The following is a 219455-nucleotide window of genomic DNA, read 5'->3' on the forward strand; positions in this document are numbered from 1 at the left end:
AAATAAGAGTCTGGTGATAAACTGTACCTGCACTCTGGCCTCTGTTAATTCCGTCCTCATGGCCAGCTGTTCCCTCACATAAACATCTGGATAGTGAGTTTTCTGAAAGACTTTCTCCAGCTCCTCCAGCTGCGCGCTGGTAAAAGTCGTCCGGTGTCTCCTCTTCTTGCTGCTGGACACGTTACTGTCGCACTTGTCTCCCATGTCGTCCAAATCCGTTTTCTCCTGTCCGGTTGTCACCGGAGAAGCCCGCAGAGTGCAACAACTGTCCATCGACCTCCCGAGCTCCGAGTGCAAAGTGTCGTCGTCGGTTTTTGGCACACCGTAATTGGCTGTTGATGAAATAAATGACAATAACTCTTTATAGTAGGCCTATACGTGCCATGACATTACCTTGTGACTGCAAAATTAATATGGACAATTCATATGGTTAATAATAGAATTATAGGTCAACTTTGATCCTTTAAGTGTTGCCTACTAAAACAATCTACGTGGGAGAAAATGTCAAAAGATTTTCAAAATTTTAAAATGACTCAAGCCTACAAAAGAAACGCCGTACCTCAGAAAGGTTTAGGACAAAAACAGATACATTTGATGTTAAATTTCCCTAGAGGTTATTATTTTTTTTTTTCTTCTTCTCTTCAACTCGCACACAGATGCACATAAACTCCTGTAAAACGGCAGTGGGGATGCACACAAAAAAAAGTCAAAGTTATAAACCAAGTTTTTACGCACCGTTTTGTTCTCCGCAGGGAGAGGAGCGGTGTTCGCCGCTCTGAAGCCCGAAGGCCTGCACACATTTCGGGGAAGACTTAGTAAAGTACTGCGCGCTGTCCAGGCTCTCCATGACTTGGTCCATGTAGTAATCGCTGGCCTTAATCGTTTGGCTTTTCAACGCAAACTTATCCTCCATATACTCCATCATCTTAACCGAAATCCGCTCGCTTTAATCAAATGTCACCATTAAAAAAAAAAAAAAAAAAAACGAAAGAAGAAAAAAACTAATCGCCGTCGCGCACCGTTGAGCGGAGCGATTCCTTGTAATGCAATAATTCGCCAATGGAGTTAATTTGCTCTGTCTTGAAGGCACTACGTCTTTATAGCCCCAAAGCGAATGGGATCCTTAAAGAGCTCCCCTCCTCTCTGAATATGAAACAGCATCCCAACTCCTCCCACGCCCTGAATCCAAACCAAACAGCAGTCAGAAGGGATTCTAACGGCTCTGAGAGGAAACTATCAAAACTGACTTTCACTTACAACATGTTTAGACATCCACAATGAGGCAATCATTTATCTGCAGCTACAGATTGTGACTGCAAATGGGATTTAATCTGATTCTTTGGAAAACTCAAGGTCGCGCTGATCTCTGCTGTTCATTTTTATTTGCTACCGGAATAGTGAACCGCAAAATGCTCTGAAAATGACTCTAAAGATGCATGGGGTGGGGGGTGGCAAAATCACTTTATTTTATTATTATTCTATGATTTTTGTGTGAGGCAAACGGATTGGTAGCCTTATATTTGTAATAATAGGGCCCTGCCATATTTGTTCAACCTTTAATTTCAAGTCTAGAAAGGTGTCACTAATTAACGAATCTGAATAAAAATTATTAAAAAAAAAAAAAAGCAAATACAATTTCACGTTTAATTTGTTTTTTTCTTCTTCTTTTTTTCGTTAGTTCAATAAAAGCAAGTGCAGCTTACAGAAAATGTGCGTTTGGCGCAAAAGAAAACAAGGCTCCAAATCCATTTTTTAAGAATACATTGCGCAATGTAGCCTATAAGTTATTAACACGTGCAGCATGCTTCCCATTTCGCAGTCTCAATTAAATTGGATATTTATTAAGGTTTCCTGACATTTTGACAAACGAGAACGAGAATATAATTGTCATACGCTCAGGCTTAAACTGAGGTCTGTAGTTCTTGTTCACGTCCAGAACGTCTTAAACTATTATTTACATTCCGAGTTGCACCGAAGAACTTGTTAAAAAATGGTCAGCTCTTTATTTTGACTCCGTTAGTGTGAATCTGTTGACAACAATGTTCCATAGTTCGGCGCATGCATGTCCAAGAATTGCACTAAGTAAGTATTCTCTAAATTCGTGTTTTGGGTCATATGTTTGCAAAATTATTTATAAGGTAACGTAAGATTACTTTTTTATTTTTTCGACAAAAGCATACACTTTAACCATGCTGTTAAATGTAAATAAGACGACAGCCTTTTTCTCAGTGAACAGTAACTACTGCGGGACAGTGGAAATATCTGAACTTAGGCGATTTATTCTCTGTGAAAATATAGTAAGAATTACATAAAATGAGAAATTAAATTTGACATTCACATATCTTGTAAATGAGGTATTGACTTTTTTTTCTTAAAGCCCAAACATCATCCTCGTGCAGAAAAGTTCCAGAGAGTTCCATTGAAGGCAGCAGGCCTCATGGAGCAGACACACAGCTGCTCAACAGGGAGTTTTTTTTTTTTTTTTTTACAAAGAGGACACGAAGAGCGGCTCTTCTATTTCTTCTTATTGGAGGAATTAGGTTACCACTAACCAAAGTCCATCTCCAAACCTCCACATCTCCAGCCGGAGCCACACCACCTGTGATGCACACCATGCATAGCTTTGGTTCGCTCTGGGGTCAGTGGCAGTTACCTGCAGCTTCACGGTGCCACAGGAGAAAAAATAAAAATAAATAGAGGTGCTCTTAAGTAGCAGCGGGGGGGGGGTGCCTTATTGGGCTTCTAAGATGGCCTCGCACACTGGATCATGCTGAGGAGAAAATGTGAAAAGTTCATTGTGGTTTGGTAGGTCTTCGGCTGGAAATTCCTCTGACAATAGATGCTGCGCCGGCTTGTAAAGTTGGAGAGTTTGGTCACCTTTAGGCCGACTATAGTAAAGTGCTGCAGCCAATATGTCATGTGAGCCACCTGGAAGCATCTTCGCCTTCACTTTTAATCAAACCATGCACTGCCAGTTAGAGCTGGGCAATATATCGATATTATATCGATATGAGACTAGATATCGTCTTAGATTTTGGATATCGTAATATGGCATAAGTGTTGTCTTTTCCTGGTTTTAAAGGCTGCATTACAGTAAAGTGATGTCATTTTCTGATCTTACCAGACTGTTGTAACTGTTCTATTATTTGCCTTTACCCACTTAGTCATTATATCCACATTACTGGTGATTATTTATCAAAAATCTCATCGTGTGTATGTTTTGTGAAAGCACCAATAGTCAACACTACAATATCGTTGCGGTATCGATATCGAGGTATTTGGTCAAAAATATCGGGATATTTGATTTTCTCCATATCGCCCAGCCCTACTGCCAGTTTGTCATAACATTACATTCATGCATTCACTATGGTCAAAATATGATTGAACTGAACTAATTATCATTCACTTCAGTCTTAATGTGACTGATGACAGTCCAACACCACAGAAACCAGGGCCTCAGAGGCCAAAATGTGCCACTTCAGAAAGCAGAAACATGACATCACGATGCCCAAAGCCACCCTTGGGTCTAAATTCAATCTATTGAAATGTCTTCAAATTTTGGCAAGCCACGAAACACACACACAAAAAAAACGGCCAGAGTTTATTTTCCCCCCCAAAAGCCCAAATTTTGTGGAGCTTTTGAATGTCATTTGAGTCTGCAGAACATTTGGCTCATGGGGCTGAATATCCAAAAAGGGAAAGCAGCTCATTGGTGCTTTAAAAGTTTGGTTCCATTTTGTTTGTTTGTCTTTTGTTTTTCCAGGAGTCAGGCATTCCTGAGCGCTGACAAAGATCCCAGTCACTTGACTGTCCTCTGGGTTCATGTCCACATCTTATACAAGTCACCTATGACTGAAAGCAGAAGTAACGCGGCAGCAAGGTCGGTCGGACTAAATCCAGATACTGTGATACAAGACTTCAGCTAATTTGAATAAAAATACAATAATCATAGGAGGAGTTTTTTCATATAACCTCTTTAACAGTTCAACAGCTTTGCAGAATTAATATCAACCGAGCACACAGCAGCAATCAAGAAAGGCCAGGCAAGCACACACATCACATTTTAAATGACCACTAATATTAAAATATTTTCTTAATGTTTTGCATTTTAAAATAAAGAAACAGATTTAGGCCGAAACAAAACATAGATAGAAAATAGCTAGAAGCGTCCATTTTAATATTAATTTTATTTAAAAGACAAAATAAGATTGATCAAGAGATGCACATAACAACACAAAGTACCTAGAACAGTAAAGGGTTAACAAAGAGTTAAAGTATCAACAATTGGTGGTTTTTATTTTTATTTTTTTAAATCCAGTAGCAATAAGAAAATGCTATTTATCATTTAAACACAAAACTGGAAGAACTTCAGATACAATAGGCCCATAATCTCAACTCTCACTGCATTACATACACATAATGCAATTATAACATTGACGGACTATATAATCAAAACAAAATTGAAAGCATGGATTATCATTAAAAAAGATATACATATCCCGACGTGTGTGTATATAAACATACGTGTGTGTGTGTGTGTGTGTGTGTGTGTGTGTGTGTGTGTATATATATACATATATTTCATGATACATTTCATTATGTTAATTCAAATTCGGTACATTTTATAACATGTATAAATGATGTATGTATATGTCTGGAGATACATACTGTAAACACACGCATGCACATGTACACATGCATGCAATTATTAATATAAATACCCTCTATGTATCTTTGTCAAAAATATCTTGACATCTTCTAAATGTAAGAGATTTTGTTGAACAAAAATATGAATTCTTTACAAACCTCTGTGAGAGTGACTGCCCTGCACCATCTACGTGGTGTTATAAGCCAGCGGTTGCTGTTCAGGGAATAAATTAGCTTTGACTTTTACCAGGGCCCAGCTCAGAATAGTTTCTGCTTGTGTGAGTTTATTCCCAATTTCTTTATAAGTTGGTTTCACGTTTCCAGGAGAGCTTGCACATTCCTCAGAGTTAATATCCATTTGCTATGCCTTTACTTTGGCTAAAGAACTGGCTAATTGTGTCATGAGGCAGAAACAAATAAGGAAAGACTATCTCTTATGTCATTTTTTCTTTATCGGTAAGTGTTCCTGGGATTTGGAGTTAAGTATTTTACAGTGCTCAGACTTAGTAAAGCTATCAATCACTGAAAAAATGATATAACTATAATGTTCTGTTAAAAGGGATTTCCCTCCAATACAAAGCACTGCATTGGTCTTTTTATGATTTACTATTCACTTTAATAATACATATAACTACACTTTAGTTGACCTTTTAATCAGACACATGTCTATTGTATGTCCTGCGCTGTTTTAGTCCTCATCACAATATGCCTCAGTCCTTTTTTTATATTTTACATTACAGCTAATCCCTTTGCAAGCCACACTGTTGTATTTAAGTTATCTTTCCAGGCAGCAACTAGTTTCTAATTTATATATATACAAAAAAAAAAAATCACTCTTGAAATTTTCTTGAGCTGCGTTAATTTTGAGCTGTGTTCATTTTGTCAAAGTTACATCCTTTTTGTTCTACGTAAAGTGCATTACCATGCAGTGATGATATACTGGAACATTGACAACAAAAAATTAACGGGAATGAATGTAAATTAATGGCTGCCTAGAATTGTTTACAAATTGTTTTCCAAAAATCTAAAACCGTACAGCATAAAATGGTCAGCAAAGATTTCCAAAATACAAAAATTGTAGCAAAAACCTGCAAGCACACAGTTACGGTCCTTTAATGCATTTGAAGAAAGTACTTTGACCAGACTCCCATCTGACAACATTTGCTGACTTGAGGTCAGGCTGGCAGAGCAGTCTGGGCTGACAGGGACATTCTTCGGCGTATCTAAATGTGCGGTGGAGCACTCATTTCACCAGGCAATGGATTTGGGATGTCTAAGGTTACATATAATTTACCCATAACCCCAAAGTAAACACATCTAATGAAGACTGGTGGATGATAGTTTAACAATCTCATTTCAGAAGCAATAGTTGTAGAGAAGAACTCTGAAAGTACTTTTATGTCACCTGTCTTTTCATGTTGATTGTGCAATAAAAATCTGAATTCTCCAGTATCGCAGTTGTGTAATGACAGTTTGTTGACAGAAACAGCCCCTTGATGTCCCACAGAGAGCCTGATGAAGAATCAGTATCGCCCTGGAAGAAGACAGGGCTCTTGGGTTTCACAACAATCCCCAAGTGGGCAGGACCGCCACATTTCTGGCATACGCCACTCTCCAAGACAAAAAAAATCCCCCATCAGCTCACGTACAGTCAAAACACACCTTCCAGACATGTGCAAGTGAAAGACAGGAGAAAAATAAATAGACAGACATGCATTTCCTGCCAGGGAGCCACTCTGCAGCTAAGGCTATTTGTTTTGACATTCATTAAGTTATCATTTCCAGGCGGCGGACCAGGGAGGAGGAACCTCCAAGCCTGAGGTTCGCCGCCTCCGGTAGGGCAGTGTTTGTGGACGGACGCCTTAGCTCTCCAAATTCAAATACACAGACACGGCTATTATAATCCACAACTGGAAATAAAGAAAACATCGTTCTAATTCTAACACCAATGTTTGTGCTCGGCTGATAAAAGCAGCAATTTCAAGGCCACTGTTGGCGAGCAGGAGCTAAATATAGCCACAGAATGGGGAAATTGCACTGAAATCTCTGGGCTTTATCAAACTTTACTCTTAAGAGAGCGCAGGAGAAGTGGAAAAAGCCAGTCTCTTCCCATGGCTACAAACTGTAATTACTATATTTTCTGTCAAGGGAGTAAATCAGCAGAGAAACAACAGTTCAGCATCCAAAGACACATGAATCCACAGGTATTAAAAAGATCCTGGTTCTTATTTTCTGCTATGATTTGCATACGAAGCGTGGCATTTTGTTCCATGTGTTTTGTTGCTGGTTGGCTGCGATCACATTCAGGCAGTGATACTTGAGCTGAATCAACATAATGGAACTGCCTGAAGATATTTGGGCTGGTCCAGGTCCTATTGGGTTTAATTAATTTTCAGGACAGGGAGCTCGAGTTTTCAGCTGAGTTGAAAAAGAACAGCTGCAGGGGTATTCAGCACAGGCGATTAAATGGCATTATAAATAAAAAATAAAGAAAGTCTTCTTCGTGGAAGGAAAAAATTGCCTTGTGGGACTGAAATTATTGGTTTAAATCTAGTCATTCCATTTGTGTTTTTAGCACAAATACCTGTTCATACCACAACATAGGTTGTTGTTAGCATTACGTTGCATCCATAGGATGCATAAACATGCTTTCCTGAACTAAATACACATATACGTACAGTACAGGCCAAAAGTTTGGACACACCTTCTCATTCAATGTGTTTCCTTTATTTTCATGACTATTTACATTGTAGATTCTCACTGAAGGCATAAAAAATATGAATGAACACATATGGAATTATGTACTTAACAAAAAAGTGTGAAATAACTGAAAACATGTCTTATATTTTAGATTCCTCAAAGTAGCCACCCTTTGCTTTTTTTGATAACTCTGCAAACCCTTGGTGTTCTCTCAATGAACTTCATGAGGTAGTCACCTGAAATGGTTTTCACTTCACAGGTGTGCTTTGTCAGGGTTAATTAGTGGAATTTTTTCCCTTATTAATAAAAAAAGCAAAGGGTGGCTACTTTGAAGAATCTAAAATATAAGACATGTTTTCAGTTATTTCACACTTTTTTGTTAAGTACATAATTCCATATGTGTTCATTCATAGTTTTGATGCCTTCAGTGAGAATCTAAAATGTAAATAGTCATAAAAAAATAAAAGGAAACACATTGAATGAGAAAGTGTGTCCAAACTTTTGGCCTGTACTGTAGTTTGAAAATGCTGCATTTTTTTTTTACAGATACGTATTAGAAGAGGGACAAATACCAACTGTATCTGTCTGTAAGTTGCTCTGGGTGTTGGATGAGGCCAGCAAAAGAAGGTGACGTGGTAGTAGAAGAGTCAGTGGTTTACTTGTACACTTTGTCCCTCTTCTTGCCCCCTCCCCAGCCGCCGCTCAACTGGACAGGGTTGTCTCGGTAGGAGATGCGCTCCTTTTTTGACGGAGCTGAGGTGACTCGCTGAGGAGATGGAACCTCTTTTCCTGGAGACATAGAAGGAAAATGCGTCACTATCTCATATGTAAATCGAGCAGTGTGAAATCAGTCCATCATAGTACAATCCGGCTAATAAATGATATATTTGATGTTAAGCCCTCATTTTGTACTCTGCGTCAATCATGAGATTACTGTATTTTTGCTGACCAGGTCTGAGCTTTTTATCCTGTTGGAGCCATTATACAACTTTGTTTTGTTTTGTTTTGTTTATATACCACGTTGGTGATGCTAATTAATCTGCAGGTTTGGGTGGACCATTGCCTTTGGGAAGGCATATAGCTAATTAACAGCCAGGGACACACAGGTGTGTGGCTAGGGGGAAAAGCATACAGCTTTTCACAGTGTCAGGTTCGCGTGTCATTGTTTGATTTGTGTGCAAAAGAAAATGAATGGAACTAAACCAGAAATAATATACCTGCTGTCACTTTGCCTCTGCCCAGGTACTACAGATGAAAATTAGCTTGTAGCTATCTCTGGTCTGTGCAACACATTTGTTGTGCAATGTCCCTGTCAAATAAATAAATAAATAAAATAATAAATAAAATAAAATAAAATGGACTGTACAGCTTGTGCTACGGTGAGCAGGCCGTCACAGCACCGAAAAGCAGACAGATTGTGGACATTGATCATTGAACACGCGTCCAAGCAAGTTCTTCCCTGGTCCCTAGTCATTGGCCTAATGTGGGAGTTGGTAAAAGACTCCACACATCCGCTGAGCCATTTTTATGTTCCTTGATAACATGGGTTACCAATAATCATCATAAAAAGGTTTCTAGAGGAAGGACTACCTATGCCTTCCAAAACAAACTGTTGCAACAGCTCTTGTACAGTAAAAGTAATGTATCAATTCTTGTACACCTGCAGTCGAAACGTAGTCTTGTGTTGTCTTTCATGGAATTGCAACTTTCTACCATGAACACGGAGGACAGGGCAGTATCTGTACGATGTAGGTTTGATTTTGTGCAATATATGCAATTCACCACAACACCTTTGCAGGATTGTAATCGCTTAAAAAATTACGATTCCAGTGGAATCGTTTCTTTATTGGAATCGTTTGGAGGATTTAGTTTCAAATCTGTCCATGGGTTCCAAATTTAACATGCGTAAGTTTTGGTTTCCACAGCGGCCAGGCGCTTGTTGTGTTACAGCCTTGGAGCACAGTAAGCGGCGCTCCAGCGTGGCTTTATTTTACGTTGGAAAAGCCCTGTAAAACTGCAACCCAGCATTGAATCAAAATAAAACTTTCCTATTTGTGAAATGAGCATGTGACCTGTTTCAACTCCACCCCTCAAAGAATCGGAATCGAGAAAATTGATGAGAACCGGAATCGAAAGGAAGAATCGCAATTGGAATCAGAATTGGTAAAATCCAAACAATGCCCAACCCTACACCTTTGTGGTAAGTGAAACAAATTGAAAATGTGCCCTTACAGTTTTTCTCATTACCTGCTAATGAGCTAATCAATTTAGCCATTTATCAAAGCATTAGGTGTTGTATAAAGAACATTATTTCATGTTGGGTAACTAAATCTGAAAGCTTTTCAAGCAGCTAACACAGAGACTGTTGCTTAAACCTAACAACAAGGAATTTGCAACTTCTGCCCTTGAATGAATAAACTTTTGACTGGAGTTTGGTCTCTGTCTCAGGAGACTCAAGACAACACAATATTCAATCTCGCATTAAAGACTTAAGTCCGAGCAGGTGAGTTTGTTGTTTGTGTGCTCCGACTGCCAGGAGCGCTGTGCGCTGTATCAGAGGCCCTTCCATTTCACCTGGGGATCAGTACAAAGCCTTTCAAACACACAGTACAAAGGCAGCGCTTCTACCAGGCATTATGCATTCCACGTGTAGGACCCAGGACCGCGGTCTCCACGGCCGCCCCACACAGGGAGCCTAACAGCGGGGAGGGCTCTGGAGGGGGTGGGGGGCGCACTGCGTGTACTGACCTGGCTTCAAATATCTGCACAGCTGGCACACTGTATAGAATATCTATCCGCTCACAAGTCATACCTAATCGCCCCTCTCTAGTTTTTGATTTTACTCGTGTCCGTAGTGTAACGCTGTGCTTTTCCTCTCCTCTTGGTTTGTATAATGTAGTCTTTTGTGTTTATTTTCAAAAAAATTAGGCCAGCCTTGGTGGCTTAATTTAGTTTAATAAAGACTTTTGTCCAATTATCTGTTCTAAATCAAAAACGGAACGCAAAACCTGACACACATGTTGCTAATTTCAACAAAAGTTGTGCAGTCATGCTATTAAATGTACGGAGATAACACATTTGACCCAACCGCTGTGACCAAATAAATTGTTTTCGATCATTTTACTCCTATTAGAGTTGAACGGCGGACAAAATTGAGGTCGCAGATATGCAACTTAAGTGGTTTCCTCTGCACACGTAATGAAAATATTTTGTGGGCCTGGAAACGCATTTTATGGCACCGTCCCAGCAAGTGGTGAGTATCGCATTGCAATAGGTTATAGAGTTGGTTATAGAGTATTTATGTCGTCTTTACTGCTATGGCAAACTAAGTGAACCTTCTCGCTTTAAACCTTCACTTTGATGTATGCATGCCACTTCAGAAGCAAAGGATATACAACATTTTGATAAATTATTTTTTAGTCTCTTTTCCTGGCTCATGTGAGCGGACTTTAAAAAGATTTTTGTCAAAGAAGTTGCATTCCTATTTCCCTGATTCCCTGATTCTAACCAAGTAACCCATGTCCTCTGATATGATGGTTTTTTGATGATGTAGCCCAGAGACCATTAGATGCCCTTTCCAAGTTTATAAAATACCTAATTGGCTTTTTGAGAAATGCTATTGCCTTACACATACATTCATATTTCAATTTGCCCTACACAATTTTGATAAGTGGTGTGCAGACAAAGAGGCTTTCTTTCTTTTGGCCTTACTCCTGAGGAGAACAACAGTCTGCCTGCTTAGCACGACGACACTCGCTCCGGCTCCTGCTGCACCTCGTGAAAATCATTTTGAAATCATCACCGGAATCCAATTTGGCTTCATTAACGGGGACAGGGCTCTCCTTCACTTGGATTCCTGGACTTGTTTAAAGTGGTCATCTGCCGTCAGACTGTCAGTAGCATCTTTGTCACTCAAACTCCTGAGCTCCACTTCTCCTGACAGAAGAGCCAGTCATTCTTCACTGAAAGGACTTTTTTTTTTTCTGCCCGTTTCCTGTCAGAGGAGAAATTCACGGCACTCTGTCCCCGGCCCGACCTTATGGCTCCCCTCCCCTCCCGAAACAGCCGACCGGTAGACTCAGTCTAGGCTGAATAAGCAGCAGCCTTTATCCCTGGCTCGGCGCACTCAGGTCTGTGAGACCCAAGACCCATGGGTGCAAGAGTGTAAACATAGAAACATCTGTACACACATGTGCTTAATGTACAGGTATATACACACACACGTGCACACAAAGAGATATAGGTATACAATTACAATCTATGATTTCTTAGGTTTGAGCATGGAACTGCTAAGTTTGACTTTGTCCCAAATGGCAGCTCACCTTAAAAATAAGTGCCATAAATAATACATTTGCACAATATGCACTGGATATATTATATAATCATACGTCGTATGTGTGTATGGATGCATGTTTGTATGTAAAAAATTATATAACACTTCCAATGTTCTGAGTGAACACTGATCAGTAATGCCTGACTAGTAAAGTTACTTAAATAACCTTTAAATTAAGCGTAGGCAATACATTTCTTTATTACCACTTATCTGGATTACCAGTTATTGTGAGAGAGGGTTATTAACAGAGTCACTGACAGAAATAATAAGAGTCTTGTGTTTCAGGACATTTTATGATTTTTTTTTTTTTTCAGATTCTGATTAAGTTCAGTTAAAAATGATTTTGGGTAGAAAAACAGCTGTGAAGTTAACAGGACTCACTTGCACGACCCAAAGAGTTTCTGCGAGGATAATTGTTCTCTTTGCAAGGCTGGGCAGCTAAACTGCTGTTGGCCCACAATCCACTGGCCTGATGTAGACGTTCTGTATATCCTGGGTCAGCCTGCACGCACCACAGAAACACACAGACACACAAGCATAAATGAGGCCCAACATGACACGTCTCACGCAAGCAGTCCAGCATTTAGAGAAAAACATTAAACAAGCAGCGGCTCTACAGTCTGAACATATCTAAGAAACAGGAGGAAGGGGGCGGCTCCTCTTGCCAGTGATCATAATTTAAACTGCTCCATAGCGGCGCAGGGAGACCTGCAGTTTCCAACTTCAAAGAGCGTACGAGCATCAGTATCGTTCACGGGTCCAGGAAAACTTCTCCAAAGTGACACTGGGATTTCTGCAAGTAAAACGAAGAAACTGCAGCCAGTTGATCCAATTGAAAGTGTCACTGTGGAGCTAAACCTCAGACTAACCTCCCCCTGCCTCCTTCAAATCGAAGCTGATGAGACAGGCTCCAGGAGCGGGAACCTACGGCACAGGACATGACTCTGACTGACGAATGTAAATACTGCATACCTTCACATACATGTACATGCAACTGCCCCCTAGAAAAGATTCAAATCAAGATGCGCTGTCATTCCACAAAGTGAATGAACTGCAGGGGGAGAACAGGAGCGGAGTGTACTCACCACAAGCTGCACTCTGCCACCGTTGAGAATGTCTGAGCTGATCTCCGGTAAGAAATGCTCGCTGAGGGTTAAATAACAACAACAACAACAAAAAGGCTTTGCATATTTTGAATGAATTCAGCAGTTTTCCCTCTTTAGTTCTATGAAATTACCTTTGACATATCTTAAAATAAACACAGATGCCATGTATGATAATCCTAATGTCTCTTTGTTAGGTAAGGCGTCGCACAGGCCTACATGCTCACTGCCTCTGTTACAGACACTGCTTTTAATATACAGAAGTTATACTGAAGTGTCAGCTCTCTATCTCTTTTGGCATTTTGGTGATACTTTGGCCCTCTGCATTAAAAAAAACAAACAGTACTGCACAAATTTGATTTTACCAAATTTCAAATTACCAGCTAATTAAGGTGAGAGAAATAGGCATGGGCCATTTTAATAAATGAATAAATAAATAACACCCACCACTGTTAGAAATCAAAAATCAAAGTCCCCCTTGACATACAAATGTATTTTACCTATTGTTACTTCACTTTGATGTCTGACCTTCATGGTTCAGAATATAGCATGCTGCAGAGTTTGACATTAGACAGCCTTTTCAAATTCATATGCTGAGAGAGAACGTTTCTCTGCACTCACCTTAAATTAGACTTTAACACGTAAGCAGAATTTTGTGACGTCACAACTAGTTTTAAAGCCAATCGTGGCCCAGCATGCAACCTACAGTAAGATGTGGAAACTCAATACCTATTCACACATCTGGATAGACCCTCGATTTGGAAATAGACCTTGTAATGAAGTAGGAGATACTTTGTGTCAGCGGTTAACCTTTCAAAATGAAAAACATATGCATATTTATAGATTTTGTATCATTCAATGAAGTAGAAGGAGAAGGTGTATTTTTTATCATTTTAGAAGAGGAAATTTAACTTTCTTGTGGAAAAGAACGTATCAGACACTTTATTATTCCAAGCAGAACAAGCAAAACATATGTGGAGGGGGTCTTTAAGAAATTATTCCAATAATGATAGCAGTCCATTAAAGAATTAGTTTACCCAAATACAAAAAAAATAAAAAATAAAAAACATATTAACCCTAGTAGAATCTAGCCATGACAATAGTTTGGCCTTTATTTATCCAGGTTTTGAGATATCTTTGTGGTGCTCATAGCATTAAAAAGTTTAATTTTGATAAAAGTTCAACAGCAAAATGTCTTTCCAGAAACAATGTCCCAGCTGTGCTGCATAATCCACATACAGTACCTCGCTGTGAAATCACAGAGACAGATATTTCAAAACATGAACAGATAAAAGAAACACTATGTGCATGGCTAAATATTACCAGGGGTAAATTAGAAATAACATTTTTCTGTAATTTGGTGAGGCAACTCTGTTAAGCAATTTTAGCTACAAGTCACACCGCCTACACCCTCTTATGACCCACGTGAAGTGCCTCACCTCTCTGAGTCCCTGTCAGAGTGAGCAGCCTGGGTGCGCAGCCACTGCTCAGCCCGCTCCTGCGTCACTCGCTCCACCATCTCTGCCTGCTGAAGGCCCAGCTCAGCCACACCAACTGCACTCGACAGAAAACATCAAATAAACGTCAAAGGCAATTTCTTTTTTTCCTCCAACTCCTCTTGTCAGTTAACATTCTTGATGACAATGAAAGCTCAAAGAATGAGTGCACTGCCTAATCAGCGAAGGTTGCGGTGAAGGTGGCATGTTTCTAAATGACAAGAGGCGTAATCAATACTGCAGTGAAGGAGCTGTGTTAACAGATGCTCTCCAAAGTACGAGTTTAACAAATAAACAGCTCATGGGCCTGGGCCGTAGCGATGTTTGACATGTTTCACTGTAATTACAGGCGGCCAGGGTTCCCAGCACTGGGAGAGATCAGTGGTCAAAGCTCCCAGCGTTTATGTTTGGGCTTAAAGTGGTCTATTTGTTCGGAGGACTCAGGGGCATTACTATAATACATTTAAATTTGCTGAAAGATGCAACAGGAGAGGATCTGCTTTTTTCAACAATTGTTGGAACTTGTGGTTCTTTCTAAAAAATTTAATCCAAGCAATGTTCCAACAGTTTGTTAAAGAAAGAAATCTGAAAGGCTGCTGATTTACAAGTTATGCTGAAATCCCGTAATAAGGTCGTAATACATAAGTAAACATTTATGTTGCGCTGACAGTAATGCTAGCTTAGATGGGTGTAAACTGATAATGAATTTTGACAGCCCAATGCTGGAACTAATGATGCATTTATTTAAGCCATTTACTTGCTTTTGCTGAGCTATTAAAAAGGAGAGAAACTCTTTACAGTTTTCATGGGTTAATTGAGAAGCCCCACTAAAAATGTCAAGTGATAGATGCTTCCCCCCGGGGCAACAAAGGCCAGGAAATGGCTACTCGCAATCTTGCACTTCCCAATGCTAAAAATACACAGAGAGACGGGGAACAGGCAGTCCAAAACACAGCGAAATATGTTTTTTTTTAACAGAAACTTGCTCATATATGTACTGTATATATGTACTTATTATAGCACTCCAAACAAAGGTTCTGTACTGCCTGTTCATGTCATTATCATAGGATCCTATGTGGTTAGATCCAAATGGAAGACAGACGATACATTTGAAATCCCCAAAAGGTAAATGCATGAATTGTGGAATGAAGCAGTCAGTGTGTACATGGTGATACAAGGTGAGCACCATGAAAAAAGTTAAAAGTACGTTTCTGTAGCACTCCAGTAGCACAGAGAAACTCTCCTCTCCCTTTTCCCCTCTGAACCCTCCACTAAAGCCCCCTCCTGACCCCTTCCAACCTCCTGGATCCCCCTCCAGTACTCCTCCAGGACATCAGGAGGGGCCCTGTAGGAGTCACGCCTGTTAAGAGGGGCTCTTAAGCACATTAAGCGATTTCGTCTCTACTGAGGAGGGGAGAGCTCTGACTTAATATCAGAGGGTTGGGGAGGAGGGTGGAGGCTTTGGCCCCCACAGCAAACCAGAGCTGAAGCAGACACAATGCTGGCACTTCGGAGCCTCCTCCCCTCCAACTTCACTGCAGAAAATAAGCACAGGGTCAGGCAGTAGATCAGGAGACCCTAATAAGAAAAGAAAAAAAATGGTGCCATGAATGAGTTGATGACCTGAGCATTCTGAACAGTTCTAGTCAACGTGAGCTGAGAGGTGGGAACAAGAGGCCAGAAAGTCAAACGGTCAGACAGTCAGACTGTAAGACACTCAGGAACTTTTCCTTTTATATTGCACACTCTCAATAACTTTAGTTTTCTATACTGTTTGGTTTTGCCTTAAATTTGCACTATTTATAATGTATTACTGTATTGTACATATTATTTGTCTTATTTAATTGTATATATAACTTATTTTTTTTTTATCTTTATTTGTATTTATTTCTTATCTTTTATATTATACTTGTTGTACGTGTCCTTATTGCACCATGGGTCGGAGAGAAACGAATTTTCAATTGCTCTGTATGTCTGGCACAGATTACAGAACTGACAATAAAGTTGACTTGACTTGAATCAGGTTATAAACAAGCCAAAGGTTTAGCCAGATTATCCAAACCTCCTTGTTTATGAGCAAAGTGAGAGTGCCCAAGCCTGTAATGTTGGTAATATTTCTGCATTGCACAGTAAGACTGTGTACATACACATCTCCAGGCAGTATGGTAAATCAGCAAGTAAGTTGAACCTCAAAGTCAGTCTGTACAGTAGGAGATGCTGTCTTAGTATTCTTAAAATAAACCAGTGTGACGTGTGCTCTAACTACGTCTAAAGAGCAAAAGGGTTTGCCAAATGTTGCCGTCATAGAAAGAGGGGAGACGCAAGAAATCCTGAAAATGGGGATAACATTATTGGAATGGTCAATGTCCCCATTTTTACCTGGTCTTAACGTAACAGGGCCAATGTCTCCTTAAAAAGCATACATAGTGTTGCAGTCTACAAACAAAAAAATGACGGAAGTAGTTGTGTGAAGAGGGAAAAAAGGGAGCTTGAGAGAGAAATTCAAACCCTGCCTACTGTCTCACCTCTATGCACCTGGCCAGCTAATCATCTCAAATGAGGTGCGATTGTTGGATTGTCTATTTTGGAAAGTAAAAAAAAAAACAATTGGACACCCTACAATTTTGCTGTCTCAAAAGAGGGTTTAATACCCTGTTAGATTACTATTCTATAAACTGTTAAGTATTCTACAAGCACTCCCATAGGATCTTATTTTGATCTTTGATTTGATATTTTGCCTTTAAAGGGGTAAAGAACATTTGCTTTATCTTCTAAATACGTTTTGCTAAGCTGTTTAAACAACAAGCATAAAACCCAAAATATAACAAAGTTTTAATACACTGAAATTATCCTTTTATAATTAGACCTAGGCATTATAATGACATTTGTCAACTATGTAAAAGCTACTACTAAATACCAGCACAGCTCTGAAAAGCAAATGTTCAAATGCTGTCTCATGTTAATGGTCAGCATTTAGAGACTTGACAGACTTGCACCTTGGCCAGCTATTTGTTTATAAAGTCTTGTAATAAACCTGCCCTAAAAGAGCGTACAACTTGACTTTAGACTTACTTTGACAGACTTGAAACTTGCCCCGTAAGACTTTAAAACAGCTAAGCTACGGCTAACCCTTACCTTGTTTTGTATTGCATCATGAAAACCGTTTCGAGAGCCCCGTTTTCATGACATTTGTGGAATCGAAGAAGAATCAGAGCGTGTCTGAAATTTAAGATGCCTAACTGTCTGTTTCTGTGACTGACTCTGACTGTGGCCCAAATGTCCCTTAGCTCTGCATGTTTCTTCCTTAATTGTGCCAGTGCTTCTCAAACATATACTATGAGGCGAGCGCTCCGCTGCCTGAGATAAATAGAAGCACTGAGATTACGGGGGCGAAATTGAATGCATATGAATGGTGGTAAATAGTCTGACATTAACATATTTTGGATGATGGATGATAAACAAGATGCTTGTGTTTCAGTTGGACTTTGTAGATGACTTGAAGTGTGAAATCGAGTTAAGTGCTCAGGAGGTAGTGGTTCCAGGCTCAAATAAAACTTGTGTCCCTCTGACATGAGGACGGATGTTTGGTGGGGTTGGATCGCAGTTTGGATGAAGGAAGGAGGCTTGGAAGGGGCTGTGTGTGCCTGGGGGGGTTGAGTGGAAGGCGTTGGTGAAAAGTAAGAAGAGAAACAAGAGAGAAACGCTTGGAGGCATACAACATCTTCAACATCTGCAGCACCCAGACACTTGATGATACAAACCATCTACAAAAAAAAAAAAAAGGAAAGTGTATTTCTATATTTTTTGCCTCTAAATGAAAATGTTTTGTGGCTCTGCTCCATTCTCTCCCTCTCTATCTCCCTCTCTGGGTATGTAAGCTGATACCCATTTCAAGTGGGTTACTCATGTCCAGCACATCCACACAAAGAGCCCGGATAAAATAAACACGCCGCGCCGGATATCTTGGAAAGAATCTGTCATGGGTTTGGGGCTAATCACCTCCAGAAGGGGCTTGACTCAAAGCCTGAAACGTTAGCCCCTGTCGGGGAGCGCTGGCTGGGCCGGGCTGGGCTGGCTAGTCCCCGGGCACTGGGGATGGATCCGGAGGAGGGGGCGCCTCCCACAGGTCAGGACCAGGGGAGCAAGAGGGGAGGCCGGCTTGGGCCCGTTTACAGAGACCCGCAACACACCACCTCTGCCGCCATTTGTCGCCGCTGCCTCACGGTCAGCCTGTAAAAAGGCAGCAGGAGTCGTCTCCTCCAGAACCGAGCTGATTAGAGTTACGCATTTTACAGGATCCCTCTCAGCTGAATAAGAAAATCAAACTGAAGACACGGGGGTATTAAGCAGAGAATGAAGGGTGATGTTCTAACCAGTGACCCCCGTTACTTTATCAGATGATGTAGCGGCTTCATGTTATTGCTCGAGAAGAACACCAGTCCTGTTTGATGAATTATTAAGACAAGGGTGGAGAGGAGAGATAAGGACATTGGAAAGAAACCGAACTGGAAATATTGTTGTTACGTAATAGGTCATTTGGATGGAACCAGTTCTTGACTGCCAGTTGGCTGAGAGCTTATCCACAGCTACGCTGTGCTCGGACACAATTTCAGTGTCAGTAATCACAATGTTGGAAACTTGAAGTAATACACCTGCAGTTAAAAAAAAAAAAAATGTGATAATGATTGGACAAAACGTTATTAGTGTTAAAAAAAACATCAACACTTTATCACTGCCAAATACTAAAGATAAGTTTATCCATCATTGTCTGAAGAAAATGCCTTGTAAGTTTAGCAATTTGCTGGCTGCTGGCAATTTTTTTTAAGATATTAATGAATCTTTGAAAACATTGAAATAAGTTGTTGCTTGGTCTTTGGCTGCACCGCAATGGATTAGTTTCAAGGGAAAGAAGGCGACTCCTTCACAACTATTCTACAAACAAATTACTAAAGCGATCCACCCAACAGCGATAAAGTGGAACGAAAAACATCCCAAGTTTGTTCCCTCTTTTTTTTTTTTAAGTGTAACATGAAATGACAAGCAAACATACTGTATTTCTCCACAGCTAATTAAGGGGTATTTCATGCTTATGGCAGCACTGGACTTGGGCCAGTCACTTCACTGCCTGTTGGCAAACGCTGTTGTTGCAGCGTCCCTCTGACTGCTGGATGACCGCGAGCATCGTGCTCTCTGGATGTGAGGCCTTGGCCCTGGTGGGGTTGGGGTGCAGAGGAAAGATGGAGACAGGCATGCTAAAAGCCAACTTCCCCCCCACCCCCTCGCCCCCTGTCCTCCCTCCTGCCCTTCCTCCAGCTCTTCCCTCCCTTTTAAGTCTGGCTGTGGACGTCACGATGCCAAATCATCTCTCCACCTCAGGGCAGGGCAAGAGGCCACAGCAGGAAAGATGGAAGGAGACGTTTGCCTCTTCTCTGAATAGCAAACTTCTTTACACCACAGTCAACCTGTAAGCTCTTTTCAAGATTGTTTTTTACTATCCATAACGATAGGAATTAAGTCTAAAGAAAAAAAGAATGCATTTTGTGTTCAAGTTCGGCTATGCAAAACCACTTACAGTATGCAGACCACTCCAGAAACACACAGGCACACGGTTGAGTTAAAAAAAACAACAACAGTGAAGCAGTACCTGTGGCCTCACCTACACTTAAAGAGAAATTCCAGTTTCATCCAACCTGGGTCTCATTTTCCTACAGTATGTGCTGTTTTTGGCAATAATTTGTCTTGATAATAAAGACAAATCTGTGGTCACTCATTGCTAATGCTGCTTGTTCAGAAACATGACAGACTTTCAGACTTCATCTCAGTGAGTTGCCAGATCTCAACAACTTTAGTAATTCCATGTCATTCTAACTGATAGAAACTATTGCCAAAACTATGAAAATAATAATGATAAAGTTGTAATTAATCTGTATTTTCCTTAGTCTGAATCAAGTCTCCAGTGTCAAGTCTAAAGCTCAGGTCTGTATTAATGTTAATGTAGGACTAAGTACAGGGTTCATACGCATTTTAACCAATACTTTTCCATGACTTTTTAGCATATTTCCATGACTGTGTTCCTGAAAATGTCAGTCGACATTATACAAAACGAATACAAATCTGTGTTAAAGTTTACCCTCAGAGGTTTAACTATAAAATTAATGACAATGTATGTGGTTCATAGTGGGATTCATGACAATGCTCCCCAAATAGAATGTTGAGGTTAAGACGACGTGAAAATACATTTATTAATGACATATTATTATGCTGAAAAAATTCCATGACTTTTCCAAAACTTTCTGGGTCTTTTTATGTTTCCAAAACCTTTCCAGGCCTGGAATTTGCATTTTTCAAATTCCATAACTTTCCAGTTTTTTTCAAAACGTATGAACCCTGTAAGTAAGACTCTTCAGGGGGGAAACAAGCTGTATTTTACTGCAGGCTTCCAAAATGTGTAGCAGGTCTCAATTCCTACCTCTTAAATAATTCCTGTTGTGTTGTGCTGGCATGTTTCGTGCCTCCACTGGACCAAGCTGGGGACTGCAGTTTCTGAACAAGGCAAGACGGACAGATGGATCTAGGATAGTGAGAGAGAGAGAGAGAGAGAGAGAGAGAGAGAGAGAGAGAGAGAGAGAGAGAGAGAGAGAGAGAGAGAGAGGGTCAAAGAAGGACAAGGCAGGCCTAAAACCAGAAGCAGAAAGCCAGTACCTAACATTCGGAAAATTTTAGAACAGTGCTCTGGTTCCACTGAGGCAGATGCCATTAGGAGTTAGTGCAGACATAGACCTGTGTGTCAGTGGAGCAAGATGACAAGAGCCCTGCTATTGGAATCGTGCAATTGCAATTCTGATCAAAGAGCAGCCTCCCTCTACATGACTGTGGTATGATAATCGCGGCAGGACTACTGTTTCTTGGTGCAGAGCGGAGGTGAGGTCACCTTTTACTGCAGCCGCGCTCAACCACTACAATGAATCGGAAAGAAAGTCATCACGGGATGACTCGTCAAGAGGTTTCTTGGCAATCATTTCCTTTGCAGGCTCTCAAAAAAAGGTCCAATAAGAGGCGACAGGTTCTGGCTTCTGCTGTCTGTTATGGCTCGTTAACATACACGGGATGGAAAGGTTTGCTGCTGAAGCACGTTAGAAGGAACAAAGACAAGAATGAAAAGAGGCAAAAATGGAATTTTATAAAATGGATTCATGTCCGAACAGCAGTTCCTTCCACATTGTGAGTAGAGCTGCAAAGATTAATCGATTAGTTGTCAACTATTAAATTAAACACCAACTATTTTGATAATCGATTAATCGGTTTGAGTAATTTTTTATGAAAAAAAAAGAAGGAAAACTTCTTTGATTCCAGCTTTTTAAATGTGAATATTTTCTGGTTTCTTTTCTCCTCTGTGACAGTAAACTGAATATCTTCGAGTTGTGCACAAAAAATGACATTTGAGGACGTCATCTTGGGCTTTGGGAAACACAGATCGACATTTTTCACCGTTTTCTGACATTTTATATTAATTCAGCTCAGTTAATAACAAGAAAATAATCAACGTATTCATCAACAGTGAAACAAATCGTTAGTTGCAGCCCTAGTCTCGCTTTGCCAGACCTTTCTCCACAGCGGGAGAAAAAACGTGCTCTGGTTTATTGCCATTTCTTTAAACCAATCACAATCATCTTGGGCGGCGATAAGCACCAGACAGAGCCACGGTGCCGCTGCAAAATAGCCTCGGGAAGGAACTTGTTTTGGTGGAACATGTGTACCTTCAAAAGTTGCTTTAGTTGTGCAACAGAAAACTCACATTGGATCAGTGGCGATTTTAGACCCTTTTTAGGGGGGGCTCATGCCCCCTTAAATTTCATCTCAGCCCCCCTAAAAATTATAATAATAAAAATCTAATTCATTTTTTTTATTTATTTTTTAAATCAATTTTAGTGCTTCAAGTTAGAGTTTGCAAACGTGTCTGTTTGTGACAGAGGGCAAACAATTACAGGTGCAAAGAAACAGGTTTAATATCCTGTGTCGCTGTCGCCAATGCTATGCACCTGTTCAGTCAAGGAAAGTTTATTTATTGTTTACACCTCAATATCATTTCATTTGATTCTGGTCCATAAGGGGGCTTCCATAGTTTATTCATATGTTCAATATTTTTGCATTTATCCTCTGTTATAATAATAAATACATATATTCATTGTTATCCAGTGAAATTACTGATTTAGCAAGGGGGGGTTAACACTTTTGCAAGGCATATATATCCCTGTCGCATTCTCATTAGGGTCTGAGCCCCTCTAAAGGTCTGATCCTAGAATTGCCCCTGGATTGGACAGATAGTCTAGCTAGCTGTCTGGATTTACCCTGCAGAGATCTGAGGAGAAGTTAACCATAGTCCTCATTAATCCAGTTTAAAATTCCAACACAAAGAAAGGGAAACGTAACGGACATCCGGCTCAAAAGAATGACATTCAACGGAATTTCTGACGGCACTCTAGCAATCCCAGAAGTGGAACGTCGTGGATATAGACTAATGCAGCCCTAATTGTAAGGTATATTTGGTGTTAAAATATTAGGAATGAGGAGACAAGAAGACACACTGGCTCAGGTGTAAGGATTACTGAACAAAGGACACGTATTTGAATCAATTTAAGAACAAAAACATGACAGCTTCTGATCTGCCTAATAATCTTCATATTTCATATAGTATTTTGCTAATAATACATGAAAATAATTCTGTTCAACTTGAAATATTACACACAAGCACACACACCAGATAAGGCACATACACTTAATACAAAGGTGTTTGTTATTAAGCCTACCCTTATTGATATAAATGGGATGGACAAAATAATAGAAGCCTGTGAGTATAACACAATGACCACACAGTTGTATCAACACCTCTCTAAAACACTGTCAGCAAAAACTTAGTCTCTATCGACGACGTTCCACTTCCGGGATTGTTCAGGTGCCACTGGCAACTGAGTGTATATTTACACCATTCTATTCTACACACACACACCCACCCCTACGTTTCTTCTGCTGTTGCTTCGTTGACTTCATCTTCTGGGCTCTCTTGAGCATCAGAAGGGCTGTGTGTCTGTCGGTGAAGCCCCTAGAGACAACAAGGACAGACGTGTCACACACAAAATCCCATGCAATGAAATAACAAAAAGACACACTGACATTGACAGAATGTATGATAAGTCAATGATTTACCATTCTTCCAGAATCTTTTCTGATCTTTCAGAGAGACCGCTGAGCGTTGAGGTTGAAGCAGGAGATTTGCCTCTGAAATCATAAAAACGATTGTCCTTAAAAATAAAACCTGACATGCAGAAATCTACAAATTCATATTTTATTATATGACCACACATATTTAAACATATTAAAACTGCAGGAATAGTATTAGCATGTTATCGACAATGTCCGCTTATACGCACAACCGGCACATACGGGTACTTCGCTAAAACTCAAGGCCGCGCCCCCTTTTGGGGGATAGAAAACAGACGGTCCCATAGAAGTCAATGCAATTTGTGTTTGGATCATAATTTTGACAAATGTGTGTGGATTTATTTCTTGTTAAACAGATGGTTTGTTTTATACACATGTCTAATGTTTATATTGTGACCTTGCCTGAACCTGAGCATTCATGATACCTTAATAAACTAAGTTTGATCGGCGCTGGTCTGGTCTATAGCCTGGAGCCAAAGCCCATCTATCAGGATCTATTTTAAGACATGGCAAGAGGACAAATCGAAGAGCGGGGTTTTTGGATGTATTGTTGGTGCAACAAACTACTCAGCAACCTTTTGGCATAGTTATTAATTCCAAACAGTTTGTTTAAAGTAAAAGTTTGGAGCGATTTACATTCCTCTGTCGTTACACTGTTGTCGTCTATGGGGAACGTGGGATTGTTTTCCCCTAAAAGTGGGCGTGAATCTGTTCAGAGACATTCTATGACGTTGCGCCGGTTGTGCGTATGATCAAAAGAGATCACCACAGCAAAAAAACAGTTAGCTATTGAAGCCACTTGGCTGAGGTCCAGTGGTACAGTAAAGCTTGAGTGTTTTGCCTAAAGGTTACATTACTTAAATTTGAAATGTAGACGATGTTGATCTAACCATGACACACTAGTATGTTGAATATGGACATAATTTAGACAAGAGTCGTCATGATTTTCATTGTAAGAAAAAGATGGTTGATTTTGTCTATTGCTTATTCAATATTGTCTGTGTTATTCCTGTTATTTAACTGTTTTTTATTGCACTTTAATACATACTTTTAGGTCCTCTAAACTTTGGTACCGGATCAAATATTTCGTATAAGTGTACTGAGGAAGGACAATAAACAATCTTGAATCTAATGCCGTTCTTAGTAACTTGCTTTGGGTTGAATACATATATGAATGTTACATTGTCAGTGTCGTATGAATGTTAGAGTAATCCAGGTACAGTTTATTGAAAGTGAAAATATGACGAGCCAGTTAGGATGCCTGGCTAACACCTACAGCTTAATGTGACTTTTTTTGTTTCTACTGTGTACAGACTCCTACAGCATTATTGTGATGATGTCAACAAAACACTCTGTATAACTAATTGGATTTGTTTTTCTTTCTCTGTATTAAATGCAGTCAAATGACAGCTATGGGTTGTTCTACCTGATGGGGCTCTCTGGGGAAAGCCTCTGTCCAGCAGAGTCCACCTGTTCTCCGGGCACCCAGGCCTGCTTTGGCCTCAATACAAGCGGTGGTGGGAGTATGTACTGGGAAGGTTCAGGAAAGTGCCCAGGAGGCTGAAATACACACATCAATCATTGTCAGCCATAATGTACAGCTCCTATGACTTTACTTGAGTAGATTTTAGTATACACAGCAGCAAATCTTTATATTATCTTCAAGGAGTTTTCATACACTGGAGCGGTTCTTTACATTTAATTCAACTGAGGAAACTTCTGCCAGGGAAAAAACTGAATCCTCATTTCAGGTGTGTTCAGAAGGTTGTGAAGCTGGAACTCTAAATGGAAAAATAGAGTTTGAGCTCGGTCTAGAAAACATACAGTCCTCAGTATATGTTGAATATACTGTATTAGAAAATGAAATGTACATATAAGACTGTCCACTAACATGAAACTCAAGTGAATGTTTTCTTTTGAGGTATTTCGCTGACAGTTTTCACACTCAAGGAATGCTCATATGTAAGTCAAACTAACAGCTTAATTACTCTCCAGATCCCATTTTCTCTTTGTGGAAGCACTAAATTGTTCATCCCTGCCTTTGATGCGTACCTCAGTGTCAACACATTGAGGCCGGCCATGACGGCAGCTGCAGCGCATCAGCTGGCCTAAAGCGGCCACCATGATGTATAGCGCTGAGCATGCTCCAAAGAAAAGATCCAACGAGAGGTAAATGAAGGGGGAAAAAACTGGACGACAGTCCGCCAGCGTGAAAAATGACATCTGCTGGTGCAGAGCAACCTACAGCCCTCCAGGAAATAATCTTGTTTTTTCAAGAGAGTAAATTTAAAGATCAATCAGGAAGAGGGAGACAAATCCTAGAGGGGGCGATAACCAAGATGAGAAAGGGACAGGTCAAGAAAATAACTCTTCCATTGACATCACACAGGGGCTGGTTTCCAAAATTCACTGGCCACTTTCACTAGAATACCAGCCCACCAGGTATTAAAAATATTACAGAATGTCCCAGGACAGTTGCTTTACCTTCAGAAACAGTGGCTGCTCAGACACAGGGTAACGTCTAGGAGGTGGGTCCTCAGTAAGCGACAATGTCCAGTCAATCTCCAGCGCTGCCTTTTTGAAAATAAAAAATATATAAAATATAGAAACTACGCACTATAGCTTTAAATTGATAGCTAATAAATGTGTAGTATGTTTAAACCCTTGTGTTGTCTTCCTGTCAACCTTGAAAAAAATCACTTTTTTTTCGATGTTTAAGACTCCTTTTTTTCACAGTTTGTTTTGGCTTTTGCCAACGTTTTAAATTGTTAAATTTTTCGTCTACACATTTTCAGCGCTTATTTCTACGTCCCATATTTTCTGATATAAAACAAAAATTGAAAACGGGTCAATTTGACCCGAAGGCGTGTCTAAATTTACATGTCTGTGGGTGTACCTGTATGTTTTTGTGTCTTTTTTAACAGGGTTTTGTGCATGTGTGTGCATGTTTCTGTGTCTTTGTATGTATTTTTGCAGATCTGCATGTGTGCAGGATTGTTTGTTTGTGTGTGTGTGTGTGTGTGTGTGTGTGTGTGTGTGTGTGTGTGTGTGTGTGTGTGTGTGTGTGTGTGTGTGTGTGTGTGTGTGTGTGTGTGTGTGTGTATAGAGAGTTGTGTTGGGTAAGTAAGTATATGCATTTGTGCATTTTGTATTGTCCATTGTGCAGGTTTGTGTAGCGATAGGGTGTGGGGTAAAGAATTACTGAACCATGAACGTGAGGAACACACAAACTTTTTCGCTTACCTCATCAAAAACACATTCATCCATGTCCACCTCCTCAAAGGTGTCGTCCTCTCCGGTGTCGGGGCATGTGACAGCAGCCAGAGCAGATGCGAGCCTCCTCCTCAGAGTGAAGCCCCTCCAAAACGCCTGGAGGTACCCAGGAACAAAATGGTAGAAAACCCTCCATGAATCACGAGGCAAACGTAAATATTGTGTGTTATCCCATTAGGGAGATAAAACATGTTAACCTTGTTTTAATTGCTGAGTGTTCTGCTGTCTGAACTCTGCGTGACTCCGGGCTGTTCCGAGACAAATGGAGCTCCAGTGTGCCTCTAAATCCTCCAATTCCCAATGGGCTGCGGGGGGCACACTTCACTTCAAGTTGAGCCGAGCAGGAATTCTAGAACTCTTACTACCGCACTTCTTTGGAATCTGATTAATTACTCATGTACCCCCAACCACCCACCGCAACAGACACACACTATTTCCACCACCCCCACCTTCTCCCTTAGAGAGCCCTAAAGGACTCATCAAACACTTTTTGTGTTGAAAAGGGATTTGGGAGAAGTGTTGAATAGCATGTTTTTTACAACAGCCACTTACTGTAGACCCATATACAGAATAGCCGAATATGCCTCCATAGCACGTATGAGGCCTGAAGATGGATGTTCAAGGGTGGAAAAGGACATTTTGAGATAATAATTGTGTGAAATTTACTTCAGCCACAATATTAAAAAGTCTAGTTGTAGCAGTAAGGTCCTTAATTACACACTGACAGGTTAATATGTGTGCATTCTTGTCCCAGTAATGTTTGTTAATAACCAGGTCCCGAGTTTTCTTTTTATTCATGGATCACGCAGTTTTGGAAGCTTGCCGTGCTGACACGTGGATCCGCTACACCCTGCACTAGTATTAATATTAGTTCTAGTCATAGTTCTATTAACTTTATTGGTACTATAATTGCTACTGTTCATCATACCAACTGCTATGATTATTATGAATCATATTTCTCCATATCTGTATATCTGTATCCGTGACTCTGTGTCCCAACCAGCAGCGGCAGATGGCCGCCCACCAAGAGCCAGGGTCTGTCCGAGGTTTCTGCCAGTAAAAAGGAAGTTTTTCCTCGCCACCGTCTCACCAAATGCTTGTTCGTGGGAAATTGTTGGTTCTTTGTAAATTATAGAGTGTGGTCTAGACCTACTCTACATGTAAAGTGTCCTGAGATAACTCTTGTTGTGAATTGACACTATGAATAAAATTGAATTGAAATTAAGTAGAAGTCTCTTGTCTATGCTAAATTAGGCTGCTAAATATTGAAGGTTTGTTTCAACAAAATGCCAAACACATTCGCCCATTCCATCTTCTTAAATGTAGTCTGTGCTGCTTTTCTCAGTTTAACATGATTGTAAATGGAATATATTTGTGTTTTTGACTGTTGGGCAGACAAAACAAGCAATCAGAAAACATCACCTTAAACTATGGGAAACTGTGATGGGTATTTGTTCTTATTTCTGACATTTTATAGCTTCAATGATTAATCAATAAACCAAAAACAGAATTGACCAATTATTCCAGTATGACCGCATTTTTACGTTTTTTGATCATTTCTGCTCTTTTATATCTCTAAATCGTTAGTTGTTCTAATGTAGATTTCCTTACATTTGCAATGCATCAATTGACATAGTGTTCTGGATGTGTGTACGGATGGGTGGACTGAACTAACTAACTAAGACTAGATTAAATTTTTTCTGTATCACTAAACTTGCACTTCCCCATAGCTGAAGAATAAAATCAGTTTTATGTCTGTGGTACAATCTGAAAGAGACTCGTGCCAATAATACGAAAAGCTGATTGGCTGCAATGTAAGTTACACGTCGGTCTTATTTATAGTAGTCTCGCTTTGCCAGACCCTCCTCCACAACACTGCAATGATGCGGAGGAGGGTCTGGCTAGTCCACATAGCATTCCGGGATGGGAGAAAAACGTGCTCTGGTTTTTTGGCATTTCTTTAAACCAATCAAAAGGAAGGAAGGAGGAAGGGGCACAACAGGTGCAGGTGGTGCGTTTGGAGGCCCACGCTGCATGGCTGCAGCAATCCTCTCCAGACTTGAGGAGATGCGCCCGAGAGGCCACAGCAACATCGCCACCCGGACAAGACGGGCATTTATTACTTTGCCGCATCTCGGACAGCTCCCGCTAGCGTACGCCAGGCAAATCCTCCGTCATAATAGCAATCCGCCATGGAACAAGCACGCCTGCTCTTAAAGGGAATGTGAGATGACGCTCTGATTGGTTATTTTCACGTTACGCCCAAACCACACCTAGCTACTTCAGACCAACCCATTTAAGATTTGCGTCGGGCGCAAGACTCATTTATCCCGCCGCTATAATAGCAACAGCGGCCCAGATCCGCCCACAAAGCTACTTGGCTTTTGCGTTTCATACTTGCGTTTCAGATCGTTAAAATAGGGCCCATAGACTACATTTGTAGTAATACAGCAAAATTATATTTGGACTAGCGAAAGAAAGAACTACAACACCATGGAATTTAAAAAAACTGAGCATTAGAGGTAGCATTGCATGGACATAGGAAAATTAACACCTGTTTAAAATTGTGTAAGACCTAGAACACAATACTTCAGCCAATTTAAGACTTTTATTTTGAAATTTTAGACTTTTTAAGACTTTTAAAGACCCTGCGAAAACCCTGAATAAATAACTATTAGAAAAAAATCAAATAGGTTGATTGATTAATTTGAGATATTCAAGTTATGCAGTCACACTTAGCTAGACCACTGTCTCCAGCACTGTACAAGCTCGGGACAAAGGTCCTGTTACTGCAGTGTTGGGGGAAAGAAAATGCTCTGAATTGTATCACTGAAACCAATCTGGGCTGGCAGTCTCATACTCTGTGGGTATCTTGCGTTGAGCACATAAAACATATTCTACTCCGACTGGATAATCATATTCTGACATAGACGCCATACTACACATAAATAAGTTGTTCATTTCCTGTGCGTAACTTTCAAAATAGCATCAGAGGGAAACTGGTTTGGTGGAGGATGTTGCAAAAATGGGCAAAAGACAAAACTGTAAAGCCACGTGGGTATGTTTTCTATGTAACAAAAGCAACAAAGACATTTAATAGTTGCCCCTTATTTATAGCCTGACTCCACTTGTTGTAGTAAGTCAAACAAAAAGTTCAGAATGTCTGACAAAATTCCAGAAGTTTTACCTGGATGACAGTTGCTGCGTAATCTTGGCCAACAATGCTCCCGTTAATATAGGAAGGTCCTGACTCTGGCTTTCCTCCATCTCTACCACTTCCACCTCCTTTCTCAGCTGTGGAAAGGCTGCTGATGTTCTCACATTTCAGTCTATATTTCCTCCACAGCTGCTGAATCACGACTGCTGCTGTGCTGCTCCGAAAAGGACACACACAGACAAACACACACACACACACACACACACACACACACACACACACACACAAAGTGAGGGATTTATATGATGTCATAGCACCTCTGTCTTTCAAAACATGAATTTATTTCTGAGCAGACATCTGAAAAAGAGGACTGTCCAGAGCCACCCTTCATATCAAAGATCTATCGTCCTCCCAAAGATAGTGCGGTGTTAATGATGAAGCTGCGTGTTAAAATGAATAAGATGTTCAACATCTGCTGTAAATCACTTAGAGGAGGCTCCAATAATGACAAATGCTCTGCAGCAGAAACTAATAAAATGCTGAGCTGCTATAAAAAGAATTATATAAAAAAGAGAGTGTTTGCTTTAAGTCAGCAGTGTCCACTTGTGAAAGAATTTGGAGGCTTTCTGTTGTTGACAACGTCGTGTTGGATGGAATGGACACTACAGAAGTGGACACTACTGACTCAGAACATTTGGCGAATTACTTTTGGAGATCCAGGTCTTGATGGTTGGACACAGGTGCCATTTCGTTATTGGAAGAAGTTGGTTTTCCGTTTGTTGCAGAGGAGTGAACACTGCCAGAGTTAGCTCTGCAAATTGTTGGCTCTGTCTTTGGACCTCTTGCAACAGTGTCGAATGAGTAATGCAGACTCTCTGCAGCTAACTTCTCCTCAAAAGTCCAGTATTTGTATCTGATATTGTCCCTGTTTGGAAGAACTGGTTGGACTTTTCCAGTGGATTCCATTTCTGGGCACTCAGTACACTTCTCAGCATTGGTGCTGTCCATGTGTCCAAGTCTTTCCTCAGGTTTTGTTTGGCTTGCAGCCCTGTGTTTGGCAGCCACAGTTGTGTTACCATATTCATGGGCAAATCTCTGGTCCTTAGCCAGCTGCAGAGCCTCAGCGAAGTGTCGGCAGGAGGTCTTTACAGCATCAAGGGAAGATGAGGCATTACTGTGAACAAATGCACACAAAAACACACTGTTTTAGGTCTGGATGCTTGCTCTTTTCAGAATGTCTTTACAATGGTAGCACTGATTAAACCTTAGTGTAATAAACGTGATGATCTTACCAATACTGCATAAACATAACAGTAGGAGCAGCAGTTTTAAAGCTAAGGATGTGCATGTTGGTTTTACTTAGATTTTGACTTGATTTCTGTCGTGATGTGATTAGTTTAACACTGGCAAATTCATCAGGAAGAGCAATACTATTAGTAAATCATCTAAGATCTGTGGACCATTTGTTCTGGGAGACAGCCTAGTCACAACCTGTGTGAGGTGGATTCTGTACAGTTCAGATGTAATCACCCTACCTACAGTACTAAGAAAAATGTTGGGTTTTCTAAAACATACACTGTATTTCCACATTTTAAAGAAAGTCACAGCTATGATCAAGAAACCACACTGGCAGTATATTTGTTTATGAACATAAACATTCAAAAAACACTGCTGCTGATGCTCAGAGTAATTTAGTTTGGAGCATACTGTTATGACATAGTATTAGTATATAGTATTAAATGTGTGGGTGTCTGAGTGAAGAGAGAGAGAGAAAAGAGAGAGAGAGAGAGAGAGAGAGAGAGAGAGAGAGAGAGAGAGAGAGAGAGAGAGAGAAAGAGAGGTGCCTGTCTGCTCTGTGTGTGCCCTAATACCATATAATGTCTCTTTCATTGAGGGGATAAACTGACTACAAAGCCACCTCAATGGAAACTTAATTAATCTATTAGCAGTGCTTGGCTCTGCTCCCCTCCCTGTCTTCCACCCTGAGGGGGCAGAGGCGCTTCAGTGCCCAGCCAGTCTGGAGAGCCAGTAGCCTTAGGTAGTAGAGCTTCTTCGCCACAAAGACCTAGCTCTTCGTTCTCAGTGGGACAAGTGAGAGGGCAGTCGGGAGGTCCAAAAGGATTGTGACCCCGCTGACCCCGTCACCCCCTTACCTGCTGGTTCACTCCAGGGTCACCATCAACATGTATACCACTGATATAAGAGCACAGTAATGATCAAAAACACGTTTTGTAATGCAAAAGCTGCGATATAAAATGTTTTTGACAGGGAGGTAATTACTACAAGACACAAAGACAACACTAAAATCCCCATTGTTCAATTATATTTCAGGACATTTGGAGACATTTGCTGTGGCTGTGTCATATGGATGCTCCCAGCAGAAGTCATAGCTGCAATAACTGCTGCAAGAAACTGAAGAGCGGCAAAAGTCGAGACAAAGCCTGTGCCAAAGTATTATGTATTTAGTGTGTCATTTATTGCAGATTGGATCTGCTTCTACAGCAGTAGCTATACAGATGCAGTTTATATCAACCTCAGGATAGACGAAAAATGCAAAAATATGCAAGATCGTAGCTTACTCACTGACTCGATATTTTTGACTTAGACTGCTGAGTCACATATTAGTTTCAGCTGAACTTTGAAATGCATCGTTACACAGCACAGGGCCTTTGAATTTTGATCCCCATCTCTTATGTGAGCATGTGAGAACTGTTTTAAGATAGACTTGAAAAGAATTAAAACTACCCTTAAAGCAGCCCAGTTTTCCTAAGAAGTACATTCATATTGAATTGATTTGCAGCACACAAATTACATGCAGTGTCAATGTTCAGTGGGCGCCCTATAGCAAGGTGGAAAGTAAGGGCGGGGAGGTTGGGGTGGGTGTGTACCGCATCTGACATATCCAACATTTATGAAAAACATCCAGCTTAAATTTAATTATTCTTGTGTCTCTAAATCATGGCCATATGCATTGTCTCTGTGATACTGAAGAGAACATAACAAATGAATTCTATTCTACTGCATTAACCCTTCAGCTTGTCTCTGAGAGACATTTTAGGTGTTTGGTAACAAGGGAAAAATGCAATGAGAACACAGAACATAGCCAGGGGAAGAAGTAGTAAGAAGCAGCAAGACTTCTTTTCCACAAAAAAAATTTTCATTGATATTTTTAAGGGATTTGTATTTGTTTTTCTTAAACTTCGGTTTGTATTAAGAGAAAGATTTAAGTTGCTCAGCAAAATCCATAAGAAGTACATTGTAGGTATGAAAGAGAGGCATTTTGTAAGGAACAGATGATTTAGCCTCCACTCTACACCCTGTAGAGAAGAGTTGTGAAACCATACCCCTGATAAACCCCATGGTTCCCCACCTTACGTCGTCAGTGGACCGACGTGTGGCACTCTTCTCACCTCTTCTAAACCTGTGTCAGACACAAGGTCAGGCCAGAGGTTAAATGGCTGTGTTGGTCCTTGCAAAGCCCGCAGAATGGCTCATTGTCCAGAGGCCAGGGGGGTAAGAGGGCAAACAGTGAGGGGTGAAGCAAAGAGAGCACCACGCTACCCCCCCAAGCCATAGGAGTCCTCGGTGTGACCCGTATGGGTAGCCGCAGCCACGTTTCATCTTTTGTGCTGTGTAATTTGGAAGGGTCATGAAGATAAGCAGAAAGTTGACCACTGTTTTAAGTGTTGGTGGTCCGTCTCGCAGAGGAGCGTCAATGTGTGCAGAGGCCAGTGACATCGAAGGACTTGTGAAAATAGATAGACGTTGTCTTTAGGCTCACTACGCCCTATGTATCAGACATAACAAGAGGATAGCTAACATTCCTGACTGCTTCATGTCTGTCTGTCTGACAGGCTGATCAGCACAAGATGAAATTCATTTGTTTTACTCTGGTTTGCCATTTGATTCTATTTTTCTTTCTTTTCAAGTGTGCTATAATCCCTTTAGGGTTTCACCTTTTAGTTCTTTTTTCTCTCTTTTCCTTAAAAGTAATATATATACTGTATATAATAATGATGTGATGTTGGGTGCCTGGGCAGCTCACCTGGTAGAGCGTGCGCCCATGTATAGAGGTGTACTCCTCGACGCAGCGGCCGCAGGTCAGAGTCAAACCTGCGCCCGCTGCGCCTTTGCTGCATGTCATTCCCCCTCTCTCTTCCCCTTTATGTCTTCAGCTGTCCTCTATAAATAAACTCCTAAAAATGCCCATAAAAATAATCAAAATAAAAAAAGATTAATGTGATGTGGAATTATTAAATTCTTGACACAGAGTTTAGTGAGAAGTTAGATAAAAGTGGGAAAGAGCATGCTATCTGTGACACTGGAACAACAGTACAGTACATTGCATTCATTACCCTTTTTTTTTTTTTTATTTGGACACCTCAAAGCCAAATTTGAATGAACAAATCTGAGCTGAGCAATTCCCTCCTCCCTTCCCATTAGCTGCTTCCAAGCAGAAATCAGTCCTCTAGACATTTCAATTTACCAACACAGATGATGTAAGACTGTTATATTTATCAATTTTAATTCTTTTAGACCTAAGTGCAGCCTTCGACACAGTAGACCATACTATTTTAATTGACTGCCTTAAATCCTGGGTTGGCATCAAGGATACTGCACTAAGGTGGTTTTATTCGTACCTTTTAGAAAGAACCTACTCGGTCTCCATAGGTGATTACTCATCATCTACAGCAAACATTACCTGCAGTGTAGCGCAGGGTTCGATTTTAGGCCCAATATTATTTTCAATCTACACGCTTCCGCTAGGCCATATCCTCACAACGTCTCTTTTCACTGTTACGCGGATGACACACAGATATACCTTCCTTTGAGACCGGACGACCCAGAAAGCCTAGCTGCTGTTTAAAACTGTCTTAATGATGTTAACTGCTGGATGTCACAAAACTTTCTTCAACTCAATAACTCAAAATCAGAAATCATACTGTTCAATCCCCCAAATCCTGCAAGTCTCAATGAGAGTAACCTTGGTCCCCTGTCTGCCAATATGAAGCCAACCGCCAGAAATTTGGGAGTTGTATTTGACTCAGATTTAACATTCTATCCCCACATCAAGAAGGTCGTCCAGTTCTTTTTCCTTCAATTACGAACCATCTCCAGAATAAAATCCATGCTCTCCAACTCTGACCTGGAAAAAGTAATTCATGTATTTATCATCTCCAGACTCGACTATTGTAACTCCCTCCTCTCCAGCATCAGCCAAAGGTCACTCTCTCGCCTCCAATTGGTTCAAAACGCAGCAGCTAGGCTTCTCATTGGTTTTAACAGACAACACTCATATTACCCCAATCCTGGCGTCTCTCCATTCGCTCCCTGTTTGTTTTAGAATTGATTTTAAGATTTTCCTAATCACTTTTAAAGCCTGTATGAGTCTGGCTCCTAGCTACAGTACATAGCAGAGATGTTGTCCCCATATGAGCCAGTTTGTAGCCTTAGATCCTCGGGCAGGGCCCTTTCAGCTGTTCCAGAGTCCAGGCTGAAAACTAAGGGTGACCGTGCTTTTGCCATCAGGGCCCCATGACTTTTGAACGATCTGGACATAAGGACATAAGGCTCGCAGGATCAGTTTGTGACGTCGGCCCTACTGTTTGGCTGCCTGTTATTTTTACTGACCTCATCTGCCTTGCTTGTCTGTCAAAGCACTTTGTAAACTTTGTTTTTAAAAGGTGCTATATGAACAAAGTTATTATTATTATTATTATTATTATTATTATTATTATTATTATTATTATATAACTAAGCGGAAACTGTCTGAACATCCCTGGTGCCAGTATTAGAGAAAATTATCATGCTAAAATGTGGTTATCGATAAGCACCTCCGATTACAGATTTTCTTTGTACTTGATGGCAGGGTTCAAAATTAGCACCATTTACCAGCAAAATGCTGGTCAAATATGCAAGTGGCTGGTAGATTGCTTCACTCACCAGCTAAAAAAAACAATGATAATATTTTGAGTGGCTGCTAAAATTTGAAAATTCACTAGCCATTTGGCTGGTGGATGAAAAAGTTAATTTTGAACCCTGCTTGATGGGTTAGTGACAGCTCTAGAAAGGATTAACCTGTGCTCCTCCACACTAGACACAGCGCACTGACAGTCCACCCACACAAGCAGTCAGTTTCTTACCTGAGCTCCCTGCTGTGCTGCTGCTGTAAATCACCAGTCTGCTGAAGCTGAGCCTGGCAGAACGCTAGGAAGCTGCCCGGAGCCAAGCTGACCTGTTGAACAGCACGGGGCGGTAGAAAAGAGTCTGTCTCCTGGTCATCGATGGCCCTCAGCCCAGGCACTGCTTTCTGCAGAGTGGATCTGAAAAGGAGAGCAAGCTGGATAAAATATCAAGGGTCATTAAGGCCGCCTTTTAATGGCCTTCATTTTTTAGTTACTGTTATTTTTTTGGTTAGTTATTTTTTAGTTCCTGTAATATCAATAAAACGTCTAATAGTATAAGCAGCGTATTTAAATGGAAAACAGTTTTTGGGATATTTCTTTAAGGAGTATTGTATTTAAACAACAAACAACCAATGTGGTTTACAAATAGAATACATATAATACAAAATAAAACCATGATATCAGCTATAATATTGGCAGCAGCACTGAACAACAACACTGCATTTATTTGAAAATTTAGATGACAAAAGTATAGTAACAAAGTATTATATTTCTATCTTTTATCTACTAAGACCTTCTTAGCAGACACATTCACATCACATTTCTGTCTTTTTAAATAACTATACTATTGCTGCTATTGTTCTACATTAAAGTACAGCATTTTGAAAGCCCTCTTCGACCACTGCAGTGAATACAAACACTTTGGTGAGTCCTACAGTTGGTATAAAAAACAAAGTAATCAAAGACGATGGTGGCTTTTGATTGCGGCATGAATAGAACTAAAAAAAAAAATGGCTGAGATTTCCGCTGAGGATTTTCAAAATGATGCTCAAGTTAGAGCGAGAGCTTCTGTCGACGACAAAGACAAAGAGCTTTTACCAAGGGGTATACTTGTAAACCATATTTCTATCTGTATATCTCAATTGGTTAAAAAGCTATCTGTAATACTGAAGGGTTAAAGCAGCCATTCTCTGTTTAGTTTGACAACTAAGAGTTTGAGAAGACTGTTTCAGGTCCCACTGAGGCCACTCATAGTACATGCTGTTCTCTATGCTGAGTTCACTGTACATTTTGTGTTCTGGACTAATCTATTTACAGTGATTACATTTTAAGACAGGTAATGTAATTGTCAACTTAACTATATTGTTTTCTCACAGTGTAGTTACGCAGGCACTTTAGATAAGAACTCTAACCATGCCATATGTTAGGTAGTATCAGCCTACAAACTTGGGGGGGAGCCCTGAGTGGCTGTGAGTCTGGGGGAGCGGTAACTGCTGCCTGAGGCTAAGGATGTACAAGCAGAGGAATCCCAACTATCTGCCAGAGAAACAGACTCAGAGCATCTACTAGTGGAGGCCAAATGTGGTCTGTGTTCAGTGGGAAAATGTGGAGCTAGAAACTCTACAGGACACTTGGGAACAGCAACAATAAAACCCGTAAAAAATGCAAGCCTTCAGGCTACAAAGTCTATTTTTTTTAAACATTTTGAAGAACTGGGTTTTTCAAAATTGATTCCAAGAGCACCATATGCTCTTAAATCGTGTCTACTATGTCACCAAAGGAGGATAAAACATGTGCTGAAGGTAAACCTTTCATTTCACCTGCTCAAAATGTGTGTTTTTGTGAAAATGTGAGCATTTCTTATTCCATGCTATATCTCTTTACATGGATATTTCAAGATGTTTTAAAAAAATCCATGGCTATAGATTTTTTAAATAGTAGATCCTGCTGGATTCTTTAAAACACAGCTCCACTTTACTGTTATAATCCAGTTGATGTACCTACTGACCTCACAACTAATAAAGACGAAGCACAGAGCAAAGTATTACAGTCAGAAAAAAAGCTAATGATGGTGCCTCAGGTGGTTTATTCTGATTCAGGTATGGATCTTGAACCCTTTTCTTGCAAACAATTTGAACCCGTATAAAGGGTTCATACTGTATTCTGATCGGAGGCATAGTTTTCCCATCCCTACTGCCACCCGGAGACAAAGACGTGACCACAAAGCACGGGATCTGTGTACTGTCAGAGGGATATGGTTTTGATGTGGCCCACTTGGTCTCTCCGAAACAGATCCGGATTAGATTTCAACCCTTCGGGCATGTTATCTGGCTGGCTGTCTTCAAATGAAGCTCCAAACCCAAATAGGACATTTTGACGGTTACATGAGCTCATTGAGGTGGGCAATGTAATGTAATTCAATTAAGGAATGGACGCCATTTGGACACACTTGGGAGAATGCAAAGTAGACCTATGTACAAATAATTGGATGCCATCAGTTATGGATGTTTACAATGGCTGATTCTCATTAACTGGGGAGATTTGCTGGTTTCAGAAAGACACCTCTCTCTGTACTGTGATAACCTCTGTACTACATGCAGTCTCATTGTCTTTTTGAAGCATAACACATTTTTCTGTTGGAGCAATGTGTGTATTTGTAAAGACTGAAATAATAAATTTAAATTATATTTCATTTGAAAGAAAGTAGGAGCTTCACAACTTAGATGAATCTCTTTCTCTCCTTACAGCTATATCTACATTGACTATACTTGGACTTCAACCTGAACGTTCCCTAAATTAATATAAATTTCCTCCTCCTTTCTGAGGGAAACGCTGTTCTTGGCTCACATTCCTTTATCCTCCTACTCCAGCCCGTACGGGCACAAGTCCGTATTTCATTTAGTGAAGACTTCCTCCAAACCACATGCTCTTAAAGTGGCCCTGATTAATCAGGTCCAATATTTTCTTCTTCCAGGTCTCCTGGATCAGGGGCTGCCTACAGGGAGTGTAATTCTTAGCGCTTGCCTTTTGCTGCTTTAATTTAGCCGGTGTTATCACTGGCTCTGGATGAAAGGGCCAGGGCATGAGTGTGGAAATACAGAGGGTTAATTCCACTGTTGGCACTGGAGGTTAGGTAAAGTTCAAGGAAATATTAAGGTAATGTTTCAGTTAAGGCTTGCGACGGGAAAAACGTCCACAAGTAACTCATGTTTTTAGGATGTCTTTTGGACAGTGAATAACCCACTAAGCAAGAAACACTACAAATTAAAAAACAGAAATGTTATATTCAAACTGTCCACATTATTAAACCAACTGGCCAGTGGTACAAAAGGAGGAATGTTTTACATGTGCAACTGACATTCAACTCTTCACAGTTAAGACGTCATAAAATAATTTCTCTGAAAAGATAAATAAATAGATAACTTTTCTGAAACATTCAGGGCTATTTGAAAGGGGCAAGAGAAGTATAGGTTTTCATATTTTGGTGTTACTAAATGGGTGTGAGTAGCTTTGAGGAGCCAAACAACTTTGCGAACCTGTAACAGCTGACATCATTGCTCATGACAGGCCAATAGAAGCATTAAGATGAGCGGTCTTGCATATTTTTTATATAAACTCACTGCAACTGTCTTAACTCGGGAAAAATATTTAGGCATGATAAGTGAATGAGCAAATTGACACTGAAATGAGAATTGATTTTTCTGTTGTACCAATATTTTGGGAATTACGAGCACTTAGTGTGGCGTACGTAAGCACAGATGTCGGTGGCACGTCGCAGTAATCTAATAGCGGACGCGGATCACAGTGCTAATCCTGGGAAGTGGACAGGAAGGCCTGTGTTCTGCTGGAATGTTTAGACTACCTGAGCCAGTAGACCGAAATTTCTGATAAAGAAATAAGCTGTGTTCGAAACCGTCCCGTCACAGAAATAGTGCACTATATAGTGTGTTTGCCTTTTTGTAGTGGTGTTCGAATTCTCTGCGGTTAATTTCAATCACTATATAGTCCACTGTAAAATACCCACAATGCACAGCTGATTTGATTGTACATACGATGTATCCTACATTTTACTCCCGTATACCACAATGCAATGTGGCCGTGTTTTCCCGGAGGAGAAGAAGAAGCAGAAATCAAACTGAAAAGGAAAAATGGAGCGGACTTTCGTGTCTAAACAGCGGAAATGTAACACGCAACATATAAACAACCTTTTACTCTCCTCCTGTGTGCTCGCTTTGTTTCAGGGACGTATTAGAAGTATTTTAGTTTCGGTTTGTTTACATGATGCTGGGCGCGCCCGCCTCCGTCACACAAACAACGGGCGCATCTCACAAGTCACGCAACAATGTGTTTTCAGTGAGTGTCCGAAATCTTGTATGGTTGTTCCATATATAGTTCACTATTTAATAAACACTGTAAAGGGAATAGTGAGTGAGTGAATAAGGGAGCGGTTTCAAACCCATTTTCACTGGTATGTTCCTTTGAACGTTCATCCCGGCGAGTGATATTTCAGAGCAAAGGAAATTGTAACTCAACCTTTTGTCCAAAGAATTTCCGGAAAGAACGGCGGAAATTTCTAATTACACTATGTTGTCTGTGTGGCAGGTACTGCAGAGGAGAAGGCGCGAAAGTTAGAGGTGAACAGAACAAGCATCCAGAAGATTAGAGAGTACAGGGCACATTCAAATCATCTTAATACAGTAGCACTGCCTGATGCGTCTTACAAGCAGATGCATCCACATTAGAAAACAATGACCTTAGATCAGGGGTCTTCAACGTCTTTTATGCCAGGGACCCCTTAGCTGAAAGAGAGACTGAGTAGGGACCACCTACCGCATATATTGTATGCAATTGAGTTGCACATTAAACTGGGCAGAATGGATGAAAAGAAATGGATATTATTTATGCATCATGTTTTCATGTTAAACATACATCCGGAAGGCACAGTGACTACTTAAGCTTAACTGTTGCTATACCTTACCTATAGTAAGCTTATCTTCAATGTGCAAATATATATACAGTCCTTGCAAGTATTCCCTTGAACGTTTCGACCTTTTGCCACATTTCAGGCCTCAAACATAAAGATATAAAACTGTAATTTTTGTGAAGAATCAACAACAAGTGGGTCCCAATTATGAAGCAAATCATTGGCTATTTCAAACTTTTTCAAATAAAAACTGAAAAAGTGAGTGCAAAATTATTCAGCCCCTTTACTTTCAGTGCAGCAAACTCTCTCCAGAAGTTCAGTGAGGATCTCTGAATGATCCAATGTTGACCTAAATGACTAATGATGATAAATAGAATCCAGCTGTGTGTAATCAAGTCTTCCGTATAAATGCACCTGCTTGTGATAGTCTCAGAGGTCCGTGTAAAGTGCAGAGAGCATCATGAAGAACAAGGAACACACCAGGCAGGTCCGAGATACTGTTGTGGAGAAGTTTAAAGCCGGATTGGATACAAAAGATTTCCCAAGCTTTAAACATCCCAAGGAGCACTGTGCAAGCGATAATATTGAAATGAAGGAGTATCAGACCACTACAAATCTAAGACCCGGCCGTCCCTCTAAACTTTCAGCTCATACAATGAGAAACTGATCAGAGATGCAGCCAAGAGGCCCATGATCACTCTGGATGAACTGCAGAGATCTACAGCTGAGGTGGGAGACTCTGTCCATAGGGACAACAATCAGTCGTATACTGCACAAATTTGGCCTTCATGGAAGAGTGGCAAGAAGAAAGCCATTTCTTAAAGATATCCATAAAAGTGTTGTTTAAAGTTTGCCAAAAGCCACCTGGGAGACACACCAAACATGTGGAAGAAGGTGCTGTGGTCAGATGAAACCAAATCAAACTTTTGGCAACAATGCAAAACGTTATGTTTGCGTAAAAGCCACACAGCTCATCACCCTGACACACCATCCCCACTGTCAAACATGGTGGTGGCAGCATCATGGTTTGGGCCTGCTTTTCTTCAGCAGGGACAGGGAAGATGGTTAAAATTGATGGGAAGATGGATGGAGCCAAATACAGGACCATTCTGGAAGAAAACCTGATGGAGTCTGCAAAAGACCTGAGACTGGGACGGAGATTTGTCTTCCAACAAGACAATGATCCAAAACATAAAGCAAAATCTACAATGGAATGGTTCACAAATAAACATATCCAGGTGTAAGAATGGCCAAGTCAAAGTCCAGACCTGAATCCGATCGAGAATCTGTGGAAAGAACTGAAAACTGCTGTTCACAAACGCTCTCCATCCAACCTCACTGAGCTCGAGCTGTTTTGCAAGGAGGAATGGGCAAAAATGTCAGTCTCTCGATGTGCAAAACTGATAGAGACATACCCCAAGCGACTTACAGCTGTAATCGCAGCAAGAGGTGCGCTACAAAGTATTAACTAAGGGGGCTGAATATTTTGCACGCCCAATATTTCAGTTTTTATTTGTTTAAAAGGTTTGAAATATCCATAAATTTCGTTCCACTTCATGATTGTGTCCCACTTGTTGTTGATTCTTCACAAAAATTACAGTTTTATATCTTTATGTTTGAGGCCTGAAATGTGGCAAAAGGTCGAAAAGTTCAAGGGGGGCGAATACTTTGCAAGCACTGTATATTTTTTTACAAATAGGCAAATTTATCTTTGCTATTAAAATGGTGGATTCATATTAATGTATATTTTCAGACTTATTTTAATTTTTGAAACAAGAAAATTATTTCCCCTGCACTAACTCTGAGGACCCCCTAGGATTCCCGGACCCCCTTGTTGAAGATCTCTGCTTTAGATCATAAAAAAACAGTAGCCTAACTCCTCCATCCAGCCCTCGTCTTACCTCCAGCCACTCTCCTGCTGAAGAGGATTCCCTGTGAGGTGGACCTCTCGCAGGGATGGACATCCCTCCAGACTTTCACACACGTTCTGGAGCTCTGAGAGAGAGGTGGAAAAACATCTTTGCCTTGTCAGTGTCTAATTTTCCGTCTATTGTTCCCTCTCACCAGTGTCTCATCTAGTTATGCAGCGCTCTACATCGACTGAACGAAATAAACAGAGATGTGTTTCAGAACTTATGCGTCTTTTTTTCCATGGAGTCATATACTTTACTTGGACAGCAGAGCATAGAGCCAATATTAACGCAGCATTGTCATGCAAAGTGTTTATGCCCAAAGGTTTGTCAATTTATAGCTATTGTAAATTCTTTTGTTAAGTAAAATCAATCTGTGGCTGAGTGGGAGTAAGGGATTGGGAAAGATAAAGTAAAGCTTTTATGATGAGAAAATGGGATTTATATAGTCTGATTAATCAAGACAGCCTGTTACCTGACATGCAGTTAAATCGAAGATCCAGATTCGCAAGGGACACAGAATCAGACATGGAGGGCAGCTGGGTAATTCTAGGACACACAGAGACAAATTATAACCCCTTTTGAAAGCGGCAATACACTATAAATTAACATTATACCGCTGTTAAACATAGTTTAACAGCTTTCATTTTTGATATCAAATTATAAAAACAAAATTGAAAAATGTGCTACTATCACATACAGGCATAATTCAAAGACAGATATCAAGTAGGACTGGAGGAATATACCGGTTTTGGGCCACAGAGAGATGTTGCATGAGAGGGAGCCAGCAAGCAGTGAGGCCCTGCAGGGAAGAAATGCTGTTGTCGTCTAGATGCAGCTCTCTGAGGAGGACCTGGTTGTTCAGACTGGGGGGCTGATGGGGGAAAAAACTGGGTGAAGTTGTCAGTTACCACTGGTCACACTTTGGGGTTAGACTAACTTTCTGTTGTTGCTGCTGCTGCTGCTGCTGCTGCTGGTCCAGCGACGCCTAAATGACCCCGTCCATCAACGTCAGTTGTTTTAGTCCTGCTGTGTTTACAGTCATCAGTGTCGGCCGCAAGTTAAGCTCAGCTGCAATCTAAGGGGTGTTTTAGAAAATACTAAAGGTGATGTAATCACCATAGAGCTTTCAGTGGCTAGAATGCATGGCGCGAGTGAGAGAACTATTCACAGTGGGCTGGTGCTTATAATGACATAAAGGAGCTAGTGAAATGAGGATGTTGTTTGTTTTCTGTCTATGCTTGATGCAAGTAATGTATGACGCTATATTGCTATGTTGGTTTAACTTATCCTGAGGTCTGGGGGGGGGGGTCGCCACAGGGGAGGGTTTGTGTGGAGAGTGAAGCAAAAATACTGAAGGTATATAAATGATCATGCTTATAACTATTGTTTGTATGTACCTTTATTTTGCATGCTTTTCTTTTTCTCGACTTATGCCTGATCAAGCAATTACCAGTGAAGGTAGGTGATTGGACATTCTCTCTCCAATTGTTGCTTATGGAGCATTCTCACGGAAGATATCTGAACTAATGGTAACTGTAATGTAACTTATAACATCAATCAGTACCTTTCATTAAGGTAAGCCAGTGGCAGGGCCCTGGTATTGTGCATTCTGACTCTCTTGCATCTCTCTTTTAGTTCAAATAAAGCCTATGCGACTGATGAATTCAAGAATGCGCTTCATGCTTTACTTCGATGTTTTGGAGACTTTCAGGTCGAAGTTCATCTTTGCTGTCTGCAAATAGAAGTGTTCTGTTAGTGTATCGTACGTGGGAAAATGGAGTGTGCCATCGCCCCGTTTTTCGTGAAACATTACACTGAGCACCATCACTTTCAGATCACTTACATTGAGCTTGTTACATCGCATCCTTTTTTAGTTCAATGGGCAATTTTGTTGGACTGAAGGAAAATATGATGTTCCTTTCGCTGATCCATCCATTTAAACCCTTAATCCTGTTCAGGGTTACAGACAGACATGTGACAGATTTTCAATATCTTTTTTAATTTTTTGGTTTTTGTTTTGTTTAGTTAGTTTTTTTCACAGATGGGGTAAACTTTGAAAATATTCCATATGAGGCCATGGCATTAAGTTGTAGTCAAAGGGAAATTTTGGTTTCCCCAGCCTGTGGTTTTGTCAAGATAATCTGTTCAACCATGATCTGTTTAAGGTGATAATGTGAGCCCCCAAATTTGCTTCCTCTCAGGAGTTGTTGATTTAAATCAGCACATACTGTATGTATTTGTAACACTTTCAAGCTTTTATTTTGAAGATTTGACACACACAAATGACTAGCACTACACAACGATCCCTGTCAGAATTCTAATGTGGGGTCTGTGATTTTAAAACCAATACAGGAAATAGTGTTATATTTTTCTCTCTGCATCTTGATATGAAAATAAAAAAGAAGTCTAGTTATATGCAGAAAGCAAAGGTTTTTCATCTTTGTTTTCTGCATATTCATAATTTTTTTTATTGGCTTTTTTTGCTAATTTTCCATGGAAATAAACAAATTATTTACATCACTACCAGATCAAAAACAGAATGATGTTAGCCTAATTCAATACAACCTGTTGAGTTAAAGCTCCTCATCACCCTCAAACATCCAAATCAGTTTCTATACAGATCTCACACAAAACTGCAACCGTGAACAGTGACACCCAAGAACAATACTTTCAGTTTTTCTTCTTACCTCAGTGAGGCTGTTGGCTCTCAGGTCCAGTGTGTTGAGCAGAGCGCTGTTCTCCAGACCCTCCACACTTGCCAGGTGGTTGTGTGAGCAGTTCAGGTGCAGGAGAGTGAACACATCCCTCAGTCCTTTGGTGCTGATCAGCTGGTTGTGATCCAATGACAACCTCTGCAGTCTCCTCATAGACTCCAGACCAGCTAGGAATGAGAGGGACAATGAGAAGACACTTATTTAGATTGCTAAAAAGCACAGGGTGAGTCTGCATATAAGCAGTAAACAAAGCGTAAGCATGTCTAAAAAAACTTAATTTGAATAGCCCTCTCCTATAAAAATTCAGTTTTAAAGGTCAGTCACGATGTTACAGTAGCTGAATATACAATTCAATGTGTTTAACCTTTTGCCTGGCCAATATCTATTTATGACTTTAGCCTCAGGGCTCCAGTTCACTTCAGTAAATAAATCACTTTTCAATGCATATTGTAGTTGAAGTGAATGAAGCCCAGGGCTGAAAAGAAGAGAGATGCTGCCCTCTGGTGGAGCATTGCAGACTTGGGCTACAAAACTAAAACTAAAGACCTTCATTGTAATGTGTGACACAATCACAAATTACAATGACAACAATCTGTTGTATGTTATTTGTTTCTTTACAACAAATAAACATCCAAGTTAATGTTCCATTAGGTATATAATGATTTTTCTCACCAATGCGGGTGATGGAGTTGTGTGAGAGGTCTAGAACGTCCAAATTTTCAGCACCACTTAAACCATGGATGGACGTCAGCTTGTTGTGGCCGAGTTGAAGAACTCGTAAACTAGTCATATTTTCACAGTTGACAAATGAGATGTCGTTTTCCTGTAACAAAACAAATAAAGATCTTAGGACTTAAAACATAATTTTTTTTTACTTTCAGAATACAAAAATAATGATATCTAATAATAACCAAGAACTGCACTGTCCAAAAGCCCAAAATAGAGGTAAGTAAAGATCTTGGATTACTTAATGTCCCTTGAAAAAGTGGCATTTAAGACAGTGAACTCATTATCTATTGACTGAATACCCACCTGTACATCGACGTAGCAGAGCTGTGGTATCTGGTTGATGCCTTCCAGGGATTTGAGGCCACAGCGTCTGAGGGTGAGGGACTGAAGTTGAGTACACTGAGCGAGAGTGGTTAAGCTACAGCCAGGCAAGTCCTCCAGGGTCACTGTAGTCATCTGAAAGACAGGCGACGATTCGAACGGTTAAGTACATAGTGTATCTGTCTTCGCTGCTTAATTTTACTAACGCAACATATCAGACACGCTCACAGACACACATTAGACTTATCACACCACGCATCAATTTTAAATTACGAAAGAGTGCTTTAAACGTTCCCGCTTCTGACAGATGGGACTGGCTTCAGGATTCTCTCAAATTAGAACAACTGGTTTCCATCGGGACGTTCAAGATGATGCTTGAAAATGTGTTACATAGGGACTCTCCTTGTTTTTAAGAGCCCTCTTATTCGCCTACATCAGTGATTCACATCTGATTTTATTGTTTATATGTACTGTCATTTTGTAATTGCTCCTTCATTCAGTTTTTTACACATTGTTATTTGGGTATTGTTTTATGATCTGATTATTTTTATGATCATATTATTTGTAAGTCATTTTTGAGATCGTTTTTATTTCTTTTTATTTGAGCTGTAATCAGGGCGTCATTGGAAAAGAGAGCTTGCTCTCAATGGCCCTCCCTGAATAAATAAAGGCTCTTCTAAAGTTGACATGTGTGACATGGCACAAGGATACGTCATATATTATATCAAATATGCATTAGTCAGAAAAGGGTCACTGAGGTGGTCGGGTTATCTCAGTTGGTAGAGCTGGCGCATATATGTAGAGGTTTACTCCTCGACGCAGCAGCCGCGGGTTTGACTCCAACCTGCGGCCTTTTGCTGCATGTCTCCCCTTTCATGTCTTCATCTGTCCTGTGGAATTAAAGGCCTAAAATGCCCCAAAAAATAACCTTTAAAAAGAAAAGGGTCACTGCTAATACAGAGTAGGGCTGGGCGATATGGAGAAAATCTGATATTTCTGATTAATAACACGATATTCTGATTTTTTTTTAAGATTATTTTTTGGGGTTTTTCCCTTTATTTTTGAAAGTGGATAGCTATGAAAGGGGGAGAGAGATGGGGGATGACACGCAGCAAAGGGCAGCAGGTCAGATGCGAACCCTGCGCCGCTGCAGGACTCGGCCAACATGGGGCGAACGTTCTTACTGGGTGAGCTAGAGGCCGCCCCATATCACGATATTCTTGACCTAATACCTCAACAATTAGCCTAGATTTTTAAATAATCATCAATAATATGGATATAATGATTAATTGGTTAAAAGCAAATAATATAACAGCTATAACAGTCTGGTGAGTTCAGAAAATGACATCACTTTGCTGTCATGCAGCCTTTAAAACCAGGAAAAGACTAAACTTAAGCCATATTACGATATTACAATATCCAAAAGCCAAGACAATATCTAGTCTCATATCACGAGATCAATATATTGCCCAGCCCTAATACGGAGCATCCTTTAACATAGCTAGGCGAAATCAGTAGTAGGCCCTACATATTTCCTTGCAAATACAGTATTTAATACATTTGGTTTATTCAACATTGTCTTTTTACTGCAAAGCCATTACAGGTCTCATTTGCATGCTACTAGATAGCTCTGGTGGGTGAACGTCTACTAACGCACAAGGATGAGTTTCAAAGGGGAGTTTAGAGTTCCATGTGTCAGTACCGTTTACTGTGACCAAAAATATAGTTCTGAGAAAACTACAACATTTTTCAGCATGACTAGGAGTATAAGCACTTCAGGCCAAATCCCACAGACGTGCATATCAGTGTTTAAACATCTTCATCTTTCACAAACGGTATTGTCAAGGTGTCTGTATCATGGCTGAGCATTTGAACACATCTTACCTCTCGCAGGGATTTCCTGCCTGTGAACTGAAGCAAAGTGTCTGGGCAGAGAGGTGGCAGACTGCCGGCCTCGGCAGCGCCTCTCAGCCCTCTCCGACTCCGAACGGATCCTTTCTGCTTCCTCTTGTTCTGGAGGGAGAGTTTGGACCAGGGGATGCAGTCTTTCATCCATGACAGCCTCTTGTTCTCTGTGTGCACTGGGAGGCACACGGGCAAAAACACAGGGGAAGGCCTTGCTGCTTGATTTTCCCAGTCCACAGTTTTATCTATGGAGGTCTGACTGATGTTCTCTTCTGGGTCATGTTGTTGTGGTACGGTTTCAGTACTGGTGGGCCTGACTGTAGACTCACTGTGTGAAGGACCAGGGCTTGAGGAAGTCCAGGTGGTGCTGTCTTGTAGTTGTGAGACCAGGGAGTTTTCTGTTTCATCTTTATTCGTGCTGTTATTTTCTCTTTTCTCTTGCAGCTCATTTGCTCTTTCGTCCTTTTCCCTGTCGTGCACCACTCTCTTTTGGCTCCCCTCCTTTACTTTGAGTCTAATTTCTTCTTCTGTTTGTTCGGGCACCTCTTTCTTAGTTTCTCCCATACATTCTCCCTTCACCTGCTTCTCTCCCTCCACATTTTTTATCTCCTCCTCCCTTTTGCTCGTCTCCTCCTGTTTCTTTTCTTTTGCTTTGCTCTCGTGTTCCAACTTTCTGTTGTACACATCAGAGCCTTTACACCCCTCCTGATCCTCTTTAAGCCTTATTCTGGAACACACTTCGTCCCTCTGCTTCCTCTTCCGTTCTTCCTCTTTTGTTTTCTTTTCATAGTACGTTTTCCTCTCCTCATCCTCTTCGATGGGTCCAAGTTCTTCTTTAAGTTTTCTGTTTTCCCCTTCCTTTTCTCTTACCTTTTCCTTCACCTCCCTCTTCTCCTCCGTCTTTTCCCCGTCCTTTTCTTCCTTCTTTTGCCTCTCCACAAATTGTATTTCTTCATCTTCATTTTCATGTTTACTTTTACCCCTCCTCCTCATCTCTTCATTAAGCTTTTCCTGAGCCATCTTTTTTCTATCATCAGCCTCCTGCTCTTCTTTATTTGTCCTCCTCTCATCCTGCTTCTTTCTCTCCTCAATCTCCTTAGTTCTTCTCACCTCCTCCTGTATTCTCATGTTTTCTTTATTGCTCTTTTTGCTCTCCTCCTCCTCTTCCTTCAGGCTCATTTCTTCCTCAAGTTTTCTCTTCTCTTTCTCCATCTTTTTCCTTGCCTCTTCTGTCTCTTTTCTTTCCTTCTCCTTTTTCCTCTTCTCCTCCTCCCTTTTCCTCTCTTCTTTCTCCTTTGTCATTCTCAGCCCATCCTCTAGCTTCTTCTTTTCCAAATCGATCTCGATTCTTTCCTCTCTCTTCCTCTTTTCCTCCCTCTCCATTCTCCTCTTTTCCTCTTCCTTACGTTTCCTCTCCTCTTCTCTTTTAAGTGTTATTTCTTCTATTTTTCTCTCTTCCTCTTTCTTCCTCCTTGTCTCTTCCTCCATTCTTTTCCTCTCTGCCTCTATCTTGATTTTCTCCTCTTCCCTTTTCCTCTTGTCCTCCTCATCCTTTATCCTCTTCTGCTCCTCTTCCCTCATCTTCCTCTCTTCCTCCACTCGTCTCTGTAAGTTGCTGATCACTTCCTAATTAGTCAAGAGAAACACTACAGTCACAACAAAGACAGTTGTCCCATTTCATTGAAACTACATAAAACAGTCCACATATAAATTGCTAACAGACCTCTAAGTGTAGATTTTAGTGTAGAAGTGATGTCCCCCCCCCCCAGACCACGATTTTCCACATAATCTCACAGTTGTTGAAATAAAGATGAAGTAAGAGTGTTAACCCTTTTGTTGTCCTCGGGTCAAATTTGACCCGTTTTCAAAGTTTCTTTATATCAGAAATATGAGTTTCTTACAACCAAATTGCCCAAAAATAACATGGATGCATGGGTTCCATACAATGTTCTTCGCAGGTAAAAAAATGATGATTACTTCCATTGAATTTTGTGAGTTTTATTCGATATCATAGCATTTGAAAAAAATTGTAAATGGTTTTAAAACAGCATCCTGACTAAACTTTGACAAATACCAGTCTGTATTCACTCACCATCCTCCGATCTTAACTACAGAGTTCATACGCATTTTAACCAATACTTTTCGATGACTTTTCCATGACTTTTCCGGCAAATTTCCATGACTATGTGTTCCTGAAAATGTCAGTCGACATTATACAATAAGAATACAAATCTGTGTTAAAGTTTACCCTCAGAGGTTTAACTATAAAATGAATGAAAATGTATGTGGTTCATAGTGGGATTCATGATATCACTCCCCGAATAGAATGTTGAGGTTAAGACGACGTGAGAATACATTTATTAATGACATATTCTTATGCTGTGTTAAAAAAAATTCCATGACTTTTCCAAAACTGTCTGGGTCTTTTCATGTTTCCAAAACCTTTCCAGGCCTGGAATTTGCATTTTTCAAATTCCATAAATTCCATTTTTCAAAACGTATGAACCCTGTAACTATTAGTCAAAATAATTTATAATTTCTGCTTTTCTTTAACTCAAAAATAAGCTACAATGTCATTTAAATTAGGTTTATTGACCATGAATTTAAAAAAGTGACAAAAACGTTTTAAAAAAGCATTTAAAAAAAAGGGACAAAGCACGGTAAAAAGGCCAAAAAAATTCATTTTCAATTTTGACCCGGAAGGACAACGAGGTCATGGTCGACGGGAAGACAACAGAAGGGTTAACCAAGTCAATGTACGTATTTAACGAATTAACCCGGGAGAGTGCCTACACCCAGTGGTGTCTCTGCAGGTTGGATATCTGCTGAAAACTGCAACAAGAAGATTCACTGTACCTGTTGCAGCAGCAACTCCTGTTCAAGTTTTTGCTGAGCTCTTTTCCCCATCAACTCAAATTCCTTCTGATGCAGCTGGATACAGAGAGTAATAATAAACAATAATAATAATTATATAAATATAAATTAAATAATAAACATGACAATGGTATACATTATGACATTTAACACTTTTTAAATTCTGGATTTTCTCTTTGATATCTTTCTTCGCAAAGCACATGTGTCTTTCTCTCTGACAACTTGTTACCTATCTATCAATCTATCTTGTTATCTTTACTTAAATTCCAGAGGATAATGTGCTCCTTTGGATGCCTTCTACCACTACAGCACAACATTTCTTGAAAAGGCAAGGAGGCAGTATTTTTCTCAAGGGCACTTGAGCAAGGCAACAGTTTCCTCAGGTTGTCGGTTTCCCTAATTATTACATATATTATTAGACATATATGAAGTACCAGGTTCCTTTTCCCCTTTTCAGTAAGACGTATATAACCTGAAATACTTACCAAATCCTACATCTGCTATATTAAGAATTATTATGGGTAATGGTGTTGAGTAGAGGAAGTCCAGAGTGACTCACCTTCTCTGCCTCCATTATCTTCTTCAGCTCCTTCTGGAAGTCTCTTTCTATTTGTCTCCTTTCCTCCTCCTTCTTCTCACAGTGTCGTTTTTCTTGCTCTGCCTCGTATTCAAATGCAAAATGCTTCTCACTCTCCATGTATTCATCTGTTCCATCTGCAACTGGGACAAGTACAGAAATGTAAGGCTTAATTACTAGTTAGCAAGGATGAAAACCATGTGCTATGCAGTGAAAACAAACTGCCTCAAAAATAATGCATAAAAAAAGTATATACCTCATCTCACATGAATGATTCGGGCAGCGCTTGGGCAAGTCAGTAGCAATATACTGTATGTCACTCTTCCAGATTTTGTCAAAATTAGACTGGTGGTGTAGCAGTGTTATGGTTTTTCAAAATGTTGAATTGCAAAAAAAAGCCCAAACAATAATCTTAAAAAGAAAAAGCTTCGTCACCATCAGAATTTTAACCACTGACAAGATCTAAGGAAATTATAAACTCGTAAAATGTAACTCTCTACTCTATTCTTTGTTCAAAATGTGGTATTATGTACATCTTCATCATACACTCTAGATTCTTACTCCAGTCATTAATGAGAACAAAAAAAGCACAACAGTGCCCACTTGTGGGCAAAAGTTCTCTCACAACAGAAGTTACATTATCAGACGTTCAGCAAGGCCTCAACAGTGTGATGAAAAAGGAACAGAGAGGAAAAATATGTAATTTAGCATTAACATCTATCACACATGTGCAGATAACTCCAGTCATGCAGATGTGTTTACTTTAAATTTACATAATGCTGTCACTCAGACATAAGCACTTAAGTACCAAATCAATAATGTTTTTCAAACATTGTCCTTTTTATTCTTAAGTATTCGCAAGCATTATTCACGAGTGATGCCCAGAATTTGATGCTTTTACCTGGGAAATATGCAAATGAAAAGAATAATTTAAAGGTGACTTTATAACCCTCTAGTGTGGCTTGGACTGTACAATCTTTCGGTTTACAAAATGTCAGTACTTTCAGTAGTTTGAGACTTGTGTCACGCAGTGGGGTTTACACGGCATTGTGTCAAGCATTTTCACTTAATTTTTCTAAACATGTACTGTACCTTCATCGTTGGGACACACTGACACATTGTGAGTGAAAAGTGGTTCTGTGGGTGCAGGAAGGAGGCAGGCGTCAGTGGAAGTGTTGTTCTCTTCATTTTCTGTGTCACAAGTGACCTGTATCAGGCAAAACATAACTTAAGAGTAGTTTGCCACAATTTGTACTGTATTTTGGATGCTTCATACAGTAAGAGATTGAGACTAAAATAGTAAAGAGAGACATTTACCTGCTCATTTGGTTTCCTCATGTCCTTATCGAGTTGAAATGGCAAGTTCATCGTGCCATCAGTGTGATGTGATGCAGTGAAGTCTGAGATGCAATTCAAAGAAAACGCATCCATCATCATGGGAAACATGCTCACCTATGGTATTTGGAGGTAATGATAACTGGATGTCTCTATCTAGAAATGCTATAGATGCATAGAATAATAAAAGTGCCAGGATAAATTAGTATTTTAGCAGCCATTTACAAAACACAAGAGCGAATGTATTGCCCTACCGAAAAGTAATGCTTCTAGAAGCATAATGTTGCATGATGTGCAAGTTGTCATACCTTCAATTTCCTCAAGGATGAGCTTCTCACAAACTGCTGCTCTGCTCTTTGAAGTTTCAAAGTAGCTAAGCAGAGATGGAGGAATATCATCCGAGTCCTGTTGTGAGAAAGATTTAACTGATCACTTTTAAGACTTGTCTGCGTCTGGCTCCAAACTACATGGCAGAGATGTTGAGTGCATGAGTCAGTTTTCAGCCTTAGATCCTATGGTGGGGCCCTTCTGGTCCACTTAAATCTAAAGGAGACCGTGCTCTTGCCATCAGGGCCCCTCCACTTTGGGACGACCTGCCTGGGGAGATACTGTAAGGCTCACAGAATCAGTGAACTCTTTCAAATCACTTCTTAAAACCCATTTTTATCGACTTGCTTTCATTTTACTTATTTATTTTATTGCTTTACCCTTTTTATTTGCATTTTTTTTATTATTTGTCATGGTTTTGTTTTATCTTGTCTTCTCTCTACTAATTTTTTGCCTCTTTTGTCTTCTCTTTTTATTTACCCAAATTTTGTCTTGCTTTTGTTTGGCCTCATTGTTAAGCTCTGTTGTCATATTGACTTCTTAATTTCCTGATTTTGCTATAGCTTTCAAAGTCTGTTAAACTCTGTTTTTAAAGTTGCTCTACCAGTTATTATTATGATTATTAAATACATACAAACTTTGTTAAGTAGGCATGGTAGGTGCCAGCCCTGATCAATAGCTGCTGCGTCAAGAAAGTTCCACCTTTCACCTTTGACTTTATTGTTGTCCCCCAAATACTTGAGCATAAAACACATAAAATAGAAATATGTTAAACATATCATAACGTTATGCTAAAACCTACCACTCAAGCTAAAATATATAAGTTGATAGCAAGTAAAGAGCTAGCTGCTACTAGCTAGCTACATTTAGCTTGTTTTCACCTGTCCAATTAACAAGTGTTAATCATCTTATTTCAGTGTTCTGGCCTCAGCAGGAGATTACTTACCTTCTCGGGAACCAAAAAACTCTCCTGCTCTTCTTTAGTTTCATCAGTATCAAATATGACTTCATTATTTAGCTCAAGCATAATTGTATCATAATTAGCATCCATTTTAAAACGACAGCGACTCGCTGGCATTTAACTTTTACATGTAGCTATATACCACATCTGTTGTCAGAAAGTTATCTTAAGTTGCTATTATTATATCGACAATACACATACTTGCTGTTTGTCTCTATAAATTGCTGTTAAGCACTAGCTAATTCAACATCTGCTATCAGGCAGAATAAGCCATAGTTAATACATCCATGAGAAAAAGATCCATTCGCGTCTAGGAGATACTTTAGTCTCCATGGAAACAACGTTGTGAACTAGCTATAGAGCCTCGCTAGGGACAAACCGTGCAAAACGCAAAGGGACAAATCAACGATTCTTCACAAAACACGTCCTTGCAACTCGCTAAACGTTATTATTTCTTTCAATTACATATTTACGTAAATTTAAATGTATTTGTATTATACTATGTATACTTTTATTTTTTAATCAATTGAAATAAAGCTCTGCTTTATTGATATTTTACATGATATTCTATCTACAGTAAGTATTGTTGTATTGTTTTCTGTATTGTTGTTTGTTCAATGTTATTTTTTTCATACAAAAAATATACTAAAACTGTGTTAACTTTAAACCTCTCAAGTTTTTTATTTTTATTTTTTTATTTAACCTTTATTCAACCATGTAGGCCGTTGAGAACAGGTTCTCTTTTGCAACGGCGACCTGGCCAAGAAAAGCATAAGCATGCAAGACAACATACAGTTTCACATTCAATACAATACAGGAATATAGAATACAATAGGCTACATAAAGTGCAGTTTAAGTAAGCATTACAAAGCCTGTGCAAAGTGAGGTGTAAGTAAGACGATGGATATGCGAAAGTGATATAGTAATAACACTGTAAACTGGAATAGACAGTCTATATAAATATTTAATGTAGTGAAGAGTCAATATACAGTTAGTTCAAATAGTGGTCTAGGTAGTGATGTGGATCAGATATAACACGATATGCATGAATAGACAGTCTATATAAATGCTGAGATGTAGTAAAGAGTCAATGTACAGTAGGTGCAAAGTGTGGTCTAGATGATGATGTAGATCAGTAATAACACAGTATACATGAGTAGACAGACTATATACTGTAAATGCTCTAATGTAGTAAAGAGTCAATATACAGTTAGTGCAGATTGTGGTGTACAAAAATAATGTGACAACAAAGGTGGGGGGAATGACAGTTGAGCATACCAGGGCGGATGAATAGTGCAAAAGCACGTAAACAGAATGTGATAGCAATGCAGGTGAAGATGTGCATCTGTGCAAATATGCAATGGGGCGTGACAGAGGTAATGGATTGCAGTAATGCAATAGAGGGGTGCGAAAACAGAGCATAATGATGGAGAACAGTTAGCACGTACAGTGATTGGACAGGAGCTCAGACAGACGTACTTTGAAGGCAGTTAGTGAGATAGTTGTACTGTATTTTAGTGTATTATAAGTTATATTCAACATCTGCTAAAATATAATGAAATTGTACTAATGATGTGCTCATTCAGTGTTTGTTGTTGTTGTTGTTGTTGTTCACTGTTAATTTGACCAAAATTAAAAGGATTGAGTGCCAATACTCTCCGACAAACATTTTTAAGCTTTCCACACTTGCCAACTGTTACACTTTGGCACAATGAGAAATTTGTAAGCAGTAAGCTGATTCGTTGTAAATTAAATGTAGTGTCATGGACTTGTGTGGGCATTATGGGCAGCCAGCTAGAAGGGGTCAGGGAACCTAAGACCTTGTAGGTGAGTCACAGGACCAGAAGAACAAAAAATGTGTTAGGCCCGTGAACAATGCACACTTTTTCCACGGCATTTCTGATCACAAAGACTAGTTCCTCTCTCCCGTGGTGAAGTCTCTGCACTGGTGCTGTACTCCTTCTCTTTGAGGAGATTCCAGTGGCCCACACAGGTTTTCCTATACACATTCCCCAGGGCTTTCTAAAAGGAACCCAGTCTCCTTCCTCAAAGTTTCAAAGAAGAACAGCATGTCCTCCATCCCAAACTGTTTGCTCCGGAGACACACTATGGTCTGTTCTCCTTTCTCGTGACGTCCCGGGACGAAAACAAAACAACAGAATGGCGCCAGATCAGACTGATTTTTCCATCAAAGGCCGAAACTGAATTCCACGACGACAATGAATGGCACCACATCAACAACACGTTATGTGGCCTACAGGTTCAACACCATCAGAATCTTCTCAGCTCAGACATGCTTTCATTAAAGGCATTATGGGTCAAAGCACAACTTCAGTTCCGAGGCTGACGGGCAGAAACAGGACACTTTGGTGCTTCCCCCGTTGTCGGAGTCAAACGGCCTGTCCCTTATGTTTCATTAGGTCCTCTAAGATTCATTGACCAAGTTCAATTGCTCAAAAAGGCTCCATCAGCAAGCCTTGTCCACTTCGATTAGGGCCAGGCCCTTTGTCAGTGGGCAAGGTGTCCGTCGCTTTTGTCCAAGTGCACAGAACCCAGACAGCAGCCAGACAGGGCCAAGCTGCAGATTTATATAGCAGATTATGCCAGTCAATGGCTCCTCCGGCCTAAACGCAGCAGCGGTTTGGATAGCAGCCGTGTGTTTACACTGTCAAGGGTTTTCTGTTACTCGTCTGTAGCCATTATCTTGGCAGCTATTGGGCCTATCAAGCCTATCATTTCCATCTGGGGGCTTTGATGAAAGAAGAGATTGGAGGGAAAAATGACCACCACCCAAAACTACTACTTTAGCTTTCTTTTGCTGCCCCATTTTGAATGCACAGGTTACAAGTCACAGATTGTGAGATACTAACCATGCATGATATGAATTACTAAAAGGTGTTAAATGTTATTTTAATCATTCACCACATTTAGTCATCATGGACTCAATTAATCACAGGAACCTAAAATGAAAATGCCACTAAAATATTTTCCATTTTCCATGCGCAAACTCAAGTTTACATTTCATTCTCAATGCACTGAGCCAGATTATAGGCTTCTGAGATTAAGGTGATTTGTATGTAGACCTGATGGTAGTTGAAACATATTAGGTGCACGACACGTGAGAGGGGAAATATTTAAACAAGCTAATCCTGCCCGAATGCCATTGTAAGCCTAATCACTTATGCTGCATTCTTGTAGTTATCTGCTGTCAAATCCAATTCTTGCTTGTACAAACAAATATCTGATGTTGATTCTTTACAAATGTAAAGCTATACCTGCACAACATTGTCCTAAATCAGTGAAGTTCAACCAGTTCATCCCCTTCACCCTCCTAACCGAAATTATCTCTCCTTAACTCAGGTGACAGCAGCACATCAGTTGGATTTCGACAGAGATTTGGACTGCCTTTCAAAGTTATCATTACGCTGCCAGTGTGACTTTAGTACATCTAAATCTGCTTCAAATGACTGTGGGATTACTATAATCAGAATTCCCCCCTAACAAGCAGGGGAGGAGGGGCGGGGGTGTTCTTCAGGTTCAATGACTTAAAGTAGCACTTCTACTAGTTTGTATTCATAATTTATTTAGACACTTCTTCCCAGTTTTCCCCTTTATTTGTTTTGTAAACTATGTATGTGGTATTACTAGGTTTACACAATGTTTTTTAGTCTGCACATTTTCATCTTTGCATATATTTAACATTCACATGCTAAGCATTTGACAGCATTTCCATACAGTGGTAACATTGACAACCCGGGGCAGAATTAAATGTAAGCTCTTTTGTTTACTTCACTAAGGGACAGAAGACTATACATGTAAATAGAATATCTTAAGCCAGACCTTTGTGCTGAGCCACAGTCTGTGTAAATACATCCACTGTGTGGAGGCAGAATGGCTCTCTGTGATCAGAGACAAACTGCAGAGGACGCTCAGAATTTTAATGCAGCATTTACTTTTTAACAAAACATGCAGAGTAGAGGAAAATTACATTAGGGGGAGAGACAACATTTGCAACCAAGATTACAAGTTTCCCTGATGTTACATGTAACTACATGTAGCTGTGTATTTAAACACTGCAGTAGCGTGCCTGGAGCAGATGACCATAAATAGTAAACCGACCTGGTATGACGTCATACCGAGCTGAGAGTAGAAAAAAAAACTGTCTGATTTCATTTAAATACATTTACCCCATTATTTGAAGCTTTTGTCACATTTAATATGAACATCCGACAGGCAATACGGGCTACAACATGACATCACTGACATCTAATAGTTCATTGTGATTTTCTGATTTTCATTGTACTGGCATGCATGGAAAAACCCACCCACATGGTGCCCTAGAGGGATAAAACTAACCATAATAACTGCACTTGGCCGAGGTCTGGTGTTAGTGCTCTGACGTACAGTCGGGACCCATGACTTGTTATTGGCCTTGTGTCACAGGACAGTGTCTATTGAGGGAAGTGAGGAAGCTTTACTTCAGTTAATCCTCTTTGCAAAAACCATCTCCACCTCCATCCAACGAGCGTAAGAGGTGAGCCTGAGCCACATTACTGCCATTATGTTGTTGAAAATGAGCCCTGTGCATGTGTGGTGAATGTGTACTTGGATGTCACTACCTGTCATATTGTGAGCGAGCAAGGCTGGGCAACAACTGAATCATTGTTTATTGTTCCTTATTATAGTCATGCCGTTACAAAACTTTCATAATTCTTGCATTAATATATTGTGGCTCACGCTTCCTATGTCTATCACTGTCACGCACACCAGGAAATGGACCCACAAATGCTCGACTCAGTAGAAGTTCAATGGTTTTATTAGAGCACTAATAAAACTTACAGGCAACAGTGTCCAAGAAATGACAGGCAAAGGGAAATCTGAAAAACAAGCAGTAGTCAAAAATCCAAGGGAATCAGGAGCTCAGGAAACAGGGAAAAACGCTTGAAGGCTGCACACAAGGAAAATCACATTTTATCCAGAGTGGGAACTGAAATCGCTCCGAAATTTTGAAGATTCCATTGTTCTGTCCTGAAAAACGACGTCCATTTGATTTTTAATCATTTAGTACATACAGTATCATACCATTATCTTTACCTGTTTATCCATTGCAGGGTTATAGGGGCCTGGAGCCCGCACTGGGGATGAGGCAGGGTATGGACAGGTCACCAGTCTACAGTAGCACAGGACTAACACACACACGCACACACACACACACACACACACACACACACACACACACACACACACACACACACACAAAGCCAGACAACTATTCACACTCACATTACAGTCCCCAATTAACTTTACTTGCATGCTTTTGGCCCAGGGGAGAAAACTCCACACAGAAAGTCCCCAGGCAGCCAGTTCTGTATTTAAACCACTAATCACTGCAACACTGTGCTGCCTCTTGTTAACACACTGGTATCAAAACTATACAATGAAATATCTTGATATCAATTTTGCCCGTATCGCACACCTCTAAGTTCTTAAGTGTGTAGGTACCATGGTATTGTGCAATCATGGTAGTGACCAAACTACGATGCAATTGTACTTTCTGTTCTGCTAACAGGATAGGATTTAGGTCATTTCATACTGGAATCAGTATGTGATAGTATTAGTAGTAATTTTTTCTGATTTCACTAGAATAATTGCTGTGATCAAATGTTTATGTCAGAGTGCCCAGTATCATTATAGCAAATACATGTTTTATTATATCTAGGGCCGATTGGTATAATGAAATATTGTGATTCAACCTATGTCAAGAAAAACCTACATTTGCTATATAGCTAACTGAAGTTATGTGTTTTAGTTGTCCATTTTGTTTGGAACTATCCACGACCTTCCACTCCCGGGATTGCTCCATTGCCACCGGACACTCCGCCGTATGTCCTTTTCGGCCGGATGTCCATTGCCTTACGCTTTCATTGTGTTAGAATTTTAAACTCCGGTGGATTTCTGAGGACTATGGTTAACTGCTCCTCAGACCTCTGCAGGGTAAATCCAGACAGCTATCCAGACTATCTGTCCAATCTGAGTTTTCTGTTGCTTGACTAAAAAAACTTACAAAAAGTTCCTTTCCGAGGCTATTTTGCAGCGGCACCAGGGCTCCCTGCAGCGCTTAGCGCCGCCCATGACGATTGTGATTGGTTTAAAGACATGCCAATAAACGAGAGCACTTTTCTCTCCCATCCCGGAATGCTGTGCCGACTAGCCAGACCCTCCTCCACAGCGCTGTGGAGAAAGGTCTGGCAATGCAAGACTTGTTTGGAATTTAATGGACAAGAGCAGCAGCAACCACTAAAGATATGTGACATGCAGAAAGTCAAACTTCATCAACAAAAACTTAATAATAATAAAACACCATCACAATACTGGCCTCAGTGTTTCAATGATTGGCAGTTCCTTTGACTTATAACTTATAAAACGACTGATAAAAAGATAATGACAGCTCACAGAATGATATGAGAGCACAGGGACGAGCAAGGGCCACACCAGTCTTAGCAGCGGTAGAGCTGTAACAAAAGATGAGAGCACCAGAATATGACCCATGTGCCAGGGCTAGTACCAACAGCTGCGCCTCCTGTTTTGGTACACAAAGGGCAGGGAGTCACCCACGGCTCTGTGGTCAATTGTCCTACAAACGAAAAGGGAAACAAAGCCCACGAGAACTCCCTTGGGTGAGAGAAAACCTATCCGTGAGGAACCCGCAGTGAGAAACGAGAACACTTTGACTCAGACAAGACACAACATGGTGGGAGCAGATAGCATTTATCGCCATCTCGTGATTCCATTCTTATTTCGCCCATCCAAACTCCAGCCATCAGCACTTCTCATGGCCTCGCGGCCTCATTTTGACTCCTGTTTTTGCCAGGGTGGACGTCACTGCTGCCTTTCCGCTGACTGTTTTCTTTGGTTTTATCAGAGCAGGTTTGAGCTGTACATTGCGTATCATATCACACAGGCTTTTCTGTTTTTCAAAGCAGCTCCCAGACAGCACATGAAATGCATATTGTTTTCCCCTGGGTGAAAACGGAGCATTTCAAGACAATAGCACACATTCATGTTCTGTAAGTTTATGATGTCATAAATAGTTATTCTAAAAATACTTACATCATAGGATTTGATAACAGTTGCAGGATGTTACCTCTTAATGTGAGAGTAAATACTACGTGATGCACAAAATCAAAAGGCTTTTGGATGCCATGTCCTGAAAGTTCAAAGTTTCTCTTCCACTTTTTTTCTGCCTTGATTTTACTTCCACAAATGTCACTCTTCGCTTAATACTGGTATTAAACATCATAAAATACCCCTCTATTACTTGTCATTTATGATATTTGGATAGTTTGTTGGTAACCTTTGACAATATATAGGTACAATTCTAGAGTATGTGGTGTTGTTGAACTGTATTGCATTATACAGAAAAGTGTTTCTGCTATTTTTCCTACCTTCATGGGGTGAACAAAATAATAGAAACACCTGTAAGTTCAACACGATAATTCATCAGAACCACAAACTGCACAATTTGAATCAATACCTCTCTAAAACAGTTTCAACAAAAATTAAGTATTACAACCTTAATGAAATTAGGAGTTATTGCAGGACTGTTGTATTAGACTGCATTCGTTTTAGATGGGTGGACCAAATGAACTGGCAACTGAGTGTATGACTTTCATAATAGCCATCTTAAAACAATAACCATTTATCATATAAGGACAATATTTGGATGACATGAGAGTATTCTCACTGTTTGCAAGATTTTTTTCTGAGGGAGGGAGTGTGAAAAATCAGCAGCAGCATCAAATCCTTGATTCGCCCATTCATGCCAGCTCTGGATGATTCCCATTGGCTGACAACTTGCGTCTCTGTGACGCAGTGAAAACCAATATGGCTTAACTTTCCATCAGAGATCTGGCAGGACGGGGTAAACTTGTGACATCCAGATGGCATCATGTTACCAAAGTCAGCGTCAGGTAATAAAGAATTCAACAGGTTAGGGTTAAGGTAAGCCGCCATCTGTGAACGGCTCTGTGTTTACCATCGCAAAATCAAAACAGCAGCACAGAGCGGAGAACTCCAGGTACCTTACAGTCCATATGCATGAATCACCTGTTTTATTCCTCTTTCAAAACAAGACACATCGGTGTGTAGAATGAATTCAAACCTGAGTTTATTTTCCACAATCGACAAAAAATAAAATGTCTACTTTTTCTACTCTGGAAGGAAAGGAGGATCAGGTAAAGGAGAGATCAATAAATACTTGTGATGTACAGATCTTTAAAGGTCCCATGACATGGTGCTCTTTGGATGCTTTTATATAGACATTAATGGTCCCCTAGTACTGTATCTGAAGTCTCTTTTATATAGACCTTAGTGGTCCCCTAATACTGTATCTGAAGTCTCTTTTATATAGACCTTAGTGGTCCCCTAATACTGTATCTGAAGTCTCTTTTATATAGGCCTCAGTGGTCCCCTAATACTGTATCTGAAGTCTCTTTCCCGAAATTCAGCCTTGGTGCAGAATTACAGCCACTAGAGCCAGTCCTACAATGATCTTTCCTTAGGATGTGCCATTTCTGTGTCTGTAGCTATTGAGGAGGAGAGAGTTCAAGCGACTTTGAGTCTGTGAAAAGCACTATATAAATTAAATTTATTATATTATTATTATTAGAGGGGGGGCAAGGTGGAGGGTGGGGGTGTGGTCTTGACCAACTGCCACTTTTCTCGTTTGAAAGCCATGATGTCTCTCTCTCTTTCTCATTGGTGGGCCAAATTCTCTGGGCGGGCAAAGCAGAGAAAGGGGAGGTAACCTTGCTCCTTATGACCTCATAAGGAGAAGATTCCAGATCGGTCCATCTGAGCTTTCATTTTCTCAAAGGCAGAGCAGGATACCCAGGGCTCGGTTTACACCTATCGCCATTTCTAGCCACTGGGGGACCATAGGCAGGCTGGGGGAATGCATATTAATGTTAAAAAAACCTCATAAATTGAAATGTTCATGCCATGGGACCTTTAAGTATTAAAGTGTTCTTGTGCTGTCATCTTTTTGAATGGTTCAACTTAGTGTAGATGTTCGGATAGCACACCACATTTTGTAGTAGTGAAAATAAACTTCTCGAGTACTTTAGTACTGCATACTGTAAAGTGAAATAAGCAGTGGAACTCTGGTGAGAGAACTACTGCTTGAACATTGTTACTCCTTTATGTGTTTTAAAACCATAAAATGTAACATCGAATCAGGCTCTAAATCCTCAAAATGGCTCAACAACAAGTGTCAGAACCATCCCTCTATATTGGCAGCTTTCACTGATCAGCAATCAGAGCACTACACTATTATCACCTTTCTTATCAGTGACGGTACAGTATGTCGGTCTGTAAGGAGAAAAACGTATTTTTTTCAATGTGCTGTTTGACTGATAAAGAAAATTAATTTCACTTTTTTTTCTATTTCCCTTCTTGTATCAAATTTTTAGGTTATATTTATAACCTATTTAGTCCAAATCTTCATCCAACGCCTGAGGCTTTTTCATGAATGCTCAAGTCTGATTTTATATATTCTTGAGTCCGAGTCCAAGTACATCAGTTGGCGAGTCCAAGTCGATACCAGAGAATAGAGTCTCGAGTCGGACTCGAGTCCAGAGAATAGAGACTATAGTCGGACTTGAGTCCAGAGGATATGGACTATAGTCGGACTCTAGTCCAGAGAATAGAGACTATAGTCGGACTCGAGTCCGAGTCCAGGACTTGAGTACTCCATCACTGCTGGAAAACTGTGCAATACTTTTAGTAAGATAAAAACAGATATTGATTTTGTAAGTATGGATGATGCACACACATTGAATTGGCTGTTAACGAATGAAACATGGATTTGCTCGTTAAGTCGATGAGGAAAAAAAGCTCTTTATTGTGATATACTGTAAGTTTGTGGCAGTTCATTTCAACCATGTTATTTTTAAAGAAAATAGTTGCTCTTTTGTGTGTGTATATATAAATCACCAAAAGATATATGTTTTGTAAAATGTTGGTGTCTTATATCCCATGTGAGATGAGCCAGGTGTTTGGCATGACACAGAAATAAAAAAAAACAACTAGCTAACTACTTTGTCTTCAGTACTAAGCACCAGCTGATACTGTTCACTGCTTGCAGATTAAAGTTAGAGAGTTTAGTTACAGTTTATAGTAAAATGCAAAATGGTTCTTCCTTTGCTCCACCGATTGAGCTGTAAAACTCTGAAGTCACCCTGCCATCGAGAAATGTTTCTAATCACCTTGAGCTACTGCTGTCCTATTAGCCAAAGCCGCTGGCTGCCCTTCTCAGCTGCTGCTTTATGACTTCACAAAATCCCTGACCACAAAAACCCTGAGTCACTCGCAATCACCATAATACATAATTATGTAACCGACCCAGGCTTGTCAGCTTTGTTGTTCAGCCATGACTGCTAGTTCTGTGTGTTCTGTTTGACTTGTCCACTGCATCTTCAGTAAATATACTGTACCGAGAGGACAGCAGAGGTACCAGTAAGGCTTTGGGCTGGTGCTGATAGTCTCTTCTGTGGTGCTGAGCTCCATCATTCTCTTTCACTTCCCATTTCCTCACCTCATGAAACCATAATGTCTTGTTTTCACAGAAATGTGGAGCGTAAAATTGCCATTCATTTACAGAAACCATACCAATACAAAGAAGACACATGGAAGATAGCATAAGTTGTGTATGGGTGTGTGGAAATGTCTGTAACAAGCAAAACCCAAAAGACAGCTGCAGGGAGGTAAGAGAGAACTCGCCGGGCCCAGTGTGGCCCATGAAGACAATAAAGACCCCTGACACACCTGTGGGGAGATTGCTATAAATGGCGTCTTTGAAGAGCAAATATTGGCAACATTTTAATGTCCATGTTGGTGTTCCTCTGGTTTATACAGACCATAACCCAATAACTTGTTTTGAACTCTGCATGGCCCAAACCAACAGGTTGATGCAATGCATTGTTTTTTTTCCCCATCTGGGCAGATACTCAAGAGCACTTGGCTCTTAAATATTGGCTGTACCACTGTGTAATCGCTCTATATTTTTCTAATTTTCTTGTTGACATGTTCAAAACGTGGGAACTGACCACAGGGGGTGATCAAACACACTTTAAAAGGGGGGCAAAGAAGGCGAAGGAGAAGAAAACAACCACATTTTTACAGCTGTTCTAGTGTTAAACAATAATCCACAGCGCTGGTCTACTCTCTGAACAGATGGTGATTATGCAATAATAATACGTCTCTGGGTTTTTGAATAGGAGGGGGCACATACCTAAATAATGTATAAATGAACTGCAGTGTCAGCAGTCAAGCAAAACATGCGTGCACTGATAGAATTAACATGAGCATTGGTTTTCTTTCACTGCTCTCAGGGTTTATGCGCTGCCTTGCTGATGAGATGGAGGCTATTAGCAGCAATCAATACGTCTGTTACTCAGGCTGCTCTCGCTGAGCTCCTGCACCGAGGGCAAGGTGCAGTGAGCAGGCAATATCCTGGACATTTTGTTCAATGAGGATGACGGCCTCTGTTCACGTCAGGAGCGCAGAGATATACGACACAATGTCTGAGATGTTCTTCATCCTTCAGGAGAGTTGTAAAGAGCAGTGATAAGGGCTATGAACTGGAAGTAATAGGATTTGTGTGAGCTCCAGATACACAGTCTCACACGCACATTTTTTTGGCCTGGCAAAGACCTCCTGACAACTGAGATTTCTGTGATGATGTCCTTGATGCACCTGGAACGCGATTGGGTGGATATCAGACTCCGGGACAACTCAGGACAAAGACATGGGTGGTTCTATTTCTCCTTTTGAAATTGCACTTGCATGAATTCTATCTCAATGGTTTAGCCAGAAAAAAAAAAATACAGCTTTCCAGAGAGAGAGAAAAAAAGCAGGACAGTTAGTCCCCTCTTGTTGTTAAAGATTGATTTTGCAAAAGAAAATGAAAAAAAAAAAAATCCAAAAGCATGGGAAAGAAGTCTGTCTATAAATCCATAAATCTTGTCCTTAGATTTAGAGCATGAGGAGAGAGTCCTCATTGTTTGTAATAATAATAATAATAATAATAATAACTTTTATTTATATAGCGCCTTTCAAGAAACCCAAGGACACTTTACAGAATTAGAGGTTGCAGGCTGTGGTAAACATTTTCTGTGAAAGGTCTCCCCCTTATTCCTTTGGGAAAACATTGATTTTTCCATCACAAATGTATCCCTTATGAAGGATACATTGTTGAAGTCTGGGAGGTTTGGTTTTTATACCAGTTTTTAGTTATTGCCTTTTTACATGGCAACCAATACAATTTTACAGGGTTATAGGTTGCTTCTTGTTATCACTTCTTCTGTTATAAAAGCAAGATGCAATATGTTGCTGATCTGATTTCAAAACCAAGTAAGACCAAAAAAAAAAAAAAAATGCCAGAAAGGAACTATGATGCTGATCAGCAGGACATTTCTCCTTAAATGTCCTTAAATGAATGACAGCACAAGCACTACAGTATAGGCACAAAACAGTCAAATAAAGAAGGATTACGTGAAGCTGGGACAAATACAAGTGTGACCCTGAAACTGTGATGTGACTGGGGAGGTGGATGAGTGCACTTACATGTTTCCCTCCCACGACCCAGTTTCAGTATCGAGTCATACCATTACATAAAAATTGTGCCTTGGCCACACTTTTAACTGCCTATTCTATCTCATATTTATTAGGTAGCTTCATCTGTGACTTCTTCATTAAAGAATCATTTGTTTTGTATGTAAAATTGTATATATTTTTGTATAGTTCTTTGCCGCCAAAGGAAACTTTAAAAAGTACAATATTCCCCTCAGAAAAGTAGTAAAGTATAAGTACAAAGGAGCAGAAGTACACAAGTAAAGTACAAGTAAGCCTACCTCAACATTTAAAAGTTGTTGTAGATACTTTTAGAGTTACTTTTGGCTTTGTAAAAGGCTATTTCATTTTTTTATGTTTTCACAGAAGGATGCTTAACTCTCTTTAATATTTCATCAAAGAAAATGTGCTCTTGTCTCTATTACAGCCTGGTCATGTAGGAATTTTATTTTATTCTATGGGGCACGTTGCTAGTGCTCTTTGTTTTTATCTATTCCTGTTAGGCCTGTTAGTTATTTTAATTGGGCATCCACAGTGTTTTTTTTTAGTATTGTAGGCTACATTGTTTTATGTATGTTAGTTAGTTAGTCAAATGTGTATGCTTGTCCAGAGAGCACAAGGTTGTCATTGTATGAAAACTTCCCTAGTGGTATTTTATCGCACAATAAATCTTTTAAATAAAATACAGGCTAATATTTATCAAATAAATTTTAAAAATCCTCACTGACATAATGTTGCATTATTTAAATGTGTGTATAAACTGTACTTTATGGTCCACGCATAAAGGAATATCTCATTTAGATGCGTGATGATTTAGAAAAACAGATTTCTGTCTCGTCTGAGCTATATGGTAATTTTTTTTCTCGCATTAGCCTTGAAGGGTGCGCGCGTGGATGACGCGGAACACGCCGACCTTGACCAAAAGCTCGCTTTTTATGTGTTAAAATCCTAAACACAATCTATATTCAGATATATAAAAAAGGACATCATGGAAATGAATAGCTATAAAGTGTATAAATATCCAGTGAGGGAAATGAGCGTTTATAAACAGAGACACATTGCTTTCATCCATGAGCCAGCCCCTTTCCGTAGTAGTGGAGCGTACCAAGTAGAACAACATGGGGGTTATAAGAAACAAACACGTTCATTTCACCTTAAATTTTAATAATGCTGTCACCTATAATATCCAGTGTCATATAGTTGGGATTTATAATCTGTATGCGGTGAGCTACATTATGGATAAAGAGTGGGAAAGTGATCCGTGATAGGTGCGGATGAGGATGAGACCCCCCTCCTCTAAAAGTGTGCCATGTTTCTGGCTGAGAGCAAGAGAAGTCAAGGCACCGGAGTCTGTGGCAGCACACCGGCCGGACTGGTTCACGTAGAAGCAAGTGATAATGTCTCCCCCGTGCATGTGCTCTCATAATTTCATTCCTTGAGACGCATCATTTCAGCAAAAGGACGATTTATATTCCACACTGGTGAGTAGGCTACATCAAAGAACCCTCAATGGATGTCTATTAGGCTAATGATAAAAGCATGGCATGATGTGTGTGTGTGTGTGTGTGTGTGTGTGTGTGTGTGTGTGTGTGTGTGTGTGTGTGTGTGTGTGTGTGTGTGTGTGTGTGTGTGTGTGTGTGTGTGTGTGGGAGAGAGAGAGAGTCAGAAAGAGGCTGAATGAGAGACCAGTGCGCAGGATGTGGCTGTGTGAATGATGAAACACTTCGAATAGATGTCAGGAAGACTGGGCGGGATGCAGCACATTAATTTATGCGCGAAAAAAAAAAAACTGGGTAGAACAACGAGCCACATGGCACCGGTGTGTTGTTGGGTTTATTTTATTTATTTATTTTGTATCCCTTTATCCATCTGCATCTGCCCGTTGTATACCTCGACCCGTGTATTGACTCGTCGTTCCTGAGTCATGTGCAGACAGAGAAAAAGAAAATATCTTTGTGCGTGCGTTCATCCTCTGCAGCCTAAACACAATCACACTCGTTTTCATGCTATGGGCCTGATTGCTTTATCCCTTTTCCTGTTAACAGCCTCCCGTAATATTGCAGTGAAGGTTAGGCTACTCAGCATCAGCGGTCGTTTTTGGCTGCTTATGTTGCCTTCGCTGGATTATGAAAGGACGGCCTATTGCCTCACACAAACCAGGTTAATCTGGAAGCGGTAAAGGGAACTCTATTAATCAGTTAATCCTCTTCCTGGTGAAACGTCGGGGGGGGGAGGCATGTTGTATTTCTGCAACATGGATGGATGCATATCTGAATATTTCCGCGATAGTTCGCGCCGGTGATGCGTTTTTATGAAAATATTGAAGTGCATAAATTATATGTAAAACTGACCAAGACGCCCTAGGAGGCTGACATTTATAGAAACAGGGATGTTGTGCACCTTAACCCTCCGTTGGGTGGATAGCGTCCACACCCTTGCATCCATTCTAACGCTGTTTATATCGGCTATAGTGATAATCATAGCGGTGATACAAGTAAATACATGATGATTGCGACTATTACAGGACAAAAAGAGATCTAAGTAACCCTTTTGTTTCCTCCAGCCTTTTGGTCAGGGGACCGGCGCATGTCTGCTCGCATTCCTATTTGTATTTTGGAAGCTGATATCCTTTCATAGAGGCTATTTGAGTTTTTTTTTTTTCCGTATCCCGGATAGCTGCGGAGAAAAGGAGTGTTTGGGTTCGTATGCAAATGGCCTCCTATCTTTAATTATTCAGGAGGCTGGAAACGTGATCGTCTCCATACCTCGACCTGTCACTGTCCCAGTCACCGTCCACAAACCAGCCTAGTCTTCCCTGGCATTTGGTTTTTGGGAGAACAATGACTTGTAATAAAACTATCCTCATTCATTGATTTTGCTGCCCCAGCCAGCCATGTGATTTCCATGTGAGAAATAACTCTGAATCCTCACTAATTTCTGGTATGAGCTGTTTCCTACTCATATAAGATGTTATGGGATAGGCCTAAGCACAGTGTGTAACAGCATGAATTATTTTCTATAAAACAAAATTATGATTAAAATCCGACTGAAACACTTGTTTGGGTTGTTGAGTTAAATTACTGTTTGTGTAGACTATATGATTAGAGTTTGGGTTTTAATTAGACATTTTAGATCTTTAAAACAAGGTTTACAGAAAGTCTATTCTAGTATTCATTTGTCAAAGTCAGCAGGTTTTTGTTATATACAGTTCATTTTGGGTAAAAACTATTTATTTATTTTTTAATTCATGAAGGAAAAATGAAAAGCTGAAAGAAAAGTCCCAAAACTGAAACCGATGACCAGACTCTGATGACTGACAACCTCTTCCAGGATTTTCACTTTTATTGGCTGTTTACCAACTGCAACATTTCCTCTTGTGCCCCGCAGACATTTGGTGATAATGAGGAAATAAACCACTTCCTGATCACTCAACCTCTACAAACTGTCTCAAACCCCACGGGCCCTTGAACCCAAACATCTTCAAACTCGCAGCTTTGCACAGTCAAAGTTCCAGAAAGTGACTTTTCCCAGACGCCGGCCCTGCCCTTCCAGCCCGCCAACTAAAAAGACGTTCCACCCCTCGCCCTTGTTTGCTTTATCAAATGCCCAAAAACAGCAAGGCCGTCAAGAGAGAGCTTGACGACGATGTCACGGAGTCTGTCAAAGACCTGCTTTCCAACGAGGACGCCTGTGACGATTCCTTCAAGAAGAGCTCGTTGATCGTCAACAATCATGAAGGGGAAAGGAAAGAGTGCGATGTGGAGGAAGGGGGCTCGGATGGAGAAGAGGAGGAACGGCCGGCCTGGAACAGCAAGCTCCAGTACATCCTGGCCCAGGTTGGCTTCTCTGTAGGCCTGGGAAACGTCTGGAGGTTCCCCTACCTGTGTCAGAAGAACGGAGGGGGTGAGTTACATTTTAGCTGACCACCACATATACAGTAGGAGTGGGCAATATGGAAAAAAATCACCATTATAGTCATAAGAAATATTGATGGTAAAATGATTTACTAACTATAAAAACATATTTTAAAAAACCCAAATTGTTTTATATTTAGTTGAACTGAATGAAAATATGAAATTCATGAATGAATCAAACAAATCGTCTATTTAGTATTTCCTTCACAATTGAACACAACTATGATTTAACTGTGTATGACTTAAAGGGCAATTTTGGTTATTACAACGGGGGTCTTATTTTCATAGTTTTGACTTATCATTTCCATAATTCGGCTTGACAAAAAGTTGCTGAAATCTTGAAATGCTAAAGGCATTGCTACATCAAAATCCAAGAAACGCAAGCATTAAGATGATAAGACAGGTTGGATATAAGTAGAGCTGGGCGATATGGAGAAAATCAAATATACCAATATTTTTGACCAAATACCTCGATATCGAGGTGATATTGTAGGGTGACAGTTAGTGGTTTCACAAAATATGCACACAATGAGATTTTTGATAAATAATCATCAGTTATTTTGATATAATAACTATGTGGGGAAAGGCAAATAATAGAACAGCTAGAACAGTATGCTGTGTTCGGAAGATGACATCACTCTACTGTAACGCAGCCTTTAAAACCAGGAAAAGTCAACACTTATCATATATCAGGATATTACAATGTCCAAAATTTAAGACGATATCTAGTCTCATGTATCAATATCGATATAGTATCGATATATTGCCCAGCCCTAGATATAAGTCAAGCGACGACAGAAAGTGAGCACATCCAAAATGTCAATAATGAGTGGCAAAAACTGTGAAACTAAGATTCAAGTTGTAATGAACTGGAAGTATCCTTTTGAAGAGTTACTAAATCATCAACATTAAAATGAACCTGCAGAGCATTTCACATACGCTGATGTGCAGACAGACAGCAGTCAAACTAAGCACAATGCCATTATATGACACTAGGGCCAGATGCAAATTTAGATTAAAACATAAAAAAGGCCAACTACAAAGAGTGCGTCATGGATGGGAGCAGGGATGCAACACTTAAAACAAATGTACAGAAGAAGACTATACCATTCTAGTTTCTGAGAGTACAAAGATCCAAGAATGGACACGTCTGTGTCTTGTATATGTTATTACAGAGGACAAATGAGGACAACATTAACAATGGATTTGACTCACTTCTATGGCCTTGTGAAGGAATAGAGCAGGATTGCATCACTGTTTCTGTGTTGTCACAGAAATGTTCCTGGAATTGGATTTCTATACGCTCAGATACCAGAAGCAAAGTCTTCCTCTTTTAATTACTTTAGTCACATTTATATGCGGCTCCCAATCTCACAAAGTGATCATGTAGCTTTTATTATGAAGCTGTACTGATACTATGTTTACAGTGTGGGCGCAGGGTCAACATCTAATCACTATTAAAGTGAATGTGCATGTCTAAAAAGTGTTGAGTTAAGAAATAACTGTTGGAAAACAGATCCGCTAATCTCCTCCAAAAAGCCTAAATATATCATCAGGTTTCAACTCTTGGATACTAAAAAGGCTCCTCCTGATTAGTCCTGTAATGCATATGTAGAATCAACACACACCAAACCGATGCAGGTATTGTATCATGTGCAACGGGTTCAGTACTTGTGTGTAAGAAAGATGGAGAAAAAGAGTCCTTCCTATTTTGTACCCGTCTGTCAAAACCAGACTGCTCAGAGAGCTTCAGGGTCGACATGAGAGTCGCAGTAACCATCTGTGTCTCTGTCAGTGTGTGCAGTCTGCAACATTTCCCCTACAAACAACAGCTAAGCCAAATATATAGAACTCTACTGTCTACATGTAGGAAATCATTCTGTGAGCAGCTCTGATGCTCATGATTGTAGTCTAACAATAACAACAAATAAACCCCCGCTGCATTTCCCACAATGCCCAGGAATTAGCTACTTGACTCGTGTTGTTGTGTTACATTTCATACTCACTGCAGGGTTAATACTCTAATGTGTAGTGTGTGTGTGTGTGTGTGTGTGTGTGTGTGTCCCAGGAAGGTGATAAGGTGATGTACTTCCCACCTGGAGATTACATTGTGTAAAACCATTGACTGCCTCAAGAAAGCTGATTAAATGAAACCGTGTCAGACAGGTTGTCCAGACAGGATATAATCTCTGGGGGTGGGGTGCTCTCTCTAGATGCTGTCCAGTTTTCAGGTCTGTTTTTTAAACCGCTCTGGTCAACCTATAATTACATTAAAATGGAGCAGATCTTCATGAGGGTATGAGATCTGATGTGTGCATGCACGTCGTTGCCTTTCATCTACTTACTATACAGTACATTTCCTTTTATGGTTGTGTGGCGAGTACTGTGCTGGATCCAACGCTAATTTTCTCTATGCATTGTTATAATCGTCTGAAAAATGTCAGAAAGTAGTAAAGAACGTTTCAAGCATGTGAACACCAAAAGAGCAGCAGGACCTGACGGTATCAGTGGGCGGGTCCTCAAACTGTGCGTTGACCAACTAGTGCCGGTTTTCAGGTTGATATTCAACCTGTCAGTGGCTCAGTCTGTCATACCCACGTGCTTCAAAAAGTCCACCATCATTCCTGTGCCCAAGAAAACAAGACCAGCCTGCCTGAATGACTACCGCCCAGTGGCACTCACTGTCTGTAGTGATGAAATGCTTTGAACTACTGGTCAAGGATTACATCTGGTCCACACTACCCAGCATAGTGGACCCATTACAGTTTGTCTACTGTCCCAACTGATCACCGGAAGATGCCATAGCACACATCCTCCCACACCATCTCACCTGGAAAAGAAAGGAAGCTCTGTGAGATTGCTGTTCGTTGACTACAGTTCAGCGTTTAACACCATAGTCCCCTCCAGGCTCGTCACAAAGCTCAAGGGGCCTGGGATTAAACACCTCACTGTGCATCTGGGTCCTTGACTTCCTGAAAGGTCGGACCCCCAGGTGGTCAGGGTGGGCAGACACACCTCTTCCACCCTATTACTTAACACCGGAGCACCCCAGGGCTGTGTTCTGAGTCCCCTGTGGTACTAGAAGTAGAGGACCTGCCCCCACTGCTAAAAGAAATCCTAAAGGAAACACTGTGTTCATTCACGGTGCTTCATCTGCCTCACAAAGTGGCAAGTTAACACTAAAAAGTAGCTAATTGCATTTTACAACCTCAGCAAACATTCTTACCTTCATCCAGGATTTTTCCATCTATGTGTTCGTCACACTTTCTGCCGTGCTCCCGTCATAATTACTTCAGCCACTAGAGGGCGCCACCACTATAAACGTTAATACGGGTTGTAATTGTTGCTTTGAAGTAACGACTTACGGGGTCGTTTTTCGGGAGGATGGCAGTCTTGTGGCCTTAACGCCCCACATTTTGTTTTGGTGTTACCTCAGGACAAGAATAAATCCTAAAGTCACATGCTGAAGAAGTGTCCCTTCTTTCATTTTTCACCCCTGCCCCTTAGAAAGTTTGTACACACCAACGGCAGTGTATCCATTATCATTTTTTTATGCACATGTGCCTTCTGTCGACACCTGCGCTTGCATTTGGAATTACCCGACAACCCTCTGAAGCCAAAACCTGCTGTTCCAAATTTGTTCCGAAACAAAAACAGTGTAGCTCAAATACACATCTGGTCAGAAACCTTTGGGCGTCATCCTTTGTTTTGTTTCTCCATTCATTTCTCCTCCATTCAAGCATAGATTAACTTAATAAGCAATATTTAAGGTTGTGTTTGATATGGTGAATCATTCCTCAAATCTTCCATGCCCCATGTCGCTGTATATGTGGTGCTGCAAAAAAAACAAACTCATTTGGACAGTGCCTAGACAGGATAAACCAGCTTTTTACTGGTAGATATCTGCAAGTGAAGACAACTGGGAAACTATTTTAGGAAAAGATGAAACGCACTCTTATCAGGCTGTTTGCTTTCACAAAGTGCCATCAAAGTGCTCGAATGTCCAAGGGAAAGTGGGAGTCGAGGGCTTTAAAAAAAAGACAATGGAAACCAGAGGGGTTTGTGATGCTGACTGATGTTTAAAGCCTCTTCCCAGGATGAACTGAGTGTATGCAGTTTACCAGAATTAGATGTGTTTAATATTAGAAACAAGTTAGTATATTGTACATACACAAACACACACACACACGCTTAAAACAACAGACACACACATTTATTTCCCTATCTGTGACCACTCCCTACCAAGTCAAACCTGGGAGGGACAGCAGGACTCAGGAAAGGTTGTGAATGAACGTCCGGCCAGATGAAACAATAAACACTGTTGAAACAGGGATGAAGCTAATCTTAAAAACAATACACCCATGACGGAAGTTTAGACGCCGTCATCACAGACTCATATACAGTATATATGACTCATATAATATAAGTGTGTCAAGTCGCCCATGTTAACGTTTGGTGTTGTGGTTTAGCCTGTGAGAGGAGGGAAAATAAAGCCACATAAGGGGATTTTCAGATGAGCACTGTTGTTGCCCCAAAACGTATAACTCCAAAAAGTTTGTTTTCAAGAAAAGATTGGCTGGTTTTTCCATCAGTGGCCATGCAGTTTACAAACTATGCAATGGTTTCCAACAGATTTCCGTAGTTGAGTCTCAGAAGAACTTCACGTGAGAAAAAGAAAAAAGCCTCCCCACTGCATCGTGCGTACATTGCATCGCTCCTTATGTAACAAGAAAATAAAAGGCACATTATTTAAAAACTGGTGCCGCTGAACTCATCTAACCACCGGCCGTTTCTTCGAAACAAGGAGTTTAGGTTCTCTCGTTCTCTTCCAGCCATCATGTGCCTGGCAGTCTTACCGCTCACAAGTACTCTTGACTGTCACAAGAGATGTGCACCTCTGTATTGTATTGCACCACACTATTACAGCCTGTCTTGATGTTAGTCATTCACCCTGAAACCTTAATTCTAGAGATGAATGCCGTCTTTAAAATGTGCCTCAAAGTAATCCCACTGTAATTTAGGTAATTTTAGACGTCAGTATATTTCCTGGTTTCCAGAATTATTTGATTGCACCACACACCATGGGGGATGTATTAGGTGGAGACACACAGATGCAGCTCAGCAGCTCGTTGTAAATTAGGAACTGATATTATTAAGAGGCTGCGCGTGTTTATGTGAATTGGGGAAATGTGTGACCATAGGGGTAAGGTAAACTGAAATAGGAATGGTTTTTTACAGTTATCTGATGAAACAGTTTCCCCTTTTTTTTGCATGTGCTTTATTTAACTTGTCGTATGTATTGTTTTGACTGGCAGGAGCGTACCTGGTGCCCTATCTCATCCTGCTGATATTGATTGGGATCCCGCTGTTCTTCCTGGAGCTCGCCGTGGGACAGCGGATCCGCAGGGGCAGCATCGGAGTGTGGAACTACATCAGCCCTCGGCTGGGGGGCATCGGCTTCGCCAGCTGTGTGGTGAGTCATAATACAGTAAAGTAAAAGTGGAGCAGAAGTATGAAGAGCATGGTTGAAACAAGAATAGTAAATAATTATTATGCTACTGTAAATAATTAAATATAAGTAACAGTAACTTTGTGAAATTAAAGCCAAGGAGAGCTGTAGATTCTTTGATACATTTATTGTTTTGGTTCATTCATATTATCCTGTCTTACATTTTTAGAACCAATATTAATTATAGAACTTAAACACGAATGTGACACGAATTATGAATATTCCCTTTGAGCAGTACAACAGCCTAATACCCAGTTCAATGTAAAAGTCAATGAGCTGATCTATACTGGGGCATTGCGCTGGGCAGCTACGCAGAAATAGAAACATGGCTCAGCAGTAATGGAAGAAGAAAAGTATTGCGAGCTAACGCAAAACATATTGCGAGGAGACACAAAATATTGAGAGGGAACGCATAACATTTTGCGAGATAATGCAAAAGTAGTCCCCGAAAACAATCTCGCCGTGACCCTTCAGGGGCTCCGTACTTGTGTGTGAAGTGGCGTACTGTTTTTTTTTCGGGTCACTGCTAGCATTGCGAGTAAGTCAAGAGTTCGGTGAAGACCCATGACGATGAAACTTCAAAAACAAGCGAAAGTGAGATCCAAAAACATGCTTGCAATTACCGCTTATCGCCATAGGGGCCGCCAAAGAGAATGAAACGGAGATCCTCGAGATTGTAACTTTAAGAACACAAATGACAAAAAATGTATGATTAAAATGATGATACTGTACATTGGTCATTAATGGATGTCTAAATTAGGCAAAAATGTTAATTTAAGGGGTTTTGTGACACCTTACTCAAAAAATGAAAGTCTCTTTTTGTTGTAATAAGAGGGAAAAAATGACATACTGAATATATGCGGATCACGTTTGGTAGGGTTCATGATGATGTATATAGCTTAAGATAAATAATAACTTTCTGTGTTTTGGTTTAGTTTGTCCGAAGTTAACTCGCCTCTCTTGCCTGTAGGTGTGCTTCTTCGTGGCTCTCTACTACAATGTCATCATCAGCTGGAGTCTCTTCTATTTCTCCCAGTCCTTCCAGCAACCTCTGCCATGGCATGAGTGCCCACTCATCAAGAACAAGACCAGTACATGTAAGACGCAATCAGACATATTATAATATAAGGCTTTTTTTAGTGCTTGTTCTGTAAACCACAGGCACTACACTTCCTTTTTATAAGAGGTACACAACACACAGGCTGTAACCGCTAACGTTTTGTCCATAGATGTGGTGCCCGAGTGTGAGAAGAGCTCGGCTACCACCTACTACTGGTACCGCGAGGCCTTGGACATCTCCGACAACATTTCTGTGGGTGGAGGACTCAACTGGAAGATGACCGTGTGCCTGCTGGTTGCCTGGTCTATTGTTTGTCTCGCAATGATCAAGGGAATCCAGTCTTCTGGGAAGGTAAAGAGAATTTGGTTCTCTGATAGCTTTTTTTTTTAGAGAAAATGTGTTTTCACAAATAGGGGATGGGGCAGAAGAGGAGACATGTGTGAGAGAAGGAGAGAAGAGAGGCTTACTTCAGCTGCCCTGCAGTCCTGGCAGCTTGGCCTATATAACTAGTTATAACAATTCTAACTCTTGTACCCCTGAAAATGTGCAACAGTGACAGAAACAAAAAGGCCATTTTTCGCCAAGTGTTTTGGAAAATCCTCTCACACATAATTAGCTCACTTTAACGTAGAGGCTTATAGAGTGCAAACTGTATTGATGCCTGGTCTAAAGACACTGCTAAGTGACTACTGTAATGTGACTTGACGAATGTTTCTAATGATACAGTCTCAGATATGACCCCGAGAGCTCATGTGATCTTGTGTGAGATTTCTGGCTCAGCTTACTTTAGCTTAGGGGTAGCAAAGCTGACAGTAGCGTGACTAGCATCCGGAAGGATTAGCCCACTGGTTAAAGGTTGGCGTTTGCTTGCAAACTCACCGCGCTCCTCCTCCTCTTTTTTACAGATGATCTTTATCATTCCACACTTTCTCGTATCATATGACAAGCATTAGCCGGTGTACTTGCAAAGTTAGGCTTGCGCTAATTGGAAAAATGGTCGCACTTTTTAATCTTCCCGGAATAAGCTTTGATGGGGAAGGCATTTGATTTGGGTCTTATCCCCACTTCTTACGTCAGGTTTGGGCTGGGTTACAACTAAGTGTGGGGTCAAAATGAATACAGTACTGTATCTTTCAGGGATCACATTTTTTTGTCTGCAATAGAGTAAGATCTTACAGAATTTGAGTCAACTAAACTCAATAAAATGAGTCTTTGTAAAAGTGCCAAAATCATGGAGAATTAACACCCAGCTCTGTAGCTTTAAAGCCTCTTTTTGCTAATTATTTTGGTTTTACAGCACATTTAGGCTACTGTATGGTTCAATCTCCGCTGCATTCATCAACTGCTGTACGCAACTGCTTCCAACACAAAGGCTCTGACAAAGCTACTGTACGCAATAAACAGCAGAGACACAAAGTCAGCGACTAGCTGGTGAAGAAAGTGGAACATCTAGCAGCTAAAGACCCAGCTGTTGTTTTTCACAGGAGTGGGTGGAGACCAAACCAGAGCTGAAAAGAGAATAAATTCAATTAACATTTATCAAGTAGCCAGGAACATGACTCCAGTGGGATGCTCATGTTGCTGTGTCTGTTTGCGGTTAGCGGAGCCATGCCATGGGTCCGACAGCCCATGATTGCGAAACACCAATAGTTTAAAAAAAACTTCCCACTGGACTGAAAGTCCATAGTTTGACGGCCCGTTATCCTGAAAACAAATGCCAACTTTTGTTTATTTAACGGTGTTCACAGAAGAGCTGTTAAAGCTAAATATCAGCTGAAATTTAAAAAAAATATATATATATTTTTAAGGAGTCATACCTTATGATTTATAGGTTATCTGTTTAATTGAGCAATAGGTCAACAGAGTCTGGAAAGAAGTAAGGCCAACAGTCGGTGAACTCCAGTGTGTATTTTCAGGGCAGTGGGATTTTGTTTTTATTTTTGGATTGGACAGACGATGGGCTTTCGGCCCAATTGGAAATTTTTCGAACTATTGCGGTTTTTCGAATAATGGGCCTTTGGACCAATACACGGTTCCCATGTTAATCATAACGGCTTTTGAAGTCTGTTAAATGTTGCTGTATATCTGTCTGCTTATTTTGTTTATTTCACCCTTCTGGCCATAAAAATATGCATCTTTAAGGATTTGTTTCTTAGGTTATAAACATTGAGTCAGAAAGATGTAGGTGCTTTGCAGAAAGTAACTATTATTAGACTGTAACCAGTTTTTTTGTAATTGTGTGTAAATTTGCCAAGAGAGGTACATTAATCTTGACCTGTGCTACAATGGGTTTGCAGAACTAGAAAGTCTCATTTCCTCTGTCTGCTACATCCTGCTGCCTGCCAAGAAATACCACTGATAACCACAATCATTGTTACAATGACTATTCTGCTCTTCTATCAGAGAAGTTGTATAAGCGTGAATGATGTTCAAGTCCTTGTACAGTGTGTGTGTATATGTATGTGTTATATATATATATATATATATATTAGGGGTGGTACGGTTCACAAAACCCACGGTTCGGTTCATATCACGGTTTTAGGGTCACGGTTTTTGGTTCTGTACGGTTCTTGTTGTTGTTTTTTCTTTAACACTCCAGAAATATACTTCAGCATATGATATATTGCTTAATTATCCACAATGTAGGACACAGTATTAAAACGTAGCTCTATCTTGTAATCATGCACAAACGGAATTTGACTTTAAGCACACTATTGGGACCATCTCTGAGGAAAGCGAGGTAAGATTTTGATACAGCAAGAGGGAAGACATTGATGATTTCAACAAGCTTATCATTTATTTGGCAGAAAAATGTGTGTATCGCCATTTACAGGAACATATGTACCCTTTTTAGCACATGAAGATTGAAATATTACAGAATAACAATTGAAATAACTTGCATTTATCAAACTAAAAACTTCAGTGTAGCTTTTACAAAAATACAGGTGACGTGACCTGCAGCACTCCACACACCACCGTTGAGGAGCGGTCGGCTCGCCGCCTCTCAAAATCTGACGAAAATCTTTTAAACTGAGCTTTGTCGATCTGAAATGAAGACAGATTCAGCAACTGCATGGCCTATTTCTTTTTAAAAAAATTTTTTATAAACTTTATTTCAAAAGATAATTTACAGAAATTCAATCAACGCAATATGTAAACAAATAAAATACAAACATGTGTAAATAATATATGAAAGTGAAAAAAGGAAGAAGTCTAAACAGGAAAATAAAGGAAACAAAAGGAGACAGACTTTAAAAATAAAGACAACAGGGGCATTTAAACAAAGAGGTCTGAGTACATATCAGATATTAAAATAGCTTTCTTATTGGATACCAACTTAAGAGACTCAAAGTACATGTCAAATTCAACTTGAAATAGTTTGAAGCACGGTGTTGAACTAGAAAATTTTGCCTTGTGGATATGGAACTTACCTAATAAAATAAAGAGATTTACAATATTACACAACTTTCTATCTTTACATTCAAAATAGGTAATAATATGTTTCCCTTCAAGTGTGATTGTATGATTTGTTTTAGATACCATATAATCTTCAAAACTTTTCCAGAATGCAATACAGAATGAGCAACCATAAAAAAGATGAGTTAACGACTCTTGTTCTGTTTTACAAAAACTACAATAGTTATCAACAGGCATGAATTTCGAGACAAATACATTTGTAGGGTATATATTATGTAATATTTTCAAATGTAATTCCCTAACTTTGTTCGTGATACAATATCTAAAGGGAACAAGCCACGCCCTGTGCCAGTCAACATCAGTAAAATGAGAATTCCAGAAAAATTTGTGATATTTTCTTTAAATTCAGAAAGCATTTTCTAATGTGCTTATTAGTACAATTACTGCTCATAATATCCATACCGTTTATATAAAGAGTAAAATTAAAACCAGTAACTTCATTTTGTTTTTTATAACTTTTCATTAATTCTAATATGCCATTAGGTATAGATTTGAAAACTGTATTATATTCTTTGAACGTTATTGGGAATGCTTTCTCTCTAAGAAAAGATTCATAATTAAGTAATTGACCATTACAATCAAAAAGATCTTTTACGAAGATAATGTCTCTATTGATCCAATTTTGCAAATAGAGTGACTTGTTCCCCCTAGTGATGCATTCATTATTCCATAAGATAGACTTGTGTGGAGAAAAGTAGTGAGAATTTCACAACTTCCAGGCCAAAAGGGCTTGTTGATAAAATTGGGATAGTTTTAACGGCAATCTTGTAATATTGTAGTTACATTTCAATACAAATTTAAGACCTCCTACGCTAATAAAAATGTTATTGGGTATAAAGTACCATAAAGACTCCGGTGCTCTCAAACATTCCTTCAACCATTTCACCTTAAAGGTGTAATTCAAGTCCAAAAAGTCTCACTTAAAATGTTTTCAGAAACACGTTTCGGTGAACTATTTTCGTAAAATATGATATCATATTCACAACGAGACGCCATTAGAGTCTGTTCTGAAATTCGAGAGCAGCATATATATATATATATATGGTCGTTAAGAAAAAGAAGTAGGCCTAACCCCTCATTTTTGTAAAGAGCCAACAGAACCACCCCAGCTATTGGTTCAGTTTGAGCCAAATGGTCGTCCTCCAACTACCTGGTGTTTCTGGATGGCCTTTTGAGTTGGCCAGAGTAGAAATGGGCATGAACTTTCCCTCGAAGGGGCCAGCTCGAAGTGTCTTTGAAGTTTAACCAGCGCTGTGTGGTACAAAAGAATATTAATGCCCTCTCTCCACCCATGTTCACAAAAGGCTTTTTCCAAGGAATATCCCTATCGCCATCTGCATTTCTCTCCCATTTGTGTGTGTGGGTGGGCGTGAAAGGGATCAGGCCATTTTTGGTTACCATGGTTATACGCGCTCTTTTGGCTTGGCTTGATTGTCAGGAGGGTGGCCAAAAGAAAAAGTGGGGGAAGGTATTAATGGCTTATGACGGGGGAAAGAAGGGGCGTGTCGTGGATTTGGTAAAATGGTGAAATTCATAGCAAGTATTTAAAAGTAGTAACCACTTATATGCCAAATAATAAATAGCATAATCTCTTTTAGATGTAAAATCCTTTAGATCACCGACACATTATGAAGAATCTTAACGATTGCATGTCTGTCTGTCATCATGGGGAAACTTTTAGTATCAGTCTATGATCAGAAACCGTGCAGTTCTCAGAACATGACCTTTGCAAGAAGCACATCTGCCATGACACCTAATCTTCCATAATAAAAGTCTCTTTTTTTGATAGAACGTAAGACTGAGGTTACAAAGGAGCAAATATCTGCTTTCCACACAAAATAGCAGGCTTTGTGCTCACCAAGGCCACAATCGTGTTCTTAAACAAGATTACAACGTTTCATCAGCCAAGGACTGACAAGAGCTGCAGCTGAGGACAGTGAAACGCTAAGCAAAGAAATGTATTCCAGTTATGACGTTTGAAATATTTCAAAGCTGTGATGCACCATGCATTTCACAATGCATTAGAGCTGGCCAATATATCGATATTATATCGATAACGTGATATGAGACTGATATGAGATATCGTCTTAGATTTTGGATATCGTAATATGGCATAAGTTTATTCTTTTCCTGGTTTTAAAGGCTGCATTACAGTAAAGTGATGTCATTTTCTGAATTTACCAGAAACTGTTGTAACTGTTCTATTATTTGCCTTTACCCACTTAGTCATTATATCCACATTACTAATGATTATTTATCAAAATCTCATAGTCTCAATAGTCAACACTACAATATCGTTGCGGTATCGATATCGAGGTATTTGGTCAAAAATATCGTGATATTTGATTTTCTCCATATCGCCCAGCCCTACAATGCGCGTGAAAACCTAACGTATAACCAACTTTGTATCTGTGCTGTTGTCAAGAAACCAAACTCTAAAATAAAAGTATGATTTCCTTCAGAGGTAGAACCTGTACCTTACCGGATAACAAAGATGGGGGACAAACTCAGACATAGAGTGTGAGTCTCACAAAAGAACTTCACGTTTAGGATAATCCCAGATTAGAAATTAGTCTTTTTCTGCTTCCAAGCACTGGGAGAAAATCATTAAACTTCCTCTTGTCACTGACTCAACTTTCAAATATATGAATTATTCCTGCTTTCGATTAGGGGAAAATTATCCCTTTCCTTCTAAGACGAGACATTACACAGTCTCCTTCAAAGCTACACATGGACCACCGTGTGAGAAACGCAATGTCTCTGACTGTGCTTATGACTCAACCCCAAACTCTCCCACATCTCCAAGGGCCTGCACCCACGCCCCACTGCCAGTCCTGTAAAGCAACGTGTCACTGAGTAGCAGCTGAGTCAGGTCTCTCAGTCTTTAAGTACCACCCAAGTCTACACAGAGAAGGGGTGGGGGGGGAGGGGAGGGAAAGACAGGCGGCTCACTGTCTAATTAGCGCAATAATTGGACAAAAGGGTCTTGAACAGGCTCAGCAGTTACCAGTTCTAGCCTGGGACCGTGCTGCTGACATTGGTTACTCAATGTTCACGGTAGTCATCGCTACTTGAAGATATATTGTCATTGTCAGAGATACACAAAAGAAAAGTTAAGAAATGTGTCTCACACTCAACATAAATGAGAAACAAAAGAAAGAAACAAAAATTGTCATTGACATCAGACAGAACTGTTTTTCTGCACCATTTTAAATCATCATGATCAACACTGCATAAATAGTCAGGCGTTGAGATCGCACTACATTTATTTTTGTACTTTTCTAAAGACACACACACACACACACACACACCATCGTCTGACAAGTGTTTTTTCTGACAGGAACTGAACAGCAGTTATTTTCATTTCATAGTCAAGATTTCTGAATGCTACTCTAATGTAGAAACCCATGATAATTGGCACTGAACGAGACATAATGTACATCAAAAGTGGTCCAATTAAGTCTGTACTAGACTGGGTAAACATTTAATTTATCTTGAAACTAGTTCATTGGCATTAACAAAAAAAAAACAACTGAATTTCAATGCACCTTCGATTCAGTTTTTGCCGCTTGTGATCGTTAGAAACACATGTTGTCCTTATTGCTGACAGTTTCACCTCTAATTACAGTGTGAGTTATGCATCCATCGCTCCTGATAGTCTCATGTCTTCCAACACACAGTGTGCCACGCTTAGAGGAGGTGATAAGACGTCAGCAAATATTGCAGCGTGACTTTGTCGAAGTACAGGCTGACGGCAGAAGTTTGATGCCATTTGACAGGAGGTTTTATTTGCTTACAGGTGATGTACTTCAGCTCCCTGTTCCCGTACGTCGTGTTGATTTGCTTCCTGGTTCGGGCTCTGCTCCTGAAGGGCTCCGTTGACGGGATTCGACACATGTTCACACCCAAGGTAATGCACGATTCGAGTCAGCATTTCTCTGAACAGTTAAAAGTGCAAATTCAGAGCAGGGATCGCTGCTTGGAGAAAATAAAGCCACCAAGGACAAAGTGTTTGGGAGTGCTCCAGCTATTTTCATTATTGATCAGACTTTGTCTATAAAATGTCAGAAAAAGTAAACAATTACATCTAGTCAGAGCCCAAGGTGATTGTTTTTGTCCAACCAATGGTCCAAAACCTAAAGATATTAAGTTTATTATCATATATAACAAAGAAAAGCAACACATCCTCACATCTGAAAAGCTGGAACCAGCAGAAGTGTGTCATTCCTGTTTGAGAAATGACTAAAATGATAAATGAATTATCAAAAAATAGTCACCAATCAATTAATTGCCCCTGCTTTACTAAATTATTTCTTATACTTACTACACACTAATGATCAGGAATATACATCAAAGCCTTTTTGTATTATCCACCCGGGCACTGTTGAGCTGAAAAATGAAATCTACACTGTAATAGGCTGGCTCCTCTGCAGCAACAGGCCAATGGCACCTCAGGCTGTGGAATCATGTCACCATGGAAACAGGAGTTACTGAGGCTTTATGTAACCAACCAGGCGGAGATGCTCGTTCACAGCAGCAGCGTCTGTCTGTCTGTCTGTCTGTCTGTCTGTCTGGTGTGTCTGCTCAGTCTCCCCGGCTGACATCTTACGACTTCAAACGACTCTTTCTGCCACCATCTTCAGCGTACAGTACCTGCAGACATCAAAGTCCTGCTGCGTGGGCGTTCTAAGACCTTTGTAATACAAAACTTTGACATGGAAACTGTCACAATGCCAACCGTCATTTGGCAAGACGGCGCATTGAGAGTCTGCATAATATAGTCTACAGTATATCCACGACCTTTCACTTCCGGGATTGCTCCGGTGCAGCCAGAAATTCCGCCTGATGGCCGGATGTCCGTAACCTTGGGCTTCCTTTGTGTTGGCATTTTAAACTCCGGTGGATTTCTGAGGACTATGGTTAACTGCTCCTCAGATCTCTGCAGGGTAAATCCAGACAGCTAGCTAGACTATCTGTCCAATCTGAGTTTTCTGTCGCACAACTAAAACAACCTTTTGAACGTACACATGTTCCACCAAAACAAGTTCCTTCCCGAGGCTATTTTGCAGAGGCAGCGTTGCCGTTGCTCCGTCCGGCGCTTAGCGCCGCCCAAGGCGGTGTGGACTGCTGTGTGGACTGGTCTGGCAATGCCAGACTAGCACAATACAAACAGAAATGTTAACGTTACTTGTTAAAAAATAATTGAGATAAAGGATTGTTGATCGATATGCCTCCTTTAAAGCAACGTAGTAGACATATCCACACATTTCCACTTTAACTTTTCAACTTAGCTTAAAATGAATTTTCTTTTTTTTTTCTTGCAGCCAGGTGAAGAACAGAACACACACAGACTTGAGCCTAATGCATATATATATATATATATATATATATATATATATATATATATATATATATATATATATATATAGCTAGTCATAGCATAACATCCAGCCATCATCACCCCAAACTAATTTAAACATTTATTGAATGTATTTACAATATTACCACATTAATTCTTTACATTGTCAAATTTAATTATTAAATATCAGAACATTGCATTAATAAGTCTTAAGTCAATAAGTTTTGCTGGACCAAGAGTCTCAAACCTAAAAAATATTCAATTTACAACTAAAGAAAAATGAAAATAAAATGAAAAAATCATCCTTCGGGAATTTGGGGGCACCTTAACTTCAGAATTTTCTTTTTAATTTGATCCTATTTGGTATGTGGTGTAGTGAGTATTTAATCAGTGTGGAAAGCATTTGTGATATTACTTTAAAGAAATCCCTGTGTAAGAAAATATCAGTGTTTATACATATTATATAGACATATTATAATCGAAAGAGACATGGAAATATTTTTCGATGTTGGCTCTATAAAACAAATATAACCATATTCCTTCAATGATGACCCTAAATGTAGACTGTGTCGCCAAACTAAGCCAACTCTTCCCGTGTTGTGTTTTCAGTTGGAGATCATGTTGGAGGCCAAGGTGTGGCGAGAGGCGGCCACGCAGGTCTTCTTCGCCCTGGGCCTCGGCTTCGGCGGCGTCATCGCCTTCTCCAGCTACAACAAGCGGGACAACAACTGCCACTTCGATGCCGTCTTGGTGTCTTTTATTAATTTCTTCACCTCTGTGCTGGCCACCCTGGTAGTGTTTGCTGTGCTGGGCTTCAAAGCCAACATAATGAACAGCAAATGTGTCGCACTGTGAGTAATACAAATAATCGGATGCCGATATCCGTTACCTTCCCCTTTCTTTGTGTTGGGATTTTAAACTCCGGTGGATTTTTTTCTCCGCAGGGTAAATCCAGACAAGTAGCTAGACCATCTGTCCAATCTTGAGTTTTCTGTTGCACGACGAAAACTTTCGAACGTACACGTTCCACCAAAACAAGTTCCTTCCCGAGGCTATTTTGCAGAGGCACCGTGGCTCCGTCCAGCGCCTAGCGCCGCCCAAGACGATTGCGATTGGTTTAAAGAAATGCCAATAAACCAGAGCACATTTTTCGCCCATCCAGGAATGCTGTGTGGACTAGCCAGACCCTCCTCCGCAGCGCTGTGGAGGAAGGTCTGGCAATGCGAGACTAACTTAACATAAAGTCATAAAATCTGCTAGTGACGGTCGTGACTTCAGCCAGCAAAATTGATGTTTTGATGTTATATATGCTGCGCGACAATGGAAAGCTCGACATGCTAACAAACTTCTGCCTGTTTATTTAATTTTTTTTAGAAACACCAACAAGATAGTGTCGTTGTTGGGGAATGGCATTGAACCAAGCCTGATCCCCCACCACATCAACCTCACTCTCGTCAGCCAGGTCAGTGCTGAGGACTACAAACAGATGATCGATATCATCGAAAGGGTGAAGGAGGGCCAGTTCCACACGCTGGGACTGGCGTCCTGCAGCATTGAGGACGAGCTCAATAAGGTACATGCAAAAACTGCAAGTCTAAACACATGTCAGTTTCATTCATATTCATTTAAACTGTTTAGTTTCTTTACTTACATGGGTGTGTGATATTTAGTCAGTGTGGTAAAGCATTCATCGTCAGCGATTGCAACTGGCACTGGCTTCCATGTCATCATGACCCTATCACAGGGTTTTAAAAAGTCTTAAAAAGGGGTCTTAAAAAGTCTAACATTTCACAATCAAAATTTTAGGCCCTAAAATGTCTTAAATTCGCTGTAGTATTGTGTTCTAGGTCTTGAATCATTTTAAACAGGTCTTAATTTTCCTACGTCCATGCAACACTACCTCATTATGCTACTTTTTCTTTTATTCTGTGGGGATATGACTACAAATGAGACCAACATGTAACTTATATTGCAGGCAATCAGCTATTGTGTTATTGGTGCTAGTCTCTTTCTGATTGTACCACAGACATAAAACGGATTTTATTCTTCGGCTATGGGGAAGTGCAAGCTAAGCGACGTTGTGATGAAGGTCTTAAATTCCATTCATAATGGTCTTAAAAAGTCTTAAATTTGACTCTGTGAAACCTGCAGAAACCCTGCTAACAAGTGTGGAACATTGGTCAAACCAGGGGCGATTCTAGGATCAGACCTTTAGGGGGGCTCAGCCCCTTATGAGAATGTGACACTGATGCAGTGCATGCAACTGCTAAATCAGTAATTTTATTGGCTGATAATCTCTGAGCTAGCTACTAAACAACAACATCAGCAGACACTTTAGAAGTCACAGTGATAACGACCGATTTGACACAATGTTCTAACATTCAGCGATTTTAGTGGCTTACGTTTCAATTTGGGTTCTAATCTGCGCCATGAAATTACCAACTTCTTCTCTGGGGACTACCAAGGTTAAACTTTCCAACCGCACTCCTGCTCTCCCTCTGACAGATCAGATAGAGACTCAGCCAAAGGCGGGAGTCTGGCACCATGACCTCCGATTGGCCAAAGCTACGTTTCGGTTAACCCTTTCATGTGACGGGGTAACAGGTGCATAGCATCGGCTACAGCGACACAGGATATCAAACCTGTTTCAGTCCCTTTGAACCTGTAATTGTTTGTCCTCTGTCACTAACAGACATGTTCGCAATCTCTAACTTGAAGCACTAAAATTGATTTTTATTTTTATTGATTTTTTTATTTATTATTAGAATTTTTAGGGGTGCTGAGTTGAAATGTAGGGGGGCTCAAGCCCAAGGGTCTAAAATTGCCAATTGGGTCAAATTCAAATTTGTTACTTATTTACTTGCATAAATGTGGTAAAACATGACAACCAGAAGAAGAGGAAAAAGCATAAGAGCCCAAGAAAACATTGGCATGAATATAATGTACTTTCCCCACAGCATTAAAGAAATATTTTTTTTAACATTTTGGGCAATACACTAATTAACTTTTTTTGCTAACGTTAAGTGTTGGATGAGAAGACTGATACCACTCTAAACACATTATATCTCATTAGTTGTTCTGTACAAAAACTGAAGTGTAAAAACTGCATGTTGTGGTTATACAGGGGGGTTTTGTGCTGCACTATTTCTACTGTTCAGGCATTCAAGTGGTATCGATCCTCTCATCTAACTCTCAGCCCAAAAAGCAAATAAACTATTCCTTTTACTACATCAGTACAGCATAGCCATGTCATGTGCTCACTTCTCCACTGCTTCAATTTTATGTTGTTAAGCTGCTATTCAAATCCAACACTTTATGCTAACGTTTCTGTTAGAATAATTACATTATCAAATAATAGACAGAGACCACTGAAGATATATTAAAGTTCATTTTACTTGAGAACCCAACAAGGAGGCAGTCACCGCACTACAGAATAGTACAGACAATGAGCTAACGAAAAGCTCTCCACATTATAATACAAAGTGAAATGCAATAAATCATGATACAGAGTTGATGTCGTCAATTGTTATCTTGTCAGAGTCGATGACGTCTCCCCTATCTGGTCTGAGAGGGCATGTATGCCCCTCAGGGACACACCGTGCTCAGACAAGGACACGCAATGTCTCCAGTTATCTTGTTTAGAGTATTCAGTATAATATTATTCGATGCAAACAGTTTAATAATAACAAGAGAGAAAGTATGTAAATCGAAATTTCTCTAACGGTTTCACAATAAAAGCTTTTCAGGAAAGGGAAGGGATTATGCCTGCAGAACGGCTGAGAGGATTTTAATGTGAAACAGATGAGTGTCTCGAGTTTTCATTATACTTGCATAACAGGAGAATTAGAAATAAAGGTTAATAAAATCCCTAAAAGTCACCCACGTCAAGCCATATCTTCTCTCCCCCTAACAGGCGGTCCAAGGCACAGGCTTGGCCTTCATTGCCTTCACAGAGGCCATGACCCACTTCCCAGCATCGCCCTTCTGGTCCGTCATGTTCTTCCTCATGCTGGTTAACCTCGGCCTGGGCAGCATGTTCGGCACCATCGAGGGCATCCTCACTCCGCTGGTAGACACTTTCAAAGTCCGCAAGGAATTTCTCACAGGTGAATGAGACCTCTAAGTACCTCTTCTTTAACTCGTGTGAGTATCAGGTGACTTTTTAAAATGGTGACTGAAGTGCTCTGAAAATAGTTTGAATGAACACAATTCATTCTGTAAAGTCAGTGCAATTGCACAATTTTTTTTTATACTTAGATTAAGTCAAACAAACCACTTTTTGTGTGTCCTAGTGTGCAGTTTGAAGGTATTCTGTGGAGTTCTGTAAAGGAATTATGATCCCTGTGTCACAACAAATGTCGTGGGTGCAGGAATTAGGGAGGCAGTAAATTGGGGATTGGATTGAAAAAAGTCCTGTGCAGCCTTCTTGGATGTTGAATGTTGAGGTTGGCTTAGTTTAGCTTAATCCCTGGATGTCTATGAAGTGTGAACCAACTCGCATAGGAAATGCACTCCTCAACTTCTCCAAAGATTGATGGGTTAGACTTATAATAATGTGAATATATTTGTTTAAAGAGAAATATGTATGTTGTAATGTTATGAATGCCAAAGTCGTAAACCCTCCACAGACATGAACTAAAGCTAAGACAGTCTAACCTACCCTTCAACTTACCTTGACACTGCATTCAGAGACCAAAAAAAGGGATAAAGTACCCAAGATTAGGAGAGAAGTAGAAATATTTCAGAAAATGACCACAGAAAACATGACCGGTTTGATTAACGATGGCTCCGTGGCTGTTGCACACCACCGTGAGCAGATGTGGGCCATCCCACTGGTCTTTTTGACTCAAATAGCTTTAAATGGGTCCTGCTCTACTTTTTACATACTCTGTTTTAGCTCAGTTTATCTCTACTCTTTTCATCTGATTTTGGATGTTAGTGGGGGGGGATAGTGCCACCACACCTACTGAATTTACCACTCATAAAGACGTACAGCAATGCTGTTTCCGTATGAAACGTATGTATGAATGTATCGCTCAATATAATACTTTTCACATTTGAATGTGAACCTTTAGAGTGACATGTATTGTAAGATATCTGCCAGTACGCGCTGTAACTAACAACCTGCTCCTCTCCTGCAGTGGGATGCTGCGCGTTGGCCTTCTCCATTGGCCTCCTGTTTGTCCAGCGCTCAGGGAACTACTATGTGACCATGTTCGACGACTACTCGGCTACTTTGCCTCTGCTCATCGTGGTCGTACTGGAGAACGTGGCCATCGCTTGGGTCTACGGGATTGATAAGTAAGTACAGTACACAACATCATCATCATCATCATCATCATCACCTCAGGGGTTTTTCCTGCATAGAGGATTTTTTGGCACCCACCCCCTAAAGAGGATTTAGCCAGCCCCAAAAGAAAAATCACTACCACTGAAATTTCAAGAATTGAGAAAAAAAGAAATAGTGATTAAAATCCTCTCTAAATGTGTTGAAGAGCAATTTACCAAACAACTGTTAAACAAGCAGAACATTAACTTGAATATGAGAGCTAATCTCAGTTTTATCTCCAGAGTCAGGCTGTGTCAGACTCTTCTGGTGAAATATTAATTTTTTTTTTTAACCAGTTTTGTTAATTGGGGTTTTATTTACTATAATCAAGCATAATATACATTTTCTGATTATGAAATTGTTAGAAATAACAGGAAAAGGCATAGATTTCTGTCAAATAAGGTAACACAGACTCTTATCTTTACTGTACGCAGACTCATCATGCTTAGGCCACTTTCGTAACCCCCCCCCCCCCCACAAAGGCCCATTCTGAGCCAGGAAAAAAACCTGCATCTGCATCAACTTTTTATGAATTACTAATCTCTTGGAACATGTAAATAAAACTATAAGTAAATGTGAGATATAATTTGATTATTTGGTAAACACCCAAAACCCCCAAAACTGCAGCCACAATCATTGCATTCTGTGTTTCTGTTTCAAACATTTTTATCAAACAATAATTACAACTTTAAATTACATTTAATATATATATATATATATATATATATATATATATATATATATATATATATATATATATATATATATATATATATATATATATATATATATATATATATATATATATATATATATAATGTGTATATGTGTGTGTGTGTGTGTAATTTAAAGTTGTAATTTTATTATTTTTTTTATTATATACATATTTTTTTTAATATATATATATATATATATATATATATATACACTTTTTTTTACACAAAGTTGATCACAAACTGAGAGCTGTGTTTCTACCTGCTATAAAGATTTGCATAGGCTTAAAAGCTTACAGTCCGCTCTCAGTTTTGTCTTGCATGCTGTGAGTGATCCCCATAGGAACAAGCCGTTACTGAGATGGTTAACACCAACTCTTAGCCTGCGAAACCACTCATTTTGGACCCATGAACGGCTATATTGTTTGAATGAAACGATTTTAAAAGGAGCCATGAAAACACCATATATAAATAGCATGTAAAGGCCATCAGGTTTACTATATAGCAGCCATGTGAAACTATTGTGAGTTCTTTACCACAAACATCTGATCTCACCTCCCGCTGCGTCGCTCTGTTCTCTCCCCCCCCCGCCTTGCCGCCACTCTCTCAGATTCTTTGAAGACCTGAAGGACATGCTTGGCTTCACGCCGTACCGTTTCTACTACTACATGTGGAAGTACATCACACCCATCCTGCTGCTGGTCCTCCTGTGCGCCAGCTTCATCCAGCTGTCCATGACGCCGCCCAGCTACAGTGCCTGGATACAGGAAGAGGTGAGTCAACGTCTCCGGCTCGTCTCTCCTGGGACCGGCGATCAATGGGGGTGGAAGTTCTCCCACTTGTTGTTAAAAGCCTGGAACAAGTAAAAAGCTCATTTAAAAAGGGATCAAAGTAAAATGAGGCAGTAGATAGAAATAGGGGGGGGGGCGGAGGCAAAGTTTGCACACGTTCAGGGCGTCCTTTAACCCTCAGACAATCAACAGGATGTGCCGTCTACCACAGAGACCTTCAAGCACCTGTTTGATCACATCAAGAGAAAACTTAGTCATTTTAAAAGCTTCAGTAAGTGGAGCAAAGGCCAATTGGGGCAGTGTCCCTGTAGTTTTCCTTAATTTGTCCAGTGAGGCTAACGCTTCTCAGCTCACCAAAGCAGCTAATTAGGTTCACCGGCAGCTGTACGAAGCCTCACTTTGAGATGCATTTACCTTACCTGAGTGAGTGAACAGCAATTGGTCATCATTTTTCTTAATGCCTTCAAGTAGACTCCTGAAATAAAGTGATGAGAGCAGGGCTGACATTTTCATTATCATAAAAAAAAGTGTGATTAATAGATAGTAGTTATATAAAATTCAAGTATTCACAAAAGCTACGTTCACACCGCAAGTCTTAATGCCTAATTCAGATTATTTTTTTTTTTTTGGCTGTTCACATTACACACACATTAAAATGTGGCCTATATCAGATTCCAGTGTGAACTGTTTGCGGTTTCGAACTGACCCGAATGCGCAAAAGAACAATATCAACATCAGACGCAGCACCCTGTTGCACTAAAGTTAGGGAGCTTATGGAGGAAGTAAGCAGTTTCGCTTTTATTGCAAAATGTTTGTGTGATGGCAGCCGTAACATTAATGAGCAGGTGCTGAGGAGGAGAAGAATGAAGATAAAGAGAGACAAATTGGCTATTTTGGCCTTTTGCGGGGGTTATGGCTGCAAATTCACTACAGAGGTCTGTGTGACCGGTTGACAGCCGCACCGGGAGCAGCTTGTTTTGTCCAACCAACAGTCTACAAGTCAAATGTATTCAATTTACAATAACAGAGTACAGAGTACAGCAGAACATCTTCATATTTAAGAAGCTGAGACTAGTTCATGTTTGGCATTTTTCCCACTGAAAACTTATCATTAACAACTAATGGTGTCAGCATTTGGTGAGCACAATTGTTTATTTGTATAGCGCAGTATTCTATAACCTAGGTCTGAAATTGAGAATACTTCCGACATTTTTCTTTTAGACTTTTAACATCAGCCTTCAGGGAAAAGAGCAGAGGAGCCATTTGACACAGTACATTCAATATATTTAATGTATGTGGCTGTTGTTGAGGCCGCCTACTGAATACGTTGATTACAGGGTGAGGTATGTCACAACCTGGATGGCTTACCACCTCTGCTGAACAGTTTGTCTTGAGATAAACAAGTGTTCACGCATTTAGACTCTTGAGTTATCATCAACTAGGACTTTTCAAAAAATGTCAACATTTGAAACCGGTTACAAACGTTGTTGCTGTTTTTTTCTTTTCTTGTCTGTCCTCCAGGCCAAAGAGCAGACCTTGCACTTCCCTCCATGGGGCATCGTGGTCTGCATCTCCCTGGTGGTGATGGCCATCATGCCCGTGCCCGTGGTCTTCGGCCTGCGCTACTTCAACATCATCGACGACGGCCCTAGCGGCCTCTCCACCGTCTCCTACAAAAAGGGCCGCATCATCAAGGAGACCGCCCGGCCGGGTGAGGATGACGACACCAGCCTGATCCAAGGCAAGTCGCCCAGCGAGCAGCCCTCGCCGATGCCCGGCAACAGCATCTACCGCAAGCAGAGCGGCAGCGGTGGCCCCGACGCAGACACGGCACCCAACGGCCGTTACGGTATCGGTTACTTGATGGCCGACTTGCCGGATATGCCCGAGTCGGACTTATAGACTGACTATAGTAAGCCCTGCCCGGCCATACCGGCTGGCCGCTCTTCCCCTCCACCCCTCTGCGTGCGTTTAGTTGGCCGTATCATACATGTATATTTCACTTGTACTGTATATTCTTTGTAGATAACGTAGCTGCTCTTATTTGTTGTCTCTGAACCTTATATTTAAAAAAAAAAAAAAAAAAAAAAAAAGGTGTGGGAATAAATCTCATCATTGTCTAACCCTTTACCCATTTGCTTGGCTGCGTCCCAAACTCACCTCTAGCTCCTGCTCCCTCCGGCCTTTGCTCCCTCCTCCTTGTAGATGCTACAGGGGAGATGGAAGCAATAAGGTGGACGTGTCCACCAGGCCTACTTGAACAAGAATCTGCAAAGAGGAGTCTGCAAAAGGAGCGAGTTAGGGGTACCAAGAGGTCATCTTGGGACTGCACCGGTGTCTGTGAGCTGTGTAAATCAAGCCAGCTTCAAATCCTGCTGTAAAAAAAAACCGATTGTGTATATTACGATCCCTAACTGCTGTGCAAGTCTTGAGATTAGTAGCAGTGCAAGACTCAAGAGAAAAGTTCAGGTCAACTTAGTTCAAACAGTGAGAGGATGGCCTTTGAAAACCACTCCTATGATTGTTTCAGACAAAAGTGTGCCTAAGTCATTTATATTTGTTTATAGAATACATGATGGACATTGTATATTTAAGGTATTCTGTAAATATAATATAAATATTATAAATATATTTATCTTGATAGTTTGGATATCAGAACACCGTGTTTTTAAGGTTCAGAAGTACTTCAAATCCTTAACTCGTGTCTTTGTTTTTTACTAATGTGCTGTTAATGTTTGTGAGGACTGAGTTCTCTTTGTAAATAATTTTTTTCCATGAAATTGCTTCAAATGCAAACGTCTTTTTTTCCCTGTCAAGATTAAAGATCAAATATGGTCCATAACCTGAAACTAATGTGATTTATTTATTTTTTTGTCTATTAGAATGGCAGAATGGTTTTTCCTCAGTCCAAATATCAGGTTCCCATTACATACATATGTCTCTACTCCTCTAAAATATAGTATAGTAAAGTATGTTAATGTGAATGATACAAAAAAAACATAACCAAAAAAAAAAAAAAAAAAAAAAAAAAAAAAAAAAAAAAAAAAAAAAAAAAAAAAAAAAAAAAAAAAAAAAAAAAAAAAAAAATTTTTAAAAAAAAAAAAAAAAAAAAATAATAAAATAAAAAAAATTTTTTTTATTTTTAAAAAAAAAAAAAAAAAAATTTACACTTAATTTATTTTTTTTTTTTTTTTAAAAAAAAAAGCTCTGACAATATAAACAGAGAGCCATCACAGTACATAAAATAGTATTTACTATTTACTAGACATCACAAGCAGTTTTCATAGGTAACGTCATAAAAACTTTGTACAAAGCCGACAGCATCTGATAAGTCCTGTGGAGTGAATGAGCTCACAGCTAAACACACACACACACAAACAGACATGAGAATAAATAATCAAATATACACATTTTTAGAGGCTTTTTTTCCTTTGGCTTTTTTTCCAGTTCCAGTTTCTTTTTTTAAAATCATACTATAGGTAAACAAACATCTCTATTCATTAGGAGCAGGAGGTTTTCCTAAACATCTGTGCTGCTCTCAGCCCGGAGAACAACGAAAATTAGACCATCTGTGTCCCTTTTAGAAAAGTGTCTCTCTTCACACATTACAAAAGATTGTTTGGTTACACTTTACTTGAAGGTATCTGCATAAGAGTGACATGACACTGTCATGAACGGGTCATAAACATTATAAACAAGTCACAAAGGTTTATGACATAACGCTAGGGTTGGGCGGTAATTCGGTATACAGTGGGGTCTTAAAAATAACAACGCTATCAGTTTCAATACCGTCATTAAAAAAAATGCAATGTACTTATATAGGAGACAAGGATTAAATATTAAATATAATTTATGTAATTATGTGTGGTTGTCATCACGTGACAGTGTGGAGGTGAAAGTAGTTGTTATGTTATCATTGTTTCAGTATTAGTATTCAGTTTCTGAACGGTGCACAAGCCAACAGTTTGGTGACGCCGTCTGAGCCTTAGGTCATCATTTTTAATTAGTCACGGTAATACCGTATACCGCGGTAAAATAGGGAGGAGGTTTGACGGTATCAAAATTTGGATACCGCCCAACCCTACATAACGCTTCTTTTAGTAAGCGTCATTCGGTTTTTGTCATGACAAGTTATGGTTAGGGGTTAGAGTTCATATGTCATATGTCTGTTATGACAGTGTTATGTCACTCTTATGTAGATACCTTCAAGTAAAGTGTTACCGATTGTTTTCCTTTTTTTTTTTTTTTTTTAAACATGGCAAATTATTTCATAAAAAAAAAAACATTCAATCAATCAAGCCTCAATTTCATTTGATTGATTCATTGTCATGTGTGCCCCTCCCCCCCCAACCCCCCACCCCCACCACCCCTTCATTAGTTCTGGATCAGTGCACTGGGAAGTAAGTATGGCTGTCACAAAATGAGGTAAAACATCTCCTTCAATGGGTTCTGCTGACCCGTCCATCCACTGGAGAGTTGATCCCTTTTCCACCAACAAGCCTGTGAAAAACAGACAAATCTAACTGGTACTGGTATTACTGCCACCGCTACCACGACTGCTGCTACTACTACTACTACTACTACTACTACTACTACTACTACCACTGGTTCGGGCTGGGCAACTTGGTTGAAATCATTATCATATCATAGTAGGGCTGTACCGAATTTTATTACATTCAAAGCTTCTATTGAGGTTTTCAAATGAAGCTCTAAATGTCTGTCGTCATATTTTCTGAGGTCATCATCGCCCTAAAAACAAAACAAACATCCTGGAACAAGATCCTCAATGTGAATAAAGTGATTCATGGGATTAAATGAGTTCAGTCATTTCATATTAAATCAATATTATCCTTTTTTTCGTAACTACTTTAGTTATTTACTGTAATAGTGTTAGAGCCTAAATAGATTTTTCTGTTTTGTTATTGTGGTTATATAAATCTAATTTATGGTGCTGCTAGACCGCCTCGTTAATACAGGTGCGTGCCTTCCTTTGTGCGCGGAAAGCGGGAGAGCAAACCGTGTAAGTGCTGTCATGCATCGGAAACAATCCTACGCAGCAATCACTGCAATCTAATTCTACAAATAGTAGAATACTAATATTATTAGTGTAGCCTAATCGTTATCTGCAACTGTGCAGAAATACCGGGTCTAAACAGAATGAACGGACATGAAAGAAAGAAAAAAAAAGCTGCGCAGCATTCAAATATTGATTTAGAATTCGAAGGTCAACGTTAAAATAAAACCATGTCAAATTATTTTTGTCTGTGTTGCATTTTGACCATATAACTGGCCAATCAGGGCCTAGACAAAAGGCCATGTTGTTTTTGCGGCACCAGGCAGTGGTGGCCTACAGGTTAAAGAAGCGAGCTTGTGACCGGGAGAGGTCGGCGGGTCAATCCCCAGACCGACAGGATAAAATCTGGGTGGGGAAAGTGAAAGAGCAGCACTTGACTTGGCTCACCTGGATAAATAAAGGTTAAAAAAAAAAATATGAAGCTTCAAACTCTTCGGTACAGCTCTATCATGGTTATATTACAGAGATTTCTGGATATTGTAAGTGTGTGCAAAATGAAATACATGCCAATAACATTAAATATCAACAACAATAGACATGACGTAATGGGAATAAAACACATACAAATGTGTGGGCTCAGTCACGCTGGAGCTGCTCTCTCATTTTGGCTGCGATCTGCTCTCTTTTCTCGCAGTGTTTGTTCAGGTCTTTGGCCTCCATCGGCAGCGCGCCGTTCCACACCATCAGCACCGACTCCTCGTCTAAGAGCAGAGGCAGGCTCACACTTTAGAGAAACTCCCACAGCGAGACAACTGGTCTCATACAGACAATGAACCATTGGACTCACCAAGGTGATTTGGGTCTTGTGGGAGTCTTCTGCCCAAAATCAGCACCACATTCTTCCAGTTTAGTGTTTCTATTCATGAAAAAAAAGGATCTGCAGTCACTACCGACATACACAGTAGCTTGACAGAAAGGCTTGTTTAGATGCAGTATTTAAACAAGATAATAATTACGACAAAGAACAGGGGGGAAAGAAAGACATATTGAATTTAATACGCAGGCAAACTGTGAGCAGCATGCTGGGCTGTTTCACGCATTTTTTCACACAACAGCCCCAACAGACCATGACTCATTATAAAAAAAAAAGCCAAAAAGAATAACCCAGCAGTAGTATTATGAGTCTTCATTTTAGTTTTCATTAATTTTCCTACTCAGTTAGTGTTTCTGCTGCGGCATTATGTATGTCTTTAATTTACTCTAGGTTCAAATACTTAAAGAAAAGAAACAAGTTTGCTGCTTCTCTATAAACCCAGTAGAAAGCAAAAAAGATAAAGCGATTAGTGATAGACCGATTTTATTGGCCGGCCGATATATCGGGCCGATATTTGCGTTTTACGCAGCTGCTGTGTTCGCTGATAGTTTTTTCCCGGCATTATTTACAGACAGGCATCCACAGGCAGCTCTGTGTTGCTGGAGACGCTGCAGTTCACGTGCGGACCATGCACTGCCCCTCCCCCACTAGCAGAAATGGCAGTCTTAAATTACAAATCAAGCACTTTATTTCAATGGCTACTTTTCAGGTTTATTGTTTTCTTACATTATTTAAATGTCTTGACAAAGGACATTTTGTGATGACCTGATTATATCTGTCTTATAGTATGTCAGCAAGCAATGCATCATCCAGGCTTTGTTGTAGATGTTGATGAACGCCTTTTACCCTTGCACAGTTAACCATATGCAGGGCACCCATCCATATGATGCACATTGCACACATCATTTGTGTGATATGAATGTAAGATGATTGCAGAAGTGACACTGATCTGTGTTTTGGTTTATTATTTTAAATAAATGGCAGAGCAGATTCTGAAAACAAATCCAGTGTGGAAGGGGTTTACATTTTTATGATGTAAATTGAGGGAGCAAAAGCAGTATCAGCTCCAAATATCGGCTCAAGAAAATCGGCTGCCCATATCGGTCATCGGCTAAGGCTGATGAAAAAAATCACTATCGGCACTAAATCAATCCCTAAAAACGACTGCTAAAAAAAAAGGTCACCTGAGATTATCACCATCTCCTAAAACATTCACATTTATGCTAATTAGGTCAATCATAGGGGTAAGGATTGTATTAGTTGGCACAATCCCTCTTATATGAACATATATTATATAACAGTATTCAGTATGGACTTCAGTTACCTGAAGAGGGAGCCGTTACAATCTCAACTAAATACATTTTCGCTATTAATATGCAAATGAATGCAACATTGTGCCTCAAAAATCCGTGAGATCATTTAGCAGGACTTTGAGGTTTCCTTCCCAATAAAAGTAAGCCAGTTTGTGTTCTAAATACTAGAATGTGACCTCACACAGACACCATGGCAACATATCGCCTGTATGACTTAGTAAAAATTATACTAAATACACAAATGCATCAAAGTTAAGCACCCACCTATGAGTGCAGAGGCGATGCAGCGGATGGAGCTGCAGACAGGGCCCATGACCTGCAACGGCTGGTGCTTGGAGAGCTCCAGCAGCAGCAGGTGGCCCCCTCTAGTGCCGATCCAGAGAGTTGCTGAGCTCTGCACCAGCAGGGCCTTGACTCTGGCCCAGGAGGGAGCTGCGTCAGCGGGCAGCTCCGCCTCGCTGCCCTGCCTGCCTCTGCAGCCCGAGTCATGTCTGCAGGGACCAGGGGAGAGGAGATACAGCTGCAGTCACACAAGCACCAGGGGCACGTTCAATCTCAAAACAGTGTGCACCATTTTGTTACGATTTGCCCACCTTTGCCGACATGTTTCCTCGGAACGGTGTGAAACGGTGGGCATCGGCTTTGAGATATTTTTTTTTCCTCTTTCGTGTAGTGGGTGTGTCTCTCATTTATTGGCTGTGTCACAGGTGATACCCAATCAGCAGAGACGTGTATGTAATAAACCCATGGTACTGAAAAGGCAGAGCGCTGGCGCACACAACAGGGTGTTCAATGCACCCTCCTTTGAGTTTAACAAAACGTGTTGTCTGGGCTGAACATGGCCCTGAATCTCCAAAATGTCAGATTCTGGAAGGCTGTCGGACTACAATAGTGGACAATGGACTACATTAAAAAAAGAATACCAGTAATTCAACTGTTTTTGTCTATTCAAGGCCCCAAGATCCTGTTTGTTTTGGAGAGATTTTTTCTTGTTAAGTACTCCTGGAAGTGTTGCTGTTGTTTCTGTACTATCCAACTTGATTTGGTCTTGACACACAAACATTTCCCTACATGGTGCTCATTCTCTATTGTCTCTATTCAGCCACAATGGCTATTTCTACAACGTTAACTACTTTAATCTTTTGTTTATTCAGGGCAAGAAACAAACGCTTCTGATAGCCAAAATGCAAAATACATCACTTCCTTTGTGCTGTGATGATGATAATATGATGGCTGTTTGGTCTTCAAGAAACATAAACAAATAAATAAAAATACAGCTTTACTGAGCCCTGATAAAATGTATTATAAATAAATATATAACAAATATTTGATGCGTGTGTGTACCTGATGATCTGAGCACAGTCGATGCAGTCCACCATCCTCTCGCTTCTCTTATCCCAAACCTCGACGGTTGGTGTCCCGGCTTTGCTCAGGTAAACATATTTATCCACAACCATTCGAGACACACACGCTTCACCTCCCAATGACCGCGCCTGCCTGAAGCGCCACACACACACACACACACACACACACACACACACACACACACACAGTTAAAATCTTTTCTCCAAACAGCTACATTTTCATTTCATGCACATAGCATTTATAATCTCATTTTACGCAGGAAACTGTTGAAATAAGTACAAAGTACAAATGCTCATTCCTCAGTCCTCACTCGACCTCAATAAACATCAGCAGTTTGAGCTGATTTGAACCAACAAGAAAAACTCTCTCTTTTCAAACCTCTTTAAGTTTTAACTACAACCTGCCCCTCATTCCCCTTCATGACACGGACTCACTGGAAGATGAGGTTTGGTCTCGTGTCGATGCTCTTGCAGACATCGTAGTCGGCGGTGAAGGAGAGGATCTTGGTCCCGCAGCCGGCCCACACCGACCTGCTGTCCAGCGAATGCACCGACTGGCCCAGACACATGACAGGCGTGTTGACGTTTCCCACAGTGAGAGTTTTAACCGGCTGCCCGTTCTCCTGCTGGAGGGAGGAGAACAAGAAGAAAATGAAGTTCCAAACTGCTGCTGCTGCTGGATACAGTATCGGACATTTACGGCATGGGAGGACAAGGTGGGCAAATGCATGCTCTCGGGGGAATTGTTGGGTCTCTGTAAAATATACAGTGTGGTCTAGACCTACTCTACCTGTAAAGTGTCCTGAGATAACGTCTGCTATGATTTGACACAAAAAAAAAAAAATTGGACAGAATTTGGAGAACAAACACACTGGATTGTTTATTTAATATCTAATATTCACCTTGAGTACGGAGTCCTCATAAACAGTGAGAACTCCATCTGCTGTCCCCACCAGCAAGTAATTCTTCCTTTGGCTGAAAAGAAATGAAAAACATCAAAAGGCACTATTTAAAAAAAAAAGTTGTAGATTCAGCATAATTATCTTGTTGTATCATAATGCACATACTGTATTATGTCATTTGCAGATTGACACAAAATGTAAACTCAAATTAATTCTCATGGTTTCTACAAACAGCCCTTAATCAATGAAATCAAATTATCAAAACTAGAATGTATGTATATGAAACATACCTCGTTGTGCTACACAATGACAATAAAGTGCTTGAACCACAAACTTGAACATTCTACAGATTATTAGTTTTATTATAACAGCCATAAACTAGGATGCCACAATTTGTAGCCACAGTTATTCGGTACTGTGTTTCAATAGTCAATAGTCCTTGATGTTCAAGACCAAATTCAGTCCACAATCGCCAAGTTGTGATACTGATGGCAGGATTTTATATATATATATATATTGTTATTATAATGCCGATGTCAAGCGGTTGGTTGGTCGGCTCAAATCTATTTAGGCTCTACACTCATTCGTATCTCCGACCAGATTCCTGAGCTATTCATAATCCTCAGAGGATGATCACCAACTTAATGTTTTTGTGACCCCCTGACTCGTAGTCAGGCCAAAACCTGAGAAATATTGAATCTTACGTGCGATGAGGGTGTACATGGAAGTACAGTGAGGTGACGGCGTCTGTGACACTCTGCAGGTGGTGCCTAATCGACGTGTCCTGAGTGCTGATGACCACTAAGGAGCCGGATTGGGTGCCTGCCACCAGCCAATCACAGGGCTCGGTCGGGATATGGACGGTCACAAGACACAAGACGGGACTGTTGTCGATCTCCTGCAAGAGTGGGAGAGCCAACTTTAAAAACGTGAAGCGACGAGGCCTGCTTGATTTATGGAAAAAAAGGTAATTAGTCACAGTAAAAACACACTCAAAGGGTTAAACAGTTAGTAAGAACAAAAAAGAAAACCCCCTGTCTGACTTACAAGTGTACACAGTTAAGAGGCTTTAAAAAGCCCTGTTTTCCTCAAAAAATAAAACTGAACCAAACATGTGAGATCGAGAAAAGGTTAACGGCGCCGTTGGTACCTGTGTAGTGACTGTGCTGGTGTCCAGGTCCACGGCGGTGATGGAGCCTAGCCTCTGGGTGCTGCTGCCTCCACCCAGCCAGGCTCTGTGCCTCTTGGAGGGGCCGTCCCTGCTGCCGGAGCTCACTGTGAGGCACTCAGCGTTGAACGCGCGGGGAACCACCAGCTCCCTCATCAGGCACAACATCTCCCCCGAATTCAGCCTGTCAAACACCTGCACACATCACAGAAGACACAAATACTTAATGATGTGTTAAATGGTCTCTGAAATCTACAGTACCAGTCAAAAGTTTGGACAGGCTTTCTCATTCACTTGAATGGGAAAGCGTGTCCAAACTTTTGACTGGTACTGGATACTTGAAGCCACTATGTGTGGCGCTGCGTCACTTAACGCGGTTACGCAGTGTTCAGGTCCTAACCTGAGCAGAAGTGGGTCGACCTTGAGGGCTTTCCCTCAAGCAGTCCTTCATCAGCGTCTGGAAGCCCGGCCACGGTGAGCAACCGTAGTGTTTCACTGGATCTGTGTAGAAGGCAGTGAACATGTTAGCAAATGTTCTGACTTTACCTTTCAGATCAGTGCAGAAATGTATGAAAAATAAAAAAGATATATATATTGTATTCATAACTTTGAACGTGACTATTTTTCTCACATACTATTAGAAAATGTTAATACAGTCAGATACGGTAAAAAAAAAAAAATATTGCATTTTGCATTTAATTAAATGAGATTCAAATATCAACATAAAACTGGACATCATAAAATCGTGGTCAAATGAACAATCTGTGATCCAAAAGACAAGGCTCATCCTGACAACAAAATTTAAAAAGGAACACGCCGACTTATTGGGACTTTGTCTTATTCACCGTAACCCCCAGAGTTAGATAAGTCCATACATACCCTTCTCATCTCCGTGCGTGTCGTAACTCTGTCTGACACACCGCTAGCCTAGCTTAGCACAGATCCTGGAAGTAAGCGGCTCCAACTAGCCTACTGCTCCCAATAAGTGACAAAATAATGCCAACATTTTCCTATTTACATGTTGTGATTTGTATAGTCACAGGGTGTACAAATAACAAGGTCACATGAGACACAGCCATCTTCTAACCGTATACATACTGGGAACTATATTCTCAGAAGGCAAAGCACTGCTACTTCTGCTACTTGGGCGGAGTGATTTGCTTGTAGCACCTGAGAAGCCCTGTGGTGAGGAGCAGAGAGTAGCAGTGCTTCGCCTTTCTGAGAATATAGTTCCCAGTTTGTATACCGTTAGAAGATGGCTGTGTCTCATGTTGTTATTTGTACACGCTGTGACTATACAAATCACAACATGTAAATAGGAAAATGTTGGCGTTATTTTGTCACTTATTGGGAGCAGTAGGCTAGTTGGAACCGGTTACCTCCAGCATCTGTGCTAAACTAGGCTAGCGGTGGGTGCGTCAGACAGAGTAACGACACGCACGGAGATGAGAAGGGTATGTATGGACTTATCTAACTCTGGGGGATACGGTGAATAAGACAAAGTCCCAATAAGTCAGCGTGTTCCTTTAAAAACACAAGATGAGAACCTGTCATGACTGTCAAATCAATGGTCAGGTATTATGCGATGCTGATGTATTCAAGTGCATCATCACATTTAGGAAATAGCATTTGTTTGAAATAGTAAATTTCAAATTTGATCTCATATCTCCCAAAAAAAAATATATTGGTGCGATAGTGGCTAACATCAGGTCAGACTTGCAGCAACACATTAAACACTGTACAACAGAACTCTTTCATTATTACCTGGCAGTTTCCCCTGCACTGCAACCTCATCAAACTCACTGGGGAACTTCATGCCGTCAGAGATGCGCTCACCACAGGTCAGGAGGTCGTAGAGCAGCAGGCCGAAGGAGAACACATCAGCCTGCTGGTTATAGATCACGCTGCCTCGGGCAACCTCTGGTGCACGGAAACCTGCCAGATATACAGCAATCCATTTAAAAAGCTATACAAAATGTCTTACAAGCAAAATAAAATCAGATTTGTAAGAATAACCTTACAGTATGTGACCGACAGTTTGACTGCAGTTTCTCAGAGGTTCAAATTCAGGTGAGAGGTTTCATTTTTTATGTTATTTTTATTGGGCCAATGCACATTAATCAACATTTCTGTAAATGCACCAATGTTAGCCAGTCGGCTAATATTCAACTGTAGTCCTAGTTACCTAGCCAGTATGTCTTTATGTTGGGAGGAAACCCACGCAAACACGGGGGGATCGAACTCCGCAGTGACTACTTGCGGTGAGGCAGCCGCGCTAACCACTGAGCCACCGTGCCGGCTTATAATGACTCCTATATAATAAAGATGTATAAAGTTTGAGGAGGCGTCTAACCTGGCGTGCCCTCTGAGCTTCTCACTCCCATGCTGCAGCAGTACTGAGCGATGCCATAGTCGGTAATCTTGGCGATGATCTCGGAATCGGTCTTCAGGTTGAACAGAAGAACGTTGTGGGGCTTGAGATCCCGATAGATGATCATGGCTGCGTGAAGGTACCTGATCACACAGATTAAACAATGACCAGAGCAAGTTCCTTTACAAACTGTCACATTTTTTCACAACACATATATAATGTGAAATGACAGTAGCTCTGCACTTAGCCTACATCAGATTTAGAGCTGCAAAGATTAATCGATTAGTTGTCAACTCTTACATTAATCGCCAACTATTTTGATAATCGATTAGTCGGTTTGAGTAATTTTTTAAGACTTAAAGTAAAAATTTTTGATTCCAGCTTCTTAAATGTGAATATTTTCTAGTGGCTTCTCTCCTCTGTGACAGAAAACTGAATATCTTTGATATTTGAGGACATCTTCCTAGGCTTTTGGGAAACACTGATCCACATTTTTCACCATTTTCTGACATTTTAGAGACCAAACAACTAATTGAGAAAAAAAAATCAACAAGACTATGAAAATAATTGTCAGTTGCAGCCCTAATCAGATTGACACTGTATTGTATCATGTTGTAATGTGGACTGCAAAAGACTTCAATCACACTTTCCATAACTTGTCTGCAATCTCCAAACCTTTTGAGGAAACTTTGCAATGCCCAACTCTGTACCTGAGCCCGTCGGCAACATGCAGGGCGATTCTGTGCTGGAGCTTTAGGTTCAGGCTGCCGTTCTCATGTTCAAATAGGGAGTCCAGTGAGCCTCGCAGTGCCAGCTCCATCACCAGGACCTGAGGAACTGAGCCGGCTGCCAGCAGACCCACCAGGCTGGGGTGACGGAGGCGACCCAACACCGCCAACTCCTGGAGGAAAACAGACAATGAAAAGAAGTGAAGTAAGTTAAAGATGGTGTAAATAATTAGATTTCCCAAAGATGCACAGAAAATAGGGATTGGATTAATTGATGAATGTGATGGCAATTCTTGTTAAAATAAACAATTTTAGGCAACACTTGTCTTTCTGTTGTAGTATTCAATCATCTGCAGATGGACTAACAGTAACACACATATGCATGTATTATTATTATTATTATTATTATTATTATTATTATTATAACCTTTATGTATTCAGGGATGGCCATTGAGAGCAAGCTTTCTTTTCCAATGATGCCCTGATTACAGCACAAATAAAAATAAATAATAAAAACTATCTCAAAAAAATTACCTTACAAATAAATAATCCGATCATAAAACAATACACAAATTACACACATAAAAAATAAAAACAAATGTGAATCACTGATGTAGGTGAATAAGAGGGCTATTAAAAACAAGAGCAGTACCTACAGTACCAGTAAAAAGTTTGGACACGCTTTCTCATTCACTTCAATCCTGAAGTAAGTTCCATCGGACAGGAGCGTAAAAGTTTAAAGCACTCTTTCCAAATTTACAATTGTATGCTTGAATGAGTGAGGATAGCTGTGAGAGCCTGTTATGTATTTAATTTCAGTGACTGCTGAGGTTGTCTTGAGCAAGGCACTTTGTCAATGTATTGTCCAGGACACACGCGTCAGTGGTACCTGTCTGAGGAGTCTGTAGATGTAAAGCTCAGATGCATGCTTGTTGAATATTTTCACGGCTACTTCTTCATTTTTGTAGACACCTCGATAGACCGTCCCAAAGCCACCGTCCCCTATAAACAAAAATATATTTATGTGTTATATATCAGTTGTATTTGAACATATATTTATTTTTTAATAACATATATTATGTGGAAATGAGATAAACGAACCCAGTCGGTTCTCTTTAGACATGTCTACATCCAGCTCTTCACTGTCCAGTATTGTTCCTGCAGGCTGGTCACTCAGTACCAAGTCAGGGGCGATCTGAGAGATGGGAAGTGTGCAGCGGGGGTCCTTCGAGTTCACCAACAGAAAATCTATGATCATAATGTAATAGACATAACAGAGTTTAGATAATTGGAACCATGTATGTGGAATGATTAAAGGTGCTGTAGGTAGGATTGTGAAGATCCAGGACTTTGAACATCGACAACTTCTCAGTCCCTCCCCCCTTTCTGCTAAAGCCCAAAATGGCCTCCTAAGCCCCTCCCCCCACAAGGGAGAATGAATGCGTGTGCATAAGCAGTGATTGACACGCAGTTAGACACCCCCCTACCCCCCACCCTGGCCCTGATTGGTGCAAATCTCACTACAGGCTGTAGGTGGTGCCAGAGGAGCCGGATGTTTTTTTAATTACCTGCTTCATGTAGTACTGCTGGAACATAGGGTCAGTTTCAGCAAATATGACAGAAAGTTAGTTTTATAAGGCTTACCTACTGCACCTTTAAATTGAGGTGCTTCTGAACACTTTAGTATTTTTACGCCCTGCAATGCCCTGCTACACCCTACTACGCCCTACTATGCCTTGCTACGCCCTGAACTGCTATTAAACTATTATTTCTAGTCATAGTTCCATTATCTTTATTGTTACTATAATTGCCACATACCAACTGCTATATTTATTATTAATCATATTTCTCTATATCTTTATATCTGTATCAGTGTCTCTGTGTCCCAACTGGCAGATGGCCGCCCACCAAAAGCCTGGGTCTGTCTGAGGTTTCTGCCTAAAAAGGAAGTTTTTCCTCGCCACTGTCTATACTAAATGCTTGCTCTTGGGGGAATTGTTGTAATTGTTGGGTCTTTGTAAATTATAGATTGTGGTCTAGACCTACTCTATCCGTAAAGTGTCTTGAGATAACTCTTATTATTTGATATTATAAATCAAATTGAATTGAATTGAATTTTAGAAACCAAACAATGTGTTTTGTACATTGTCGTTTTATGGATTAAAAAAGAAACCGTCTTCAATTCATACTGACAAAACGTATTGTTTTTTATGTACCATTGTCAAAATATGTGAAGAGGTCCTCGAGCAGAATCTTGCTCCACTCCTGCCCGTCCTCAAAGCTGTAGAGAGCCCACTTTTTCAGGAGAGCCTCGCCACTGCCGTGCATGTCAGTGTTCAGCAGGCCAGGAAACCATTCCTCCAGCAGGGAGTCGATGTGATCCACCACCTGACCCAGCAGCACCCGGCCTGGGGGATACACATATAAACATATGTAATCATTGATATGAAAACAATAAATACAGAAACAAACAACACATACATATTACTACATAACATTAAGAAAAATGCTGTAAGGATTTTGGATTATGGAGGCTGTGTGTCCAGCAAGACTTGAGTTTTTTCTTTTCTTTGTTTTTTTATCCACACCTTTGCGTGAAGAGGGCACAGTTATCCTGACGAAGCTGGAGGGGTTCTCCTCCACCAGACAGTAGGCCTCTGGGGACCAGCTCAGGTACACGCCTCTCCTCCAGTAGATCCGGTTCGGTCGCACCGCTTTTCCTGGATAACACACAGCGAGGGAATTTCTTTCAAATTTGTATCTGCAGAGTAGCATCCCTAATGTGGCTGTTTCTGCTGTATGTCCAATTTACCTCTTCCACAGAGCAAATAAGAAGAGACCTCCAGTAGGCGGCTGATCTGGCGAGACCAGTAATCCATGGGGAAGTACGGCATCTCGTACAGACGCACAATCACCTCTGAGTTCTCACAGTGAGGCAGCTCTATCACCGGTCTGTGTTTGGACAAACTGTAAGAGAAGAGATGAGTGGATAGAGACTGTGAAATATTGTGATATGCCAATTTATTTGGTCCCTCTAAAACAGCACAATCCAACAAAAAAAAAAAAACACAGACATCTGTAGCTGCAAATAAAAAAATTAAAAAAACCATACCTGCTGGGTATCAGTAGCTGGTCCTCGCCAAAGGGCAGAGCGATCTGAAACTTTTCCAGCAGTTTGAAGAACTGCGTCATGTGGCTTTTGGGAAAACATTTGGTCTCAAACAGAAACTTTTCCACCACTGAGCGCTGAACAACTCCTTTAGGATGCTCCCAGAAGCCACAGCTCTTTAACGTCAGCTTCTACACAGAGAACAGACATCACCTGAATTTGTGAACCGGACAGATCTGACACATTCTTTAGCAATCATGTACCTGCATACAGTATATGAGTGTTAAAGGAACACGCCGACTTATTGTAAATGTAAATAGTAAATAGTAAATGTAACATGTAAATAGGAACATGTTATTTTGTCACTTATTGGGAGCAGTAGGCTAGTTGGAACCGATTACCTTCAGGATCCGTGCTAGGCTAAGCTACCGGTGGGGCCGTCGGACAGAGTTACAACACGCACGGAGATGAGAAGGGTATGTATGGACTTATCTAACTCTGGGGGTTACGGTGAATAAGCTAAAGTCCCAATAATTCGGCGTGTTCCTTTAAAAGAGGCCTTTTATGTGGCCTTGGACTGGCTCTCTAAATCTAGATTAACTATTTAATAGAGTGGAAATAACGTGAATAATTTGGAGGCATACTTGTTTTTGTAACAGCTGATGTCTGCTTGTAAATAACACACTTCATCTGAGTATGTACAGTATAGAGCAGTGGTTTCCAAAGTGGGGTCTGGGGACCCTCAGGGGTCCTTAAGGGGGTTCCCAGCTAAAGGGGGAATCATTTATTGTCACTATAATTCCATCCATAAGTAACACAGTCATGACAGAAGGTATGACTATTTTGGCCATGCGGTTCACACTTTCTGTAATAAACATGGACAAAATCTTTTCAAATGGGGGTCCGTGGTCTAATTTGTGTCAGTTTAGGGGTTCTTAATGTAAAAAAATGGGGAACAACTGGGATAGAGGATATGCAGTTGAATCCCAACAATCTCTTTTATATATAAAAACATCTAGGCTAGAACAATTGTCTATTAACGTAAAAGTGAGAATAGATTTGTTTCGTAGTTTAGATAAAACTGTAAGATGCTGTTTTATTTAAACACATTATTAGAAATTACACAGCATGTTACAGTTTCATCTCAACAAAAATAAAAAAGGGTGTTGCAACATACAAAGGAAAAAACTATATCTATAAAGTGTTCTAAACAAACAATACGTGCAATATGTCTGAAAAAAAAAAAGGAAGCTTGTTATTTTCCCCACCCCTTATTCAACTCTAAATAGTTCCTGTATACTAAATAGTTCCTCTATAATCCTGTCTATTCTAACTTTTAAGATTGGAATCTGTTGCTTTGTTTGTTCTTGTTGCTAAGCAGAATGAGCTCGGTTAGCCTGGAGCATGTGTGATTGTGTCTGGGTGTTTCGGATGAAGCTACCTGGGAGATGATGTTGCACAGCCACTGTGGGTCGATGAAGTAGAGCTCTTGAAGCTGAAGTGCAGGATCATCAAAGTGCAGTAAAAGCCCTTCAATGTCAGAGGAGGAGAAAAAATAAAAATAAAAAAACTGGCTTGGTCAGATATATATTGTTAGTCTGGCTATCTCCAGACCAAGCTCAATCTTTTAAGATTGAACATTAGTCGGGGGAGTCTGCTCTGTATTTTCTACTGCACAAGAGGCATGATCAATGGGCATAGTTCAAATGAGCCTGTACGCAATTGGATAGTCCTTCAACTAATCAGAGCAACGATCCAGGTGACGTGGCAACGACAGGTTTCAAGACTGAGCTGCGGGGCGAAATCAAATCACCAGCAGATCGGGCTGGTTATACCCAATCTAATATATATTGTTGATCCCTGAGACAATTTTTCAAAACAAATTAATCATGAAATGTCAGTGTGTTGTGGAATAGCTCTATCTCCGTATGGATTACTATTTCTCCTCCTACCAGCATATGAAAAACTGACTGCACGTGTTAAAGGGAAGGCACAGTTAGATTTAAAATCATACAATAACAGGGATGTTATCTGAGCAAGACACTGAACCCCAAGTTGCTCCCCAGATGCTGTATGTAAAAAGCTATCCACTGCTCCTAATACTTAGGATGGGTTAAAATGCAGTAATAGAATTGCACTACATCGTACTGTGTGTATGTGCTGTTTAAGGAATACAGTTTGTTTGTCTGTTCTTGTTTTGAACAGCTGTGACTCAAAGGGAATCTAGGTTATACTGCAGAGTATTGTCTTGAAGTGCTGATGCTAAGATGAAGGAGAGCCGGGTGATATTATTGAATTAGGATGCTATATTCAATTAAAAAGGTATATCGAGGTAATGCAAAGGCCTGTTTGATGTTGAATGCAGCAGCCCAGAACCCGACTGACCGGCTTCACTGAGGAAGTGGACAGCGTGGGACAGCTCAGCTTCCTCCAGCTGCAGCTGACTCTCCTGGATGAGCTGCAGCAGCTCCTGGTGCCTGAGAACGGGGAACTCTGGGGGAACCCTGGTTCTCTCCTGCAGAACCCGGCGCTCCAGCTCCACGTAGCTGTCTGGAACCAACTGGCCCATCACAGGCTGGCCCTGGATCTGTGGAAGGGGAAGGAAATGATAAGATAAGATAAGATAAGATAAGATAAGCCTTTATTGTCTCCTATAGGAGATATTTGTCTTGGGCAGTCGAGAGAACAAAAAATGGCGACACATCACACAAACACACAATAAACACACAATAAACACACAGTAAACATGCATAAAACATAAGTGTACATTATCTCATCCAAATGCGCTCAATAAAAATTTGATAAACCTCACACAAGATCCCCCCTACCTTCCCCCACACTCAAAGAATAAAGACAACCCCCTGCATATTGCACTTAATTCTACCCAGATTGTAAATTTCCCATTAAATCATGCTGTGATCAATAACTTTTAACTATTAATAATTAATAGTAATATAATAATAATTATTATTACTATAATAATGCGCAATATGTGGACAGAGGAGAGCTAAATAAAAGGAAAGAAAAGGTTTAATCTGCTGTTTGTGTCCTTGTACCTTGAAGCTGGTGACTTCCCTGGCGATGGCCTTGCGGAGCCTGGCCATGGTGTCCGAGTCCTCGCAGACGGAGACCATGTGGTAGTCCCGGATGGCAGGGAAGCCCTGGTGGTTCAGCAGCTCCTCTCTGATCTTGGTCAGGCAGGCCTGAAGTTGCAGCTCATCACTCACATCTGTGTGGGTTCCTACCAGGATGACCGGCGACAGAGGGGCTACGGCCTGAAATAGAGAGGGGTGTAGGGATTTTTCAAAAGAGGGAAGAAACATCTACACATGTACATCATTTACATTTCAAAGTTAGCTGTGGTTTCCAAAACATTTTTATTATATTATGTTCATTTTCAGGTTTATACATCTGTCTCAAACACTCCATTCTAGCGCCCGTCTCTTTAAGCCCAGTCTGCTCTGATTGGTCAACATTCCCAGGTATTCCGCATCTGTGCTCTCATTGCCTCTGCACCGTCATTGCAGCCGGGGAATGACTCTAACAGCACTTTAGTGGCACTTTCTACCTATATGTAGTATAGTCGTTACATTACAACTGTACGGACATCCTGACGGCTCCTTTAAAGGCACAGTTACTGAATACAGCGTGTCTCTGTGGATGGAGCGCTTTGATACTTTCATAGTATTTATATAACACCTCGATCTGCTTTATAATAAAAAAAGATTTATTTTACAATATGGGACTTTTAATACAAGTGAAATAAGTATGCCAATAATGTGATAAAGTTTCCATTATGAGATGCAATTGTGAAAGGTAAATACTCCTCCAGTATTTAGTTTAATGCAGTGGTTCTCAACCTTTGTGAGTCGTGAGCTTAGCTTCTACCAATAGAAACTTGCTATTGCTGAAGCCTTTAGTCCCTTGTTTGTGATGTTTTATAAATTGCTCAACAGGAAAACAGGTTTTTTCAACAGGAAAAAATTCAACGCTCCACTCTGATAGTCATGAGAACTACGTGACTCTTTGCTTCTATGACTCACTTTGATGTTGAAGAGCCAGGGCTTGAGTGCGTCCACCTGACTGGCTCCTTTGCTGATGTTGTATACCACCAGGTAGAGAGCTCTGGAAGTCAGGAAGTGAGGGTGAGAGCCACTGAACTCCTCTCCACCTGTGTGGTAAAGAAGCTGGGAGTGAAACTAAATCACACCAGCTGAATGATACCCAACATACCTCGCCATAAAATGTAAGTAAAACCTATTTTAATCAGCGTCACATGCATGACATAAGACATATAAATAAAGTGACTACTACTGAGAATAACTACCTATTGTTGAAGACTTTTGAGCTAAACTTCAGAAAAAGAATTCAATCACTTTAGACACAGTTCATACAGCTTTTCAGTGAACTTAAAACATCTCCATTATCGTCTCTTTGGTCAAGTACAGCAGTGTATTGCTGCAATGTTAGAAAAAGACAAATAGTTTGGTATCATGTTATAATAATGATATTTTCATGTTAAAAAAAGATGTGTTTCATGTTATTACAAGATGTGTTTCATGTTATTACAACAAACATACATACAAACCTATGGCGGTTATAACGTGAAACATTTTCATGTTAAAACGTTATAACTTACCCTATATTGTTATATTGTTTGAATGAGGAAACTGTGTGCAGAGAATGGATAAATTGAGGAATATGGCTCATCGTTTTTTTTCTATTTTGGGCTGTGGCAGCAATACGCTGCCGCAGTCAAGACATGATGAGGCCAACAGTTAGACGTGGAAATGACGAATGAATCAAGACTACATGAGAGCCAACCTGAGAAGTCCCAGACGTTCAGCACCATTTTCTTCTTGTCCCGCTCCCTGATGGTCCAGTCCCGGACGTCAATGCCAACGGCATCCTGCTTCGACTGGGACTGGGAGCGCTTCAGCTTCATCAGCTGCTGGATCAGGGTGGTCTTCCCGCTGCCAGCATTCCCCACCACGATGAGCTTCATCCGGTAGTACGGCACTGCCTTCTTCAGCCGCTGCTGCAGGAACCTGGGAGAGAGGGTGGAGGAAAGGCATTTATCATAGGGCTGCTCGATTATGGAATAAATCATAATCACGCGATTATTTTGGTCAATATTAAAATCACGATCATTCAACACAATTACACATTGACTTTAGGAAAGATGTTGGAATTACTGAACTTAAAAATAGTGAAAAAGTTAAACAAATCAAACAGAGAGAACACCTAGAACTGTGAAATTTCCCGAAATACTTCTACCATTTGGACTTTTTTTTCTCACTCAGAACACAAGACAAAATAAGAGTATAGTAATGTGCAAAATAATCGTTTTTCTCAATAACTCTGTTTTCGTGTCATTAGGAGCCGAAATCGTAATCGCAAATAAATTTTGGATTAATTGCACAGCCCTGTTTTATTATAAAATTGATTTCATTTTATTTCTTCTTCTATATATTCAAGACAGAGTGATCAAAACTTGTAGCGAATAATGGAACAGATGGGATTTGAGATTTATATGTAAAGAAGTTATATATTATTAATATATAAAAAAACCTCCGGTTTGTAAAGCCACTGACCTGACTATGTCTTTGGTCTTGCTGCCAATGAGTTTGAGGTCCAGCTGGAGTCGAAGGCCGTCCAGCGGCAGGTCCCACAGTCTGCCCAGTTTCCCCATCTCGTCAGGGAAGGACCGCAGGTTGGTGTTACGACTCACGTCCAGGGAGGTCAGATCTTCCAACAGGCCGATCTGTGGAGGGATCTGAACAGAGACGGTATAACCGTCACTTACACCAAGGTTATACTGCGCTTTCACAGCATTCATTAGTTTGATACTGATTAGTAATGGTAATTAGGGCTGGGCGATATGGAGAAAATCAAATATCACGATATTTTTTACCAAATACCTCGATATCGATACCGCAACGATATTGTAGGGTTGACTATTGGTGCTTTCACAAAATATTTACACAATGAGATTTTTGATAAATAATCATCAGTAATGTGGATCTAATAACTAAGTGGGTAAAAACAGTCTGGTAAGTTCAGAAAATGACATCACCTTACTGTAATGCAGCCTTTAAAACCAGGAAAAGACAACACTTATGCCATATCACGATATTATGATATCCAAAATCTAAGACGATATCCAGTCTCATATCACGATATCGATATAATATCGATATATTGCCCAGCTCTAATGGTAATAATTATTATTTTTAATTTTTTTTCCAAAAGATTATTTTAGGGGCTTTTTCTGCCTTTATTCGATAGGACAGCTTTCTCTGTGAGAAAGAGGGAGAAGACATGCAGGAAATTGTCCCAGGTCGGATTCGAACCCTAGACCTCTGCGTCAAGGCATAAACCTCTCAGTACAGTATACGTGCGCCTGCTCTACCACTGAGCCAACGCGGCCACATAATTCATTTTTTATAATAATAATTTATACTTTTTATTGATCCCCAGTGGGGAAATTATAATTTTTACACTCTGTTTTTGGAACACATTACACGCACATGCTCAGGTCCTATAAATGCACATGTAGAGATGTCAGAGTGCCTTGCTCAAGAGCACCTTGGCAGTGCCCAGGAGGTGAACTGCCATCTCTCCAGCTACCGGTCCACACTCCATACGGGGACTTGAACCAGCGACCCTCCAATAAGGGCTCATGATAGCTAAAGAAAAGCATGTAAACTTTACCTCAGTGAGCTTGTTGTCACTCAGGTGAAGTTTCTCCAGCCTGGTCCATTTGTAGGTCGGCCCACTCAGATCCAGAACTTTGATACAGTTCTGACTGAACATCAGCTCTCTGAGGTTGCCGGACTCCCAGAGTCCCGGGCCAGGCAGATCAGCGATGCTGTTGGTTCTCATGTCCACCGACCGCAAGCTGGACACGCAGAAGTCAAAAATGTTTGTACCATAAGAAGAGGGATGCATGGAATCTTTATTATATAAAGGTAAAATCCAGCTTTGAGAGTAAGTTAGTGTCCATGGGACATTGTGATAGCGATATGGAAATGTGAAAACCAGCTGAGTATCTGACTTACTTTGGGAGATTACGGATCGCCTCAGGAACGCAAGTAAAGCTGTTGTTTGCTAGTTTCAGTGTGGTGATCTTGGATGGGAGATGTGACAGGGAACCTGGAGAGGAAAGTAAAGATGTTTCAGGTTCAGGTTCAATTTATTCACAAAAGTTAAAAGACAAGTACAGTCATAAGTCATAATGCAGTTATGTGAAATGGGACAACCCTAAAGGGGCCCAGACACTAGCAAATAATACACATTATAAATGCAATCATATTGTTTGAATAACAAGTCAAGTGGCCTTGACCAACTTTGCTCGTTTGAAAGCCATGATGTCTCTCTCTCATTAGTGGGCCAAATTCTCTGGGCGGGCAAAGCAGAGAAAGGGGAGGTAACCTTGCTCCTTATGACCTCATAAGGAGAAGATTCCAGATCGGACCATCTGAGCTTTCATTTTCTCAAAGGCAGAGCAGGATACCCAGGGCTCGGCTTACACCCATCACCATTTCTAGCCACTGGGGGACCATAGGCAGCCTGGGGGAACGCATATTAATGTTAAAAAACCTCATAAAGTGAAATGTTCATGCCATGGGACCTTTAAATATTCTCTAAAACTGGGCGTTTACTTGGTCTCTCCACGGAATCTTAGTCACGTGGTGCTTGAGTGTATTTCAGAGTACATAGCAGGCAGACGAAGAAGCCCCAATGCTTTTCAATTGCAGATTTTCTTCTAATAATCACTTAATAGTACTCACAGATTTTGTTCATGGAGGCACTGAAAGTTTCTAGTTTGGGGCAGGCGGTCAGGAAGTCTGGAGAAATGTTCTCCACGCTGTTCTTGCTCACATCGAGCAGCTTGATCTCGGGCAGAATCAGAGGCACACAAAGCTCAGATATACTGTTACTGAAAAGAGAAGGGAACCATTCTGCAATTAGACATATGGATGCATGATGCTGTCATAAAATAGAATGGTTATGTTTTTGCTGAGGAACCTGATTTGATATGAATACAAAAAAGTTAGATTTGTCCTAGGTTATTCAGCACATAAAAATAACGAGTAGGACTACGTGGAGGGGAATGAGATGCTAATTATTATGTTTTAAAACCGGTTTGTTAGGGAGCAGAACATGTCAAAAACGTAATTTATCACTTCAACAAAATTTGTTGGAAAGTCAGGCCATGGGCCCAGTCTTTGGTGCTGGTCTAGGACATTTCTGTTTTGAAGAATTTCTTTACATTATTACTATTTTTTATGAACTACTACTGCACTTACTTGAAAATAAAAAATCTTAACCATGTAGCCAAATGGTTACAGTGCATATAACCTCAACCAGGACCAGTGTTGGATGTCATAATAAAATAATAATAATCTCAAACTGTATCTGAGAAATCTGCCCCATAAAGAAAATTAAATAATGTTTACTATGATTTAGATTTACAACAGACAACAATATTATTACCTCTCTGTACTGATATAAGAAGTTTATATCAGAAGTTAACAACTTAATAGAAGTCATTATATAGACCATTAATGTGTTGGCCCATCTCTGGAAATAGCCCATAATCACTGGAGACATGCCCAGTGTTCTGCTATGTAATCAAATGTGAAAATCCAATTTGATAATTTCAAAATGTCCACATCCTTCTATCTGAAATGCAAAAGTCCAAAGAAAAACTTATGTGTTTTTGTCATTTTCATAGCAACCAACACATCAAAACAATAAAAAGGGACATTTATGTGGGTGCTTTCACTTACTAACTGCCAGACTGACTTCATAACTACATACTCTAAGTGCTGAAATAGAAAACACTACAACACTACACTTGAGTGTCATACAGCCACGATGAACTATTCGATTCCCTGCTCATCTGAGAATTCAAACCAGCAGCGTACCCTTCCATAAACAGCTCCTCCAGTTGACTCGTGGCGCGGCCCAGCTCGTGAGGGAACGTGGTGATTTTGTTGAAAGAAAGATTGAGCTGCCGCAGCGATCGGCAGGTGACAGCAGGGTCAAAGGTCAGCAGGGGACCCACACAGTTACGCGAGACGTTCAGCATGCTCAGTGAGAGCAGAGACAGCAGCTCCACTGGCAGCGACTGGAGCTGGTTGCCCTGCAGGTCCAGCCGAGTCAGACTCTTCAAACTCTGTCAAACAAAAAAACAGAAAAAAAGGTTCAGTGTACATGTTCCTTTTATTATTTGATGCAGTCTAGTGATTCGGGTAAGATTGGATGCCACCTGGCAAAGAGCTGAGGGAAACTCCAGTAGTCTGTTGTGGCTCAGGTCCAGACGGAGGAGATGGCCCAGCTGCTGCTGGACGAAGCCATCATCCATGAGACAGGACAGGGAGTCCAACTCGTTCCCCGACAGGTCCAGAAGGCGGATCCTTTCCTTATCTTTGGGCAGAGCAGCAGAGCTCTCGGCAAATCCAAACACTGGGGCGACAAATCGTTAGCTAAAATCTGATGGATAGACTGCCCCATAGGTGAAAAAGATTTCACATCGGCAAAATGTGTGTAGAGCAAGATGTTTTGAGCCTCTGTTGAAACAAAAACAAGAAATTGCTGCTCTGAAAAACCCTTTTAGAAAAACTAAAACTTTGTGCATTATCCAACTTAAACTGGAATAATTATGGATGGCAAAATAACATGTTTTGAAATGTACGCCTAACTTGACCTCCTTTTTTCATCTGTCAGTCGGCAGAGTAAGAATCCTGTTAGATTGTAGTAAGAACTCTCTTTTTTTACTTCTTAATTTTCTGTCTGTAAAAGGTGCTATATCAAATAAATGATTATTTAAAGAAAAATGCTTTTTAAAATCAGTAGAAGTTGATGGATCTGATAGAGAAACCTTTTTGGCTTGAGCCAGTCCTTCCGTATCTCCTGTGTGCGTGCTCGCTGTGTTCCTTCTCAGTTGGACCACTCTGCGAAAGAAGAAAAACACCAGAGAGAAAAACTAACAGCGAGGGAAGAGGCGTACATGTGGGTAGGATTTACAGTTCTATTACTAAGAGAGAGAGACTGCAAGGATATTTCACTTAAAAGTAATTGAAATCCTATACTTTATGATGTTAATTTTAAACGCACTCCAGCGAAAACAATATTCTGACCACTGTCCTAAACACAAGCTGTAAATGAAGAGGTTTTACGGTACCTCTGCACTGGCATGTCTGCGGCGCCCCTGCTTCCTTTTGAAGGACCCTTCTCTCAACTCTTCTGTCGAATTATTAAGCGGCTTTGGAGACAGAACCGCTGACAGGGAATCACTCCCTAGAGAAGGAGAAGCCCACATTATTATCATCAGAAGGTATACAACATTTCATTTTAGAACCCAATTCAAACCAAACTACCTCATATATCATTTCACTGCCACAGAACAGTATGTTTTTCCTCTCAGTTTGAGGTTCAGCTTTGTTAGAACAATATTTGTTACCGTTCCCCCGTGTCATTTAATTTTGCTCGATGGCGTTTTAAGCCCCAAACTCCTTCCAGGCAGCGCTTCGACCGTTGACTTCAAGGCACCTAACCCTAACCTTAACCCTAACCATAACCATTGCCTAATGCTAGTGACGTTGGGCGCTTAAAACACAGATAAACTTTAATTTTAACTTTAAACTGATTATCATTTGCAATATGAAAATTGTTGCTGCTCAAAGCCCACATTTTTTTCTTAGTTTATTCTTCAATTATATTCGACGATTTTCATATCAAACTTTTAACTGCATTATTTTTTTTATAAGCTATTTCCATTGATTTAAAAAAAAGAAAATCTTTGTAGCCTAAGACTGCTGAGCTAAAAAAAATCTTCCAGACAAATGCATATTGCAACGAATCTATTCACAGGCAATGATAAATGCACACTTTACAGAGAGCCTCTGTAGATGCTCATATGCTCATATTTATATAATGTGAGGCACTATATAATCACATATATTGGATGATCAACTTAAAGCTGGGGTTAGGCAGTGTTTTTGGCGTCATTGGAGAAAAAAATCTATAATCAGCATATTGTGATTAAAGTGGTCCAAGAGAAAACTAGACTTCTGCAACTCCTCTTGGCTCTGCATTTAGGCTTGAGAATATCTAGCCTGTGACGGGAGACTTTGGCCAATCACAGGTCATTTTAGAGACCGAAAGTGTTCCTATTCTCTCATTCTACAAATGCAGATGCGCGTGCACGTTCCTTCAGGTGGCGAAAGCCTGATTCAATGGCGGAAAATCCTGTAGAAAAAGCTGCTATTCCAGCTTTGGCAACAACTGTCACGGTGCAAAGGAACGCGAAAAAGGCTCGAATAACAGAATTTCATGTCAGAGGGCTTTACAGGACCACAAGTTTGCAAAGAAAATTCTCATAGAATTGCTGCTATATAAGGGCATCAGGATTACAATCACAATTGGGATGTTTGATATGAATGGCTATGGTACTAGTTACTGTATGAAGGGAGTGGCTTGGGACAGGGAAGGGGAGAGCTACAGGAGGACGGGCTGTATTTTCAGATTCTGATCTTTTGAAGTAAGTGGTCACACTCCAGATGAGCATCACTACACATCACAGTAATACACTGAGACTAATCACAGCTCAAAAACATCTACAACTAATCAATGTGGCTTCTTTAACGCAGTCTTTAACAGACTGTGAAAAAAAGTTCAGATGGATGACGTTGTGTTAATTACTGAAGTGGAAAAAAAACTGGATATTACCGAGTATGAACTTCAGTGGTGTGTCTGAGAAAACAAAGTTACAGTGAAGAGCTATTACTGTTTCAACTGCTGGAGCACAATAGAACTACAGTCTAAAGTTGAACAGATTAGTTCTCCTCAGTTCAGTTTTAGTAGAATTACATCTACTATGTATTTCTGTTATGCAGGCGTATAAATGTAATAAAGTTCCACTTCGAGTCTGAAGACATTTGCTGCCTGTGTTGGAACTAAACAGTGGATCATATTCATTTTACATAGGTTAAACTGTTACTTTTTCAACGAATTTTAACTCCTGATAATTGTGCACCGTGTGGCACAAAGTCTGACATCTCTGAACTTTACCGTCACTCTCCATATCGTCGAATAAACTGTCGTCCATGGAGACGAAGCTGAAGCTGGAGTCGTCGCTCTCGTCAGAAATGTAGCCAGACGTGAGACACGGGTCGCCCAGAGATCTCGGAGGACCGCCGAGACTCTTGGACCTCTGGAAAGACTGAATGTACCTCGCCAAACTCATACCTTTACCTTAAAGACAAAACACGGTACATGTACATTAGGACGGGGCTGCAACCAAACACCTATTCCATCTCTGGATTCTTTTTTCCAAATAACTGATCGACTGCTTGTTCGAGAAAATGTCAGAGAAGTCGCCTTCAAATGACTTGTTTTGTCCAAAACCTGTAAAACAGAAAAAAAGCATCAACTCCTCCTCACTGTTCTTGTAACGGAGACTGCATGTTCTGCCTCTTTCCGTCAGCAGGGGGCTGAGCCAGGCGGCGTCCAGGCGGCCCAGCCGGAAGCCCCCGAGGCAGAGGGCGCTGTTGTTGAGGTCCAGACCCAGACGGCCCAGCAGCTGAATGACTGTGGGTCCTTCGCCCCGCTTCACGCTCACAGCCAGAGCCCTGCGGAGGTGCTGCTCGTGGGCACCTCGGCTGAGCAGGAGCTCCACCAGCTCCAGAGGGCCGCCTCGCTCACACACCTGAAAAAGAAAGCACAGAGTTAAAGATTGAGATTGAACTCATAATTATTCTATCAATTAATAGGGCTATTGTATAGTATTGAAACTGAATTTTGGTACAGTCTGAAAAAAGTTCGACAAAAAGAATCGACAACTGTCCTGACGTGTCTGGTTGCATTGGGAGTTGTAATTGTTCCCAGCATTATATATTAGTCTATAAAATATCTAAAACTAACAACAAAAACCCAAACAAATGTCCTTTAAAAGTTACCAGTGCTTTAGCTAATGTTTTCAAAAAGTTTAATTGCCTACTTTGTCTCATCAGTGACAGAAAAAGTTATTTTTCAATTTACAATCAAATGAAACGGAGAAAAGCAGCAATTGGTAGCAACCCATGTGTCTCTTTTTTAAATCTGCTGTTTTTTTTGTATCTGTCCTGTCTGATGTGTTGTCATCCTTGTCCTATACTGTCTTGTATTGTCCTGTGTGAGCAAAATCACCAAAATCAATTCCAGGCGATTTGTGTCGCTTTGGAAAAAAATAAAGACTTGACTTGATCCCCACATTGGAAAAGCTGGAACCAGGAAATATGAAGTATTTCTACTTATTAAATGACAAATGTTATGAAATAATCCGATCACAATTTGTTTTTATTGTTTAATTATCCTATTCATCTTCCCTAGATATCTTGAATGGAAGTCTACTTGAATGAAACGGTATTTTGCACAAACCTCATATTGGTTATATGGGTTTAAAATTGGTGCACTGTAATTTGTTATGTGCAATACACTTGGCACACGTTTTATTTTGTCTCGTCCCTTTTTATTGTATTTTTATTGTATTTGTTCAGTTCTTATTTCAAATATTTTCTTCTTGCACCTTTTTTTTTTTGTTGTGCTCCCTCTGTCACTGATTACTGGCAGTGTGTGAATGTGTGTATGTCTCAGTGGACTGTAGAAAGGGAATTGCCCTTCGGGGATAAATAAAGCTATCTGTATCTACTGGCTTGACCTCTGTGAGCTGACAGTTACGTGATCTCGGAGAAGATAGTGATCCGAAGCAGGGCTGAGTTCACAATGTTCTCAAGGTTTAGGAGACACACAAGACTATGTACATTTTCTAAGAACTGCTCCATTCACTTCGATGACGTAAGAGTAGATAGATAAGAAAGGGGCACCAGAGGAAAAGAGGATTGGTTCAAGGTAGGTTCACGCATTTAAATCTTCAGGAAGGCAACATTTTAACAAGTTATGATACCAATACAGATAAGAGAATGTACCATTCACAACATCAAACAACCAAATTCTGCTGATCCACCGTTTTTCAGGTTTGTAGTTTACACAAGAAGTGTTTGAGTTAAATGCTAACATCAGCATGCTAACATGCTCACATAACAACGCTAACACGCTGGTGTTTAGCAGGGTATGTTTGTTCAGAGTGTTAGCATGCCAACAATTGCAAGCTATGGACAAAACAAAATGTTGTCCAGTCAACATTATTATTACAATTCATTCATTTTCTGTGTACCAAATTCTATAGCGGTCCATGGAATAGTTAGACATATCGGTCTGGACCAAAGTGGTTGACCAACTGCCAGTCTTAGAGAACCATGCCATTAATGTGAAAAATGTCCAAATATCCCACATCTGTTTTTAAAACAAGAGTTTTTGAATTCTGTTTTGAGCTTTTTTGAGATAATATGCTAAAAGAACAAAAGGAGTGAAACCATAATTCCCCTCAACAAATTAAACATGATCTGATTTGAAAAACATGACAACATTTGTCTAACTTTCCCTAGTCTAAATCCACAACGTTCCATTTCCGGGATTGGTCCGTTAATTTGGTCCAGAAATTTTGCCGGATGTCCCTCTTTTTGGCCGGATGTCCGTTACCTTCTGCTTTCTTTGTGTTGTAATTCTAAACTCTGGTGGATTTCTGGGGACTATGGTTAACTGCCCCTCAGATCTCTGCAGGGTAAATCCAGACAGCTAGCTAGACTATCTGTCCAACCTGAGTTTTCTGTTGCACGACTAAAACAACTTTTGAACGTATACATTTTTAACCAAAACAAGTTTCTTCCCGAGGCTATTTTGCAGCGGCCCTGTGGCTCCTTTGGGCGCTTAGCACCGTCCAAGACGATTGTTACTGGTTTAAAGAAATGCCAATAAAGCAGAGCACGTTTTTCTCCCATCCCGGAATGCTGTGTGGACTAGCCAGACCTTCCTCCGCAGCACTGTGGAGGAAGGTCTGGCAATGCGAGACTAAACTTTCCCTAACCCTGGCATGTGAGGTTTCGTGACCTCTGACCTGGTAGATGAGAGATTCTGTTTTGGTTTTCCCATTGATGTCTGCGCCCAGCTCGATCAGACACTCAGCCAATGTTGTGTCTCCGTCCTCGCAGGCCTTTTCCAGCATGCTGTAGTGGAGCTGTGAGTCGCACCACATCTTAGACAGAGCCAGGCACACCGATTTACGCAGCTTGACAGCAGATAGAATGGGAGGAGAGAAAAATTAAACATTTTCCTGTACAATTCAGTTTTGTACTGTATGGTCCCGTGTGTCCAGTACAGCCTGCGGGTCAACATACTGTAACTGCCTGCTGATACATAGTATGTGACTGAGACTAAAACTCTTGATATTTCCATGTAGATATGTCATTTTTGTCTTGTTTTTTAAAGAAAGAAAGGGTACACTTTACCTGAAGGTATCTACATAAGAGTGACATGACACTGTCATGAATGTGTCATAAATATTATAAACAAGTCATAAACGTTTATGACATAAGGCTTCTGTCATTAAGTGTCATTCGGTTTTTGTCATGACAAGTTAGGGTTAGGGGTTAGGGTTCATGTGTCATGACTGTGTCATGTCACTCTTATGTAGATACCTTCAATTAAAGTGTCAAGTAAAAGAAATTTGTGCATTTTATGACAGCAGATCAGAATGGAAAAAAGTCATGAATCTAGGAAAAAAAAAGCTGCCCTGGTTCTTTTGGAAAGAAGCAGTTAAGAGACAAATACTCATCAAAAGTTAATGGCTTTTTTTTAACTATTTGTTTGAAACTTGATCTGAAAATTCTGTTTTCAAGCGTGAAGAGGACCCCTGATTACAATCTGTGGTGAGAAGACAGAGACACACAGAAAGAGAAACTGAAAAAAAAAGGAGGAAATAGTGGTTTTGTCGTGTCTAACCGTCTAACTCACAGCATTGTTGTTCTGGTCAGGAGTCTCTCTGAGGTGTTGGAAGATCTGCCTGTCAAAGTCTTCTCTCTGCAGCTCAGCAGCTGCTCCTGAACAGGCGTCCAGCATCCTTAATGCCACCTGAAAACACTGCGGGACACAAAAACCACAGACAGATCGTGAGTTTGCAAGCACTGAAATATAATCAGTAACAGTCAAGAGAAGCCAAGTCGATTTTACTCAAAGTATATAGCCCAAAATACAAATTTGCATCACAGGGCTTTACAGCATACAACAGCCTCTATCCCAAGTCTACACTACTGTGACTGGATCTCTTTATCCAGACCACTAGCAATCAAATCACATCTACGTCTACATTTAAAGGTCCAATGTGTAGGAATTTCTCCCATCTAGCGTTGAGATCATATATCGCAATCAACTCTCTTGTACGTATTACAGCTACGGTAGCCTTCACGCTTCAAAAAGCCGGTCTCTTGCTCTTTTCAGTATCCTTTTTATTTTTCTGGGCGAAGAAGAAGACTCCTGTTCCTGAAATGGATTTTGAATACGTGTGGTCCTCCATGTTTCCTTCTTCCTATGCTTCAAACTTGCCAGGGCCAGGAAGCTACGATACCCATCAGCAGCATTTAGCAGCACCTGTGAGTTTATCATGTGACAGCGAAAACGCGAAAAGCGGAGCAGTATGTCCTGTATGTCCCTTACAGGCTAACGTATTTCAAGATGGTGCATGAATATGGAGCGTCTACCCCCGTTCATGCAAATGCAAATGTAAAATTTCAAGCCAAAAGGAATATTTGGAATTGATGGTGGTGGTAAATATTCATGAAAAGGACAAGTTTGTGAACGGGCAACACAGATTTTGATAATGAACAACAAAACACATTTCACACTGGACCTTTAACATCATAAGAAAGCTGCCTGTTGGGCTGCAACTGTTATGTAAAAAGTAGGGCGAGAATATGTAAAAATATGGAAACAGATGTTATTGTGGTTTCTAATTCTGAGACAAAATATGTAAAGAAGTTCTCAAGTTTAAAGCAGAGCTGCTAGACGTGGCAGTAACAATATGTATTACATTTTGACATATTTTGTGTTTTATTCTCAGCAGTTAAAATGTTGTAGTTGGTCCTACTTCTTCAAAGATACGCTAACTCTAAAATAATTTAGTGAGTTTCAGTGGAGAGTTGCGTTGCCCATCTAACTGCCAATTCTTGACAAGCTGTTAAGAATTACAGATTTTAGGGTTCAGCACTTGATGACAAAAGATTAGAACCAAATCATTTAACATGCATTGTGTTTCAAAGGTTACTACCTTCAGGAGCATCTCCGACTCTGCCCTGTACTGGATGAGGGAGGCGACCACAACGGAGGCCAGAACAGGTACGATCATCCTCGACAGCTTCTTCTTGGTTACGAGGTAGTTGAGCAGGGTGAGACCCCAGTAGTGTATCTCTGGAAGAAGTTGGGAAAGTTATCAGAAAGCACGACTTATCATCTTTAATATAGAAATAATCATATTTTAAATGTTCCGATGGGGAAATGTCTTTTAATTCCACTATCCAACAACTGTGCATTCAGGTTTTTGCACACCTTCAGTCAAAGAAATGCAGATTTTACTTTTCTTCTGGATCTGATCATCATTCACCACATTCACTACAACTAAAGTACTTCCAAATCTGCTTTTATGGACCTAAACCTAAAGAGGGGGGGGCATAATGTTCTGTAAGTGAAATTATTTATTAGCCATTGGTCCCCAGACTTTCACTGTAGAGTAGGGCTGCATGATATGACCTTTTTGTGATTCATTTTTTATTTGTTGTCCTCTTAGTTCATTGGCAAGGTGTGCACTGTAAATAGGCTCAACTATTGAAGGTGAGATATTTTTTTCTGATTCAAAAGTGCTTATTTTTGTGATTTTAAAATAATTGAAGGAAACACACAAATCGGGAACTATTATGGCTATTTTTTTGAAAAAGTATAAATTGAAATGAAAGTACACATTGCTTGAAATGAAAATGTTTAATCGATTAATCGTCCAGCCCTACTGTAGAGGCACCACTATGCCATCCTGTTGTTAATCTTGTGTTGTCTTCCCGTCGACCATGCAACTTTGCTTTTCTGTGTAAAAATGTAAACATTTTTTTTTTTTTAAATGTCGTCTTTTTTGACACTTTTGTCGCTTTTCCCGATGTTTTGGAAATGTTTGACGTTTTAGTCACTTTTTTTCCAAGTTTTTTGTCACTTTTTTTGATGTTTTTGTCAATTTTGACGTTCTTTTATAAAAAAAATTTCAAATGCTATAAAATTGACTAAAACACCCAAATTCAATGAAAGTAGTGAGCTGATCATTTAATTAACTTGTGAAGAGCGTTGTACGGAACCATCCACGTTATTTCTTTTGACAATTTGGTTTGGAAAGAAACCCACATTTCTGATATAGAAAACCTTTTGAAAACGGGTAACAGGAGGGTTAAGACAGTTAGCAGATTTTTCCTCTCCAATTCAATATTAAAACCGAAAAAAAATCTAATTTGGGTTAATTCAGGCTATTAATGACAATTGTTTACTGTACCTCGTTCCTGTGGGAACATTTGTAGTGTATGCAGCACCGTGTCTATCGCCCCCTGCTGGCAGAGCAGGTCCACTGCACCGGAGCAGTCAGCCAGAGCAGACAGCACCTTCAGACCGCACGCCTGTATGGTCGAGCTGCTGATGAACTGCACACAGACACAAACAGCGCTGGACATCATGCTGGTGGAAGATATTTATACTGTGTCTGCAGCTGAATAACGTATATAATTGTAAAAAGAAAATATGACAATGTTATAGTACTGTGGGTTTTTAGATAGCAAAAAAAAAACAGTAAACGAAATGCAGTTCACAAACAAATGCTTCAACATCTTAAATTAATATCAACATGTTACCACAATCTCATTGCTATAAATGGGGTGGACAAAATATATAAAAAACCTATAAGTATAATGCATGACCATAACGTTGATTTAACACCTCTCTAAAACAGTTAAAAAATGAACATCATATCTTTCATGAAGGTCAGATTTATTGCAGACTGTTGTCTTAGACTGCATTGGTATTTGCTGGGTGTACCTAATAAACTGGCAACTGAGTTTATAATGTTTATTTTATAATTGTTAAGCACAAAACAGCTTTGGAAAAACAACCTGAAGTTTACAATTTTGGATTCAATCTGTGCAAGTGTCCTTTCATTAACCAAGCATATGCTGTAAAAAAATTTAAAAAAAAAAAATATATATACACAGTATATATTTAAATAAATGGTTTTAAATCATCAAAGAGATTAATGAAATGGAATGACTGACTTTTTTACTAAGATCGAGAATGATTTATACATTGAAAAATAGAAAACATTGATAATGTTGTTGGGATAATGAAAATGGCAGTTAGATTTCCCTTCTCACCTTCAACTAATCTTAAACTTCATGCCTTTCTTTAAATGGTTAACAATCAAATGATGTAGCGCTACATACAGAGTTGCCGTCTATAATTTTACAATATTTGTGAACAGTATTGTTTCCTTTGTTACTTATGACATAAAGATAAGATAGAAAGAAATAAAAAGGAATTATCAAAAAAAGGGAATTGCGTAAATGGAACTTTGGAAAAAAAAATTTTAATGGCACAAAAGGCAGTTAAAAGTTATATTATAGTTTATAATGGGGGTTGGACTTCCCCACTGACATGTGATGCCTATTTTTGTTAATGTTATTACACCCTTTCAAAGTTCTGGTTACAAGACAACCTACTGTGTCATTTCTACAATGAATGGATGAACTGTTGTTGAATCTACAGTATGTAATGAATGAGAACTATATGTACTGGCTGAGAATTTGTTCACTGCTTCTCTTTATGTGCTAAACGAGATCCCATGAGGGCGTATTTTTTCAAGCTCTGCCTTCATGTATTCTTGTTGGTTTCTGTGATATCTGTGCTATTACGGACAAAAAGGTGTGGAAAGGCTGTAAGAAATTGGGTAATATTTTTGGTGTTGGTCGGTGTGTTCGTACCCTGTTGAGAACCTCCAGGTAGAGGGTGTGAGCTCCTTCCACCACACACTGGTTTTTTAGGACCTTCAGTGACACGTCGGCCATGTCGGGATCTGCGACCGAGACGCCGTGTTCCCTTAAACTCCTTTCTAGGAATACAAACACACCAAGGAAACAAGTGAAGACAAAGAGGGGAACAACCCAACACACATGTGCTCTGTTATCAATCAATAATCTAATAAGGAGTTTTACGAGTGCAGTACTTGGAGCACAGGAAGGGCACACTATTAACTCATTTTGACAGAAATTGAAACAAATCAAGCTGCTCCACTGAACCAGCTTTGTTCCATTTGTATTCGCAGAATACTACATACTATAAATGGAAACTCGTATTCGTAACCCTTCCTGAACAGTAGCTGGAACTATCAGATCCCTAAACATGCACAAATGTATTTAGAGCTGTTCCCCCCTTCAATTCAATTGCCTAAATTTCATCCAGTGCCCATTATTACAGCTACAGTTTATTTCCACAACAGATTGAAAGACACAGATCTAGCATATAATGTCATTACAGATTACGGAGGAGCAGCACTGGCATTCATCTGGACTGTTGCTTCTGTCCACCTGACGAATCCAAGTCCATTATTCGCTCTCATTTCAGCTAGCGAAAAATATCTGTTTCTTAATCTGTTAGATGTTCCGCTTTCTTCACCAGCTAGTCGCTAACTGAACTGTCTGATGTTTGGTGCTGTACAGGTTGTGTACAGCGGGTTTATCAGAGCTTGTGTACGGAAAACAGCTGCCTGCTGCTGCTGCTGCTAATAAGGTGAGACTGATGAAAATCCCAAAACAGTGAGCTAAAAAAAGAGGCTAACAGACTCAGCAGAGCTGCAAAGGTGGTGATGAGTTGCTGTGGGTACATCACTACAAGAAACTCATGTCACGTCACACAGTCATTTGATTCAGTGTTGATGAAGAAAATGCTGATTAGTGAAACAAACTTGCTGACTGGCTTTTACTTCATGTTCCACGAGCTCGGTCTGAACTTGGGAAAAAACTGCTTTTAGTTTTAGTGCACCCGACGCCTGGAACAAATTACAGCACTTTCTTAAAATCAACTCAATTGTGCCTCTTGGACAATTTAGAAATCTGGTTCTAAACCTGCAAACTTCTACTTGTAACTGCTTTACATAATTGTATTTTCTTTTTGCATCCCTATTATCCTAATTTATTCATCAAATCTTTTTTCCAATTCTGAATGTTTTATTGTCTTTCTATATTTCTTATGATTGTACTTTCTGTGTCTTTGTAATCTGACTCGATGACACTGAAAATGAGGGTCGCCCTTAACGATCTCTCCAGGATAAATAAAAGTTGGAGTAACAGAAATACACCAAAAATCAAACTGAAAAGATCTGCGTATAACCATCATTTGATTGGCAGGCGGGTCGCCTATGGGCCGTGCATGGACACGACAGAAAGTGCACTTATGTTACCCGGGCAGAGGAAGACCAGGCTGGCCTGCAGAGCCTCCAGCTGGACCTCTGGCTGGAAGTTGTGGACCTTCATGCTGCTGAGGATCTGACTCATGGCCATGGTCAACTCATCTAGACTGGCTGTCCTGCAGATATACAGTAAATCAAATATGAATGTCAATATTTTTGAACATTTTGAGAAGATATTGGTGGTTGATGTTCATGACTTGGTATTTTAATAAGTCAGAAAACAAAAGTCCTACAAAGTACAAAAAGTGTGGATGATCTGTGAAAAACTCTTTTTTTTTCTCATGCTTATTGTTTGTTATTTATACGAACTCTTTTTAAAACCAACAAGGAGGACATCATAGAATGGTTTGTGCCCACCTTCCCTGGAAGAGCAGGTTGAGCAGTTTACAGGCGCTGACTGAAACTTCAGCTGAGGTTGAATGTCTCTTCATCATCTCCACTAGGTTAACGTGGAGGCCACTGGACAGCAGCAGAGAGCGCATTTTACCTGCAAACAGAGCAGAGCAGACCTTCACTGTACGAGCCAAGAAAACATTTTTTATATATATATATAAATAGATATATATATGTATTTTTTAATATAATTGTTGGATGCTGCAATAATGGATTTTTTTGGCAACTTGGGAGGCATATCATCACCTTTTAAGTTGATATGTGGAATTTGTTAGCAAACAGGTAGTCTATAGCCACAACGTTGTGGCTATAGACTTCCGGGATTGCTCTCGTTCTGCCGGAAATTCTGCCAGATGTCACTCTTTTCGGATGTCCGTTTTCCGATGTCCCAATACCTTCCACTTTCTTTGTGTTGGAATTTTAAACTCCGGTGGATTTATGAGGACTATGGTTAACTGCTTCGCAGATTTCTGCCGGGTAAATCCAGACAGCTAGTTGGACTATCTGTCCAATCTGAGGTTTGGTAAAACAACTTTTTAACGATCACGTTCCACGAAAACAAGTTCCCTCCCGAGGCTATTTTGCAGAGGCACCGTGGCTCTGCTTGGCGCTTAGCACCGCCCAAGACATTTGTGATTGGTTTAAAGAAATGCCAATAAACTAGAGCATGTTTTTCTCCCAATCCCGGAATGCTGTGTGGACTAGCCGGACCCTCCTCTGCAGCGCTGTGGAGGAAGGTCTGGCAATGCGAGACTAGCAAACAGGTGAATGCAAATGCCAATATTCACTCTCTTTTAGTTAGCTCTGTTTTTGGTCTGTACCAATTCCTGAGGTAAATATCTGGCTAAATGCTCCGCTATGTTCATCAGCTAGTCTCTAACTAGGTTTGTCTGCTGTTTGGTGCTGTGCAGGTAGTGTACAATAGGTAGTGTACAATAGGTAGTGTACAACAGGACAACAGGTAGTGTACAACAGGTAGTGTACAACAGGTAGCATGTGCCGAAATAGCTCAGTTGGGAGAGCGTTAGACTGAAGATCTAAAGGTCCCTGGTTCGATCCCGGGTTTCGGCAGCAAATGCTGATATTTTAGGAGGTGGCAGTAGCTCAGTCCGTAGGGAGTTGGGTTAGGAACCGGAGGATCGCTGGTTCAAGTCCCAGTACGGACCAAAGTACAGAGTGTGGACTGGTAGCTGAGAGAAGCCAGTTCACCTCCTGGGCACTGCCAGGTGCTTGTCCAGCACTGGCAGCCCACTCACTCTGACATCTCTCCATTTGTGCATGAATAGGTCCTGAGCATGTGTGTGTATTTCAGGCCTATGTGTAGTGATTTCAAATACAGAGTGTACATTGTAATTTCCCCACTGGGGATCAATAAATTATAATAGGTTTTTAGAGCCTTGGCACTATAAGAGGCAAGCTATAAGAATGAACCAAGACAGCAAAGTTGTGGGCCAGCCAGCTAAACATTAAGCTAAAACTCACTATAAAACTCCATAAAGCCAAGCGGAGCTGCAGATTCAGGTGAAAACTCTCTGTAGGCTCACTACGATCAACTCCTTTCACATTGTCACATTGTTTTCACGATGCAGTTTGTTTGATACATTGTTATGTTTAAAATATCAATTATAGCTGCTTTAGTGTGGACTGTTGAAGACTCACTGTTGTGTGTGAGGAGTGTGGCAATGGCACTGGTAGCAGCTTGAAACACACTGGGGGAGGAGGAGTGGAGCAGCATGGCCGCCATCAACTGTCTGTGAACAGGAGTCCTGAAAACAACCACACAACAGCCAACAAATGACATTGCATTCTCACATCAGACATTATGAAATACTTGTTAAACATCTCTCATGATATGCAGAGCACGAAATTAAACCATCAAAATCTGATGTCCCGCATTTTCCTGATTCTAATAGAGGTCACGGATAAATTATTATATTTCTTTTGGGCTTTTCTGTTTTAAACATCTGTAGAAGATGTGTGTACCTCTCTTCCTGTTCCTCTTCTGAATGCTTCACTCCAGCTCCGTGCAGTAACAGATTGTGAATGGCCCAGCTTGCAGCTTCCTAAGGCAGCAAAAGTGATTTGCACAAGTTAGACAATTTGATTTTTTTCATAAATGATTGTATGTTAAATATTGTCTGTAGCTCGAGGGCCAGAAAAAAAGCTTGGGACTGACCTGAACATCTGGCTCGGCAGCGTGGAGCTCCAGTGCCGTACAGCAGACCTCCATCCAGCCCAGGCCCATGTCTTCCACCTCCTCCCTACCCCTGTTCTCCTCCTCCTCCCCTTCCTCCAGACCCTGCTCGGCCACCGCTTTGTTCTGCACGATGGTTGCGGCTGACAGACGGAGACAGTAAGGCGGAATTACAACGCTGTACAATTTCCTACTGAGAACTTTGTTTGTCAGCTCGTTTTGCTAATCAGTAGATCATATCATAGCTAAAAAAGCTAACTGCATTTTATTGGTTACAATCAAAGTCAAAGACTAGTAGTTTGTTTAGTTTAATTGGGTTAAATCTTCAGGATACTCATACCATATCTATTGCACAACCTGGAAACACAGCCTAGTCATGTCATGGCTATATTTAGCATCCTGGAAAAAAACAAGCTGGTGGTACACGGCTGAATCAATCAGCATAGTCCCAACATAAAGAGAATATGCTGTTTTTGTCCCTTAATGTAATTTTTCTTCTTGTGTATAATACTGTTATGTGCCGATGTTGAGGTCAAGGCATCAAGTTAACCCTCCTGTTGTCTTCGGGTCAAATTTGACCCATTTTCAAAAAGTTTCTATATCCGAAATTTGGGTTTCTGTCAACCAAATTGTCAAAACAAATAACGTGGATGGTTCCATACAGCGCTCTTCACAAGTAAAATATATGATCAGTTGACTACTTAATTGAATTTGCGTGTTTTATTCAATTTTATAGCATTTGAAAAAAAAAAAAAAACTTAAAGAAAAGCACAGAAAGAATAGACAAAGACATCGGAAAAAGTGACAAAAATGTCGGGCAAAGTGACAAAAACATTTGAAAAGTGACAACAAAAAAAAGCCGGGAAAGCTTCAAAAACATTGGGGAAAAGGTGAAAAAAAATTTTCATTTAAAATTATGACCCAGAAAAAACAAAAAGTTACATGGTCGAAGGAAAGACAACACAAGGGTTAAATGTAGCATATGGGAGTGTGCGTCCTCACTGAGGTCAGCCAGACAGGAGAGAGCGGCAGCTTGCAGCTTGGCGTTGTCAGGGAAAGTCTGACAGGCTCTGACTACGACCCTCAGGACGCCGTTCAGTACCAGGATGTTGTAGTAACTCTCTACGAGATGACACAAAACAAAGCTGGATTAAACTGATGCATCCACTGAACCCATCAATCTTAATTGGTCAACTGGCAAACACATTATCTTATCAGGATGAAAAAACACTGCCGTACTGAAAGAGAGGATTCATTGATTTCGTAAACTGTGTTATCGCTGACTGTCAACAAGCGAGGAGATACTCCAAAGTTATTCAATCACAGACCATCTGAGAGTTGACTACATTTTACACTGGTTCCAGTGAAGGAAACTACAGAAACATGCAACCAAAACATATTTCATCCCACAAAGAATAAGTATGCAGCTAGTTGTGTACATATTAGTTTATTTCTAACATTCTGAAATTTTACTTTTTACTTTTACATATACAGTACAATGTAAAGTATCTATCAAATAAAAAGCTAACTATAAAAAGCTAGAAATAAGTCTATGGTCCTCTAGTGTAACCTTTGGATCCACTAAACTTAAGACATATGTGGTGGAAAAAAAACACTACACAAATGAAAAAAACTGAAAACGTATGTTGTTGTTGTTGGAGGAGGGAGGCTGGCTATTAAAAAGAGACTTAAATATTAATATACATAGTTATATAGGGCTAAGTCTGTGGAAATTTTGAACATTTGACCCATGGGTCTGACCTGATGTAAACCTCCTGAACAGGCAGCAGGCCGTCTCCTGCAACTCCTCCACCTCGGAGAACGTGTCCATGGCGGCGACGATCACGCTGTAGCACCGAGCGCCTCCCGACATTAACATCTCCACATTACTGCCTGGAAGAGAAAAGCTATAAAACTCAACACTTTTTTTGCATTTCAAATTACAACCTTCATGTTATAACATGTAAATAAAAAACGTATGTTATTGTCATAATATGCATATTTAAGAACGCAACAAGTACCGGTAATAGGAAACAAAGGAAAGACAACCAAGGAGTTTAGAAAAAGTCTCCTCACAAATGACAGAGAGTGGTATCTCCTGGAATCCCCCCATGAACTGTGATAAATCATACATCTGTGAAAAAACACAGATTAAAGTGGAGAAAAAAAAATGTATGACTGAAACTATGTCTTTTTTTCAATGTCCAGCTCCACTTATAATGCTCAAAACATGCACTTAACTAGAATTCCAGTGTACAGCAATGTCTTGGTTTGTTCTTTGTCATTTTCAACCTTCATCCTGCTTTCACTGAAATAAAAGTAATATGTCATTTATTATGTTTCTTTGTTTTACAACTGTAAAATATCCTTCTCAATACATATTTAGGTCTTTAATACCCAAATGGAAGCTATCCCAAAGATGCTTGATAATGATATGTGTTAAAGTCAAAAACAAATATAGGCTAGAATGCCATTATTTGATTGATCTCAAACCTTCAAATATTAATATTGGGATCAGCCTTACAATCCACAGGGTTTATGTAACAGAACAGAAGAAAGTTTTCTGAAAAGAAATGTACAAAATGCGTTCTAGCCTTTTAACTTATGCCACCTAAATGAAAAATAGCTTGCAGTGTGGGACAAACTCATATGTTTTCTTATTTTTTCTTTCTTGTAGTATGCGTGTACTGTATTGTATGTTATGTAATCCTAGTAATACAAGGATTCGGCACTTTCTTGCATTCTGATAATTGCATTTGCTGTTCCAAATGTTTAAAAAAATACATACATCAATACATTTTCAACCAACCCAATTATCTATTACATTTTGGGATTTGGAAAAAATTTGGATTTTGGATAGCAAATACATAGTCTCACTAAATGAGTTGCTGTGTTCCTCACCAAGAGGGAATTTCCATGAAGATTTGACTATTTTCAACAAAAACAGCTCTCCTGTCGCACAAAAGGGGGGTTTTTGCGGCCGCCGGGGGCCCCACACTTTTTTTTTTTTTTTTTTTTTTTTTTTTTTAAAAAAAATTTTTTTATAATTATATTTGTTTTTTTTTTGCCCCCCGGGGTGTGGTTAAAAATAGACGATGTGAAGTAAAGAAAGAAAATATTTGATGTTTAAAGCTTTAGTGCGTAACTTTTTGATATCAACGAACGTCCGTTACATTCAAGCCATTGCTTGAATGTACACAACTCTCTCTGGATTTCTCAGTACGGCTATGTTCAGAAGATTGTGTCATTTTTTTTAACCCTCCGTGTCCTCCTTGGCTACTAGCAACTGCGTGGAGGAGGGGTGGGGGCGTGTATCATGTTGACGCGCCAACAGTTTTGTTGTCATTACTTAGAATTCCTCATGGTTGCAACAGAAACCACGCACTATAGCTTTAAAGTGCTTCCTTCGTGATTAATATGTGGTGTGAAACAGATCAACCAGTACATCAGTAGAGTGAAGGCACATATTCCGAAACTCCTCCACATGAATATATCTTTTCACGCTCGCCAAACTGAGGTTCAAACCAAACCTTTACTCTTTTTTTACTAATCAAGTAGTAAAGTTAGTACTCCAGTTCTCTTCTCTCCGTCTGAGACCTTGGTTTGTGTAAAATGGGGTCTTACCAGGACGAGCCAGTGGGAGCAGCACCTTCATGGCCTGCAGGTGAAGCTCGGGGCTGTCCGGGAACTTTTGCAGAGCCGCCAGAATCACAACATGATCCTGGTTCTCCACAAACTCCACCAGGTGGTCATCACTTACTGGGAACACGGGCACAAGAAAGATATTCAGCTACTGTACGCAAGCAGAAAAATGTTAATGCAAAGCTAGCTTAAAGGCTAACTTTTACATATAGTGCAAGTGCAAACATTAGCTAGCTAACGTGTTAACCTTCAATAGTTTTTTTTACTTTTTAACACCTTATTGTTATTTATTTAATTTATGTGCATTATTTTTTTGAAAAGTGTCAATAAGGACCTTAAAAAAATGAACACTACTACATATTAGCAGGTCAGTATGCTAATGTTAGCTTTGCTCCGAGGCGGATGCTAATGTTAGCATTAGGCTGAGGCTAAGTGCAGCTGAACCTGACAAAATTTCCTATAATGACCAACTTAAAGATGCTTAACAGGAGATAAACTTTTTATTTTTTATTTAGGCAACAACATTTTCAGCCTTTTCTCTGGAACCAACCCCAGGACAACCTTTGGTGTAAGAAAAAAGTAATTGCAAGGCTTTTTCCATGCAATGAACATTACAGACTCACAGGACTCCAGGCATAGCTATAGACTGTTAGGCTAGTATAATATATAAGAATAAACAGAGCCCGAAACATCTTAAATACACTGCAATAGGACAGAGTAGGCTATACCTGCCACAGAATATTAGGACAAAGAAAATACATCATCACTCTACACACTAGAATACAGTATAGGAGGATAGAGTGTGTGTGTGTGTGTTTTGTGTGTGTGTGTGTGTGTGTGTGTGTGTGTGTGTGTGTGTGTGTGTGTGTGTGTGTGTGTGTGTGTGTGTGTGTGTGTGTGTGTGTGTGTGCTCACCTCTCTCCAGGAGGAACGGCAGAGCTCCACAGCCTTGGAGCTGCACCTCTTCACTGTTAGGAAACGTCTTCATGGCCTGCACCACCAGGCCAAACACATCCTCTTCCTCCTCCAGCACCAGCAAAGGCATCTTGTCTACATAACCACGAATTAAACAAGCATAAAAAATAAGTCGGATGCCTGTAAGAAAGCAGGAGTTAGGGGGAAAAAAGCTGAAGCAATTATGAATTATACCTTCAGTGCCACGAATCAATTATACAGTTTTAAAACACAATTTATCCACTAATTATTTTGTCACAATGGTTATCTTCAAACTTTAAGTTTCACAATTTGTCACGTAATAAGTAGTGAGTAACAATTGCAGATATGAGTTTTTTTGTCTTTTTGGAATGATGTGAATATTTTCTTTAACAACGTTCCACAGAGTCAGAAGCAGGAAGTATTTGAGTATTTTTACTTCCTTGATTATTATCCACAGCAACTGACATTGTAGTGTCACAGACAAATCAGAAGCTTCACATCACACAGAGCAGGATGAACATACAGTAGGTCATTGCACAGTAGATAACAAATTAGTTCTGTTTAACAAATAGATTATTTAAAGAAAGAGATGAATGATGATGAATAAAAATAAACTACAAAAAGACAATATGCTTTATGGAAGAAGCCTTTGAAAGACGAACCCCCGACATACTAAATACTGGAAATGCTGTGGCATACACAGATTTATACTGTAAACAGATAATTACATTTTTACTCTTCTTATTTCCTTAAAGACTCTTTGATTCATTTTCTGTCAATGGTCATTTTGTATTGATCTGTGGCTTTGCTCTACTAATCAAATAATCAGATGAAGAATAACCATTAAAATCACATCCTGTCAGCTGGGCTTCAGCTATAAGTCACAGAAAGGCTATTCAACTCAACTTTACTGCAAAACCCTCCAATTATTAAATGGCTCCCCAATTTTGCACCAGTACTTTTACGAGAGCTTGCACTATCTAACTGCATTTTAAAGCCCCTGACACGTTATTCTGTACTGACTGTTAATATATTTCATCCATTGACTTTTAATGCTGTGACTGTTTGTCGTTCTGTCATGAACAACAAACTGAACAACAAAGTATGGCAATAAAGTATTGAATCTTGGATCCATCTTCTAGTGCTCGTAGCAGGAGTGATGCCCTGATGTGTTGTAGCACATCTCCTGTGTAGTCCTGTACCTGATCTGAGCAGGAGAGCCAGGGCTCGGAGTCCAACCATGGTCACTCTGCAGTCTGTCCTGTACTCAGATAGTACTTTCAGGATCTGCCTGGAAAACACATCAGGACAGGCAAAAAAATGAACCAAGGCTGCAGCCGAGACACACTTGTGTACTCAGAACTTCTTGAAAATTTGGTGGAATACAAAGTGATATGGAGAAAATGTTAGACAGCTATACAAAGGAACTTAAAAAGTCACTTTACAGATACAACGGTTACATGACCACAGACGGTTACCTACAATGATCAGGAACTGAAAACTATGTCAGAATAATGCGGACCTGAAACATCTTAGTGTCTGCCAAATTCTATTAACTTAAGGAAAAACAAATGTAGACAAGCTAAATTGGCTTAAATTCATTCACATTTTGTTCAAAAGTAGCCAGCTCAAATGTGGAATGATGAGGATATCAATTTCCACTTTATATATTTACTCTCAGAAACATTTTCTAAGAAACCTTAAAATCCATGAAACTCAACATCATAAAGCAACTAACAAAAATCAACATTATGCTTAATAACTCTCAAGTTTTTACTTTTTTCACTTCTTTTGGGGACAAAACCTTTTGAACTAACAAGACTAAGAGTTTACATGCCAATGCCAATAGCTCTGTGAGGCGCTACTTTGAGCTAAATGCTAACATCAGCATGCTAACATGCCTACAATGACAATGCTAACATGCTGATGTTTTAATGTTTACTATGTTCACCATCTTAATTTAAGGTGTTAGAATGCTAGCATTGGATAATTAGCACTAAAACACAAAGGACAGCTGAGGCTGATGGGAATGTAAACTAACAGTAGCTCATCACAGCTACAGCGCCTATGTATTTACTTACTGGTGCACTCCCAGTACATCCCAGTCCTTGGCTGCCTGCAGAGGTCTGGTCAGCTGGTCCAGCGTATCGGGGCATATTTCAATTAGACGACACAGCAATGACCAACCCACCTGTAGCAAGAAGATTACACCGTCACACAATCGAGGCCAAAAGGCAAGTCAAACTCTCCAAATAAAACTAAAGAAAAAGATAGATGAAGAAGAAGAAAAAATCAGCTGGTGGAAGTGCAACTTAACCTGCAGATGCTTTGCCAATGTGAGGAGTCAATGTCTATTTTACAGTTAAGACGCTCGAGCAATTTTCCTGCTGAAGACCTAAAAATAATTTAAAAACTTGTTTGACTTGATTGTAACAGAGCCAAAAGCAATAAGCCTTTGTCCCTATCTAAAGCGTTATATGTATATATATTTATGTATTTAAGCAACAGTTGAATCGTTGTTGCAGTATGTAAAACAAATGCTCAACAAACATATGTTTGAGACAAAATCCTGCTAAATGAACATTAAATGATTTACAGTACCTGACAAAATACAACACACACAGCTCTGACAGCATAAAAAAGCCCAAATAAAAAGGAGACAGCTCTTAAGGAAAACTGCATAAAAACTCCCAACAGCTCAGGAAAGAAACTCAGAATAGTTAAAATCAGATTTTTTTCATCCCTAAAATGAGTCTGTTATGACTGGCTGACTCACAATCTGACTTTCGGTTTTTGTTATGCTCCAATCTCACCTCTGATAAGCTGCAGTCACAAGACGCCATAAACATGCTAGATCAGGTGTAGGCATGTCAGCTTTGGATGACTTTTAGGCTTAGTAGGTGATGCTGTTGTACAAACTTTAACATCTGTGTGTGTAGTTTAAGATTTCACACTATTCTGTTTCCTTTCAGAACATTACAAACTGATACTTGGACATTTGTCATTAAAAAAGCTGTGTTTAAAGCCACCATATGAAGTCTGTTCTCTCTATTTAGGCAGACAATGTTCAAGATGGCCGAATAGCACACTGCTGATGCAAAAGGACAACTAAACAACACGATCAAGGGTTTGTGAGGTTTCTGATGTCCTACAGTACCTGCTGGACTCCTTTGCTTCTGATGTAGGACACCAGCACCACCATGAGGGGGACATGGACATCTTTGTCTTCAAACAGTTCAGCTGCTGCAACAAAGTATAAGACATGATGTGACAAGTTAGCTTTGAATGAAAGGGACGCAGTCTTTTACACTCATTTTTAATAATATAATAAGCAATAACAAGTATCAATCAATCGCCAATCATATTAATGCTTCAGCCCTAATTGCAAGTCCTGCGTTGAAGATTTGAAATACATAAAATAACATTAACATTATCAAAGAAGTGTGCTTGAGTACAAAAGGTAAATTATGCATTATGATAAGTTGTGTACCATCTTACTATTAAAAACCAGTTGTTGCTCTGTTGGAATAAACACATACCAAACTTTACTACAGCAATGTGTCTGTGTGTCCCTATGTGTCATATATTTATCTGCACTAGCAACTACAATTATGTGTTGAATGTAGTGCAGCAAAAGTAAAAGTACCTAAGGATAAAATTGCAGAAAATGGAATTAGTAAAAGTCCCACAATTATACTTAAACTTATAATCAGTGCAGACAACCAAACTGACAAGTAATAATAATATAATAACAATCAATTTTATTTAAAGCACCTTTCATGACACCCAAGATCACTTCACAAACAAACAATCATCAAACATCGTTAAATTATAGTCATCTCATGAAAATAAAAATATTATATTAATATATAATACTCTCTTAGTTAAGACCAAACAAATGCACTCTAAAGCAGTGGTAAAGTGTTGTACTTAAGTACATTTTTGAGGTACTTGTACTTTACTTGGAATGTTTCCATTTCCTACAACTTTTTTGCTCAGCTCCACTACTGTACATTTAACAAGAAAATACTGTACTTACTTCTCCTTTACATTTATATTACAGCTGGTTACTTTAGAGAATAAGATCTGACCTACAAATATATGATCAGTTTATAAAATATGATGCACTATTACAGATTAAACTACTGTGCCCCACAGTGTATGAAGATAATAATATAAGCTCCACCAACACTAAAAGTATGCTTGACATGCTAATGCACTAGAAATAAGAATCTAATAATATAGAATAATATAACATTAGATGTGGACATTTTTCTGCATAATGAGTACTTTTATATTTTAAGTACTACAAAACATTCTGACAATATCTATAATTTTAAGTACGATTTTGAATGCAGGACTTGTGGTGGAGTGTACACGCTGTGGTAATATACTACTTATACTTAAGTAAAGGATCGGAGTACTTGTCCCACCAATGCGCATTAAGACCATTAACAACATGGCTAAAGGAAACCGTGCCTGTTTACGATGAGCAGCAGCATGATGCCCATGCAGGAAGAATGGGTTTCCTACCATTGTCGGTGTGCGCCAGGAAAAGCAGGTCCTCGATGATTTGTATTAGTGTGCACAGTTGCCTGTCTTCTTGCGGGATTTTCAGCCTCACCAGAAGTTTCTTCAACCTCTCTTCTAACTCCTCGTTGTTAACCATGGTCTTTAACATGCTGTTTTCCAGCTGAGGTGTTGCATTCAAGTCAATCAGTAACGTTACAATCCCTCAGAACCGAGCTTCGGGCGGGCCAAACTGCTGCAGCATTGCTACAGTAGCATGGGAAGAAGAAACGAGTAAAGTGGCACTCATTTCATTACATCACATTACTTACTATTAGCTATGTTACATCATGTTACATTAGCTACAGTAACATTGCGGATAAGTGGCAGGCCGTCACGACTAGAGAAGCTGTCAGTGTGACGGGGTTTCGGTTCAGACGTTGACATCACCGTCCTCGGCTAACTTTCTTCTGGCAGAGAAAACATGTTCCTCTTTATGTAGCTGGAGACTCTCGGTTGTTTCTGTGGGAAAAAAAACACTTCCACGTCCTTTCTGAGATTATGACAGCCGTGTTCCTTCTTCCTTAAAGTCACATCATATGACTCTGGTTAAAAAAAACTTCCCGTCTGTTAAAGAGGAAACTGGAAGCTGCACGGAGGGGACTTTGAAAAATCGTCTAATCTGCCGCGTTCCACTCTCGGTAAAGTTTGTAGGCTACATCTAGATTATAAAACCGCATCGTTTTCTTTTTAACTCGATTTACATTTGCTGTGAATGACAGTTTACACTTTTAGGGGCTATCGAGTGGCATTTGAGCTGCCTCTCGCAACGGAGTCTGATGTCAGTTACTGATTTACCGATTTATAAAACAGTTATAGACTTGTCAGTGATTTGCGCCGTATTACATTCAAAGAATTGCAATTTGAATGTGTGTTTGCGAATGGACAAATATACTTAGCCAGTAGAGCAAATATTCAGACGTTTTACAGCTAAATTGAAGCGATATCTAAATTCGGCATACATCACTTTACACAAAACTGCGATTAATTCTTTATTTCTGTCGGTTCTTCTCTCGCCACCATCGTCTTTGTTTTGTATTGCGCATCTATCAGTGTAACTATGGTTTTATTTTATTTTTTTAATTAGTAATATTACCAAGTGTCCAATTTAGTAACTGAATCAATATTTTTTGTAAATAATAAACTGGGAAAGATATGGACTTTCTTAGGGAGTTTTTTTTATTGAATGTCTAAATCTTTTACCACATTAAAAAAACTTCCTGTTGCTTGTTATTCCTGGAATGAAGGTTGGATTTGTCAAAAATGGAAATTGCAAACTTCTGTTTGGGGTAAAAATGCAAACATAAAATAACTTGAATTTGCCTATGATATAAATAACCACATTAAAAACACAAACAGCTCACCTGATCTTCTAATAAAAAAGAGGGGAATGCCCTTACTAAATAAAACCCCAATTAATCAGTCATTTTCTAGGATAAGAAACCCCTTAATATGGAAACGTGTTGTTTCGAGAGCTTCATCATACTGCGCCGACTTAATATCTAATTCGAGCAATGCAAATTCCTACTGTTTAACAAGCATGATAAGGTAACACAGCTTTCTGCTGTGAGAATCATAGTGGAGGCACAGGTAATTATTAAAACAATGTAAATGGGCGTGTTCGGTTCCTCCTGAAGGCTTCAGGCTGAAGGAACATCATATGATCGGGCATACAGTCCATCGATCCGGGGCCATCCGCCAAACTTCCTGTTAGTTGAAGAGGACACAACAACATTGTTTCAGGTCAGGATACGCTTCGCTGTTCAGTTATTTTGCACGGATGTCATCTGTTTTATGTGTGAGTTTGACGTTTCATATTTATCTGCCGTGAGTGATAATATTTGTTCCAGCCAGTAGCTATAGTTCAGTAGGCTACAGTTGGAAAGATCCGAAGTTCCGGGTTCCGAGTAATAATGTCTCCAAAACTAAAACAGCTGCTGATATAGGCTAAAACACAGCCTAGGCTACTTTTGAAAAAAAGCGTTTGCATAATTCTGGAAATATTCAATATAGTTAATAAAAAACTAGGCTACTCACACAGCCTAACTAGTTCATTTTGAAGAAAGAAATGCTTTTGCATATTTCGCACATTTTTTCGCACACACTGCACTTTGTAAGTTTGTATCAATAAATAAAGCACTAGGTTACCCTACTACTAATACATTCTCAGATATTAGTTGGCTTTTGAGATATTCTCACCACCCGCCCAAACTGGCAACCCTCTGTGTAAAAGTGGAAATACATTTACTTATATATAGGTCAATTAATCATGTAAATAAAATAAGTATATATTTTGTATATATAATAAAAAATACAGGGATAAAAATTGTTCGGCCACATGTGTGCCGATTTGCCGAGTAGACATATAAATGGTCTGAACTTCTGTTTTCACGTATGTAACATTTGCCGATAAACAAGGATTTACAAAAATGATAGATTTTAAAGGGAGTTTGGCGCTGCGCTGCGTTCTAAAGAATGTTCCAGAAATGAATGAGTATGGAATTATTTGGAATCACCAAAATATTATTTTTGACATTATAAGTCGTGAGACAACTTAGTATCTTTTTGTTGTTTATTTTGTAGGTGGTTGTTGCTCTTTTTGCCTCTGGGCTGGCAGCGATATTACGAATCCCACTATGGCCACGCCAAGACCCGCCCTTCAATAGCATTCACACACTACTATTGGCCAGGCGTCCATGCTTACACGTACAGGTCCTATCCCCTGACCAATCCCCTAACCCTAACCTTAACCACTCGAGGTGAAATGCCTAACCCTAACCAATCAAGCTGCTTCGTAGGGCGGGTCTTGGCGTGGCCATAGTGGGATTCGTAATTTTGCGGGCTGGCAGCTGTCGGGTGACGTACACATAAACATAGCCGCTCTCAGAGCTAAGCGGTATCATAGTTGTAAACAATCGTTGAAAGTCAATTTAAAGCATGGTCTGAAGCCATTGAAGTGCACCGTTTAGGCAAATTTCTCACATGACGCGACAGTGAAATCTGCTGTCAGTCCTACTAACAGAACCGCAAAGTCGACCACAGTAGGGGCTTATAACGAAATGTTTTCGTTAGCTAAATTTAGCTAGCTGTTAAAATGTCGAGGTTTTGGCTTGCTCCCTGTTTCTTCTCTCGAGCTGGACCGCAGGAAAATGCCAGTTGAAGGTTATTTGGACGTCTGGCATCGCAAAAAATGCAGCATAAGTATCTCCTTTTGTTTGGGCCCACTTTGTTATGAACTGCTATGTTTTGAGGGAGCTTGTATATGCGCTGACAAATGATGTTTTCCCCCATGTCCAGCAGCCACGATGAATACAGTTTGAAGCACATGAGCAGCTCCATGGGCGGCAGGAGACAGAAAGCAGAGGATGGCGGAGAGCAGACTCTTATTGCACCTCTACGTCCTACTGGTGGGGATCTCGTGGACCAAGATGCCTCCACACCAGGGTTCGTCTACATGTTGGCGTTCTTCTCTGCCCTGGGAGGATTTCTCTTTGGTTATGACACCGGGGTGGTCTCCGGGGCTATGCTGCTCCTGAAGGAGGAGATGAACCTGAGTGCTCTGTGGCAGGAGCTGCTGGTTTCCAGTACTGTTGGGGCTGCGGCGCTCTCTGCCCTGAGCGGAGGCTTCTTAAATGGTTGGCTGGGACGCAGGATCTGCATCCTTTTGGCCAGTTTCATCTTCGGCATCGGTGGCATCATCTTGAGTTTAGCCCCGGACAAGGTGGTTCTTCTTGTGGGCAGAATCACAGTTGGTTTGGGCATAGGTGAGTTGGTGTCATTTGGATACATATACTGTACATCCAGGTAAAGTGAGGGGATTATCACATAGGACTGTGGATCATGTAACAGAATAGAATTAGAACTTATTGTCCCAAGAATTTTCTTACAAACATTTTTTGACATAAATGAAACCCTTTCTTGATTTCCACATCAGGCATTGCCTCTATGACAGTTCCTGTATACATCGCAGAGGTTTCTCCACCTCACCAGAGAGGTCAGCTGGTCACTATAAACTCCCTCTTCCTCACTGGTGGCCAGTTCATTGCCAGCGTAATCGATGGAGCTTTCAGCTACATGAGCCACGACGGCTGGAGGTATGCACATTGTTTCTACCACAACACTGTCTTCACTGTTTGTAACTTTCCATGACAGGAGTTTACTTTAGTTTTGTTTACCCAATCTCTTTGTTTGTGAAGAGCGTGACTGTTACATCTGCATTGTCAATATTAGCTTGTCCCAGATATATTGCTGTTGGCAAATTGTTACAAGAAACTCCAGTACAGAAATGCCAAAGGTTTTGTTTGAGGTAATCTAGTATTGGGGTTGCAGTTCTATTTGTCCACCTGAGAGGACTGACAAGTTTATTTTTCAACTGTGAGATATCTTGGTCACAACTGTTAAATTAAACTTTTACAACTCTCAAATATTGTTATTGGGGCTCTGCTTAAAAAAAAAAAAAATCCAATATTGGTAGGCTTTATTTTTGTGCACTCCGATGTTTGCTTGCTCACAACATTGTATGGCTTTAGTGTGTCAGGGGCAATTCTGACAGCTGAAGGACCCAGGCGAAGCAAACAAAGGGTAACACTGATCCTTATAAAAACAAATGCAAGGATTGGCTCGGATTTTAATGCGCTGAACTACACCCTCAATTGTGTGTCTTTGCTGCCCTAGTTTATGATTTAGATTTGTACAATGATAATGCAGCTTGAAATTGACTCCCTGTAATAGGGCTGGGCGATATATCAATATCGTGAGATGAGAATAGATATTGTCTTAGATTTTGGATATCATAATATCGTGATATGACATAAGTGTTGTCTTTTCCTGGTTTTAAAGGCTGCATTACAGTAAAGTGATGTACTTTTCTGAACTTACCAGACTGTTCTAGCTGTTCTATTATTTGCCTTTTCCCCAATTAGTCATTATGTCCACATTACTGATGATTGTTTATCTAAAATCTAAGTGTGAAGATATTTTGTTAAAGCACCAACTGTCAACCCTAGAATATCGCCGCAATATCGATATCGAGGTATTTGGTCAGGAATATCGTGATGTCTGATTTTCTCCCTATCGCCCAGCCCTACCCTGTAATGGCCTCCAAGACCTCTGAGAGTCTTCAGACCCCACCTTGAGAATCAGCGGTGGCAGACGTCCATTTTAGCGTCTCACATCGGTATCTTTCACCCCTTCACTCCTTCTCGTTCTCTCCACACTGCAGGTACATGCTGGGTTTGTCCGTTGTCCCGGCAGTGCTGCAGTTCGTCGGCTTCCTCTTCCTGCCGGAGAGCCCTCGTTGGCTTCTCCAAAAGGGCAGGAACCAAGAGGCCCGCCAGACTCTCAGCCGGATTAGAGGGGGCCAGAACATTGACGAGGAGTACGACACCATCAGAATCGCCATCGAGGAAGAGGAGAAAGAGACTGGTGGAGGTGAAAGATTTCTTTGAAAACAGAAAAAAAATAAAAAAATCCCTTGACAAAATGAGCTTGTCTATATGGGACAAAACTGCCTTTTGTGCAAAGTGACATCGATAGCCAAACATAAAAAAAAAATGTAGGTACATGAGTAATGTACCTACCTTTAAATAATTATTAAAAATGTTTGGCTGTTTTTTCTTTAGGACGCTTTGTTATTTTGCGGATCCTTCGCCATGGCCCGACTCGAAGGGCTCTTATCGTTGGCTGCGGCCTCCAGATGTTTCAGCAGCTGTCTGGGATCAACACCGTCATGTATGTCGATCCCATCGATTAATCTTGTAATAGCTCCCGTTTAATTATCTACAACATCGCCCACTATTGTAAAAAGCTCAAGTGATAAATCGGAGCCTTTGTGTTTTTAAGATGTCCTGACCTGTCTAACTGGAAGACCCTCTGCTGAGATTTGGTTGGAGGTTGGAATGCAAATTAGATTGTGCTTTTCATTGAACCGCTTCACTCTTTTTGTTTTAGGTACTACAGTGCAACCATTCTGCAGATGGCGGGGATACGGGATGTTAAACAGGCAATCTGGCTGGCTGCTGCAACTTCTGCTACCAACTTTGTGTTCACCTTAGTTGGAGTCTGGCTGGTGGAGAGAGTGGGCCGCAGGCACCTGACCCTTGGCAGCCTTTTTGGTTTGTAATTTAGATATTTCTACAGTAATTTAAAGATTTTCAAAATCCAGTGATTAGTTGATTTAAATCCATAACAGAATAGAATCATTCTAAAATAGAGCAAGTCTTGCTTAGAGTAATTTGACGTTTTATTGAGACAGTTTATATCTATTAGGTATTGTGTCATGTTACCATAGCATTTAGTTATTGATAGTATTCAGATGGACATACAATGGACAGGCAAAGTCACTAGGATACAATGTCTTTCTCTATATTTTATTTGTAATCTTATGCAGGTGTCTCTGTAGAATTTATTTATCCAGAATTTATGAGAATTTTTTTCTTCATCAGAGCTTCATTTAGTGTGTTTTTCTTCTCTCTAATGCAGGTACTGCTCTGAGTCTGACTTTGTTGGCAGTCGGATTCTTGCTATCTGCCCAGTATTCTCCGCCTATCACCCTCCACCCAGTCGACTCTCAAAACTCAACTTGCAGATTGTATGGGTAAGAGAACACACCAAAGCTACACAGTCATTAGAATTATTACCACCAACCACTCCTATTCATTTTGAGTCGTTAGTTTACAGTTTTTCTCAGTGATCCTGATATTGATCCTGGCATATGTAGGCAATGTGGCTTCATGTCAAGATATGGCCAGTCCAATATATCCCGTTGGCTTGGTTTGTTGTTCAGTCCCAAAGAGTCTCACAGTTTTGCTTCATAAAGGGTGAAATTCATTGTACTTTCTACACTGACAGAAGCCACAGTCGTGTTTACTGTTGATTCAGTGTAATTCATTGGACATGACTCACTTTTTCTCCACAAGCAACATTTCTCGAAGCTAAATACATCAAATCTGGACACCTTTTCAAGTAAAATGTTGAAAATTGTTCCCACAAATTGCAAAGATTGAAGATAATTTTTGGGGCTTTATTGATAGGACAGCTTAGACATAAAAGGGGAGAGAGAGAGGGGAAGTAACATGCAGCAAAGGGGCTCAAAAGCACAAGCTCTACCGGGTGAGCTACCCAGGTGCGCCGGAAAAGTAGGTTTTGACACTTGACTTCAAAAGAGATCCTGTAATTACTTAAATATCATAGGGATACTTTCTTTATACAACTGGCTTCAAATTGTTAAAAGTTACAATTCATGATTGATATCAGTGAAAAGCTGCTCCTTGGTAAACCTTTCGGAATCAAAAAGTATATTTCCATCTTTACATGAGTCCTGTTTCTATTACACAAATATTGAAATATCCAAAAGGCTTTTGGAGCCACCCATATGATCCAAATGCACAAAAAGCACTTAAATTGAGCTAAATTTGACTCCCAGAGGTGTACCTGTATTCACTTGTGTTATGATTTGACCAAAGGTCCATCTCACTGTTCTTCCTGCGTCTGTGGTAATAGTTTTCAACTCGATGTAAAGCTTTACTAGCTTATCACGAGTTGACAGAGTGATGCGTGTGCTCGTCTGTTGCTCAGTCAATAGTGCGGCATCCTTGTGTGGGGACGTGTGTATTTGAGAGTATGTAAGTTAGAGGTTTCACATTCAGCTCTGTCCTCAAGGTCCTGTGAATTCTGCATGTTGGATCCGGACTGTGGATTTTGTTATCGTGAAAACGGCACCGGAGTGTACGACTCCTCCTGCGTTCCTGTCAATCAAGTGTCCACAGAAGACGCCGCCTGGGGAAGGTCAGACACTGTCACAGTACATACTCCCAGCATCCATGTGGCTGTCATTACAACATTATCATTATGTTTCAGATATGTCTTTTAAAATATACCTACAGTAGAAGCACCTGTGATCTGCACTGCCGTTAGATTGCTTTGCACATGACATAATATCCAAAATAGCAGTTAATAAAAAGGCAAATTCACTCGCTTTCAGCATCTCTAAAGTTGAAGCTGAAGGAGTCACATCGTCTTTGTACTACTGTACTTGATGCTCAAAATACAGAAAAACCTTTTAGAGAAATGTTGGTTTCAATTTCTTGCAATGTTTCTTTCATCCAGGTGTTCCAACCAGACAGAGACCACTGATAGCCCCATCTGGGCCTACAACTACTGTCCAACATCGTACTCCTGGGTCGTCCTGCTGGGCCTCATCCTCTACCTTGCATTCTTTGCTCCAGGTCTGAAGCGACGTTGTCATTGTCTTTCAAACTTCTCATATCCAACATTTCAAACTTCTCATATCCAACATATATATATATATATATATATATATAAATAAACTACAACCTAAACCATCTCTAATTGTTCTGAGCTAGTTTCTGTTTAAAAAAAAATTGACAAAAAAAAATTAATAAGTCATATTTATGCAATACATTTGCGAGGCATGAATGCCAATGTGTATATGAATGGGAATATACTGTATTTGTTTTGTTTATTTTTTTTACTTCTGCACACGTGTGTGATATGTATATAAAATACAGAAATTAATGATAATACATTTTATAAAATTGATAATATCCTGAGGGACCTAAGAACAAAATAAGAATAAAATAGAATGTAAAAAGGGTAGGTGTAATAAGCAAATGCTTCAACCTACACCTTTTCGATATGAGTATTGATTATAAACGAGTTAAGATGACAGAGCATGAACTAAGGTGACACTTTTTTTTCTTACCATTTATGTTATGTAAGTGATTTTGTGTATTTATGTGATTGATTGACTGATTGAAATAAACTAAACTCAGAAAACCACTAAAACACAACACACACCTTTCACTTCGCTGTGACACAAACCCTGATGGCTGATACAGGAAACCGTTGCCAGATAAAGGGGATGCTTGTTTATACTGGACCCTAAACATGGTGAAAAAAAACAATCTTCCTGCTAAGAAACGCCTAACCCATTTATTATGTGTATGATCACGAAAGAATAAGAAAAATATAATGTATTGTCTGTGTGTTAGGTATGGGCACCATGCCTTGGACAGTGAACTCCGAGATCTACCCACTGTGGGCTCGCAGCACCGGCAACGCCTGTTCAGCCGGGGTGAACTGGATCTTCAACGTCCTGGTGTCTCTGACCTTCCTTCATGTCGCCGAGTATCTGACCTATTACGGTAAGATGATGGTAATTACATGTCACATCATGAACTGCTTTTACGTGTGAGGCGAGGCATTTTATTAGTCTGGCTATCACCAGACTAAGCTCAATTTATTAAATTTTTTTTAAGATTGAACATTAGTCTGGGGAGTCTGCTCTGTATTTTCTACTGCACAAGAGGCGTGCTCAACGGGCATAGTTCAAATGAGCCTGTACGCAATTGGATAGTCCTTCAACCAATCAGACCAACAATCCTGGTGATTTAGCAGCGACAACATCAACGGGTTTCTGCCATGGAGTGCTGCGCTTCGGTGGCTGTCGTGTTGAATGTAAACAAAAAGCTGCTTGCTGTCGCTTCTCTATCGTCATCGTGTTAAACCCGCTAATAGCGCGCCAGGTGGATAAGCCAGGTTGTGATTGGTCCCCGCAAAATTGTAACGGAAGCAGGATAGATAAATGTACAGGTGTCCAGCCTGAGCTGCAGGGCGAAATGAAATCGCCGGCAGATCGGGGCCGGGTTTACACAGTCTAGCATTTTATCAGAAAAGCACGTGTTTGTTTTTATCATTATAGGTTGATTTTTGCTGTTTAAGAATTTTTTTTTTTTAAACCCCTCATTGTATTGTATTTCAAACTCAGCTGTACATTATTCTGTGTTGCTCACACAGATTCCCCTGGTTAATCAGTTCACTTGGTACAGTTTTTTCCCAGTTCTCTATTTCTTTATTTAACCCTTGTGTTGACTTCGGGTCGCATTGACCCGTTTTAATGACCCGTAGAAATGAGCGCTGAAAATGTGTAGAAGAAAAATTTAACAATTTAAAACGTTGGAAAGAGCAAAAGGGAAATCATCCCCTGGAACTTTAGTGGGAAACTCTTTTTCTTTTTTTCTTTTTTTACTCTTTATAAACTCAGCAAAAAAATTAAACGTCCCTTTTTCAGGACACTGTATTTTAAAGACAAAATAACTTCGTTGTAAAGGGTTTAAACTATGTTTTCCATTCTTGTTCAGTGAACCATAAACAATTAATGAACATGGACCTGTTAAACGGTCGAAAAAGACAATAACAGCTTAAGGGCGGTAGGCAATTAAGGTCACAGTTAAAAGGAAATTAGGAAAGTAAAGAGACCTTTCTACTGACTCTGAAAAACACCAAAAGAAAGGCGCCCAGGGTCTCTGCTAATCTGCATGAACGTGCCTTAGGCATGGTACAAGGAGGCCAGCAGATGTGGCCAGGGCAATACATTGCAATGGCCCTACTGTGAGACAGCGCTATAGGGAGACGGGAAGCACAGCTGATTGTCCTCGCGGTGGCAGACCCCGTGTAACTACACCTGCATAGGATCGCTACATCCGAATATCCCACCTGCGGAACAGGTACAGGATGGCAACAACAACTGCAAGAACTGGCCAGTCTGGTGCAGTACATGAGGAGGAGATGCACTGCAGTACTTAATGCAGCACCACATACTGAGGGCTAGTTTTGAGTTTGACACCCCCCCCCCCCTCTCCTTTGTTCGGGGACACATTATTCCATTTCTGTTAGTCACAAGTCTGTGAAAATTGTTCAGTTTATGTCTTAGTTGTTAAATCTTCTAATGTTCATGCAGATATTTGCATATGTTAAGTTTGCTTAAAATATAAAAGCAGTTGAAAGTGACAGGACGTTTCTTATTTAGCTGAGTATATAACCAGGCGTGGATGGTGTTTATGGCACCAGGACAGTGGTGAGGGAGATGACATGAAGTCCTGGTTTGCTTTTCAATAGAGCAGTGTGAAACACCAACTATGCAGCAATACACGTTTCATTCATTCTGTCAAAGTGTCCTCAAGGAAGACAACCCTCACTAGCTCTCACATTGATTTGCTCAAAGAAAGCAGAGACCAGTCGGACACAAGCTCAAACTACAATCAGACAGGGATTGTCCGGATTTAACAATAAACAATCAAATCTAATAATAAACAGCCCCAAATGTCCTGAAATTGAGCAAGTCACAAAACCAGCTTGGGGGCATTTCATTTTCATCTAACAAAGGTTGACGTTGTGACATTAAATAAACTGAAATGCTAAACCCCAGTTTGCATTTTCATTTTCCAGTTTTTAGGTAGCACATTGTCATCTGTTTTTGAAAATGAAAATGATGTGATTCTGTTGGACGCCAATTGAATTCTGTAACACCCTTTGCCTGTGTGTTACCTTAAATCTCATATGAACCCAAACCTATCACCAACATTTATCCATTGATTTTTTTTTTTCATTTTTATTTTAATGTTGTCCCACATTATGTGTATGCAAATGGCATCCATAGCTCTGAACCATGAACTGTAAAAAAATAAATAAGTACGTGTTCCTCTCTCTTCCAGGGGCGTTCTTTATGTACACCGGCCTGGTTGTTTTGGGTATCCTCTTCGTCCAGGGTTGCCTCCCAGAGACCCGGGGCCTGCAGCTGGAGGACATCGATAACCTGTTCACCGGTCAGCTCTGCTCCTGTGGAGCCTCCTCACCCCGTGACAAAGGCCACGTCCACTACATTCGGGTAAAAGGCAGCAACCACCTCCACTCGGACAACGACGCTTCAGATGTAGATTAGACTGGGAAGGTTGTCTCTTTCCACTCTGTCCTTTGGTTGGCTGGTGTGGGGAGGAGAGGTAATCATGTGGCCTTCTGCTGGATGCAATCAGACACGAGCTAAAAAGGCCTGAGCTCTCCGGTGATTGGCTAGAAGTGGAACTTTCCCCTCGCTCAACATCTCTGCTTTTTCCATCTGCCTTTGTCTCACCTGGGTGTTGGTCTGCTTTTCAGTTTTGCTTTTAGATAGATAGATACTTTATTCATCCTGAGGGCTTTTGTGCATTCTTCCTGTTTCCCATCATTCCCTCTGTCATCATAAACGGGAACTATTGGAGGGTTATGGTGAGCAGGGTTGATTGGAACGGTGCTGCTGGGATAATGATTATCCCAGGAGAGTTATGGTATGTCCTAAAATAATCAGGTGACACAAACCGATTATGGTACTTTAATGGAAAGTCATTGTTTACAGTAGCGAACTGATCAGTATTTTTAAGGACATTAAATATAAACTTTGGGGAATGACTTTTGTTTTTCCCAGCTGGTAAGCATATTGTGAAGAACTCTGCATGATTGCAGTTGAGCATCCATCTTTTGTCTGGACTCTGAGACTTTTATTTAGATACCACGCTATAATATGTTTGTATTCTAGCCTTAATGATCTGTAGTCTTAAATTTATGAAGATTATAGATCCACACATGGAGAAGGGAAAAACTCTATCATTGATTTCTGCTTTATTTTGACTTTTTCATATCTGTAGACATTCTGTAGGACTCTTTCAAAACACATTCCTGCTGAAATCTCTAACATGGGTTTAATCTTTGAATCTGTGCTGGTGTAAAACAAAAGAGTTGATTGTGCACTGCTGCTATTGTTTGCACAAAGGGTGTCTTTTCAATTAAAGCAGAAGATATTTATATGGCAGAGTGCTAGAATGAGTTGCTCAAATCTTTAATTTTCTAGCAAGCTTCGGAATTCAGCCCAGCACAATATGGAGCGGTGGGGTCAGACAGTGCCATAGCCTACATAACTGTAAGTACTGCATCAAGGTGCTAATAACTTTTCTGCTATCCTAGAAATATGCCTTTTATAATGATTAATATATTTGTTTTTGCAGCTCAGATAATGGTGACCAAGTAACCCTGAACAAGTTAATATCAAAGCACCTTTGTTTACAACATCCTATTTGCACAGGCACGCTTCAATTTGCACTTCAAAATCTAACAACTACAATAATTTTTCAATTCTGATGGAGTCTTGTGTTTTATTAAACTGCAAGCTAGGAATTGCCATGCCATGTTTGTGCAACTGATGTGTTCCCTTTTTAAATGTTTTATTTTAGAACAATCATTATTTTCTAGTAATGTTTTTTTAGTAATGTACGGACATCTGAGGATGTCTAAACTGAAGTTTTCTGATGAGTAAAATATTTAGAAATAATAATAACATTAATATATATCCCAAAAACATTAATATTTATGGGAACAAAATCTTCCAATATTTCTAAACACATTTTGTGGTTACAGATCTCACACATAATGTCATATTTGTGTGTGTGTGTGTGTGTGTGTATATATATATATATATATATATATATATATATATAATAGTTGTTAAACTCACCAGCCTGTGCGAGAACTTAAAAAGGGAAAAAGTATTGCATTTTGTATTGGAAATTGTACATGTATTGACACAGACATTTTGTACACTTACGAAGTTAGTTTGTCGGGTGGACAGTAATGATGAGTGTTTTGAAAAGGAAAACCAAGTTTATAGGCCATAGATCCATTTGACCTCATGACAAATGAGATGTGTTCATGTTGGTACTGTTTTTGTTTACATTTTGTATATGAAATGCTGCCGTATGTACAATTACATTCCATGTCTCTTTGATCATGTTCTGTTCTGTGATCTTTGGGAAATAAATATACACACTTTGAAGCAATTTCAGACAATGTATTGCATTTATTTTGCAAAACGTAAAGGCTTTGAGTGAGTGTTTACATTTCAATGGGTCAGTAGATGAAATAAAATAATAGCTTCTGTGTTAGCTGTGTTGTAAGGCAATCTTTACCAGGGCCCGGTTTCAGGAAGGAGGTTTAACAAACTCTGAGTTGACTTACCCTGAGATGGGAAGCTGATTTGAGTTGGTTCAATCACCTCAGAGTAGGTTCACTCTGAGTTAAGCGTGTGCACCACCACTATAAAAAGCCAGCATGAATGGAGCAATAATAGGTAAAGAAAAACTTAAAGTTTTGACTAAAAAGTTTTGTGAAGTTAAACTAATTTGGGTATACATTTTAAAACCGTCTTTCGAAAACTTAGTCAGATTTTCAGTCTCTGTAGAGCAGCCAGCATGCAGTCTTTGGCTTGGCTTCACTATAATATGCCCTTACATGTGTCTAGTCATTAGTGAGCCTGTAGTTTGCTATGCCTTTCCTGTCCCGGTAACTTGATAGGCTTGTAACGGGATTCCTGTATTCATGGTGTTATTACAGCTTTGCTGTGGCTTAGTTTTTTTATAACGGTATTTTTATTATGCTTTTTAACACATAAACACCAACACGGACAGACAAACAATACACAATGGCCCCAGAAACTAAATATCTAAATATAAATTCCATTATTGCAAGCTATGATTCTTTTAAAACATTTCCTTGTCTTTGACCAGTATATTTAAGTAAGGATGTCCAAGTCTTTAAAAAATGTCATCCATTTTTATATTGTTGCTTACAATTGTCATGTCCAGCAGTTTTGCCCATGTAGATATTACATTATGTTCAGGTTAGATTGAGTGTAATATACAGTACACTGCCCAATTTTAAATATATCAAGGTATTTCTGCAGAGAAACAAGATACGTGTGCCAACAATTACACCGTAAAATGTGGCAAGTTGGGTGAGCATTCCTATAGAAGGCCAGTATTCATGTTAAATGTTTCATGTTCAACGTTGACCTATCAATAAGCCCTGCAGTGGGTGTCAACTGGGCCCTCTGAAGGGAGACACCATTCTCTTTAAAACATCATTTTAATCCTGTATTTAATCAAAAAGACATTCTACATCAGCACCTAAGAAACTTCCCCAAAAATCAGTAATAGCGCCTGTTTTTGTTGTGTAGTGTACCCACTGTTCCACTACACCACTTAGTGCCCCCCACATAGTGCCATGATGGTTCATATCCACTGGGTGGCACTAAAAGTTCCCATAAGTAAGTAAGTAGTGAACCAGCATCATTTATACAGACCATTACTTTATAGATTGCACTAAGCTGCAGGTATGTATTTCACATGCATAGATTAATACTTTTTAATGTTTCATATGGACTTCATATACAATACTTTTATTCTAATTTTAATATTTATCATTAAATGTAAACAGTTTAGATCCATGTTGGTGTTTTAAAAAAAAAACCCCCAACAAAAAAATTATACAAAAAAGGCAGGATGTGTTTGTTTGTCATCAATTAAATACCAAAAAAAACAAACTATAATAAAAAAAAAAAACCCCCACTGAAACATGTTTGATTAGTTGATGACTAATTTGTATAGTTTATTATTACTGCTTTAATGCTGTTCAATTGTTTTGTTGTCTGTTATTTATGTATTCCTTTAATTGTAATGTGCATTAAGAACATGTTTAATGGCGATTTTACACTTTAAATACCATATGATTGTATTGATTGATTGGTTGATGACAATGCATGTAAAATAAATGCATTAGTTAAAAACATGACGTAAGATTTTGTAGCGATTACGATAAGAATGTACTTTTGATCAATTACAATAAGAAAAACAATCTGACATCACAGCTGGAACAAATGGGGAATTTCATATCATTATCACAATAAAGGAAATGACAAAAAATTATGATATTTAAATAAAGTTTTAAGAAAGCAATAAGAAATGAGTTTGAAAAAGTGACTGAATAAGCACATGAAATATTAAATTTTGCATTGCAACTGCTAGTTTTATTTTACCTTACTCTTATTTATTTCTTTTTCTTTTTTTTTTTCTTTATGTGACTGTCTGTCTTGTATCACTTGTGGTTTCTTGTATTGTCTCACATAAAAAAATAGAAAACCGAATAAACTGTATTTGGTTCCAAAAAACAAAAACAAAGAAAGCAATAAGAAATAATACAAAATAAGAAATCTCTAAAATGAAATAATAATAATAAAATATAATAATAAAACCCCCAAAAATGCTGCAGATACTTTGTTACATTTGGCAGTACACTTTTCATGTGTTTTAGACACTTAAATCAAAATTCTGATTGATATATGAGGAATTCACCTGATTTTTTTAGGTTGATTGTGCATTTAACTGTATAGAGCAACCTAAATCATGGGATTACGCATTTAAATCTTTACAAAAATGAAAGTGTATTTCCGATTTTATACAAAAATGTGAATAAACACCCTTGTTATGACCTCATATCGCAGCCGTTTTCCCCGGAGAGGGCGTGGCTTGCTGACGCATTGCGGCTCCCTCCCAAGTGCGTAAACGGGCAGCAGCAGAGAGGACGGCTGCGCGTGTGTGTGCATTTTTGTATGTGTGTGTGTGTGTGTGTTCACGTATACGCGCGCGGCAGTGGCTCACCTAGCAGCAGCAGCAGCAGCGGCAGTCTGCATGTGGGCTCGAGCCGGAGCTGAAGCATCCGGGCCGAACTGCGCAGAGATGCGGTGCACGTAGACGCGACATGCGGACACACCGCCTCACCTCCCCGCGCTGATGTCATGGTTAAAAACACCGTTAAGATATTATTTGTTTGTTTTGCAATGGCGGCGCTGAAGTCGAAGTGAACAGCTCCGTTGCTCGGTCCGCTCGCCTGCCCGGGAGTGCACAGTTTTTTTTCTCTCACTCTTTTGCCAGGGCAAGGAGCCAAGACAGATAAATCCGTTTTTTTGTTCTTTTTCAATCGAGTATTGTATAAGGAATCATGACTTCGGGGCAGGACGACAGCTCAGTCCGTGTGGCACTCAGGTAAGTCACAAACATTTCTTTTAATTGTCCATCAACGCCAAATGCGTAGCTGTGCCTTAATTGCCCGGTGCCACCTGTCAGTCAGTGCCGCGGGCCTAGCAAACACCTGCAGGTCAACAGCAGCAAACACACACACACACACACACACACACACACACACACACACACACACACACACACACACACACACACACACACACACACACTATCTATAAATGATCAGCCTCATTTCATTTTAGCACGGTGACCCAGTTCCAGCAGGGCACCTCTTCATGCTACCACCGGCTTTTCAGGACAGATTTTCGGTCTGTTTTGTGGTCTACCTCCGTTGGGATTTGCAGTTTCCCAAAGTGTGATGCACAGTATGTTTTCTGTGTATCTCATTGCACAGGTGCACACACACACATGTCTCCAGCACACTCTGGCATGCACGAAGAGGGATGATCTCATCTATTGTAAGGGCTGAGCTATCAGAGCAAGATGGAGAGAGGGTGGGAGAGAGACAATCAGCCAGTGTGTCTCCTGAAGCCTGGCCTCTCCTCAAAGCCTCCTGCAGAGAGACAGTTAGTCGATGAAAGAAGAGCTTCACTGACAGCCAGGTTTAAGGAAAGGACAGTGGGCCGTTCAGTGCAGCTCGGGTAACTCTGTCAAGTCTGCTCTTTGTTTGTAGACAGCCCAGTCGTGGCTCTAGTGATTCAAGCCTGTTAGAATCTTAGACATGTTTAATGTATCAGAAAAGAGACTTCCTTTCCTCCCAAGTACATACGCTTAATGTACTATTGTGCTGAAGTAGGCCGCTCCCACCCAGCTGGTGAGGTGGCACAGTGACAGTGGCATAATGGGAAACCAGTCTGTCTCTCTGTAGCTAGCAGTCAAGGCCACTCGGGGACATTTTGATCATTATGAAATGATAGATAATGGCTGTATTGTTGCATTCATCTTGTCTCCTTTATCTGTTCATTTTCCATCTTGTCCATGCTTGGATTTGCTCATTTGTGTCTAATACTCCAACCTCACGTGCGCATTGTTCACAAAAGTGCATCATCATCTTGTGTGTGTGTTTGTGGAGCAAGTTTGTCCAGAGCTTCCTGATTCCATTTCCCATTTTTTTGAAGGGGGGAATCCAAATTTGCATGCTGTTGATGCTGCTTTTTGTCTGTTTTTGTGTGGGTTGTTTTTATATTCTCAGAAATTTTGCTTCTAAAACATTGTCATGCTAAGACGTTTTCCAGCGGGTTTGAGCAGAAAATGTTTAATTGGGTAAAACATATCTTTAGCAAAAGTCATGTTTTGATGTTTTTGAACCTTGTTTTTAAAAAAAAAAAAGTTTCTTTCTAGAGATGCCATTTTGTGCCAACCTTGAACATTCATACAGGGAGAAATCTATCATAAAAGAGAGACTGAGAGACACCAATTTCGACACCAACTATGTCAATAGATGTCAGTTTGTTTTGAGCAACGGGGCAAAAGTCATCCAGGGGGTTGCATGAAATCACCCGGCTGCCTAACTGACGCAGAGTAGAACATGCATCTATGAGGGAAAGGGATTCACCCAAAGTGAATTACGTTTTAATTACTGAACAGTTCCTGGAGCGATATGCAAATCACAAATCGATGATATCTATTACCAGAGGGACCAGTGTGGCAGAGTATCTGAGTGTGCCACGTAATACAGTCAGCTGTCTCTAGCGGGTGATCTGCTTGTGCCTTTTGTGTTTGTCCCTTCTAGAAACCTAGTGGTAGCACTAAGTGACCATAAAAATAACGACTCCTGTACTGATGTAATGCTATACAATACAGTTGCCCGGCAATTAATACTTATCCTGCCAGACTGTGAATACAAAATAAATATAGAATTATTAACCTATCTCAAAAGCAAAATAACTGACACATAAAGCCAGTTTCTTACCCTAAATCTGATACAGAAACTGCTAAACTAATTCTGGCCACTAACTAAAGACTCCCACACATACGAGCTTGTCCAAACTGGACATAAGTATCTGTTCAAAATGACTTGCACTTTCTAAAAGACTCTTTCTAAGAGCTTGCAAATTGCAGTAAAAGTGTGGACAGCATTCATCCAGTTCATCCAGTAAGAGGTGGATGTTTTGTGTTGTGGTTCCAGGAACTAAAATTACTGCTCTGAGTTTAGCACGGTACAGTAGGCCTACATTTCACTCGGTCGTATGTAAAACTAGTTCTTTTTATAAGACCTACCAAGAAGAAGCACAGTTGATCTTTCTCAATAATATATTTTAGGCTTTAGACCTTGACTAATCTACACCTTTTGAAGCATTTGGAATATAATAACGCCTGTTAAACCAGGGTTGTAATCAGTATAATGGAGTTTACACAGCTTTTTCCCATCTAAGACACCTAGCTCTAGTGATAGGTTTGCATTGGCATGTTTTAACTGCTACTAACTGAAAAAAATGTTTGTCACGACTGTTGACAAGTCTCACCTGGCACGTGCACAACCAGTTGAAATTGGGTGTGACAGTTCATTCGCTCAGCTGCTTAAAAACCAAATAAACCCAACGAGCTCCAACATATTTGGGTATGCTCACTATGCAGGGGTAAGTGCGTGTCAACAAAATGGCTAAAATGTAATGGAAACCATGTTGAGCTTATCTTGGAGACCAGCGATTGCAATGTGCAGTTTAAGCCATAATGCTTGATCCCAGGTTGCATAGTACCTTAAACAGGGCTTACAGAATGAGGGGTCCTCTTGAGGTTGTTTAATCGGTTTAAGACCCTAGCTTTTCTCAACAGAGGCCGTCCTGTTCTTTCAAACTTCCACATAGGGAAAACCGAGTTCAAAGCATTTGCTTTCAACTTACATTTGCATCCATAGTATGAGTTTACCCATGCACAGAAAGGCCGAGCGCTGATGCTGCATTGAGAACCTCAGTGTATATAGGTTGTACTGTAGTGGACTTATTTGCACAGTGTAAGACGCCACAATAGTTTGTCTTAACTGGTAGGTGTACATTGAGGGGAAGGGCTCGGGTGCAACTGAGGACTTGTTAAACCTGCCTGCTTGGGGCGATTACTGCAAACAACAAATGCTGTATATAGCAGCTATCATTTATTTTCAAGGCGGTGTCACATGAGCAGTGCAGATCAAAGCGAGAGGGAGTGACTTGGTCTCTGTTTATATCTGCTGTAATAACTTTGTGTGCTGCAATTTGGCTGCTGTTGCCAACCTCATTAACAACTCAATAGCATGAAGTAGCCTTGTAAATCAAATGACGTATTGCATCATGAAAAATTCAGTCTTTCTTTTTTTTTATTTTGATGCTCAGCTGGAGGGCATAACAATGACGATAAAGAAATGAAATAGGCCCCTAAACCTCTTAAGGCTTAGGTTGCAGGCATACTTTAATGTAATGACATGGAGGCATGCAGCAACTGGTATAAGTGGCTAAGTCTAAGCCTCAGGTTGTAGCTCACAAGCCAACTGTAGAGATTAACTGTGGTGGAAAAAGCTTGTTAAAATGAGCTGCACAATTAGAGCAGATATCTGCTACTACTTAATGACCAGGCCTTAACTCAGATGACAAGAGACAACAGCTGACGATAGCTGTCAGGGTTTACAATGCAAACGGAGGCGCGGGGCCTCTCAGCTAAGAAGATAAGTGGGTTGCAGAATGACAAAAAAAAAAAACTGGAAAAAAACACAAATGTGCTCATTTGAAATTAAAATTATATTTACAAAAAAAATTGTCCAAAATTTGACGTTTTAGCTTCTTTTCTTTTTTTTCTTTGTTTTTTAAAGAAATCCTGACAAAATGTAAGAGTAGGATAGTTATTTGAGCAGAAAAAATGCCAGCAACATGGGCAGGACCAGTAGAGGACTGGCAGAGGACCGGTGGGAGCTTGGATACGGGACGTTGAGATGCGTGTTTGTTACCCATGGCATCACCATGCAAACACAAAAGCCCCGACGGGTCTAAAGCCTCTCCAGACCTTACGCTTTGTTCGCATTCACTGAGCCAAGCCAGTGTGTGTGTGTGTGTGTGTGTGTGTGTGTGTGTGTGTGTGTGTGTGTGTGTGTGTGTGTGTGTGTGTGTGTGTGTGTGTGTGTGTGTGTGTGTGTGTGTGTGTGTGTGTGTGTGTGTGTGTGTGTGTGTGTGTGTGTGTGTGTGTGTGTGTGTGTGTGTGTGTGTGTGTGTGTTTCTCTATTTCCTCCCATTGTTGTAATTATTAGTCTGGTGTAATATTCATACCCATTTGTGTCGATACAGTTGTACATGTTCACACTGACCGCTTCTTTAAGCTGAATACTTTGTGTTAAACACCTGCTGATAGTAAAAGGGGGGAATGTGAACTCTGACAGACCATATGAAACACAATACACACAGTTAACAGTTTCATATAGTCACAAAAATTCAGTCTGAACTGAACAAACATGAATTCCTACAGTATATAACTCGGGGGGGTCTTCCCAGAATTGCTCGAAGGCGATGCCATTTTCAAAAACATGTTTTCTGCAGTACAGTATATCCTAAATCTGCAGGTAAATATGCATTTAACATGTTTGTGTGAATGTGGAAGTGGAATAATATTAGGGTATGGTGGAACTGCACCAGTGTCCCATTCTTTTAGGTAAGCCCTTTTAACTGCAGTAGAGCTGGAACCAGAATCCATCAGCAGTGATTTTGATAATGAATAGATGAAGTCAATCAAAAATCCAGAACATTACCTAGTTTCAGCTTCTGAGATGTGAGGATTTGCTGCTTTTTCTTTGTCTTGTGCGATATTAAATTAAATCTCTGCTTTTATTGTGAAATTGTTCTGACATTTTATAGACTGATTAAATTATTTAAAGTTATAAAAAAAAAGAAAAGTGTGTGGACTGATAACCCTACTAACCCCAAATATTTAGAACATGAATCCAAACTGCAAAATATGATTCCACTTGGAACATTCAGCTTCAGGTACAGCCTGACTATATTGTCAATAGTAGTGAAGTTTCTTCTTTTGAAATCTTCCACACCACCACCGGGGCCTCTGGGTTATTCTTTGTTTCTTTGTCCGGAGTGATGAGCGTTGGCGGTGACTTTTGTTGTTTGCATCCAACTCTGCGTCCTCGTGCTGTGATCCACATGGTTTTAGTAAAGAAATGGCCTGAAGGGCAGCTTGCGTTGCGCTGTACTGTATTACTTCTCTACACATGCCGCTTGTCGTTTAAGTGTTAGCCAAAGTGTTAAAGTGTTAGCCAAGTTACCCTGACGGAAGCTATGAATAACACCTACTTTGCCTGCAGCACTAGTTGAAGGAGTGTGTGTTTCTAGTAGGGCTGCAGCTATCGATTATTTTAGAAATCGAGTATTCTACCGATTATTCCATCGATTAATCGAGTAATCAGATCAGAAATACTATTGTTTTATTGAAGTGCAATAATATACAATAGTTTGGTTTAATTTTCGGAAAAGCAAAATTTTTATTGCCTACGTTGCTTACAATATCATCTCTCAAAAAACTAAACATTAAGTGCATTTAAGTGGCATATTACATTGTTTTTAAAGAAAACATTTTCTGAAATGCAATAACAACCTCAAAAGATGCTAAGCGTTTTCTGGCTCCAGCTTCTCAAATGTTAAGCCACTTTTTTTCTGTTTTTTTATATTTGTTGAATAGCTTTTGACATTTAAACTGTTAGTTAGGCAAAACAAGTAGTTTGAAGATATCTCCTGGGTCTATGGGAAATGTTTGTATAGACTAAATGGTTAATCAAAGAAAATGGGAAATAATCATTACAGCCCTACAAACAAAGCTGGGGAAGGTTCTGTCGCAGGACAACAGACTTCTCTGCAGTAGAGTGTCCGTGTCCCTCCAATGATCTGATATTGAAATGAATTTTTAGTAACTGACTTCCGTCATGGTGACAGGCTGCCCTGTAACACAGTCATTTGAGTGAAACCCTGATACATTTTTGTTCCGCCGTCATGACCCTCTTGCTAAACGGAAGGTTCTTCCATTCCGAGACGATGCTAAGCATAGCCTACACTTAAACTCGACTTGCCCCAAAATAGACTCCCGACTGGCCGCAGCATTGCTGGAAGACCTCAGTTATCTATATCACAACCTCTAAGGAGTCAGCACATTTCTGCCAGACGCATCTGCACCGATGCAGAGAGCCTTCAACTGTGGAGCCACATGTGGACACGTTTATGACAAGGAATGGATTCCCCCCCCCCCATTATGTAGCACTAAGGAAACAAGCTGGTCATGTAAAATTATTTAGAGGTAATTATAGAGGAGCTTACATGTACACCACACCCATGCAAATATGTTGCTGCCTTTGTCTTTCTCCGCTGATCCTTTTTTTTCCACTCCAACACAACTCAGTTTGTGTGCTCACTCAGCCTTTCTCCTCACTGACTGTACAGATCCGTCCAGTTAAGGGGCTCAGCTCAAATGGAAGAGGGTCTATATGTGGATCTGGCGCCACAAATAGGATGTGGATGTAACTTAACGTCCATCATCAAACTGCTAGCAGAACGTCACAAATAGGCCTCAGATAGTCACAAATAGCTCTGTTTGCATAGTGAGCTGCCACCTTGTTATTTATGTCAGGAGGCTGTCCCTGCAGTTAACGGGCAGGGAGCTGGTCAGGCTGTGTCCATTAAATGTGATATTAGACGTTTTATCTGTGGTATCGCCATCATCACTGGCCTAATTTAGATGATGTGTCTTTAAGCCAGTTTATTAAAAACCAGCCTAATGGATTGATTGAGGCCCCCCCCCCCCCCCCCCCCCTTTTTCCCCCCCAAAAACCCCCCCCCCCCCTAACCCACCCCCCCTTAGTATAATTATTTTCAACCAACCAGGAAAAAAAAAAAAAATTTTTTTTTTATTTTAAAAAAAAAAAAAAAATTTTTTTTTTTTTTTTGTACCAACAGTTGAAAACCAAAAAAGACAAGCAGAAAAGTTGTTGAAAACCGCAATTATTTGGCATTTTTGCTTGATAAGTGATTCATCATTTACCAAATTGTTACAGATTCACTCATTGTTTCGGTGCGCATCTAGGATACCACTGGCTCATTTTTTATAGGATACTTTGATTATGTTGTAATGTAAAAAGAATTACACACTGGTGAGACTGGTGACTAAAGTTTCAACCTTTTTAAGGGAGCTAGGGTTAGGAGATTGTTTCTTTTTTTCATATCGTCCAATACAGGTAACTTGTGATGGCGATGGGCGATCTGATCGCCAGGGGGTGGCGGCCTTGTCATTGCAAGCAATACAGTGAAAGTTACATGAATAAACCTTTTTATAAAAGAGTGTGAACATTTTATTTTAAATATTTAAACAAAGAATCTATTTAATAGCAATGTCTCCTCTATTCAAGCAGTGGCTCCCTTTCAAATGTCTGTGTCTGTCCTTGCTTAGTGTGACAATATCCCAGCATCATGTTCGGTTTAATATTATGATCTTATCTTTTAATATCCCAATCCAAATCATAACCATAACGTTAACTACACTTATAGAGTGCAGAGCAAAGTTTTGATGAGCAGGCATATGGAGAACAGGGACAATAAACTGGTTTGTAATTCACGCGTCTCTCGAGCTGATTAACGGGGCCCAGCAGGCGGACATGCAGCTCCACCAGAGGCTTTCTGAGAGGAAATGAGTTAAGTCACCTTAATATCTGCTTGCTAAAAAACGATACGAAAAATACGATCCATACGACCCAATCGGCACAGGCACACGGGCAGCCACTTGAACGATACAACAGCTTCTTCTCACACCTTTTGTACAGTGAGGTTGTCAGACACGTTCCTGTGTCAGACGGTCTTGCACCTAAAATGCAGCCGTGGATTAAACGGCGCGGAAGGCAGTGTATGTAAATGACCTGCTTCACTGCCTGCTGGCATCATGTAGCAGCTGTCTGAATCTGCATTTTCATGAGGTGTTAGTAATTAGAATTTTGTTGCAGGTGCGTTCGTACGCTCAGCGTGGGTGGTGTCTTTATTGAACGTTTCGGTGTTGATTATCCACCCGCTGGCAAATAATGGCAAGAAAATAAAATCGTACAGCTGACAAATGGTTAACTGTATAGCTGAACTGACTTCTACTCGACCTCGGCTGATGTGTTTACCTAACCTATTATCTGCTATCTGGCTGCCTTGAAAGCTGCAGATGGCGGCAGGCTGATGTGTCTCACACTCACACACTCACTCACTCTCAGGGCTAGCTTTTGTGTCGCTGGCCTGTGGTTGACACAGAGATGGAACTCCTGTGTCAACACCACATGGTTGAATGACATTGCAGTCCAGACTCGGCAGGACAGGCAGTGGAATGTTTGAGTCCATAACATGCAGCCGCATACATCATACTGTTATTTCTTCACTTTTTTTTTTCTTTAGTAAATTGGATGATATACTGTATGCATTTATTTTTGTGTGGCCAAGTGGTCTGGAATGTGCTTATCTGTCATATTACAAATTCAAGGGTGACTGAGAGGCATATACAATACGTTTGTAGTGAAATTGTATGTCTAATACGGAATATGTATATCGTCACTTTGTAACACGTTAAATAATGCTCGCCTAGCTGCTAGCGTGGCACGCGCTCATACTCTGCAACTGACTAGCTAGCAGTGTTGGGAGTAACGCGTTACAAAAGTAACGCAATTACAGTAATGTATTCCTTTTTGCTGTAACGCAGCAATGTAACGCATTACTAGTTAAATTTCGGTAATATTATACCCGTTACAATCTCAGTAACGCGAGTTACAGCACATTTTAACGCAACATTTAGTGGTGTTTTGTTTTTTTAAGAATTCACCAACACCGAAACATTTCTTAACAGAAAAAAAGCCGTGAGTATTATTTCCTGTTGCTGTATTCGATGGTTGAGATGACAGCAGAGACAGATACATTTGCGAGATGGACATTATTTTCAGGAGTTATTACGCTGCGTTGAAGCGAGCTGTCCCGTCACTGTTCCCGTGGTCCGAGCCAGAACCAGAGACACTACGGACTAACATCTTTCTCACACAGCAGTGTGTCCGAGTGTTGACAGATATAAACATGTTGGGAAGTAATGTTTAGGCTTGCTGCACGTAAATAGCATTGCATTTAATCAGCCGTGGAAAGTAACTATGCTGTATACAGTAAGAGCTTATTTGTTGTGCTCGATGATCCAAATTTAATTAAACACCTCTCATATTGGGTTCAACATGTGCGTGTGTGTTTGGATGACTGTTTCCACTCCTGAAAAGGATGCATCATTCATGGCACACCGATGTGTCCACAAATAAAGTGCAGGCTAGAAAAAGAGGGAGGCTTTAAACGTATTGCTGTACCATTACTTTTAAGTAATGTGATCATTTAGAGTTAAAAGTCTGATCTGCTATCTTTTCTGTGCCATGTTCACACCAGGCATTGTTTGGATCAAACTCTGGGACATTTTACGCTTCAGTCAGATTTGTTGTGGCAGGTGTGAACACGCGATTTTAAGCGTTACAGCAATGAGGGGACTGAAGATTTTCACGGTGCTCTTCCAAGTGAACTGCAGAGAAACCGTTGTCTTTGCCACAAAAGTCTGTAAACTTGCAAGTAACAAATCCATGTGAATCCTGGCTCATTTGTAGCTGGACAGCCAGTAGGAATATAAGTAAAACCAATACAATGCAAAAAAAAAAAAACGTTTTGTTTTCAAGGAAATAAACTTTTTTCATTGTGGTTGTGACCCCAAAAAATACTTAATAGGTTTATTCAAACACTATATTTAGGTTGCACTAACATTTTAAAATGCCTGATGTTATCTTTAGTACTGGTCTTATTTGTTCTAGTAGTATAAGTATTTTAAGAGTCGGCACAGTTAACCTTTGGTTTTTGGCATGCAAGTTGGCTTATCAAAATCCAGAATTAGATATGACCAACAAAAGAAAGCCCTTTGTTAATAATTGTGCATACATTGTGTGCATACAAAATGTGCCCAACACGGACTCCAGCCCGCCTGCCAGTTTTTTTTCCTCTGCATGTCGACAGCTAGAGATGATCCCTTACTGACACCCCCTGTCACCTAACCTTCCCCTCCTCTGCCCGCCCCTGGTAATGATGGGGGGTGTTCTGCTCCCTGACCCTTGACCTGCAGGAAGCAGTAAAGCCGTTATCGGCATGCCACAGGGACTTTGCGCAGCCTCGTTTTTGTTTTTGAAAGCACATTTTCCAAAAGGCCCACAAGCTCCAGGATCAGTGGGACATCCATGTATATGCACCGCTTTATTAGAGGAAGATGAACCAATAAGCTTATGTCAGCAGCAGGGCAGTGTCGGCCTCCGTGAACTTGGTGTGCAGATTATACAACACAGCAATGTGCCCTGGCAGAGGCCTGGGTGTGTGTCTTGTTTTTGCAAGCTCTGCCCTCGTGTACAAAATATGTGATGAATTTGTTCTCTGTATTTACTGTTTCTCTGTAGCACACCAAGTAACACACACATCCCTGGAGATAAAACCATAAAACATATGACCCAAATTGAGGTTTATGGTCATCTGTTCTAAGACAACATATTTGAGTTTGATATCCTATTCCTATTCTTGCTATAGCTCGCCATTTTGTTTTGATTGCAGACCTGTATTTTGTGGCAAGTCTAAGTCAAGTCTGTCAGTTTAAGTTTCATGTCTCAGGTCCTTGACAGCAAGTCAAGTTATAATTTTTTCTTTTGATTTTTGAAAAAAGATTATTTTTTGGGGCATTTTAGGCCTTTATTTATAGGACAGCTGAAGACATGAGTCATAAGTCTTTAATAAGCCAATCACAAGTCAAGATTCAGGTCTAACGTGCCATTTCAACAATTTCCTTTCAAAGCTGTTTTGATACTGTTTTTCAGTTTGTAAGCGCTTTGAGTGGTCGCTATATAAAGGCAATCCATTTACCGTTGTGTGACTATGCAAGGCCTGTCGTTGTTGGATTTATTTATTATTCTGGGATTGTACCAGAGGCCTGTACTACCAATCCAGATCAACAGGCCCTGGATGTATTTCAGTTACCCGGCTTCACCTAACCTAACAACCGCGGTCCCGCATCCGCGGTCTCAACCTCTATTCTATTCTACATAAATATGAAGAACACAGAAGCGGTTTTACAGGCAAAGCGCAATACAGTCGCTGCTTCCTGAAACAGGAAGGAAAGCTGGCAAAATAGCCGACTCTGTAGATGTGTAAATCACAACTCTTATCAATATCACTTCCCCATCAGTCAGGCACAAGATCTGACCATCATTACACTTGTGCTTTCCATAAACTGTTGTTTATTTCAGTTGCAACCCTGGCAGTGGTAAGCAATCGTGGGAGAAAATAAAAACATAATTCAAACCGATGTGCGCATTGGCAACACACGGCTCAAGAAGCTGACAAATAGCCTCTACGTAAGTCACTCCGCTGAAAATCTATAACTTTCATCAAGATACCCATCAGGGAATCTTTTTTTTAAGATAATTTTTAACAGGGGTTTAGGTCTCTAAATGTTTTATCTTTTCTGAGCGCACCTCTCTCCTCACACCAAGCTCCACCTGATCTTCTAAGAACGGTGACGCCGTTATCAACCGAGTATTGATTGGTCAGTAGGCGGAGCTTTAACACCGGTTGATCTCTAATCTCCGACATAAATTGCTCCCGAGCAGGTTAGGTGTTCAGCATAAGTTACCACGGCGATGGAACCCGGTAACAAGTGATCCACCGTCGTGATACCCAAAACCCTGGGTTGAACCTGAAGTTACCTCGCTAACGCCAAATCTTGCTTCGTAGTGAAATGAACGTTTTTGCTTTCAGATCTCAAGTCTTTAGTAAGTCTAGCCTCAGAGCAGTCAGGTCTCACTTTGAGTCCAAGTCTCGATTCTCTGGCCAGGGAAAGCTCAGTAGCATGTTTGTATATGAGGACATGAAATATCGACCTTTCTTTTTATAGTCTTGAGTTGTCAATTAGGGTGTCTGGGTAGGAGGGCAATAATGGCAAGCCCTATTTTTCAGTAATATCCTATTTCTGTGCAGAAATGTTTTGGTTTGTCATTTTAGCTTAGCAGCTTATTTGAGGAGTTGGGGGTTTGGTTTCCTTCCGCTCTGTCTCCCTACAGAGGGACAAGCTTTTACCTGTTTAAGGATAAGTGCTGTGCACTGCGAAGGCAACCTTTTGTTTGTGTTCAAGTGATTAGAAAAAAAAAAAGCACAGGAGGAGCACAGAACCCCCCCCACTCACGGATGTGTCATTAAGATGTTTGACAGGTTTAAGGCATATTTATTTTTCTTTCCAATCTGAATTGAGGGTCTAGTGATGCAGAGTTAATGTTGTACAGATATGTACTTTCAAAACAGATTTTTGCGCTATATTGACTTAGTTAAAATCTACATATTTGTCAGCTTCCATTAAAACAAACATTTTGTGATTTAAAATGTGCAATTTTTGAATAGAATTTGCTATTTTTTTAAAATTTTATTTATTGATGCAGTACAGACGTTAAAAAAGTCTTTGCACTTGAACTGGGGCTAACTCTCTTTTCCAACTCGGCTTTGGGCTAATTAATATTTTGTATCTTCTAAACGCAAGTTGGATTTTTAACCCAGACTGAGTTGGCAGCTTTGTGCAATTTAGCAGAGTCTAAAGGCCTGGCTAAGTGGTGGTTACACTTTAAAGAGGTAAAATTATCCCTTTGGGTAAAGAATAATTATATCATAAACCCTTTTTGATGCTTGTGCTTCAGTCACGAGGATGGAGGCACAGAGCAAACATTTAATTCACCGGTTGGGTTGGCAGTGAATTAGCCTCATGCTGACGTCTCTGACGGGTGGCAGGATGCTGAGCGAGTGGGTCTCTGGTGCCCCTCCTCTTGGCATCTTTTAGTCGGCCAGACCAGCTTTATATCCCACTGGGATCGGATTATGACTTTAATTCTCCGCTTCCATTACCGGTCACCATAGCAACCCCATCCTTTATGTCACGCAGAGTACAAAGTGTTTCAGTGCTGCACAGACATCAAGACATATTGGTACATTATTAGTAAGATAGGAAGTCCAAGCTTTTATCAGTGATGGATGTGTTTTTGACTGTGGCACAGTTTGCATGTGCTCGTGGTTTTCTTGCAGCCCGTCTGTGGCCTGGTGTTCAGTTTAAGTACACGGTGCTTTGAGCTCTTTGTCTGGTGCTGTAGGTGGTCCTGTCTGGCTGAATAGGCAGAGCATGAAACCACTTCTAGCAGGGTTTCTGATACTAAAAATGTACCTTGTCATTGTACTGCAAGGCAGTGTAAAAGCATCCAACGCCACAGAGGATCTTTTGTTATGCCATTTATCCTGCACTGGTAATGCAGAGCTTTCTTTAAAGAAAAAAAAAATGTTGCCAGGCAGCTTTGAGGCTGTGGCCAAAATGCAGTAGTCCTCAAACATGCTGTGAAAACCAGGACTGTATATTAATATCCACTTCTGCATATTAACGTCTTGCTTCTGCACAGTTAGGTGCCTCGCTCACCTCAAAATGCACACATGCTTTAAGTCTATCACAGTTGTGTGAAATCCCGATATCATTCCAGCTCCTACAGTGTTAAGTCTTTCTCTTTAAACCTGCACCCCCCAACCCGCCTCCCCTATTGAGAGACACACACACACACACACACACACACACACACACACACACACACACACACACACACACACACACACACACACACACACACACACACACACACACACACACACACACACCAGCACCAGCTGAGCTCTGTCGCACTAATCCCCGTACCGCAGAGGTGATCTCTTGCATGTAAGTGTAACATGCAACCACGGCCAGCATGCAGTGTCTTTTCTATGATGGCAGTAGAATTACGGGATAGTATAATATAGTTTAAGTGTGATGGTAACCGTACATAATTAGTTTGTTGTGTGTAAGTGCTGTGGAGATGTTTCAAATGAATGGCAAAGATGTAATAAAATGTGATGTATAAAGCCAGTCCTCGCTGTAAAGGTCCGCCAAACAGCAGCTTCAGGCCTTATTCCTGGAAAGAAGGCCTTGAAAACCGTTAAGTCAGATTTATGGTATTTTGGCCAATGTACCATCTTATGGTTTTTAATATCATAGTGTAGGTTTGGTTTGTTTTTGTCATTTTATAAATTTGTTAGCAATATTGTTGATATTGTTATATTGCATGGGAGTGTTACTACTGTATTGTGTACTGTATGTATAGAATAAGTTCAGACATTTTTTTTGTTGTACTACCGTTATATCTTTTATTTACCAGGAAAAGTAGTTGTTGGTTAAGGTAACAACTAACAGAGATTCAAATAAACTATAAACAATCGCCTTTTTGTGACAGTGCTGGATGCAAAAATTTGTGCAATAAAGATTCTTTTATTATATGGGAACGTTTTGCCTGGAAAAAAAGCCCAGTTAAAGCTGTCTTATACAGCAAGTGAGCACAGACCCAAACTGTGGATACTACCTCTCCAGTTAATGCAGCTTTTGCAGTAATTTCATATTTCATGCAACAGAGTGATTTTTGGATCTATGGCCTCTCCCTTGTGGTGTTTTAAAGTCCCTTTTCTGAGGTTGCTTTGCACACCTGCTTTGAGTTGTATTTTTAAATACTCCAACGTTCTCACCAAAGGAACAGAGGACTGCAGGGTTTGCCATTTCAGGGCAGTGATTGACAGACAGATTAAGACTGACAGCAGTCAAAGAGCTGAGTACACATTCCTGTAATTTGCAACTTACCTGACCAGTTCTGAATTGTCCTGATGTCGTAAACCGAAAAGGTAAACCCTGCCCTTCTGTGACGTGTGTAGAGCTGCAAAGATGAATCGATTAATCAGTTAGTTGTCAACTATTAAATTAATTGGCAACTATGTTGATAATCTATTAATCGGTTAGATTTGTTTTCAAAATTCTTGGATTCCATCTTCTTAAATGTGAATATTTTTTGGTTTCTTCACTCCTCTGTGACAGTAAACTGAATCTCTTTAGAGTTGTGGACAAAACGAGACATCTGAGGACGTCATCTTGGGCTTTGGAAAACGCTGATCGCCATTTTTCACCATTTTCTGACATTTTTATAGACCAAACAACTATTCGTTTAGTCAAGACAAATTAATCAACAGTTAAAGTAATTATTTGCAGCTCTACAGTGAGTGAAAGGTGGGAAAGGAAACCGGTGAAGTCTGACGGCCTTGGAGCAATCACCTTCCCAATCAAAGCTTCCCTCTCCCGGCTGCCTCACTACGTTTACAACCACAAGGAGGCATGTAGACGCCGACCTTCAGGGTCTGGCAACGAGCCGACGAAGACCCACACCCTTTCTCTCTTATTACCTTTTCTTTCTTCTGCACATACACACTCTTTCTCTCTGTCCTTCACACACGCCTGATTGTCTCCTCTCTGAAGGACAGTTATGCTTAAAGTTGAGTGGGCAGCCCAGTGGCAGGTGACATCATCCCATGCAGCCGCACTGCTGCTCTCAGCAAATCCCCACATAAAGATCGTGTGTGTGTGTGTGTGTGTGTGTGTGTGTGTGTGTGTGTGTGTGTGTGTGTGTGTGTGTGTGTGTGTGTGTGTGTGTGTGTGTGTGTGTGTGTGTGTGTGTGTGTGTGTGTGTGTGTGTGTGTGTGTGTGTGTGTGTGTGTGTGTGTGTGTGTGTGTGTGTGTGTGTGTGTGTGTGTGTAAAGGTTGCTCTTTTTTTTTTCTCCTCCTCCTCTCTATCTAAGCAGTAGGCAGGCTCTCTTTCCCTGCAGAAACAAATGAAGTAAACCTGAATGACTATGAAAAATGTATGGCTTCATGAATCAAATTTCAATCTTAGTATTGTGATGATCTTTTATTTATATAATAATTGTAGCCAGTACATGGAAACAACAGAATTAATTTAATAGTCACCAGAGCAGATATTCTTTTATGCAAGTGCGATTTAAAAAGCACTTGCATAAAATGACAAGCTTGACAAAAAAGTAAATAATATGAAAGTGATATCTGGCGTTAATTGTTAATTTATTTGTCTTTTATATGGAAACATGGCCAACAGATATGATAAGAATATGTCTCCTGACTACTAATAATCTTTGTTAAATACTTATTTTTGTCTGCTTTGTCTTTTTTTATTTTCATTTATTTGGTGCCGTCTATCTGTTCCAAATCCTTAAATCTCGTTTTATTTTTTGCACGATTTAACATAATTGACTTACTGGATAAGAACTGTAGATGAAGCTGAAGGGAGTTCTCTCACACCTCTATATCCTCTTCACCCCCCCCCCTCCCTTGATGATTTGAGTGCAGTGAGGAGGAGGGGGGCCTGGGGGGCGGGGGGTTGGCAGCAGGTTTGGGCGTGCTCCTGTGTTCATAGCTGTACGCCAGCAGCTCAGAAACAAGCTGTGAATTTGAGGTGTGTCTGTATCCGTTCCTCATGGCCAGACATCAGGTCTCTGCTTCAGAGACGTCATGACCCTTGACCCTGACCCTCACCTGAACTCTGACCCGGCTCCTCCCTGTAATGCTCAAAATCCAGAGCCCCTGAAATAGACGAGTCACCACAACTGTTGCTCAGTTTACTCTGCACTTATGCATTATTGATGATAATCAATGGGATCTATTGATCTAAAAGTTTGCTTATGAAATGGCTGCAATTTCAGCTGGTTCTTAAAGTTTTTGTTATCAAAATGTACACATTTTCCCCACACAAATGGTCTAAATCCACACAATGCCTACATTGTAACTTTGGCCACTCATTTCCTTTTTCAACATAGTATTATTCGCTTGTATTTTACAAAAAAAAATCAACTATCTTACAGCTAATGAACCGGCCATGGAGCCTTATTTAGTGTGGTTAATGACACTGGATTTTCAAATGGCAAAAAAACAACTCTCTTTGTTTTATTTAAAATGTGCTTTATGTCATTCATTTGGACAACAAAGTATTTTAACACAGTATGTTCATTATCATTATGATACAATGAAGTACATCTGAAAGTTGACAATGTAATTAAAATCTTGTAAGATAGAAAAAAGGAATATAAATTTCTTACAACTTCTCTCCAAAAAAAAAGCTACAATTTGGCAAATTGTATTGTCATTATTTTAGACAAAACTATCTAATATAAATGTTTGCATTAATGAGAAACAAATCTCCACCAAAATCCTGATAGTGCCTCAAGAAGTCTGACTGTACATGTAGATGAGAAGAGAGTACATTTGGGAAATGCCATCAGATTCCCGGGTGTGAAAGTTCTGTGGGAGAGTAACAGACAGGATTACACACCCAATTAGTGAGCTAAATTGTCTGGAACAAAGACACACCCCCCCCCCCCACACACACTTGTGGTTACTGGAAAGGATTAGATTTCTTAAATGCTCTTACGATCCACAGAATGTAACCATGTAATTGGTTGAATATGGTGAATTTGTCATGGAAGATAATAGATTTTTTTTTTTTTGACTGGGGATCACGTTTATTGTGCATTAAAACAGTCCCATGAGATCCAAACAATAGAACACCAGCTCTGAGAAGCACTAAAGAGATTTGTTTCTTTGTCTAGTGTTGTTTACCCGGGGCTTTAGCTATATTCTTAGGATGTACTCTCACTCGTACCTGAAGGCTAGGTAGTTATACAGAGGACACTTCAGAATCACAGGAGATTGTTTAGCAGAGATGGTAAGCCACTCCTGAAACATTTCATGTCTTATATCATAAAAGTATATTTATTTTCGTGAGGTTAGCTGAGGTGGTCTATGTTTCAGGTGAGGGACCACAGCTCTGCTGTAACACTATGGGAAACACTGTTGTGCCAATAACCAGATAAGTTCCATAAATAAACTAGAAGGGCACTCGGAGAGCGTAGATCTCCGCCGAGAACGCGTCCTATCTCGCAGTGTTAACGAAAGTGAAAAATAATTGCGTATCCACCCTGTGATTTGGATCTGCTCCAGAGTTTAATGGTTTCTTCCTTGGCCCATGCTACATCCGTCCACCAAGTGTCATGGAAAAGCGGGCCAGTAGTTTTTTTCGTAATCCTTTTTTCCTAAATGGAGCCAAAAACGAGGTAAAAAGAGATGATTTGGACATCCCTAAACATAAGTCTGAAATCAACAGAGTAACACTTTGGTAAGACATGTCCCTAATGTACTTTCACCTAAAGCTGTAATTTTCTCGTAGTTCTAAAGATAGTATGAAAAACAAACTTTGTGCTGATTGTTCATATACTCAAAGTGGTCTGACCACAGCACTGTAACTGTAGATTTAAACCAACTACTAATCTTTGCTAAAACTAGCTAACGACCAGCTTCTACTTCATAATGACTTCTTAATTGATACTGAAGCAGCTTCTTCATGTGTAGTGCTCCCTTATTCTTCTTATTCAGCAGTGCTTTCATATCTTACATGATTCATTATGCTCATGTTTATATTATTCAACTCAGCTTTTTAGGCTGTGAACAAAACTGATTTCCCAGGAAAATCTTCAATACTTTAAGATATTAGTCTTTGTCAAGTGCAGCTTGTTTAAGCTGCTGTTATATCATTACTGTACATCACATGTGGTTTCTTGATATTTTTTTAAACAAAGTGCAACACAAGAATGAGCCTAAATTTCATGATGACCAACATCATGAAAGAAGCAAGATCAAAATATTATTTTACTACACTACTAGGAGAAATCATGCCTTAATTGAATTTAAAAAAGGAAACCGAAAAACCAAAGTCAAATTGGAAAAGCCAAATGTTAAATCGAAATGTAAAATTCAAAAGATAAATCCTTTTACATGTCAACTTTGCTTTTTCAGTTTCCTTTTTTCTTTTTTAAATTCAATTATGGCATGATTTTTTTCCTAGTAGTGTAGTAAAATAATATTTTTTATTTGATCTTGCTTCGTTTTCTCTTTGGACTTTCAATTTGAATTATGAATAAATAAAATCCTCCATACATTACAAGGAACCAGCTGTCCAGCAGCCTGAAAATGATGTAACAACGCATACTTGAAGGACTGTGTGTTACCAAAATCAGCCACTAGAAGAAAAAAGAATAGTTTTCATTGTAAGCAACAATCTTTCATCCTCTACCCCACTCAGTGAGTTGTTTAGTATAGTTACTTGCAGACATGACCTCCAGGCAGGACATTACCTCTCCTCCCTCGCCTCCGTCCAGCCGTGTAATCCTGCAGCCGTGGCGTTATTGTCAGCGCTGGGATCCAGTGTCACACAGACGGACACAATGGCCACACTGTACTCCCCTCACAGCATTGTTCTCCCCTGTATTTGGAGGCACAATGAGGCCCTTATCCACACAGTACTAAGAGGCTGGCAGGTCCGCTGTCAGGTGCTTTTCTTCGAGGCTTGTTAGTGAGCTGAACCCACGAGGAGAGTTTGTTTTAAACGTCCAAGCGATAACTTTCTGAAAGATTGGTCCACTTGGTCACAATTAACCACAATACAAGGAGAACATAGATGCTGATGCTGCTGTGTTACATTCTAACACTTGACGTAAGACTAATCCTAGCCCGTGGCTGGTTTTTCTCCTACCAGTAAAATGACTTGTAAAATGAATTGCATTACTCACTTCCGTCATTGAGTTCCTATTGTGATGGTACAACAGCAAAGTTGTGGTGCTTGAGGTTTAGGATTGATATCCACTACATTAGAGTATGTTTAATGAAGCATGAGGTTAACAGTAGAAATGGCTCTGTAGATTCCTGCACACCGCTCTTGGAAGATATTTATTGAATCAGTACATCAACACTTTGGTCCCTACAGAACTTTTCCAGAAAATGAGTTCTTATGTTTTCATCATCTCTAACTTACAGTCTGAGGAAGGCCTGAGGGGTCTGACCCATTTATTTGATCTACTGATTCAATAAATGTCACCTTGAGTGTAAGAACAGTGTGCAGGAGTCTCCTTTAGTACAATGTGCATAAGAAATATTGGATGTGCAAATCTTTTTCTTAAACCTTCTTAAAATAAGAAGGGACATGTTATGTTAGGGATGAATTATAAAAAAATATATAGTTACAATTAGGGCTGGGCAATATATCTATTATATCGATATCGTGATATGAGACTAGATATACTGTAGTCTTAGATTTTGGATATCGTAATATCGTGATATGACATAAGTGGTGTCTTTTCCTGGTTTTAAAGGCTGCATTACAGTAAAGTGATGTCATTTTCTGAACTTACCAGACTGTTCTTTTGCCTTTTCCCCACTTTGACATATGTCCACATTACTGATGATTAATCTAAAATCTAAGTTTGAACATATTTTGTTAAAGCACCAGTTGTAGGTATTGGAGGTATTTGGTCAAGAATATCGTGATATCTGATTCTCTCCATATTGCCCAGCCCTAGTTACAATATAAATATGTATAACAATATGACACATTTTGGCAAAATCAAATTAAAATGACCAACTCAATGCAATGGACTGTGTTCTATACTGTATGCTATGCTTTACATCAGTCATAACAAAAACTTCAATACACAATTTTGTTAGTTTTAAAATCCTTAACATAAACAATAACATTGTGTAAAATGAAAACCATAACAGCATATTGATGTTGATTTGGAGCTGGTAGTCTCTCCTAAAATGTAATGTCATTATTTCAATAGAACTATGGTATTGTTTCAAATACATTTTTTATAACTGTTGTGGGGGGGGTGAGAGTCATAGAACATGCTCAAATAAACGATCTCTTTTACTGCAACTCTCTCTCTCTTCTTCCTCTCTAGTTAATCCCTGCCAGATTTCAGTCCTTCAGGCCAAAAGTACAGTAAATCGGTACATATTAACCCAGCTGGCAGGTTTTATGGGACAAACTATTGGGTCAGATTAAAATGTTGACCCTGCCGTCTTTGCTGTACAAAAAAAACGCACATCTGCAGCAGATGAAAATGTTTGCAATTACAGAAACAAGTTCAGTATGTTTCTGTGATTTAGGATGGTCAAAATAACATGGATTTTGGAATAACAGTTTCACCATTTAGATCTCAAAGAGGGTTTATTTCCCAAATACTGATCTGTACTGCTCTGCAAGCACTGGACTGAACCCAAACTGTTTTCACTGGTGCAGCAAGCATCATCAACTGAACTGTACATATCCTTTGTAGGGGTGGGCAATATGGCCCTAAAATATATCACGTTATTTCAGGGTATATCTGCGATAATGATATTCTTAATATGAAAAAAATGCTAATCAATATTCTCGTTATGTTCTATTTCAAGAACATACAATTGAAACAAAATGTGTTATAGTGTATGTCGACAGTTTGCATTCAAATATGCATTTTAAAAAGTAAAACAAAATTATCTTTCAGTTCTTTAGTTTGTAAACAACAGTCAGAGTGAGATTCTGATTCTGTATAAAAAAAAAATAGGTTAATAGTACAACAAAGAGCACATCTAAACAGTTGCCAAATTAACAGGCAATTACCCCAACAAGTCAGAATATTGCCATTCTCACAATATTAATTTTATCATATCATTATGATATTAAAAATTATACTGAACTCCTATTACATATTTTTCTGTTCATGTTTTTTGTTATGTGTACATTGTTGTAATAGTTTATGGTGCCTGTTTGGTTGTTTCTTTCCTTGTCTCTTTTTCTTATTCACTAGAATTGAGCTACCATGCTAATGGCTGGGTGTCAAAAATATGCAAATGCAGTGCTTTAATTACCATGTGTGAACCAACTCTGTCTCCAGGTTACTGCTTAATTAAGTAGCTCCCTGATTGTGCTAACTTATTCAGCAGTGTGGGTAGAAAGATTGTGGGGTGTGATTCACAGGTTTGATGCCCACGGCAACCACTGTACTTGTCAGCAGCTACAGTAAATGTGCATCCTGTTAATGTGCCCTTGAACATAAAGCGACTCTGAGGTGTGAATTGAAGGGGGAAGAATATTAAAAACACATCAATATGATGCAGTCCAGGACTAACTACTTCCGCATTAATAAACGCACCATTAAATTAACACTTCTCTGAAAAGCTTTAACAAAAACTGGCCATTTTAAGCTTTGTAAAGGTAGAATATGTGGCAAATATGTTGAACTTGGTTGCATTAGATTTTAAAAGTGTACTTAATCAAGTGTACTTGTGTACCTCAACAAGCTCTCATCTGTTTTTTTTTCTGTGTTTTCTGTAGGATCCGACCTCAGCTGGCCAGGGAGAAGATAGAGGGATGTCACATCTGTACGTATGTGATGCCCGGGGAGCCTCAGGTGATCCTGGGGAAAGACAAGTCCTTCACCTACGACTACATGTTTGACATGGACTCCCAGCAGGACACCATCTACGCCGCCTGCACGGAGAAGCTGATTGAGGGCTGTTTTGAGGGCTACAACGCCACCGTCTTTGCATACGGACAGGCGAGTCTTTGTCCTCGGTGTCACAGCTGCCGTGCTGATGGCGGTGCTTTATGGCTGGGTGGATGTACGTAGGGAAATGGGCTCTGTGCATTTGTGTGTCTGAGGAGACAAATATAAGGGGTGTTTGAGATGTGGGGAGTGTTGGCCTTTGGGTAAAAGGAGACCAGAGGAGACTTCTGTTGTGGAATTTGAACCGTACAACCATAGTTTTAAAGGAATATTGTTGAAATAGTTTGGGAAATGCACACAGTTGCATAAAAAAAAAAAATCCGTGCTACCCTGTTGTAAGTACATGTAATATGAAGCTACAGCCAGGAGGCATTTAGCTTAGCCTAGCAAAAAGATTGGAAACCGCCAGCCTGGCTGTCTGTAGATGAAGAAAACCTGCCTACGTATCATATAACGTGTTACTTACAGATACCGGTAGTCAGATTTTTGAACATTTAGACAGAGCCAGGCTAGCTCTTTCCCTGTTTCTAGTCTCTATACTGAGGTAAACTAACTGCTGGCTTTAACAGATATGATAGTCGTATCCAACTTCTCTTAGCAATAAAGTAAATAAGTGCATTTTCCAAAACTATTCCTTTTTTATTAAAAATAGTTTCTAAACAATATGTATGACAATATAGCAGTGTTGGTTTTGTTTATTGAACCCCAAATCAAAATTTTTCTCAGAGGGCCATACAGTCTATACAACACCCTCTATCCTTAGACCCTGCAGTTCTAAAAGAAAAGAGAGGCCCCAGGAAGAGCAGCAGAGGAGGAGAAACATGCAATAAGAGTACACAGAAGTAACGGTACAATAGAGAAGTGATACCAACTAGTGGTACTTGTACTTGCTAATTTGGGAAAATGGAAAAAATAGATAAATATAAAATAAAACCACAAATCGGATTACAAACTAGTGTTAATCCTGTGAAGTTAATATTTTGGACAATGCCTAATGTGTTCGTGGTATTTCTTGTTTATATCCAGTGGCACTTCTCTTTAGAGCTGAAGTGGATTAATCCATTTGTTTATTGACAGAATTTTGATAATTTATTATTTAAATATTTTGAAAAATGCCAACATTTTGCAACGTGCAACCTTTCTTTGTCTTATTTTGTAGTAAATCTTTGGTTTTTGGACTGTTTTGGACAAAATTAGCAAGTTAAATATGTCATGTTTCACTGTTTTCAAATGTTACATAGATCAAACAATTAATTTAGAAAATAATCTACAGAATAATGGATACCGTACATTCTTTCTTCAGTTACTCCCCCTTCTCTTCCACTCCCCCAGCCCTCCCAAGTTCAGCACATTGGGCCTCATAGCGCCCCCTCCTCTCCTTTACCTCCTCTTAGGTTTCCGTGGTGACAGAGCTCCTGCTGTATGGCACTCACACGATTCAAAGTGAAGTGAAGCGCACGCACACCTTTTTAGACAGCTATACATCTTTAATGTGTGTCCATATTAACCCATATCTCCCCAGAAACTGCTTCTGTCACTGCTGAAACACAGAGAGCACAGGCTGCTGTTGGTTTGGCCTGGATCAGACCTGTTTGCCTCTGTGGCTTTACAGGGACTAATCTAGATTTAGACTGACTTACTACATCACAAGAACTCTGCCTGGTTGGGTTGCAGATTTTATACTGGTTTGTTCTTTTTGCAATGCTAAACATAAGATGCTAATTGGAAGCATGTCTATGCAATGCTCTTAGATGTAAGCAATGCATTTCAAAATTGAAGAGTGAAGGAAAAGTGCAGGTAAATGGTTAAAAATATCTTTACTGACACAATAGACTCCATTGGCCAGAATGAGACGACATTCTTTTTAAATAAAGAGACAGAGGTCACCTTTTTTCTTGACTGGGAAAACTCGCTCTACAACTACATGCATAGCCCCCAGCTTCATCTCAGGGGATGTCAAAAGGCATTCTGGGAATTTTAGGAAGTAAAAAAATCACATTAAAATAGATGGAAAACAAAGTAAAAGTAAGTAAATCAGAACTCTACAGAACTCTATATGACGAACTGTAAGGATAATCATAATTCTTTATTCGTATAGCTTTATTAAAAGCTGATTTACAACGTGTGCTTTACAGGGCCGAAGCATTTGTGGACATTTCTGTCCCATCACGGACTCTTTTTCATGGTTGGGGCCCTTTAGTTTCAATTGTGGAAAGGCTTAATGCTACAGCACACAATGACATTTTAGACAGTAGTGTTTTTAGACAACTTTGTGGCATCAGTTTGGGGTAGACCCTTTTCTGTTTTAACATGACAAAGTCCGCTATATAAAGAAATGTTTTCCCCAGTTTGGTGTCGAAGAACTTGACTGGCCTGCACAGAGCTCTGACCTCAACCCCATCCAACACCATTTGGGATGAACTGGAACGCCGACTGAGCCAGACCTTATTACCCAACATCAGTGGCTAATCTCAGTAATGCTCACTAATCCCTGCAGCAAGGTTTCAAAATGTGGTGGAAAGCCTTAAACCAGATAAAATGAAATATGTTATAGCAGCAGATTAATGCCCATGGTTTTGGACCAATGTTCAGCAATCACATAATATTCGGGTGTCCCCATACTTTTGTAATGGTAGTGTAAAATCAAATGGATAACACAAAACATTAAGACAAGACAATTTCATGGCTAATCTCTACTACAAACTGTCAAAGAAGCTTTTAATAAATATAAAAACAAACAATATATACATAATCATTCAAGAAAGAAGCTGATTATAAATGTATTCTTTATCTTAAAGTTAGTCTTTGCAACATTTTACTCTTCAGGAAAGTAGTCCAAGTCTTTGAACCCTTTAACAGCATACTTTGCTTTAGCATTGCGGGACTCACGAACCGCGGTAAAAAAAGAAAAAAATTGATACAGCATAACCAGCGATATCTTTTTAATTACACACATTCTTCTTCCTTGTCAAACCTGACTCTTTCATTACCCACAAAGCACAAAGTGACATCCCTTGAGGCAGTTCATCACACTTCAGGCATCTCCTTCTGGAGCCACAAAAAGCTCAATACAACTTCCCAAGACCTGTAAAAAGTTTTTGTTGAGTAAAATCGGTGGAGTTTCCCTTTTTAAGGCAAAGGCACAGTGATCCTGAATTTTCACATTTCATAAACCACTTGTTTTTGGTTCTTTTGTATGACATTTTTCTCCACCCCATTCAGACGGGTTCAGGGAAGACCTACACCATGGGGACGGGCTTTGACGTCAACATCGAAGAGGAGGAGCTGGGTATCATCCCCCGCGCTGTCCACCACCTCTTCAAGGGCATCGAGCAGCGCAGACAGGCCGCTCAGGAACAGGGACGCCCCGTACCGGAGTTTAAGATCAACGCCCAATTCCTCGAGGTACACAATGCTTCACTGCATCACATTGTCTTACTTTACATGCTTCTTTAAAGCTATAGTGCGTAGTTTTTGTCGCCCCCACGAGGAATTCTAAGTAATGACAACAAAACTGTGGGTGCATCCACATGATACAAGCCTTCTGTGATCGCGCACAGCCCCCACCCCACCTGCATGCAGTTGCTAGTAGCAAAGTAAGACACGGAGACTTAAAAAAACATGATGGACTCTTGAGAAGAGGTAATTATCTTCACTCAGTTCACAGTTTCTGCACGGGTGAGTCACCGGACGACACAGCTCTCTGAACATAGCCCTCTGAACATAGCCATATTGAGAAACACAGAGATTCGTGTGGAGCTGATAGTCATAATTGGCTTTTTAGCAACTCATTTGGCAATGGCTTGAATGAAACTGACGTTGATTATTCTAAAAAAGTGATGCACTAAAGCTAAGCAAAGAAATCCTTAGCTAACAGGGTTTTTGCTACCTTTGTAAGGCTGAAGTGCACCACTTCACCATCTAAGCCTAAATAAATGTAAAATCACTGTGAGCATCAAACCTAACTAAATGATTACTTATATCCGATGTGGTGATTGTAGTTGGTCCCCAGTGGACTTCTTTAGCAAGTTTTTGTTGTTGTTGTGATTTAACACTTTTTTTAAATTCTTTTAACAAAATACAAACCTAGAACTCGCAACATGAACAAATCCACACGTCATCACCACCCAGATAAATATCAAGAAAAGATGAAACTGTAACTACAATATTCCAGACCATTCAACAAAATAGACAATAAACCATAAACCAAACTGCCTTAAGCCCATCATACACGTCTCTCCCCAGCACAAAGCTTCTTAGGAGTCCTCCAGAAAGCTCAGGTACTTTCCCCATTTTCTACTATAGACATCCAATCTGGCAAACCGTTTATGTGACATTTCTTTAAACGCTGCCACCATAGCCATCTCACAAGCCCACTCCTGGATTGACGGCACCCCTTCATTCCTCCTTCCTCTTAAAATAATCTGTCTGGCTATCGTTAAACTAGTCTGTACCCAGCTTCTTATGTGCTTATCCATCCCACTTAGGATTGACCCATCTCCCAGAACAAATCATCTTGGGCTGAATGGAACCTGGGTATCTGCAGTCCGACATACTGTAGGTTATAATGTATCCTGGTCAACAATTCCTGGACCTTTTTATAATAGGACCATAGGACATGAAGTAATTAGCCATCCTCGGTCTTACGCAAGTTATGTTTTTGAGCATTTTGAGTTTTATTTATTATTATCTGCTCTAACTTTTCCATTGAAGTTGCTTCTTTGATTGACAAACCTAACATTTTCTTGAGGGAGGACCCCCAAACCCCCTGCCAAATGGTCGTGAAATATTTCTTGCAGCCACTTTGATTTTGACTCTTGCACTTAGTATGTAGATCAGCAAGGGAATCATTTCCACCAAGGATGAGGAAAGACATGTCCCTTTCACTCTTATAGTTTCAGGTTGATTTTCTTACTAGTCTCTCTGAACATTTTCCTTCTTATTGTCCTGCCACTACAGTCCAGATGAGAGAAGATCTGAGGTGATAAAAATCTTGATTCACCCATTTTAGTCGCCAGTTTTTTACCATGCGCTCCCATCCAGAAGCTTAATGAGCAGCGAGTTTTACCTCTCAGACAACAAACGGGCAGCTGTCGAAGACTTTTAGATGCCGAGGATGAATCAAGGATTTTTTCCAAGAGGCTGAGAGGGTGCAAATACGATCTTTTTTTTTCTTGAAAAGATCGGAGTAAACTCTGCAGAAGAAAACTGACTTGAGAGTGCAGATACATGGCAATATAAACCTTTAAACTTATTGCTAAAGCTGGTTGGGTCTGACTATAGTCTGAAAGCAAATCCTCCAGACACTTGCCAACTTAATGTTTTGGGAATACATTTATGTACAGTTAATATTATCTTAAAAAGATGCTAGAGTAAAGCTCAGTGCACTTTGTAATAAATATGCATATTACAACATTATAACATATCAGGTGCCTATAAAGGGGACTAAACATGATATTAGAATTAGTGTATTAACAATGCATAGCATGCTTTATTATTATTATTATTTACACTATACAATGGCACATTTATTTCTGTATGTCCACTCAGACAACTAGATTAGTAGTTCTCTATATTCTCTTTGCAAAGTACATTTCATTTCCAGGTGTTTCACCAATCTTTATTAGGCAAAAAAAGCTGGAGTTGTTTGTCTTGCTTCTTTATATTGGTCCTTATAATGCAATTCATGATACTATTACAAATGTTGAGATATTCTGTGAATTCTGATGATTTAAACTTAAGTGATGTATCTGCCTGGTTAACGTGTGTGTGTGTGTGTGTGTGTGTGTGTGTGTGTGTGTGTGTGTGTGTGTGTGTGTGTGTGTGTGTGTGTGTTGTGTGTGTGTGTGTGTGTGTGTGTGTGTGTGTGGTAGCTTTATAATGAGGACGTTCTGGATCTGTTTGAATCCACACGAGACACGAAGCAGAAATCTCACATCAAGATCCACGAAGACGCCACAGGGGGAATCTACACAGTAGGAGTGACCACACGGAGCGTGTCCTCCGAGGCTGAGGTGTGTAACTGCCATTGTTAATGACTAAAATTTATATTAATTATTGGATTCACACTCTTTAAAGTCAACCTATTCGTGGCGGCCTCTAGCTCACACAGTAAGAGCGTTCGCCCCATGTTGGCTGAGTCCTGCAGCGGCGCGGGTTCGAATCCGACCTGCTGCCCTTTGCTGCGTGTCATCCCCCATCTCTAGCTCCCTTTCATGTCTAACCACTGTCGCTGTCTAAATAAAGGGAAAAAGCTCCAAAAAAATTATCTTTATAGTCAACCTATTCGCCACCACAAGGCCTTTACAAATTAGTTATTATACTCATATTTACTTACTCATATAGTATTCATTACTGCACTGATTTAAACTTTTATAATTGCCAGAGAGTATTTGTTGTTTTTTCCTCCCAACTGTATCAAAGTGAGTTCGACCAGTGTGTTAAATATTTAAAGCTCTTTCTCTGCCTGTACAGATGATGCAGTGCCTGAAGCTCGGGGCTCTGTCTCGCACCACAGCCAGCACTCAGATGAATGTCCAGAGCTCTCGATCCCACGCCATCTTCACCATCCACCTGTGCCAAGTTCGAGTCTGTGCCTCCGACAATGTGAGTACAGGCTCAGTATCATTTGAAAAAATATATATATATATATATATATATATATATTGGATATATATATTTATTAAAAAACAAACCTATAAGTGTTCATTTGCTGTTTGCTATATTTTTTTTTAAACATAATTTCTCAGATGGCAGGAATCCCATTTTGCAAAGAAATTAAGATGGCACCATTATTGGAACATGCTATCCTTGCAGTATCCTGTATGTGTGTGTATCTAACAGTGTTTGTGTGTGTCCATGTCACTCAGCAAGAAAGTGAGACTGATAACAGAGTCTCCAACGGAAACTCTGAGATGGACGAGTACGAGACGCTGACAGCCAAGTTTCACTTTGTGGATCTGGCCGGTTCTGAGAGGCTGAAGAGAACCGGAGCGACGGGCGATCGAGCCAAAGAGGGCATCTCCATCAACTGTGGACTGGTGAGCCGCTTCTGCCTTCCCTGCATCACTTGAGTAGGATTTGTAAAGCCACTGTGAAGCCAGAGCCAATGATATGCTAGGGTTTGCTTGCCATCTAGTGGCTGTTTTTCATAAATGTTCACCCTGCACTCAAAGGTCAACAACTACACAACAAGAAAAATACTCCACAGAGAAAGGACAACCCTATGTCAACATTTTAACATTAAACACGAGTGGCATGATTTACTGAATAAAACCCTTTAACTGATCTTTACTATTTAACATGCACAATCTTCAGTCTGGAGCTCCGTCAGTACCAAATCTTTTTAAAAGTGTTCTTTCTCTTGATAAAAAAATATACTAAGTTTTTTTTAAATAATTTGTAGAATTTTATTTGTCGATATCCCTGTCATTGCAGGGTTCCCACTATTTACATAAAGTTCTGGAGTATTTTGAGATGTGTTTTCCTGATGAAGAATGTCAGCACAATTAATACATTTAGTGGTGAAGGCAGGGATGAACGTGGGACTTTATAAATGGAGCAACACATTTGTTGCATTTAATGTTGATTACTATTTTACATTTATAACGTATCCCCTGCTTAAAGCTTAAAGATCCCATGGCATGAAAATTTTACTTTGAGGTTTTTTAACATTAATATGCGTCCCAGCCTGCCTATGGTCCCCCAGTGGCTAGAAATGGTGATAGGTGTAAACCGAGCCCTGGGTATCCTGCTCTGCCTTTGAGAAAATGAAAGCTCAGATGGGCCGATCTGGAATCTTCCCTTTATGACGTCATAAGGGGAAAGGTTACCTCCCCTTTCTTTGCTTTGCCCGCTGCCCAGAGAATTTGGCCCGCCCATGTGGAAATAGAGCTACAACCGTGGTCAAGGCCATACCCCCCCTCTCCATCTCTCCTCCTCAATAGCATTTAAAGCTACTGACACAGAAATGGCACATCCTAAGGAAAGCTCATTGTGGGACTGGCTCTAGTGGCTGTAATTCTGCACCAAGGCTGAATTTCAGTAAAGAGACTTCAGATACAGTATTAGGGGACCACTAAGGTCTATATAAAAGCATCCAAAAAGCAGCATGTCATAGGACCTTTAACGGATGTGAAAACCAGACTAAAAACTTAACAAACATATTTGGTTAATGATGTCATGGAATAAAATGCAACAGATCGAGAGCCTGTTTAGTGAACTGTTGCATCCCCTTGAAACATTTTTCCTCTCTGTTGCTGCAGCTCGCTCTGGGGAATGTAATCAGTGCTTTGGGCGACCGGAGCAAGCGGTCCTCACATGTGCCTTACAGAGACTCCAAACTCACCCGACTTCTACAGGATTCATTAGGAGGAAACAGGTCGGTGGAAAACTGATTTCACCTTTTTCATAAAGTACCCTCTGTGTCATTGTGGACCCAGAGAAGTATTGGTGGTAAAGGTTTTCAAAGTTGTTTTTTTCTAAATCAGCAAACTAAACTTGTTGTCTTTAAAGGAAAATAAGAATTAAACCCCACATTTGGTCATAATGATATTAATGCAAACATGAATTGCAGAAGAAAGTAGTAAAAAAAAAAGAAAAAGTAACAAAAAGTTCAATATCAAGTTTAAATGTTTATTAGACTGTCTTTATCATCATCAATGAAGAAATATAGCATTTGTTTTTTGTAAAGCATGTACAAAACTGGGGGAGGGGATATACAATATTGATATACATCCATTGGTTAGGAATAGGAAGAATATTCAGAGAGAAATGGACATTTTAAAATCAAATCAAATGAAATAAAAATATTACTCCTACTTCCACAAAAGCTTGCAGTGTTTTATCAGAATTGAAGCATTCTGGTGTCTTGTACCTACACATGAGTTACTCTCTGTTGGCTTTCACTCTGTTTGATTTATTTATTTTTTTCTTCAAATGTGTCCTACATCAAAAACACAGTTCATGCATTTATCAAAATGTGCGTCAGTCTTTGTCAGAATTGTGCAGCTGAACCAAACATTAATAACTATCCGTCTCCTTCTTGTCTCAGCCAAACAGTGATGATCGCCTGCATCAGCCCGTCTGACCGGGACTTCATGGAGACACTGAACACGTTAAAGTACGCCAACCGAGCCCGGAACATCAAGAACAAGGTGATGGTGAACCAGGACAAGGCCAGCCAGCAGATCAGCGCTCTGAGGACAGAGATCGCTCGACTGCAGATAGAGCTGATGGAGTACAAGACGGTGAGGAGAGAGGAGGAGTTCGAAGGGCACGGAGTGCATTGAAATAATGAAATAAATAAAAAAATAAAAAACAGGGAATATTTTATGTCAAAAGAGAGTACCAATCTGTTTTCTGTATTGCCTCCCAGGGTAAACGCTTGACGGGTGAGGACGGCGTGGAGAGCTTCAGCGACATGTTCCACGAGAACTCCATGCTGCAGACGGAGAACAGCAACCTGAGGGTGAGAGTGAAGGCCATGCAGGAGACAATCGATGCCCAGAGGGCGCGCCTCACCCAGCTGATCAGTGACCAGGCCAACCAGGTCCTTGCCAGGGCAGGTAGGTAGAAACCTGCAGACTCATAAAGTCTTCTGAGTAAATGGCAAATAAGTGTTCCACATTTTCTTAATATTTACTTTGGTCTCTATCTTGGGTGTGAAGTGCTTGATTCTGCTCATTGCAAAGTCCCAGTGAATACAGGATTTGTGCATTTTGGTTTGAAAAGCCATTGTGCTCTTCCTCTGGGTCATCTAAAATTGTTGTGATTCTCTTCCAGGTGAAGGTGGAACTGAAGAAATTGGAAACATGATTCAGGGTTACATCAAAGAGATTGAAGACCTCAGGTAAACAAGTCTAACTAGATTATGTAAATGATAACTGTGCCCCAATTCCATTCTACATACTGTACTTATTCCATAAGGTAAAAAAGAGGTTTTTTTGTTGGCTTGTACACAAAACATTGTAGTTTTTTAACACATTTTGCATCATACTTAAGTGTCTGCTTTACAGTATTTTTGGGCTCAGAAATATTTATCTCCATGAGAGACATGAAAGAGTGCACGAGTGAAAGGAGGCATCGGAATATCCTTTGGGGTTCCTCCTTTAACATTTGGTGCACATAACAAAGTTTAAAAGAAATTCAAGAAACTTGGTATATTTTCAAGCTCTCTGCCTTGGTTAATGTATGTACGATTATATGTGTGTTCCTCCCGCTTGTGCCCCTGGATTTCCCCCATCAGAGCCAAACTCCTGGAGAGCGAAGCCGTGAACGAGCATTTGAGAAAGAATCTGACCCGTGCCTCCAATCGTCAGTCGTTGTACGGAGGGCCCGCGCTGCTGGCCCCCGAAAAGGAGACTTCTGACATCATCGAACTCGCCAAGAAAGACCTGGAGAAACTGAAGAAACGAGAAAAAAAGAAAAAGAAAAGGTAATAAGACTGCTGTAGACAAAACAAAATTAGATCTAGGATCGTCTGTTTTTGACTGGTTTTTTATTGCAGGGGTGCATACATTTGAGTAACGTTTCAAACTGGAATACAAAGTTTAAACCATTCCAAACGTTTCAAAGGCACGTCACGGACTGCCTCAGCCAGATGTCAGTTTGACTTTTTGTACATTTTAATAGGAAATATGGCAACAGTTTAAGATTTTGTACATTTGTACGTGCATATTTAAATAAAAGTAGACCTTCAGACATGATTGTAAACGGAGACACCGTGTAGCTCATAGATGCTTAAATACTTATGTGCGATTTTATTGACTTAATTTATAGACAATATAGAAACAATTAACATACAAATGTAATATTTATGTAGACTAATGTTGTGACCGTATTCTAGTGCTGATAAACATAAGAATTTCATTGCAAGGAGTAAATCCTGATGAGAAATCTACAACAGCATTAGAGACTGATGCGAGGCTCCAGGTTTGGAAAGATCAGAGTTGTGCTGTGGGGCACTTTTAACGGGGATTAAAGGTGGTGTTTTCAGTGCTGAGCCTCCTCTGATCATTCTTCCCTCCATTCTTTCTTCCTTCGTTCATCTCTTGCTCCCTTCTCTGGTTTGACCCTTCACCCCTCCCTGAAGACTCCAGCTGCTATTGGAGGAGAGAGAGAGGGAGGAAAGGGAGGAGGTGGTGGAAGAGGTTGATGACGCCAGGTTTGTCAGAGCTTCCACCCTCCTGTTGCCATTCCCATCCTCTGCTTCCCCTAATTCTGAATTTTATTTTTTTTTTACCTATTTTTTTTTTAAATTTATTTTGGGCAGGTATTTCCCCACCTGGAGTGAGACTCCCTATCATAAAAGCACTTTCCTTCCATAAAACACTTCTTTTTACTATATATAATAAGCTCTTTTCTCTCTTTGGACCTTCTGTGTGAACCCCTCAGCTCACTCTTTGACTCCTCACGCTACATTCCTGCTTTCTTTTTTGTCTTATTTATTTATTTATTATTTTTATTTTTATTTTTTTGACAACCTGAAACTAGAAGTGCTTTTCAACACAAGATCAATGGTCATAACACTTTTTTCTTTTGCATATAATGAACAGTTTGACAGTGAAGAGGTAGAAAGGAAATAGGGAGAGACATGCAACAAAGGTCGGCGGTGACATTGCGCAACGATTCAGCTGCTACCAAGGCAATCCACAATTTTACTTTTTAACATCAACCTGGTCAGGAAGTGCACAAGAAGATCTGCCATTTGGCAAAATCTGCCACATTTCATGATGTCATTTAATATACATGTTCCCTAAACAAATCTTTTAGTATTTCTACATTTTTACCAATAAAATACATTTTATATCATGAAGAAGAAAGAGAAGTGAGTTTTATGTATTTTGCTAAACTTTTTATTCCAGCAGAAGTTCAGAAAAATGCATCAGCTACAGATTGATATAACTACGTATGATATGTAGTTACACATGCAGTTATTTTACCTTATGGCAGAGATGTGGCAACATTGCGGTTACCTGGCATTAACTGTGAGCACTTGGCAAACAAAGTGCTCCAATGTTTTTATTTTTTTAACATTTTTCCATTCCTATTATTAGTGTTGAGTGTTTGAAACTTCCTAAAATGTTAATGCCTTTCCCTTATGATAGACTTTTTAAAACACATTCCAACATTGGATGATAAATACCTCTGTTCCCTTTCTTGTGTTATTTCTTTTTTCATTTTGGTCAGCTTATCCAGATGATTTTGTGCTAAACATTACAAACCCTCCTTGTTTGGATAAAATATTAATCTAACAGATATGCTTCATGGACTTGATTCACCTTTGTTTTTTTTTCTTTCCATGTTATGTTTTGCTTTTGCTGGTTTTGTTCAGACTCTAATGAGATGCCCCCCTCCTTTTGTTAAAACAATACGCTGTCTTTTCCACAAACAAGCTCATGAAAACAGAGCAGCGTCCTCTCTGTGTATAGTTCATCATGTTGTGAAATAATACATTTTCTCATAAAATATCACAATAAATAAACTCCTTAACAGTACCAGCTTTATACTAAATACTACATTGTATACTACAAAGTGGTGAAGTCCATAAAAAAGTTTGTTTGCCAAAAAGACAGTGTTGCCGTGCATTATGTCGTTTACCAAACAATATCTTTATTACCTGCAGATGCTTCTTGTTTACATGTGTTACAGTACTTTTGGAGGTGTACCATGTGGTCTGCTCAGTCACACAGGATAAATGAAGTCTCTGATTCTCAACCATGTCTGAATCTTTCAGTGCCAACAAGGAGGAAGTTCCTGACAACGAGCAAGAAAAGGGCACAGAGAAGGAAATGACGGAGCGAGTCCACGAGGAAGCAGAAATTGTACGTTTGACTGCCTCTTGTGTCATCTTTACATTCAAACACCGAGTGCCTTCAGATGTTAAATCATTAGTATGTTATGTTGTAGGAGGTCCAGGAAGGCAGCGACCACGAGGAAGGGGAAGAGGAAGAGGATGAGGAGGAAGAGGAGATGGATGTGGAGGAGAGCTCAGATGATTCTGACTCTGAGTCAGATGAAAAAGGTATGAGGGGTAGAGTGTCTGGTCTCTCTCACTTTCTTTTTAAGAAGCTGCTGCTTCTCCACAAGGGGGGGCTGTTCAATCACTGACAGACCAGTTTTACTCTCCAACCAGCAACATGTACAGTACAACTGTGATTAAAGCTGACCACTTGTGATAGTTTCACCCAAGATGCATTAGAGTACCAGATAAGCAGCAATGACTGTTGCTGTCGCATTTACTCTCAATGTTTGGACACAGCCTGTCTTATATACAATGTACTACAAAATGAAGACTAATGATACAGAATGATTTTACTTCAAGTACAACCTTTTAAGTATTCTTCTAGCTACCATACATCTCTGTTTGTGTATATTGGATGTCAGGCACCAGCACACTGACAGTAGTTAAGAAACACTTGTCGAGGAAGAAAAGCAACATAATGCCGACGTAATAAGCAAAAGAATGTTGCAGTTTCATTTTGTAAACTTGATGAATGAAATTTTTCCGCAATGAAGGGAGAAAGGGCCAGTGGGTGAAGCCAAATAATCAAAATAATGTATTCCCTAAATGTGGAGTCAAGGCTGTTTTGCTCACTGAGAATTAACTGTTGTCTTGCAACAGGGCGCACTTCAAGTGGTTTGCATTTAAAGGAACAGTGTGTAGGATTTAGGGAGATCTATTGGCAGAAATGGAGTAAAATATTCATAATATTCTTTTAATTAGTGCATAATCGCCTGAAACTAAGAATCGTTTTTTTGTTAGCTCAGAATTAGCTCTCTGTATCTACATACACAAGGGTCCTCTTCCACGGAGTCCACCATGCCCCGCCATGTTTCTACAGTAGCCCAGAAGGGACAAACCAAACACTGACTCTAGAGAGGGCCTTTCGAGTTTTTACGTTACCTGAAGGCCACCGTAGGATCTACTACACGCTTGGAAAGGCAGGGGTGAGGAAAGGAGTATTCAGTTGTTTGCAATCTGCAGCCTCATCACTATATGCCACTAAATCCTACACACTGCTCCTTTTAATCTGCAGAGAACAACCATCAACTCATGTTGATGGCATACATGGATAGTTGCGATGAAAGAAAAATGTTCTTTTTAAGTAATAATTCCAAAGGTGCATGTACTGTAAAAGAACCTAAAACAAAAATAGTTGTTTGTGACTTTAACACCACTGTGGAAGTGAATACGTAATCTGATCATGCGTGTCCAACAGAGAACTTCCAGGCCGATCTGGCCAACATCACCTGCGAGATCGCCATCAAGCAGAAGCTGATCGACGAGCTGGAGAACAGCCAGCGGCGTCTGCACACGCTCAAACAGCAGTATGAACAGAAGCTGATGATGCTGCAGTGCAAGATCAGGGACACCCAGCTGGAGAGGGACCGTGTCCTCCAAAACATGAGTAAGACAAAGACGCCAGAAGGGGGAGTCATGTATCGCTCACTGGGAAGAGAACTGTACTAATACCCTGTACATTTATTTACTCATGCTCAGGCAGTTTGGATAAAAACATCCACCCAAATGTGGGTTTGGCTTTTAATGTCTGTGCCTTTTTGTAGCTTATTTCAGTCTTAAAGCGTATTGTATTTAAGTTTTAGGCCGTCCTACTTGCATTTAGAAGAATTTATATCTTACCCTTATGTTTGATCTCAGGTTTTGTTCTTTATTAATGAAAAAGCACTGCAGAAAGCTCGAGACTTTATGTACTTCAGAGAATCCCTTAAAGTGAATTCTGTCTGCCAGCAGCCAGATGGTGACAGTTTATATTTATCAGCACTAATGGATAAAAGCATTGTCTCACTTTAAACGCATGGAGGAGTTTTCAGCTTGTCTAATTAAAAAAAGCACACAAAAGAGACTATTTGACAACTGGAGATAAAGTTTTTTGACTGTTTAACCCATTAAAGAGAATATGTTAGTATCGGCAACGCAGTGTGGGCGCTACATTAAAAAAAACTTCCAAATAAAAGTAATTGTGTTATCTACAATCTTAAGTTGTTTTTTTTAAAGCTCTATAGCAGGGGTCACCAACACGGTGCCCGCGGGCACCAGGTAGCCCCCAAGGACCACATGAGTAGCCCTCAGGCCTGTTCTAAAAATGAAAATTGAATATTGATATTATCGGTTTCCCACCTTTGTAAGTCATTGTTGATAATTATTGTGAGAAATCATTAACATGATCAGTGTCTTCACATAGATGAGTATCATTTATCATTAATAACCATATATAACTAAAGGCAAACTGAGAAAATGTGTTATTCCATAAGAGTGTATCAAACTGGTAGCCTTCGTATGACTCAATACTGATGAAGTAGCTCTCAGTTTCAAAAAGGTTGGTGACCCCTGCTCTATAGCATTCCGTTTCTTTAAAAAAAGATCAGATTTTCATGACTTTTGTTTTGCATACTTTCAGATACAGTAGAAACTGGCACAGACGACAAGTCTCGCAAGATCAAGGCTGAATATGAGAAGAAGCTGAGCGTCATGAACAAAGAGCTTCAGAAGCTCCAGTCGGCTCAGAAGGAGCATGCCCGTCTGCTGAAGAACCAATCGCAGTATGAGAAACAGCTGAAGAAGCTTCAGATGGACGTGGCGGAAATGAAGAAGACGAAGGTGCGATTGGTTGTCCTCTTTAAGGGTGATCGTGATAACACTACTGTAATGCTTCCGGTGGGAATTTGAGGTCTCTCTTACTGCGGTCTTCTTTTGATAGTATTTCTTTTCTAGAGTTAAGTGTGTTTGGAAGGCCGCAGCATCAGAAACGTGCATCACTTTAGCTTATTGTCACATCTCTTCTGTCGTGTGTCTCTCATCTATCTTTCCTGTAAATTTCCATTTGACTGTCTCGATTTGAGTGTCTCAAAAATAATGAAAATGTACAGTAGGCCAGAGGGGTTGCAGACAGTAGTCAAAGGATGAAGAAAATGTAAAGAGAAAGAATTCAACAAATGCACTCTAAATCAAAAAAGATTTCACAAAGTTTGTTGATTACTTTATTTGTCCCCAGGGAAATTTGTATTGGACATTAAGGCTGCAACATAAAAATACATACAATGATAGTGCAGTAACAGACGTAAAGTACATTCAAATACAGGAAACCCTGCCCCTCATTTCACACCCTCTTTATGTCGTGAGTTTAGGCGATTCACTGATAGAGGGATAAAAAGGTTCTATACCTAGTCAGGCAGCTTCTCCTGTATTTATGGAACCCTACAGCGTCTACCTGATGGGAGCAGTTTGTATTCTGAACAGGACATGGGAAGGGTCCACGATATGATTTTCCAAGCCGGTTTAGTCTTCTCAAAAGAGCATTTAGAGGGAAGCTTCCCCACCCACGTCACTTTCATTGCTGTGTGTGTATTTGTAAGAATGAACCTGGCTAATTATCAGAACTTTCACATCAGAATATTGACTTACTTTCACTATATTTGTGTGTATATAATAGGAATCTTTCGGATGTTTTGATGTGATTGTTCCAGGTCCGTCTTATGAAGCAGATGAAGGAGCAGCAGGAGAAGAACAGGATGAACGAGTCTCGCAGAAACCGAGAAATTGCTTCGTTAAAGAAAGACCAGCGCAAGCAAGAGGTGAGCCCTCTACATCCTTTTTTTGCTTTAGTTGGCTGCAATTACAACTTAATTTAACCTGAGTCATGAGTTACAGTACCATTATTTAACTGTTGTTAATACTGTCATTGTGTTACAGCACCAGCTAAAGTTACTGGAGGCTCAGAAAAGGCAGCAGGAGCTTATTCTGAGGAGAAAGACGGAGGAGGTGAGTAGCAGCAGAATTGGGTTGGATTGTATTTTTACATAGTGTCTGCAGAAATACTTGCTGATGCATTATAGATGCAGAAATGCATGCGGTATGCTTTTAGTGTTCACCTGTCATGTTTCTGTTTGCCATGTGTGTGTCAGGTGACTGCTCTGCGGAGGCAGGCCAGGCCCACCTCAGGTAAGGTCATCAGGAGAGTCAATGTCCCAGAATCAGTGCAGGACTCCACCCACAGACCTCCATCTGGACGCTTGTACTCCTCCGGCAACGCTGCTCCCAACGGCACTCGGTGAGTCTGTGTGTGTGCACGTCAATGATTCCAGCGATGCTACTAAAAATAGATGCTTTTATCAAACCAACATAGGCCAGGTTTTATCCTTGCAGCATTGAAATACTGTACACTGAAGTGTTCATAAATAACACACCTGCACCATCATAAATCACCCTGGAAAGTAAACTCCACTAAACCCCTAAAATGTAACATTAATCTCTCTTTGCACGTTTTGAAATTATTTTGTTGGATTCTGATACATAATTCTGCATCAGGAATCTGCATCTGAAACATATTTATGACTAATGCACATCATCCCTGAATGTTAAATGTGTTAAAAGTGTTAAATCAATCACTGACTGATGCTGTGTGTGTGCAGGTATACCTACAGGCGCACAGTCGGTATTTACTCCACCAGAATCGCACGTAATAAATGGCAGTCTCTGGAGCGGCGGATCACTGACGTCATCATGCAAAGGATGACCATCTCCAACATGGAGGCCGACATGAACCGCCTCCTCAAGGTAAAGCTACAGCAGTGCGTTGTTGTACTGTAAAATGTCCTAATCTGTCAATTACAGGACTAAAGAAGGATAATGACCAGCAGGAAATATATCTATGATGGCAGGCAAAGGAAAAGGGTGATATGCCTGCCATCCAGTTAAGTGCCCTCAAGCAAGGCACTTAACTGTCAACCTGCTCTCGTGCAGCTTCTCATTGGTGGAAAACATGCACTTGGACCGTCTGTTGCAATAAATGTGTGACTCTACTGTATATATGACCCTTGCATCGCCAACAAAAGGACATACAAAGTGTAAAACATAATCCTGCACACAACAGTTTAATTTTCATATAGTTTTACACAAAGTCAACCCATTAATAGGTAGGTATTAGGTATTCTGCTGTTAACATTTGATTACTGTTAAGCCTGAACAGTATAATACCCAAATAGAAGTATACACTTACTTTGAGTTTCAGTTTCTAGTAAATTCCGACTAAATTCTCTGCTGAATCAAAATGATCTGGCATTAAAAATGCTTGAGAAGTGTGTGGCTGATATCTGTGATAAGGCTGACATGTTAATGGTGTTTAGTCAGTGAGAACTGAGGAGTTGTTCTAAGGTTTGTTTTGGGGAAAATTATGTCAAATTCTGACCTCAGAGGAGGCTTTAACTACTGCTACATCATCTGGTTTTTGCACGATGAAAAAAGACCATGTCTTGTCCCCCCCCCTACCATACTTCTGCAACATTTACCATGTTACACATTAAGAAATGACTCGATGGACTGCAATCTGTTAAAATTTCTGAAGTCAACAAAGTGTTTTTGTGTTCATAGCAACGAGAGGAGCTGACCAAGCGTAAAGAGAAGGTCATCCGGAAGAGGGAACGGCTGGACAGGGTGGGCCCAGAGGCTGAGAAGGCAGCGCTTCCCCTTAACGAGGAAGTGGATGCGTTGACGGCCAACATTGATTACATCAATGACAGCATCGCAGACTGTCAGGCCAACATCATGCAGATGGAGGAAACCAAGGTAAGAACTTTGGGAATTGGTTAAATAGATGGATTCAGTAAAATAGAGCACATGAATGAGCTTTATCTCATTACCAACTACTTTTGAGCTCTTTTATGTTTCAGAGAATTTAGATCTTCACAATTTTTTTGTTGTTGTATGAATTTACACTGTTTTTTTCCCAGGAGGAAGGTGACACAGTGGACATTTCTGCTGTGATTGGTTCCTGTACCTTGACAGAAGCTCGTTTTCTGTTGGATCACTTTATGTCCATGGCTATCAACAAGGTACCAGCCCCACAGTCACATTGGTACCCCACAGTCTGTGCTTATTGTTGCTTTCAACAAACGTGAATACGATCAAGGATCAGGCAATGTTACTTGGTCATGGACTGTAGAAGCATTTTGGCTAAATCTGTGAGAATTTACATCAAGATAATGTCATTTAACATACAGTTAACAATAACTTCAATATTGTATAATGTCTGCGGTCTGACCTCTTCAGGGTCTCCAGGCAGCCCAGAGGGAGTCTCAGGTGAAGGTGATGGAGGGCCGGCTGAAGCAGACGGAGATCACCAGCGCCACACAGAACCAGCTGCTCTTTCACATGCTGAAGGAGAAGGCCGAGTTCAACCCCGAGCTGGATGCCCTGCTGGGGAATGCGCTGCAAGGTAACGACAGCGTTTGTTTGGGTTGAGATTGAAGTGAAGATGAGGACCAAAAACCCAGACCAGACCCCTGGTTTAACCCAGCACACCTCCTAGAAGTCTCATTAATATCATGTCAAGGAAAACTGGGATTAAGATTTTATTCTGGGTCGATGGTGTTGTTTCTCTCCCGCAACAGTTCTGTTAAAAACTGTAAATTTACCATTTCCACGCGCGAGTTACATAGCATTTGGCCTTTCAGGAAGTGTACTGGGTTACTGGTCAGTTGCATGATTGGGTTCTAATGACATGCTCTCGCCTGTTGCCTTCTGCTGAATAAAAGCTGGCCTAATTATTGTCCAACTGGCACATAATCCCACTGTTAACGTCTTGTATATTACTATAATATAAATTCCTAAAAGTGTTATAGATTACAGTTTATTTTACTGAATTTCTTACCACCACATTTACAACTTTTTGTGTTGTAAATGCAAAAGTATTTTTGCCAGCCTCTCTTCAGTAGGATGCTCTGTTTACAGTAGCTGCACTTTATTTTCTTTTTTAGAATTTCGGGGGACAGTGTTTTTGATTTGTGCATTGCCTTTTTTCTGTTCCCCCAAATTTTCCTTTTTTTGTTGTCTTATGTTTACACAGAACTAGGTAACGTCCCGGCTGGTAAGTGAAACCACATTAGACTCTTATCTGTGTTATGAATGCATGGTTCCTTCCCTTTGCACTTTGAAAACTAACTAAACATAACATGGAACAGGTGCATGAGGTGCAATGCAACCAAGGCTTCCCTCCATCCGTCTGCTGACCTCTCCCTTCCCTTCCCCTCATCTGGATACACTCTACCTCGTCCTCCTAGCTCACCATGTGCTACAGCCTCCATGCTTTAGCATCCTGCTAACAAAAGACCTTTCCACAGGAACCATACAACCTGGATATTTTAGCTTTGTCGGACCCTGTAGGTCAGCGGACCCCATCAGGAGCAACACTAATGACTCCTCCACCTTGTTTCATATACACAGCTCTCTTTTAACCCTCCCCACCTGGCCGCTCTCTGACCTCTGACCCTTTCCCATCCAGTGAGGACCAAATTTCAGTTTGTCAATAAAACAGCATGGCGCCGCGCTGAAATCGCCCTCATCTGCTTCCCTTGTTCATCTTTTCTTCATCCATTTTGACCTCTGTAAAAAAAAAAAAATAATAATAATAATGAAGTAAACAAAATTGCATCACCCTTTGGTGAAATTGAGCAAAAGGATACATTACTTAGCCGTAGGAAAAGTGTACTTGCTAAGAACCGTTTTTTAGAAAGTCATAAGCTGTGATTTTAGGGTTTTCTATCAACTCTTAATATTATTCACCGATCTCATTTGGCAGAAAATGGGGATGATAGCAGCAGTGATGAGTCTGCCCAGAGCCCTTCTGCAGAGGGAAAGTAAGTTTAAGTATTTGAATCTTATGATACGTTTATATTATGTTGCATTATTTTATGTTTATGTGTTATATTCTTCTTTTGTTATATTATTATATTATTTCTTTTGTTTTGTTTCTTTTGTTTGTTTATTCTTTTGTTTATTCTTTTGTTTGTCTTTGTTGTTACATTGTGTAGGGTTATTGTATGTATGTCTTTTTCATGTAAATGTTTGTTACGTTATTTTATCATGTTTAATGTTAATCTTACACTTTATGTTAATGTTACATTATTTTATTTGGATGTTGCATTTCTCTTTTTTTGTTATGATTTGTTTGTTATATGTTTGTATTATAGCATTATATTTAATGTTACATTGTATCTTTTCTGTTATGTGCTGTGTATTTTTACAAATGTTTATGACATCTAAAACTCATGTATCCCCTTTAGCACCTTGAGTTCAGATCTCATGAAACTTTGCGGAGAGACCAAAACAAGAAATAAGGTATTCCAATGTGTCTTTGCCGTATTCTCCACAGACACCAGTATTTCCTAAATTACATCTTTTCTTAATTTCTTTCTTACCTGTCCTCCTCAGGCTCGTAGGAGGACCACCACTCAGATGGAGTTGCTGTACGCAAACAGTGACTCCGCCCCCGACGCACCCACCGCAGACTTCTCCAGTCCGATGCTGCCGTTAGCTGAAACACCGGACGGGGGAGGAGATATGGAGTCGTCAGGCTCATCAGTCAGGGACTACACCGCTCTCTCTCCCGGCTTTTCCTCTAAAATGGGCAGCATGTAAGTCCAGGCGCGGCACTCTGTTGCTAACACAATAATAATTACTACTTCCTTCCTTCCTGCATGTTTGATGTTGCTGCTCCGTCCTCTGCTTTAGTTCATTTTGTTTCACATTATTCATGAGCATCCTTACATCAAACGGCCATACCTTCCTCCAACTGATGAGTCCTTTGAAGTAAAAGCATGTAAAGAGGAGACAATATTAACATTTGTATGGCTTATTTATTACATAGCCTGCAAAAACGGCCTTTTTTTTATTCCTTAATGCAGCTCAGTTACACACTGAAAGCAAAAATACTAACCAGACTGCTTTACCTGGCTTGTGAAAGGCCTTGCTTAAAAAAATAAATAAAAAAAAGACTAACTGACTTGGCTTACTGTGATCCAACCGCAAATAAAGTAATATAACTATATTTTAGTGTAGCATAAAATCAGTCCTCAGTAGTTAAACATGAGCTTGTCGAAGAACCACCACTGTTTGGGGACTTTAAATATCAGGTAACGTGTTTCTGTGTGTACTGCATGCTAATCTCTTCATTGTTGCCGTTATTTTATGCTTGTTTTACATCCTTCTGTTGTTTTATCATTATTTTTTTGTACACTGTCTTTTGTGTTGTCTGTGGATAACTTTATGAAACTGAAACGATCAGTTCTGGATCCAGAACTTCGTCAGGGATGGAAAAGCCATCGCCAGAGCCTTCCCCGTTTTCTCGCAGGAAGACGTATAACAAGGCACAAGCAGCGGCTGACAGGGCAAAGGTCAAGGAGATTAAACAGTAAGAGCTTGTTGCTGACGTTGTGGCTGCAAAGCCGAAAAAAGCAAAAATAACTTCAACTCTACTAATTTCTCTTATCTTGGTTTCCTGATTTGAAGAAGCATGTGGTCTCAACTAAATCAAAAATGCTCTGCGCCTGGTGTGATTACCTTTAACTTGCCAAGTTCTTTGCTGAATTTAAAGTCATAATGTTCCTACCTAACTTGGATGTCTCTGAGTAGTTTGACTCAAATTCAGTGTTCAACTTGCTAATCAACCCCTCTGCTGCTGATCTACTTGTGATACACATTTTTATTTATTGAGGAAATCTCTGTCCTTTCCCTTTCTTTGTCTTATCAGTAGATATTTGTGAGTGAGACTAAAATGAGAGAATGTGCAGAGTAAACTGCTCTGATAAATTTGGCTTTGCATCTGCTGAAAAATGATAATGTGTTGACAACTTGTATGTAAATGTTTAAAACGTTTCCTGTCTTACAAAATATAACACTGGAAGACCGAGATTACTTTTATAAATTGATAACTGAATTGTATTTTCGTGTTGATACTATTGAGAACAGTTACTTAAGTTTAATAGTTAATTAAGTTTCATTATTTTTACTTAAGTTGTATTATTTTTAAGCATTTGTTGGCACGTTTACCTCTGTGCTTTACGCATATCAGCTGTTTTCCAACTCAAAGCAACATTTACTTAACATTCACTCTGCACTCTGACACGCGTGGTCAGCGTGCGAGTGCATCGGGTCGATACACTCGCACACTGAACGTACTGAATATTGCTGCATTCATGTCATATGGCACTATTTTAAGGATAAGAATCTAAGTAGTTTATTCATTTTTCATCCATCCGACGATTTTATTTTCTGGTGCGTTAGGGCTTCAGTTTGATTTAAGCTGCTGATAGATGTTTTTTTATATACGGTGCATTTTGCTAGTGTTAAATTCGTCTTGGTATTATTTTTATTCCAATAATTGTGTCCCGATTTCTTTTCTCTTGTTACAGTGAAAAGCCTTCAAAACAAACGCTGTAGCTTGACAACATTGAAGGAGGGTCAAGGGTCTGAGGATAGAGTTTTTTGATGTAATTTTGGGCTGTATAGATAAAGTTGTCTTGAATTTGACTTCATACTGAAACTAGGCTATGAAATCTCTGGGATGTGTTAGGCTTTTAGATAAAAAAAAAAACCTTTTGAATAGACTGATAGATTGCTGTGAAATGTACTAAGGAATGTTTTCTGTGGAGCTCCACTGAGGCAGGATCTTTCACATTGAACAGGAAACCTCAGTAATGTCTTCTTTAGGGCTTCAGATGAATCTGAACACGCTAGACGTGTTCCAGTCCTGGTGGTTTCTCTCCCATATGACGTGAATGCTGCATATGCATCTCCATTCTGTCTCCATGTAGTCCTCCCACACTCCTGCAAATAGTGTGTAAACAGCATAGCACACACTTTTGTTATGCTGCTGCAGCTTAATTGGCAGCCCTACAGTCTTCCTCCACAGCCCAGTCATCGGGAACCAGAAGAGCAGCCTGCCTCGTCCTCTCTCTGCTACCGCTTGTCCCAGTAACCACGTTGCTGCGTTTAGCCGTATGACAGGGTATCTGGGGCGTACTATAAACGTCCTACAGGATAAGAAAGAACTAGAGACAAGCAAAATTGAAACCATTAGAGTTTGGAAAAGATGCTGAGGATGAGTAGGAACATTGCACTCCAAAATTGGTCACTTTTGTCAAATTCCTGCCTTATTTCCCAACTTACTGTATCACATAATACATATGCTCACGCTAGAAATAGCTCTTCTTGAAGTAAAGTTGTACCCGACACAGAATGATTAAGAATGATTAAGGATAAGGAACTTGATAAAAACAGGAAGTAATTGGTGTTTAATTCAGTAGCCAATCAGGTATAATCGGATATAATCAGGTATATCGGATCCTCTTCCTCTCCAGGACGAATCGATGCCTCCACCTGTCCTGCAACCACATCCTGCCTTCTGTTTCCCCTCCTCTCACCAATCCACCCAAGTACAACGTTTTAACTTTTTTTTATTTTCTCTGCCACAAGGTTTACTAAAAATTCACTATTGGTGTACAGGGGACTGCAGACACATGCAGTGTGGATTTCATCTTTTTTCTTACGAAAAACAAGCGTTTTATCAAGCTGCTCTCCCAGTGGTTTCGTCCCACTCTGCTGTGGTTTCCTGGCACAAAACACTACATTTACCAGACACGAACAGTGTCTGGGGTTAAAAACAATAAATGCATGTCTTTTCTATAACCAATAGGTAATTACAATAAACCCAAACAGTGTCATTTTGTTAAGCGTATTACTGCTATTGAGCCTTAACCCTCAATAATCACTTTTTATGAGCTGTTTTAAATTTTTTATTTCAGTGAGCCTTTTATTCTGCACAACACTTCTTTTAAACCTCATTCATTGAAACCTCCTAAATATCAACGTTTGGATCTGTGGTACGCCATCAGCTCATCCTGCTGCTCCGCTGATGCTGATAGCTACTGTAAGAGAGTAGTGATTGTACAATTACACTATCAGATGCCAATTGGTCAACACGACCAGCCAATTAGTGATAGATGTGGGCTTCGTGATGCTTTAGAACTTGCGGTCCCTGATGATCCGACACCGCTGGTTTCAAATGATCATCTGTCTTTGTCTCCTTGGGTGTTTTGGGTGTTGCTGGAAAAGCTTCTGATGGTGCAGGGGGTATTATGAACTCTTTTCTTGTCTTCAACAAACTAAGGGTGACTCCGTTCACAACTGTCTCATTATTCTTTGGACTGTTCTGTCACCTCTTTCTATTTTTGTTTCGCAGCATCGTGCTAATCACGAGAGGTGCATGCTGTGCATGACTCTGGTTGTGTGGGTGTGATTTATATCTGAGCTGCACTCAGATTATTAGACCATGTTATGTCCACGCTGCACCTATTGAGATGTGTGTGTGTGTTTTTATTTTTTCTCTAGGGGCGTCATTAACCCGGTGCCACCCACTAAAAGCAGTCGGTCTGCGACGTTGCAGTGCGTCCACGTGGCAGAGGGACACAGCAAAGCTGTTCTCTGTGTCGACTGCACTGATGACCTTCTCTTCACCGGATCCAAAGGTTAATACCCACGATCCTCCCTCCCTCCCTCCCTCCCTCCTACCTTCCCTCACCTCTTCACTCTTTATTACACTTTGACAAGCTGTTATGCTTTCATATAACCGCAAATGAAACCTGACAGGTGTTAATTAAGATTGTCTTATGGCCAGTGTGTGGATAAATGAGGTGATGGGATAAAATGACATCGTACATACAGTAAAACTCTTATGGTGAAGGAGCTTTTTATGATGATGAATGGAGGTAAATATATTGACAATCAACTAGATTGAAGATTTAAATGATCATGTATCCCCATAGCTTCTTATTTTTATTAATTTTTTCAGATAAAACCACTTCTCTTTATAACTTCTGTTTTGTTTTGTTATCATTGAGAACAGAGTTTGTGTTTTATGCCTCACTGCAGAGCTGCACTCTGTTGCTCCAGTTTTGGCCTCCTCTTCTCAGCATCTTCCCTGCATTCCTAAATATGTAACAAATGGAGATGGAGATGATAGACTGTGTGTCTTCTTGCAGACCGGACCTGTAAGGTGTGGAATCTGGTGACGGGTCAGGAGATAATGTCCCTGGCTGGTCATCCCAACAACGTGGTGTCAGTCCGCTACAGCTCCAGTTTGGTCTTCACTGTCTCCACCTCCTACATCAAAGTCTGGGACATCCGGGACTCGGCCAAGTGCATCCGGATACTAACGTGAGTGCGGCGGTCTTAGTGGAGGTCTGCGCTCTCCAAGTGCTCTTTTAGTACTATGATTTCCAAAGTTCCAAAAATCTTAAAATAAGCTTATACCTAAATGTAAATTTACACCTCCACGTTTTTATGTAAATCTGTAATGAGATTTTTTCACAAGTAACAAATTTGGACTAATGTCACGTAAATTTGAAAGTCGCACCTACATCCATAATGTCTGGGTGAGTGTGGGAATGCCTCTGCAGATTCATACACGTGTCCTCCATGTGTCTCCAGGTCCTCTGGTCAGGTTACTGTTGGGGATGTCTGTGCGTCTAACACCAGCCGGACGGTCACCATCCCAGCAGGAGAGAACCAGATCAACCAGATCGCTCTCAACCCCAACGGGACGGTTCTGTACGCCGCCGCCGGAAACTCAGTCAGAGTCTGGGATCTTCGAAGGTAAGCAGAGGGGCTGATCTGAAATACCTCGTCAGAGAAAATTCAGACAGTGATGCCGCACATTGATTTGGGCTTTTGGCAACTGAATGTGTGTGTTTTTTTTTTTTGCGGTTTTGGGATGGCAGTTTCTTTGATCTATAGTGAGATGTCTTCACAACTGTAGGATTGATTGTCACGACGAATTATCCCAGATAATGACTTTAAATGAGTTTGGTGATTTTTCTTACAACTCCACCAACAGATCAAATTTTTTACCTGTCAGGCTCCAATTTACTTTGGTATTAATGCTCAGATGCTAAATGTGGATGGAAAATTAGGAAACTATTTTCAACATTATTACCATTTACTTAATTTGAAATTCAAGGCTTGTTGACTATTAACATTGCCTCACTTTGTTAGATCAAAGAACATACTTGTGTTATTTGTAGATTACACTCAGCATACAGTAGATGTAAATGTAAAAACACCATTGTGTATTAAAGTCTTCTATGATACAATGCTAACAGTTGATCATTCTCTGCATTTCTACTGCATTCTGATACCGCTTCAACATTTTCAGATGCATAACACACACCTTGAGTTAATTTACCGCCCAATTTCATTACGATTCAATGTGAAACCTGACAGGCATCCAATCCAAAGCTGTCATCCATTATTTACAGCCAACTAGTATACGTTTTGATGAATTGTTCCTCTTAGAAAGTAAAAACATTTTATAATCAGCAGTCTGGATGATTGAAATAACTTTAAATCAATATGCACTAAGATGAAATGCTCCAAACTGTGTTTACCCAAGTCACTTTTTTTTAACATGAGTGAATTATTTATGTAACCCTGTATTTAAAACCTGCTATTTGATTTAATATCATTCATTTTTGACGTGACGTTCCCCTCTCTGTCAGGTTTGCATCCACAGGGAAACTTACTGGTCACCTCGGTCCGGTGATGTGTCTGACTGTGGATCAGTCTGGAAACAACCAAGACCTGGTGATCACCGGGTCCAAGGACCACTACATCAAGGTGTGTTTGTCTGTCTGTATTTACACCCAGCACATGCTCTTAAAGGGATAGATCGGATTTTTTTAAGTGTGGCTGTATGAGGTACTTATCCATAGTCAGTGTTACCTACAGTAGACCCCGGTTGGCACGCCCTCAGTTTGGGAAAGCGGATAGGAGTACCGACACGGAAGCTAAGCAATGTTCTGCTGTGGACAAAGGCAGTGCGGGCAGCATCCAAACATATTGTAATTTTGTTGTGTTACTGTGTGAGTTTGGTGAATTCAAACTAACTCTTTAAAACACCAAAGTCGCACAATAACACAAATAAACTAACCGATCGAGGCAGCGGTAGACCAGCAACTCCGGAGTTCTGTAAAGGTACAAATGACCGTTTTTGTCAAAGGAGTCTGGTGGCTTTGGAGAAAGCATATATGGATGTAGCGGCTTGAGTTCCCCTTCATAAAGGGCTGTCTGACGACAAGGTAGAGCGGTTAAACTGATACTGAAACTAATATTTTTAAGTGGCTAAAATGAAAAAACAGAACTATCCCTTTTAATGTTTCTAGTGAGCCCTGTCTAAGAAAGCCAAAAAATTAAACCTATGATTATCGGGGCACCTGGATAGTTCACCTGTTGGAAAAGGGGCGTGGCTAAAGCATAGGGGGCGGGTCAAACATCACCAATTTAAAAAGGAAGTCTCTGCGGAGTTCAATGATACCTCACACAAGACTCTACCTTAGATGGGTCAGCATGTATGAAAGGGGGCGTGGCTTAAACATAGGGGGCGGGCCAAACCATCACCAATGAAGAAGGAACTCTGCTGAGTTCAATGACACCTCACACAAGACTCTACCTTAAACGGTTCAAATGTTATCAAAGGGGGCGTGGCCTGAGTAAGTGGGCGTGGTTAAAGTATAGGGGCGGCTCAGTATCACATTTAGACCACACATTCTGAGTTTCATGTAAATCGGATGATGTTTGTCATATAAGGCAGATTTCCTGGTGCCAGCGGGGGGCGCTATGACCTTTAACATGCCGTGTTCTGGCTGTTGCAGCTGTTTGACGTGACTGAAGGCTCGTTGGGGAGCATCGGCCCCACACACAACTTTGAACCTCCCCATTATGATGGCATCGAGTCACTGGTGGTCCAGGGGGACATTTTCTTTAGCGGCTCTCGAGACAACGGCATCAAGAAGTGGGACCTGGACCGCAAAGACCTGCTGCAGGTACTGGATGATGATAGAAGATGGTAGATAAACTGTATACATACATTGCAAATATAGATCGAGGAGACTGATGAGGGAGGCAATGAAATATTTGTTTTGGTATTTGATTCGATGCACAGTTCTGAATTTATTTTAAGTTAATTTGTGTATCATCAACAAGGCAACTCGGAGTGCTTTACACAACACATGAAAATCCATTAAGAAAACCTATAAAATAAACACAAGGCAATAAAAAACCATGTAAAAAGATGAAAATAAAATCTGAAACTATTTCTCTAATTTAAATTACAGATGACAGTATATTGTTGAAATCCTTTTCATAATTTAAAAAAACCCTTCATTCCTTCTCTCCAACAGCAAGTCCCGAACGCCCACCGTGACTGGGTTTGTGCGCTGGGTGTTGTCCCCGGATCCCCGGCCCTCCTGAGCGGCTGCAGAGGTGGGGTGCTCAAGCTGTGGCACACGGACACACTGGGGACTCTGGGGGAGCTGAAGGGCCACGAGAGCCCCATCAACGGCATCTCTACCAACAGCAGCCACCTGTTCACCGCCTCTGAGTGAGTCCCACAACAACCAGACACACCCCAACACACACTTTCCATGGCTGTCCGTTAGATTTAGCATACATTTTTCTAAGATTCTGGTACTAATGTCCTGCTTCACTTGTCATTGTCACGTAATTATATTTCAGTTTTGGAACAAGTCTGAACTAGATCTGGAAGATTACGTAGCATCAAACCTAGTGACTTGCTATCTGTTTGCATATGGGTACTAATTTTGCTCTTTCTCACGGTTTTGTGTTCCTGTCTTCCAGTGACCGGACTGTGAAGATCTGGCGTGCACGTGGTGGACTGGACAGCACTTTAGAGGCGGTTGACAATGCAGACGAGGTGGCCAGTAACTGAACACGCTGGAAGGACACTAAGGGCATCTTTTGATGCTGCTGCCCTGCACTTTGACCCTTAACTTCTCAAGCCCAGTGCTGACTCCTAAAACACATACTCTCCACGCCATGTAACGTTTATGTCTGAGCCAACAGGAAAGTAATCTCATCTCAGAAACTAGCACAGTCATTCTTTTCTTAGACTCTGTGTGCTCAGAAAGTCCTAATCGGTCATAGTTCACCGTATTGTTAATGACTCTTTGCAGGATTTTTCTCTTTTGCGCTGGAGACGTTGCGTCACCGTGGATCATGATCAGAACCTGTACTCGCAAGATGTTTATTTAAGAGTTGAACATGTCACACACACAGACAATATCTCTGCTGCTCAGCTCTGTGCCAGGATAAAGTACACCTGCGGGCACATAATTACCCAGGAAAAGGCTAGCAGGGTTACATTAGAAAAGAAAATAGACAGGACGACGAGTTAGAGGAGAAAAGTGTGGCAGAGCTAACGGGTTGGTAGCTGGTCTTCGCAACCTGGATTATTTCTCTGCAATGTAACCAGAACCAATGCCCCCCCCCCCATGTGAAAAAGACAAATCACCCCTTAACCCTTTAACTTCTCCTGCTTTTGTGCCCCTCAGTTTCTGCGGCTATTTTAAGATCAGCGACCAAAATTGGGCAAACTTGTCGTCTTTGCTCATATCAGTCTGTTTTAAAATAGGGCTACAGCCAGCAGCTGCTTAGCTTAGCTTAGCATAGCGACTGGAAAAGGGGGAAAAAAACTGACTAATCTAACTTCTAGCCCAAAGCTAGAAACAAATTACTTTGTATGGTTTTGCTCACAGCCAATCACCGCAAGCGTTCTTCAATTTAATATGACGTGTGATTGGCCCACTACTGCAGCAGCTACAACCCTCAGTCTGTGGTGTGGTGAAGTTGGGCGTAGTGTATTTGACCGAGTTGGCAATTCAGCATGCCAAGATGCTTCCATCTACATGATGGCTATCAAATGAAGTGAAATAGAACAAAAAAAATTATCAAATGAAATACTCTATTGGTATCGGTATCACTTCAAGGGTACTGTGTGGTCATTTTTTAAATGATACCCAGCCCTAGTAACTTTTTTTCCCAACTCCATTTTTACTTAAAATGAATTGAAATTAAATTAACCTAATTTGTGGGGGGAGGGGGTGGGGCTTGGGAGGTGCTTTTATTACCTTAAGTCAGCCCTAGCTGGTATCAGTCTTCTCATCTGATTCTGTAAGAAAGAGACTAAGTGCATTTCCCAAAATGTCAAACTATTCCTTTAACTATTGAGCACTTGTGAAAACCGACACAATTAGTCTTTGAGATGCACTTAATTCTTCGTAAATGTGATCAGGTTCAGCGTTTGAGGGTATTCTACACTTATTTCATCGTATGTAAAATTGTATGTTCACTCTTCACATATTGCAGTTAACACTCACTGAATCTACACTACTGAGTTGTCGTCGTCGTCTAGTGCCCATGCTGCTAAGTTGTGTGCTCACCTTATTCTCTCAACTCCATAAGAGGGCTTCTTGTCATGGACTCCGGGTGAGGTCCGCTCAGTACCGAGCAATGTGTATGTGTGTATATATATCTATATATAATGGTATCTTTTTGTTTTTGGAGAGGAGAGGCCTTCAGACTCTGCCCGTGATGTGAGCCTAACCACATGTGTCTCCCAGTTCTGATCCGTGTGGGGCCTTCCTGGAGACACCCGCGGTCTCCCTGATCTAACCGATGTGTCTGTCGCGATTGTGAGCTGTCACTTTTGAATGTTCGGTGAAACAGCAGTTGTAGGCATTATCGAAGCACGTATCTGATGTGTGTAAACAACGTATTAAAATTGAAGTCTGACTGAATGTTAGTTTTGCGGGACCACGATCTGAGCAGTCTCGCACGAGAGCCGAGAGGACCTGAGTTGGAAGTAAGACTGACGAGCTTTAAAGCTTTTCCTCCAATGAGGTGGCAGATTGTGTTTACTGGCCTACGGTTAGTCTTGTTTTTCTTGATTTTGTTTAAATGCTGTCCCTGTTCCACATAGCCGGGGTGTTCCCACTCGGAGTTTTAGAAGCCATTCCCAAGTGGCGGACTCTGTAGCGATTCTAATGTCAGATGCCTTGGTGAGAATAAACGCCATCTGTCAAAAACAACCTACTCTGTGTGTTTGTCATTTAAAGAGGTATTAGTTTTATTAATATATCTGCAGGTTGGTTACATATTTACAAATATCCACAGTTAAATGTGTCATGTTTTTTTTTATTCAAATCTGCCTTATATATATTTTTTATTTCTCATTTTTATTTCTGGCTGTTGGTTTTCGTCAATTTTAGACATAGAGAGCTTCATTTGTTGTTCATTTGCTGCACTTGACTTTAAGTTGCCCTATTTTAAACCAGTATACAAACGTTTAATAAATCCTTTATACCACACCATAATAGCCATTTTTAAGTGCTTATTGATGTACAGGGTGTTAACAATTATACCCTCTCATACAACTCTGTTTTACTATATTGTCCTTCATTATTTGTTTATACACCAGCCTCAACTTATGGGTGCCGATGGGAGTTATTGTTGTTGACAAATACATTAATAAGCAGTTAAATCTGCTCACAACAACATGATGGTGTCTATAAAGCAATTATCAAATGTTTGTTATAAATGCTTAAAAGGGGGGGGGGGCTTAAAATAAAGAGTTGCCCTTATTTTCAATTTATTGGTAACCGTTAACATGCATTCTGCTAGAGACGAGGAGAAAATCAACAAAGCATGGGAACATCCCCTACAAGGCTCCATTTTTCAGTTCTTGCTTATTTTTGCTGACAACCCATAGCTTTTACAGAGATGAAGGTTGTTTCCTAATGCCACTTCTTCGGTTATTAATCAAAGATGCAATATGTTGCTGTTCCTTGGGGATGTGTCTACAGGTTTCCCCAAAAATATCTTAAATCTTTTCACAAGACCAGAATGATTAGCATGCATGCTCACACAGCCCCTCCAATGCTGCTGTTAAGAGCTCTTCGTATGTGTGTTATTTATATATATATATATATATATATATATATATATATATACATAACAACACACACACACACACACACACACACACACACACACACACTTAATTCCCAGAGTTGCTGTTTTTCTCTTCACACCTGTTTGCTGTAGGCGAAGCTACTTTCTGTGTAGCAGATGCTGAGGTTTAACTGAGGAAACGAGTCTTGCCTTCAGATGTTTGAAGCGATGACCACAAGATGGCAGTAGCAGCACCTACAGGACTGACCAGCGCCAGTGGAAGTTATCCTCCGAGCTGTCCATGTCCAGAAATACTTTCACTGACATTTTAGGCATCTGGCTAATAAGAGAAGCAGAAGAATATCTTAGATTCCTTCACTGACAATCCCAAGATTCACAAGGAGGCCACAGGGCAAACATGAGCTGTGGGTTCCGTTGGCCAGTGAGTTGGACAATAACAAATCTATTCAGGTATTCACGCTATGCAAACTTTGACACTAGACCATCTACAAGACCGTATTCTTACATACAATCTGACATAATGATTCTGGAGCTGTTGGGGCCCCTGTGGGTCTGGAGCATGAAGGCTTTGCCCAGTTAGTAATTACAGGCAGCCAGCAGTGAGGAGTGCAAGATAAAAAAAAAAATTATAACCTTAATTACTTTAAAGTACTTTAGTTTAGTCCTTTATGTTGTATAATTAGGCTGTTTTAAAACTATTTTACCAGCAATAATTCCACTAGCCTACGTTGTTTTGGTCTGTTGCAGTTACGTTTTACTGCACATTGTACCACGGAACAAGAACTTGGAGTCCTCCAAACCATACGACGATTATTGCGTTTTTCAGGGGAGGACAGTCTCCTTTTTAAAAGCAGATTTTGCTGATAATACTTTTGTACTTTTACTTGAGTATGATTTTAAATACAGAACTTGTAATGGTGTATTTTTAGATTGTTGTATTGGTACTTTAACTTTTAAAGGGTCTGAGTACTCCTTCCATCATTATATTGGTAATATAATTCTACTGAAGGACAACATGACAATACTGAATTGTTGCCTGGCCCCAATCTTACTTCTAATGTAACATCTTACAAGTTATAGTGTACTGTAGACCCTATACAATAACACGTATGTTGCTCCACCTTTTATTAGGCGGTGGGGAAGTTTCTGATCCAAACCAGGGTCTGAGGGTAGAGGGTGTCACATGCTAGCCTAGATTTTGGGCTGTAGAAATAAAAATGACCCAATACTAACACATACTGTAGCTGTGATGTTCCCACAATCCAGAGAGAACACTCTTATGGAGACTTTGTTCAGATGCCTAATGAACGACTCGGGCGGGGGGGGGGGCATCAGGGCCTGCTGGCATAAATCTGCAGGACTGTCTGACAGGCAGCACCAATCACCGGCCTCCTGATGGGAACGTTACAGCGTCGACTGTGTGGATGACACTGAGATAATGGCGGGTTGAATTTGACCCAGAAGACTCGGCGGTACTTTTCACTTTGTGCCAGGAGTTTACAGACTATAACTCAAATAACGGCTTTAAATCACTTCCACTATACACAGACTTACCTCTTGTTTAACAAAGCCGTCACCATTACTGCTACTCTTGCTGACTTTATCACAGGCAGCAGATGTGTTCATTGGTCAGTAGCCTCTTTCTTTGATGTGAGGCTATTAATCCTCATTTAAAAACAGCACCACCAGCTGTTTGTCAAGATGCAGAGATGTGCACATTTTTACCCGAGCCCTGCTGCTCACCGCTGAGCCCCTTAGAGAGAGATTTTGACCTGCCTCAGCACAAGCTAGATGTGAAAGACCCTTTTAAACTGAACAATGTCAAATCACACCGAGTGATCTTCTTTTTTTCTTCACTGAGGGTGGGTTTCTTTCACTCAGAACTTTCATTAATGTGGCTGTGCCCTTATCAGTAGGCTACTAATATTTGACTATCATTACTATTGTTTTGGGTCTACAAGCCATTCTCTTAAAAAAAATGCAAAATGCAACTTTGCGAAGAAAAACAAATGTAGTGGTAGCAACTGTTTTGACAATCAAGTCATTTTTCAAGTAAAACTGCCAAACATTTGAACATTTCAGCTTCTCAAATGTGAGAAGTCGCTGCTTTATCTTGTCTTACATTACAGTAAGTCGGATATCTTTGGGTTTGGGACTGTTGGTTGGACAAAACAAGGCATTTGTTTACGCCAACTTGGGCTCTAGTGATTTTTGATGTTTTAGAGACCAAACGATTCATGAATTAATTCAGAAAATGATCGGCAGATTAATTGATAATGAAAATAAATGTTAGTTGCAGCCCTAATATATACTATACTGTATTTAAACACCAATTACATAAAAACAAAAGTATCTTTTGATTTACTTTTTCTCAAATTTTAGCTTGATATATTTAATATCTTTTGAAAGTTTGGAATATTAACTAGAGTTTTAAAATAACGTTTGCCGGGTTTGAACAGCTGCACAACATGAGCTTGTAATAATGGACCCACCCAGGCAGGGTTAAGGCCGTTAATAGGTTTTAGAAAAACTATCACAAGACCATGTTTCTTTCTGGCAAATTAAAAGAAAGGGAGATTGAGGAGACAGTCATTAGACGCTGTCAGAGCAGCTTCGCACTCTGATAATTTGAAATCTATTTGTGGCACTGAGGCAGGAATATAATACAATTCTCTCAGTCCAGATACACTGGCAGCTTAAAGCAAGAACGACTTTACAATTTAAGGAATTAAACCCAAATTCAAGTCATGCAAGCATTTTGATTAAAGTCAAACTACTTGCTCAACTCAAGCTTCTGATTCAGATATAAAAAAAAAAGAATCCTAAAAAGTAATATTTCTGCCATCCAAGAATAAATTAGCAAAGTTTCCAATGACTTTTAAATACTGTCTCAATCATAGTGTAACACCAAAATTATTAATGATTTCATGGCCAATATGGATCTCCAAAGACTTAATAACAAAAGCTTGGGAAGAATTATAAATTTATCTTGGAGGAAGTACAAGCAGTTCTCCGGTAAAGTGTTGATGAAATAGTTCCCCAATATTAAAGCTGTGTGTCATGCAGCTACACCAAGGAGTTGGCCCTCTCAAATCACCACTTCATCTGGATCACTCCCTCAGCTGCTGTACAAAGCTCATATTGAACTACTGAATAAAGGCTGAGATCATTTAGACCCATCATGTCTTTCTCTCAGCTAAACACAACAGATTAAAACAAGACAAGTGTCTACAGCCATGTCAGCGTCGCTGTAAGAATGTACTCAGGCACAGCCGTGCTTTGAGCTAAATGCTAATGTCAGCATGCTTTTTTTTTTTATCTGAGTGAGTCCCTTTCCTAGTTAAATAAAGGTCAAACACCTGTTAGATTTGCCAAATAAAGAGCCATGTGTTTTCTGTGGGGTGATATTGCTTTCACTGACGTGCATGTTCCCGCCCCCCTGAGTGATTAAAATGGAGCTTGGCAGCATCCTGTTAGCAGTCGTTCCCAACCTTTTTTTCTTATGACCCCTTAAAATTAAGCGGATGCAACTTCTCATCACATATCTCATAAGTCCTACATCAGTAAGTAATTTCACCTTCTCTGATTGTTTTAAAGTGCTCATATTATGCTTTTTTTGTGTTATACTGTATATCTTTTTTGTGCATGTTATAGGTTTACTAAGTGAAAAAGCCCAAATTCCCCCTCCAAAGGGACTTACCATCTCCAACAGAAAACACTGTTCACCAACTGCTCCCAACAGCTCTATTGTAGTCCAGCCTTTACTTCTGTGACAATCGTGCGTCACTTTGTAACCAAGGGGGTAAGCTTCGCTTCAGAACTCAAACCTCCTATGGCGCCATTTTGATGCTACCAAACGATCACCCGCCGTTAGCATTCCATTGACTCCCATTCATTTTGACATCACTTTGACAGCGAATAACTTTACATCTGAAGCGTTTAAAGACTTTTTTTGTCCATTGTTTATTTCTAAAGAAACATGACAATGTATAAACTGTCAAAAAATGAAAACCGGAAATGATGGAACATCTCTCCAGACCTAGTAAACACAAAGCACGCTGTCGTCAGTCACTGTTTTCATCAGAGAGTGTTGATAGTAGTCAAGAAGGATCGTTGTTGTCATTACTCGCTAAATGGAAGAAAATATGATGGCTAGTAAGAAGATTTTTTTTCATTTTCAGCTCCGGTTTTCGTGTGCACTGATTCGCTAGTCACGGGCTAGCACTCCACCAATGAGATTGGTCATTGAGACTCAATGACCAATCTGATTCAACAAGTCAAATCGGCCAAAATGAACGCCGACGGCTCCTCTGACTGACGACGGCACAGAACACGCCAAACAGACTCGAGTCACCAACCACGCCAGAGTGTCCCGATAATCGGGTTGGTGTGTCAGCGCCTTTAGTCGAAATTCACCACCTTCCACTTGCGGGATTGCTCGGTGGCTGATGGAAATTCCGGATTCCACTCATTTAGGCCGGATATCCGTTACCGTGGGCTTTCTTTGTGTTGACATTTTAAACTTGGGTGGATTTCTGAGGACTATGGTTAACTGCTCCTCAGATCTCTGCAGCGTAAATCCAGACAGCTAGCTAGACTATCTGTCCTATCTGAGTTTTCTGTTGCACGACTAAAACAAC

The 219455-nt window shown here is 40.1% G+C and overlaps 6 protein-coding genes, 1 long non-coding RNA gene and 1 other non-coding gene across 23 annotated transcripts in view; 4 read left to right on the forward strand and 4 right to left on the reverse strand.

The window, feature by feature from the left end:
- The window catches only part of alx1 (ALX homeobox 1), a 6392-nt gene extending 5327 nt beyond the window's left edge, over positions 1-1065 (reverse strand). Inside the window, exons 1-2 of the mRNA XM_039807537.1 lie at positions 736-1065; positions 28-332 (exon numbers count right to left, since the gene is read on the reverse strand). Coding sequence (XP_039663471.1) covers positions 28-332; positions 736-925 — 495 coding nt within the window. The 5' untranslated portion in view covers positions 926-1065. The remainder of the gene's footprint in view (positions 1-27; positions 333-735) is intronic.
- A 6779-nt stretch (positions 1066-7844) lies between these two features.
- lrriq1 (leucine-rich repeats and IQ motif containing 1) lies at positions 7845-54730 on the reverse strand. The gene is made up of 27 exons (XM_039808146.1): positions 54400-54730; positions 53435-53531; positions 53109-53191; positions 52884-52998; positions 51774-51934; positions 51197-51271; positions 49844-49966; positions 48320-49747; positions 46418-46570; positions 46058-46208; positions 45359-45552; positions 43415-43542; positions 43144-43217; positions 42660-42753; positions 36072-36251; positions 30635-31102; positions 29959-30142; positions 26742-26867; positions 25983-26072; positions 24925-25058; positions 23484-23555; positions 23291-23379; positions 20749-20850; positions 14223-14337; positions 12766-12826; positions 12062-12182; positions 7845-8136 (listed from the first exon to the last, which is right to left on the reverse strand). Exons 1-27 carry the CDS (start codon positions 54529-54531, stop codon positions 8003-8005), a joined length of 4884 nt encoding a protein of 1627 aa, XP_039664080.1. The 5' UTR covers positions 54532-54730; the 3' UTR covers positions 7845-8002.
- Positions 54731-68377: 13647 nt separating this feature from the next.
- On the forward strand, positions 68378-96045 carry slc6a15 (solute carrier family 6 member 15). 2 transcript variants are annotated; one of them, XM_039807541.1, is made up of 12 exons: positions 68378-68525; positions 70432-70947; positions 76274-76431; positions 77438-77564; positions 77697-77878; positions 84804-84914; positions 86973-87214; positions 87738-87936; positions 90277-90469; positions 91505-91664; positions 93016-93178; positions 94718-96045. In XM_039807541.1, exons 2-12 carry the CDS (start codon positions 70647-70649, stop codon positions 95096-95098), a joined length of 2217 nt encoding a protein of 738 aa, XP_039663475.1. In that variant the 5' UTR covers positions 68378-68525; positions 70432-70646; the 3' UTR covers positions 95099-96045. The 2 variants fall into 2 exon arrangements, with proteins under 2 accessions (XP_039663475.1, XP_039663476.1); XM_039807542.1 differs by having other exon boundaries at positions 68383-68525; positions 70298-70947.
- A 1517-nt stretch (positions 96046-97562) lies between these two features.
- Positions 97563-143975, reverse strand: lrrk2 (leucine-rich repeat kinase 2). Of its 2 annotated transcripts, none has more exons than XM_039807540.1 (52): positions 143165-143975; positions 141789-141871; positions 140713-140822; positions 139834-139922; positions 138611-138745; positions 137678-137812; positions 135815-135946; positions 135056-135175; positions 134036-134196; positions 133843-133922; positions 133519-133625; positions 131824-131953; positions 131458-131582; positions 129983-130110; positions 128509-128653; positions 127249-127388; positions 125940-126065; positions 125044-125214; positions 122493-122757; positions 122121-122303; positions 120232-120347; positions 119929-120001; positions 119317-119513; positions 118973-119223; positions 117833-117981; positions 117101-117194; positions 116754-116940; positions 115634-115815; positions 114864-115087; positions 114083-114210; positions 113096-113314; positions 112425-112626; positions 111481-111569; positions 110043-110230; positions 109743-109897; positions 109519-109650; positions 109147-109338; positions 108032-108178; positions 107820-107932; positions 106913-107103; positions 106185-106345; positions 105596-105766; positions 104232-104332; positions 103814-104026; positions 103368-103561; positions 102664-102736; positions 102197-102387; positions 101742-101894; positions 100662-100888; positions 99058-99126; positions 98835-98971; positions 97563-97696 (listed from the first exon to the last, which is right to left on the reverse strand). In XM_039807540.1, exons 1-51 carry the CDS (start codon positions 143310-143312, stop codon positions 98847-98849), a joined length of 7620 nt encoding a protein of 2539 aa, XP_039663474.1. In that variant the 5' UTR covers positions 143313-143975; the 3' UTR covers positions 97563-97696; positions 98835-98846. The 2 variants fall into 2 exon arrangements, with proteins under 2 accessions (XP_039663474.1, XP_039663472.1); XM_039807538.1 differs by having other exon boundaries at positions 141789-141874.
- On the forward strand, positions 132858-132930 carry trnaf-gaa. The gene has a single exon. It is a non-coding gene; the product is annotated as a tRNA-Phe (tRNA).
- Positions 143976-144803: 828 nt separating the features above from the next.
- LOC120563397 (proton myo-inositol cotransporter-like) lies at positions 144804-156864 on the forward strand. 8 transcript variants are annotated; one of them, XM_039807549.1, is made up of 12 exons: positions 144804-144943; positions 146501-146964; positions 147135-147294; positions 148422-148630; positions 148822-148930; positions 149150-149313; positions 149681-149795; positions 150860-150985; positions 151307-151425; positions 152212-152364; positions 154714-154886; positions 155883-156864. In XM_039807549.1, exons 2-12 carry the CDS (start codon positions 146526-146528, stop codon positions 155973-155975), a joined length of 1860 nt encoding a protein of 619 aa, XP_039663483.1. In that variant the 5' UTR covers positions 144804-144943; positions 146501-146525; the 3' UTR covers positions 155976-156864. The 8 variants fall into 8 exon arrangements, with proteins under 8 accessions (XP_039663483.1, XP_039663481.1, XP_039663484.1 ...); XM_039807547.1 differs by having other exon boundaries at positions 144834-144943; positions 146498-146964; XM_039807550.1 differs by lacking the exon at positions 144804-144943 and adding an exon at positions 144980-144998.
- A 2598-nt stretch (positions 156865-159462) lies between these two features.
- kif21a (kinesin family member 21A) lies at positions 159463-213932 on the forward strand. 7 transcript variants are annotated; one of them, XM_039807551.1, is made up of 36 exons: positions 159463-159903; positions 182024-182246; positions 185418-185600; positions 188069-188209; positions 188670-188801; positions 189065-189235; positions 190460-190575; positions 191248-191443; positions 191572-191761; positions 191979-192045; positions 192442-192630; positions 193288-193359; positions 194932-195019; positions 195105-195219; positions 196418-196606; positions 197618-197817; positions 198684-198791; positions 198910-198978; positions 199122-199267; positions 199629-199773; positions 200587-200781; positions 200946-201047; positions 201265-201430; positions 202061-202081; positions 202793-202850; positions 203277-203331; positions 203425-203627; positions 204278-204403; positions 206352-206426; positions 207382-207518; positions 208032-208206; positions 208480-208644; positions 209547-209664; positions 210699-210869; positions 211227-211426; positions 211684-213932. In XM_039807551.1, exons 1-36 carry the CDS (start codon positions 159860-159862, stop codon positions 211772-211774), a joined length of 4842 nt encoding a protein of 1613 aa, XP_039663485.1. In that variant the 5' UTR covers positions 159463-159859; the 3' UTR covers positions 211775-213932. The 7 variants fall into 7 exon arrangements, with proteins under 7 accessions (XP_039663485.1, XP_039663489.1, XP_039663486.1 ...); XM_039807555.1 differs by lacking the exon at positions 206352-206426 and having other exon boundaries at positions 159464-159903; XM_039807552.1 differs by lacking the exon at positions 202061-202081 and having other exon boundaries at positions 159464-159903.
- On the reverse strand, positions 176999-178986 carry LOC120563400. The gene is made up of 3 exons (XR_005639945.1): positions 178810-178986; positions 177794-177908; positions 176999-177117 (listed from the first exon to the last, which is right to left on the reverse strand). It is a non-coding gene; the product is annotated as an uncharacterized LOC120563400 (long non-coding RNA).
- Positions 213933-219455: the final 5523 nt, after the last annotated feature.

The sequence above is a fragment of the Perca fluviatilis genome, chromosome 8 (assembly GCF_010015445.1).
Source record: "Perca fluviatilis chromosome 8, GENO_Pfluv_1.0, whole genome shotgun sequence".
Classification (NCBI taxonomy): domain Eukaryota; kingdom Metazoa; phylum Chordata; class Actinopteri; order Perciformes; family Percidae; genus Perca; species Perca fluviatilis.

Excerpts from the sequence above, each read along its gene's own strand:
- kif21a (XM_039807551.1), top strand. The coding sequence starts at position 159,860 with ATGACTTCGGGGCAGGACGACAGCTCAGTCCGTGTGGCACTCAG. Across the intron at positions 195,220-196,417 it reads CTCTGAGTCAGATGAAAAAG|AGAACTTCCAGGCCGATCTG; the intron begins GTATGAGGGGTA and ends CGTGTCCAACAG. Across the intron at positions 197,818-198,683 it reads CGGAAATGAAGAAGACGAAG|GTCCGTCTTATGAAGCAGAT; the intron begins GTGCGATTGGTT and ends TGATTGTTCCAG.
- slc6a15 (XM_039807541.1), top strand. The coding sequence starts at position 70,647 with ATGCCCAAAAACAGCAAGGCCGTCAAGAGAGAGCTTGACGACGATGTC. Across the intron at positions 77,879-84,803 it reads GAATCCAGTCTTCTGGGAAG|GTGATGTACTTCAGCTCCCT; the intron begins GTAAAGAGAATT and ends ATTTGCTTACAG. Across the intron at positions 90,470-91,504 it reads CCGCAAGGAATTTCTCACAG|TGGGATGCTGCGCGTTGGCC; the intron begins GTGAATGAGACC and ends CCTCTCCTGCAG.
- LOC120563397 (XM_039807543.1), top strand. The coding sequence starts at position 146,475 with ATGATGTTTTCCCCCATGTCCAGCAGCCACGATGAATACAGTTTGAAG. Across the intron at positions 152,365-154,713 it reads CGAGTATCTGACCTATTACG|GGGCGTTCTTTATGTACACC; the intron begins GTAAGATGATGG and ends TCTCTCTTCCAG. Across the intron at positions 154,887-155,882 it reads GCCACGTCCACTACATTCGG|CAAGCTTCGGAATTCAGCCC; the intron begins GTAAAAGGCAGC and ends TTAATTTTCTAG.
- lrriq1 (XM_039808146.1), bottom strand. The coding sequence starts at position 54,531 with ATGCCAGCGAGTCGCTGTCGTTTTAAAATGGATGCTAATTATGATACA. Across the intron at positions 51,272-51,773 it reads AGATAATGGAGGCAGAGAAG|CTGCATCAGAAGGAATTTGA; the intron begins GTGAGTCACTCT and ends CTCTGTATCCAG. Across the intron at positions 36,252-42,659 it reads CAGCAGGAGAGTGGCTGGAG|ATCCACTCTGCAGAAAGCAG; the intron begins GTAAGACGAGGG and ends TCTCCTTTTCAG.
- lrrk2 (XM_039807538.1), bottom strand. The coding sequence starts at position 143,312 with ATGTTAAAGACCATGGTTAACAACGAGGAGTTAGAAGAGAGGTTGAAG. Across the intron at positions 115,816-116,753 it reads GTGACAACAAGCTCACTGAG|ATCCCTCCACAGATCGGCCT; the intron begins GTAAAGTTTACA and ends GTCTCTGTTCAG. Across the intron at positions 105,767-106,184 it reads AAGCTCAGAGGGCACGCCAG|GTTTCCGTGCACCAGAGGTT; the intron begins GTTAGACGCCTC and ends TATATCTGGCAG.